Below are 288,358 nucleotides of genomic sequence, written 5' to 3'. Positions count from 1 at the left end.
CAATAGGTACAGAACCCACCATGAGCTAAATCTTATCTGGAGCTCTGCAGTATTTATTAAATGATAACTGTTAAAAGTATATTCCAAGTTGTAAGTCATACAAGTACCTTTCAACTACAATCACAGTGATGGTAGTGAGACATCAATTGTAGTGTTGTTACACAAATACATCACTTCAATGTTTTGTATGCAAATAATGCAAGATATCTCCATTATTACTGTATTAATACATGGAGGAAAGATTTAGAGGCCAGTTTGTGAACAAAGAATTTGAGGCTGTTTATGTCTAATCTTGTACATTTGTTTGGGTGTTACTTGAAGAAAGGTTACAAGAAATATTGTTAATGTCTTTTTGCCATGCTGTTGACTGAGTGCCAACTTCATGCACTTGTAACAAATCAGACTCATATAATGAAATGTTTAAAAATTAATACATGTGACCTTTTCATCTACAGTGTTGTTGCTGTTGTTGTTGTTGTTGTTGTGGTGGTGGTGGTACAGAGATACGTTTCAGTTAATGATGAAATTAATACACAACATTATTTGCTGTTGTTGGTACAGGAAGCTTCCTTACGGAAGTCCAGGTATAGTTTTTGGGGAATGCTGAAAACAACATACAATATGATTCTTACAAAAAGCTGAAGTACCAAGTACAAAGTACTATAACTTATAGACACCATCCTTATTTAACCAGAGTTTTATCAAGGTTACAAAGCTGTGCACACAGCTTGACACTTTGATTTATGAGCTTGATTGATTTCAAAGGTAGGACACCTTGTTGAAATTTAAAATTCTTCAGACGGCCAATAGTCCGTTCAAATTGAATTCGAGACTGGCAATACGCCTGGTCCTAGTAACAGCAAAGCTACGAAGTTGTCGGCCATGTGAAAATGATGGGATGTTGAGGGTCACATTTCTCAAAGCGAGCAGGTCCCTGATCAAAAACCACGGTCAGCCATTATATCATCCCCATACCTGGCTTGGTCAAGGAATCAATCCAGAATGCTGAACTAATCTGAGCTCAGATGCAGAACCTGACCATAAATCTGACACAAAGGTAAATGCTCCAGATGGGGATATAGCAACAAGTGCCTTGAATGTATTGAGACCATGTAATCCTTTGAGACGAAGGAAGAGATGGTCGTTGCACAAAAAACTCAGTGCAGTCTGTTATACCAACTGTCCTGTTGAAGTGTTTAAAAGCTTTAAGAAGACCATGTCTTACTTGATCCTGATTTGGCCATTTTATAAGGAAGGGAAGTTCTTTATACAAGAAATCTACCCATGTCTTGAAATAACGGCTGACTGTACCAGGAGCTACACAAAAAATATCACTCATGGGTTCTACATCAAGACCACGTCGGAGTCGTACAAGGACTAATAAGAAGGCTTCAAATGTTGTTACAGCTCGGCCACGTCCTTCATGCTGTGTTGTTGGTATTTCCTAAAGAAAGGAATATCTATATGTTAGTTTTGTAAGAATAACATATGACAAACATTCATGAAACACTGGGATAAGAAATTCGAGATTTCCATTAGTCTGTAAACTTAAATTGTTCACTTTATATTCAATGCATCTCACAAAAGGAATACTGACTTGATTACAATGGAGCTATAGCATCCATCATTATCTCAACATCTACCAGTTTTAATCATACCGAAGTGTCCTTTCTAAAGTGTCAATCTGTCAGCCTTCAGCTTTATCCAGTTGAACATAAAGAGCAGGAGTTGCAATGATCAGTTCCATTAGGCTACATCGCCGTTCCAAAACATGGGTATACAGAATGTCAAGTCACAAGAATAAAAATGCGAAATTTCTCAGTTCAATATCGTGTATGGCCGCCCCGCGCATTCACCACTGCCAAACACCGTCTCCTCATCGACTGCCTGATGCTTGTGAACACGTGGTTGGGGATTCTGCGCCATTGCTCTTGCAAGGCAGCGCCAAGTTCCTGCAAATTCTGAGGTTGGTTCCTAAGACCACGAAGCCTTCTCCCAAGTGCATCCCAAACGTGCTCTATTGGATTAAGGTCAGGGGACCTCGATGGCCAGTCCATGACGTTGATTCCAGCGTTTTGAAGGAAATTGCGTGTCAACATCGCGGTATGCGGCCGAGCATTATCATGCTGGAACTGTAGACCTGGGCCATGAGCCGCCATGAAAGGAACGAGTTCAGGGGTGAGCACCTGGTCGCGGTAAGCAGCAGCTGTGAGGTTTCCACGGATGACCAGAAGTCGGGAACGGTTGTTCCCACAGAAAGCACCCCACACCATGCATCTTCCGTCCCCGAATCTGTCGACTTCCTGTACACAACATTGGGCATACCGTTCACGACGTCGTCTCCAGACTCTATGCCTGCCGTCCGCGAATCTGAGGGTAAACCTGGATTCATCGCTAAAGACGACTCGATTCCAGTCTCTCTGGGTCCATCGGAGGTGACGTTGGGCCCACAGCAGACATTGACGTTGATGAAACGGCGTCAATATTGGCCCACGATATGGCCGTCGAGATAGAGATTGGCAGCCCGCAACCGATTTCGAATGGTCTGTGAGGACAGTCGACCTCTAAACATCTCAGCCCTGGTTCGTGTAGCCGGCAGAAGTCTGTCACGTAGGTGACGTAGGACGATTTGACGGTCTTCTGCTCGTGACGTCACACGTGGACGACCCGACCTTGGGCGATCAGAAATGGTGCCAGTTTGTTGTAGACGACCTCGCAAGTCATACACAGTACGACGGCTGCATCCCATTGCTCTTGCGACGTCAATAACTGATCTTCCCGCTTGCAACATGCCAACGGCACGTTCACGTTACACATCTGACAATCGTGGCATTTCAAGTACCGTTAGAACTGTTGTTTAAAAGTGTTTTTTCAATTCTTGAGGCCAATGCAAACACGTACATATGAAGAAAACTTCGATGCGAAGATCACGTGATCGACTGCACGTGCAAAACCTGATTTGGCAATAACATCATTTGCACGACGAATGGATGGGTTTGAGTGGGTTTTGCTCACGTTTTTCTAGAGTCGAAAGATAGGGATCCCATTTCGGATACATAGATGTATCATCAGAAAAGAATTATTCATTATTTTTCTAATTACATTTTGTGAAGTTTCTTTTTTGACTCAGTATATTTCAAACTACAGGAATTTGATGGAATAAGATCTTTCCAGCTGTAACAAGTCTCTGGGTCTAACAGAAAGTAATGACATGTACCGTTGCATATCAAGGCTTATGTAATAACGTGGACAGATGTATATCAATGCTTATGTCAGCAGAATGCATATTGCTGAGAATGTATATATATATTATAGAATTAGGGAGAAATCCACTGTACATGACTTATCCAGAACAATAATACTAATAGCTCTTACATACCAGTGTAGAACTTGCATGTTTTGTCACTCTTCATGACATCTTGAATGAAGAGTTTTCTCTTTAGAATCTGTGGATCTTGTATATGCTGGTTTGAATATTCAATGAGATCATCTAGAGTAATAGCTGTCTGTGTAGAAGCATCTCTGAATTCCTTATGATAGGAGAGTGGCTTGGGATGATCTTTATGTTAATAAAGTAGATTATTAATTGAAATCAACATGAACAAGGCTATCAGAGCTTAAGTAACGTTCAATGATCTTGCTATGGCCATGAAAATTAAGAAAATTAGCAATCAAAATAATTATGAATAACCAGGGAATGTAGTAAAAGAAACTTATTTGCCACCTGGTGCTTTGCTTTACAATGTAAATGATAATTTCACAAGCACATATTTTATCTTAAAGTAACAACATTATGTTCTAACTAAGTATGGAATAGGATAGTGAACAAATAATATGTTTTGTCATAAATTTTCATAATGAGCTATGATGTAAGGAAAAGGGGAGACAATCTGAAATTTAACTCTTTTAAACATGTTAATTTAGTAGACATGCAAAATATGAAAATGATAACACACCTTTATTGTTAATAATAACAATCAACAGTATAAAAATAGATTACATTAAACAGACAAATTTGATAGTCCTGACAAGGATGCAGATGCATTTTGTCTACTTTGCTATAGTGCACTCACAGATATTTAGGCATGTTCTTTGGAAAGAAAATATGTCATTAAACATTTTCATGAAACATACTGAATATAATTTCCTCAAGAGCTGCATAACAAACAGTGGTGATTTTAAAACATATCAACCCTTTCTTACATTCAAAGCATGCTTCATATTTTCTCAAAGTGTTCTTTCTGATTCATACTGTGCATTAACTGTGCTCATATAGACATTTATCACTGGTGCCATATAATAACCTTCATCAATTAGATTATTTATTGTGATCTTCAGCTTGTTCATGTACTGAACACTAAATAAACATTTGTGCATGTTTTCTTTTACTTCAATATCTTAAAGAGAATGTTAATGACACAGACAGAATCATATAACAGACTCTGCTTTGAACTGACCTGTGATGACTTTGGAAATGGTTTCTGTTGCTTATATTTCCGACATATTTCGTTTGTTAACACACTTACATTTCCATGGTCACACCCAAACATCTTCATTAAAACAGAAAATGCATCACTATCCCTGCATTCAGAAAAAAAGTATCTTTACTTGTATCAGGTGCTTCCACAGCATGTTCTGTTGTAGTAACACATGGTTGCTCTTTGCAGTGGTTGTGATCTTGAAATGGCTGCAGTTAACGTGATGAAATTGTAGACATATATCTAAGATTTATTATGTCATAGAAGTCGTGACAAAATCAGTACAAATAGATTACTGTGTTAAACTTGGGCAGTGTGAAATTTATGTATTACATTACACTGCACAGGTGTTTACTCTATAGACTCCAAGGTCAAAAATATGTCACTGCAAAAAAAATAAAATAATAATTGAGTGATTGTCCAGTGCATCTCTTAACTCTCTCTATTTATGCTCTAGAGATCACATAACTCATGATAACTTACAGTAGATTCCTAATATTATATTATTATTCCTAGATTTATAATGATAATATTAACACAAACAAAAACAAAACATTGAATATAAGACACTACAAAAAATACATGCAGTGAATAAGGACTTTCGATGTGTTTGCTTTCGACCGGAATCGATGTCAAAAGATTACTCTTAAGACTACCATTCAAAAGCTTCATTACATCTCATTTCAGTACCAACAATATACACTTTGTTATTATGCACACCACAGCATGAACCCATCATACTTGTGATGAAATAATACTTGTGTGAAACCATCACACTGGTAGAAATAATATTTGTGTGAACCCATCACACTGGTTGAAATAATAATTGTGTGAACCCATCACTAAAATAATAAATCTATGCAAATGTAAAAAGGGCACTTACAGTCAAGTGTCATGATTTCACTACCAAGCATCCTTGTTTCAGCTTCAGAATAGTTTCAGACATACTTACAGACCCTATATTGTTAAAGATTAACTACTCATTTCAATTGTTATTCACTGACCAATGAACCATGAGCATCATTAGTAATATCTAGAGTAATATTTAGAGTAATATCTAGAGTAATATCTAGAGTACTAGGGTATGATACACTAAGAAAGAAAATACGAAAACATAACATTACCATTAAACCTATGACGCCAGTTGACTTGTCTGCATCAGCCTCAAGGCTTGCAGGTCCGATTGGTAGGCTTGAGTGCAAAACATGATCCTTCACTTTTAAATAACGTATACAAATATAGACATCTGATTTGAAATGAGAAACATTGTTGGACTGTTGAAACATTTGTGTGGATAAAGCCTTATCACAGTGTCCTTAACAATATTATTATCATATTACAAAAATAATATGGTTGATATGATTCAATGACACAACTTGCACGTACTTCAGGCACAATTACTCTGGGAGTTGATCTGTCTTTTGGTGCTGGTCTCCGCATTTTGGTTTCCAAAATACGCTTTTCGACACCACGAGCTGTGGCAGGAATGGGATCCGGGTGCTTGGGGGTCGGTCCATAGCCACCAACGAAGTGGAGTGAGCAAACATATGTGTCCTGGGTGATCCTGTATCGACCAAAGTCATCGCCTCTACAACATGCCCGTAACCACCTGTCACATTTTTCTAAATTGGTTTTTGGTTTTGGAAACCGGTCAAAAAAATCTCCATTCATTGAGGGCTTGCGGTAGAGGCGAGAGTCGCTCTTGCAGACGCCCAAAGCACACCGCTTAACTCCCATTCTCCGTGAAGCTTTACAATTTTGGTCACGCTACGACAGGTTTGACAGTCGCCATTTTGTCCTCTAGCGTGTCCTTTGTCACGTGATCGCCACAAAGGAAGTACCTACTGCGCAACTGCAACAAATTAAGCGGAAAATCAAGTATTGTACAATCGACTCTGCTTTGAGCAGCGGTTGCTTATGGATGTGAAAAGGTTCTGTCGCGTCTATTCACAGTATAAATACTGCTGAGCTTTGCAATAAAACAAAACCAAATAAACAGAAAGAACTTAATTGCACAACAGGATGTGCCTACCTTTACCGTGAACACCTAGTGTCATAAGTGGTTTACAGTTCTCTACTCATTTAATTGAAACTGCTATGTTGTCTTTACGCTCAGTAGAATGTATTCTGGCTGATAATTGAGACGGGTTATTCAGTAGCAGTGAAGTTTCATATACTCTCTATCAACCAGTCACACACAATTAAATTTTAATTGTTACCTGTAGTCGTTTCCGGGTGGAATCGAGCGACAAAAACATGTTTAATAATAGTCAAGGAACATATTTCAAGCGCCTAAGCATGACAGAGAATTTGGTAGGCAGGGTTTCAAAGTCCTACATTAAATGTATATTACAAATGGATGGTTTCAGACCGTCGGTTTTCACAGAAACTGATATAGTCTCCGTATTAAGGACACTACTTGAAACCTTTGTGCTTTTCATTTTAGATCAATCGCAACAAGGCCCCTTTGAAGGTCTCGATTGTACACAGGCTGCCTTTGTATGGCAGGCGAACTGCTCTGTGGCCGCTGGCCGATCATGTTGCAAATACCTGATACTTTCAAGTTACTACTGGGTATATAGAGAATCTCACCCGAGTGTCTTTTGATATCAAATATATCACCACGAGTTGATAAAGTAACAAATATCTGAGGCTTGCCGAGGATATTTTTACTTTTATCAACGAAAAATTATCATCAAAAATCACTCTTCATTAGTTTTCAATGAAAAATGTACATCTCTGAACACAGTACTGCCATTAGATTTGCAGTGCAGCGATGTCATAACATTGTGACGTCAACAAGATCATGACGTCAAAGCATTGTCAGGGCATTGTACAAAATCTACTGTCAAAACGATATCTCCTAGGAGATATCGTCTGATCTCACACAAGCGATATCTACTGTGGAACACAGTTTTGGATGATAAATTGGAATATTTCAGACATCAAACATCGTATGTTAGCATTTATTTTCGAATTTGTGTAAATCTGCTTCACTTTCCCGGTACAGTGTACCTCCTACAAAACAAACATCCGGTCACTTTTACATGTATAAAGAGATGGACATTTGCTCTAGCTTCTTGTATGAGGAGATATTGACAATGGTCTATCTTCAACAGCCTTTCACCACCGTGCCGCGATAATGCCGGAATTTGGATTAAAAAATCAAGCTTCACTGAAAACTTCACGCTATGCAACCACAAATGTCAATAGCACCAAGTATCCCTGTGTCTTGCAGACCATCACGTTTCGGACGCGCTTAAATACAACATCCTCTAACACCTTACAAAAACACACAGTGCATTGAAAACCCCATCCTCAAAATCACTAAATCAATCACATTCGCCTTTTACACACAAGACACAGGAAACATCTAATGTCTTCACATTATGATGGATCGTCACACATAGTGTTGTCTGTGCTTTTTCTGGTATTTTTGAACAAGGCGCACTCCCACTTACATCATTAAGGAAGCTGATCTGGGTCTAGATCGTTATATATGTCAGCCGCAGTAGAATCGTGGTTAACAGGGAATGATTGATCTAGTTTCATGTTGGTTAACCTCGATTTCAAGAAAACATCTTTAGTATTTGAGATCCAAGCAAACATTAAAGTCTTCTTTAGTCACGCTCGAGACTTGTTTCTCAGTGATAAACGACGTTGTTGATAGAGCACCTCCACTTTGAAGAAAGACTTTTTAGTCAGAGCAGTTTTTCTTTGATGGAAGGTACTATAGGTAACGTAGTTCCTCTTTAACACGTCCCGAAACATTCAAAGGAAATTTAAATTTACCAGCTGTTTTAAATGTAGTATTCTTGTCATTTTAATTTGGGCTAAATTTGACTTCCATCGCCAGCGGCTGAAGGGATGATATAAATCCAACTAGGGTCCATGCAGGTAGCAAAAGTACTGTAAGTCCCCATGGTCCCTAGTTTGGTGATCTACCTTCAGTTGTTGGCGATCTATAGCCTGTTTTTATATTGTATTGTCCCCTATAGTTAGAATGTTTTAGACTTAATTACTAGTTTTACTTGTATATCTGTGTTAATCTAGTTGTTTTACTGTCCTTCGATGACAGATGGTTACGTTATACATTTATTGATTTGCCTATTGATATCAACTGTTCTCGTCACGATATGGCTGCAATATTGCCGATGTGACGTTAAACTTTAACTCACTCACTCACTCTTCTTTAACAATCAGACATTTAGAGTCCTTTCCAGAGAGCCTGTTCCGATGTTAAACAAGCAGTACTGATATGCTTGAAATAATGTTCAGTTTTCTTCCAAACTGTATGAAAGTGCTGATAATATCAGTGATAAATCATAACATTAAGCATTAATATTTGCTCACAACTCAAAACTTTCTACATTATCGTTCTAAATTTACGAGGTTTCTTTCCTTCACAAAACAATAAAAACATGACTCAATGCATTTATCTGTGAACTCAAAAGCTTTGCTCACAATCTACTAAACACAGTGCTTTAACACCTTGATGCAATAACCAGTCACCTCATGGTATTTTATGTCAAGATCATATGTCAGATGGCTTCAACGATTCCGATAACATTCCCCATGAGCATGGATACACATACACTGTGCCAGATATAATTCAACATCTATCGTTACAGTCTACACCCAAACAGGCAGACTAATGGAGCTAACACAGCAAAGCCTTTAATTTTACTTGGACTGAAGTCACAGGGCTTTGATGTTTCCATATAATGAATGGTACGTGGTTTTTCTGTTATCTATTTCAGCGTGGAATGGCTTCTGTTTATAATACGATAGTCTCTAGTGAGATCTTTATCGTTGAAGACGTTTATAGGTTACACAAAACCACATATTTTCCCATAGTAAGGTTGTGAGGTGAGGTGAGGTGAAATTGGGTTTAACGTCGTGCTTGAGAATATTTCGCTCATATGACGACGTGCATGCATGTGTATGTGTATGTGCGGATGCTTGTACTAGCCCAGACTGAAGCTGATTTTATAATGCTAGCCCACTGAAATACCATGCCGCAGTGAAGCATGAATACCCCACTCAGACACATTATACTGACTCCGAGCCGACCAGTCCTTGTTGTACCCATTAATGCCGAGCGCCAGGCAGGGACCAACAAATACCATATTTTTACGTCTTTTGGTATGACGCGGTCGGGGATCGAACCCGCGACCTTCCGCTCTCCGGGCGGACGCTCTAACCACTCCACCACGGAGGCGGTCGTATATATGTATAGTATCATTATTGTTATGAATGATGAATTTCCTCATACGTATGTTCTTCTAATCTATCAGTATATATGCACTAAACATTTACACTGCAGCTTTATTATTAGGAAGATTATATTTCTTCTGGTCAGAACCTTCTTAAAATCCTACATGAAATCACCAATACACGTTTTAAATAAAAGCCCTTTTTTCCCACAAATTAAAACAGTCCTCCAATTTCTTCATATTCATGCTCATATACCCTATCATTATACAAAACATAGTCATTGTTGAATGATTAATATCATGTCTAATCTCTTCCAGTAAGAAACCGCCTCCGTGGTGTAGTGGTTAGAGCGTCCGCCCGGAGAGCGGAAGGTCGCGGGTTCGATCCCCGACCGCGTCACACCAAAAGACGTTAAAATATGGTACTTGTTGGTCCCTTTTTGGTACGACGTTAAACCCAATTTCACCTCACCTCACCTCTTCCGGTAAGACCATCAGAAAAATGGTATCCGATGACATCATTAATACACACATATTAGATACTTCACAAATATACCTGAAAGAATATCCGAGGTATACCATTTGATAATGGGGTATAACGGAATGCATTGAACTGAAACGATGTAAAAGCACTGATAATATTCACACTGGCAAGTGTTCCTTATTGGTGCCTGGCTGACGAGAATATGCTAGAATGCATGCTGATGTTTTAGTTCCCAAAGGCAATGTTAAAAGCACTACCAGACAAATAGACAAAACACTGACTGATTGAAACGTCTTGTCAGAACTTTCATCAAACTACATATGTAAGTTATGCTCAGTAGATATGGTACTGTAAGTCCCCATGGTCCCTAGTATGGTGTTCTACTTTCAGTTGTTGGCGATCTGTAGCCTATTTTATATTGTGTTGTCCCCTATAGTTAAATGTTTTAGATTTAATTACTAGTTTTACATGTATATCTGTGATATTCTAGTTGTTTTACTGTCCTTCGTCGGCAGGTTTTTATAATCTATATATTTTATTTCAATGTCAGATGTTCTCGTCACGATATAGCTGAAATATTGCCGATGTGACGAAAATATTAACTCACTCACTCACTCACTCACTCAGTAGATATGCATGGACACAACTGTTAGCACGCACCTGATATACTGGCCTTGTTTGGGCGAGCTTTTCAAGACAGCACAACTGTATCAGACGATCATTCTGCAAACGTACAGTTTTAATTCTGCAAATGTGCAGTGGTAATTACTCAAACTTAACGCACTTTCTCGTAAATGTATCTCTTCAACTTCTCAACATAACACTTCCTCAATTCCTCAAAGGTTAAATGTTTCCGCAATAATTCTGTAGACTCATAACGTTTTGAGTGCACTGCGACAAGGAGGTAACTAATTGTGACCGGTACGGTAGGAACCATTTTAAATGAACATCACAGTGTGAGAATAACTAATATAAAAATTGCAGAAAGACACTACCTATGTCGACTTATCTACTGGAATGAAAAGCCACATTAGAAAGGCATTACTCTCGTGATTCAGAGTGGTTTGGTTTTCACTTGTTTTGTTCCATAACCTTTGGAGCGTGATGATTATCACCAAAGGGCAAGCCCGCCTTATAACTGGAAGTCGGAGCTTCAATGCTATATTTCCCCACAAGTTGTAAATGAACAGTTCAATCTTGTAGGTCCGAAAAACCCAACCTTCAAAGCGATTAATGAAGAGAATATAAACATACAGCAAAGATGACATTATAACTCACCATCGATTCCATAATTCCGAATTGTTGATTCAGACTCGGTGATGTACGGACAAAGTGAGCTCTCACATTTCACAAATGGCTGTCGTTCAGTTTCATTGTCAATGTAGGAACTGTTTATTCATTGTATGGATAGTAATGATATTGTTGGCTCTTTTCGATCATCAGATTGTTGAAATCTTTCGTCTATAGTGAGTGAGTGAGATTGGTTTTACGTCACTTTTAGCAATATTCCAGCAATATCACGGCGGTTGACACCAGAAGTGGACTTCACACATTGTACCCATGTGGGGTATAGAACGCAGATCGTCGGCGTGACGAGCAAACGTTTTCACCACTAGGCTACACCACCGCCCCTTATCGTCTATAAATAGAGAGTATGCGTTATGGTTATGCGATTATGCGAAAGGGACACTTGTGCCGATAGGGTCTGGTTTCATCGCTCATATTAAAGTCTACAAGTAAAAGAGATAAGATGTTAGAAATAAATAATGAAGCATTTGTTTATTCACAGTTAATATCCTTGCAATCGCATGTCAACAATAAGGTAACATAAAGTCGATAATATTCAACTAGATCGTTTTTTTCTAACTACAATCAAGTTATCTTCTTCTTAATAACCTTGGTAGAAGGGGAAAAAGCCATATATCACAATAACCTGGCAGCAGACACGCAATTAACTCAAGAAAATGGCAATATTTCAGGTTTCGGTAATATCTGCACATCAGAGAGGAGTGCGACAATTTACAAAGTCAACATATTAACGCTAAACGATGCAAGGCGCTGTTAAAGGAATTAACTGGAACGCACTCGACAAAAAGGATATCTCCTTATCAGAGGTAACTTGCTTGGTACAGATAAGCCTTTCGATTGCTGCAATTGCTTTTCTGGTGGTTATGGAACCCGGCGTTACGGCTGGGTCTATTTGGGTTATATGTACACGTGATTCCAATCACAAATCACAGTGCGTTGGAACATATGGAAATTACTTCCTCCCTTTCACAATATTGTCGGAGTCAGTAACACATTATGGTTCCTTTCCATGTAAACCCATGAAGATCTTGGTTACAACTAACCTTCACCAACTGTGGCTTGTGGTTAGGCTCGCTGACTTGGTTGACACATGTCATCGTATCCTAATTGCGTAGATCAATACTCACAATGTCAGTCACTGCATTTGTTGGTCCAGACTCGTTTTTCCTTTTACATATAGCTGGAATATTACTGAGAACTGCGTTAAAAATTAAACGTACGAACAAACAAATCCTTGCATATGTCAAGCATACTTTGAAGACTTATAAACTAATCTTGCTAAAAATAGTTTTGGCCTTTTTGCATTACCTCTATCTATTGTCATGACCTCTTTGAGAAAATGTTCCCCAGTTCCATGCCTTTGTGTTGTTTAACTGTCGGGAAAAACCCTTGAGAACGTACACCAAATCGGTGGGACCCATTGTCACTGGTTATGCTCATTCTGAGGATGTTTACCAGATTTGTGGAACCAGTTAGCACTGGTTATGCTCATTCTGAGGATGTTTACCAGATTTGTGGAACCAGTTAGCACTGGTTATGCTCATTCTGAGGATGTATACTACATTTGTGGAACCAGTTAGCACTGGTTATGCTCATTCTGAGGATGTATACCAGATTTGTGGAACCAGTTAGCACTGGTTATGCTCATTCTGAGGTTGTTTACCACATTTGTGGAACCAGTTAGCACTGGTTATGCTCATTCTGAGGATGTATACCAGATTTGTGGAACCAGTTAGCACTGGTTATGCTCATTCTGAGGATGTATACCACATTTGTGAAACCAGTTAGCACTGGTTATGCTCATTCTGAGGATGTATACCACATTTGTGGAACCAGTTAGCACTGGTTATGCTCATTCTGAGGATGTTTACCACATTTGTGGAACCAGTTACCACTGGTTATGCTCATTCTGAGGATGTTTACCTCATTTGTGGAACAACTGGGTATATTGGAATATTTCAGACATCAAACATTGTATGTTAGCATTTCTTTTCGAATTTGTGTAAATCTGCTTCAGTTTCCCGGTACAGTGTACCTCCTACAAAACAAACATCCGGTCACTTTTACATGTATAAAGAGATGGACATTTGCTCTAGCTTCTTGTAGAAGGAGATATTGACAATGGTCTGTCTTCAACAGCCTCTCACCACCGTGCTGCGATAATGCCGGAATTTGGATAAAAACATCAAGCTTCACTGAAAACTTCACGCTATGCAACCACAAATGTCAATAGCACCAAGTATGCCTGTGTATTGCAGACCATCAAGTTTCGGACGCGCTAAAATGCGACATCCTCTAACACCTTACAAAAACACACAGTGCATTGAAAACCCCATCCTCAAAATCACTAAATCAATCACATTCGCCTTTTACACACAAGACACAGGAAACATCTAATGTCTTCACATTATGATGGATCGTCACACATAGTGTTGTCTGTGCTTTTTCTGGTATTTTTGAACAAGGCGCACTCCCACTTACATCATTAAGGAAGCTGATCTGGGTCTAGATCGTTATATATGTCAGCCGCAGTAGAATCGTGGTTAACAGGGAATGATTGATCTAGTGTCATGTTGGTTAACCTCGATTTCAAGAAAAACATCTTTAGTATTTGAGATCCAAGCAAACATTAAAGTCTTCTTTAGTCACGCTCGAGACTTGTTTCTCAGTGATACACGACGTTGTTGATAGAGCACCTCCACATTGAAGAAAGACTTTTTAGTCAGAGCAGTTTTTCTTTGATGGAAGGTATTATAGGTAACCTAGTGCCTCTTTAACAATCAGACATTTAGAGTCCTTTCCAGAGAGCCTGTTCCGATGTTAAACAAGCAGTACTGATATGCTTGAAATAATGTTCAGTTTTCTTCCAAAGTGTATGAAAGTTCTGATAATATCAGTGATAAAATCATAACATTAAGCATTAACATTTGCTTACAACTTAAACCTTTCTACATTATCGTTCTAAATTTTCGAGGTTTCTTTCCTTCACAAAACAATAAAAACATGACTCAATGCATTTATCTGTGAACTCAAAAGCTTTGCTCACAATCTACTAAACACAGTGCTTTAACACCTTGATGCAATAACCAGTCACCTCATGGTATTTTATGTCAAGATCATATGGCAGATGGCTTCAACGATTCCGATAACATTCCCCATGAGATATAATTCAACATCTATCGTTACAGTCTACACGCAAACAGCCAGACAAATGGAGCTTACACAGCAAAGCCTTTAATTTTTACTTGGACTGAAGTCACAGGGCTTTGATGTTTCCATATAATGAATGGTACGTGGTTTCTCTGTTATCTATTTCAGCGTGGAATGGCTTCTGTTTATAATACGATAGTCTCTAGTGAGATCTTTATCGTTGACGATGTTTATAGGTTACACAAAACCACATATTTTCCCATAGTAACGCATTCTCTTCCCACAGAGGTTACTTATCATATCTTCCTACGAACCTCTGTTCTAATACGGCCATATTTCCCGGTTCTCGTAAAATCTCCTAGCGGCAAAAAATCCCAACACGAATTACCTCCCTTCTTTCTATCCAATCAGAACACGTGTTACATCGATGCAAGTAAAATGGGGCCCCAAATATCCCACTTCTCTGCCGGGGACGTGTGTTGATGTTACACACAAGACCTTTAATGGCAAGCTTGTCCGTTGTCAACGGGGGCGATGGTGACGCCATTGATCCGCCATTACATGACTGAGTTCTGTCTAGAAGAAACGTTTGCGTATCGCGCAGGGGAAGAGGTTCCAGTTTTCCCGAAGCATACGGAAATTACCGAGGTCTTGCGAATGATCACTTTTGAAACAACGTCGCTGATTGCACAACTAAATCTAATTGCAACCAATCACGAATCCTGAACACTCGCACCATGAAAGGACCGTATTAAAACAGAGGTTCGTAAGAAGATATGACAAGTAACTTCTGTGGGAAGAGAATGATAGTAACGTTCTAATTTGTTTTACGTCAACTAAGCTATCCCAGCTATTACATGTATATGTTATGCCAGTCTGTTATCATGTATATGTATAGTATCATTATTGTTATGAATGATGAATTTCCTCATACGTATGTTCTTCTAATCTATCAGTAAATGTGCACTAAACATTTACACTGCAGCTTTATTAATAGGAAGATTATATTTCTTCTGGTCAGAACCTTCTTAAAATCCTACATGAAATCACCAATAAACGTATTAGAAAAAAGCCTTTTTTCCCAAAACTGAAAACAGTCATTACCCAATCATTATACAAAACATAGTCATTGTTGAATGATTAATATGATGCCTAATCTCTTCCGGTAAGAAACCGCCTCCTTGGTGTAGTGGTTAGAACGTCCGCCCAGAGAGCGGAAGGTCGCGGGTTCGATCCCCGACCGCGTCACGCCACAAGACGTAAAAATATGGTACTTGTTGGTCCCTGTCTGGCGATCGGCATTAATTGGTACAACAAGGACTGGTCGTCTCGGAGTCAGTATAATGTGTCTGAGTGGGGTATTCATGCTTCACTGCGGCATGGTATCTCAGTGGGCTAGCACTATAAAACCAGCTTAAGTCTGGGCTAGTACAAGCAGCCGCACATACACATACACACGCATGCACGTCGTCATATGAGCGAAATATTCTCAAGTACGAGGTTAAACCAAATTTCACCTCACCTCACCTCTTCCGGTAAGACCATCAGAAAAATGGTATCCGATGACATCACTAATACACATATATTAGATACATCACAAATATACCTGAAAGAATATCTGAGGTATACCATTTGATAATGGGGTATAACGGAATGCATTGAACTAAAACGATGTAAAAGCACTGATAATATTCACACTGGCAAGTTTTCCTCATTGGTGCCTGGCTGACGAGAATATGCTAGAATGCATGCTGATGTTTTAGCTTCCAAAAGCAATGTTAATGGCACTACCAGACGAATAGACAAAACACTGACTGATTGAAACGTGTTGTCAGAACTTTCATCAACCTACATATGTCAGTTATGCTCAGTACATATGCATGGACACAACTGTTAACACGCACATGATATACTGGCCTTGTTTGGGCGAGCTTTTCAAGACAGCACAACGGTATCAGACGATCATTCTGCAAACGTACAGTTTTAATTCTGCAAATGTGCAGTGGTAATTACTCAAACTTAACGCACTTTCTCGTAAATATATCTCTTCAACTTCTCAACATAACACATTGTTTTTTTCAGACTTAATGTCTTACTTCCTCAATTTCTCAAAGGTTAAATGTCCCGAATATTTCCGCAATAATTCGGTAGACTCATAACGTTTTAACTGACTGACCGACTGAGTTTGGTTTTACGCCGCTTTTAGCGATATTCAAGCAACATCACGGCGGGGGACACCAGAATTGGGCTTCACACATTGTACCCATGTGGGGATTCGAACCCGGGTCTTCGGCGTGACGAGCCAACGCTTTAACCACTAGGCTACCCCACCGCCCCCATAACGTTTTGAGTGTACTGCGACAAGGAGGTAACTAATTGTGACCGGTACGGTAGGAACCATTTTAAATGAACATAACAGTGTGAGAAAAACTAATATAAAAATTGCAGAAAGACACTACCTATGTCGACTTATTTACTGTAATGAAAAGCAACATTAGAAAGGCCTTACTCTCTTGATTCAGAGTGGTTTGGTTTTCACTTGCTTTGTTCCATAGTCATTAGAGCGTGATGATTATCATCAAAGGGCAAGCCCGCCTTATAACTGGAAGCCAGAGCTTCAATGCTATATTTCCCCACAAGTTGTAAATGAACAGTTCAATCTTGTAGGTCCGAAAAACCCAACCTTCAAAGCGATTAATGAAGAGAATATGAACATACAGCAAAGATGACATTATAACTCACCATCGATTCCATAATTCCGAATTGTTGATTCAGACTCGGTGATGTACGGACAATGTGAGCTCTCACATTTCACAAATGGCTGTCGTTCAGTTTCATTGTCAATGTAGGAACTGTTTATTCATTGTATGGATAGTAATGATATTGTTGGCTCTTTTCGATCATCAGATTGTTGAAATCTTTCGTCTATAGTGAGTGAGTGAGATTGGTTTTACGTCACTTTTAGCAATATTCCAGCAATATCACGGCGGTTGACACCAGAAGTGGACTTCACGCATTGTACCCATGTGGGGTATAGAACGCAGATCGTCGGCGTGACGAGCAAACATTTTTACCACTAGGCTACACCACCGCCCCGTATCGCCTATAAATAGAGAGTATGCGTTATGGTTATGCGAGTATGCGAAAGGGACACTTGTGCCGATAGGGTCTGGTTTCATCGCTCATATTAAAGTCTACAAGTAAAAGAGATAAGATGTTAGAAATAAATAATGAAGCATTTGTTTATTCACAGTTAATATCCTTGCAATCGCATGTCAACAATAAGGTAACATAAAGATAATATTCAACTAGATCGTTTTTTTCTAACTACAATCAAGTTATCTTCTTCTTAATGACCTTGGTAGAAGGGGAAAAAGCCATATATCACAATAACCTGGCAGCAGACACGCAATTAACTCAAGAAAATGGCAATATTTCAGGTTTCTGTAATATCTGCACATCAGAGAGGAGTGCGACAATTTACAAAGTCAACATATTAACGCTAAACGATGCCAGGCGCTGTTAAAGGAATTAACTGGAAGGCACTCGACAAAAACGATATCTCCTTATCAGAGGTAACTTGCTTGGTACAGATAAGCCTTTCGATTGCTGCAATTGCTTTTCTGGTGGTTATGGAACCCGGCGTTACGGCTGGTTCAATTTGGGTTATATGTACACGTGATTCCAATCACAAATCACAGTGCGTAGAAACATATGGAAATTACTTCCTCCCTTTCACAAGGGCGACTTACGGGATCGGGTGGTTAGGCTCGCTGACTTGGTTGACACATGTCATCGTATCCCAATTGCGTAGATCAATGCTCACAATGTCAGTCACTGCATTTTTTGGTCCAGACTGGTTTTTCCTTTTACATATAGCTGGAATATTACTGAGAACTGCGTTAAAAATTAAACGTACGAACAAACAAATCCTTGCATATGTCAAGCATACTTTGAAGACTTATAAACTAATCTTGCTAAAAATAGTTTTGGCCTTTTTGCATTACCTCTATCTATTGTCATGACTGCTTTGAGAAAATGTTCCCCAGTTACATACCTTTGTGTTGTTTAACTGTCGGGGAAAACCCTTGAGAACGTACACCACATCGGTGGGATCCATTGCCACTGGTTATGCTCATTCTGAGGATGTATACCACATTTGTGGAACCAGTTAGCACTGGGTAACTTGAATGACTGCAGGTCGCAGAACCCGGACTTCGTGGATCGTTGCTCACAATAGCAATCCTTACAACAGGAATATAACTTGAAATTTCATGTTCACCCTGTCTGCCATTCACATATGCTTTAAAAAACAATTGCTACCTGTGTATATTATTATTGCTTGAATTATAAGTAGTCAATTCGTCGTAACACAACAGGATAATCCGGGCTGTTTAATGAATCCAAGCATTTCAAAATTGTATTTGAACGTTTTTTATTTTTTATTTTACAGCACAACTATATACTGATTCAAAGGGGTCTGTGCGCATTCTGCCTTGCTGGAAACATCCGCCTAGTCGTGGTTATGCATATTTATTTTTTTTCATCCGTCAAGACGTTCCAAATCAGCGGAACTGTGAGTATGAGCATGACTGGAAACTTAGGGCTAGGAAGTATGTTTCTTGACTATAAAAATACTCATCCCAAAGTTACACATACAAACAAGAAATATTCAACTACCTATTTCCATACTAAAAAAATACTCCACCCAATGAAAGATGAAAAACAGGACCTCTTACTGAAGGTAAACAAAAGCTTGTTGATAATAAATACAAACATGTTCATAATGTTTTCATGAAAGAAGGATCATGTTACGTTGCTATATTATCTTAATAAGATTCTGTTTTGTCGACTAATAGATAAAGGAATACTAGAGTAGACGAAAGTGGGTGTATGGCTATTAAGGAAAATGTTTCGAAACGCTTAAGATGTTTGTGGCTATGCACATTCCAATATAGTGTGGAACACTGGCGAGGCTTATAAACTGCTTGGCAAAGATATGGATACACACATATTTCTTGATGACTCATTTTGTAAGGAGATGTTTTCTATACGGGTATCGTAGATGTGAACCTTTGCCGTATGTATCAGGCCATTAACGTTTTTTGCAGCATTTAATATTTCAAAGTTACATCCAATTGTCAAGTGTACATATATTTGCCCGAAAGTACTTGGTGGAAAACGACTTTACACAATCGTGTTCATAATACACATATGATTTAGTTTAGTTTTACGCCGCACTCAGCAATATTACAGCGATATGGCGGCGGTCTGTAATTAATCGAGTCTTCACCAGACGATCCAGTGATCAACAGCATGATCATCGATCTACGCATTTGGGATACGGTGACGTGTCGATCAAGTCAGCGAATCTGACCACCCAATCCCGTTAGTCGCCTTTTGCGACAAGAAAGGGTTACTGAACATCAATTCAAAGATACATTAACCCTATACAATAATGTTCTGAAATATGTTTTTAATAAATCGTATCCTGTTATGGTATTTTATGACGAAATACGTTGTTTGTTACTATTTTAAAAATAAACAAAGTTAAAATATCAATGAATACTGATTGTGATCTGTTTTGAAAATGTGACATGTAAAATATGTGTTGACTTACACAGTGTGTACTATTTTGCTTCTTCGGTTTCTTTACATCAATTAGAAGAAACACTCTTTTGAAAATCACTTCCAACAGGTTTGGGTTCTGTATCATTTCAGCTATTTACAGAAACAGGAAAAATTACATACATACCCATACAAAGTGAGTGAGTGAGTGAGTGAGTGAGTGAGTGAGTGAGTGAGTGAGTGAGTGAGTGAGTGAGTGAGTGAGTGAGTGAGTGAATTTAAAGTCACTTTGGCAATATTTCAGCCATATCGTGATTTAAAAAACCCATATATATTAACAATAATTAAAGAGAGAGTATAAAATCCTGTCAACGAAGGACAGTAAAACAACTAGAATATCACAGATATAAATGTAAAACTAGTAATTAAATCTAAAACATGTTAACTATAGAGGACAACACAATATAAAAATAGGCTATAGATCACCAGCAACTGAAGGTAGTTCACCATACTAGGGACCCCATACAAAAGATTAATGGAACATCTGTGGATATAAACTGCAAAACAGAGTATGCGCATGTGACTAGGCTTTTAACAGTCTCTGAAACAGTCGAGGTCCAAAACACATGTATTATACTCGTATAAAATATATTACCATAGAATACCCATATTTCTCAGCTAACATCATACAATGGGAATGACAAGTGTTTATGGATAATGAACTTTTTTATTGTACAATGGCGACGTTTCGATATACATACTTAAACCGTTGTCAAGCATCTTTTTTCACTTGTCATTCCTATTGCTTACAACATCTAGAATGCCTCTCAAACAGATCATACAATGGGCGAATACTTTTCTTTGCCAGGCAGTTGTAAAGAACCATTTCACACATTAACTCATCAGATCGGTTTCTTCATAAGCGATCTATTTCTTAACTCTACATCTAAATCCTGGTATGTATCATCTTTCAGAAAAGCAGGTAATGCGCGTGGATATTGAAGCTGGTCTTATATTAAGGAAACGACAGAGGCTGTCTAATTATCATGCTTACACCGGCGAAGAGCTCAATCTTAATAAACAGTCATGTCCTCATCAATCAATCAATGCCAGACAACCTCCAGCTTGTTTTACTCTCGATATATACACTCCCCACATGGGTAAAATGTGTGAAGCCCATTTGTGGTGTCCCCGTCGTGATATTGCTGGAATATTGCTAAAAGCGGCGTAAAATCAAACTCACACACTCACTCACTCGATATATACACATGTATTTATAACGATAGATAAAACGCAGATTTTATGAAACGCTGAATTCAGCTAAATTATTAACGTTTCGTGGTGAACCATTACAGAGGCCATCTCATACTCAGAACACTAGCACTGGGAAATAGATATTTTCTATATAATCCATATTGTCGTCTGTAATGATTTATTCTGTTCGATTTGGATAAAATATTTAGACAAATACAACATGAAAGCGCTTTGATCGGTAGCAATGAAAGTAATAATTAGGAACGTATTGGCGCTGGACAAAATCCGATTCCGGACACTCACCAGACAATCAAGAACAACTTGAAAACATTCCACCATATATACACTTGGTGATTTAAATTCATTCAGAACAGGATTTGTACTCAACGAGCACAGTCAGAGATTATTTAAATCACTGAGTTATTTGAAGGTAAACCCATGGGCAAACATATTGTCCTCATTTCCGGCAATCGGTGTAGGAATATGCTTTAGCAAATGCTGATGGGTGGCGTAATGTATAGCTTCCATCTGTTGAGGGAAATGTTGTTCGTATTTGCGTAAATGGGCACTTGAAGTCGCAAAAGGATTTGGACCTTTTATGCTCAATATAAATAAAAACATTAGAGAAATATTGGTCGAATTGGAGAACACGTCAGCCAACAAATCACCCTTGTTACAAATCTCAATGCTAACCATCCCATGTAGCAAACTCTGACTTTAGAACTGGGGTGGTGATCACAAAAGACCGAAAACATAATTCACTATTCTTCCGGAATTTACTGAAATATACTCTTTAAAAAAGGAGGAGAACTTCATTTTGAATTAACAATTGAAAAAATTGGGAGATATATCGGAGGCAGTCAGTGTTGATATGATAATAATGAATGTTTTGAGAGTGCACTTGCACTTCCTTATGACCATACATAATTGTTTTGTTCAGTAATCGCTCTTGCAAGATGATTGGTGTAGGACGTGAAATTTGCATGTGTACGATTTTCATTTGCATACAAAACAAAACGACTAGAAACAAACACTAACAACTGTGTTATGCAGGATACTTGTCAAAATTAATGGTCTTCTATAATTGTAGACCTTCTTGAAAACCGTCAAAATCAAGAATGACACCCCATGCACGTGTATGGGGGCTACTGCGTTGTGCATCCGTGCGTTGTGTTTAAGGGTGGAGAAAAAGAGAAATGGTGGTGCGTTCAAAAGACGTCTGTCTTTGAAAAGTTATTTTTTATATATGTTTCCCCTATTTTTTTTAAGAGTATATGACCTATAAGACAACACTTTCACTTCTTCGCTATCTATCTACAAGCACGACCATTATGCATCGCATAGCGATCGGCGTTTCATGTAGATCACCGTAGTGAAACGTAGTGGTCAAAGCATTCACTCTCCACGTCGAAGACCCAGGTTCGATTCCTACGGGAATGAAGCTGCCCTGGTGTTGGTGGATTATGCTTAAGGCGGAAAGATTACGGCCTCACTGGCATATGTCTATTGTAGATTGTAGTTTGTGAGATACAACTAATATATTGTCATGTTTGTTTGAAACAGACACATGTTTACGATCTTAGCATTAGGGTTATCTAAACTTATGAAGCTAACTAGTTAAGATAAGATCGTTGAGCGCAGCTCTAACTAGACTCTGTAAAGGTGTGTGTCTTGTGGGACGTTTTGTGTGAAAGTATAAGCAATCCTACAGAAGAAGCATCGATATCACTTTCTAGACACTCAAATTTGTAGTCTTTGACAGCAGTGAGTAAGATATGGTTCAGTCGGTTTCTTCACGACGTACCATCATGGAAGAAAACCTGTGCTTACCAATGGTGGAACAACGAGTACTGATACTGACAGACCAAGAATATCTTTGAGTGAATATAGAATTCCAATCCTTGATTGCCAGGTTCCAGCACGTGAAAGGGTAACACATCTCGTTTAGCTAAGATAAGACTAATGGTAGGACTTAATTTCCAAGTGTACAGTTAGTGAGTGAATTCCGCTGTTGGAGTTGTGAGAGACAAAACATTCCCATCTAACATGCCCCATGCACATCGATCACATTAGGTTGAAAATCAGTTAAAGTTAAGTTGCTTCCAGAGACAAGTTGGATGTTTGACAAACAGTTTGACTTTAATCGTTTCTTAGTCTTTGGTCCTGTACCTTAATTAAGCACATGGATCATTCGTGGTATCTTCTCTGGTAAGAACATAAATTCAAAACATGAATCTATTCACTGCAATGAGCATTCAACCCCGAAGAATGTGACTGTTTAGTGTGATTGTGGTTACATCCGGTTAATAAGATCTACGAAATATAAACTCGGGAATATCTCTGGTTTTCTGTTTGTTTACAAAACCATTCAGCTCTTAGAATGTATAACTTTTTTTAGCGTTTCTTTGAATTCCCATTCCCAAAATTCAGTAGCAGGCGAGTTATGAAATACAGAAACGTAGAAAATGAAAACCGTTTGTAATCAAACATGGCCTTCAAAATGGAGGGAAATATCCCGACCCAACGGATTTACTGAACCTTCCACAGGGAGAGGTTTCATTAATGTCGCACTGAGTCATGTAGGGGTAAGTGGCACATAGAAAGTGAAATTAGCACAAATAATGAACCAGTCGACACAATTCCGACAAGCCTAATAAGCAATGACATTTCGTCAAGACCTGGTCACACACCAAGAGTGAGATTTCACGTCATTACCTTCATTGTAAATCCTTCCATGTAAATCCTTTTGTTCCCAAATTGATTTCTTGCATATCGAATATTGATCTCTAAAGAGCCCCTGCTGTTCTGAGTGTCACATGCTCGATATTGATATAACAGTCAGTTTCCTGAGGCTGTAACACAAGCTGCTCTGGCTTGCATGATTGGATCTTCCACCAAAGATGTTGTCTCATCACCGATGGAAAATCGCCTGTGCCCTCACAAGGCAGCTCAAAATATTATTTTTCCGTTCCATGTGTTTTAGTGAACCTTTTTACCATTGAAGCGGGGAAGGAAACTTTGTCATAAACATTCCCATTATCACAATGACAATCCCTTCACTATTCCTTCTTGTAATTCTACCATCATCTTAAACAACAACAAAACAATTGTAGATGACTATTTATTTACCACACTACATTCATATGACAGCTTCACGAATGTAAATGATGGTTGACCCTGAACTCAACAATAACACTTCTGTCACATTGCCCTTCATACAATCTCGAATCTGGGCTAGACAAGCCTGTGATTGATGTTATGATTCACTGGGGTACGTAAGTCTCAAAACATTCAAAGTTAAATTTTTGCTTACCCGATTTTTAAACGTAGTATATTTGTTCTTTTAAATTTCGGCTAAACTTGTCCTACAATCGCCAGCGGCTGAAGGGATGGTGTAAATCCAACTAGGGTCCATGCAGGTAGCAAAGGCACTGTAAGTCCCCATGGTCCCTAGTATAGTGATCTACATTCAGTTGTTGGCGATCTATAGCCCAATTTTACATTGTATTGTCCGGAAATATTTTTCTACTTTTAAAGATATATGCTAGCTAGTTTTAACTCAATCTGTGATTAGCTAGTGGTTTTACTGTCCTTCGTTGACAGGGTTTTGTATATTATATGTATGTATTATAAATTTTGAACTAGTTTTAGTCACGATATGGCTGAAATATTGCCGATGTGACTTTAAATTTCAACTCACTCACTCACTATGATTCACTGGCTTTCCGGACAAGACGGTTACGACACATAATCAACCACGTGACACTCGTTATCCACCAAGTCCATTATTAAAACAATACTCAAGCTAAGATATGATCAGTTCGAATTTAACATAGGGGCTCCCTGTAAACATACAATTGGACTCGCTCTTAACGTCTGAAGTATGAACCAGCAATTTTTAATGTACATAATTAATTCTACCGCACATTCAATTCAATACCCGGTTTCTCAGCATATTCCCAATCAATTATGTCTGTTGATGCTTGACCATGAACCGACTGTGCCAAAACTAGTTCAATTAATGCAGTTTTGCAACACTCGTTACTACATATACATTATCAATACAAGTGTCCACTGCACTGAATGTACATGAGATGAACACTGTTTCGTCAGTAATTTACAAATAGTCCAATGCTTTAAAGTCAACTCTGTTTTTTAGAATGAAAAAGTTAATTAAGGCGTCCTCAGCGCCATTTGGAATAAGAGAGCTTTGATTGTTACTTGCTTCGCTCGATAATCTTTGGGGTTTCATCTAATACGATAAGGGCGGAATCACAGTTGTTGGCAAGCCGACCTTATCACAAAGTCCCAGCTTTAATGTACTCCCTTATGTCATCATATGACCATAAGTTTCCAATGCAAGGTGTACGATCTCTAGTACAATCTGGAAGTCCGGTGTCAATGGCATTGTAGGAACTGTACATTCATTATATAGATAGTGATGACACTGTTGGAACTTGTCAATCACATTGTTGGAACCTGTCATCTGTAAGAAAAGGGGTAACGCCATTCCAAAAATATGACACTGGCACAAATACAGCCTGATTTCATCTCTCGAATTATTTTGAGTCTACAATTTAAGAGGTTACGAGAGTTGCAAGTTTACTTTCATTTCATGAAACAGTCCTTTGTCCATGTTAAAATAATTTTAACTCATCATTTAGAATAAAAGAAATGAAAATAAATCATTTTGAAATAATAATGTAACATCTGGCGAGCACAGTTTATTGGCATGCAATCACATGTCAATAGTATCAGAAAGTTAATATTCAACTAAACCCAGATGTGCTTTTTCTAAATACTTAGAAATTTTCTAAATTTTCTAAATAACTTGGCATCTGTCATGCAATTAACTCAATAAAATGGCAATATTTCAGGTTTCAATCATATCTACACGGTGTGAAGGGATGGCGTGTATGCTTGAAGATACTTCACTAAGTCAACACATTAGCGCCATACGATGTTGGGCGCTGCCAAAGGAAATAATTAGAACGCTCTCGACAAAAAGTATATCTCTTTATCACTGGTAATTTCTTTGGTACAGAGAAGCCTTCCTCTTGTGAGATGTACAGTTGTTGGGGGACGCGGTGTTACGGCGGGGTCTAAAGTTGTCTTATGTACATACTTGCTTTCTCGCAAACAGGTGAGTAGAAATACCTGGAGATTGTGTCCTCACTTTCACAATACTATCGGATGAAGTTCCTTTCCATATGAGCCCATGCAGATCCAGGTGATGACTGGTCTTCAGTAACCCATGCTTGTCGTAAGAGACGACTAACGGGATCGGGTTGTCAGCCTCGCTGACTTGGTTGACACATGTCATCGTATCCCAGTTGCTCATTATGAGAGTCACTGCACTGCCTGGTCAAGACTCGTTATTTACACATAACTGTAATATTGCTGAGTACGGCATAAAACAACAAATAAACCAACAAACAAATTCTTCCAGTTTCTCAGACACCGTTCTGAGTGAGTGAGTGAGTTAATATTTAACGTCACATCGGCAATATCGGCCATATCGTGACGAGAACATATTTGACATTGAAATAGAATAGATGTTTATGATAAAAACCTGTCTACGAAGGACAGTAAAAGAACTAGAATATCACAATTACAACTAAAACTAGTGTGGAAAGTTAAAACTAATAGCACTATTTGGGCAATACAATATAAAAACTGGCTATAGATCGCCAACAACTGAAGGTAGATCACCAAATTATGGACCATGGGGACTTACATTACTTTTGCTACCTGCATGGACCCCAGCTGGATTTATATCATCCCTTCAGCCGCTGGCGATTGAAGTCAAATTTAGCCAAAATTAAAATGACAAGAATACTACCTTTAAAACAACTGGTAAATTTAAATTTCCTTTGAATGTTTCGGGACGTACGTACGTATGTATCATCGCTCCAAATAGCAATCCTTTACAACAGAATACTGAATACTTGAATGCTGCTGAGTGTGGCATTAATAAACAGATAAACAGAAAGAGATTAATTGGACAGCAGAACACGCATACTCTTATCGCGTCAGTGGTTTTAGCTATTCATTTAAATAACACCGCTATGGTTCCATTTACGCTCAGTAACATATACTGAACAGCTAAAGAAACGCAAGATTCGAAAAAAATGAAATCTCATGAAGGTAAGCGTTCATATTTATGGAACGTTCATGGTAAAGTGACGTAATGATCACAGATGAGATGATGTCATGCAATTTGACGTCCATACGAACCATTCGCACAAACACACCAACAGTGCAGCAAAACCATAATTTTAGCACATGCATCGACGATTCTGGATGAAAAGCATGCATTTCACTCTGAGGTATCCTTTATAAAGGTTTGTGTCAAAAAACAGTTCAGTATTGACACTAGGAGATGTACACGCCACACAAACGATGCCTAGACTAACGACTGAGCAGAGAGGAATGGCCATTGGAAAGCTGCACGGAGGTAGCTCTGCAACCGCTGTAGCTAGACAATTGGGCTGTCATCTTACCACCATTACACGACTTGCTCAACGTCATCAGCCAACCGGGGTTGCTGTTGATCGTCCCCGTACCGGACGGCAACGAGTGACATCACTTGCGCAAGATCGGTTCATCCGGGTCACTCATCTAAGGAACCGAACTCAAGCACCAACAGTAACAACCGCCTTAGTTCATGGGTCAAGGGGAGCAGGGTCCCGCGATACGATTAGGCGTCGTCTTCTGGCTGCTGGAATCCACTGCCGAAAGCCATATGTGGGGCCAATTTTGACACGCCAGCAACGCCAGCGACGTTTGCAGCCCTCCCACAGCAGGGGTGTTGATGGATTATCTGGCTCAAAACAACATTAACGTTTTTCCATGGCCGTCTCTTTCCCCGTGTATGGCTCCCATTGAACATTCTGGGACGAAATTGGACGGAGGATTGGTGCAGGTAGACAGCCACTCACACTTGCACTTGGAATAGAGATTGGTGTTTAAGCGGAACCAATTGCCTCGGGCATTCTTTCAGACTCTAATGAACTCAATGAGGCCACGTTGCACGGCCTGTGTTCAAGCTCAAGGTGGACATACACGCGACTAAAGAGACTGTCACTTTTCACGTTCAGGGGTATCTCCATTTGACGGACTGTGATCAATTTGAACTTATTGTATTTCAATGTCAACAGCAACTTTCAGCTGTTAAATTGGCAGTGTTGTCTATAGAATAAATGATGGGACATGATTTTGGTTGTCTTCTATTCACAAACTTGACAAAAAGCCAGACTTGCGTTTCTTTTGCTGTTCAGTATATGTTTTAGCTGATGATCGAAAGGGTTATTATGTGGCAATGACGTTTCTGTTCTCTCTATCACGTATCAATTACAATTTAATTGCTGACTGTGTATATTATTTTTGCTTGCATAATAAATAAGCAATTCGTCGCAGCATAACACTAACACAACGATCCTTGTTGTTTAATGAATCCGTGTAAATACATATTTTGTTGGGGAAAGATCTTTTTAACATTTTGTTTCACAATACAACTATGTTCTTAAACATATGCAGATTATCTGTGTTGGCCTCCATGCCTTCACTGACACCACGCAGTGTTCATACACCCCTTTGTCCATTACTTATCAGTGCTTGTTTACCTAACAGCACTACTCACAAAAGGATTAACCTCCTTCTATTTGTTCATTACCCTTCAGACCGCCTCCGTGGTGTAGTGGTTAGAGCGTCCGACCGGAGAGCGGAAGGTCGCGGGTTCGATCCCCGACCGCGTCATTCCAAAATACGTTAAAATATGGTACTTGTTGGTCCCTGTCTGGCGCTGGGCATTAATGGGTACAACAAGGACTGGTCGGCTCGGAGTCAGTATAATGTGTCTGAGTGGGGTATTCTTGCTTCACTGCGGCATGGTATCTCATTGGGTTAGCACTATAAAACCAGCTTAAGTCTGGGCTAGTACAAGCAGCCGCACTTACACATACACACGCATGCACGTCGTCATATGAGCGAAATATTCTCCAGCGCGACGTTAAACCCAATTTCACCTCACCTCATTACCATTCAGCACCTATTAACCACTGGTTTCCCTGTGCCCACCATTGCCATGTTATCACTGCTGTTGTTTCACATTTGGAATACAGCTATCTCCTTTCTTCCTGTAGCTTTCAGAACCTGGAACGTAATATACATTGAATATTACACAAGTTGCCATTCATAAATTTTCATCATTTCTAAATGTCATTCAAGGACTAAAAATATATAATGTTTCAAAGACGTCTGTGGAAATTCCGTTTCTCATCAAAACTTCGTCCGAGACGTAGTAATGTATTTACGAGTGATTTCATCCGTCATCACGTCCCACATAACCTGAACTGCAAGGGCGAGGATGTATAGTTTCTCTGGGGCTTGATGGTATGTTTCCACACTCTGAAAATACTCATCCAAACGTTGTATATACACACACAAAATATTCATGCTTTATACCTCTGAAAATACCCAACTAAATTAACGTTAAAAACCGGAACTCTTTAGGTAAGTAAAGACATATTTGTTGAAAATAAGATTGTTGGGAAAAAGAATCAGGAAAAAAAGAAACGGAAAAAAAGAATCAGCTTATAAAAAAGCTTACAGTCAGTATATTGTTAAGGGATTAATTTATAACTGGCTTCCAATCAAGTATAATTGGTATAAAGAATCAGCTTATAAAAAAGCTTACAGTCAGTATATTGTTAAGGGATTAACTGGCTTCCAATCATGTATAATTGGTATATGGTTACATTAGTTTTGATAGTGTATGTGTATCATCCCCTGACAAAACACAACAGCAGAGTGGAAGAGATATTGTTAAGAGATTAACTGGCTTCCAATGTATAATTGGTATATGGTTACATTAGTTTTGATAGTGGTACCAACAGATCTATATAAGAGTAAAGCATGTCAGTTTGAGGTAAGACATTATGGAGGTGACAGGAAGCAACAAGGGTGGCAAGAAGCTTTGCTGGAATGGGTACATGTACACCAGAAACTGTACAAGAAAGAACAAGGTCTGGTGGAAGTGCTCAAAGAAGTCTAGTCTTAACTGCTGGGAACTGATTCTTTTTTTCCTGTTTCTTGTTTTCCTAGCAAAATTTGATTCTTTTTTTCCCATTCCTTTTTCCTGATGCTTTTTTCCGATTACCGAAAATATAAATACACTTTTTCAGAAAGAATGTTGATATTGCGTTTGTTTCATTATCTTAATAAGATGCTGCTTTGTCGGTTAATGTATGGCGATAGCTAAAGAGCAGACATAAGTAGCCTATAAATATAAGGAAGAACTACAAAATGTTTCGAAACGCTTAAGATGTTTGTGGCTTGTGTGTTATTGCCGATGCACATTTTCATATGGTGTAGGACACTATCGAGGCTTCTAAACTGCCTAGCAAAGGAATGAACGCTGCCCATATTCGTTGAAGGCTCAATTAGTTATTGGACGGGGATGTATGCAATATGGGTATCATAGCTGTGGACATTTGTAGTTCTCTGTGACTGATTTCAGCCCATTAACGTTGTGACAACTTTTGAAAGCATAAGTGACATCCAGATTTCAAGTCTCCAGCTCAGAGTTTATTTGTGTACAGTATTCATATACATGAAAGTTACAGGAACGGGATCTACAACACCAGTTCCGTATTATATTTTTTTTGTTAAATCATATCCTGCTATATGACGTTTCATAACGAATTATGTTGTTTCTGGGGCGGTGGGGTAGCCAAATGGTTAAAGCGTTGGCTCGTCACGCCGAAGACCCAGGTTCGAATCCCCACATGGGCACAATGTGTTATGCCCATTTCTGGTGTCCCCCCACCGTGATGTTGCTGGAATATTGCTAAAAGCGGCGTAAAACCAAACTCACTGAGTCAGTCAGTTAAGTTGTTTCTATTTTCAAAAATAGAAAAATATTTTCATAGATCCAACTAAAGATAAATATTGATAAGTGATACGTTTGATAAATGTGCCACGGTAATACTCGTACATAATACATTGCCATTTCATAAATTACATTTTATATAACATTATTGTGTTTTCTCGGTTTCTTCACATCAGCTGGAAGATACTTTATTCTGGTACCAGAAGGGTTTGATGGTATCTTAGACATTTACAGAAGCTGGATTAATGGATAAAGATTCATTGAAGTTCGGTGGATATAAACTGCACAAGACATTATGCACGTGTCAAAAACTACGTGTATAATATAAACAATTTGTCATAGAATACACACATATTTATTTCATATTCAAACAAAGTCATACACAGGGTGTGTGCTTTCTTTTGCCAGGCGTCCCCATGGTTCCTAGTATGGTGATCTACCTTCAGTTGTTGGCGATCTATAGCCCGTGTTTTATACTGTATTGTCCTCTTTAATTGAAATGTTTTAGCTTTGCTTGCTAGTTTTATTCATATCCGTGATTCTCTAGTATTTTTACTGTCCATCGTCGACAGGTTTTAATCTTCAAAACGTTTTCTCTTTATATTGTATAAATTGTTTTCGTCACGATATGGCTGAGATATTGCCGATGTGACGTTAAATATTAACTCACTCACTCACTTACTCTTTTGCCAGGCAGTTTGTAAAGAACCATTTTCACATATTAACTCATTAGATCAGTTTTGCTATAAGAGGTCTATTTCTTAACTCTACACCTCGGTCCTATTTTACACCATACTCTCATCTTTCATAAAAGCAGGCAATGCGCATCAATATTTGAACCGGTCTAATGTTAAGAATAAGACAGAAGCTCTCTACTTGGCATGCCTGCACCGATGAACTGCTCCATCTTAATAAACAGCAATGTCGCAAATGCATTTCTTCATCCTAATCCCAGCTAAGTTGTCTACAAACTGATTGCCATCAATCAATGCCAGTCGGTCTCATTCTTTTCTTCCACTCCATAAATATTTATAACAAAAGCGTAAAAAGAGTTTTTAATACGTTGAATTAAGCTACATTATTAACGTTTCGTAGTGAACCACTGGAGACGCTACCAACATTTTAAGAACACAAACCGTTGGGCAAATAGTGATTTTCAATTTAATCAATATTGTCGTCTAAGTCATGATTTATCCTGTTCGATTTGGATAAAACATTTAGTCAAACACAACATGAAAGTGCTTTTGATCAGTACCCACTGAAAGTAATAATTAGGAACGTAATGGCGCTTGGACAAAATCCGACTCGACGGACGAGGACGCTCGACAGACAATAAAAAATCAGATAAAGTCAACTTGAAAAAAGACCACTATAAATAAACTAGCCGAATTAAATTCATTCAGGACAGGATTTGTACTCAAAGAGCACAGTCAAAGATTATTTCAATCACTGGTTATATGATGGTAAACCAATGCGTAAACATACTGCCCTCATTTCGGGCAAGTCACACAATAATCAATTTTGGAATATGCCTTAGTAAATGCTGATAGATGGGTTGGTGTATATTGTCGAAATCTGTTGAGGATAATGGTCTTTCATTTGGGTAAATGAGCACTGATGTGAAGTCGCACAAGACTCCATGCTCAATATTGATGAAACATTAGAGAAATATTGATCGAATTGGAGAATTCGTTTGAGCAAGTCTGGAGAGATGAGGTCATTGAAGCCAACAAACCCTCATTCCAATATCAGTGTTAACCATCTGTGGCATTTGAATATTGAGTCTGGTATTCGATATGATTGGTTCCATCCGGACATCAGTACTCTCACTTTGAAACTGTCGTGGTGATCACATACAGCTGAATTCATCTTGAATTATTCTTTCACAATCCACAGAAATCTGGTTGGCAAGACAACACCTTCATGTGTTCGGTCATTGAGTATCGGCTAGCATTTCTTGTAAATATCCGAGGAGGAAGGGTAACCCAGTGGTTAAAGCATTCACTAATAACCACGCCCTAAAGCCCAAGTTCGATTTCCATCGGGAGTAAAGCTGAGTTCTTGTGGGATATAACAGATACATTGTCATCAAAGTTTGAAACGGGCACATGTTCAACAAAACGATCTAAGCATTAGTGCTATCTTAATTTGTGAGACTCATTTGTTGGGATAAGATAGTTGTGAATAACACAAGATTAAGTCTGAACTAGTGTGTGTCTAGCAGGAAGATGTGTGTGGAGGTATATTAGATTCAACGGCAAAAGCACTGAGATCACTTTCGGGCTTCTCGGGTTTTTAAACTTTGATATAATAAAACGATAACCAACTAAATTAGTGACGAGTATCATATAAAAATGAATTTAGCATAAACAAATCAACCCATGACAAAATCCGGACTAGCCTAATAACCAATGACATCTAACCCAGCCCTGGTCACACACCAAGACTGAGGCTTCATGTCATTGTCGCTCCATGTAAATCCTTCTGTTCCCAAATTGATTTCTTGCATATCGAATATTGATCTTCTAAAGACTCCCTGCTGTTCTGAATGTCACATGCTCGATATTGATATAACAGTCAGTTTCTTTAGGCTCCAACGCAAGCTGCTCTAGCCATCATGATTGGATCTTCCAGCACCGATGTCGTCTCATCGCCGATGGGAAATCTCCTGTGTCCTCAACGCTCTGCTGAAACTAATTACTTTTCATTTGATATGTTTTATGTTCCTCTTCGTATCATTGTCAAGGGAGAAAGGAAACTTTGCCCAAAACATTATCATTTTCATAATCACACTCGCTTCACTTCATTCTTCTAAACCTACCATTATCACAATCATCACCATCATCATTATCATCATCGTCGTCGTCATCATCATCATCAATCATCATCATCGTCATCAACAACAACAACAACAAATACACAATTATGAGGTCGCTATTCACTCTGGTTTTTCTTTTTATTATTATATCCAGATCAGAATAAATGAATACAGCAAAGAGGATTCAGATGATACAAAAAGTCAGACGAAATAGGTTCACCAACACTCTAAGACAGTGAATTCTCCCAGGAAGCGTTGCCTAGTCGAACCCACCAGAAACTCTCCTGAGAATGTGAAGACCCCCCAACACTGTGGCTTTCTGCATTACCCAGAGTGTGAGAAGGGCTTCGGTCCTCACAGCAAGCTGCCATACTTCCTGTCATACTTATTTTCCAAGACGCCTTCAACATATCTGGTACGTAACATGGACGAATTTCGGAGGCAAAACCGCAAGCATGGTGAAGATGGTAATGCATTGATGGAGCTAAGCCACCATTCTGTTCAGACACTGTGTCTATGCCAACGCCGGACATCCAAACAATTAAATTCAGTACAAAATCTACATTCCATATTCACAATTTCAAGCAAAAGCAAAATTTAACTGTATCGAGTGTGCGGTGACTGGTCCTTACAGCAAAGCGAAAGCCCTCTGTTTTACTTTTCAGGTCAGACGAAGGGCACACTGCACATAGACCCGATGCAGTTGTTATCTAGAGAACTTACCTTTGAAAATTTGAGCCAGTGCCGATAATTTATGTTCCCCTTTGAATGTTGCCACACCGTTCTGTTCCGACCAGCAGTAGAGAGAACCATCCACAAAAACTGACACTGAGATTGTGTCCAACATCATACAATGAAGCTATGGTAGGCCGTGTTGTCATCACTTGAAGAACATCAGAAAGATACATGTCTCCAAAAGTGCACTATATAATTCTGTTAGAAAGACCCTGCACACTCTCGTTATTATTTATACCTCACTCTCTCGTTATAACTGGTAAATATAAGCGATTGGGGAAAGAGAGAGGGTGATACGATCTATTATTTTACAATATTCTTCATGTGAGGATGTCACTGACCCAATTTCTTGCTTCTTCCAGCCAACAGCACCAAAGATTTATGCCAAAAGGACGGACACACTAGTACTTGTGACGTTAACGTTATTGCAAGCGTTCCGTATCATCGTTAGTCCGCATTTGTATTCTTGGGATTATCTCTAACCTGTATCCCTAAGTCCAAATAGGCCTGACCTTCCACGACATGGCAAATAGCTCCTCCCCAAAGTATATCATCCCTTTCGCCAAGTTACAGATAAATAATGTATCATTTGTCGAGACCACACGACATGCTGTCAACTTTGAAACAGGACTCTGCAGAAAGCTTTTCAGTTTGGATTGCCCTTGGCCAAAACTCAAGATCACCCATGTAAAGTTTATTACTCGCCAATGGATGATACTGCAGTGTGATAATTTTACGGTGTAATACCGCTAGATGTATGACGTCATAATGGTTTACAGTTATAACGTCACAATGCTAATACCTCTGTCACAGTGGTATTAGACCTTGCTTGGCTCACGGAAAACTGAGAGTGATCACACTTGTAGGCAGCTTCTATCAATTAATGTTGGAGAGTCATAACAGAATACTAAACTCGCTTCCAAGAAATACCATTTTTATTTAACTAACGAAAGATTTAGTATAGAAGTATTAACTCGTTTAATAAAAATTGTATTACATGGAAGGTCGTTTAGTATCCTCTGAAAAATCAAACACATTCAGATGGGTGTTTTCATCTTTAAGGATGTGAATTAACAAGCAATGAATCCGGGAAAAGTAGTACTAGTTGTAGTAGTTGAAGTAGTAGTAGGAGGAGGAGGAGGTAGTAGTGAGGAGGAGGGGGATGTTCATTTGCTGTTCAATTGGGATTAGTTGTGTGTTTATCATCGTAATTGTCAATTTTAATAATATGACAGAAATGATTAAGGTTCAGTTTTTTTAACATGCTACAGTTGAAATTCTGATGTGTTGTATCAGACATTCGAAACACACGAAAGCTTCCCCAGGGCTCCATGCTAACCTGTTCAATCAATAATAATTTCCAAGTGCTTTGAATTTATAAAGCTATATTATTATAGCGTAATCTCTGGAAAGCCTTCTGGCATCACATCCATTACGCGCTGCTCAACGGTAAGCTGAACTAGATCTAAGCGTTACACATACACAAGAATCACTGGTTGTCATTTTCACTGTGTATCGACTGCTAATAATGCATTGGCTTCCTGTTCATCATGCATGTATGTATGCATGGTTTATGGTAATATTATATTTTTCTGCTTCAAAATTACCCCGCCTGAGGTATCAATATCAATCAGATTAGAGCTCAGCGCTGCTGTTGGTTTCCTTTTAAGTCCTGTGTCCGTTGAGTGGGTGCGTTTGGATTAATGCCGCTTTGAGCCGTATTTACCTACATCATGGTGTGTTGGCTTCGTGCTGGAAGCCTAATCTTATGATTATCCATAATGGCAGCTGTTGTACAGTCACCACCACATAACGCGTTTTACAGGAATCAGTTATGTATGGCTTTTTAAGGGTATTGAAAATGTGGGTGACGCATTCGATTGTTCAGAATAGAGGGAATTTTAAGGTATCCATCATAGATTGTGCTTTCACGGGTATTTATCATGTTGGTGATTTACGGATATCGTAATGGGCGTTTCATGGGTATCCATCGTGATGATGTTTTATGGGTATCCATCGTGATGATGTTTTACGGGTATCCATCGTGATGATGTTTTACGGGTATCCATCGTGATGATGTTTCATGGGTATCCATCGTGATGATGTTTTACGGCTATCCATCGTGATGATGTTTTACGGGTATCCATCGTGATGATGTTTTACGGGTATCCATCGTGATGATGTTTCATGGGTATCCATCGTGATGATGGCTATCCATCGTGATGATGTTTACGGCTATCCATCGTGATGATGTTTTACGGGTATCCATCGTGATGATGTTTTACGGGTATCCATCGTGATGATGTTTTACGGGTATCCATCGTGATGATGTTTTACGGGTATCCATCGTGATGATGTTTTACGGGTATCCATCGTGATGATGTTTTACAGGTATCCATCGTGATGATGTTTTACAGACATCCATCATGATGTTTTACGGGTATCCATCGTGATGATGTTTTACGGGTATCCATCGTGATGATGTTTTACAGATCCATCATGATGTTTTACAGACATCCATCATGATGTTTTACAGACATCCATCATGATGTTTTACAGACATCCATCATGATGTTTTACAGACATACGTCACGATGTTTTACAGACATCCATCATGATGTTTTACAGACATCCATCATGATGTTTTACAGACATCCATCATGATGTTTTACAGACATGATGTTTTACAGACATCCATCATGATGTTTTACAGACATCCGTCATGATGTTTTACAGACATCCATCATGATGTTTTACAGACATCCATCATCATGATGTTTTACAGACAGACATACATCCATCATGATGTTTTACAGACATACGTCACGATGTTTTACAGACGATGTTTTACAGACATACGTCACGATGTTTTACAGACATCCATCATGATGTTTTACAGACATCCATCATGATGTTTTACAGACATCCATCACGTCACGATGTTTTACAGACATCTATCATGATGTTTTACAGACATCCATCATGATGTTTTATGTTTACAGACATCTATCATGCCCGACGTCACATGATTTTTACAGACATCCATCATGATGTTTTTTTTACAGACATCATCATGATGTTTTACGGGACATCATCATGATGTTTTACAGACACAGACATCACGATGTTTTACAGACATCCATCATGATGTTTTACAGACATCCATCATGATGTTTTACAGACATGATGATGTTTTACAGACATTTTTTACAGACATACATGTTTTACAGACATCATGATTTTACAGACATCATCATGATCACAGACATGATGTTTTACAGACATCCATCATGATGTTTTACAGACATCCATCATGATGTTTTACAGACATCCATCATGATGTTTTACAGATGTTTTATCATTTTATCACAGACATCCATCACGATGTTTTACAGACATCTATCATGATGTTTTACAGACATCTATCATGATGTTTTATCAGATGTTTTACAGACATCTGTTTTACGGACATCATGATGTTTTACAGACATCCATCATGATGTTTTACAGACATCCATCATGATGTTTGCAGACATCCATCATGATGTTTTATCATCATGTTTTTACAGACATCCATCATGATGTTTTACAGACATCCATCATGATGTTTTACAGACATCCATCATGATGTTTTACAGACATCCATCATGATGTTTTTTACAGACATACGTCACGATGTTTTACAGACATCCATCCAGACATATGTTCTATGACATACGTCACGATGTTTTACGAACTCCATGATGTTTTACATGCTTTTGCAGACACGATGTTTTACTTACAGACATCCATCACATCCATCATGTTTTTTACAGATGATGTTTACAGACATCCATCATGATGTTTTTACAGACATCCATCATGATGTTTTACAGACATCATCATGATGTTTTACAGACATCCATCATGATGTTTTACATGTTTTACGACATCCATCATGAAGTTTTACAGACATCTATCATGATGTTTTACAGACATACGTCATGATGTTTTACAGACATGTTTTACAGACATCCATCATGATGTTTTACAGACATCCATCATGATGTTTTACAGACATCCATCATGATGTTTACAGACATCTATCATGACAGACATCCATCATGATGTTTTACAGACATCCATCATGATGTTTTACAGACATCCATCATGATGTTTTACAGACATCCATCATGATGTTTTACAGACATACGTCATGATGTTTTACAGACATCCATCACGATGTTTTACAGACATCTATCATGATGTTTTACAGACATCCATCATGATGTTTTACAGACATACGTCACGATGTTTTACAGACATCCATCATGATGTTTTACAGACATCACGATCAGACATCTATCATGATGTTTTTACAGACATGATGTTTTACAGACATCCATCATGATGTTTTACAGACATCCATCATGATGTTTTACAGACATCCATCCTGATGTTTTACAGACATACGTCATGATGTTTTACAGACATCTATCATGATGTTTTACAGACATCCATCGTGATGTTTTACAGACATACGTCACGATGTTTTACAGACATGTTTACAGATTCATCATCACATACGTCACGATGATGTTTTACAGACATCATCATCTGATGTTTTACAGACATCCATCATGATGTTTTACAGACATCCATCATGATGTTTTACATGTCATGATGTTTTACAGACATCCATCATGATGTTTTACAGACATCCATCATGATGTTTTACAGACATCTATCATGATGTTTTACAGACATACGTCATGATGTTTTACAGACATCCATCATGATGTTTTACAGACATACGTCACGATGTTTTACAGACATCCATCATGATGTTTTACAGACATACGTCACGATGTTTTACAGACATACGTCACGATGTTTTACAGACATCCATCATGATGTTTTACAGACATCCATCTGATGTTTTACAAGTATCCATAATGGATGGGGCCTTAAGGAACTATGATTCCATATCTGGTGTTCCGCGCTTGATTCCAGCCTGGATCATCACAGGATGTTACGACATTCATTCAACTTAGTTCAACTCGCGTTTGATAAATTCCTCGAGCACCACCAAGAGCCACTCATGCATTATAGACATAGACAACAATGTATTCTGATATCTTTTTCAAATATTTTCAACAAAGGAATAATTTATCAATGTTTAAACAAGTGATTATGTTAAGAAGACAACATTCGTGCAACTTCTGTAATAAGTTACAATGTCACCAAGGCCGAGCAGATCGTTTATCTTTTAAATAACACATTGGTCCGTAGGTTGAGTAGATATAATTCATTTTTGCAGCTGTTCCAACTGAACCTACTAATTGCCATCGTGTATCTTTCCAGAACTTCTGTTCATTTAGAAAACATATATCTACAAAGCCACATTTCTTTAAAAGCGACATGGGCTGTAAAATATACATTATGCTCATCTTGATGGGGACAGAATGCTAATGACACCATGACTTGTGAGATACAGCTATAAAATATGCAACATCAAAGCCAGAAACATGCAGTCAAGATTATCTGCCACAACAGTTTCTATGATAATACAGCTGTGAGAAGTATATAACTGGATTACTTAAAGGTAGATTCAGCTTCACTTTCATTCAGTATTTCGGGCCTAAATGCCTATGGTACAAATACTCTTGCTACAGTTAAATGCACGTGGTGGTGGTGGTGACATTTCTTACATTGAAAGAATGTTTTAAATAAATTGCAATAGATTTGATAACATCAATGCTCTTACCATTTAACAGACTGGACAATATTTGTTTATCAATTACAGGTGCTGATATAAATGAATACTTACTTCGTAAACCTGAATACTTGGTACACACAAATAATACATGAAATTCACTTTCAGTATTACCTGTACTACAATTTTTACGGATGGATACATTATCATCACTGAAAGCTCTATTGGATTTGCGTAAATATTGAAATCTAAAATCATGCAAACCAATTGTAAATTTACACAACGGTCGTATTAACGATTTATCTTGTAGATTCATAATATAAAACTCTGGTCCTAACAAAGATTTATGAGAAGAATAGTGTTCTAAAAAACTTGAATTATTTATAGACATAGACCATTCTTGGGAGAAAATGTCAAGAAGACGTTGCATAAAAACATATTAATAAATACATTCATTTCCAACCTCTTGTAAAATCCACACATGAGAACATCCAGTCGAAAAAAGTAACTGTAACCTCTGATTCCCAATTAAGTTTACCATTATTATCTTCTAACTTTAGGAAAATATAACTTTGCCTAGGGTACCTATAAGAATCCATTTTTAATAATTTCAGCCAAAATGTTATTACTCTTAATCTAATGAGTTCAAATATATTGCAACGACCAGTTTCCCCTAATACAGTCTTATTTGAAGCATACTTTCCCAAATGTAGTAAGCTTTTGAACCTTTTCTATACAGTGAAAATATTTAGTTCCCCAAATGTCGGACCCATATAAAGAATCGGTAAAATCTTACAGTCAAAGATGGTACAAGCAGTTTTGAAAGTTATAGAATAACTGGTATACAGATGTCATAGCCTTGGATGCTTTAGCAGAAAACCTTTTACAGGCTGTTGAACAATTTATTCTGGATGAGAATATTAAACCCAAATATTTATAATACGAAACACATTTCAGCCTTCTATTACCATAATACCATATCTCATCCTTTTTTAACACACCTCCATTTCTGAACACAATAATATTAGTTTCCTCAATATTAACACTCAAACCCGGTTTTCGAGAAAGGGGTAAGTTTATTCTGCTCTCCTGGTAGTCACAAATTTGGATACAAATTTTAAACGTTTGTTTGGGTGTTTTTGTTCACATACCGGAATATTTTGAACCGTGTAACGGTCCGGTAATCTTATCATGTAAACAAATCAGACAAGTGATGTACAAAAAAATCAACTTACAGAATTGGTTGAAACTAGAAAAAGATTTTGTCTGTTGAGCACTTGTGAAAAGATAGTACTCCAGATATTCGGAAGCGTGTCAACTTAATATGGAAGGAACTCCGAAGTGTTGGGAGTCTGACACCTTCATGGCGAAACCCTCGGTTATGGTGCTGACGAACCAAGAAACCGGCCGAACCGGGATGTAAATGCAGGATAATGTATAAATTCCTAGCGTGCAGAGAGTTGCGGCTCCTTCACGAAGAGAATGCCATGAGATGATTACACCAACTACAACTACACCATCGAAAGTCTGTCTGCCCTTTACGACAGTATGTAGATGTTCCAAAGACAAAGACTAAAATAACATAACTAAAATATGTGAACATCGCTTCATTAATTGGTCACTGAAATAACTTGTGACATCAAATAACACTACTGATCACTCAACATGTTACCTGAGGACCAAATCTGCTAAAGTCATACTTAAGTACTATCAACTTATGACTTCACTCTAAAATCTGTATCCTTTGGTACTTGATTCCAAAGCTTAGTACAAAGAGAAACATATGACTGGATCCAGCAAATGTATCACCAAATCTCGGTCTCAGAAATTAAACATTATTCCCAATACAATGATGAAAGGATTTTCCTCGTGTTCACAAATATTTAGACGAGACGAGTTTATTGATTCTTGCGGTATTTTAAAAGAACAAACTTCAAGTCTGCCATAACATCTGATTTTTCAGTTCTGCACACCAATATCCCACACGACAAACTTTAGGAAAGACGTCATCACAGTCCATAGAAATTCAGGACAAAGGATATGTAAGTAACCAAAATGATGTTTCATGCGATTGGCGCTTTGAGTTGTACAATGCGTTACCATCTTGTTGTTGTTGTTGTTTTTGTTTGTTTTGTTTTTTGGGGGGTGTTTTTATTGTTGTTGTTTTGGGGTTTGGGGAGGTATTTTTGTTTTGTTTTATTTGTGTGGTTTCTTTTTGGGGGTTTTTGGGGGTGTATGTTGGGGCGGACGTTGTTGGTTGCGTTTTTGTGGGGTTTTTGGGGGGTCTTTTTCTTTTATGTTTTATTTGTTTATTTGTTTGTATATTTTTGGTTAAGGAAGGAATACATGACTATCATTTGATGTTTGAAGAGTACAGGGGCACTGGCATTAGAAAATATACGTATTTCTACGATACAGATGGACATATCAAGCATTATTGTCAGAAGTTGTTTGATCAAGGTTACAACATTAAACGGTAAATTTTGCAAAACGTACATACAAATCCTTATTTACAGATGGGTCCAAGGATGGTGGCGCGGTGGCATGTGCCACTGTCATTGGATCCCGAACGATATCCCGAAAAATATCTTAAGCAGAAGCTTACGCCATATTAACAAACATTAATAAACACCGTAAATATAAACAATACATAATCTTTTCCGATTCTCTTTCGTGCCTTCAAGCTATTAAAATCTTTCTTGCAAACATTCACTTTTAATTGAAATTATTGAATTATATAATGATCTTGCTACTGGCCAATGCGACATCGTCCTCTGTTGGTTTCCCAGCCATGTTGGCATTTCTCGGAACACGATGGCTGATCTTGCTGCCAAGGCAGCACTCAACAAATCTGTGACACCACTTCTTATTCCATACTCTGATTACAAAGCTAGCATTAGAACCTACATCCGTGATCTGATGCAAAAGAAGTGGGACACCCAAGTAGGTATTAACAAATTACATGAAATATAACCCAAATATCGGTCACACTTACTTGGGTTGTCAGTCCAGATTTGAAGAGGCCATCATACTACGATGTCGTATTGGCCACACAAGATATACTCATGCATACCTATTGAAAGGTGAGGATCCTCCGTTTTGTATCCCTTGTGATGAAAGAACCACGATCAAGCCTGCCCTGCTTGACTGTGTTGAATTCTCCATCATAAGGGATAAATATTTCAATATCAAAACAGTAAAGGACCTTTTTAATAAAGTTAATTATCATTTAATCATTGATTTTTTAAAAGAGATAGATTTGTTAAATGAATTTTGATATATGTTTTGTAAATAGAGAAAGTTTTATAATTGGTAGTTCAGATTATCAACTTAGATTGTTTGTGGCTGTATCCTGAAAGGGGTTGAAGTAGCGTAAAATTATTGTCCTCCTGAGAGGGTACGTAAGTCCCGAAAACTTTCAAAGTCAAATTTGCTCAAACATACTTTTTAATCGTAGTATGTTTGTTATTTTAATTATCGGCTAAATCTTCCTGCAATCGCCAGCGGCTGAAGGGATGGTGTAAATCCAACTAATTATAAGGTCCATGCAGGTAGCAAAGGCACTGTAAGTCCCCATGGACCCTAGTATGGTGATCCACCTTCAGTTGTTGGCGATCTATAGCCCGTGTTTTATATTGTACTGTCTTCTTAAAGTAAAATGTTTTAGATTTACATGCTAGTTTTATATTCATATCTGTGATACTCTAGGATTTTTACTGTCCATCGTCGACAGGTTTAACTCTTCACATTGTTTTCATTTTTGTATTGTATAAATTGTTTTCGTCACGATATGGCTGAAATATTGCCGATGTGACGTTAAATATGAGCTCACTCACTCACTCTTGCAAAACGTTTTGGTTTATTTTTCGCGAACATCTGTTATCATCAGAATTGTAACATAGAGATTTCGCATGATTACGGATAAGTGTTTTGTCGCTTCTATTTGCAGCAGCTCGAGCGCTATAAATATAGACAAGAGTGTCTGTCAGATACCATATATCTTACGACAAGCTGTTTCAAAACGTATCTAAGGAGCAAAACTTTGTTATATTCGTCTTGAAACCACAAGGTGTGAGATACGACATACACGAGTGGGGTAATCCGTTTCCTGCACACCCTCAGCGTTGTAGCATTGAGTCGACGTATTGTTCCAATGATTTCAGTGGTGCATTAATACGGTGTTAAAAAAAACAGAAACGCGTAGGAGATAATGGGAATATTGATTTTGTTTATTCATGAAACATTCAACACAAATGCAATATTTTGATTAAAAGATGTCAGGAACATGTTCGTTAACTGGTGTGGTGCACCTTTTTAAAAATTTGAACCTTTTTTACAGCAATATCTTACCTCTGTCCGAAACTATCATGGAAAGAAAATTAAAGGCATTGTGCGATTGCAAGTAGTGAAAATCATCTCAAATGACCATGACTATAAAAGGTCAAAGGCCAGTCAACATTTTGTCACACATTTGTCGACTTATTGGACGTGGGAAAATTAAGTATCCCGTTTTTCAGCGAACTGCTATCGACCAGTCCACAAATTCGGTGGCGAAAGTGTGTAGGTACGGGAAGCCATGTTCAACACACGGAGATCTGACTTGCTGTTGATTCAAGTGAATCTGACACGGACCAATTTCTCTAACGTTACCTTCTTCATATTAACAGACCCAGGCAGTTAGTTCAGCATGACAACACTCAGCAATTAAGACGTCAGTGTTTTGCCATTGCTATCGAGATACCCGTATCTGAACCCTTTGAGCATCTATGGGATGAACTCCATAGGCGTCAACATACGCCATCGACATTTGCACAGCTGGCCATGGCGTTACGAGACGAATGGTGGTGAATTCCACGAGACAGAATCCGTTATGTCGATAGAAGTATTCGGAATGTGGTGAGGAGGTGTTGAGCAGTGATAACAGCACATTTTGGTCATATCAGGTACTGATAAGAACGCCTCCTCGTGGACGTAGGTGTCTTGTCACAGGACAATGAGTTTTGTCTACAATACGTGTCACTGTAGATTATATAAGCGGCAATGATACTGCAAACTAGATAAGATACAAAACATATACTAATGAGACCAAAACAATAAATTCGTGCAATGGATTATTACAGGAATGTAGTCCGTCATACTCTGACTTCAGATCATCACCTAGGGTGGCTTGTCAACGACCTCGAATTTGATCTCAATTCGATGTCTCATCATTGTTTGATACCGGTCATCTTAAATGAGTTTTCATCCACTTGTGTGAAAGAAATATTTATTTAAAAAAGGATCTAGCATAAAAGAAGAAAATGCATTCCTGCATTCATAAAATAAACTGCTGGTTAAAAACAATGTGAACTAGCTCTTGAAAGATTGTTTCTTATAGCAAAAGGCTACATAATTGGCTTTAAAATGCATACTCAAAGACCAGATTAAATAGGATACCCGTAAAAATACATCATCATCGATCAAAAACATGTTGTTGTTTCATGTTAAGCCACCATCAAACACAGGACTATAAATTCTTGCCCCGGATGTACACATCCATTACCGCTATCCATTAAACAGGTTGGACATTTGACAAATCTTGATACTGACCCACAAAGCGATCTCATGCTATGATAGCCATTAATCCCATACCTGTGCAGAATACCGACAGGGCGAGATCGCGTTGTTGAAGATGTCAGTTGTAATGAAGTAACAACGTTGAGCTTCGTGTTAGAAGGCTTTATTTGGAACTGTGAAGCTTACAGTGGCTGGCGCTACGAGCACATGTCCTTGAACAGGAAATCAGATGAGAGTCATCCCCCTTAGAATATACTGTTAGCCTACAACTAATAATATTAATAATGCTACGTTTAGTGAGCCTTTGTGGGCAAGACATACATCAGTAAATATGACAGAAACGATTTGTTGGAAGAATACAATTTTGCATATATCTACTTACTCTCAGTACCTACTAATCTACCCGACCAATACTTGAACATGAACATGTGCACATATTCGTATATCTGCAGGTATGAACTACATCGATGTATATCAATCTTTGCAAATACAGTTACGGGTGCTTCATATTCCTTCTCGCCAAACTAATTATGCAGCTATGTATAAACATGTGGCATGTGTATACAAATGATTCTAATCCAAATTAGTATGTAACACGAGTTCTGATTGGTCAATGCCATAAATTTCCGACCGTATAATCAGCATATACTTTCGCAATTTGAAAACCGATTCACCAAAACCTTTGAATGGATCCCTACACTATTGGAGTAAAGCTGCTTTGCTGGACATTGTTATTTGCAGAAGCCATAGGTCAATTAAATCCCCTATCCAGCTAAATTGGGTGGAATTTGTGTTAAAAAGACAAAACAGTATCATAAATTTAATTTTAAGTTCAAACAACTTACTCGCAACGGGCTGTTGACCCAACACTGTTAGATCATTTAAAAAGATTTTTGACGTCATTAGAGCGTGACGTCACCTGCTGTGACGTCATTTGACAACAGAACTGATAATGGCCCGTAGGAATCAGCGGGCCGTTCATTTCTGTAACTAGAGGGCAGTTTCATCATAATTCCGTCCATCTTATCTATAATACTATGATCTTTTCATTATTGTCAGATTAGTCTGTGTGCACATAATAAACGTTTGTAGTTTGAAAAGGGAACTACATTTTCTGGCGTTGGTGTAAGTTCAAGGAGTGATATGCTTAACCTTTGACCTAGAGGAACTTTGACCTGGTTTAAATAATGAATTTCTTTCACGAAAAAACAGCGTAAAACGAGTTGAATTAGAATGGGGATTCCAAATAAGCGTAAGCGGAGCCGATATAACGTTACATTTGCGGCAATATAACCACCGGTATACGTCCCCAATTCGTCAAACACAGTACAGTTATCCCCTAAGTGTATGTGTGTGCCTGTAGAAGTGGGTGGGTACTACGTGCGCATTGTGCCTGTAGAAGTGGGTGGGTACTACGTGCGTATGTGTTTGCATGTGTATGCGTGAGTACGAGCTGTGTATGCGAGCGTGTGCGTTAGAGTGTGCGCGCGTGTGTGTGGTGTGCGTCCGAGCGTGCGTGCGTATTTGTGTGATATATGTGAGCGTGAGCAAGTGTGCGTGCAAGCGGGTGCATTTACATGAGTGTGTGCCTGTCAACGGTTCATAAAACACTACTTTCAATGGTCCAGTTACCGTCGAACGTTCCTCAACGTCATGATAATCTGAGGGCTTTATTAGCGAAACTGTTTTCCAGAACATCTTAATCGAATGCGTTCTCCAGTTTTTCATTCATAAAGCAGCCATACATAACATTGCAATTGGTAATCATGAAATAATCAGGATATAAATACATCAATTTAGTACACAAACATAGATATTGAATAGAATTTTGACAATTAAAGGACAAGTCATTCACAGTATTTGTTGTTAATGCATCTAATACTAGCTGGAACAAATGAATGGCGAACCCTGTTTCTTCTAAAAGTCGGCATACGCAGCCTGCGTCCAGAAGGTAATGATGAATATTCAGAAAAGAGTATGTAAGTAGGATCACTTAAAATTTTGTTTGCCTTTTTTGAAATTTGCTACTCATAACAACTGCCGATACTTTCGATAGGAAGCCCAATAATTTTAGACGCAGTGTTTACTATTTTTGAAAGTTTGTTTTTATTCTGAACAGACAGGTTCCCGAACCTGTAAAATAACATCTTGATAGTTTGGTCGATTTTAAAATGTTTCAACTTCCACAAAAAAATGCAAGCGTTGCTGTCCTTTTTTATATATTTTCTCAGTGTTTTCGTTCCATGAGAGTTTCGAATCTAAGACAGTACCCAAATATTTGTATTCAGTTACCCTTTCGATTTCATTATCTTCAATAGTTACAGCATTTATTGTTGACTTAGCTTTCCTAAAATCTGATCATTTCTTTGTTTTTTGCACATTCAAAATTAAAAATTTGATTTACACCATTCTACAAATTTAGAAAGGGTATTTAGAAAGCTTATTGGTTAATAGAAGATATTTTAATGACTTTTCTCACGCTTGGGTGCCATATTTTACCACTTTATTTATAGTAATCCGCGGGTAACCACTTTTGCCGGAAATGCCTTTAACAAGTTTATGTCAAGTTACTCTTCAGACCAAGTACCCGTATGTTCTGAGTATCTATAATTTCCGCTGATTGTTTTGATTGGCTGGTTTGTTATTTAACGCCGTACTCAGCAATATTCCAGCAATATGGCGGTCATAAATAATCGAGTCTGCGGCTTCCACTTGCGGGCTTGAACGGCTGACTTTGTGTGCTGGCGATTAAGTGCCTGACACTGAGGATGTAGGTTCGAATCCCGGATGGGACTCAACCCAACAAAAGTACTAGAATCTGTACTTTACTCAGAAAGTGTAATCCCAAATATAACATGTGTTCGAATTTCCTTGTTCAGTCCAAGCGCCCTTTTTCTACAAGACTTCGTCACGATATGGCTGAAATATTGCCGATGTGACGTTAACTATTAGCTATTAACTCACTCACTCTGTAAGACTTGTTGTTTTTTCATGTATGAGTGTTCGCCTAGCCTTTTTGTCCAATATTTTTGTTGTAGGCCCTCAGTGCTCATTTATCCCTAACTAATCAACCAAGGTTATTTGCTTCCCAGAGCGTTGAGTTAATTAACTCCAAGGCGATAATTGGTCAGAACCGACTTAATTGTCTGCATATACATCGTGTCAATTGTCTTGTCAGACGGTTATACCGTTGATTAGCTGATCAACTTATATATTTGATCATGGATTGTTAATTAGCGATCCTTGTGTAGATTGTTTCTCTTTAGTTATTGATAGCTGCTAAAATGAAAACTGTGAACCTATTACCACGTTTTCTAATATTATTCATCTCTATTTAATGACCTGATCTCAGGAGCACAGCTCCTTGACTTTTCCATTAGCAACACGTGGCTAAACACTACATAGATTTTATGTCTATAGGAATTTCACACAAATAATTATCAGAATAACAAACCACTATAAAGCTTATATAAAACCAAAGGTCGATCAATCTTCATTTCTTGTAGTGGAGGCCACAGGCTCATTCTACATGTACCATTGACTATGAGAGAGTATATGCAATATACAATATAAACAATAACATACGGTTCGGTTATGTTACAATATATACAGATGACTGTCCAAGTCGCATAGTACTGCTACATGTTTTTAAGTTTCTGGATTTACATCTGACATTAACATATTAGTAAATTTATGTACAGTAGGATTCAAAGGTATTTCTTTGACAAAATAGAGACCTTAGATGTAGGTATTAACATATTGTTGCATCCCCAATATATATAACGTAAAAATACTTTGTAACGGATATTATGTGTAAGCTTAAAATAATGTTACGATGGAAAAGATAAGCGACAGTGATGGAAATATAGATAACGGAATTGGTCGTTCGATCTAGTAGAGTTTGTGGTAAATCTATTAAAGGGAAAACGACTAACCCATATATACTCTATAAAAACCATTCCATCAAGTAAAGATTGTGGTAAATCTATAAGAAAGCGGAGGTCAATAACTCTGCTAATTACAGAACCCTGCCCCTCAGACAATACATCAACTCTGTGTGGACATGTCTAGGTAGGCGTGATGGATTGTCTCCCTTCATCTTGGACACGAATCTTCCGGCACTTGCCGCGCTGATGCATAGCTCTCAAAGCGGAGTATGCCCCAAAGTTTACAGTTTGTGGAGAATAATATTTAGATTACATTTCAGGTTATTCCTGAGATGAATTGGAATTTATTTTTTCCATGAGTTATTCATCGTGATGAAGAAACCCTCGAAAATCGATATTCCATATGATTGAAAAATGGCGAAAATATTTAACACGTTTAATGGAAATGAAATAAATATTCATAGGCTCTAATGAATACTTAACTCCACTATAGCGTTGTTGTTGTCGAATTTGTTTTGATAAACGTCGAGTTTCGGCCTCACGTGAACAACATTATCTCATGATCAAAACTCATCATTCTCTATAGTGACGTATATGCCACTTGTATTTTATCAGAAGCATTATTTGTTTCTTTAGAATGTGCAATGGCATCGAAAGCGAGCTCCAAATTCACCCCTTGTGTATCAGCCATAGGATATGGTTTATATCTCATCGAAAATAGGATCCGTGAAGATCCGGGTTAGAATTGATCTTCAGTAATCCATGCCTGTCGTACGAGGCGACGAACGGGATCGGATGGTCAGACTCGCTGACTAGGTTGACACATGTCAATTCGTAGATCGATACTTATAATGTTGATCACTGGATTGTATGGTCTAGACTCGACTATTTACAGATTGCCTCTATATAACTGGAATATTGCTGAGTGCGGCGTAAAACTAAACTGACTCGCTCACACTCATTCAAAACAGAAGGTTATGTAAACACACCGACCAATCAATTCTCTTTTCATTAACTGAAAGGGTACGTAAGTCCCAAAACTTTCAAAGTAAAATGTAAATTTACCATATTTTAACCGTAGTTTCTTTGTTCTTTTAACTGACGGCTACATTTTCCTACAATCGCCAGCGGCTGAAGGGATGGTGTAAATCTAGCTAGGGTCCATGCAGGTAGCAAAAGTACTGTAAGTCCCCATGGTTCCTAGTGTGGTGATCTACCTTCAGTTGTTGGCGATCTATAACCCGTGTTTTATATTGTATTGTCTTCTTTACTTGGAATGTTTTAACTTTGTTCGCTAGTTTTATTTATATCTGTGATTCTCTAGTATTTTTACTGTCCATCGTCGACAGGTTTTAATCTTCAAAACGTTTTCTCTTTATATTGTATAAATTGTTTTCGTCACGATATGGCTGAAATATTGCCGATGTGACGATAAATATTAACTCACTCACTCACGTCACGATATGGCTGAGATATTGCCGATGTGTCGTTAAATATTAACTCACTCACTCTTTTCTTTAAAAAAAACCTAAAATACACTCGGTGGTAGTTTGAGTGTACTGTACAGATGTCGTTTGTGGTCCGCTGTTGATTATTGTGTGTCTTTCAGGTAGTATTATAGCAGTATATTCTTTCGAGAGGAAAATAGAATATTATTTGTTACAGGCGACACTTTTGATGGGTGAGTTAGTATGGCTTTGAGCCGCATTTTGCAATATTCTAGCAACATGTCACTTTGTTTCACCAGTGAGTTACAAACATATTACCCGTATCGTGATTCGAACCCGATCCTTCGGCCTCGCAAACGGACGCTTCAACCACTGGGCGTCACGTCAATCTGTATGAAAGGTTAATACAGTGTCCATGTTTTAGGTCATATATCATCCTACATGCGGAAAATAGAACAGTCCTTTTGATTTATCAAGCGTGCCAGTATCTTTGCATATTTATCTAATTAAATATACTTACACAATTAGGGGGATGTATGGGGTATATAGGGGGCAATTTCGGTGTTTGGTGGTGGGAATGTGGGGATGTCAGGGTTTAAATGCCCTCTCTCTACTGAATATATTTGCTGAATGTTGGGTGTTGGGTTGAGGTAGTTGGGGTGTGGGGATGGAGTCCGGGATGGGTGGTGGTATATTAATTTGTGGTGCGGATGTTGGGGTTTAAATGCCCACTCTCATGATGCACTAGAAAACATTTGCCAAATGTTAACCCAACTTCCCCCATACGTATGCTCATCTTCTACCTTGTGTAGAAAGACAACGCAATGACTCAATTCACTCATACATGTTTATAGTACTGAAGATCAATTGCAAGCTCACCTGTGGGCGTCTGTTCGTCGTCGATCTCACAACGTAGCTACTTACAAACAGGCTCCGTGTGTTTGGTAGATGCGTTACCTTTACCGTTCTAACTTATATCTTATATTATTTGTATGTAAACGCAAACTAGCTCAAACAAATTTGGTCCAACCTGACATAGTCCGATGAATGTATACGTGTACAAGATTGAGTGAATGAGTTTAGTTTTACACCACTTTTATCAATATTCCTGCAATATCAAGGCAGGGGACACCAGAAATGGTTTCACATAGTGTACCCATGTGGGGAATCGAACCCGTGTCTTTGGCGTAACGAGCGAACGATTTAACCATTAGCCTACCCCACCGCCCCTACATATCCTTGGAATTTGACAAATACTTTAATTAACATAATTTTCTGAATAATTGAAGCTTTGATTACTGTAACAACACAGCTCCGGCGAAAAAAGTCCCACTTCCTGTTACTTAATTTGCATAATCATATCAATGACATACATATACTCGTCTTAGATATCATACATGTTTGTATGTTATAAACTTATGTCACGGATACATGTTTCAATTAAATGATGAATTATACCAAGTATTTGAACCAAGATATGTGTTGACACATTGTGGGAATAACATCAGAATGACCGACCCTCAAGTGATTGTTGGATATCTATACGCAGTTTGCCTCGACGAGTGAGAAAATTAATTACAAACCAGGGCCCCGTTCCTCAAAGCGATCGTAGCGCTAAGATGATCGTAACTCCCATACTTTAACATAGACTTACGACAGTCGTAGCACTACGATCGCTTTTAAGGAACAGGGCCCTGGGTCCTGTTTCAGAAAGCTATCGTAGCGCTACGACTGTCGTAAGTCTACGCTACAGTATTGGAGGTACGACAGTCGTAGCGCTACCAAAGCTTTGTGAAACGGGGCACGGGGAGGTATTACACACTGCTATGATGTATAAACAATGATAAATGTTCCTTCTTACTCCTGTCATCCTACAAGATCATTGGGTGCGGTGGGGTAGCCTAGTTTCGGTTTCGATTCCCCGCAAGGGTACAATATTAATGTGTGAATCCCATTTCTGGTGTCCCTCGCCGTGATATTGCTGGAATATTGCTAAAAGCGGCGTAAAACCCAACCCACTCAATAAAGATCATTGGTGGCCATAATACCTACTTCAGTCATAATTCCTACTTCAATACCGGGAGTAATGGTTTCCGACTTGGTCCATTATTAACATGCAGTTATTACTGGAAACTTATATATCTGATGTAATTTAAACCGAGTGCTACCATCTGCTTTTAAGCTTAAGTTATACTACACACATTTATAAGGACTGGGCGCCTCTACCATCATCGATCCCGGTGCCATCCGATTGCTGCACCAGAAGAGGTCCACTCTGACAGTTAGCCAGCATAACCTCATTGATTTGGGCTATCCACAATGCAGGGCTCTTGCATGTAAACTCAATTACCCAAAATCTAAACCAATAATCCTTACCCTCAATTATAGAAGATGGCTTCGAAATGGACTAACTCGACGCTACTCAGAAAACTAACTGGTACTACTAGTATGAAGTATCTAGTCTCGCCAACTCTGTATCTAGTCCAGCCAAGTCTGGGGCGATGGGGTAGCCTAGTGGTTAAAGCGTTCGCTCGTCACGCCGAAGACCCGGGTTCGATTCCCCACTTGAGTACAATGTGTGAAGCCCATTCCTGGTGTGTCCCGACGTGATATTGCTGGAATATTGCTAAATGCGGCGTAAAACTAAACTCGCTCACCCACTCCAGCCAAGTCTGTATTTAATCCAGCCTGGTCAGTACCTAGCTGGACCAACCTGGTCCCAACATAGTCTGTATCTTCTCCCAGCTTTATCTGTATCAAGACATATGGCTGAAATATTGCCGAGGTGACGTTAAATTCTAACTCACTCACTCACTCACTCACTGTATCAAGACTTATCAATGTTAATTTCAGATCAAACCAGTATGACCCGTATCTAGTCCAAACACAGTCTTCATCAAGTCCAAAACCAGTCCCCACTTGAAGAATACAGTCTATGTCTAGTCTAACCAACTCTGTATTCAGTCTCAAATTGACAACATAGGCTATGTCTAGTTCAACCTTCACTGTATCTAGTCCCAAGTTGAACATCATAGACTATGTCTAGTTCAACCTTGTATGTATCTAGTCCCAAGTTGAACATCATAAACTATGTCTAGTTCAACCTTGTCTGTATCTAGTCCCAAGTTGAATATTATAGACTATGTCTAGTTCAACCTTGTCTGTATCTAGTCCCAAGTTGAACAACATAGGCTATGTCTAGTTCAACCATGTCTTTATCTAGTCCCAAGTTGAACATCATAGGCTATGTCTAGTTCAACCTTGTCTGTATCTAGTCCCAAGTTGAACAACATAGGCTATATCTAGTTCAACCATGTCTTTATCTAGTCCCAAGTTGAACAACATAGGTTATGTCTAGTCCAACCAACTCTGTATCTAGTCCCCAAATAGCCTGTATCTCGTCCCAATATAGTCTGTATCTGGTCCCAGCCTTCCCCTTATCTCGACCAACCTTCACTGTACCAAGTCCCAACCTGCTTTGTATATAATCCAACTCAGTCTGAATCTAGACCATCCTATGCCATATCTCGGCCAACCTAACCGGTATCTAGTCCCTACTTAATATAAATCTAGACCAACTTAGCCTTTATCTAGTCCCAGCCTGAAAAAACTTGTCTATATATTGACCAAACCTAGTCCGCATGTAGACCAGTCCGTACCTACACCCACTTAGTAAGTATCTAGTCCAACCTACTCTACATCTAGTCTCAACCTAGCCTGTATGTAGACCTACCTAGTCTATATCTAGTCCCAGTCTGCATCCAGGGGAACCCAGTCTGTAGCTAGGCAGGACCTAGTCTGTATATAGATCAACCTAATCTCTAGCTATAGAAATGCCATGACCAGGCATTGGACAAAATGTTAACCTGGTATTTCCACACAGGTTTATGAAAATTCTACCTTAAAGCAATGATTGCCTGATTAATATAAGCCTTTCTGCCATGCTTACTAAATTATATTTAATTAGCCAGTGACACCTCGGGGTGTTAGAAGACTGTCCAACTGAAGCACCTGTGGTCACCTGTAGTTACCTGTATTGAACTGAGTCACCTGCACCTATCCGTAGTAATCTATAAGCTGCCCAAGACACCTGTACACACATGTAGTCACATGTAAGCTCCTCATGCAACCTATACACACCTGTAGTTACCTATTGTCACCTGTACACATATGTAATCTGCTGTAGCTACCTGTAGTCACCTTAAGCTCCTCGTGCTACCTGTATACAGCTGTTGTCACCTGTAGACATATGTAGTCACCTATACACATCTGTAGTTCGCTGCAGCTACCAGTAGTCACTTGTAAACACCTTTGTTACCTGTAGCCATCTGTATACACGTGTAGTCATGTGTAGGCTCCTGGTGCTACCAGTATACACCTGTAGTCAACTGTACCCATATGTAGTCAACTGTACCCATATGTAGTCACCCGAACCCATCTGTAGTCCGCTGTAGCTACCTGTAGTCACCTGTAAGCATATTGTGTTACCTGTATACACCTGTAGTTACCTGTTGTCACCTCTAAACCATATGTAGTCACTTGCACACAACTGTAATCCTCTGTAGCTGCCTGTAGTCACCTTAAGCTCCTCGTGCTACCTGTATACACCTGTAGTTACCTGTTGTCACCTGTAGACATATGTAGTCACCTGTACACATCTGTAGTTCGCTGTAGCTACCTGCAGTCACCTGTAAGCACCCTGTGTTACCTGTAGCCATCTGCATACACCTGTAGCTACCTGTTGTCACCTGTACACATCTTTAGTCACCTGTACACATCTGTAGTCCGCTGTAGCTACCTGTAGTCACATGTAGGCTCCTCGTGCTACCTGTATACACCTGTAGTTACCATGTTGTCACCTGTACCCATCTGTAGTCACCCGTACACCCGTACACATCTGTAGTCCGCTGTAGCTACCTGTAGTCACCTGTAAGCACATTGTGTTACCTGTATACATCTGTAGTTACCTGTTGTCACCTGTACCCATCTGTAGTCACCCGTACACCCGTACACATCTGTAGTTCGCTGAACAACCTATAGTCACCTGTAAGCACGTTGTGTTACCTGTAGTCATCTCTATACACGTGTAGTCACTTGTAGGCTCCTCATATCACCTGTATACACCTACAGACACCATTACACACCTGTAGTCACCTGCAAAGCGCCTCATGTTACCTGTAATATCCTGTATACACCTACAGACAAACCCGACTCATACTTGTCATAATACGCGACAAACGTGAATCAGTTCTACCTTGGAACTTTTTCTTGTTCGTTCGTTCGTTCGTTCGTTCGTTCGTTCGTTCGTTCGTTCGTTCTTCGTTCGTTCGTTCGTTCGTTCGTTCGTTTGTTTGTTTTATGACATGCATCAACCACGTCACCAAGTCTGACCACGCTATCCTTTTGGTCGCCTCTTAAGACAAGCAATGGTATCTGAAGACCGATTGTAACCAGAATTTTCTCAGATGTATTTCTAATTGCACATGTACATAAATGAAATTCAGTTTTGCTGTAACATCAAGGATAAGACACGGAAAGCAGAAAGGGCTTCAAATATATATCTACAGATGCATAGTTTTATATATTGTCTAGTAAATCCAACAAAACTTCATTTATCCTATCCTTTGCGCTACAATGAGGGCGCTATAACGAAGTAGAACTGAACATAAACTTCAACCCCCAACACACAGAAGAAAAACCAAAATTATATGTAAACAATCCTGCTTGTTAACAGGCACACCAATCAGATTGATCAACACTGACCTTTGACCTTGGTCCTTTGTCGCCGGTGGGAACGGCAGCTCCTCACCACGGTGATCTCAACCGTAATATCCCGATCCTTTGAAAAGCCGTCGTAAAAAATTAATGCCAGCAATCAAATCATTCCCCTTGAGAGAAATTTGAAATCAATAGGGATGTTCCCTGTGCTTCTCGCCGGAGCATCAACAACTCCGACAAATACATTCTTGAAGCGGGATTTCATATTGACGTTTTATGGCAACGTTGACTGATAGGGTTGTCCGTAACTCACCGTCAATGCGACCAACGTTCCATAAAACACATGGGCTGTGAGCTCTTTTCCAGACTGTATTGTTTTATCCGCCTTCTGTGCTATAAATTGTCCGATAGTATTTTTTATTCTTTTATTATCTGTTTCTATTGTGATGAGGAAAGTTTGTGAATGGCTTTAGTCCGACGGAATTCAAGATGATATTTAAAACATTGAATTAAATCGGAAGTGAAACACCTGTGCGTGTATTTCCATAGTGTGAATATTGTTTCAAGCCGCATTTAACCAGAAATAATAAAAGTATCTGTTTCAAAAGCGGAGCAGTGTGTGTGTATATCTGTCTGTCTGTCTGACTGACTGACTAGATACAGTGTGGTTGTACCATCGAAGGGCAAATATTCTAACCCGGATCTTCACAGGTCCTGATGTTATAAACGGAAGACTACAATCAATAGAGCTAAATCCGTCACTATTCAAAAGGATATTCACTCATTGCGACAGACAAGTCTCCAAACATCGCCTTCACACTCAGATGACTGCACTCTGGGATTCCAGAAATATACATGTGACTGATCACGGGCCGAGGAAAGCTTGCTGGTAATATTCACCTAATTAGCTGCCCCCCGCACATGACAGAATGACCCTGATTGGTCCTCTCTTCCGACGTCATAGGTATAGCTGTGCTCCATTGGCCAACGAATACCCGGATGACAAGCTGCGCACATCCAACGACAGAGAAATTAGCTTTATAACTGTTACTTCTATTGTGTTAAGCTTGTAATGGATGGGAAGTTAGAGATGTTGAAGCTGGGCAAACACAAGACGATGTGAATGAAAATAGCCTTGCAGTGATGCGCTCTCTGCAAATTTATTAAGGGAAGAATATACATGGGAATGCAAATGTCAAAATGTCGAACTAATATACGAATGTTAAGCAAATATTGTGTAAACAGTTTCATAAGGGAATGAACTTGAGTGAAAAAATCTTACTATTCATGATGTACTTGTGGGTGGACATTCTACGCAAATAGAGACGTCCCGTTTATCACATTGAAAGTGATCCTGTTGGATTAACATATTTCCGGATCGTTGAAGTTGTCAGTGGATAGAAGATCCCAAGTGTAAATGCCGGAGGGTCGGAGTAGATTAAGGAACTACTAAAAACGTCTTGTCGGCGTATAGTCGTATAGTCGTATCTCATTGGGCTACATTTTTTCTAAATGGCTTTAGTCGGGATTAGTACAAGCAGTCCACACATGTGATGTTTAAACGCAACCTTATGGTCATATTCAGTACCTCTCCTGACCTCTCTACTCGTTACCTGACCTGACCTCTCGTCACCTGATCTCATCACTTGTCACCTGACCTTACCATTTGTCACCACTTGTCACCTAACCTCACCACTCGTCATCTGCCTCGCCACTCATCACCTAACTCACTACTAGTAACCTGACCTCATCACTTGTCACCTAACCTCGACCACTCGTCACCTGACCTCGCCAATCGCCATCTGCCTCACCACTCGTCATCTGCCTTACCACTCACCAGTTGACCTCACCACTCATCACCTAACCTCACATGACCTAAACTCAATTCGACACGCTAAATCTGGAAGTTGGACGCGAAGGTCAGATGTTCGAATCTCATCTGATGTACTAGCTTGACTCAACCCTAGACGACATCAGTAGTGGGTGAGCATGTGTAGTGCTGTTCTAGACTGTCCATTCTTTCCACGGCGTGCTCAAGCAACGCAACAGTCTACCAAAAAGTAACTTCCATCGGAATTAATTTATCTGACCGTAGTATCAACATTAGACATTAGTTCTCTGGTTCCTCCACCTATCCCAGACCTTCCTCCTTCTCAGTAGACTGATGGATTTCAATCTTATTCATAAACGTCACCCCTCAATGCACATGGACTGATTCAGGCAAGACTACAAAACGAGACATGTCATACAACCACAAGTTGCAGTCTTCTAGTTTAACAAGATTTGACTGTTAACAAATAAGCGCAGGAAATACCAAAATGCATATACTCGATATCTGCTGCTTTAACGTTTCATGTTAATGAGGTTCCTCCGTTCTCCCTGGAGAAGCCGACCAAACATTCAAATAGAGCGTAATAAACACGGATTCCGAAACACTGAAGCAGGTCATCGGTAAAGGAAGGATTGCTACGTAGGCAATCCTCTGAATCTGGTTTCTCATTAATGGAATGTCAAACTCCGGCTTATCTTATAGAGAAATATCCATGTTATTTGAACTGTAGACCATTCGAAACGTAAAGCTGCATCAAGATGCTGAGAAGATGTGTTTCAGCAATACTTCACTCCTTCATCACGTCAGTTGTTACACACTGGTGCCCTTCCGCAATAGGCCACATGCTTACTGCAGTGTAAATATAACTAAAGACCAGATTAGTGAAGTAATAATTCAATGCATTCGGTTAAGATCGTTGCTTTCCGTCAGCAATAAAAAATACTCCACAAGGAGTGCAACACGAAAACGGACCAGACCCTGCTGCATTTATGGTAACATCAGATAAGAATAATGGCTTTTGGTTTTAAGCAGAAACACATCCATCAGGTCCTAGTCTATGTTGAAAGTTGAAGTCAGCCATCACTGTTGTACTTACTTTTCATCTGTATGTTATGTCTTTCACTGTGACGTGTTTTACAAGATGTCTGACGAGGCATGAAACAACAGTTCAACAGAGATTAAGTCAATCAAAGTTACTATAACAACTGATGCTACATGTAGGAACAAGACAGTTCACTGACAGCCTTCTGTCAGGACATCTTAATACAGTGAGTGAGTGAGTTAAGTTTTACGCCGCTTTTAGCAACATCAGAGTGGGGAACACCAGAAATGGGCTTCACACATTGTACCCACGTGAGGAATCGGACCAGGGTCTTCAGCGTGTCGAGCGAGCGCTTTAACCACTAGGCTACCCCACCGCCCCTCTTCATACAGAGAAACTTTCACTGCGATTCATAATGATTTTATTAGCATCCAAACGAATACATCTACATACGACACTTGTCTATGAGAAATGTTTCACGAAACCGCCTTGAGTAACATCGGAATGTCGAATTGAAATTGCGTCTGTTACCGTATTTATTTTTAAAAAATTAAAAGATTGAAATGCTTCAATTTTAATGTTTTGGTTTATTATTATTCGCCCATCCTATTTGTAATTTGAATGTATGACAGCCTACTGTATTTCCACATGTATTTCCAAGACATATTGCTTTCGGGGTCATTGAATCGGTTTTGCAAATTGATAAGATGGTCAGTGCTTTTGCTGATCCATTTGTTTTCACATGGACTTCAGTTTCAGTGAAAGGAGATGGAAACCCTTAGCTCAACCTCTATATCCATGTCCGTCAGAGGAATTGACAACAGCGCCCTCTGGAGGTCAAACAATCGTCAAGAGTGTAATCGGCCTGATCCTTCTGTTGACCAAGCAATGATTAGTGCCACATTAATCGGAATGTCCGGGTTCGCATGTGTGCATTTCCAATCACAGCCGGAAACTGATTATTACTCTCAATTCAAAGGTAGCAGGCATTCAACCAAAGTTTGACTTTGTTGACCAAACTACCTTCATTTCGGGGCTGATAAATAACCTAACTTGATTATAAGAAGTCTGCATGAATTTGTCGTCAATGTAACTCTCTGAAGAAGCACTGGAGTGTACCTACTTGGGTCATGTACATCAGACTGAAGTGCACAAAGGTTTTGGGTCAGAACATGTGACCTTGAATTCGATAGGTTATAAGGTGACACTTAATTTCTAAGATAAGACGGTCAGTTGATTCTGATTAACTTCTTTCCTAATGCTGATGATGTATACAGCATCTGTACCACCTTCTTGTGTCAATTTGTCATACTTCAAATCAACAAATATATTGTTTGAATGTTTGTTCTTCAGCTTAATATATTCCCTTAAAAATCCGGGTTAGACTTGATCTTCAGTAACCCATGCTTGTCGTAAGAGGCGACTAACGGGATTGGGTGGTCAGGCTCGCTGACTTGGTTGACGCATGTCATCGTATCCCCCTTCCTATGTCGATGCTCATGAATCACTGGATTGTCTGGTCCTGATCCAATAAATTTGTGCTGCGTTAGAAAACAAATCCAGAAAACTAAATTTAAAAGAAAATAGTTATCTGAAATAACATTTAACAAAGTTATCTTTCCAGGGTGGCATTGGCTTCCATTTGCCAAAGCATTAAATGGTGTCATTCTCAACAATTAATTTCTTTAATTAGACTAGCTCTTTCATTAATTTGAATTTGAAAATCAAATGGAGTATTGAGCGCATATCTGTCATTTTCGACTTATTGTATACGTATGTACTTATGTTTCAGATGATTGACCTTGATTAACTATACGTGCACGTGCTGTTGACGGATACACGACATGCATGACACGCCTTCCAACTCCCCACAGATTGATTTAATGAAGTGATTTTGAGAAAATAATCTGGCCCTAATACGTTCCATACTTCGGATCTTCAGCTGGATGTTATACGCATCAGTTGCTGTGCAAAATTACCGGACAGCAAGCGATGTCGTCAAGCCGGTAAAGTCAACCATAATGAGTCAGAATCTTAAGTCCCTCAATAAAACATATATGAGTATATATGTGCATACCAGCAGTGTTAAGTGACGTAAACCACAAAAAAATAAGCGTTAGTTGCCGTCTTGCGATCGATATCTGCTTAGGTGCGCGGAATTATCGGACGACATTGTATGTTTCAGATGATTGACTTTGATAGACTATACGTGCTGCTTGACGGATACACACATGCATGGCACGCCTTCCAACTCCCCACAGATGTTTCGTGATCCCTGTGAGCTGAAGAGTGAGCGTAAGAGTTAGTTTTACGTCGCTTTTAACAATATTCCAGCAAGATCAAGTGCGGGGAACACTAGAAATGGGCTTCACACATTGTACCCATATGGGGAATCGAACCCGGGTCTTCAGCGTGAACAGTGAATGCTTTAACCACAAGGCTACCCCAAAGCCTCTGTGTGAGCAGAAGAAAATGGAAATGGAAACGTTCTCTTTTTGCTTGCCAGATCTATTCAGTCATGGGTTTACGCGTGTTGTTATCGCAGTAAGCGACGTCACTGGACGCCAATCGGATGCCATTGTTTCTGGAGAGAAAGGATAAACGTCTCTCAGGTGAGGTAGTTGATAGGGATTCAATACCCAGTCACATGTAGCTCTATCACCACCATCCCACTACCCACAACCCACTACCCCTACTAAAACAATATTAATCAAGTGACCAATTCTAGAGAAAGCATTGGTTGTTTGTTTAGTTTGTTGTTTAACGCCGCACTCAGCAATATTCCAGCTATATGGCGGCGGTCTGTAAATAATCGAGTCTGGACCAGCCAATCCAGTCATCAATAGTATGAGCATCGTTCTACGCAATTGGGATACGATGACACGTGTGAACCAAGTCAGCGAGCCTGACCACCCAATCCCGTTAGTCACCCGGAACTTCACGGGAAGTGAGAAAGACATCAATGCAGACAATATGATTACACCATGGTTCGTAGGTGGAAAATCAAATAGGATTACACGTTGTCCTTCTTTATTCCGCTCCTCTCTCAAGGTGTATTAGTCTCTATTACAAATCTCTGAGGAGATTGGTGGGATTCATATAGACCGACACCCCTCGAAACACGTTGGATGATTATGGGAGATATGTGAACTTTTGGTGGGTTTCATATAAACCGTCACCCTCGACAATTTTACAAGGGATGTCATGGAACCACTATCCCCAGTTGTAGTCTTTGAGTATAACAAGATGTGACCGACAGTAAAAACGGTTGGTGCTATACACGCCCAACGCAGTAAATATCAGAACGAATATGGCATAAATTCGATAGATAGAATTCCCTGGCATAAATAATGACCTAAGTGCTGTGGGCGATCTCCGACACCATAGGATTTGGTCATTACCGAGATAGTTTGAAAGGCCCGTTAAATCACACTGGCCACTATCGAGGGCCTGGTTTAACTGTTATTTGATCGCCGAGTTATATTGTGTCTAGGTCTTACTTTAATGTTAATTGTTAATGGTGTTTCTCAATTCTCGGTAGCGATCACACCAAAACATTAAAAAAGAACGTCATAGACACGGATATTGAACCACTGAAAGCGATCATCGGTCACGGAATCACCGTGATTTCTCACAGTTGTATGTGTAAAACACTGTTTCCTCCTACGCAGAATCAAGTGCGTTATTTGAACTGTAATCCATTCGAAATATGAAGACCTGAGATGGATTTCTGCAATGATTTACTACCTCATCACGCCAGTTGCAACACGCAGAATCCTTTTCGACCCGTGAAGATCCGGGTTAAAATTGATCTTCAGTAACCCATGCTCGTTGTAAGAGGTGACTAACGGGATCCGGTGGTCAGGCTCGCAGTCTTAGTTGGCACATGCCATTGCATCCCATTTGTGTAGGTCGATGCTCATAATGTTGATCACTGGATTGTCCTAACCAGACTTGATTATTTACAGACTACCGTCATATAGCTAAAATATTGCTGAGTGCGCCGTTAAACAGCAAACCACCTAATCCACCGAATCCTGTTCACAATAGCCCACATGCTCAGTGTGGTGTTAAACTAATCAAGGGTCAGATTAGTAAAGGATTAGTTATCACTGTATTCATCCAGCTCCTTTTCCGACAGGCCGATTTTCTTATGCCTTGAATGTTAAATGAGATTTCTTTTTGAACAGAATCACTCTCATCACGTTCCCTCGGGGTGTTGACAGTTTCAAGTCAGCCATCGCGCTTGTACTTACTTCATCATCTGTATGGTACATCTTTCACGGGGGCGGAGGGGTAGCCTCGTGGTTAAGGCGTTCGCTCGTCAAGGAAAGACTCGGGTTCGATTCCCCACGTGGGTACACTGTGTGAAGCCCATTTCTGGTGTCCCCCGCTGTGATATTGCTGGAATATTGCTAGAAACGGCGTAAAAGCATACTCACTCACTACATCTTTCACAGTTATGCATTTCAATAAAGTGTTGGAGGAGGCAGTTAAATCAGTTAAAACGGAGACTACATCACAATACGAACTTAACCAAACTGAAAAAGAAAGGAAAACCTGAAAGCCTATCGTCCGGACATGTCCATTTTGTGTTTCCATTTGAGTGCTGATGGTGGGGTAGCCTAATTTGTAAAGCGTTCGCTCGTCACGCCGAAGCCCCGAGTTCGATTCCCCACATTAATATAATGTGTGAAGTCCATTTCTTGTGTCTCCCGCCGTGATATTGCTGGAATATTGCTAAAAGTGGCGTAAAATCACACTCACTCACTCTATGTGTGTGATCCTCAGTGTATTTCCCTATTCTAAAATAATTTGCGATTAAATTGAATCTGAGAAAATCGTATAATGGGATGTTGAAAATATTACAGAATCCTATAAATGAGGCAATATTTCACATCCTCAAAACAATAAATACCACGTCAATTGCCAGTTTTCTTCAGCATCAGAAATATTGTTTCTTGGTTCATTGAAGCGGTAACACAAATTTCAACACAGTCAATGCTTCGCGCGTTTGACATATTGGATTTGGGCAAAGTGGAAGGAGGTTAAATTCATTAGCTCACGCTTTTATATCAATGGCTGTCATCGGAAGTGGCAGCAGCGCCCTCTAGAGTTGCAACAATTGTCAAGGGGGCTAATCTGCCTGATCCCTCTGTTGACCAAGCACTGATTAGTACAGCATCAATCGACTGAGAGAGTGTATACATTTCCAATAACAAGAAGACACTCTCTACTCAACGATGGGAGGTTTCAACCACAGCTTGACGTTGTTGACCAAACCATCTTCAGTTGGTGTTTGATTAAAAGCTTACTTGATTATATGAAGTCTTCATGAATTTGTCATTAATTTAACATGCAAAAGAAGAGGTGACCTCAAAAGAAGAGGTGACCTCAAAAGAAGAGGTGACCTACAAAAGAAGAGGTGACCTCAAAAGAAGAGTGACACTCAAACGAGGTTGGGATTATGTACCTGCATTAGATTTTTAATGCTGAAACGAAATAGTGAGTGAGTGAGTGAGAGTGACCTCAAATATTCCAAGAGGTGACGGCGGTCAAAATAAAGAGTTTGGTCCAGACCTGTCACACAGAACATCGATGCTAAACACTTGAGGCTACAATCAAACACCCGGTTAGGCCTCTTACGATTATGTACATGTGCATTCTACCCCGGATTTTCACGTGTCTGAAACGAAATAGGTGAGATAGGTTAGGTTATCATAGTGCCTTGCATTACATCGATTTTAACCCATTGTATTACATCGATTTTAGACCAACGACAGTGGAGTATGATGTACCTTTATCCTGACGTTTTGGGAGGGTACAACGTCTTATAATGTCTACTTCTCATGTTACAAAACCTGTAAGTGCTATATGTATATTTTTGCTCATTTTAGTAGGATGAGAAGAGTAGTTCTCTTAGTCTCGGTTGATATCGATATAATCACTTGTAGATAAACCAGACGCGTCCGTGGTGTAGTGGTTAGAGCGTCCGCCCGAAGAGCGGAAGGTCGCGGGTTCAAACCAAAAGACGTTAAAATATGGTACTTGTTGGTCCTTGCCTGGTGTTCGGCATTAATGGGTACATCAAGGACTGATCGGCTCAGAGTCACTACAATGTGTCTGAGTGGGGTATTCATGCTCAACTGCGGCATGGTATCTCAATGAGCTAGCACTATGAAACCAGCTTAAGTCTGGGCTAGTACAAGCAGCCACACATACACACATGCTGTTGATCACTGGATTGTCTGGTCCAGACTCGATTATTTACAGACCGCCGCCATAGCTGGAATATTGCTGAGTGCGGCGTAAAACTAAACTCACTCACTCTGCTGCATAACGACCCAAAATGTATAGTTTTGGCACTATAACCATTATGGTAGATTTTGTCAAAGTGTTTACTATAACCTGCTAATACATTCTTCTGCGACCCATTGCACTTTTAACTCGGCCCTGACACAAGTATACATTTGATTGTGGCTAAAACGTGGTTTCGTTTGTACATATTCTATCATTTAATTCATACTAAATGGCCTCATTCTGATTGATACACAGTACACAACCAATGGGCATGATGTGTGAAACCGTTTTCAGGGCCGTATTTCATTTAGAATAAACACACACACACACACACACACACACACGCTCCTCTTTATCCCTCCACCATTCCTCCCTCCAAGTAGACTGGTGGATTCCGTTCGTCTTCATAACCGTCACTCCCCAAAGCGCATGGAATTATTAGGGCGAAGTGCGATTTTTGTGACATGTTCAAATATACTAAAACTAACTTCCATCAAAAATAGATTTGGTATAATTATGGGATGGATTCTTTTCGTATCCCCACCTAACGTTCCTCCCTCCCAGTAGATTATTTATTCCGCTTTTAGCAATATTCCAGAAATATCACGGCGGAGGACGCCAGAAATGGGCTTCACACATTGTACCCATGTGGGGAATCGAACCCGGGTCATCGGCGTGACGAGCCAACGCTTTAACCACCAGGCCACTCCCCCGACCCTAGATGTTTGAGAACTAACATGGCATGTGTAGAATTTCGTCTTAGATATAAATGACCTAGGTGCTGGGGGCGATCTCAGATGCGCAAGGACTGGTTTAACTGTTGCGCTTCTCCGGGTTATATTGAAGAGGGTCTTGACCTGCTTTATTGTACCTTGTTAGAGGCGTGTTCCTGTTCTCCCCAGCAATCTTTATTTTATTACTCTACGTTATTTACACATTGAATCAGACCCAACCTACTATATTGGATAATTGCAGCATTACATAATCCTGTAAATGAGGCAATATTTCACACCCTGATGAAAATACATACTATGTTCATTGCCAATTCTCTTACTCATCACAAATATTGCTCTTAGGTTTACTGAGGCGGTTTAACAAATGAATAACATGGTATGTGCTTTTGCTGGTGGATTATTTTTCATGGATTTCAGTTAAAGTGCAACATAAGTACTTCGTGTGTTAGCTATTTCACAGATGGATTGTAGTTCTAGTGTAAGTAGGTTAAAATCACCTCAGCCTTTACATCCATGTTCCTTATCGAAAGTGGCAGCAGCGCTCTCTGGAGGTCAAACAATTCTCAATGGGGATAATCTGCCTGATCCTTCTGTTGACCAAGCAATGATTAGTACAACATCAATCGGAATGACATAGATCGAATGTATACTTTTCCAATCAGTGCCGGACACTGATTGTTACTGACTGGTTTAACTGTTGCGCTTCTACGGGTTATATTCAAGAGGGTGTTGACCTGCTTTAATGTCCCATGTTAGTGGCGTTATCCTGTTCTCCCAAGCAATCAAAACCACACAGACCAGGATAAAAAGAACATAATAAACACATATTTTGGAACAGTGAAACGGGCCATCGGTAATGGATGGAAAGGCAAGGTATGCAATCCTCCTCTTGGGTTTCATTAATTGATGTGTGAAACTTTGTCTTCTCTTATAGAGAAATGTCTTACTTTACGACGTTGAGAAGATATGTTTCAGCAATAATTCACTACCTCATCACATGAGTTGTCACATGCTGAACTCTTTTTGCTATAGTCCACATGCTGACTGCGGTGTAAATAAAACAAGGAACAGATTAGTGAAGCATTAGTTGATAGCATTCGGTTAAGATCGTGGCTTTCCGTCAGCGACAAAAATACTCCACAACAAGCGCTACAATGAATAGGAATTTTCCGACAGGTCGAGATTGCCCTGCTTTGAATGGTAACATCTGATAAAAATAACGCACTTTCGTTTTAAGCAGGAATGCATTCATCACCTTCCCAGGGAGTGTTAAAACCTTTCATGTCGGCCTCCACGGTAGCACGTACTTTTTTATCTGTTTGTTATGTCTTTCACAGTAACGTACTTCACCAATGTGTCTGTCGAGGCCCTAAACAACAGTTTAACAGAGATTAAGTCAATCAAAGAAAGTGTAACAACTTGTGCTGCATCTAGGAAAAGAATGAAGTTCACTAGAAGCCTACCGTCTGGATATCTTTACACAGAAAAATCTCCACTTTCCTTACAAATTCATAACAAGACCGAGACAATGGTGTAACCTAGTGGCTAATGCGTTCGCTGGTCACTCTGAAGACCGGGCTCGATTCCCAACATGGGTACAATCTGTGAAGCCTTATTCTGGTGTCCCCCGCCGTGATATTACTGAAATATTGATAAAGCAGCGTAAAATTAAACTCACTCGCTCACATTACAAGACCATGTTTCACGAAGCCGTCTATGATTGAAATACTTCAACATTTTGTTTCCATTTCTGTCTATGTTAGCTCATCTCGTCCGTTTGTTTGTTTGTTTGTTTGTTTGTTTGTTGGTTGGTTGGTTGGTTGGTTGGTTGGTTGGTTAACGCCGCACTCCATATTCCAGCAATATGGCCGTAGTCCCTAAATAATCGAGTCTGGACCAGACAATCCAGTGATCAACATCGATCTAAGCAGTTGGGATACGATGATATGTGTCAACCAAGTCAGTTATCTTGACCATGGGTTGATGAAGAACTATTCTAACCCGTATCTTCACGGGTTCATCTCATCTGTTTCAACATTACAGAATCCTATTCAAATTTCATATCATCAAGAATTCAAATACTATTTTCATTGCCAGTTCTTTTTCTCAGTCAGAAATATTATTTATGTGTTTTTCGAAACTATAGAACAAATTCATTACATGGTCAATGGTCTTGCTGGTAGATTATCTTTTTTACACATTGACTTCAGTTACCGTGTAAGGAGAATTATTAGTTTAAACTATACATCGATGTCCGCCATTGGAAGAGGAAGCAGCGCCCTCTGGAGGTCAAACAATTGCAATCTAGAGGTCAGCTGCCTGACCCTGCTGTTGACCAACATTACTACTTCAACAATGTCCGTGATCACATGTGTGCATTTCCAATCACAGCCGGACACTGATTATCTCCCTCTATTCAATGGTGGCAGGTTTTCCAACAAAGTTTGACTTTGTTGACCAGACCACTTTCAGTTTGGGGCTGACAAATAGCCTTACATGATTACAAGACCTTTACGTGAATTTGTCATCAATTTAACACACAGACGAACTGCACTGCGCTGTAAAAACGAATTTGGGTCAGAACCTGTGACCTAGAATTCTTTACGGTATAGTGTTGGTTACATTTAACGGCAATTGATTGTGAGTAACTTATTTCCTATTCCCCATATGGGTACAATGCGTGATGCCCATTTCTGGTGACCCCGCCGGGATATTGCTGGAATATTGCTAAAAGCGGAATAAAACTGAACTCATTCACTCAATCATTTGAACATCCGCGCTGGGCGTGTATGGCACCAGCCTTATTTGCATATTCGTTAACATTGCTGGATTGTTGCTAAAGGTGGAATAAAATCATGCTCGCTCACTCACTCACTCTCTCACACCCCTCCATATAGATGGGATATTGCTGAGTGCGGCATTAAGCAAGAACAAAAATCAAACAAAAACCCACATACTCATCACTTATAGTTCGTATGTGACTGTATGTATTGGTTCTAATTCTTGGTATTAAATTCTTTGGTCAAAAGGTAAATATGACTTCGAAACTCACGAACCAGTGCAACACCTGATTTTTAAAGCAGACTATATCATTACCCTAACAATTCTGCGATGCTTCTTTTGCAAGGAGTTCAATCTCTAAGCTAAATATAACTTCCATCAAAATTGGGTCCACCTGTATCTGAATGTAGTACTGTTGCAAGACGGGTTCCTTTAAAAATACATCCCCCACCTTTCCCTACTCAAGCCAACCCATCAGCCATCACTCCCAGGAGATTGATGCGTTTCGGTCGATCTTAATAACCGTCACCCCTCAAAGCACACGGACTGATTAAGGCAGGCCTGATATTCCAGCGATGTCATAGGGCAACTATCCCCAACTAGAATGAACATGGCATGTACTCGATATGTAGAATTCCGTGACATATACAAATGACCTAGGTGCTGTGGGCGATCTCAAGACTCTCAGTTCTCACTCATGGATATGCAAAAGTTTTTTTCGTTCACAGAAATAACTAAGTTATTTTACCGTAGACCTTTCTAAATGTAAAGCAAAATCACGATTTTGTGGGTATGTGTTTCAGCAATAACCTCATCACATTAGTTAGTACATACTGAAGCCCTATCGCAATAGTCCAGATGCTCACTACAGTGTAAAAATAACCGAGAGCCAGATTACAGAAGAAATCATTCAGTGCATTCGGTTAAGATCGTGGATTTCCGCCGACGACTAAAATACTTCATAACGAGCGCAACCATGAATAGGAATTAGCCGACAGGTCGACATATTTATGCTTTGAAAGTTAACATCAGATAAAACTAATGACTTTTGGTTTTAAGCAGAAACACATTCATCACGTTCCCAGGATGTGTTGAAACCTTTCAAGTCAGCCATCGCTGTTGTACTTGCGTCTTCCTCTGTTATTATGTGTTTCACGGTAACGTATTTGAACAAGGTGTCTGATGGGGCACTAAATAACTGTTTAACAGAAACTAAGTCAATCGAATATACTTTAACAATTGTAAAAGGCTGGGGGAAAGAAAGGCCTACATTGAAAACCTACCATCCAGACATACAGAGAAACACCAATGCCCGGAGATGTTCCAGGCCACATGATCTTGAATTAACTTTGGTTTCCGTATCACATAAAGATATGTTAATCTGAAATTTCACCGGTTTTAATGAATTATCTTTTCAAAAATGTATCCATAGATTGCATTCTTCCCTAAGACTGTATGTTGATGTAAAGTGAGTCACTGTGATTTAAAATACAGAACTGAAAATTATCATGTTTAAACTGCAAGTCTTTGAACCAGTTACCAAATATGCTTTCTTGATACAAGATCTATAATCTGCTTTCCAAACAACCAATTAAACTCCTTTAAGGTTTATTTTTGTGTTTTCATCTGTTTGTTTATCTGTTTATTTTATTTCTCCGCGTTATTTACATATTGAATCAGACCCAACCTACTATATTGGATAATTGCAGCATTACATAATCCTGTAAATGAGGCAACATTTCACACCCTGATGAAAATACATACTATGTTCATTGCCAATTCTCTTACTCATCAAACATATTGCTCTTACGTTCACTGAGTCGGTGTAACAAATTAATAACATGGTCTGGCTTTTTCTGGTTGATTATTTTTACATGGATTTCAGTTACAGCGCAAACGTAAGTACTTGGTGTGTTAGCTATTTCACAGATGGATTGTAGTTATAGTGTAAGTAGGTTAAAATCAGCTCAGCCTTTACATCCATGTTCCTTATGGAAAGTGGCAGCAGCGCCCACCGGAGGTCAAACAATTCTCAAGGGGGGTAATCTGCCTGATCCTTCTGTTGACCAAGCAAGGATTAGTACAACATCAATCGGAATGACATAGATCGAATGTATACTTTTCCAATCAGAGCCGGACACTGATTGTTACTCTCTATTCACTGGTGGCAGGTTTTCAACTAAAAGCTTGACTTTGTTGACCAAACCATCTTCACTTCGCGGCTGATAAAAAAACTTATTTGATTGGAGGAAGTCAACATGAATTTGTCACCAATTTACCACACTGAAGAAGTGGTGGATCTTATTTTATGCAGTAAGTGTCAAACGCTCACTCCAAAATCATACTTAGTGGGGATATGTGTATTAGAGTTTAGGCAAAAATGAATGTAGGTCTGAACATATGATCTAGAATTCCTTATAGTATCTAGTTTCAGTTCAGTTTAAATAATTTTCAAAATTACCTAAACGTTGTTTTATTTGATATGTTTAAGACAGTCATGAATAGCGGTAAAAGCGTCCGATTGTCACGCTGAAGACCTGGGTTCGATTCCCCACATGGGCACATTGTCTGGTGTTCCCTGTCGTGATATTGCTGGAATATTGTTAAAAGCGGCGTAAAAACTAAACTCACTTATTCACTGTTATGACCCCCTACCTTTTAAAGAGTTAATAACGTTATCAATGAAAAAAGACTGGGAAACACAGCATTCAATGCAACACCTGATTTTAAAGCAGACCTTGACGTTGGCAGTAGGAACGATTCAGTGATGCTTCCTTTCCAGGGGGTCAATACAATCTCTAAGCTAACGTCCATCAAAATTGGGACCACCTGTATCTGAACGTAGTACTGTTGCAAGACGGGTTCCTTTAAAAATACGTCCCTCACTTTTCCCTCCTCAAACCTACCCCTCCTCCATCACTACCAGGAGATTGATGCGTTTCGGTCGATCATAATAACCGTCACCCCTCAAAGCACACGGACTGATTAAGGCAGGCCTGATATTCCAGCGATGTCATAGGACCACTATCCCCAGTTGGAGGCTTTGACTGAAACAAGATCTGACTGTTAGTAAATAACGCTGGTGCCATGGACGCCCAGCTCGGCAAATACTAGAATGAACATATACTCGATATGTAGAATTCCGTGACATATATAAATGACCTAGGTGCTGTGGGAGATCTCAGATGCCCGAGGATTTGGTCATAATTGAGATGGTTTGGAAGGGACGTCAGTTATCAACCTAGATCACACTAGCAATTATTGGGGGCCTGGTTTTACCGCTGTTTGATTACCGGGATGTTTTGTATCAGGGTGCTGACCTGCCTTAACGTTGCATGTTAATGACGTTCCTCAGCTCTTCCTAGCGAACCCACTCTTCCATTCAAACAGAACGTACTAAACATGGATTTAAAAAACTACCGGGTCATCGCGATGCGAAGAATCGTTAGATAAGTGATCCCAAGACTCTCAGTTCTCACTCATGTATATGCAAAAGTCTTTTTTCGTTCACAGAAATAACTAAGTTATTTTACCGTAGGCCTTTCTAAATGTAAAGCAAAATCACGATGTTGTGCTTATGTGTTTCAGCAATAACCTCATCACATTAGTTAGTACATACTGAAGCCCTATCACAATAGTCCAGATGCTCACTACAGTGTAAAAATAACCGAGAGCCAGATTACAGAAGAAATCATTCAGTGCATTCGGTTAAGATCGTGGATTTCCGCCGACGACTAAAATACTTCATAACGAGCGCATCCATGAATAGGAATTAGCCGACAGGTCGACATATTTATGCTTTGAAAGTTAACATCAGATAAAACTAATGACTTTTGATTTTAAGCCAAAAACACATTCATCGCGTTCCCAGGATGTGTTGAAACCTTTCAAGTCAGCCATCACTGTTGTACTTACGTCTTCCTCTGTTATTTTGTGTTTCACGGTAACGTATTTGAACAAGGTGTCTGATGGGGCACTAAATAACTGTTTAACAGAAACTAAGTTAATCGAATATACTTTAACAATTGTAAAAAGTTGGGGGAAAGAAGGCCTACATTGAAAACCTACCATCCAGACATACAGAGAAACACCAATGCCCGGAGATGTTCCCGGCCACATGTTCTTGAATTAACTTTGATTTCCGTATCACATAAAGATATGTTGATCTGAAATTACACCGGTTTTAATGAATTATCTTTTCAAAAATGTACGTACAGAATGCATTCTTCCCTACAACTGTATGTTGATGTAAAGTTATACAATGTGATTCAAAATACAGAACTGAAAATTATCATGTTTAAACTCCAAGTGTTTTAACCAGTTACCAAATGTGCTTTCTTGATACAAGAGCTATAATCTGCTTTCCAAACAACCAATTAAACTCCTTTAAGGTTTATTTTTGTGTTTTCATCTGTTTGTTTATCTGTTTATTTTATTACTCTACGTAACTTACACATTGAATCAGACACAACCTACTATATTGGATAATTGCAGCATTACATAATCCTGTAAATGAGGCAACATTTCACACCCTGATGAAAATACATACTATGTTCATTGCCAATTCTCTTACTCATCACAAATATAGCGCTTGGGTTCACCGAGGCGTGTAACAAATTAATAACAGGGTCTGGCTTTTTCTGGTTGATTATTTTTACATGGATTTCAGTTACAGCGCAAACGTAAGTATTTCGTGTGTTAGCTATTTCACAGATGGATTGTAGTTATAGTGTAAGTAGGTTAAAATCAGCTCAGCCTTTACATCCATGTTCCTTATGGAAAGTGGCAGCAGCGCCCACCGGAGGTCAAACAATTCTCAAGGGGGGTAATCTGCCTGATCCTTCTGTTGACCAAGCAATGATTAGTACAGCATCAATCGGAATGACATAGATCGAATGTATACTTTTCCAATCAGAGCCGGACACTGATTGTTACTCTCTATTCACTGGTGGCAGGTTTTCAACTAAAACCTTGACTTTGTTGACCAAACCATCTTCACTTCGCGGCTGATAAATAACCTTATTTGATTGGAGGACGTCAACATGAATTTATCACCAATTTACCACACTGAAGAAGTGGTGGATCTTATTTGCTGTAAGTGTCAAACGCTCAGTCCAAAATCATAATAAGTGTTGATATGTGTATTACATTTTAGGCAAAAATGAATGTAGGTCGGAACATATGATCTAGAATTCCTTATAGTATCTAGTTTCAGTTCAGTTTAAATAATTTTCAAAATTACCTAAACGTTGTTTTATTTGATATATTTAAGACAGTCATGAATAGCGGTAAAAGCGTCCGATTGTTACGCTGAAGACCTGGGTTCGATTCCCCACATGGGCAAAGTGTCTGGTGTTCCCTGCCGTGATATTGCTGGAATATTGTTAAAAGCGGCGTAAAAACTAAACTCACTTATTCACTGTTATGACCCCCTACCTTTTAAAGAGTTAATAACGTTACAAGTGAAAAAAAGACTGGGAAACACAGCATTCAATGCAACACCTGATTTTAAAGCAGACCTTGAGGTTGGCAGTAGGAACGATTCAGTGATGCTTCTTTTCCAAGGAGTTCAATACAATCTCTAAGCTATCTTCCATCAAAATTGGGACCACCTGTATCTGAACGTAGTACTGTTGCAAGACGGGTTCCTTTAAAAAGTACGTCCCCCACTTTTCCCTCCTCAAACCAACCCATCCTCCATCACTCCCAGGAGATTGATGCGTTTCGGTCGATCTTAATAACCGTCACCCCTCAAAGCACACGGACTGATTAAGGCAGGCCTGATATTCCAGCGATGTCATAGGACCACTATCCCCAGTTGGAGGCTTTGATTGAAACAAGATCTGATTGTTAGTAAATAACGCTGGTGCCATGCATGCCCAGTGCGGCAAATACTAGAATGAACATGGCATATACTCGATATGTAGAATTCCGTGACATATATAAATGACCTAGGTACTGTAGGCGATCTCCGATGCCCGAGGATTTGGTCATAATTGTGATGGTGAGGAAGGAGCGTCATTATCAACCTAGATCACATTAGTCATTATTGGGGGCCTGGTTTTACCGCTGTTTGATTACCGGGTTGTTTTGTATGAGGGTGTTGACCTGCCTTAACGTTGCATGTTAATGACGTTCCTCAGCTCTTCCTAGCGAACCCACACTTCCATTCAAACAGAACGTACTAAACATGGATTTAAAAAACTACCGGGTCATCGCGATGCGAAGAATCGTTAGATAAGTGATCCCAAGACTCTCCGTTCCCACTCATGGATATGCAAAAGTCTTTTTTCGTTCACAGAAATAACTAAATTATTTTACCGTAGCCCTTTCTAAATGTAAAGCAGCATCACGATGTTGTGCTTATGTGTTTCAGCCATCACCTCATCACATTAGTTATTACATACTGAAGCCCTATCGCAATAGACCAGATGCTCACTGCGGTGTAAAAATAACCGAGAGCCAGATTAGTGAAGAAATCATTCAGTGCATTCGGTTAAGATCGTGGATTTCCGCCGACGACTAAAATACTTCATAACGAGGGCATCCATGAATAGGAATTAGCCGACAGGTCGACATATTTATGCTTTGAAAGTTAACATCAGATAAAACTAATGGCTTTTGGTTTTAAGCAGAAACACATTCATCACGTTCCCAGGATGTGTTGAAACCTTTCAAGTCAGCCATCACTGTTGTACTTACCTCTTCCTCTGTTATTATGTGTTTCACGGTAACGTATTTGAACAAGGTGTCTGATGGGGCACTAAATAACCGTTTAACAGAAACTAAGTCAATCGAATATACTTTAACAATTGTAAAAGGCTGGGGGAAAGAAAGGCCTACATTGAAAACCTACCATCCAGACGTTCAGAGAAACACCAATGCCCGGAGATGTTCCCGGCCACATGTTCTTGAATTAACTTTGGTTTCCGTATCACATAAAGATATGTTAATCTGAAATTTCACCGGTTTTAATGAATTATCTTTTCAAAAATGTATGCACAGATTCCATTCTTCCCTAAGACTGTATGTTCATGTAAAGTGAGTCACTGTGATTTAAAATACAGAACCGAAAATTATCATGCTTAAACTGCAAGTCTTCGAACAACCAGTTACCAAATATGCTTTCTTGATACAAGAGCTATATTCTGCTTTCCAAACAACCAATTAAACTACTTCAAGGTTTAATTTTGTGTTTTCATCTGTTTGTTTATCTGTTTATTTTATTACTCTACGTTATTTACACATTGAATCAGACCCAACCTACTATATTGGATAATTGCAGCATTACATAATCCTGTAAATGAGGCAACATTTCACACCCTGATGAAAATACATACTATGTTCATTGCCAATTCTCTTACTCATCACAAATATTGCGCTTGGGTTCACTGAGGCGTGTAACAAATTAATAACATGGTCTGGCTTTTTCTGGTTGATTATTTTTACATGGATTTCAGTTACAGTGCAAACGCAAGTACTTCGTGTGTTAGCCATTTCACAGATGGATTGTAGTTATAGTGTAACTAGGTTAAAATCAGCTCAGCCTTTACATCCATGTTCCTTATATAAAGTGGCAGCAGCGCCATCTGGAGGTCAAACAATTCTCAAGGGGGGTAATCTGCCTGATCCTTCTGTTGACCAAGCAATGATTAGTACAACATCAATCGGAATGACATAGATCGAATTTATACTTTTCCAATTAGTGCCGGAACTGATTGTTACTCTCTATTCAATGGTGGCAGGTTTTCAACTAAAAGCTTGACTTTGTTGACCAAACCATCTTCACTTCGCGGCTGATAAATAACCTTATTTGATTGGAGGAAGTCAACATGAATTTGTCACCAATTTACCACACTAAAGAAGTGGTGGATCTTATTTGCTGTAAGTTTCAACGCTCAGTCCAAAATCATACTGACTGAGTTTAGTTTTACGCCGCTTTTAGCAATATTCCAGCAATATCACGGCGGGGGACACCAGAAATGGGCTTAACACATTGTGCCCATGTGGGGAATCGAACCCGGGTCTTCGGCGTGACGAGCCAACGCTTTAACCACTAGGCTACCCCACAGCCCCCCCAAAATCATAATTAGTGGGGATATGTGTATTAGATTTTAGGCAAAAATGATTGTAGGTCGGAACATATGATCTAGAATTCCTTATAGTATCTAGTTTCAGTTCAGTTTAAATAATTTTCAAAATTACCTAAACGTTGTTTTATTTGATATATTTAAGACAGTCATGAATAGCGGTAAAAGCGTCCGATTGTCACGCTGAAGACCTGGGTTCGATTCCCCACATGGGCAAAGTGTCTGGTGTTCCCTGCCGTGATATTGCTGGAATAAACTAAAAACTAAACTCACTTATTCACTGTTATGACCCCCTACCTTTTAAAGAGTTAATAACGTTACAAGTGAAAAAAAAGACTGGGAAACCTAGCATTCAATGCAACACCTGATTTTAAAGCAGACCTTGAGGTTGGCAGTAGGAACGATTCAGTGATGCTTCTTTTCCAAGGAGTTCAATACAATCTCTAAGCTAACTTCCATCAAAATTGGGACCACCTGTATCTGAACGTAGTACTGTTGCAAGACGGGTTCCTTTAAAAATACGTCCCTCACTTTTCCCTCCTCAAACCTACCCCTCCTCCATCACTACCAGGAGATTGATGCGTTTCGGTCGATCTAAATAACCGTCACCCCTCAAAGCACACGGACTGATTAAGGCAGGCCTGATATTCCAGCGATGTCATAGGACCACTATCCCCAGTTGGAGGCTTTGATTGAAACAAGATCTGACTGTTAGTAAATAACGCTGGTGCCATGGACGCCCAGCGCGGCAAATACTAGAATGAACATGGCATATACTCGATATGTAGAATTCCGTGACATATATAAATGACCTAGGTACTGTAGGCGATCTCCGATGCCCGAGGATTTGGTCATAATTGTGATGGTGAGGAAGGAGCGTCATTATCAACCTAGATCACATTAGCCATTATTGGGGGCCTGGATTTACCGCTGTTTGATTACCGGGTTGTTTTGTATCAGGACGTTGACCTGCCTTAACGTTGCATGTTAATGACGTTCCACAGCCCTTCCTAGCGAACCCACACTTCCATTCAAACAGAACGTACTAAACATGGATTTAAAAAACTACCGGGTCATCGCGATGCGAAGAATCGTTAGATAAGTGACCCCAAGACTCTCAGTTCTCACTCATGGATATGCAAAAGTCTTTTACCGTTCACAGAAATAACTAAGTTATTACACTGCGGTGTAAAAATAACCAAGAGCCAGATTAGAGAAGAAATCATTCAGTGCATTCGGAATGAATGTCAGACCATGTTATTAGACCATGTTATTAATTTGTTACACGCCTCAGTGAACCCAAGCGCAATATTTGTGATGAGTAAGAGAATTGGCAATGAACATAGTATGTATTTTCATCAGGGTGTGAAATGTTGCCTCATTTACAGGATTATGTAATGCTGCAATTATCCAATATAGTAGGTTGGGTCTGATTCAATGTGTAAATAACGTAGAGTAATAAAATAAACAGATAAACAAACAGATGAAAACACAAAATTAAACCTTGAAGTAGTTTAATTGGTTGTTTGGAAAGCAGAATATAGCTCTTGTATCAAGAAAGCATATTTGGTAACTGGTTGTTCGAAGACTTGCAGTTTAAACATGATAATTTTCGGTTCTGTATTTTAAATCACAGTGACTCACTTTACATGAACATACAGTCTTAGGGAAGAATGGAATCTGTGCATACATTTTTGAAAAGATAATTCATTAAAACCGGTGAAATTTCAGATTAACATATCTTTATGTGATACGGAAACCAAAGTTAATTCAAGAACATGTGGCCTGGAACATCTCCGGGCATTGGTGTTTCTCTGAACGTCTGGATGGTAGGTTTTCAATGTAGGCCTTTCTTTCCCCCAGCCTTTTACAATTGTTAAAGTATATTCGATTGACTTAGTTTCTGTTAAACGGTTATTTAGTGCCCCATCAAAAATACTAAAATACTTCATAACGAGCGCAATCATGAATAGGAATTAGCCGACGGGTCGACATATTTATGCTTTGAAAGTTAACATCAGATAAAACTAATGACTTTTGGTTTTAAGCAGAAACACATTCATCACGTTTCCAGGATGTGTTGAAACCTTTCAAGTCAGCCATCACTGTTGTACTTACGTCTTCCTCTGTTATTTTGTGTTTCACGGTAACTTATTTGAACAAGGTGTCTGATGGGGCACTAAATAACTGTTGAACAGAAATTAAGTCAATCGAATATACTTTAACAATTGTAAAAGGCTGGGGGAAAGAAAGGCCTACATTGAAAACCTACCATCCAGACATACAGAGAAACACCAATGCCCGGAGATGTTCCAGGCCACATGTTTTTGAATTATCTTTGGTTTCCGTATCACATAAAGATATGTTACTCTGAGTTACACCGGTTTTTATTGAATTATCTTTTCAAAAATGTATGCACAGATTCCATTCTTCCCTAAGACTGTATGTTCATGTAAAGTGAGTCACTGTGATTTAAAATACAGAACCGAAAATTATCATGTTTAAACTGCAAGTCTTCGAACAACCAGTAACCAAATATGCTTTCTTGATACAAGAGCTATATTCTGCTTTCAAACAACCAATTAAACTACTTCAAGGTTTATTTTTGTGTTTTCATCTGTTTGTTTATCTGTTTATTTTATTTCTCAGCGTTATTTACACATTGAATCAGACCCAACCTACTATATTGGATAATTGCAGCATTACATAATCCTGTAAATGAGGCAACATTTCACACCCTGATGAAAATACATACTATGTTCATTGCCAATTCTCTTACCCATCACAAATATAGCGCTTGGGTTCACTGAGGCGTGTAACAAGTTAATAACATGGTCTGGCTTTTTCTGGTTGATTATTTTTACATGGATTTCAGTTACAGCGCAAACGCAAGTACTTCGTGTGTTAGCCATTTCACAGATGGATTGTAGTTATAGTGTAAGTAGGTTAAAATCAGCTCAGCCTTTACATCCATGTTCCTTATCGAAAGTGGCAGCAGCGCCATCTGGAGGTCAAACAATTCTCAAGGGGTAATCTGCCTGATCCTTCTGTTGACCAAGCAATGATTAGTACAACATCAATCGGAATGACATAGATCGAATGTATACTTTTCCAATCAGTGCCGGACACTGATTGTTACTCTGTATTCAATGGTGGCAGGTTTTCAACTAAAACCTTGACTTTGTTGACCAAACCATCTTCACTTCGCGGCTGATAAATAACCTTATTTGATTGGAGGAAGTCAACATGAATTTGTCACCAATTTACCACACTAAAGAAGTGGTGGATCTTATTTGCTGTAAGTGTCAACGCTCAGTCCAAAATCATAATTAGTGTTGATATGTGTATTAGATTTTAGGCAAAAATGAATGTAGGTCGGAACATATGATCTAGAATTCCTTATAGTATCTAGTTTCAGTTCAGTTTAAATAACTTTCAAAATTACCTAAACGTTGTTTTATTTGATATGTTTAAGACAGTCATGAATAGCGGTAAAAGCGTCGGATTGTCACGCTGAAGACCTGGGTTCGATTCCCCACATGGGCACAATGTCTGGTGTTCCCTGTCGTAATATTGCTGGAATATTGTTAAAAGCGGCGTAAAAACTAAACTCACTTATTCACTGTTATGACCACCTACATTTTTAAGAGTTAATAACGTTACAAGTGAAAAAAAAGACTGGGAAACACAGCATTCAATGCAACATCTGATTTTAAAGCAGACCTTGAGGTTGGCAGTAGGAACGATTCAGTGATGCTTCTTTTCCAAGGAGTTCAATACAATCTCTAAGCTAACTTCCATCAAAATTGGGACCACCTGTATCTGAACGTAGTACTGTTGCAAGACGGGTTCCTTTAAAAATACGTCCCTCACTTTTCCCTCCTCAAACCTACCCCTCCTCCATCACTACAAGGAGATTGATGCGTTTCGGTCGATCTTAATAACCGTCACCCCTCAAAGCACACGGACTGATTAAGGCAGGCCTGATATTCCAGCGATGTCATAGGACCACTATCCCCAGTTGGAGGCTTTGATTGAAACAAGATCTGACTGTTAGTAAATAACGCTGGTGCCATGGACGCCCAGCGCGGCAAATACTAGAATGAACATGGCATATACTCGATATGTAGAATTCCGTGACATATATAAATGACCTAGGTACTGTAGGCGATCTCCGATGCCCGAGGATTTGGTCATAATTGTGATGGTGAGGAAGGAGCGTCATTATCAACCTAGATCACATTAGCCATTATTGGGGGCCTGGATTTACCACTGTTTGATTACCGGGTTGTTTTGTATCAGGACGTTGACCTGCCTTAACGTTGCATGTTAGTGACGTTCCACAGCCCTTCCTAGCGAACCCACACTTCCATTCAAACAGAACGTACTAAACATGGATTTAAAAAACTACCGGGTCATCTCGATGCGAAGAATCGTTATCTAAGTGACCCCAAGACTCTCAGTTCTCACTCATGGATATGCAAAATTCTTTTCCGTTCACAGAAATAACTAAGTTATTACACTGCGGTGTAAAAATAACCAAGAGCCAGATTAGACAAGAAATCATTCAGTGCATTCGGTTAAGATCGTGGATTTCCGCCGACGACTAAAATACTTCATAACGAGCGCAACCATGAATAGGAATTAGCCGACAGGTCGACATATTTATGCTTTGAAAGTTAACATCAGATAAAACTAATGACTTTTGGTTTTAAGCAGAAACACATTCATCACGTTTCCAGGATGTGTTGAAACCTTTTAAGTCAGCCATCACTGTTGTACTTACGTCTTCCTCTGTTATTTTGTGTTTCACGGTAACTTATTTGAACAAGGTGTCTGATGGGGCACTAAATAACTGTTGAACAGAAATTAAGTCAATCGAATATACTTTAACAATTGTAAAAGGCTGGGGGAAAGAAAGGCCTACATTGAAAACCTACCATCCAGACATACAGAGAAACACCAATGCCCGGAGATGTTCCAGGCCACATGTTCTTGAATTAACTTTGGTTTCCGTATCACATAAAGATATGTTACTCTGAGTTACACCGGTTTTTATTGAATTATCTTTTCAAAAATGTATGCACAGATTCCATTCTTCCCTAAGACTGTATGTTCATGTAAAGTGAGTCACTGTGATTTAAAATACAGAACCGAAAATTATCATGTTTAAACTGCAAGTCTTCGAACAACCAGTAACCAAATATGCTTTCTTGATACAAGAGCTATATTCTGCTTTCCAAACAACCAATTAAACTACTTCAAGGTTTATTTTTGTGTTTTCATCTGTTTGTTTATCTGTTTATTTTATTTCTCAGCGTTATTTACACATTGAATCAGACCCAACCTACTATATTGGATAATTGCAGCATTACATAATCCTGTAAATGAGGCAACATTTCACACCCTGATGAAAATACATACTATGTTCATTGCCAATTCTCTTACTCATCACAAATATAGCGCTTGGGTTCACTGAGGCGTGTAACAAGTTAATAACATGGTCTGGCTTTTTCTGGTTGATTATTTTTACATGGATTTCAGTTACAGCGCAAACGCAAGTACTTCGTGTGTTAGCCATTTCACAGATGGATTGTAGTTATAGTGTAAGTAGGTTAAAATCAGCTCAGCCTTTACATCCATGTTCCTTATCGAAAGTGGCAGCAGCGCCATCTGGAGGTCAAACAATTCTCAAGGGGGGTAATCTGCCTGATCCTTCTGTTGACCAAGCAATGATTAGTACAACATCAATCGGAATGACATAGATCGAATGTATACTTTTCCAATCAGTGCCGGACACTGATTGTTACTCTGTATTCAATGGTGGCAGGTTTTCAACTAAAACCTTGACTTTGTTGACCAAACCATCTTCACTTCGCGGCTGATAAATAACCTTATTTGATTGGAGGAAGTCAACATGAATTTGTCACCAATTTACCACACTAAAGAAGTGGTGGATCTTATTTGCTGTAAGTGTCAACGCTCAGTCCAAAATCATAATTAGTGTTGATATGTGTATTAGATTTTAGGCAAAAATGAATGTAGGTCGGAACATATGATCTAGAATTCCTTATAGTATCTAGTTTCAGTTCAGTTTAAATAACTTTCAAAATTACCTAAACGTTGTTTTATTTGATATGTTTAAGACAGTCATGAATAGCGGTAAAAGCGTCGGATTGTCACGCTGAAGACCTGGGTTCGATTCCCCACATGGGCACAATGTCTGGTGTTCCCTGTCGTAATATTGCTGGAATATTGTTAAAAGCGGCGTAAAAGCTAAACTCACTTATTCACTGTTATGACCACCTACATTTTTAAGAGTTAATAACGTTACAAGTGAAAAAAAAGACTGGGAAACAGAGCTTTCAATGCAACATCTGATTTTAAAGCAGACCTTGAGGTTGGCAGTAGGAACGATTCTGTGATGCTTCTTTTCCAAGGAGTTCAATACAATCTCTAAGCTAACTTCCATCAAAATTGGGACCACCTGTATCTGAACGTAGTACTGTTGCAAGACGGGTTCCTTTAAAAATACGTCCCTCACTTTTCCCTCCTCAAACCTACCCTCCTCCATCACTACAAAGGAGATTGATGCGTTTCGGTCGATCTTAATAACCGTCACCCCTCAAAGCACACGGACTGATTAAGGCAGGCCTGATATTCCAGCGATGTCATAGGACCACTATCCCCAGTTGGAGGCTTTGATTGAAACAAGATCTGACTGTTAGTAAATAACGCTGGTGCTATGGACGCCCAGCGCGGCAAATACTAGAATGAACATGGCATATACTCGATATGTAGAATTCCGTGACATATATAAATGACCTAGGTACTGTAGGCGATCTCCGATGCCCGAGGATTTGGTCATAATTGTGATGGTGAGGAAGGAGCGTCATTATCAACCTAGATCACATTAGCCATTATTGGGGGCCTGGATTTACCACTGTTTGATTACCGGGTTGTTTTGTATCAGGACGTTGACCTGCCTTAACGTTGCATGTTAGTGACGTTCCACAGCTCTTCCTAGCGAACCCACACTTCCATTCAAACAGAACGTACTAAACATGGATTTAAAAACTACCGGGTCATCTCGATGCGAAGAATCGTTAGATAGGTGATCCCAAGACTCTCAGTTCTCACTCATGGATATGCAAAAGTCTTTTTCCGTTCACAGAAATAACTAAGTTATTTTACCGTAGGCCTTTCTAAATGTAAAGCAGCATCACGATTTTGTGGGTATGTATTTCAGCAATAACCTCATCACATCAGTTATTACCTACTGAAGCCCTATCGCAATAGTCCAGATGCTCACTGCGGTGTAAAAATAACCGAGAGCCAGATTAGACAAGAAATCATTCAGTGCATTCGGTTAAGATCGTGGATTTCCGCCGACGACTAAAATACTTCATAACGAGTGCAACCATGAATAGGAATTAGCCGACAGGTCGACATATTTATGCTTTGAAAGTTAACATCAAATAAAACTAATGACTTTTGGTTTTAAGCAGAAACACATTCATCACGTTCCCAGGATGTGTTGAAACCTTTTAAGTCAGCCATCACTGTTGTACTTACGTCTTCCTCTGTTATTTTGTGTTTCACGGTAACGTATTTGAACAAGGTGTCTGATGGGACACTAAATAACTGTTGAACAGAAATTAAGTCGATCGAATATATTTTAAACAATTGTAAAATGATGGGGGAAAGAACGCCTACATTGAAAACCTACCATCCAGACATACAGAGAAACACCAATGCCCGGAGATGTTCCAGGCCACATGTTCTTGAATTAACTTTGGTTTCCGTATCACATATAGATATGTTAATCTGAAATTACACCGGTTTTTAATGAATTATCTTTTCAAAAGTGTATGCACAGAATGCATTCTTCCCTAAGACTGTATGTTGATGTAAAGTGATCACTGTGATTCAAAATACAGAACCGAAAATTATCATGTTTAAACTGCAAGTCTTCGAACAACCAGTAACCAAATATGCTTTCTTGATACAAGAGCTATATTCTGCTTTCCAAACAACCAATTAAACTACTTCAAGGTTTATTTTTGTGTTTTCATCTGTTTGTTTATCTGTTTATTTTATCACTCCACGTTATTTACACATTGAATCAGACCCAACCTACTATATTGGATAATTGCAGCATTACATAATCCTGTAAATGAGGCAACATTTCACACCCTGATGAAAATACATACTATGTTCCTTGCAAATTCTCTTACTCATCACAAATATTTCTCGGAGGTTCACTGAGGCGGTGTAACAAATTAATAACATGGTCTGGCTTTTTCTGGTTGATTATAAACTCTGTCAAAAAAGAAACGCAACCCCTGTCCTCAGATATGAAAAATTCGTTTGAATGAAGTTATTGCTTCCAAACTAAATTTTATTCTAATGTATTGAAATGATACACGTAATTAATGAAGATTACCATCCAAACAACTGCATTTGTACGCATAAGTGTATTTTATTGCTGATTCCGTCACAACGCATGAAATGACCCTCATGGTGACTTCGCACAAAAACACACATGGAAATCATGAAAATGGCAGTTAATGTAGGGGTGTATAAAAGCCCATGTGCTTCCGTATTATATTCATTCATTTGTCGCCGAAAAGCTGTGTTAAAATGCCACGATTGAGTGCTGCCGACCGAAATATCGCCATTGGTCGTGTTCAAGCCGGAGAAAGTTTTGGAACTGTTGCACGGCACCTAAATGTTCACAAAACAACGATATCCCGACTTTGGAGCCGCTACAACAACTTCAATTTGACCAACGATCGCCCGAGAAGTGGAAGGCCAAGAATCACGACCCCTTCAAGATCGGTACATCCGGGTCCATCACCTGCGTAATCGGCATGCCCTACCAACCGTGACTGCCACACAAATACCAGGTTTGAGGAGAGTGTCAGCTCAAACGATTAGGAACCGTCTGAAAGAAGCGGGTTTACGTGCCTGTAGACCAGTTGTTGGACCTGTACTACGCCCCCTACATCGACGCCGACGACTCAGGTGGTGCAACAACGTAAGGATACGGACTTTACAAAACTGGAGGCGAATCTGGTTTTCTGATGAATCACGTTTTCTTTTGCAACGTCACGACGGAAGACAGCGTCTGTATAGGAGACGTCATAAACGTTTTGCGCCCATCTGCGTCCGACAGGTGGACAGATTTGGCGGAGAAAGCGTCATGGTTTGGGAACCATCTCATACAACCAGAAATCAGACTTGGTGATCGTTCCAGGAACCTGACAGCCCAACGTTACATCAACCACGTGTTAGAGCTTCACCTTCTCCCGATTATTGACCAACAGACACAGATTTTTCAACGGGACAACGCCCGGCCTCATACTGCACGTGCAACAATGAACTTTCTGCAGAATTCCAACGTCAATGTCTTGCCATGACCCTCTAAATCACCAGACCTCAACCCTATTGAACACCTGTGGGATACTCTGGATCGACGCGTACGTCAACGTCAGCCGCCGCCACAGACGCTGCAACAGCTCGCCGTTGCACTGCAGGAGGAGTGGAGAGCCATTCCCCAGGAAAGAATCCGGCGTCTTATCCGTTCTTGTCCAAGGAGATGCCGTGCAGTGATTGCAGCGCGTGGTGCTCATACGAGATACTGAGAAAGACGCCCCTGGTGACAAACTGGTGTCTGTGAGATGACTTTTGAAACAACAATTTTAAACATGCCCATCTGGGTTATTATTCTGCCAAATTTCAGACTTCTGTCTTAAATAATAAAAATGCCGTGTCGTCCTAAAACTTCAGATCAAAATCTCTAAAATACAGGGGTTGCGTTTCTTTTTTGACAGAGTTTATTTACATGGATTTCAGTTACAGCGTAAACGCAAATATTCACAGATGGATTGTAGTTATAGTGTAAGTAGGTTAAAATCAGCTCAGCCTTTACATCCATGTTCCTTATCGAAAGTGGCAGCAGCGCACTCTGGAGGTCAAACAATTCTCAAGGGGGGTAATCTGCCTGATCCTTCTGTTGACCAAGCAATGATTAGTACAACATCAATCGGAATGACATTATTAGATCGAATGTATACTTTTCCAATCAGTGCCGGACACTGATTGTTACTCTGTATTCAATGGTGGCAGTTTTCAACTAAAACCTTGACTTTGTTGACCAAACCATCTTCACTTCGCGGCTGATAAATAACCTTATTTGATTGGAGGAAGTCAACATGAATTTATCACCAATTTACCACACTGAAGAAGTGGTGGATCTTATTTTATGCAGTAAGTGTCAAACGCTCACTCCAAAATCATAATTAGTGTTGATATGTGTATTAGATTTTAGGCAAAAATGAATGTAGGTGGGAACATATGATCTAGAATTCCTTATAGTACGCTAAACGCCAAAAAAACCGTTACCCTCCTTCCTTAATGACGGAGGTACCTATCTTCAGCTGGCGTCGTGATGCGTGGACGTCTATTTCTTGGTCTGTTTACTTTGACCCCAGTCTGTTTGAAGCCCTAAACAAGTCTTATAACCGTGATACGGTGGCATCCGAGGGCGTTGGCAACAGCATTGTATGTCGAACCCATCTGCACCATCCCAATGGTTCTTTCTCTCCCTTCAGCTGTTAATCGTGGCATATTTCTCGTACTTGTGTATCAGATCATGTATTCTAGGCTCACTTTATACCCTATAGAATCATTCCACATGTGAAATGGATGTAAATACTGCTTTAATATTGCTGCGTTTTGGCGACTGATACTGCTATGTGTAAACCGAAAATTTAAAAGTGTTACTTTGCAAGCAAAAATGTTAACAAAGATAATTAAAATTGTTGTTACATTTTTTGACAATATCAAAGACACGTTTTACTTGTTTTCGCTAATGCAAATCAGCAGAACATGTTTTAAAAGACTGAAATCATAGGAATGATTATTTTACAATTTTACAAACTTTACAAGAGTTGTATCATCTTATAGTAGTTGCAAAATGGTGACTTTAAATGGTTTACCATTGTCCCAAAGCTGAAATTTATTTCAACCTTTCTGTTGGACATCAAAATCACTATTATTGGTTTATTTCGGCATGGACGAAAATAGGACAATTTAACTCTTCTGAAAAAGATTCATTTCACCTAAATATGAATGCATTTGAGAATTTTTTTCGTGATTTACGTAAAGCTGTGTTGTTAAGCTTTCTTGTAAACTAAAACCTTCTAACATATCTTTGATAGTTTTTCAGTAATTTATAAAGGTAGAAGGGTATCGTTTCTTTTGGTGTGTAGTGTATCTACTTTCAGTTGAGTTTAAATATTTTTCAAAATTACCTAAACGTTGTTTTCTTTGATATGTTTAGTTAGTAAGTCCTAAATCATAATTGGTGGGGGATATGTGTATTAGATTTCAGGCAAAAATGAATGTCGGTCGGAAAATGTGACCTAGAATTTTCCATAGTATCTGGTTTCAGTTAAGTTTAAAAAAAATAAAATTACATCATCGTTGTTTTGTTTGATATGTTTAAGACAGTCGTGAATAGATTTTCAGCATTTCCTTTTAAATTAACGAAATAGACCAGATAGGTACCAGGACGTTGTTAGATATTATCGATTATATTCATATCGTTAATCAGGTTACACTGTGAAAGAGCATGCGACTTGGATTTTGTCGGAAAACATACATTGTCCCAGGAAATATTTGAAATGATAATTATGCTTCAGACGATGGGTAAAATAAAATATTGTCTTCTATGTTATTTTAATTTACTGCTGATATCTGGTTATCTTGTAGCACCATTTTACGCGGCTGGCAATCGAAATTCTGGTGTCCGGGCAATAGACACATTCACAAGGCGTCAATGTAGATGCTGCATCCACTACACGTCACAGCAGATGCATCACCCACTAGACGTCATAGCAGATGCTGCATCCACTAGACGTCATGGCAGATGCTGCATCCACTAGACGTCACGGCTGATGCTGCATCCACTAGACGTCATGGCAGATGCTGCATCCACTAGACGTCATGGCAAATGCTGCATCCACTAGACGTCACTGCAGATGCTGCATTCACTAGACGTCACTGCAGATGCTGCATCCGCTAGACGTCATGGCAGATGCTGCATCCACTAGACGTCACGGCAAATGCTGCATCCACTAGACGTCACGGCAGATGCTGCATCCACTAGACGTCACGGCAGATGCTGCATCCACTAGACGTCACTGCAGATGCTGCATCCGCTAGACGTCATGGCAGATGCTGCATCCACGAGACGTCACGGCAAATGCTGCATCCACGACATAAATGCAGAAGACGAACCTTGAGACGTGTTACTTTGAACACTTAACGCTGACACGCCACGTTCAAGATCAATGGCCACATTGGCCACAAATAATAAAATACATGTAATATTATTTTAATCAATTTATTCATTGATGTGTATCATTCAAACCATTTAATATTACCTCTTATCATCATCATTTTGAAAAGGCATGTGAAAGATGCAATGTAATATCAGCTTATGTTTTTCTGTTGTTGTTTTTATTTTCCAGGTTCCATTTAACCTTCCGGGAAGGAATTCATCGCATCTACGGAAACCCCATCTTAAGAAATGCCATTCCTAGTTTTATCTCGATGCAAATAGCATCATCAGCATTATCAAGCACTCCAGTTTTACGACATCAATATCTTTGCTGTGAAACGTCAAAAGGATACATACTTGATATACATCTGAGTCAATGATTACATTATTAATTGCTCGGAGTAATGGTAAATGCATACTAGGGGGATAGGTGCAGTCAATCAAATGCAAAAGATAACATTCTCAGAACAGAAGGGCGAAATGAGCTGTGAAATATGTATATAATTCAATATCTTTTTCTCCGAGGGTATTGACAAAGAGTTCCAGGCTAAGGGGAGATAACTCTGACATAAACTGAACAACAGCTAAGGCATGAACAATGTCATGCTTTCGTTTCGCATCAAAAAATGGCTTGTAATTTCATTAATAGAAAAATACGTGTGTGTGTGCGTGCGTGCGCGCTGGCGGGTCCGTGCTTGTGTCTGGTTTTGTTTTCTTTTGTTTTTTTGGGGGGAGGGGTTATTGTTCTTTTTTGTTCTTTTCTTTTTCTTGGGGGTTGTGTGTGTGTATGTTGTTATATTTTGTGTTTATTGTTGCTATTTTATGCAATACCTGATAGACATAATATTTCAAAATTCAGTACATAAGGCAGTATAAACATGAAGCCTCGTTGCAGACAGTCAATATCAAATAAGCTTAAACTCTACCGTTACCATCTCCAGGTGACTCCAAACTCATCTCAAAGCTATAATTTGACACCTATAATCTGGTTAACGATCCGCGATATAATTGCAAGCCACAATGCGACTCAACCTCTGGTGTTTAATTTGCCTAGCGCTAGTAGGTTCGGCTAATAATTGTATTTACACTTCATTGCAGAACACATGGTCTACAACAGCGGAAGGAGGATACAAATAACTCCATTGAAGTGCACTCGACATCAGAGGCTGACATCGCAAAACTATTGCATCCTTAAAGGCACATTGTCGAATTGTCGCGTTGTCGCATTGGCGCTGTGTCATCGGTAGCTGAAGCAGCAATTGTAGTAGTATTACTACTAATGGTGGTGGTGGTGGTGGTGGTAGTAGTAGTAGTAGTAGTAGTAGTAGTAGTAGTAGTAGTAGTAGAAGTGCATTGTAGTGAATAAACTCAGCAATACGTCCGAGAGCAGTATATTTTAGTTTACCGCTTGGATGAAACCTAAATAGAAACGGATAGGATGTAGATTAAATTTGCATGATACGCATACGTTGTCATAGCTTTGGTGAACATTGTTGCAATGATATATTTTGTGTCTCGTTTTGTTAAGGTACAGCTATAAAACAAAGCAATACATACTTATGTGCTTTGAAAATTTCTATATATTCACGACACTAAAAGCACATATGAAAAACTGTTTATCACTCAGATGTTTCCTTTATTTTGGGTTTTTTGACGTACGCACAAAACGTGACTGTTCATTTTAAAACTGAAGAAAGTTTACGCTTCACCATGGATAGATTTAATACCTGTCTGAGCCACTTTAAGATGTTCACAAGCATCCGTTTGTTTGACTAACTTCAACATGGATTTGATATCACCTCCAAATGTACCTTGTGTAATCAATGTTCACACGTTATGTAAACACGTGTGTCAATTACGAGAACTTGCTATTTAGGTGATAAAGCTTTAGGCGGAGAACAGACCTCTGATTATAAGGGATGAAGTCAACGCTGTGTGGTAAATGTATTTGACCAGGAGACAGAGTTCGATCTAAAAATGGTTTAATGTGTGAAATTTTCATGTGCTCCCTTTGACGATATTGTTGGAGCATTACTGAGAGAGGCGTTTAACCCGTATCCCTCGCTCGCTTACTCTCTTCAGACCATTCTTCTTGAAACAGGAAAGCACCATGTGTGTGTCACTTGCAACTAATCGCTTTCATTTATCGCAAAATGTAACACATTGTCTAAGTCGACATTGGCTGTGGTGCGCTTTAAAGGATCGTTATATCAGACTATGTTCTTGCATTTTACGAGTGCATGAATTGGTTTGCCCTTGCGTGTGTTTGTGACTTGTTCTGCCGGTGCTTCAAGGTACATCCGTCTCTTTGCGAACACCTGCTAGCATCACTTTTACATTGTGAGTCATGGAAACAAGCTAATGATATAGTCGGAACCCTTTAACTCCGCCTGTGCAAACCGAAACACGAGTCTCATTAACCTTTTCAGACAATAACCTACTTTTCAGCCGATCCGAATTTCTCGTGTGAAAGTGAAAATAGACATCACAAACAACTATGGTTACACTGAATTCCTATTTCTTGTTTCATAAGAAACTGGTGTTTACAAATGAATTTAATTTTAAACTTTAATGACATCGTATTTCTATATTTTATGGCGAGGTGTAGGCAGCATGACCTTAACTAAGACGTCACAGACTGCCCCTGTTTGATGAGGTCGTAAAATGATTCACAATGCATCTGGCTTACTGGTTACACCTGCTATGTGTTTTTTGCACTTATTCGGTGTAGTTCTGTAAAGCACAATGTGATTGATTATAATATCAGTTCCGTACCAGACCGCCAAACTTTTCTAGCGGCAGAGCCTCGTTTTGAGATTTCCATGATTTCCAGGTTTCCGTTTGTCAGAGCTCGCTGTACGACAGAGCACGCTGCACGACGTGTTTGCAAGGATTAGAAGGAGCGTAGTGTTGCAATATACAAGTGCTTAGATGTATCAAATAATACTGACTAATATTTATGTATCCAGTTGAATGAATTGGTCTCATAATTCTGGATTGGTTATTGTACTAAGTTGCGCAATAGGACGGAACCGAGTCAACAGGAAACGAGACTCTTGTGTAATCAATGTTTTGACTTGCAGAGATGCTTATGATTGATATCGCTCTATGGCTCAGTTTTTACTCCGATCAGATTAAGTCGAGACTCCACAATAATGTGGAAATGGCCTAACCTCAGAACTGATCTTCAGCAACCCATGCTTGTCATAAGAGGTGGTGAGACACATGTCATCATGCCAATTGCGCAGATCGATGCCGATGCTGTTGATCATTGGATTGTCTGGTCCAGATCCGATTATTTATAGACCGACGCCATAAAGCTGGAATATTGCTGAGTGCGGCGTAAAACTAAACTCACTCACTTTTGTCTGTATATTGTTTAACGCAGCTCTTGCAATATTAGTTTTTCTTGGAAGTTTTATAAATGGCAACATAAAGTGATATCAAACCAGTGGTTAATACTGTGAGCAGTGCACCATGACAACGAGCAACGATGACATGAAATCGGTCATCTGTGTAGGTTAGAATGAACTTATTCATCCCGGAATCCCAAACAGCCTCGATGCTGATGGTGACGGACATCTCCCATCATCTATATTGATGCTTCATCACAAACATACAGTATAATGATCACGTCAGAACAAAAGAAACTCAATTTATAACGCTCACATACATAGTCCATCTCTTCCTAATATCAAGTCAATAAAACATGAATAAATAATACCCCGGACTAAACCAAGCATCAAGAGTTCCAACAACCGTAATAATGACTGTCTGGAAATGAGTACATCCCGTTTCAAGAAGATTGGTCTGAAACAGCAAAGAGACGTCAACATGTTTTACAGAGCAACCTGGCAGTTTGCGCAAGTCCTGAGTGGGCACATTCTGCTGTGAAAATCAGGGCCTGAAACTGACCCCTTTGTCAAGACGGTGGTCAGAATCAATTGGTAAAATCATCAACATGATAAGCTCTTTGTTAGCACAGGCAAATGGCGGTAGTCGCCGGAAATGAGCATACTTCCGGTTAATTTGGCGGGTCACCCTACAGTGCTAAAGTGCGTGTTCCATGATTGGCGTGCTGCACGACATTGAACTCTGACGAACGACTTGGCACTGGAATGGTGGGAAGGCAATATACAACAGAGGCCTTGTGAATAAGTAAAGAGCTTCACTTTTAATGAGACAACTGTTAGAGGTCATGAGCAAGTCTTTGTTTAATGTTTTATACTAAATTAGGCAGATGCAGACAATTTGATTATTGTGAAACATAGTTTGTGAACGGCGTGTGTGAAACGTTAAACAATAATGACTTTTGATTACTTTCTTTGAGAGAAACAAAATGAAAGTAAGTGAATAGTTTGTATTTGTCCAGGCATGTGTTAGGTGAAAGAAGAATAAACGTGTGAGCGCGCTCACGTTTATGTGCCTGCATCTGTTTGTGCCTCTGTGTGTGTGTGTGTGTGTGTATGTGTTATTTATCTTGTTTTAGTTTTGTTTAGTATTGTTTCTATTTTTACGATAGCTGATTCAGTATTTAGCAGGCTGTGGGTCTGTGTGTAAATGCGTATGAGTCGGGGTTTAAGAATGACAAAATGAATGCGTGAGCGGGTAATTCTGTGTGAGGGAATTTGTTATGTGTGTATACGCGTTTGTGTGCGTGCGTGCGTATGTGTGTGCGTATATATGTGTACATAAGTACTTGTGTACGAGTATGTGGCATTTAGTCCTTATGTTTGGTATTTATTACACCAACTGGTAATTAGTCGGGAGAGGGTACGACCATGCACTACAATGTTGTTATGAGTGATTTGTCAAGCTTGAGCACGGGATTTCGTCTTACTGAAATTACCATACAATCCGGCTCATTTTCTATACTTATACTGAAAAGCTTTTGCCTCAGGAATATATGAAATACTTGTCATGTTCAAATCCAGATATCGGATGACACGTGTACAGATGGATTAAACACACGTGGGCTAATTGATAAGTTCTCACAAACACTAGAATCTATTAGTGAACATTGGATGATGGTATAGAGGTATGTCCACAAACAAATGAATTCATCTGAAGACATTCCATTAATATTGTTGCAAGTCAGGAGGGACATGTAACCTTTGGGAAATGGGCATATTTATGGGACTTTCAGTACCCTTAATGGTTTCTATGTGAGGATTCGAACTCAAAAACCTCGTAAATTCTAATACTACATTTTGCGTGTAATGGTTCCCTGTAATAACATTTCTGCACATCATAAGCCCGGTGGTTTGTATCTAATAAATACGTTTTCTGACCCACGATTGAAACCCGCATTTCAGCGTCATAATTATAATGAGATCAACATAGGCGACATATTATTTTATTATCCCGGCCTGTAGGGAACCACTGCAATTGTCCGTATGTGCATATGTAGGTGTTCACGAGTCAGTGCTCTGTACTCAATTAAATGAAGACGTTCAAGACAATGGTGTTCTTGATATTGGAGTTTTCGGCTTATAAGGGGTTCTACTGAATGATATATTTGCTTCATGTTTGGTTCCATATCACATAGATCATTCCCTTTCATGTTATTCTCTGAGGTGAGGTGAGGTGAAATTGGGTTTAACGTCGTGCTTGAGAATATTTCGCTCATATGACGACGTGCATGCGTGTGTATGTGTATGTGCGGCTGTTTGTACTAGCCCAGACTTAAGCTGGTTTTATAGTGCTAGCCCACTGAGATACCATGCCGCAGTGAAGCATGAATACCCCACTCAGACACATTATACTGACTCCGAGCCGACCAGTCCTTGTTATACCCATTAATGCCGAGCGCCAGACAGGGACCAACAAGTACCATATTTTAACGTCTTTTGGTATGACGCGGTCGGGGATCGAACCCGCGACCTTCCGCTCTCCGGGCGGAATCTCTAACCACTACACCACGGAGGCGGTGTACAATAGGATTGGAACGTGTAAGTGAATGTGTGAGTGTGTAATGTTTTAGCAATATTACAGCAATATCAGGGCGGTGTCACCAGAAATGGGCTTCACACATTGTGCCCATGTTGAGAATCGAACCCGGATCTTCGGCGTGACGAGCGAAAGCCTTAACCACTAGGCTACCTCACCGCTCCCTGAACGTATAAGAAATATGTAATTAGCTGAATGTATTTCAGTGCTACTGGTGTTCACTGACACCACTGATTGTACTATCCTGTAGAATGAGCGTTTTAGGCTTTGCCAATAAGATGAATAATGCCAAAAAAATTGCAGCTAGGTATTGATAATTATCAAATTATATCATTATCATCACAATACTTTTACCTGTAATTTAAATATATCACCAACGTGTTTTTACTTTGCATTTACAATGAAAGTAAGACGACCATCGATAGTCACCCTTTATATAGCATTGACGTTGAAATCTATCTCCCCAAACATTCTGTGGTAATTTTGGCACACTTCCTTGAATTCTTTATCTATCACAGACAACCTTGGCAATACATCATCGTTATTCCAGCAGGGGTAGAAAGTGCGTTATACAATGTCTACAAAATCAATATTTGTCGATCAAAACTTGATTCATCATGTGTTAATTGTACTGTCACTGATCTGGACTGTACACAAAAAGCCAAACGCCATTGGAGATATTAAGTATGCATTCTTCATTCCTACACTTAACTTCGCGGTATACGTAATGAAGATTTAAACGCGAACTGATTCGAAAGTCCATACCATACTCAATAAAGAACAATGAATAAGCTGCTTTTATGTTAATATACCAGTCCTCGGAACGAAAAGGGTGGCGCGTGGTATTATACCGTTCAATTTCCAATTTATCTTTAATTTCCCGAATATGATACAGTGATTCAGAATATTAATTGCGGTGCTGTGTTTTTCAACCACTTGCACGATAGATCACTTCTCATGTACTGATGAGGGCTATTTCGAGATTGGTGAAGTAAATCCTTGAGTATGAAACCAGTGGCCCAATCCAATAGAGTGATTTCCCAAATACTTAAGAGGTACTTTGGTAACAACTGTACACGTCCTCACCGTCCCCGATGGCGCACTGATGGCAAACAGTGACGAGTGTTTGGCCTGAAAATCTCCTGATACTTAAACGGGGTTACGATTAAGATTGGACTTCGGTTTTTGCACCTTTGATCATAAATGCGACACCATTCCAAGGTTTTTCAGCAGCGGTCGCCTTGAGCTCGCTCATACAACAGGTTAAACTTGGAGATCAATAGAAAAGCTTGAGGAAACGACACCGAGAGCTTATTAATGATAGAATGACTAGTTCTTCAGCGCCCAGGGCTACATTGGAAGGCAGCAAAACCTTCCAAGCCTCGAGGGATTTCGAAAAGACTCGTTATTCAAATTGGGTGATACACAACCATTGAACGGCCTATCAACTGGACTGTTTCATTTGCTTGCAGCCGTCGAGACCACTAAAGAAGATTGAAATCTGGTCACGCAATTCTGGGTATCTACGGGTTATTTTATAGTCATCTTTCATTAAATTCACTCCATTAAAGAAGCCTCAGACCTTTATCAATGCTCAGTTTTAAAAATTCTCATTTAAAATAAAATACGGAGTCTTAAGTTTATTTGTATTTAAAGAGATACAAGTCTGTTTAAATGTCTTTTGAAGAGATCGTTGTGATTGACGTATTTCTACTTCACCTGCGATCAATCCTGGAAGGTTTGAAGTATTTTCCTCATCAGCGTCTCATCTGACACATCTCCAAATATCAGAAATGACAAAAATAGGAATATATGACTGACTTGACCTTACGTACGCTTGATAAAAAACAAGGTATCTGACATAGCAATACATTCCATTCCATGCTGTTTAAAAATAGCTTTTATTTTCTTTGGGAAACGCGGAAAGGAACCGAAGCACACCTTTAGGTTCTTTCTTGGTAATGTTAGAGAGACTGTTTTTGTATTTTCTCTTCTTTTAACGATTATTGGGGTGCTTCAGAGATTGATGACGCCACAAATGTTCTTTTTTATCTTCAGTATTATCTTAGCTTGGTTTATCTGAAGATAATTTGTCAATATTTTACAATGTACTGGTGGCACCTGTGTCATGCAAGTGTTTGTGATTCTGATTGTACGACTAATGTCCATGTTAAATCTACCACCTTTACCTGCAATTATCCATTTTAGTATCTTCACCTGGCTTTCCATCTTCCATCTTCACCTATCTGTACCATCTTTACCTCGTTACCAATTTATTCACCATATTCACTCTTTACAATGTTCTTCACCTGGCTCGTTTTTTACCATATTCACCTGATATCTGTACGAATGTTCACCTTTCTGTACCATCTTTACCATCTTCAACTGATTTGACCATCGTTACCAATTTTACCATATTCACCTGATATTTACCTGCAATTACCATCTTTATCCATTTTAGTATCTTCACCTGGCTCTTTCCATCTTCACCTAACTCTTCAATGTTCACCTATCTGTACCATCTTTACCATCTTCAACTGATTTGACCATCGTTACCAATTTTACCATATTCACCTGATATTTACCTGCAATTACCATCTTTATCCATTTTAGTATCTTCACCTGGCTCTTTCCATCTTCATCTAACTCTTCAATGTTCACCTATCTGTACCATCTTTACCATCATCAACTGACTTGACCATCGTTACCAATTTTACCATATTCACCTGACTTTACCGTCTTCACTTAACTTTAACAGCTTCACCTGACTTTCCTATCTCCACATGACCTTTCCATCTTCGCCAGCCACTTTCTATCTTCACCTAACCCAACCATCTTCACCTAGTGTTATGAGAGTGTGTATTTGTTTTGTTTTGTTTTGTAATTTGTAACTTGTAACATCACATTGATTAGGTGATAGTTATGGATCACAATGTTTAAAGTTTTGAGTGTTGGTTTTGACTCACATTATATATGTTCAATAGCAATAGTATTTGTAGCGACACGCCTTTTTGATAGTGCCTCCCTTGGCTGGCTTTATTTTGTTTTGACTTCCGGGTCTTGTCACGTCGTGTATTCTCCACATGGTTCCATGGTGTTCTGAGAGAATAATGATGGAGCCTAGCTTTGCTGGAATGCTCGAGAACTGTGTAAGAGCTATATAAAGGCTGGTTGATGAGTTGTGCGACACCGGGACTTTTCACATGACTGGATTTATACACATCTGTCTGCTATCGTCAAGTTGTTCAACATTTCAAGACCGACCGTGCTTGTCTATTCAACTGCTGTCATTGTAAACAAACTTCAATCAGTATATCTGTTCTCACTGTAAATGTCAAGACACTGGTGAGTTAATATTTTATATTTGTGACCAAATATTTTGCATTAGTGACTCAATTGCATTGTACTAGAAATCTGTGTTGTCATTCATTGTAGTTTGCTCATTGTTTGCTCAATATGTTATTGCATATTTTAGACATGCCTGTGTTCTATTTTGCTGCTTCATAGGGGACTTTTAAACCTTTTGTCACGGCAAATTAGTAACCGTACCACTACTATATCATATTCACCTGACTTTACCGTCTTCATCTAACACTAGCATCTTCATCTGACCATTTTACCATCTTGACACATTTTACCATCTCTACCTGATATTTACCATCTGCACCTTCTTTTACCACCTGGGAGGCAGGTTTAAAATGTAAACATAACTACATAATGGGGGAAAGTAGGTAGATAGTGTTTAGATTGTGTGACGTTAGCTCATCGGATGTGTTTAACTGAAACTCGTTTTGATAGAACACACGAAACGTCCACTCCGTTTGGGATCTCAACATGTCCTTAAACACGTCCTATACGTCTATACACATTTCTTTCAGTAAAGAGAAGGTAAAGAGTATATCCTGAATTCTCGAGAATGAGCATGCGAAAAAAGGACAATGTGGAACTAATGCATGGCTCAGCACTAAGTCAGCGCATATGTCACATATCGTCGGCTTCAGCTGCATGAGTGAGTGAGTAAGTTTAGCTTTACGCCTCACTCAGCAATATTCCAGCTTTATGGCGGCGGTCTGTAAATAATCCAGTCTGGACCAGAAAATCCAGTGATCAACAGCATGAGCATCGATCTGCGCAATTGGGAACCGATGACATGTGTCAACCAAGTCAGCGAGCCTGACCACCCGATCCCGTTAGTCGCCTCTTGCGACAAGCATGGGTTACTGAAGGTTCATTTTAACCCTGACCTTCACGGGTCTTCAGCTGCAAGAAACCTGAAAAGGGCGTTAGTTCATTTCGTAACGTGTAGAACACTGACCTTGACCTTCAGACATCACACTCTTCAGTGACATGATTAACATTATGTATTTATAAAATCAATAAGAGTTGTTTTTAATCATTCTTTTTGTTGAAACATTATATATGTGTGTGTCATAAGGATTATATTTTATGGTTTTGACATTTATATATCCAGTGTTGTATAAGGACAAAGGCAATATGGTATCTCAGTGATAATATATGTCTAGTATTGCGTGAGTTAAGGGCACCATGCAGAACGTTCAAAATGTAAATTTCCACCAGGTGTATTTGTTTGTTGTTTCACGCAACACTCAGCGATATCCCAGTAATATGACCGCGGTCTGTTTATAATAAAACCTCGATCGGTCAGTCCAGTGACTGACATCATGAGCATCAATCCATCTAGACAACTGAGACATGGTGACAAGCATCGAGACTGACCACTGATCCCTTTAGTCGTCTCTTACGACAAGGATGGATTGCTGGGCCTAGATTTTCGAAGCGCTCTTAGCGCTAAGATAATCGAAAGTGCCATAAATTAACATTAACTTATGACTATCTTAGCGCTAAGAGAGCTTCCAAAATCTAGGCCCTGAAGACCAATTATAATCTGAATGATGCGGGTGTATCTACATGTCAATAACTCATGAGGAAAAGGAGCATTTGGTAGATATATCCTTAGAACCTGTATCCATAGAAACGAGAAACCTGATCGGGTTAAGATGTTTATAGGTACGCTGAATACTTACAGAAACGCATGCATAATACACGTGTGTTGCTTCATTACCTAACAAAAGGTAATCAGATTTGTTTTATGTATTTGGTTTGATTACGACTGTTAAACATTGTATTTCGTGTTTCTAAATACATCTTCCTTGACACCATGTGTTGTTGACTGTCTTTGTCGATTGCCCGGTTTATAGTCTTCACTTTTTAGGTTGTGGTTTTGATCATCGGGTTTCATATTGGATGTGAGGGCATTTATAGTTTAAATATACCAGGGCAGTGGGTAACCTGGTGGTTAGAGTGTTAGCTCGTCACGCCGAAGACCCGGGTTCGATTCTCCACATGGGCATAATGTCTGAAGCCCATTTCTGGTGTCCCCCGCCGTGATATTGCTGGAATATTGCTTAAATTCAGTCACTCACTCACTCACTGCTTATATCAATATTTTCGCAATATTAGTCAGGGGAAACGTGAATGAGTGAGTATGGGGTTACGCCTCTTTCAGCAATACAACAGCAATATCACGCTGTGAGAAACCAGAAATGAGTTCACATAATGTCCCAACATGGGACTCGAACCCGTGACTTCAGCTCGGGCCAAAACCTACCAATGCCAATAGAAACTAATAATGTGCTTCATTCATTACACTCACACGTGAATCGAACCCGGACCTTCAACATGATATAGGAAAACCTTTAACCATTAACCGCCCGCGTTACGTCACACAGGTACATACACATGGGACATGCCACAGTGATCAATCGAGAGTTGCGTCCCTTGGCCAATAGCTAGGATCCGAATGTCCGAGTTAGAATCAAAACTTCAACCCTGTTATTTCATACTTGGCTTACAGAACCATACCCTTGAATGCCTTCCTCCCTTATTGACTGACTGACTGAGTTTGGTTTTACGCCGCTTTTAGCAATATTCCAGCAATATCACGGCGGGGAACACCAGAAATGGGCTTCACACATTGTACCCATGTGGGGATTCGAACCCGGGTCTTCGGCGTGACGAGCCAACGCTTTAACCACTAGACTACCCCACCGCCCTCCTTCCTTATTGAGCCTCCCTTATTGTGTGAACACGTAGTCAGCAACGTATATGGTTCAAGGTCGTATATGGTAGTGTGATTAAACCTACTAGCTTCGTGATACAGATAAGGCTCCGTACATTCATTCCAATAAGCTGCCGAATCATCAGAATTCGCCCCTGACTAAATATAGTGTCTGTTTATTCAAAGGCTATGAATACCCACTGAGGTCATTGACTGGCAGTGAGCCGTTCGTGATTCTCAGATTCAGAAAGTATGGGTTTAGCTTCTGTGATCCTTATAAATTCTCAAATTAACCTGCTGGCTTGTTTTAAATGGAATAATTCATATATCCCCCTAATGCATGGAATCCATCGAAAATTGTGTTACGCATTTTACTCGATCGCTTTAAAAAAAAACTCAGTGCGCAACTGACCGAAATCTCGTAAACTCTCACGCAGTACGAGACTTCAGATTGACAATGATTGCAGACGTGTTTACAACTAAATTGCCCCTACAATATTTCAACTAAATTATTTTTGGAACATTTTAAGGAGCTTTCCGTTAATCATCAACCACAGACATTGCCTCGACCCCACGTTTATTCTACTTTTAATCTTCGTCTAAAGTAGCGTGATTGACATTTTCGTAGTTTATGGCCAGAATTTAGAGTGCAGTATTCGTGTTTGTATGTTTTTTACGTAATTATAGTGTGCATCTGAGTCAATGCCAAGCAATGTTTATAGAATTATGTCCTTCCTAACATGTTTTTCTCAAGTTTAAACACGATGTATGTTCCGAATGATTTTGAATGATTAAACAAAGAGGGGTTTACACGTCCTGTGAATGTGAGTAATTTAAACAGACAAAGCCTTATATTTATTTATTATATATTTGAGCTAACCATTTCATTTCGAAGAGTCACGCATCTATACTTAACAAGAAAAGAAAATGCACACTTGGTGAAATTAATTATATTATGTCCATCAACCAGATTTATCCATTAGCAACATTCTGTTCTGTGTGGTTGTGTTTGGAACATAAAGCGACACATGTGAAGTTTCTTTTGTTGTTCAGTATAATTGGTGACTAAACCTGCTACATCACTTCAGTATGTCTCTCGCATAAGTTGACACGCCGCTATATAACTGAACCATTGCTTAAATCAGCGTTAAACCCAACTCACTCACTCACCTACTCACTCTATCACTCACAATCACGCATGCAGGTTGCCCCACAACATACTGCAGGGACGGGGCGGTTTCCTAGTGGGTAAAGTGCTTGCTCGTTTCGCCGAAAGCACTGGTTCGAATCCAAAAACGTAGACAAAGGCGGTGCCATCCATTTGATTCCCCATTGGTACATATTCTGGAATAAGGCGGAAAGAAACTCGATCAACATATGTATCAAACCTGTACAAAATCTCTGAAAAAGGTAACAATGCGATTCTGTAAAGGTTTGTTTGTTTGTTTGTTTGTTTGTTTGTTTGTTTGTTTGTTTCAGCGAGTTTGACCACACGATCCTGTTCGTCCGCCTCTTACAAGCTTGGGTTGCTGTAAAGCTCTTGCCATAATTCACTCTGGAGGTATATAAGCATATCCTGTTGCCCAAGTATTAGTTTATCCCGGCCTGGATGTATTCGCGTACGTGCAGGAGCCAATGCAGGCTACGCGTAAATGTACACACGTCAATATGACACTCCCACGCTTTTGCTGATGTTTGTGTGTCAGTCTACATGATACCATTAGTACATCCGCTTCATCAACCACGTTCCAGATATCATCCGATAAATGGGTTTACTTGTGCATTCGTCAGGCTATTAAAAATATCACCAAATTTAGAAGCAGGTGTTGTTATTATATCAAGGCCTATATCATTTGCGTTGCATAGTCTGTGACTATAAAAACCGATTTGATTTCCATGGTAGGAGTTTTACAGAGAGCGCCTATCATTGCCATTTAGCTTTCGTTGTGTCGGATCGGCTGTGTCGAAACACTAATTTAATTGACAGTCCGTGCATGCAGTGCAGCTTTATAAAATGTTATAATCAGTGGGTCGGCTTGGTGTGTCAATGAGTGTGTCTGAGTTTTACGCCGCTTTTAGCAATATTCCAGCAATATCACGGCGGGGGACACCAGAAATGGGCTTCACGCATTGTACCCATGTGGGGAATCGAACCCGGGTCTTCGGTGTGACGAGCGGACGCTTTAACCACTAGGCTACCCCACCGACCCTAAAGACAGTTGGATGTGCAAGTGAGGGAGCATGGTTTTGAGCCACCTTCAGCAAAATGCAACTATCTCTTCGATGTACCCCAGAATCGGGGTGATGCATGGTACCCAAAGTGGGAATCGATTCCAGATCTTTATCGTGGTACCCTCCTAAATGCCCTAATATGTACATGATTAGGTTCGTTGAATATGTGCTTAGGTTGGATTTGGACAAGATGTAGGTAAAAGAGTGAGTGACTGAATACGTCAGTGAGTGTAAGGGTTATGTGGGAGGAAAACCCGGAGTAAGGCAGATCTTAACGTTTTGGTGAATCAACGTGCACGGGTCTGATCAAATCTCTCTGTCGACTCTAAGTTGGAGGTATATTGTCTGCTGATTAGGCGTCAATCGGTAACCAATTCCTGTTTGTTGACCCTAATTAGGCACCAGTCGCCAATCAACTCCTGTCTGCTGAGTCTAATTAGGCACTATTCGGTAACAAACTTCTGTCTGCTGACTCTACTTAGGCGCTATTTGGTAACCAACTCCTGTTTGTTGACTTTAATTAGGCACCAGTCGCCTGTTTGTTGACTCTAATTAGGCGCTATTCGGTAACAAACTTCTGCCTGCTGACTCTAATTAGGCGCTATTCGGTAACCAACTCCTGTTTGTTGACCCTAATTAGGCACCAGTCGCCAATCAACTACTATTTGCTGACTCTAATTAGACACTATTCGGTAACAATGTTCTGTCTGCTGACTCTAATTAGGCACTATTTGGTAACCAACTCCTGTTTGTTGACCCTAATTAGGCACCAGTCGCCAATCAACTCCTGTCTGCTGAGTCTAATTAGGCACTATTCGGTAACAATGTTCTGTCCGCTTACTCTAATTAGGCACTATTTGGTAACCAACTCCTGTTTGTTGACCCTAATTAGGCACCAGTCGCCAATCAACTCCTGTCTGCTGAGTCTAATTAGGCACTATTCGGTAACAATGTTCTGTCCGCTTACTCTAATTAGGCACTATTCGGTAACCAACTCCTGTTTGTTGACCCTAATTAGGCACTATTCGGTAACCAACACCTGTTTGTTGACCCTAATTAGGCACTATTCGATAACCAACACCTGTTTGTTGACCCTAATTAGGCACTATTCGATAACCAACACCTGTTTGTTGACCCTAATTAGGCACTATTCGATAACCAACTACTGTCTTCTGACTCTAATTAGGAGTTAACCAGAAATTAACTACAGTCTGCTGACAGTAATTAAGATATAGCCCATGACAGCTACCGTCTGTTGAACTATTCGGTAGCAGCTACGTCTCTCGAATAAAGAGCTTCAGAGCAACAGTAAATGTCGTTTACTCTCAACAGGAACTATCAAGTAGCGAATACAGAATGTTGATTCTAATTAGGAGCTATCCACTCTCTTTTGACTCTAATTTGCAGTTATTCGGTAACCAGCCACTGTCTGCTGACTCTGATTTGGATCAATTAGGTAGTACCTTGAGACTGCTCCCCAGGATCAGCTGCTCCACCGTTTGTCTTGATTAATGAAGGTGAGGCGAGGCTAACTTTAGGAACTGTCGGGATCAGTTGGGTTAAGGGTAGGTAAGGAAGCGACAGTGTGTACAGCTGTATCCTCTGATCTGTACATCTGTCTGTACCTTGTGCAATCGTACTCGCATTATTTGTACAGTATCCCCTTATCTGTACAGCTATCTCTACCTTGTAAAATTGTCCTCCATATCTATAGCTGTCTATGTACTTTACAGTATCCTTCACATGTAAATGTGTCTGTATCTTGTACAGCTGTACTCGCATATGTACAGCTGTCTATATATTGTACAGTATCCACTCACGTGTAGTGTGTCTGTATCTTGTACAGCTGTACTCGTATATGTACAGCTGTCTATATATTGTACAGTATCCTCTCACGTGTAGTGTGTCTGTATCTTGTACAGTTGTACTCGCATATGTCCGGCTGAATATATTGTATGGTACCCTTCATATGTACATTGTACTCACATATGTCAGGTATCTATATACTGTACAGTTCTCTGTATATTGTACCTAGTATCTACAGCTGTCATATTGTACAGTTTCCTTCATCTGTACAGCAAGCTGTACCTAGTTGTCCTCCCATATCTACAGCTGTCTATATACTGTACAGTTTCCTTCATCTGTACAGCAAGCTGTACCTAGTTGTCCTCCCATATCTACAGCTGTCTATATACTGTACAGTTTCCTTCATCTGTACAGCAAGCTGTACCTAGTTGTCCTCCCATATCTACAGCTGTCTACATACTGTACAGTTTCCATATCTGTACAGTGTCTATTGTCCTCCATATTGTCTAGTACTGTACAGTTTCATCTGTACAGCAAGCTGTACCTAGTTGTCCTCCCATATCTACAGCTGTCTATATACTGTACAGTTTCCTTCATCTGTACAGCTGTCTCCCATATATTGTACAGTTTCCTCATCTTCATCTGTACAGCATATCTACAGCTGTACAGTTTCCTCTGTACAGTTGTCCTCCCATATCTACAGCTGTCTATATACTGTACAGTTTCCTTCATCTACAGCAAGCTGTAACAGCTGTCTATATACTGTACAGTTTCCTTCATCTGTACAGCAAGCTGTACCTAGTTGTCCTCCCATATCTACAGCTGTCTCATATTGTACAGTTCCTAGTTGTCCTCCCATATCTACAGCTGTCTATATACTGTACAGTTTCAATCTGTACAGCAAGCTGTACCTAGTTGTCCTCCCATATCTACAGCTATATATTGTACATCTGTCTATATATTGTACAGTATCCTTCTTATATACATTTATATGTTCTTTCTACAGTTGTCCTCCCAGTTGTACAGTTGAACATATGTTGAACAGGTGATCCAATATGTGTACCGTTATATGCACCACTTGCTTTGCAATCAATTCATTAGGTAGCGGCTTCTACTTCAGCGATGTGCAATCTCCCGTCCGGTTTTCAGTACAGTCGGTTAGACACGACCACAGCAATAATATCTGCAGGCACCTGCTCCGCCACTTTCACTAGACCACCATGGAACGTCAGCTTCTGAACACATGAGAACTGCACAGCCACATATTCGCCTAGTAATTATAACAAGGGCTGTTTCGATTCACACGTTCCTATTCGCGAACACCTGGTATCATCCCAATATGATAGTAATGCATAAACACATGACATAATCATATAATGGATTCGTTTTAGCAGACATATTTCATGAGTTTGGAAATTGTTTTTGCTGCTATTATTTACCTCATACTTACCTTATCACCTGTTTCACATAAGTATCTTAACGGAAGACGGAAGTGTTCGTTATTGAATCTCTTAAACATTACTCAACCCAAATTGCAAAACCTAAAATCAGACGTAAACGAAACCGGATCCCAGAAAAATTACAGTTACGTGGACTGTTTCAGAATCTACTTCCTCAATCTCCAGCTGTTCGTCATATTTACAAGTAACCGCAAAAAAATCGAAAACAGGAAGGAAGAGTCGTTCTATTTCATAACGAATATTTCTGACATGATGCATACGTTCTATATCATAATTTGTCGGTTATCTTGTCATCAAAACAATTCTGTGGCCTCTGAACAGAGCTACAGTTTCTGGCATAACACCATATATCAGAAATATTACATTGACCACTCGGAGTAACGCCCCACGGTTCAAATGTCAGTCCAATACTAATATTTGTCAAATATTTCAACAGTTACTTTTAAAATAACATCTGAATTAATTTATCAAATTCAAATAAAAATTGTTTATTTAAAAGGAGGAGGCGTTTTGTAAACAAGTTTCTTGGATAGTTTTGGTTGGTATTCATAGATGGCAAATAGCGCGTATATCGATGGCTCGTGGCGGGATAGACCACTGTCTGACGTAGAAAATCTTGAAAAGCCGTAGCAGTTAGTGCGTCTGAGACCCTTAGTAGTTGGTGAGCGAAATAGGAATCACCGGGAGATCATTAAAGGTACGATGGACAAAGCAATAGCACTACTTTACCAGTCATAAATAACTCCCCCATGCCGTCCACCACCTGTACGTACCCTTGAAGTTTTAACAGAGGATGGGGACCCGGGGAAACATGCATTATTTCGTGATTAAATCACTGATGTAAATAGGCAGAGATTTATTTTAGTGAACGTAATTTGCAGTCGCAGAAAGTGGACAATTATCGGAACAACTGGAAAATATACGGTGTGGTGATAGCCATTGTTCCTGTCTTCACAACATCACAGCGGTTTAAATACGGAATTAGAAATCAGCATGTTAATATATTTAGTATGTAATAAACACTATGAAAGTCAAGCGTGTATTTCAAACATGCCTGTTCTGTAGCTTCAAACACATGTAATTAGATCTATATTTTACCTGCTTGCGTAACAGTAAATTATGGTATTTATAATTATGGTTCGTTGGTGATATACTCTTAAAGAGAAATAACGGAACATAGAGGTGGTAGGTTTAGCACGGGTTTACTGGTGATCAGTGTTTGCCACTGGATATAGACATTGATGTATCGCGATGAGAATTTTCAAAAATCTGATTTTTTAATTTAAAGTTGCTAATTGTTGGTACCTGTGTTATACATGCGTGCCTTTTCCAGCATACGAATGTAAACTAATATAGCATAATCTCAAAAGGATCAGACTAATTGGCATTTCCTAATGCCGGTAGGTCGAAGCAAATCGCTTTTAACAAGGTTTAAACGGATTGTTCCCCCTAATACCCACGTACTATGTTTATGACGTCACTGCATTGCTCACTTACGATCGGAGGATTATCCTCTTGGCGGCCACGGTTTTCAACGTACCACCCACGCAGTATTTATTCACTTGCTACCGTCGACTTGCCGTTGTAGGTACAAACACATATTATTCCATGCTAACTACACGGAGTGGCTTTGAACTATCTATGATGTCTACGCTCACTACACACTGTCTACGATGTCTTCATGCATTATACCCTCTCTTCTACGATGTCTACGCTCATTACACACTTTTTACATATCATGTACACAATACCATACGCTCTCTATCTACGATATCACACTCTCTAACTTAGAAGCCTACGCGAAATTCACGCTCTATCTACGATGTATACACGTCCTTCATGCTCTACGATGTCTAGACTAACTTCACACTCTCTGTGTACGATGTCTACACATCCTTCACACTCTACGATGTACACATGTACTGTATACTATCTACGATGTACAAACGTACTTCACGCTCTCTACGATGTACACACGTACTATACATGCTCTTTCTACGATGTCGACCCGTATTTTACGCTCTCTATCTACGCTGTATACACGTACGAAACACTTCCTATCTACGATGTCTCCACATACAGCTTTATCTACGCGCGGTGGGTAGTGTGGTTATACAAGTATTCCCCACCCATCTTTTGGTCTACGATATTGCTGGAATATTGCTAAAAGCGGCGTAAAACTAAACTACATACAGTCTAAATTCTACACCATGGACTGCAGACTAACACGTACTCTACGTCATGATCACGTTCTGTTCGTGTACTATTCCCAGACGTACTTTGTTCTACTATCCACGTAAAGTCCTCGCTCAGTCCTCGAACTGAAATCTTTTTGTCCTCTTTCTGTCCCCGATCTGTTCCTTGACTGGACATATGACGTTGATGCTCCGTGCATGTGATGTTCGCGTTCTGTTAACATGCTGTTCGCGTTCTGTTAACATGCTGTTCACATATTGTCCATGTTTTACTTAGACTGTCCACATACTGCTCAACATCTGTTCACGAACCCTTCTGGTTCTGTTAATGTTAAGCTCGCGTTCTGTTCACTTACTGTTCACGTTTTGTTTATGCTTTGTCCACATACAGTCCACGTTCGTCCTCCCATTGTCCATACGAAAAAGCCATGCTGCCCGCGTTGTATACTACCTACGTACTACCCCCGTCTTATCCAAACACTATCATCCACATATCGTTCACGTACGCCCAATTGCTTCTTCGCACGAACTAACCGAGTTGAAATATTCTCCTCTTCTTATAAAGTAACACCACTTATGCCAACTGACGCTCCAGGATGATCGGATGGATAGCACAGAGAACAACGTTCACTTTCCAGAGAGAAAATGCGTTTTCTTAAGACTAATGTGTTATTCCACGGAAGTCATTCCGTATAATGGCTTATCCATCTCGAGGATGAAGATGTACCACCAAGGTGAGATTCAAGTATATTCGTGGGTTACTCCACTTTGTTGTGTGGGTGGAGGATGAAGAGGACGTGTGATGGAGGCAAGTAGAGTTGGCACTGATTGAGTACAGGTGTTTGGAAATCGAGATAACAACTGGAGAATTTGTGTGAGCTTCCATGTGTTGTCACTATTACTTCATGAAAACCGCGTTGATTTCTGACATATGTTATGTGAAACGTTCAAGTGACAGGGACTGAATGATATAACACGACCCTATGTCATCAGCTTCATTTCATTCTTCTTATTCCTTAACACTGTTAGCATTCTTTAATATTGTTAGCATTCCTTAACATTGTCAGCATTCTTTAATATTGTTAGCATTCCTTAATGTTGTCAGCATTCCTTAACATTGTCAGCATTCCTTAACATTGTTAGCATTCCTTCATAGGGCTAGCATTCTTTAACATTGTCAGCATTCCTTAACATTGTTAGCATTCCTCCATAGGGCTAGCATTCCTTAACATTGTCAGCATTCCTTAACATTGTTAGCATTCTTTAATATTGTCAGCATTCCTTAACATTGTTAGCATTCCTTCATAGGGCTAGCATTCCTTAACATTATTAGGATTCCATCATATGGTAAGCATTCTTTGGCCATGTTAGCATTCTTTGTCCATGTTAGCATCCCTTCATATGGTTTGCATTCCTTATCATTGTTAACATAATTTCTTGACGTTGTTAACATTCTTTAACGTGGTTATCATTCTTCAACATTGCTAGCTTTCATAAATATGGTTAGCACCCCTTGATATTGTTAGCATTCCTTCATACGGCTAACATTCCTTAACATTGTTGGCATTCCTTTGTATGGTTACCATTCCTTGACATTGTTAACGTGCTTTGTGTTACGTTATAAAGTGCTTGATGTTGTTAGCAATTGGTGCGACAGCATTCTTTGATATTGTTAGCAATCGGTGCGACAACATTCTTTGATAATGTTAGCAATCAGTGATAGTGTTATTATTGTGTTAACATTCCATAGTAAAGTTTATAACCCGTAATACATTTAATGGCCTTCTTAGCATTCCATAATTGTTTCATCCTGTTGGCTAACTGAAGTATTGTATCAACTATACTATCAGCATCCCGTGATTTTGTTAGCCTCCTATCATAGGATAACTGCTATCTTGTTTGCTATCTTTCCCCGCCTTATCTGCTTACTCCGCCTTTGATTAGCAACTTGATTTCGCTCCAAACAGGACATGTTCTCCAACATCACGGGGGAAATTGTGATACTGTCTCCGATTGAGAGCACAGACCCGACTTAACCACAGCAATTTACTGTACATAGTTGCGTTCCGTAGGGGGTTCGAGTATTGGGTTCAAATCCCGGATTCGCCCTTTCAATGCTCCATGTACAACGCCTAAATGAGAAAACAACGCCGCACGCATGGCTAAAATGACAAAACACAAGGGCAAAAATTGTGAATGTCCGAAGAAGCGGAAAACCAACGAATACATATATTGTCAACACATGATGGTAAAACACCAACAAATGTGTATATTATAAATGCCCGGATCCAGATATTGCTCATGCAAAACTGGAAAACATCAACGGATGTCGTAAGTGTTAATGTCCCAATGAAAAAAGCCCGAATCGGTATATTCTTAATGTCCCAAACGGTTCCAGATATTGTTTATGAAAAACGGAAAACCATCAACGGATGTCGTAAGTGTTAATGTCCCAATTAAAAAAAGCCCGAATGGGTATATAATCAATGTCCCAAACAACAACAATATAGTGTAAATATTCTAGTGATAAGAAACAAATGCATATAGTATTATGATATCCCACTAAGAAAACACCAACGAATGCATATAGAATTAACATCCCAGTGGGAAACACCAACGAATGCATGTAGTCCTAACGCCCTACTAAGAATACATCAACGAATGCATATAATCTTTACGTCCCAATAAGAAACACCACCGAATGCATATAGTATTGATGTCCCGCTAAGAAAATACCAACGAATTCATGTAAAATCAATTATAAAGTCCAAATGAGAAACACCAACGAATGCATATAGTCCTAACGCCCCTATAAGAAACACCAACGAATGCATATAGTCCCAACGCCCCTATAAGAAACATCAAGGAATGCATATAGTCCTAACGCCTCTATAAGAAACATCAAGGAATGCATATAGTCCCAACGCCTCTATAAGAAACATCAAGGAATGCATATAGTCCTAACGCCCCTATAAGAAACACCAAGGAATGCATATCGTCCTAACGCCCCTATAAGAAACATCAAGGAATGCATATAGTCCTAACGCCCCTATGAGAAACACCAAAGATTGCATATAATCTTTACGTCCCAATAAGAAACACCACCGAATGCATATAGTACTGATGTCCCACTAAGAAAACACCAACGAATGCATGTAAAAACAATAATAACGTCTCAATGAGAAACACCAAAGAATGCATATAGCCCTAACGCCCCTATAAGAAACACCAAGGAATGCATATAGTCCCAACGCCCCTATAAGAAACACCAAGGAATGCATATAGTCCTAACGCCCCTATAAGAAACATCCAAATGCATATAGTCCTAATGCATATAGAAAACCCTATAAGAAACATCAAAGAATGCATATAGTCCTAACGCCCTATAAATGCATATAGTCATTCCAAGATCAACGAATGCATATAATCTTCTACGTCCCAAGAAGAAACACCACCGAATGCATATAATATTGATGTCCCACTAAGAAAACACCAACGAATGCATGTAAAATCAATAATAACGTCCCAATGAGAAACGCCAACGAATGCATATAGTCCTAACGCCCCTATAAGAAACACAAACAAATGCATATAGTCCTAACGCCCGTATAAGAAACACCAACGAATGCATATAGTCCTAACGCCCCTATAAGAAACATCAAGGAATGCATATAGTCCCAACGCCCCTATAAGAAACATCAAGGAATGCATATAGTCCCAACGCCCCTATAAGAAACATCAAGGAATGCATATAGTCCCAACACCCCTATAAGAAACATCAAGGAATGCATATAGTCCCTAACGCCCCACTATAAGAATACATCAAGGAATGCATATAGTCCCAACGCCCCTATAAGAAACATCAAGGAATGCATATAGTCCTAACGTCCCACTTATAAGAAACATCAAACGAATGCATATCGTCCTAACGCCCCTATAAGAAACATCAAGGAATGCATATAGTCCTAACGCCCATATAAGAAACACCAAAGAATGCATATAGTCCCAACGCCCCTATAAGAAACATCAAGGAATGCATATAGTCCTAACGCCCCTATAAGAAACATCAAGGAATGCATATAGTCCTAACGCCCCTATGAGAAACACCAAAGAATGCATATAGTGCTATACGAATACAGAAAGCTTATTAACCGTATCATATTTACTGACAGGATGCTCTTTTATACACCCCTGCATATCTGTTCATGTTTACCTGAGTACCGAGGGCCACGTGTTTCTTCGGAAATCAGAAACACGCAGATCGAATTCAACATCAAAATGTGTAAATGATGTAAATTCTCATTATTGTTTCCCCTAACCAATCCACACAAGTGAATACCCCATCCCATCCCTTCGCAAGTTTACTTACCATGATTGGTTCCTTAAGGAAATGGAACCGTTAGCCGGACCCAGACTTTCGCAATCATATCCCAGCTGTAAATGACCGTTATGATACTGAAGGAAAGAGTATATTTACAGTCTTAACCGCTAAGTACCTTTCTTAGACAAAACAACACTAAAAAGCCGCACCAATGCTCGTTTCACCTTTGCTATGGAGTGAGATAAGCCGGTGCTACACTACACCTAAAGACATCTGTGTTAGCCTGCTCGGTATGTCCCATGTTGAAGGATCAATAACCAGTTGCAACACGGTCCTCTCTCTAGTAGTACAGCTAGTCGCTCCGGTCCAGCCTCCCTTGATCACACAAGCCCAACGTTGCCGCCGAAGAAACGCGAGGGTTCCTGGAATCGTGTATAATCTCTGTTGTTGAGGAGAGAACACTGTCTGGAAGTTAGGCTTATGAACTATGTTCCTTCTTGATGGAGGATATTACGTTACACTTCACCCTTCGACGGAAAGTAGGAATTACCTTGAAGTTCTCCAAGGTGTTTCCGTAGATGTTCGATTTGATGGTTTCAGGAAGCAGAAAAAGCGCCAAGCCTTATCAAATTTTATAACAGATTGTAAAAACACCGACCAACGTTAGATCCAGAATCTAAGGATTTAGTCACCAGGAACTAATGTGAGAATTCCCTGCTGATTTTCCCTTCAGGAATTGGAGAATTGAAGCGAGCGTAAAGGTGCAGACGCTTTAAACCTGCAGAGCAGCGAAACAAAATGTTTTGTTTTGGGATTAGGTGGTCAAATTATTCTCTTGGGCATACCAACTGAGAGGAATTCTGTAGCGTCTATATATTTGTGAAATGTATTGCTGTTGTAAGTGTGGATGACACGTGGAGGCTTCTAATGCTCCACCCACCCGAGTATGTAACAACCCACGGTCACGATAAGAGTATATGTTTGCTGATCATTCCGTCACGTCTGTCGCTTATTTTCAGATCGATTTTGAAGTCTGAGGTCTCCTCTTTGGATGAAGCAATTTCAGGGATATCGTTCATGCACAACTGTCTGATTAAGCGGCTGTAGTTGCAAGGATTAGTGCTTCTGTGCCCCGTGGATTAGTGCTGGATTAGTACTATGCTCGACTACTGAGCTATCGTGGGAATGATCCACTGGAATCGGTCTTTATCGTGTGTTTGTGTGACAATACGAAGCGATAATGCCGCGATATGGAAAGAGGAAGGACAGTGCTATAAGGGTAGGTACCACTCTGATATTAATGATTATGATCATAATAATATTCATCATTTTGTTCTGATGCTCATGTCAGTATATCTGAAGAAGATAACCGAGTAATCCAGGTCTGATAGACATTCAATCCGGTACAAAATATATGTTTGAATACATCAATGCCAACACAAAAGAATGGTGCTGCATCTCTCGCTATAAGACAGAACTGGAAGTCCTTCATAAAGAACCTTCACTTATCATTCCTGAATGTATGGGAGTTTTTCTAGTTTAATCAAATACTATATTTTTACACATGCGGGGACTTGGGGCAGCCTTCCAAGGCCAGTGGATGAGTATTGATCCACATTTCTTCTACAGTGCCGTGGAAATTCAAAATGAATGACTCTATTTGTTCCCGGTCCTTTGGTATTTACAAGCAATTGTTCGGCATTAACAAGTGTTACAGGTGATTAGGAACACCGGACTGTATTTGCATGCGCTTGTTTATACAAACATATATGGTCTTCTTGGATCAGAAGACAAACCTGAGATATCCGACTAGTTGTGTACTTTTAAGAACGGCATGATAATGTTGATATTCAACACAAGTGAACACGAAGGTTATTGTTCTAAGTGGGCGGTGGGGTAGCCTAATGGTTAAAGCGTTGGCTCGTCACGCCGAAGACCCGGGTTCGAATCCCCACATGGGCACAATGTGTGAAGCCCATTTCTGGTGTCCCCCGCCGTGATGTTGCTGGAATATTGCTAAAAGCGGCGTAAAAACAAACTCAGTCAGTCAGTATTGTTATTAGTTGCGAGGTGTTATAATCAAAATAATTCTATTTTCGTACATGATTGTTCCATACGAATGGTCAATACAGTGCAGAATCAGCATTTATCCCAATGCTTTGCATTATCTAAAAGAAATACGAACAATGAAACCAGGTTTGATCAAATGCAACTGGAAATCAATCGCCTGATTCCACATAGCTTGTCTTAGTGAGCAAGCTCTATATTGATAATAAATCAATACCGATGTTTTTCTCTCTGAAATGATGAACTCAGTGCACAAGCACCATTTCAGACGTGGATGGTGTTACGAAGTCTCAAACTCTGTTCTTGAAATATTAATACACAAATAATGTCACAGAAGCTTTATTCCTTGTCTAGTAAGCTGAGATCCACCATTAAAATTTCACAACCCCTTACCATCCATGCTGCCTCCATTACCATCCGCTGGATATTGATACTGAGTGGTGATACAAAAGACGGATTATCAAGTCTGTATCAATATTACATATTTTACGGGACGAAACCATTCCTAATTCCCTTGAAGTTGAATTATTTGTATACCATACACATATATTATCAATATGCCATGTATTTTGCATGTACGTCTACTTAGCATACATTCGTTTTTAATTCATTCAGATGCACCCTGACTATTCGGGTTAGAAATGGTCTTCAGCAATCTATCCTTGTTAGTAAAAGGTGACTAACGAGATCGGGCTTACTGACTTAATTAGGAAAGGTCATCCTATTCAAATTGCCTACTATCGATGCTCTTGATGTCAATCACTTGATTGTCAAGTTTAAACTAGGTAGTGTACAAGCTACCGCCATATAGCTGTTATATTCGCGTTGTTAACAACAGACAAACACTAAGATATGTGATTGCACATAAGTACAGCAGATGGTAACATATTTACTTTATGTTCCAATCCGTTTCTGAAAATGGTTCCTCTAATCGTAATTCAATAGATATAATAAGTATGATATGTATCTTAAAATTCCTGAAAATCCCGACAAAGCAATTATGAACGGTAATCGAAAATATGTATCAAATTCTTTAAGTCAGTGAACAGGATAATTAGATGTATCTGCTTTCGATAAAATGGGTTAATGCCTACTCAAGCAATATGATCACAGGCGGGAAAATTATTAAGAAATTCATATTTGCCCGGCGTTGGATCCTATACCAGTGCCATGTCTCAGTGTACGTGGGTTGAGAGGTGTCGGCGAGTCGGCAGTGAAGCGGTTCTCTGTATGGTAGCAATTTTTATTACAGACATATTGACATGATGAATGTGGTGATGGCGATTGAGCGAGCTGGTTCTATGTGATTACTAACTATCACGTTCCTATAGGCAAATAACCCTGTTTTGTAATGATTGATCTGTCGAGAGCTATATCACAGAACAGCGTCTTCATAATCAGCTGAGAGGACTTACCAGCTTGTATAAGGCATTCATCAGAGAGACTCTTGTGATGTGTGTGACGCATGTATTACTGAATTTGCGAATCTTGCGTAATATTATTTAGATTGTCAGAAGAGAATGTGTAACTTGGGTCAGGCTGACCCAAGACGATGACGTAGAAAGCCGTCGCTGCTGTCTCATCTAACGCTTTGCTTGAGTTGTCGCTCTCACTAGAGAAGAAAATGAGTCGTCTAGATCTGGAAGGCCATTGCGTCCGTGATGGCCAAATCACGTCAGAAGCCAGCGATTGTCAATGCGTCGTTGTGGGTCTGTGATGATGGTGTTCTTGATGTTGTTGTCTGAGTTAGGAACCGATTTAGAGAGCGAACAATCCAAGACATCTATGTAGATCTATTTATCCCGAATAGTATAAGCAATAGTTCTACACTGTAGAACAGGTAATCTCTAAAAGCGGTTAAGAAGGAGGGTTGTATTTCGAAAAATACTGTCAACAGCCCAACATTGCAATTTAGAAATAGACGCTAAATAATCTACCATTACCCCAATACTTTTGTCGACGGTCCATCATTCCAATGTTACAATAGACGCTAGATAATCTACCGTTGCCCCAATACTTTTGTCAACACTCCACCATTGCAATATTGAAATAAAGGCTAGATAACCTACTATTGCCTCCAATACTTTTGTCAACAATCCATCATTCCAATGTTACAATAGACGCTAGATAATCTACTGTTCTCCCCAATACTTTTGTCAACAGTCAAACATTGCAATGTTGAAATAGACGCTAGACAATCTACTGTTGCCTCCAACACTTTTGTCAACAGTCCATCATTCCAACATTGAAATAGACGTTACATAATCTACTGTTGCCTCCAATACTTTAGTCAACAGTCCATCATTCCAACATTGAAAAAGACGTTACATAATCTACTGTTGCCTCCAATTCTTTAGTCAACAGTCCATCATTCCAACATTGAAATAGACGCTAGATAACCTACTGTTGCCTCCAATACTTTTGTCAACAGTCAAACATTGCAATGTTGAAATAGACGCTAGACAATCTACTGTTGCCTCCAACACTTTTGTCAACAGTCCATCATTCCAACATTGAAATAGACGCTAGATAACCTACTGTTGCCTCCAATACTTTTGTCAACAGTCCAACATTGCAATGTTGAAATAGACGCTAGACAATCTACTGTTGCCTCCAACACTTTTGTCAACAGTCCATCATTCCAACACTGAAATAGACGCTAGATAACCTACTGTTGCCTCCAATACTTTTGTCAACAGTCCATCATTCCAATGTTTCAATAGACGCTAGATAATCTACTGTTCTCCCCAATAATTTTGTTAACAGTCCAACCTTCCAATGCTGAAAAAGACACAAATACCTTTGTCAACAGTCAAACATTCCAATGTAGAAATAGACGCTAGATAATCAACAATTGCACCTCAACCCCTGCCCCAATACTTTTGTCATCTGTCAAACATTGCAATGTTGAAATAGCCGCTACATAATCTACTGTTGCCCCCAATACTTTTGTCAACAGTCAAACATTACAACGTAGAAATAGACACAAGACAACCTATTGTTAGCACTAATACTTTTGTCAAAAGTCAAACATTGCAACGTAGAAATCAACAAAATAATCTATGGTTGCCCCAGCTTTCAAGCTTCATGTTCTTGACCTTCTATTATTTTTCAAAATAAAGAAAATCTAGGAACACGTTCATTAAGTTTAGCACCTGAACATGAACATGCCAGTCTTAGGGATAAAATATTTACGTAGGAAAATGTGTATGCCACTTTACTGGTACTATATTCCGGTGTTATAATGAAGAGTTTCATTCTTTCTTCTCACCTTTATGCTGGCAGTTTTCTTAATCCATGACAAACGTATGAATTATTCAAGAAATCAATGCTTCATACCCGATCAACACAACTTCGGATCCCTTATTACACATCGTGGTGTTATTACAAAAATCACAGTGCAGAATACAAAAAGCTTGAATAGAACTTGAATAAAGAAAACATAACCCACCTCGGGCTGACTACCTCTTGACAAGACAGGATATGAAAAAGTGCATTTTGGATAAAAACAAGACTATAAATAGATCGGCGTGACGTTAGGTGGCTATTCCTGTCCCCCGTGCGTCACTGACATCTCCAGGACACTATCAAAGAGATGCTCGGATCATTTAGATATGTCATATATAGCACACTGAACCTATGTCCGTTGTTTTAAAGCAAAAGGTCTTTTCGTGTCAAATCATTTATATCAGATAGATACAGTAATGGTACAATTAGTGTCTTTCTGTGGTGTGGACTGAAGATTGATGTGTTTAAGTGAACTTACTGTGACTCCTGTCTGACGATCTTCTGAAGCATTTGTCTAGCATACGATGATGTCCATGTGGTTAATTACTCTGGTTCTCAATAACATGAGTCCATGCACATGCGAGCCTTTCTGTGGGGTTAAGGAGGCAGACTTCTGGTCTCATCTATCATAGCATGGATTTGTCTGGTCGAATGTGGCCCAGCTGAAACAACTTTGCTGCAGTGCCATGCTCGTAGTAATTATAGCATAGGGAAACACATTACTCACAGGACATTGCAGTTCTTACTTTCAGAACAGCTAAACGCCATTTATTTTTATGACAGATAACATTACTCGTGATGATCCTGCATGGAACTGATCTTCAGCAACCCATGCTTGTCGACTAATGGGGTTGGGTGGTCAGACTCGCTGATTTAGTTGATGCATGCCATCGTATCCCATTTCCATTGATCGATGACCATGTTGCCAATCACTGGATTGTTTGGTCCAGATTCAGTTATTTACAAACCGTTGTCATGTAGGCGGAATATTGCTGAGTGCGGCGTGATGCAACAAACAAACAATCACATGACATAAGTCTTTTTTCACTGTATGTCTAAAGTACCACCGATATCTCATATAGGACCCCTACCTATTCTTCTATATGAGTATTAAGAAATGGCTCACGCCATATGGTGCAAAGAAAAAGCAGCAATTAAAATGGTATTCACTAACTCTTGTTAGAAAACACATCAAGGTTTTATGTCTCATTATGAGTATATCAGGAGCAAAAACATGTATGCAGTCGAGAAATTAATGGCTGAATACATAGTTAATCATAAATGCAACATGAGAAGTGTTTAGGTATACATGTAAACGTATATGCGACTTTGTTAACGTTTTGCTATTTGATTCGTTATGGTCCAGAGCTGACAAGCTCCTAATTTAACAATGACATATTTTACAACAATGACATATTTTACAACAATGACATATTTTACAACAATGACATATTTTACAACAATGACATATTTTACAACAATTACATATTTTACAACAATGACTTATTTTACAACAATGACATATTTTTACAACAATGACTTATTTTACAACAATGACATATTTTTCAACTATAACTTATTTTACAACAATAACAATGACTTATTTTACAACAATGACATATTTTACAACAATGACTTATTTTACAACAATGACATATTTTACAACAATGACTTATTTTACAACAATGACTTATTTTACAACAATTTATTTTACAACAATGACTTATTTTACAATTATGAGTTATTTAACAATAATGACTTATTTTACAAATAGGCTGTTTATGTAGTTGGAAGGAAGATGGTGTTTTAAGATGGAGACATTATATGATCATAAGAATATTGACATCGTGACGGGGCACCTAATGACTGATAGAGTGAGCATCGATCAATAATATTGAAACCCATAACAGACGGGTAACAGTAGTCGAAGCAAAATCCACAATCCTATTTCCACATCGATATGGTTGAAGTTGGACAAACTTTAAAAACAAGGGAGGTAACTTACGAATTCAAATTTTCAAATGTGCAATCTGAATCGTATTTATGGACTTTGAAACATGTTAAAGACCACCGAGTGACTAGTATATCACCAAACATAGACAATAAATTAACAAATATAAAATGGCCTTGTTCGAATCCTTTTTTCATTAACACCAATACGTTGAATATGTCCAAAGGAACATCAATGTCGACATGATGATTCAGCAGTCAACAAACTTCTGCCTATAAAACCCAATCATAACTGAAACTCTGTTTATGACATACAGGGAATTTCTATTCATATCTTTCAGAATTAATGCTGCAATTTTACACCACTGGCCCACGGAACCTGCATATTATAGATATTATAGAAGGCACTTGTACATGTTCCATTGCAATTTTGCTATATTTTCACCGTAACACAATCTCCCTCTGTTGTGTTTATTACCATGTAATCTTCTGTTCCCTCTTCACCGTTTGCCTGCTCCCATTATGTTAGGCAGATCATTAAGATGGGGGATGACAAGCAGTTATCAGCACCATAGCGCTATAATAACCTACACAGACCAGCCGGGAAGCATCTTGGTGAGAAACATCGAGATATCTAACATCACGATCTGTACAGTTGATAACTATCCTGGAGTCAGAACCATTAATTTACTCATTAGATGATTGTGGTCTGTTCTGTCTTGTTTTGGTGAGGTATATTATTGGTTAAGGAAGTTTACTTCATTGAAGACTTGGTTTGACTCCCAAATGAGAACATTGAATTTTGACCTTTTTCTGTGTATGTTGACGTGGGCGGTGGAGTAACCTGGTGGTTAAAGCGTTCGCTCGTCACGCCCACATGGGTACAATTTGTGAAGCCCATTTCTGGTGTCCCCCGCCGTGATATTGCTGGAATATTGCTAAAAACGGCGTAAAACCATACTCAGTCAGTCAGTCAGTCAGTCAGTATGTTGACGTAATATTTCTAGAGTTATTCTCATACATCTTCATCAGTTTAAGATGTGGGGTCATATTGGATGTGCAGAGTTGCGTTGACTGGGCATGTCAGAAACCTACGATTGTGGGTTGGAATCCTGATCCGCATAAATTACATTTTTAGATTTGATAGCGCCATACTCGTGCTCGAAGTTTTAACAAATGTGGTAAATGCCTACGGCCTTCTTTTCTTCGGGCTTTCGTCCAAAAGAACAGTATAAACAACCCCATTTCACTCACTTTACTTAATGGCATACGTAATACCAACGGGGAATTAAGGAAGATCATGTATGATCCTATATTAATAAATCACTTTGTATTCGATGCATCTCGAGACCTTTATATCATGATCGTCATTTAAAGGATAATTCGAAAATGTATTTTTAATTCTTGTCATTTATTTCACATTTCATTTCTCTGGCGTTTCATTTCATTTCCCGCAGAGCTTTAGGGATGAGGGCTTTGAGCATACCTTGGCAAACATTGGCTAGCTGTTAATATAACTGCTGAAGAGCACCCAAATGTGATGACTATCGGCATTTCCAGTCTCTCAAGTTGCCATAGAGACGCTAAAAGGAACTTAATCTATTAGTAATAAGAGAAATTCAGGAGCCTACTAATATATAAACTATATTATCCATTTCACTTCCATCAGCCTTCCTCTGAGAAATATGCTGTTACCAATTTAATTATCTGGGTGTCGGGATATTTACATAAATGAGCAAACGAAGTCATGGTTTGAATGAATAAATTCCTCGACCTGGTCTGAAGAATGTACACACTCTGTATTCGCAGTGGGATGATGTAGAATATAATACAGTGCCATAGAATGGCAGCAGATTACATCAATTTGGTAATGATGGAGTTGTTTAATGTGCTTTTTCTGTTTTCTGTTTTCATTTGATTTGATTTTAGCAGCATCATGACTGATGAGTGATGAACACATGGGAAAACAACATCATATGAGTTCCGCCAAACAAAACATAACCCTTTATACACTCGTTTGCATTGTTTTCATTATATGACTTCTTTTAATTTCTACAAGCAAATCAAACTGTTAATTTTCTAAGTGGTTGGGAAATATTCCTTGGTTTTCAGACAACCATAAGTGTACAGGCGCCTCGCGTTGTTGATTGTAATACCAATGACTGTAATGTGTGACTGTTGGGTCCGGCTGTAGTGTGAGTGAGTGAGTTTAGTTTAACGCACCCGTGAAGATCCGGGTTAGAATGTTGATCTTCAGTAGCCCATGCTTGTCGTAAGAGGCGACAAAGGGGATTGGTTGACACATGTCATCGGTTTTCAATTGCGCAGATTGATGCTCATGCTGTTGATCACTGGAAAGTCCAGACTCGATTATTTAAAGACCGCCGCCATATAGCTGGAATATTGCTGAGTGCGGTGTAAAACTAAACTCACTGACTCACTACTTTTACGCCGGTTTTAGCAATATTCCAGCACCAGAAATGGGCTTCACACATTATACCCATGTGGGGAATCGATCCCAGGCCTTTGCGTGACGAGCGAACGCTTTAACCACAAGGCTACTACCACCGCCCCGGGCTGTAGTGTGTGATTGCAGTGTCTTATGATCGCTATTTGTTAGCGTGCGTGTGCGTGCTTGTATGTGCGTGTGCATGTGTATGTGTGCGTGCGCGCGCGCGCGCGTTTGTGTGTGTGTTATTCAGCTATTTTCATTATTGTAAATTCACCTCTTTTTCTGTCACAATTGGGCAAATATTAAATTGTACTCCTGTAAAATGAAAGATCTATATATACAACTAACTCCAACAAAACCCAGAATGGAAAATCTCCGCTACACAACAAACAATGAAAAACCGTCATCCACGGTTTTTCTCAATCTGACAACCACTGAAAATATGACGCAATATCTCAGGAGATAGTGATGCTCCCCACCACTGTCTAGTGACCTTGATGGCCCAGCAACACCACATGTTTCCACAAAATACAGAGCACTTTTGTAAAACCAAGCTGCCTTTTGTTACGGGCACATTCCGAAATGACAACAGACTCGAACGGTTAAATCAGAATAAAGTAAACGTGAGTGTTCCATTATCACGCTAATGTCATGATCAATCTCGGAACCCCTCTGGGCAATAAACAGTCGCCATTTATCACCCGCCATGCTGCACTCTCTGAGATCACGCTAAACACGACGGACCATATACACGAGCTCCTGGGTCTATCTTGACATCTCATCACCCTCTGCAGTAACACCCTGCTTCCATTACGGCAGACAGTATTCAAACCACAATAAAATAAATGCTTGTGTCAAAGTCAATGGTCTCTTCCCATTGTTCTCCTACACAAGTACTAAAGTACAAGACCGTTGATCGCAAGATGTTTATAAGTCTATTGTTGTCCAGCGCGTCTCGTAAGGCGAGCTCCTGCTCGGGTGTCTTCGATGCGGCTTTAACGACGATTGGCTATTCGTCCGTCGCTGCTGCTGACCCGTTGTAGAAGTCGCTCCAGACCATGTTGTCAAGGATGCCGTTCCTATCTGAAGGAATGAGTTGTCTAGACGAGATGCTCCAATTTCTCTACTGCTTTTATACACAGGAGAAGTGGATTTCATTCTAGCCTTACTGCTGATGATATTATATGGTCTCTGGTTTCACCGTCGAGTGCATTTTCAATCATAATAGAAGCGTATTGGGTCGTTTTCTTGCCGATGTATCGATTTCAGATTTACTATATATCTTCAATACTGCGCTGTGTGTAAAATGTAGTCAACGTTAGTTGGTTCTGTCGGTTTTTGTGAGTTAGCAATATTCCAGCAATATCACGGCGAGGGACACAATAAATGGGCTTCACACATTGTGCCCATGTGGGGATTCGAACCCGGCTCGTCACGCTGACGCGCCGACATTTTAACCATTAGGCAACCCCACCGCCCCGTTTGTGGGTTATAAACCTCACACAATGGTGGAGAAGTGAAAGAACGTTGAGATTGCCTTTGTATTCTTAAACCTGTAATAATTTGCAGGTATTCATATAAGAGTGTTGTTCGACTGTCCCCAAAATAGACAAGTAGAGAAGGTGTTTGTGCAGATTAGTTTTTTAAATGATCACGCAGACGACCGAGTTTGATTCTTCAGGAGGGCAATGTCAGAAGGTCGGGTTTTTTTAATTCACCATGTTTGTTTTGAGTGAGTGAGTTTAGTTTTACGCCGCTTTTTAGCAATATCTCAGCAATATCACGGAGGGGGACACCAGAAATGGGCTTCACACATTGTACCCATGGGGGAAATCGAACGCGGATCTTCGTCGTGACGAGCGAATACTGTAACCACTAAGCTACCCCAGGTCTAAGTCCGTCCCAAAATGATAACGCATAAAAACTGTAGAATATTATGCTACGTTGTATATATGATTATTATCATCAACGACTTGTAATAATTCAATTATTAATTTTATTCACCATCATATTTAATAATTTCCACATAAACTACTCAAGTGCAAGCGCGAAATGAAGACATTTGCATGGAAACAGAGGGGCAGGGAAGTGTCTCATAATGAGACGTCATTTAAGGCTACCCTACAGCCCCTGCTGTTGGTGAAAGTTGGATCAGGGACAGGTATCTCCGTGTTTCTTAAATACATTAGTTTGGCCCATTCATTTTCTTAATGAGGATCCTATTCTCGTGTCAGAAGATTGGGGTTCGGGAAAAGGGTATATGGTAACGGTAATAATTACAACGGTAAATGAGGCTATAGAGATCCGTGACAGCAGTTTCTAAGGCATGTCTGACAATTATTTACAGAGGTACACGATTCCATACCAACTGCCATTAATGAGAGTGATGAGACATTAGCGGCACATAAGTCATTATATGACAAGCTTCATGAATCCAGCTGGGGTTCTTGTTTTCCAGGCGTTTTACGGTTTGACAAAAGAAGTGAGCGAGTAAGTTGGGTTTTACGCCGCTGTTAGCAATATGCCAGCAATATCATGGCGACGGACACCACAAATGGGCTTCACTCATTGTACCCATGTGGGGAATCGAACCCGGGCCTTCGGCGTGACGAGCGAACGGTTTTACCTCAAGGCTACCCCACCGCCCTGTTTGTTTTGATGTAAGAATTGATAGTTCCACGTAAAGACTCTCGAACTTTTACTATAAGTAATCGTCTACATGAAATCATTACTAGGTTAGGCAATCCGGAAGTTGACGTCATCAACAACAAACTACAATGTGTACCGGGATAACACTGAGACTGCCATCCGATCCACTTTCAGTCAGTCATCTTTTAGCCACTGGCCTACCCCACCGCCCCGTTCGGAATCGATCCCGTGTCATACGGGTAACAGAAATTCAAACAAGTACATATCTTCTTCAGTGAAATTTAGTAAAACCGTCAGGTATTTAGAAATAAGAACTTACCAACAAGAGTAATCAGTACAGTTTGTTTAATTACATTCCCCAGCTAACTCATAACGTTTTTGCAACGTTGTGCGAAGGTTGTAGATTGGTAACGTTATGAGAATTAGTCATTATATAACGTTACGTCACAACGTAATATTTAACAACGTTGCAAGTTTACCCTGAGGAAACGTTATGCTTTGGGCTCCTCACAACGTTATGACAACGTTTCTTATAGCTTGGTGTCATAGAGTTTAGTCTATTAGGCTTTGTGCTCCTCACAACGTTATAAACAACGTTTCTTATAGCTTGATGTCATAGACTTTAGTCTATTAGGCTTTGGGCTCCTCACAACGTTATAACGTTTCTTATAACTTGTCTTGATAGACTTTGGTCTATTAGGCTTTGTGCTCCTCACAACGTTATAAACAACGTTTCTTATAGCTTGGTGTCATAGAGTTTAGTCTATTAGGCTTTGGGCTCCTCACAACGTTATAACGTTTCTTATAACTTGTCTCGATAGAGTTTTCTGTAAAACCTTTCCCTTTGAGATTCTTTCTTCACTATTCAGCTACAGCTTCAGAAACCACACGACCAAAACAACAAGCAAATAAACATTACAGTGAGTTATCTGCTTTGTTTCTTATGTACTGTTCAGTACTGGGAAAACTATTCAACTATTAACGTTAAATGGAACGTTAATAGGACAACGTAAAATACGTTCGCATCAAATAACTTTAACGTGTGGCGACGTGAAAATGACGTATCACAACGTCTGGCTATAGCGTTGTGACAACGTAAATGGGTGTCCACAGAATAACGTTGTAACAACGAAAGCATAACGTTGTGACAACGTTGTGACAACGTGAAATTGTTAGCGGGGCCTCAAGGTCATCGCTCGGAAGGTAAAGTTTAACGATTTACGAGGTCCGAACAAACGACGATTCACTTAGAAGATAAAGCTACTCTGTTTTCAATTTTGTGGTCCTTTATCGTTGATTTAAGACCGCTAAATGTAATTTAAAAACCGAACGCGTTAGTTTCTTCACTGGGATTAGGGTTAAGAAATTCTTCTTCAAACCATTCGCTTTTTACTTAAAAAAACCCAAAGATGCTGCCGAGATAGAAATTGCCGATGTCCGACATGTCGGTTGTATTCATACGCGGTGAATCGGTCACTTTAATTAGCGGTCTTAAACTGCCATTTAAGTACGGTTTTGATGAGCTCTCAGCCAATCAGAATCGAGTATCACACAATGTCGTGCTAGAATGTATATTTGCTGCACACTTTATAAAGCAGCATCTTGAAATTGTCTGGGCCTGTCTAAAGAAACGTGATGTGATGCAGTAGTTATTATTCTTCTAATTCACTGCCGCGGATCACGCTCATATCTACTAATGAAATGTAACAATACCAAAGTTCAAAAGACTTTCGTACATTATCCTTTTATCAGAATGTTTCTAAGACATGTTTTGGCGTGTTGCAGGACATTTTTCCAGTCAACATTTAAAACTAATTACTCGTCAAAAAATGTTTCCTTAAATGAGAATCCGGCATTGCAGATGTCTCTAATGCATTTCGCAGAAGCACACAATATTTCGCTGTATAGTTTTGGAATTGTATTGATTAATGTATCTCATTTAATATCATGATTACCAGAAAGATGTAAATTTAGAAATAAATCCCTAATCATTAGAACTGTTCTTTACTTGAAATGCCATTGATTTGGACAAAATCTTCTGGAGTTGCATGCTAACATCCCTACGTTTAGATGGCCTTGTTAAAAGCATATGCTCGTCGTTCTGGTTTGATTTCCCGTAAGAGTTTAATGCATGAAACCGAATTTTTCGATCCTCGGAGGTAGAATACGTCTGAAAACACCCTTAAACCCTACTCGTTCAATCATATTCAAGGGCGGTGAGGTAGCCTAGTGGCTGAAGCGTTCGCTCGTCACACCGATGACCCGGGTTCGTTTCCCCAAATGGGTACAATGTGTGAAGGCCATTTCTGGTGTCCCCCGCAGTGATATTGCTGGAATATTGCTAAAAGATGACTGACTGAAAGTGGATCGGATGGCAGTCTCAGTGTTATCCCGGTACACATTGTAGTTTGTTGTTGATGACGTCAACTTCCGGATTGGCTAACCTAGTAATGATTTCTTGTAGACGATTACTTATAGTAAAAGTTCGAGAGTCTTTACGTGGAACTATCAATTATTACATCAAAACAAACAGGGCGGTGGGGTAGCCTTGAGGTAAAACCGTTCGCTCGTCACGCCGAAGACCCAGGTTCGATTCCCCACATGGGTACAATGTGTGAAGCCCATTTTTGGTGTCCCCCGCCGTGATATTGCTGGAACATTGCTAAAAGCGACACAAAACTAAACTCACTCACTCACCCATTCACAGTCACAAGCATTTACGTTACATTCGGGACATATCTAGCTATTTATGTTCAGAATTCATGTTGAGTATCCGACTTGTTGATGCATGTTCTCGGCTCAAAGAATACCGTTTCGCGTTCCTATGGTAAAACGTTGGCTTCAAAACATCCTTCTGCTGAAACAGAGTTCAAACGACGTAGCTGCAAAATCGTCATGCGAAATAGTGAGTGACTTTACACATTGTACCCATGTGTGGATTCGAACCCGGCTCTTCAGCCTGACGAGCGAACGCATTAACCACAAGGCTACCCCACCGCCCCTCGCCTGAAATATATGAATTGAAGACACCGGGTGTTTGCGAATACGATAAACACATCCTGCTCTACACTTAACACCATCTCGCACATAACTGTCGTCAACAGAAAGTTTGTTGAGGAGATAGAGAAATTCTATGTGGATGTTATCGTAGTCGGTTTCATCGAGCGTCAGAGAGATAGCGGACGCGTAATAGTGATTTCCTCTCACATTTCTAGACTGACTTGACGTAGCTGAAAAATGCGAGGTACCTGTCATAAAACCTCCTCAACACACTCAACCCACACATATTCATTATGTTGATGTGTATACGTATTATACCTAGTGTACGTATACCAGGAGAGGATAAATAGATAAATATACTTGCGTGTACATCGTCACAACGATCAGCATCTAGATCGCATAATTTATCTCAGTTAAGCAATCAAGTAAGCCCGTCAATCACGTCTTTCATTACAACGCACCATAATTTAAGTCACCATGGTATTTACTCTGCCTTTGTGGTATCTAGAATTCCATATTTGGAAGAGCCGAAAACTCTTTGCGGCACTTGTGTCATCATATGATGACATCCTCGATCACTGCTCTCGAGACAGTGAGGGTGATTTCATGCCACGTTTAGTAATATTCCAGCAATATCACCGGGGACACCAGAATGAGTTTCACTCATCGTACCGGAATCGAAAACTGATCTTCGTATTGACCAGCTACCCTGCCCTACTGCCCCTCGTTGCTCTTGTAATGATCATGAAGGTTCAGAATATATTAGTAACAAGCCATCATGATCAGCACCGCGCTAGATGTCTTGCTCCGAGATTACAAACGGCAATCATCCTCTGCGAGAGCAGGCTGAAAGCTTCTGAGCATAGTTACGACGGACCACGTTGATGGAGGTGGTTGCTAATTAATTTTTAACTTAATCTTCTCCGCGGTTCACACACATCTGTCAAGGACGGTGAAGTGCCTGGAGTACACTTGTGTACAATGTTTTCGCTTGTTGGTTTAAAAAGTCCTCCTCTGAAGAAAGGACGTCGTCATAATGTGTGTAAAGCTTGCCTGGCAGTTCTTTCTTCAATATTTGGAGACCTGAAAAGCAGCCATGGCGACCATAGACTTCTTCTGAGGTATATTTTCCTGGTTTGAAACATATCTATGCATCTTGACATTCTCACGCAAGCGACAAGGCAGATCATTTGTCATTAATATTCTGACCTTTTGAAAGATAGTCAGCCAGAAGGATACCTTTGAAACCACAGAAGACCACAGCAATCACCTCTCCTGCAGATGGAACAGGCTTTCCCTTTCTTGGAATAGGACAGGTTTGCTCTTTCTGCTGTTTTGACAGTTGTTTAGTCCCGGTGATCATGTTGAGCCCAAGACTCATCCATGATCTCAAATCATATAAGATCAGTTGACCTCATCAATACGGGTAAATTTTCAAGGGTGATTATGAACTTTGAGCGTTTCCGATCAGGAGTCTGGAATCTTGCACTCGCTGAAAACTTCGTCATGCCTATCCTCACTGGAATCTCCTCATCTCTATATTGAGTTATCGATCAACCATAATCATATCACGTATTTTATCAACATTTTCCTTAGTGGAGGCAGCTGAAGGTCTTCTTGATCTTGGATCATCTCCAAGACTCACTTCTCTTCCTCACTTGAACTCAACTGCCCAGAAGAAGCATCATCCCCCGAAGTTGGAACCATGCCCGCATAGATGAATGTAGGAGTTAGTCCTTTCGATCAGTCTGAGATTTGAGTGCAGTAGCCCATTTTCGTTCATATTCATCAACAGAGAATACCCAGTAACTTTGATGCCTACAGAAATATGTTCCTGTGTGTACATGGTTCACATTCAGCCTCTAAGCATGGAACGTGTTGTACTTAATTCAACCAAACTGTTAAGGGCTTACTCGCACTTTTCCCAGCTGACACAGAACATTTCAGCCACCCCAAGTACATATTTACAAAATGTTAGACAAGTGCAGTATAGAAATGTCACGTTTGTTTATGTTCACTCCTATAAAGGAGGATTTCAACACAGTCAGACACATATGCGTGCAAGAATACTGAATATATATTGCCACAAGTTAAGTATGCACTTTTCATTTAATCACATTTTCTATCAGTATCCAGTTTAGTGGCACATCTGAGTCAGACCTCGGATCACCCTATTTCAATGGTGACTACCGAAATCCCTGGAGTCTGGGGCACAAACAATTAGGTTGGCTCTGCTCTATTCTTCCAATGGGGTAGTAACACGCTAGGTAAAGCTGCATCACTGAGATCAGCCTTGTGGTAGAGACTGTTAGATTGCCCATATAATGCAACAGTCGTTTCATCTCTAAATGAATAAATGCATTATCTATTATATACAATGGTTGTTCTTCCGAACATGCTGATATCATTAATGACCCAGGGGAAGTGGCCTTTGGCTGGTCTAAAAAGAAAGTTGGTCAGACGGATCCAGACGAGGTCGCTGCGTCCATCGCAAGAAGTCTGTCTCCAGTTCCCTTAACCTCATCCAGATGCTGCTCTTTGTAAGAAGTGAGTGAGTGAGTTTAGTTTCACGCCTCGTTTAGCAACATTCCAGCAATATCCCGGCGGGGCACACCAGAAATGGGTTTCACACATTGTACCCATGTTGGGAATCGAACCCGGTTCTTCGGCGCGACGAGAGACCGCTTTAACCACCCTACGCCTCGTTGTAAGAAAGTAACAATACATTAGAAGTCAGTGGTCAGTAACTTGCCAAAAGAATGAGCAGTCTTTTTCAAAATTGATTTCCCTATAAATATTCACTCCGGTCCAATCGGCGTATGGACCAGGGAAAATATAACATTAACGTTGAAATCTGGCAGGTTTTGATACGAAAATTATTCAACTAGATTTTAAGAGGTCACAACATTGCTCTTTACAAAACCGAAAGGAGGACGGCTGGGAGATGCATGTGTGCGGTAGAGGGTAGGGTAGGTGACAGAGGTGATGTCGTTCACTGTTTACTGTCAGACGAAGTGATGCTCAATTTTTTTTTTTAAACAAAACAAATAACTGTTTTCGGGATATCCACCCCTTTTCACAGGTTTCAGCAAAGTGGTAAACGTTCCTGGATCATTTTGGATGTTCCTTCCAAATCAAGCTGACACACCTCGACATAAATGGGAAATAGTTCAAAGTGGTGTTAAAGCCAACTCACTCATTCAGAAAACTCATCATGCCCAGTGAACATTATATTTTGGGGATAAACCCTATCAAGGACACATCGGTTTCTTCTGGAATACCACATGATCTGTTTCTCTGCTTGCCTAGATACCTCGTTTCATCTCTAACTGAATAAATTCATTATCTACACAATCTGAAGGGTTGTTCATGACTCCGGGGACACGACCTGTATCCAGTCACAAAAGAAACGGTTATCAGACAGCTCCAGACGAAGCCTCTGCACCCAACACAAGAGGTCCAGTTCCTCCATCGATTGTTAGAGCCCAATTCAGCTCCGGCGCCTTGTTCAACAGAAACTGTTTGTATATTGCAAGCTTTGGTTCTGCCCTGTAGGTCAGACCTCTGTCTGTAATATTCTTTAAGAACACGCCCGTGGTGTCGCTGAACTGTCAGTTCCTGTATAGATGATCTCTTTTCCCTTGCTCATGACTAGCCTGCAATGGTATATAATACCACACCGCCATGTTGTTTCACAACAGATAATGTGTATCGGAAATATGACAACAGTAGAACCTAAACTGGCAAACCGACTCCCGATGTGACATCGGATTTGCAAATAAACACGCCATCTCTTCGACACGTAAGGCAAACAAATCGAATACCATTATCAGTTACGTTATACAGGAATAAATGTCAGTAACAAGTATGGTGCCACATACCGTTCGACCTCTTTAACGCAAATCCATTGGGAATCACTAAACATCGAGTTACTGTGTCAAGACAAGAGTCTCAGAGACAGAGTGTCACCAGAACACGTAGGGTCATAAGAGCAGTGTGTCTGAAAAATGAAAATTTGAAAGAAATACAATTGAATATGAGATGGGAGAGTCAGGACGAATGGAAAATAGGATGGTTCAGGAACTGTAAGACAGTGCAGCCATTATGAGGCAATTTGATCAGGATATATCGATTTAATCAAGTTCGTTTTAATGTACTTATTCAAGGGTTTGTTAAATATTTTGGGCCAAAATTGATGAATTTGTTGACGGGAGGGGACAACAATAATGGGCTTCATACATTGTACCCAAATGGGGAATTGAACGCGGGTCTTCGTCGTGACGAGCGATCACACAATGTGCCCAAATGGGGAATCGAACGCGGGTGTTCGTCGTGACGAGCGATCACACATTGTGTCCAAATGGGGAATCGAACGCGGGTCTTCGTCGTAACGAGCGATCACACACTGTACTCAAATGGGGAATCGAACGCGGGTCTTCGTAGTGACGAGCGAACGTTTGAACCACTAGACTACCCCGCCACCCTGCAAATATTAGGGATAATGTTCGCGACTAGTAATGCAGCTTGCGATCGTGGGTTTCCTTCCAGTACAAAAAGAGCACCGAAGGAAATTACAAGTACACATCACCACATCATTATTGTCTGTCATGTGGTTATTGAGATAAGATTAGATTTTTGGCATTTATACATGGTATTTATCAGGTAATTTTTATATCTCCAAGATAGTTACCTGATGAGAAATGTTAAGTTATCTATCGCTGTAGAATGTTCATAAGGTTCAAGGCCGAGTTCCAAGGCGGGATCTTGTCAGGATTGTTCCACGTGTATGCAGTGGCGGTGGGGTAGCTTAGTGGGTACAATGTGTGAAGCCAATTTCTGTTGTCCCCTGCCATGAGATTGCTGGAATATTGCTAAAAGTGGCGTAAAAATAAACTCACTCACTCACATGTATGCATAATATTGTTTCATGTTTCAGATATTCCTGGAATGGGGGCTCATAGGTTGTTTGCTCATAACGCATAAGTTCCCTTGGCCAAATCTTTACCATTAATTTCCCACTCCGGTAGCAGCCGTCACAAATACATGGACAGGCAAGTCAAATACTTACCTGTATAAACACGGCAACATGATGGTACAAAATAGGGCAACTGATGTCACAATCGGAAATGTCATCCACATGACCATATGTTTTCGAAGGGCGTCAATGTTGTAATTCTGATCAAGCAACGTTTGAGCAAGCGTTGTATGACGTTCCTTGAAATCTTCGTAGAAAAAGTATTCTCTATTGTTCATTAAAAAATAGACATCGAATGAACAGTGTTCAACAGTATGGGAAATTTGACGGTTGGACGTTGTCTTGGGAAACAGTGCAGCTGATATTTCTTCTTCATCCTTAATCGTCATGAGGAGATTTAAATCTAAAAGAGATTAAACGGTTTCGGAGGTCTCTTGTATGTTTGGTTCAGGTGGGTAGACCATGGGGCTGGAAGCGGGGGTGAGGAGGGTATTTCACCATTATTGAACGATATCAGATGAGATAAGCCATACACAACGATGCCTCATCGTTGTCAAATAACCGCATCAGTAACATGTCCCATCCCATAACAAGATGGTCTTCAAATATTACGCAGGTTCAAGACTATCCTTCTTTTCAAAGGCAACAAAAGAGAAATTGTAGGTAATGACACGTTGCGAGGAATAATTGTACTTATAAACCAGCCCACTGCGGTGAATTAAACACGCCGAACAAATTACCGATTTGATTTGACCTTTTGAAAGACGAGTGAAAATGTAGTGTTTGTGCATGCTTTAATCATGTTTGAGTCCTGTCGTAGTCTATCAGGGACATGGAGTGAGTGAGTAAGTGGGTGAGTTTAGTTTTGCGCCGCACTCAGCAATATTACAACTAGGTGGAGGCGGCCTGTAAATAATCGTCTCTAGACCAGACAATCCAGTGATCAACAGCATGAGCATCGATCTACGCAAGTGGGATACGATGACATGTGTCAACCAAGTCAAGGCAGCGAACCTGACCACCCGATCCCTTTAGTCGCCTTTTACGACAAGCATGGGTTACTGAAGACCAATTCTAACCCGGATCTTCACGGGTCCAGGGACAAGGGAAAATACCGCTTATAACCATATATGAGCAGTTATAGTCACACAGGGGGCGGTGAGGTAGCCTAATGGTTAAAGCGTTGGCTCGTAACGCCGAAGATCCGAGTTCGAATCCCCACATGGGTACAATGTGTGAAGCCCATTTCTGGTTTCCCCCGCCGTGATGTTGCTGGAATATTGCTAAAAGCGTCGTAAAACCAAACTCAGTCAGTCAGTATAGTCACACATTAGAACACCCCATCAAACCGTAATGTTGCAACATGAACAATGTACACAAATCCGAAACCTCCATTTCGGTAATTATCCTCACAAAATCCCCTTTTGTTTTGAAACATAACATTACTTAGCTTTTCCACGTAACATGGAGAATAATTAATACCCCTGATTCCATGAAAACGACTTACTTCCAGTAATGGTGCTTCATCCACATGGTATCATTTGCCTTTGCTGCCTCTTCCAAGAGCCTGTGTTTATTCTAGACTAGAAAATAATATCTTAGTAAGACAAAACTCCAAATCAATCAATATTTCAACATTTGGATGGTCTCGGAGGCCACAGCTCTTCCAGCGGAACATGAATTCAGCCGAATTAAGACAATTTGTAGGAAATCAATGAAGACGGCCCATCTCCAAAACTCTTCATATACTGTTACGGTTTCGGATCTTTCATGCCCTTGCAGGCATCTCTCTGTTATGGTAAGGTAATTTGTGTTGGTTCACTAAGGGGGTTTCACTTGCCCTAGTTATTGCTGACAAATGTTGTTAGTAATTGCAATTGCGCCCTGTAGCCAAACATTATTACTGTGTTGCCATGATTGACGTGCACATGCCAATAGAATGTAGGATTTGGTTGTGTTTGGTGATTTTTCTATGCAAATGGTCTACGTTTAGATAAGGTATCCGTTTACATTGTGAGTACAGATACATGTACAACTGTATGTTCATTCGGATGAGGGCGGTGGGGTAGCCTAGTGGTTAAAGCGTTGGCTCGTCACGCCGAAGACCCGGGTTCGAATCCCCACATGGGTAAAATGTGTGAAGCCCATTTCTGGTGTCCCCCGCCGTGATGTTGCTGGAATATTGCTAAAAGCGGCGTAAAACCAAACTCAGTCAGTCAGTCAGTCAGTCAGTCATTCGGATGAACTGTAGAGGGCGTCACTTGTTTCTTCAAGTAACTCCCAGATGTCAGTACGCTAGTGATTCCTCTGCCCCAGTCATAGTTTCCTCTGCCTCTTGTTATGGGTTCGAATCCAGCATTCTACCGGACTTTTTGTAATTTATATTTTAATTAACCTGACTTGATCCATATCTAGTCAACACCCCACCCCCTCTTCTCTGCCTCGCACACCTATTTTGTAGCATCATCTCCATCCATCCCAACCTCTTTGATTCTCCCAACCCATCACGAACCATACCCGCACCCGCACCCGCACCCGCACCCGCACCCACACCCACACCCACACCCACACCCACACCCACACCCACACCCACACCCACACCCACACCCACACCCACACCCACAACTTCTCCATCTCTCCCACACCCTCTCCCCATCTCACTCCGGCTCTGAAGTCATGTCCGTTTATTTCTCTCCATGATATATACTGAGATGCAAAAGAAAGTATATCGATTACGTTTTTCGTGCAATTAAAAAGGGTTTTTATTAAACATTTGATATCGTGCATGTCTAGTAACATCACCCGTTCTAGCCACAGTCAACTAAAAGCAAACTGTGGATGTACATTTCGCTGTAAACATATCTCTGTAAAATGAATCTGAAACCACATGACCCCCTAACATTTTGGAAAGCTGTTAAATATGCTACAGAAACCCAACTTACTTATTTTAAGAAATAAGATGTCTACGATATATATTATCATATGTAAATTGTTTTCTATAGTTTAAAAACTATTGAATAAAAATAATTTAAAATATAACCATGGGGGATTATAATTCTCTGATAGGTGAGTAAACGCAATTGCAGTTCATGTTTTGGATATAGAACCGCTAACTTCAGATATACTCAACTGAATATGAAACATATCATAAATCAGTTGAGGGGAATAGTTTTGCGGTTCTTTTGCCCCATCAGTTTATGGAAGTATGAGAAGTGCAGAAAACAAAGAATCCCAGTTTCAGGATAGATTCAACTTTTTCCCAGTTCTATTTTCACAGGCGCTGAATGAATGGCCTTTACTTCATTTCTGTTCTCTATTTCTCTTATCGTAAATCGAAGATGTGGAAAAGCAACGTTCTTTATGGCAAGCATGACTTTCATGACATGAGTTTGATGTGTCCATTATCTGATGCCAGTTTCCCACGAGTCTTTTGCGAAGTCATGCTATAAACGGTCCATACATCCACACACCTGAAGCCATTACGAACTAAAACCAAACAACAAAAATCCATTAGCATGATCCACGCTTTACCCCTGTAGTTATACCGATAGTTCATTACACGTTGGAGCATTTGGTGGAAAGTACGGTATTCCGGAAGCGGAAGTGAAGCTGGATTCTAGTCCGCAGCAAATGTTACCTTAATTCTTAAGATCAGAGATGTTGATTAACATATTTATGATATTTAAAAAATCACTGATTGAAAAGATTTTGTTCATCATTTTTGTGGTTATTCCAGTGGTTCAATTTACAATGTCTTCATGGGTCAGAAAGCGGTGATTACGTCTCAGGGTTTCAGTTATTCGATCTCGCACGGGACGAATAGTGACAGCCTAGCGCTGGTGTGCCCGTCGTGATATGGCACGAATAGTGTTGGCAGCAATGTTCTACACATCACTGAAACACCATCTATGTGATTTGAATCCTCAAGAGGGTTTAATGTGACTTTTATGGAATCACCGCTGTGGATTTTGCTGTGGTATTGGTGAACAAACATTGGCGTGATATATGAGAGTCAATGTTGATAGAGCACGGTGTGAGGGTTGGTCGGTCATACAGTTTGAACACCATATATTATGTATTTCAAGCAAAGGGTACTGGACGAAGCCTCTGTCGCCGAATTCAGAAATGCTGCTTCAAAACTCCCCTTAGACCATCTCCAACTTACCCCAATATCACCTTCACGTAAACGCAGCCTTATCTGAATTTCATCTCAACCTGACCTCAGTATAAATTCAACGTGACCTCGATATCAATTCAACGTGACTTCAATATCGATTCAATTCAATGTGACCTCAATATCAATTCAACGTGACTTCAATATCAATTCAATTCAACGTGACCTCAATATCAATTCAACGTGACCTCAATATCAATTCAACGTGACCTCAATATCAATTCAATTCAACGTGACCTCAATATCAATTCAACGTGACCCCAATATCAATTCAACGTGACCTCAATATCAATTCAACGTGACCTCAATATCAATTCAATTCAACGTGACCTCAATATCAATTCAACGTGACCCCAATATCAATTCAACGTGACCTCAATATCAATTCAACGTAACCGCAACCTCACCTAAATCCCATCTCAACCTCACCTCAACCTCACGTCTGCCTCACCCTCTCATCATCTAAATATAACCGCAACTTCACCTCAATCTCATCTCAATCTCACCTCAATCTTCCTGCCTTCAACGTAACCGCAACCTTTCCGCAACCTAATTTCAACCTCGAATCAGCCTGATCTCCGCCTACCTCAACCGCAGTGTCATTGTAACCTCTCCCCAATCCAACAAACAATCTACTCTCATCCTCCTCTAGCACCTTACTCCAACACCCCTCATCCACATCTCAACCTCACCCCCAACCTCATCTGCATATGCAACCCCTGTACATGTATATGAGACAAATTGAACTGTACAACACTTCACAACGATCAGTGTAAATGAATGGAGCTGAGAATTACCTTGATTCCTCCGTCATTCAGGCCATGAGTGCACAGTCACGTTTCATAATAAAAGGTTTAAACAAAGATTGGGAACATTAAGAGTTGTTGCATGAACATGAGGTGAGACGATTAGTGATATCTTGCCATCCTCGTGTTATCCTCGTGTTATCCAAAACATCAGCGCCTTTACAGGATGTCGTATCCTTAGCATTATCGCTCCAGCAGAATTTTCTTGAAGATTTCTTCCATACAATATTAGTCTTCTGATATTTTCACATCTCTCCCTAACGACCTTATGCTACCATTGAAACTAAGGCATTATACTGACTTTCAGTATTATCTTAAACTTAATCATTACAGTCTCACCCTCTATGTCGAAGACAAAATCAGTCTTAGCTCACAAGTTTCATTTACCGAACTTTATCATAACTACCTCACCTCTCTTAGTATTTTGAAAACAAACCCGGTCATAGCTCACATGCAGCATTATTGTGAACTTCACCATAACAATCTCACCCTCTTAGTATTATAAAGACGAAATCAAACAAAGCGTGCAGGCAGCATTATCCTGAATCTCATCATAACAATCTCACTTCTCTTAGTAGTTTGAAAACAAAATCAGTCATAGCTCACATGCAGCATTATTGTGAACTTCACCATAACAATCTCACCCTCTTAGTATTATATAGACGAAATCAAACAAGGCGTACAGACAGCATTATCCCGAATCTCATCATAACAATCTCACTTCTCTTAGTAGTTTGAAAACAAAATCAGTCATAGCTCACATGCAGCATTATTGTGAACTTCACCATAACAATCTCACCCTCTTAGTATTATATAGACGAAATCAAACAAGGCGTACAGACAGCATTATCCCGAATCTCATCATAACAATCTCACTTCTCTTAGTAGTTTGAAAACAAAATCAGTCATAGCTCACATGCAGCATTATTGTGAACTTCACCATAACAATCTCACCCTCTTAGTATTATATAGACGAAATCAAACAAGGCGTACAGAGAGCATTATCCCGAATCTCATCATAACAATCTCACTTCTCTTAGTAGTTTGAAAACAAAATCAGTCATAGCTCACATGCAGCATTATTGTGAACTTCACCATAACAATCTCACCCTCTTAGTATTATATAGACGAAATCAAACAAGGCGTACAGACAGCATTATCCCGAATCTCATCATAACAATCTCACTTCTCTTAGTAGTTTGAAAACAAAATCAGTCATAGCTCACATGCAGCATTATTGTGAACTTCACCATAACAATCTCACCCTCTTAGTATTATATAGACGAAATCAAACAAGGCGTACAGACAGCATTATCCCGAATCTCATCATAACAATCTCACTTCTCTTAGTAGTTTGAAAACAAAATCAGTCATAGCTCACATGCAGCATTATTGTGAACTTCATCATAACAATTCTGTCTTTCAGAATTTTGAAGACAAGCAGTTTATATATTCACATGGCATTATTATTCTAAACATCACCGCGTCCGCCCGGAGAGCCGTCATACCAAAAGACGTTAAAATATGGTACTTGTTGGTCCCTGCCTGGCGCTCGGCATTAATGGGTACAACAAGGACTGGTCGGCTCGGAGTCAGTATAATGTGTCTGAGTGGGGTATTCATGCTTCACTGCAGCATGGTATCTCAATGGGCTAGCACTATAAAACCAGCTTCAGTCTGGGCTAGTACAAGCAGCCGCACATTCACATACACACGCATGCACGTCGTCATATGAGCGAAATATTCTCAAGCACGACGTTAAACCCAATTTCACCTCACCTCACCTCTAAACATCACCATGGCAATCCCCAGCCCTCCGATAACGTTATCTTGAAGACCAACGAACAATCATAATTCCCAGTCGCTATCATCCTGGACATCATCCAACAATATCTGCCCTCGGATTATCCTGAAGAAAAACAAACAGTCATTGGTAGTATTATCTTAAACCCGTATGATAATAATCTTATCTCTCCAACATTATCATGAACACAAGCAAGACGCTATTGCTGTACTGGAGCACTGTCATCAACTGCACCATCATAATCCCAGCCTCTGAGATCATAAACAATTAACTCAGTTACACCCTCTATGATACTTTTATTCAAGTTTCAACATAACAAGCCTAAGCTGATACATTTCGTGAAAGTCCATCCATACCCATCTCAAAACATTGTTTCGGGGCACAATTGTCATGCAATCTGGGGATCTACTCATCTCAAGGATTGGGTTCGATCACCTTCATTGTTACATACTGCGGTAGCCGATGGTGCATTCCATGAGTGAATTCACCCAATATTTCCTTCTCCCGCATCATTGCTGTTCAAATATATTGTTCCAATAGAAAACACATTGTTGGGAAAAATGCCCTTTACATTTGCTGTGGTTATGTCTTCTGATCACCCGTCAAGATCCGAGTTATCATTGGTCTTCGGAAACCATGCTTGTCGTAAGACCCAACCAACGGGATCGGGTGGTCAGGCTCGCTGACTCCCATGCGTAGATCGATGCTCATGCTGTTGATCACCGGATTGTCTGGCCCAGACTAAATTCTTTACAGACCATGGCTGGGATATTGCTGAGTGCAGCATCGAACAACAAACACACAAAAATTACAAATTATTGTTATTTTGTCACAGCAAGACACCGATGTCAAACGAGCAAAAGAACGTATGTATTATGCAGCAAAGGAAAACCTTGATAATGCGAAAACCTCGACTTGTGAACGTCTAACTTGTTTATTCGATTTTTAGTCAGAGAGAATGCTGTTGCAGTGATTAAGAGGGTTTTACAGTCTGTATGCCACTGATCAACAAATGCACATTTGAGATAACCACCCCCGACCTTAAATCTACTGTAATCATCATATACAGCCGTGGGTTTCATATACAGCCGATCGTTTCGAAAGCAAGGGAGAAGTTGATGCCCACTCGCCCTGAAGTTTCAGTAGACGATTACTCATCCAGACACCTCTCAAATGACGGTCTCCAAGGTAGCCTTGATTTAAACCAGATCACGATATTTTTGCATGCATCTTATTGAAGCATTAAGCAAGTATAGAATCGAGGGTCGTCGACGTAGGCGTTTGGGAAGGTCGTTGCTGATGCACCGAATTCAGACCTAGTTCGCTAACTGGCGCCGTGGGGTTAAATTGCGTCACCTGGCTGGTTATTAAAGGGACAGCTAATTGCGGCGCCTTAGACGACTGGCGCTTTCAATCGTTAGATAATGATATTGCTAGGCGACCTATATCCTCTCGTATGTATTGTTAATTAAATCAGAGCTCGTAGACGCATGGAGTTGTACGATATAATGTTACGTAGTATATATACTCGTCAAATAAAGTAGGGGATCCCGAAATGAAACCGGGAATACCAAGTACTAAATCAAAGTGTTGACAACAAACGTCATATGCACCAACACCAAAATACAGCCGCAAGCTGTAGCTTAACACGCATGAGTGAGGTGTCATTCCTGATTTCAACACTTTCAAAGAACGCTTTCAAAATTCTGTGGACTGTTATTTCTTTCAATAATATTGGTTCTGTTTGTTCATCATGCAGTTGTTATTTGCTTGATTCCATTCATTGTGATTGAACTTGTGATGCTGCATCTGCACCGTGTGGATCACCCCGGTGAATGAGTGAGTGAGTTTAGTTTTAGGCAATGTCATTTTCATTGAATAACGTCATTTATGTGATAGATATGTACAAAGTCTAAATATAATATTGCACTGTTGTTCTGATTGAATGCCTTTCCGCTAGTAACTTGCGAGTAAGTGAGTTTTGTTTTAGGCCACGTTTAGCAATATTCCAGCAATATCACGGCGGGGGACACCATAAATGGGCTTCACACATTGTACCCATGTGGGGAATCGAACCCGGGTCTTCGGTGTGATGAGCGAACGCTTTAACCACTAGGCTAGCCCGCCGCCCTACTAACGAGCGAGTATACCGTCTCTTGCAGCAACATCACAGTGGTATCGAGAGAATCGTTTCAAATTGTCAATGCACTGAAACAAATCAGCTTGACCTAAAAAGATAGCTCATGATTAAAAACACATGGAAGAATCCCCAGAAATTAATGTTGACATCAGGAGTTCGCAAAAAATATTACTATGACATGCTCTACAGCTATTTGCACAATTGTTGTCAAAAAGGTAAGTGCCACTAAACAAGGTGCCAGTATCCAAATGTAGATCACGTCTCAGGGGAGTTTTGACGACCTGTTCTATTTAGTTTACTCCTAGACTTGCACAAATAGGTAATAATGATATAACAAATGCTATATTTGGGATTACACTTTCTTGAACCACACCCTCAGAGTCAGGCACCTAATCGCCAGGCACCTAATCACCAGGCACCCTAATCACCAGGCACCTAATCGCCAGCACACAAAGTCAGACGCCTAACCCGCTCAGCCACCGCAAAGTCGGTGCCTGACTCTGAGGGTGTGGGTTCGAATCCCGGATGGGACTCAACCAAACAAAAAACTACGAGAACTCTGTACTTTACTAAGAAAGTGTAATCCCAAATATATCATTTGTTACATTTGACCACTTTCTAAAATGGCATTGTGTGATAATAATTAATAGTTTAAATGATAATTTCTTGAAAAGATATAAATAACAGACTGGGGTCCTTAGATGTACTGTCCGCTCATCTACTCTTGCCTCTTTAAAGGAGAGAATGAATAACTGTACATCCATGGGCTTAGCACTCAGTACAGCCTTGGAGCAAGGCTAGTTTATTCCCTAAGTGTCTATATTACATAAACGTGACTTAAACGCGCTTTGAGATGAAACGTTGAATTTTAGCTGTTAGCATGGAGTGTCTCTCTAATACACCTGGAATATATGTACATGATCCAAAGTACCTGAGTAATTAAGAAATGTAGAATCAATAAGTTTGATATGACACGTTCGATATGATATGTTCGAGAACGGATGGAGACGGCACAGCACAGGTTAATGAATAAATAACTTTGTCTGTGAACGTGCTTCTCGAACACCTGGCTGTCCCTTTATCTGCAGTCCTCCCTCGTAACAAACAGTGAAGTGTGTCAATATTTTAATGATAGTTTGTTAAAGAACTATTTTATTTTTAGGACAAAAATTCTGCAAAAACCTCACAGAGTGGGTATGATGTTTTGATTATGATCAGCGTTTCATTGAGTATGTTATGTTTATTAGTTTTGAGTTAGATTGCAATTCATCGGTCCGCTTTTGAGCCAAACGGACTGTAAACGCAGCTGGGATACTATGAGCAGGCCTGGCTACGGCATGGATTGCTGAAGACTAATTTATAGTAGTAGCAGCAGCAGACGTAGTAGCATTAATATTGGTAGTAGTTTGTGGTTGTAGAAACACAAGGGTTAGTGGTAACAGTAGTAGTAGTAGTGAGTGAGTTAGGTTTTACGCCGCACCCAGCAATATTCCAGCTATATGGTGTCGGTCTGTAAATAATCGAGTCTGGACCAGACAATCCATTGATCAACAGCATCAGCATCGATATGCGCAATTGGGAACCGATGACATGTGTCAACCAAGCTAGCGAGCCTGACCACCCGATCCCGTTAGTCGCCTCTTACGACAAGCATGGGTTACTGAAGGTTCATTCTAACCCGGACCTTCACGGGTAGTAGTAGTAGTAGTAGTAGTAGTAGTAGTGGTGATGGTGGTGGTGGTGGTGGTAGTGGTACAATGTAGTAGTGTGGTTGTAGTAGTAGTTTGTATTAACTGTCGTAGTGGTACTAAGTGGTAGTGTGGTAGTAGAAGGAATAAAAGTAGTAGTAGTAGTAGTAGTAGTAGTAGCAGTAACCAGTAGACTAGTAGCAGTAGTAGTAGTAGTAGTAGTAGCAGTAAAGTAGTAGCTAGCTAGTTGTAGCAGTAGTAGCAGCAGTAGTAGTAGTAGTAGCAGTAGCAGTAGTAGTAGTAGTAGAAGTAGCAGTAGTAGTAGTAGTAGCAGCAGCAGTAACAGTAACAGCAGTAGCTGTAGTTGTTCCTCATTATTATTGCTATTGTTAATATCAGCAGGTTTGTCATCATGATAATCATTGTTGTTTTCAACATTCCTCTATTGGTACTAGAACAGTTTCAAGTGGGTGTTTTGACTTGAACCATCTCCCATAACCTCCGCCAGATCGTGTCTGTCACAATTAGTGTGTAGGTGTGATCTAGACATCAAGACGAAAGCAATCAGGTTTCACCTCCTAAACGCGTTGCATCATATTCCGATATCCCACGCTAAACATGAAGCAACATTGGTTTCTTGAAATGAAGAAATGGTCTTGTTGCCATGGTTACTACGAGACCGTGTAGGTGCATCCACCCACCCCCAAGACCGTTAGAAACATAAACATCCGTGCCCAGATATATCACATCACTCATGTTGTCACGATAGCTGAAATCAAAGATGGCGTCAAGGTTTAGTCAGATAAGCAATTTAAATGGACACAGCTATGTTCAACCCACGCCTCATCAATTAGTCAAGAATGCAGTATTTTTTCAGACTGGAAACTTTCACATGAAAGGTGTCGCGGGGAAAGATGTTGTTCCCCGCAAGGTAAATTGATCACCTGTTTGTTATTGAGGATCTGTTTACATTGAATGAAATAACAAAATATTGCTGTTCGTGCTTAAATGTTTGCGAACGTGCCCAAAGGGGATATTCATCTTGAGAGCAATTCTGATATATTTCTTAGAGACAGGATAACATGTTTTCTGAGACATGTTATTGGAAGCTTCATCTCTCAACCCCGACCCTCACCCCATCCCCAGCGCTCCCCCTCCCCAGCACTCAGCCCTCCCCCACCACGCCCACCCTTTCCCGGGCAGATCCATTGATACCTGCAGTTTCTGAATAAGCACAACCTTCGTGACATGGGAATATTGCGCAATAGAGAGTGGGAGAAATCCTGCGGCAACAAGTTCCTGCTGCGCAACCATTGCACCGTTTGCACTTACAAATGTACCTTTGCTGTATTTTTCAAATAATCAAAATGTCTGTTTGTTTAGTTGCATTCTATACTGATTCGTCTTCCACAGAGAAAAATATGGTCGATTTTGATTCCACTGAATGTATCATGCATTCTGATAATAATGATAACAACAAATAACAAAAGTCATGATAATAATAAAAAGAAAAGCAACAATAATAATGCTAAGACATTCATTATTGCACAGGACAACCGATAAACGCATCAGTGCGGTTGGGTAGCCTGGTGGTTAAAGTGTTCGCTCGTCACGTCAAAGGCCAGGGTTTGATTCCTAGCATGGGTACAATGTGAAGCACATTTCTGGCGTCCCCCGCTGTGATGTTGCTGGACTATTGCTAAGAACGGTGTCAACCTATGTTCACTGACTCACTAACTCACTTCATAAACAGATCTATTACGGAAAGTTTGCATTCTTATGACCAACACATTCTACCGGGTACCCACACGAGACTCGGTGAATGCCGAATAGAGGCAAATCTCAAATGTACTTAATAAGATATAACATGGAACATGAACAAAATACACCCAATTTTGCCAGCCGCCTCCGTGGTGTAGTGGTTTGAGCGTCCGTCCGGAGAGCGGAAGGTCCCGGTTCGATCCCCGGCCGCGTCATACCAAATGACGTTAAATATAGTATTTGTTGGTCCCTGCCTAGCTTTAATGGGCATAACAAGCACTGGTCGGCTCTGAGTCAGTATAATGTGTCTGAGTGGGACATTCATGTTTAACTGTGGCATCGTATCTCAGTGATCTAGCACTATAAAACCAGCTTAAGTCTGGCCTAGTACAAGCAACCACACATACACACGCATGCACGTCGTCATATGAGCGAAATATTCTTAAGTACGACGTTAAACCCCATTTCACCTCACCTCACCTCAATCTTGCCCATCCCACTCAGTCTTCAGCTTAGTCCAGCTTACCTTCTGTGGGTACTGAGGAGTGCCACGTGTCATCACCATCTGCATCCTCTATGAAACTCATTAAACCTACCTATCTATGTTCTTCCCCAATGCAAAATGATTTTTGTCTCTTTTAATTCAGAATTCGTTCTCAACGTGATACACCGCCGACACAGACATATCCGATATCTTTCTCGAGTTGACAGTTATAATATAAATATTGAAATTACTCGCTTGCACCTGTTAATTTTAAGATAATGAAATGAAAGAAGATAAGATTTATGGTAAATATAACGGTTTAGAGGACCTTGAATTCAACGCTCTACGATACTCCATGGCTGGTCTGTGTAGGTTATTATAGCGCTATGGTGCTGATAACTGCTTGTCATCCCGCATCTTAATCATCTGCCTAACATAATGGGAGCAGGCAAACGGTGAAGAGGGAACAGAAGATTACATGGTAATAAACACAACAGAGGGGAGATTGTGTTACGGTGAAAATATAGCAAAATTGCAATGGAACATGTACAACTGCCTTCCCCGTACTCCAAGAATATCTATAATATGCAGGTTCCGTGGGCCAGTGGTGTAAAATTGCAGCATTAATTCTGAAAGATATGAATAGAAATTCCCTGTATGTCATAAACAGAGCTTCGGGTAAGATTAGGTTTGGTGATAGCTACATCATCCTGTCGACATTGATGTTCCTTTTGACAAATTCAGCGTATTGGTGTTACTAAATAAAATGGATTCGAACAAGGACCAAGCCGCCATTTTTAATCTGTAAACCTTTTGTCTGTTTGGTGATATACTATCCAATTTGACACATACGCATGGAGGTCTTCGTACATTTGTTTGACAAGTTTCTTCAAAGAATGATGGTAATTTTATGGATATACAACTTCTTTATTCTCTGAAAGGCGACGTTACGCAATAGATTCATCACTTCCTTGACAATGACATTAGCATCTATGTCGAAACGTCACCTTTCACAGAATAAAGAAGTTGTAAATCTATAAAATTATCATAATTCTTCATCACCTCAAGTTCCAAAATGCCCATCAAAGAAGTCATGCTTCTTCAAAGTCCATAAATACGATTCAGATGCACATTTGAAAATTTGGATTTGTCATTTTAATAATATATACCTCAAAATAAGACAGAACTGACAAAAATCATCTAATGAGAAAATTAATGGTTCTGACTCCAGGATAGTTATCAACTGTACAGATCGTGATGTTAGATATCTCGATGTTTCTCACCAAGATGCTTCCCGGCTGGCCTGTGTATGTTATTATAGCGCTATAGCGCTGATAACTGCTTGTCATCCCCCATCTTAATGATCTGCCTAACATAATGGGAGCAGGCAAACGGTGAAGAAGGAACAGAAGATTACAATTTTTGGTAATAAACACACCAGAGGGGAGATTGTGTTACGGACGAATGCGACAAAAATACAGCAAGATTGCTGTAGAACATGCACAGCAGCCTCCACGAATCTCTATAATAAGCAGGTTTCTTTGGCCAGTGGGGTAAAATTGCAACATAAATGCTAAAAGATATGAATACTAATATTCTGTATGTCATGAAGAGGCGTCTGTTATAATGAAGAGTTTTAGACTTGTTGATTGCTGCATCATAGTGTTGTCAAGATCAATATAATGATGACTAGTATCTCGTAACACTGATCTGTACAAAAATACCATCTTCCATTTCCTGTTTAATTGCAACGATTTCACTACGTAAAGGCCCCTATTCAAAGTATTATCGTTTTTGCTCACGTGGAGTCAATTAATGATTAACAACTGCCTTCAATATTCTGCCTATTATATAGTATCACTTGTTTGTAAAAGTAATTTCTTACAGAGATTTATACGGGTTCGATTCCCCATATGGGTACAATATGTGAAGCCCATTTTGTGTCCCCTATGGTAATATTGCTTGAATATTGCTAAAGCGGCTTAAAACCCAACTCAATCTCTCACTGTTACGAGTTTTTAACTCGATAGATATGGTGGGTAGGCGAGTGGTTAAAGCTTGTCATTCCAAAGTCCCAGGTTCGATTCCTCACTCTCGTACAATGAGTGAGGCGCATTTCCTGTATACTCCAGAATATTGTTGGTATGGTGTTAATAGCAGCTTTACGCTCACTCTCTTATATCCACTCCCTAATACTTCATAAAATAGTATCCAAGACAATCTTTAAAAATGGAAAATATGTGAATTTCATAAAATGCTGATTAAATTTCAATCCATTTAAACTGAAGACATCACTGGCATCTCAGGAGAGAACAAAACCCCACTCAACGTGATGGATTTTCTTTTGAGATCACAGAAACCTTTACGCAAAATACATACGTTGCCAAATGCCAAGGAATCAGTTGCAGTCTATTCATTGGTACAAGGGGGCGGAGGGGTAGCCTAGTGGTTAAAGCGTTCGCTCGTCACGCCGAAGACCAGGGTTCGATTCCCCACATGGGTACAATGTGTGAAGCCCATTTCTGGTGTCCCCCCCCGCCCCTTAATATTGCTGGAATATTGCTAGAAGCGGCGTAAATCCATACTTACTCACTCACTCACTGGTACATGAACTGCTGTTAGAAGCGACGTTAAAGAAAACAACCAACCTTGCCATCATCACTCACTCACTTTCATCCGCAACCATCCCTGCCTATGCCCGGCACCAATCCACTCATTCCCATCCACAACCATCTAAGACCATGCCGGTGATCAATCTAGTCGCTTCCAGTCGATCCCCATCTCTCAAACTCCATCCGTCCACTCAATTTCATCCACAATCATCCTCACCGATGCCCGTTACGCGTCCATCCACTCAATCCCATCCACAATCATTCCCATCCATGCCCGTTACGCGTCCATCCACTCAATCACATCCACAATCATCCCCATCCATGCCCGTTATGCGTCCATCCACTCAATCCCATCCACAATCATTCCCATCCATGCCCGTTATGCATCCATCCACTCAATCACATCCACAATCATTCCCATCCATGCCCGTTACCCGGTCCATCCACTCAATCACATCAACAATCATTCCCATCCATGCCCGTTACGCGTCCATCCACTCAATCCCATCCACAATCATCCCCACCCATGCCCGTTATGCATCCATCCACTCAATTTCATCCACAATCATCCCCACCCATGTCCGTTATGCATCCATCCACTCAATCCCATCCACAATCATCCCCACCCATGTCCGTTATGCATCCATCCACTCAATCCCATCCACAATCATCCCCACCCATGTCCGTTATGCATCCATCCACTCAATCTCATCCACAATCATCCCCACCAATGCCGTTATGTTATGCATCCATCCACTCAATCCATCCACAATCATCCCCACCCAATGCCCGTTATGCATCCATCCACTCAATCCCATCCACAAACATCCCCACCCATGTCCGTTATGCATCCATCCACTCAATCCCATCCACAATCATCCCCACCCATGTCCGTTATGCATCCATCCACTCAATCCCATCCACAATCATCCCCACCCATGCCCGTTATGCATCCATCCACTCAATCCATCCACAATCCATCACTCATCCCCACCACTAATCCATGTCCGTTATGCATCCATCCACTCAATCCCATCCACAAACATCCCCACCCATGCCCGTTATGCATCCATCCACTCAATCCATCCACAATCATCCCCACCCATGCCCGTTATGCATCCATCCACTCAATCCATCCACAATCATCCCCACCCATGCCCGTTATGCATCCATCCACTCAATTTCATCCACAATCATCCTCACCCCTGCCCGTTATGCATCCATCCACTCAATTTCATCCACAATCATCCACACCAATGCCCATTATGCATCCATCCACTCAATTTCATCCACAATCAACCCCACCCATGCCCGTCACGCTTGCTCTAAAACACATCGAATCCACAATCATCCCCAACACTCCAGCCCCACCCATACCCATACCTATACCCATGACCCACTCACTCTCATCCACAACCACACCCACCCCTGCCCGTCCAGTCGATCCCCACCAGTCCAACCCCAATCCACCACTCACTCGACCCTCAACAATTGTAGTCCAGTCTCGTACAAAGTGAAAGGTAAATCTTGGAATTAGCCGTAGACGCTGTAATCGCCTTAGCCAAATACAACATCGGAGACGTCTCCTGCGTCGTCGTCGACGTGCTGTCAGCATCACCTGCTACAGACAGCAGTAACTGACATTTCTCTGGCTCCCAAATGACTCTATGTAGGCCAGTGATGAAAGTCGTCATTTCGGAGAGGATTTACAAGCACTATGATCGAAAATGTCATCGACGGTTGGCACTTCGGCGGTACTTGGACGCCACAACCACAGGCTGGTGGGAGGGTCAATGGCCTGAGGGGAGGGGGGGAGAAGGGGGGAGAATCGAGGAAGGGTGTTGCGTGTTGTATGGGTGAAGAGGGGTTAGGGATTTGTGACGAAATTCCACTCCAAGCAGAATGGTCAGGAACATTCACTGCTTCACTTTCAGGAATAAAGCGAACTATAAATGGGTTCAGATGTGAGCTGTTATCTCTGTCTGTTATTACAGGAACGTTTCACTGATTGCATTCCGTATCTACGATGTTATTGATTGCGATGTTAGGAGACAGCAATGTCTGCAATTTTGTAGGGTTGAAAGTTCTCTTATATCAGAGGAATTAATAGAACGAACTACCAACTGTATTAAAAAACATACGGTGCTGTAAGGTAGCCACGTAGTTAATGTGTTCGCTTGTCTCACCTTAGGCACGGTTTGATTCAATACTAGAATAAAAGTGTGAGGTACTGTATTAATGATTAAACAATCATAGACTTGAACAAAGCCAAAAGTGTCTTCAAACATACTCACTCACTGAACCACTCACAACCACTCAACGAACAGCCCCAATCATTCCACAACCACCTACACAATCATGACCACTCCCTCAACCGCTCCGTCCTGCAACCACGAATACGTTGAGGATAGCAAGTGGCACTGTCACACTGGAATAGTGAGTGAGTATGGTTTTACGAGTATGGTTTTTTTTGGCAATGCCCCAGCAAAATCACGGCAGGGGACACCAGAAATGGGCTTCACACATTGTAACCTTGTGGGGAATCGAACCAGGGCCCTCGGCGTGACGAGCGATCGCTTGAACCTCTAGGCTACCCCCGTCTTCCGGCATTGCACATGTTTGTCTTGAGCTATGTAAAGCACGATGGAGTCATCGTTAAAGGAAACGTTTGTCATGTAAGAGTGTCGAGTTTGATTACAACCTGACCCACGCTCTGTTGGAAGCTCTCCGATTGCCATTGCTTACACCAAGCACTGGGGACGGTGGGGTAGCCTAGTGGTTAAAGCGTTCGCTCGTCACGCCGAAGACCCGGGTTCGATTCCCCATGGGTACAGTCACCCACACCGCCCTGTATATTCCTTTGCTTCTGATGGAAGAGGGGTGATAGGTTAGCCTTGTGGTTAAAGCGTTCGCTCGTCACGCCGAAGGCCCGGGTTCGATTCCCCACATGGGTAAAATGTGTGAAACCCATTCCTGATGTCCCCCACCGTGATTTTGCTAGAATATTGCTAAAAGCGGCGTAAAACCATACTCACTCACTGAAATGGAAGACTGTACTACGCTGTGGAGACTGTACACTGTTCTCTTTGAAGACAAACCATTTTCTAAGCTCGTATCCTTATACGGGGCAAACAGACGACTTATACAGAGAATCACAGTCAGGGGCGAATCCAGCCCGGATTCGAACCCAGCGAACCTGACTATGGAACACATCTTAGACCATTAGACCACCCTGTACTATGTTCCGAGACACCAACCCAACGACGTGCTACACTTCAAGTTTTCCCAACCAAACAGTGCGGCAATTGATCATCAAGAATGTATTATCAAATTCCAGCATCGACAAAAATCAATTTTGTATGAATAAAATATGATTGTTACAAACATCACTGATACGGACATAACAGAATGACTCGAAATGAGGCCTAACTAGACGCTACACATATATGTGGCCAAAATATACTCGTCTCAAAATATCAAGGGAGATTCACACAAGTGTGTCTGATATGTGAAGAGGCAATAGAGTTCAGATAATTACTTGTCCTTGATCGCCAGTGGCCCGACTGCCAGACCAGATCATCGAAATAAGCCTTAATTGCAAGGCACACCAAAGAACGGTGGTAAATATAATTATATATCACCATTACGCTACGTTCTGGCAAGGACGGACACTTCTAGAGCCCTCCCTTCACAATTATCGTTCAACGAGAACCTAACCGATGTGTAATATGAGACATCTGGATGATAAATATAATCAAGGTAAACACAGGGTTTTATCGTGTCAGAAACAGTGTATGTCTTGTATCGGCGCTGTACATTTCAACTGCTCAGTTTCGTATTCCAAATAATGGCGATTAACCCTATACACGAGTTTTCAACATTTTTAGCTTTCTTTATATGAACACAAAGTCACTTTATTCGGCTGTATCACTGGCCTAAATACACTTTCTGGAAGTTCCAGACATCGAATTATTTTTTAAACGATTTTCGTCATTCAAATCAGTAGCATTAAACTTGTGCATTCTACTTCTTTGAGTGACATTTTAGAAGTTGGGAACTACGATGATGACAAATTAAGTTCGTTAGTGCGACTTTTCGATACCTATTCTCGTACTCGTATCATTATTCTGATACATTCTTTGTCAAAAGTGTTTCAGTCTACTAGCCCGAATTTGGCTGTGTACTGCTATGGACGTTGTAATTGTGTTGTAAGGATATATTTCTGAGCTTACTGGACCGGTGAGAATTTTACTAGGCTCGGGTTTCGGACAAGTGGCTTAGGCTGCAGCCTACTGACATGGAAATTATACAGACGTCTTGTGATTCGTACGTCAAATAAATTCACAAGCTGTCCATATTTAGATAAATGGTTTGTTAAAGATTCGATTTGGGTAAATTTCAGTCAAACCTAAAGCATTTCATTTCTATAAATAACATCTACAGGGGTTGCCTGATTTTTCTCATTCTGCCTACACGTTTATTATGCCTGTAGGCAGAATGAGAAACATCAGGCCACCCCTAATCGCTTTCTCGCTCTATCGCTTTCTCACCTTGGTAAATTGCTTTCTCACTCTATCGCTTTCTCGCTTTCTCGCTTTCTCGCGTGATGGTATCGCTTTCTCGTCTCGTGTTATCGCTTTCTCGTCTCGCGTTATCGCTTTCTCGTCTCGTGCTATCGCTTTCTCGCTTTCTCGCCTCCGAATTTTAAGGCGAGAAAGAGATGGCCCTAATCAGCCACCATACCCAGGTATTCGCGACGTAGTCGCAGATGTCGTGTACGAGGGGGATGTCGGGTGTCTCGTCAAGGGTTTCAATCCAGGCATCCCGAACCTGATCTAGAGGGAGCAGTGGCAAACAGGCAGCTCTTCAGACTACAGTTTGGACAGCAGGATCCTCTCTGTACTGTCGAACCAAACCTATGATTTGGATCTTGCGCAGGATACACTGACTGTTGTGAAAGAGACATTCTCGTAGATGAGAGTTGGGGAAGACAGTCTCGAGTGCTTGAATGGCAGGAAGCTCAAAGTTGGTCTGGATGGTAGATGGATCTAGATCGGCACCTGTTGCAGTATGGACAACATTCTTCAGTTGCTGGTACTGCCTGATTTAGGTCAATCATGTGTAAGCCCGAGCTTTCTTTTTCACAATGGTAGCTACGCCCCTGACCTAAAGTGTGTCGTGAATGGATGGACACCTTTGCAAATCAAGTTATCCCTTCTTCGAGATAAGCAAATGTTGATAACACCTCACGGAAACCGAAATGTCGTTTAAACGCGATCTCGCGCTAAAGCAGTTCGAGTTGAGAGGTTTCATTTTTTCATTACAATTCCTTTTCACCAAATAAGCGTTTCATCTTCCTCCTTCTAATTATGTAAGTACCCCTCATGTGCAGCATCTTGCGATTCCTTAGCTTAATGTCCAGTTGAAGGCAATCATCGATATAGGGTGCGTGGCTGTGTTCAATTACCGTCACTGGTCTCAGAGAAAAATCCGTAAAGTGAGCTACATATTGACTGTAACTGGGTGATTCACCTCGGGCGTCAGCCAGGTCAGACAGAGAGGGCAGGGGTCAGAGGGGAGGGGTCAATGGACCGAATTAATAGTCCACTGGACACGTGTTTGGAAACATCCCAATACAACCGGAGTCTGTTTTTAAAGGGTTGTATGGAATCAATATGAAGTCTTGGAAACTACTGAACAGAGTGAACTTGTTCTAATTTCGAAGACCGAGATGCTTTGCAACGTTCAACGTTTATTTTTCTCATGGTTTTATTTGTTTCTTGATAACGCCACAGCAATGTTCCAGCTATACGCAGCAGGCTGTGGATAATTAAATTTCAACCAGACAATCCTGTGATATATGTCATGAGGATCTGTCTGCGCAATTGGGGTACGATGATATGTATCGACCAAATTGGCGAGCTTTGCACCAGATCCCGTTAGTCTCTTACGACAGTCATTGGTTGCTTAAGATCAATTCTAACCCGGATCTTCGCTGTACAAAGATGGTGTTATGTCAAACAAACGTCAATGCATTATTACAAGTTTTTGAATTGCATGCTGGAAAAATCCATCATTTGTGAAGGGATAACGAAATGGCCTATCTGCTCAAAGATATCTAAATGATGACTTCGGGCCTATATTAAAGCATGCAGGTTAGATCACCTTAACGTAAAGTCGCTTTAGTCGCTAATAATAATAAATGTGAATTTATAATGCGCCTTTTCAATGCACACGGCCCATGCTCAAAGCGCTAACAAAGTGGGTGGATAATATACATATATACAATGAGGGACTAGTAGCTAGTCATAATGCAGTGAAAACAGATGAGTCCTTGAGCAGTCGTTTGAAGGAATTAAAGTCAACTGCTGATTTAATGGTGATAGGGAGAGAGTTCCAGAGTAGAGGGGCAGAGCAGGCAAATGATTTCCTTCCAAAGTTGCAGTTTGAACCGAGGCACAGAGAGTAGGTTCAAATTCTGAGAACGGAGCTGTCTTTCTGGAGTGTATGGAGTAGTAGTAAACATATGATAATGAGTGAGCGAGTGAGTTCAGATTTACGCCGATTTTGGCAATATTCCAGCAATATCACGACAGGGGTCGTCAGAAGTGGGCTTTACACATTGTACCCATGTGGGGAATCAAATCCGGGTCTTCGGCGTGACGAGCGGACACTTTAACCACTTTGAAAAATTGTATTGTATGCGTGCACTTAGGGCACTATGCCTGGCATTCTATTTCGGGTTATGGATTGTATTACCGCAATATGTGCTCGGCAAGTCAGAAAAAAATATATTAACTTTCGGCAAGGTGATATAATTGGATGGCAAGATGGAAACTACAAAATATTAGGTCTAACTGGGTCTGTTTTTTGTGCTTGGAAAAAATGTAATAATGGTTTTGTTTCCCAAATTTTATATGTTTAAGAATGGCGGATGTTCCCATGTCTGATCCAAACCCGTTTTTGTTTTGGTGAAAGGCGAACGCATTAACCGTTCAGCGTCATTTACTGCTGTTTTGATGAGCGAAGACAGCAGCTTATCAGCTGTTCCGACACAACCACTTCATCTCTGGAATGCAAACTCACATTTTCTTATTCTTTGGTTCTTTACTATGTACAAGATATTCATAACCCGGTTAACGGATCTGTGGGAATGTCTACTCCGTTCTCAACTCCTGGGAAGTATACAACCCATTGAAACACAAACCCACAGCATCACATACGGCTGATCCAAAATACTCTGGGAAACACAGAGACAAGGAACCGTAATTTGGAGTAATATCTGTCTTACACTACCATACCCTCACTAATAGTCTGAGAATCCTCAGATCCCAATGTGTAGACATAATGCAGGAGTATTACTGGCATTTTTTTCCAAATGGCCCAGGGCACTTTGGAACCAGAGAGGGATTTGCCCTAAAGACTACACAAGCAAGAAAACCAGACCGTGATAGAAGCTTCCTAACCCTGGGTCTGGACCGTCAGGTTGGGCTTGTCCCTTCCAGTTCAGAACTGCTCTGCAACCTTCTGGTAATCAATACCTGGATGAAGAAGACTAAGCCTGAGAATGTATTACGACACTTGAGGTGATATGCTCTGTTCGTACCTAATGGCCTTCCAACACTTCAGTGGGTCCCATTTCAGCTTCTCATCGCGGCTCAGAGCTAGTCAATATGGCATCTAAACTAGTAATTTGGCTTCGCCATCTAGCCATACACCTTCTACCGGCTTAGGGGAATATCCCCATTTAACCCTTAGGTCAGGTATGGAGTCTTGCGTCAATGAAGAGGCTCTCTTCAGCTTAGGGCATCTTAATGTCTTGACTTTTCGTGTCACCTTGCTGCTGGTCGTGTGTTGGTGCGAGCCAGACTAGAAATCAATGATGTGGTGTTGGAGGTATTGACACGGGGATGTACGACTCTCATTGGTTGGGTCAGTTTCAGCAACAGCATCACGGCTTCGGGAGTCGCCTTCAGTCAGGACAAGGTTGACACGGGAAGAAATAGCCTTAAGTTAATTAAGTGTAGTACGACCCCCGTGTCACGACCATCTTGTGTTTACAGAGAGAAAACCATCAGTGATATAGAGTACTTAGCGTTGATTGACATCTACCCTACGGGCTAAAGACCAAGGAAGATGCATTTATTGCAATCTACCCTATTGGAGGAATATTGACCGAGGACTTAGGGTAATGATTGATGAGATGGCAAACAATGTAACTTATGATGGATTCTTCGGATCTGAAACCAGAAAAAAATATTTAATAGACAACTTTTTGCCTAACGATCAGGTGCTGTAACAACGCAATGGACGATCAATTATACATGAAAAAGTTAACTTTGGTTGAAGACACGCTGGATGATTGCATACCAGGCGGGACGCAAAAACCTGGCTTTGTTCATACGGTCCGTGAACACCTGGTGTTGTCCTTCCCGACTACCGCTTTGAACTTATTGATTAGACAGCCAAGTGGTTAAAACGTTTGCTCGTCACGCCGTGACTTGGTTCGATCCCACACCCTGGTTTCAAAATGTGAAGCTGCTTTCTGGTGTCTCTGATATTGCTGGAATATTGCTAAGGGTGGCGTGAAACCATAACCGCTCACCCATTTGGTTTTCCTCTGTTATTTTGCTTTCATGTGACAGGGGGCGTGACGACATTCATGGTAACAGTTCTGATGCAGTCCGTTGACGTTCTTACGAAATGTCACGTTCGCATCCTGGTACCCTAGGCTTCCTACCTTCCAATCTATTGACCGACATTAAGAGAGTATTTGGGTACCGTAGAAAACTGCAGCGTTGGGTAGCCTTCACATTCTATGAAATATTCTTGGTAGTTTCGACTTGGCAGCACTTCCTGGGAGTCCCATTCGCTGTCTAGATCTGACCTGCGTGTAAAGTGGGTGCCTGAGATGACGATGAGTCCAAACAGCTTGACTGTCCAAGGATCACTTTGTGCATGTGTATAGATAATAATCTTTCTAATTTTCTGTCCCTTTTGACAGCAATTGGACTGACAAGATTCAGGGAAAGCACGATAAATATGCGGACCTCGCCTTTTAAATGTCTCGCTTGCATCTCAAGTACATTGTCGTCAGACGTCCAATTGTTCTCGGTGCCCTATATTTGGTACCTCCTGATCTCTTGGCACAGATCAGGAGCGTGCCCAGGTTCTCCACCGGGAGCAAAGGCCTTCTGACACTCTGGGTAATGCAGAAGGCTGCAGTATTGGGGAGCCTTCATATTCTACGGAAAGTTTTTGGTGGGCTCGACTTGGAAGCGCTTCCTATTAGAAGTCCCATTCGGTGTATGGACTGCGTGAAGAAGGGGCATGGGTACCTGAGCTGATGGCCTTACCCGCCAAGCTGTAAGCCATAACAACAATATATAATGCCTTCAGGACTTTTCGATACAATTAGTGTGCGTTCCAATGGTGATGACGAGTTTTAAGCCTCTGTGCAGAGTTAATCAATCGAACATTTGACACCCTTCGAAACCAATGATATATTTCATCTCCTACACTTCTTAATTGAGGATGACAGATTGTAAAGATTGACGCAATTTCTCGCAAGACTGCTTTCATGTTTCAAGGTGTGTTCCAGCAAATTGCCAAGCAGAAGCCCTCTATAGTAATTACGATAGTAATCTTAACCCTTGTAAGACTTAAGTTATCACTCATGTGTCCGATATCTAAGCAGGTAGTGATTAGAAAAAAGATCACATTCACAAAACATGTTTAGTTCTTAGCAAATTGGCTTCATATACTGGCTACAACATTCTATTTCACAACTTTTTTTTCAGAAATGACATTTTCCATTAGTGAGCAATATGTCTGCATTTTCCTTTGCCTGTTTTAGAAAATTACACGCTTGTGAAGTCCCGTGGCTGTAAAACATATTTCCAGAGTCATTGACATTGCTTTGTGGATGTCAGTGAAGTGATGGTTTTTCTCAAATCTGACTTGAAGTGAAGACTTGATTATTTACAGGCTCTTGTGACATAAAGTTGGTAGTTGCTGTTGACGTAAAACAACAGTAACTCACTTTTATCAGAACTGACTGACTGAGTATGGTTTTACGCCGCTTTTAGCAATATTCCAGCAATGTCACGGCGGGGGACACCAGAAATGGGCTTCACACATTGTACCCATGTGGGGAATCGAACCCGGGTCTTCGGCGTGACGAGCGAACGCTTTAACCACTAGACTACCCCACCGCCCCACTTTTATCAGAAGATTGTAGCAGTTACTGCAACCTAAACCTTATCAACTTATTCACCTATTAAGGCAAGATTAAGATTTGTCGTCAACTTAGATAACAAAGACAACAATAAAGCTTATATTAACTATCCTATGGAGAAAAACTAGAGCCCCTATCTGGATGAGTGAGTGAGGATGGTTGTACGCCACGGTTGGCACTATTCCAGCAATATTCCTGCATGGGACAAAAGAAATGGTCTTCACACATTGTGTGCATGTTTGGAATTGCAGCCGGGTCTTCGAGGTGACGGGGAAACGAACTGACCACAAGGCTACCCGAGCGCGCCTGACCATATTTCGAGAAAGGGAATCAGAACAGTAAAAACGCACCCACAACGACGATGCATTATCGCATATACCCGTGAAGATCCGGGTTAGAATTGATCATCAACACCCCATGCTTGTCGTAAGAGGCGATCGAGTGGTCAGGCTCGCTGACTTAGTTGACACATGTCACTGGATCCCAATTACGTAGATCGATGCTCATGATGCAAATCACTGGATTGTCTGTCCAGAATCGATTTTTACAGACCGCCCATGTGGTAGAATATTCTTGAGTTCGGTGTTAAACAACAAACTAACAAGCACGCAAACAGGCAATCTATCCAGCCCGTTGGTGTACCTTAACACACTAATCAGCAAGGACACAATTTGGAGCCACCAAATTCTAATTATAGTTGTCTCTCTCGAGTATGGGAAGCTGGAGGCATTCTGCGACACATCACAACAGGAATCATAAATAAGTCTATACTATCTCGGAAAATCATGCATGCATATGAATGATGTCATAAATATGTTTTTGGTATTCCGTTGTTGTGAGCAGGTACCCGTCGTGAAGCTGTGATTGGTCCATTACAGCAACACATTTTCTCTTGATACTTGTACCTTTTAAATTCGAATGGTATTATGTTCATGTACTTGTATGATGTTACTGAAGGCTTTTGGTCCCCTGTACAACTGACGGGTCACAACCAATTAGCCAAAGTCAGCAACGTTGGTCCCGTAGTGTCTTTGACTGTATGGCCGTGTTTGGCAGCTTGGCTCCAGAGAGTAGCAGCTTAGCTCCAGAGAATGGCAGCTTGGCTCCAGAGAGTTTCTAGGTGTATCGAGGCAAGGGCAAATGACCCATGAGCTTTGAAGATGAAACATTGCCTGGAATTTAATAATCTAAACAATTGTGTGCAGTATTCTGAAACCCATTTAACATTATATTCATGCATAGCTGTGTTAATAATAGGTCTAATAGCATTTTCTATTTGGTGCGCATTTTAACGATAATATACTGAGAGAAACAAATGAAGGAACACATAAAAATAAAGTATACAGGTGCATGCCCTATACTATAGCAATTGTCCGCTGCGGGTGAAACAGCGTTGTACTCTTACCATGATCTTAAATCATTTCCCCAATGATAGTGCTCGGATGAAGCTGGAATTTGGTGTACATTGTAATAATGTGTCCATTTATATAGCGCCAAACTTCATACTATTGTAATAATGTGTCCATTTATATAGCGCCAATGTGTCCATTTATATAGCGCCAAACTCCATACTATTGTAATAATGTGTCCATTTATATAGCGCCAAACTCTATACTAGGTATGATGATAGCGCTAACAATCAATAGCACAGCACACTATTACCCCGGATAACCCAAGCTGCCTGTTACGCGTTAGAAGGTTATAGTGACATGATCTTATCCCACCGTGTACCCATTTTCGGCTGGGTGAACAGTGGTAATTTTGAACAAACTCACTTGTCTAAGGTGAGATCACATGTATCACATTTGCTTCATTGTGGGGCAGGACTGAAGTAATAGAAACTCTCAGGAGTCAAGCTGCCAAACACGGTCACCCATCCAAGGACTCTCCGCGCTCGGCAATGCTTAAACTTCAACTCATTTGTGACCTGAGCTCTGTGAACAGGACCTAACGCCACCATAAACAAGGTGTGAAGGTCTTTCATATATTCAGCTGAACCTTTCGCGCAGGAAACGCTTGCAGTCTAACTCAGGTGAGATTCACGAGACGCCAGAGTCTTTCCTCCTCGAGTGTGGGCGGCTCCTGAAAATCAGCTAGCTTGTCCTGTCAAGATAGTAAAGAACAAAAAAACTAGGCGTGCTGATTGCAACCATTCAGATATTTGTTTTATCGTGCCACGTCTTGTAAGACGCAGCCGAATCTAGATCAGCGACGGGATGAGGCGCGTGGCAGCTGCTAAAACTACTCGTGGTTCACAAACGTAGCGTATGCCCATACATTTCCAGTGTCAAACGTCTCACACACCTATTTTGTTCTACCAAATTCGGTAAATTTAGATTTTTCCCACATAGATTGCACACATAGTTCAGCGTTTTGTTCAAAGTATTAGCTATGTCTGAATGTCTGGTGAAGGACATTTTGAATGACCGTATTTTGAATAACCTCAGCTCAAGGGCGATTACTTGAGCCCTTACTTCAATTACACCGTCAGCTTCACACCTTCTTGTTATAGCACACGATCACTTACTACAGTAAGCGCGCCATCCAGGTCATGAGTGGGTCCACTCTATCTTCTCTGGATCAATACACGAGTCTCCAACGTTACTCTCAGGTTCAGCAATGCCACTGCCACCCAGAGATGTGTAAAGGTGTCCTCCTTCAAAACACACAAGTAAAAAAAGATTGACGATATATATGCATGTATGCACGCACGCGCACACACACACACACACACACACACAGACACACACACACACACACACACACACACACACACACACACACGTGAGTGCCCTCTAAGGTTTACCAAACAATGTGCACCGTCTGTATTTTTACATGAGACAACCAAATGTTATTTATCAGAACAGTGTACATTGTATGTGAGCAAACCTTTAGTTCATTTTAAATTAGCTAATTATTATAGTTAATGCTTGAATTTCAGTCGTGAATGTCAGACATAATATTTCTTTAGTTAGGTGAGCTATAAAGCTTTCTGGCGCCATCTTTTGTTACGAGAACATAAAGCTATTGATTTAGACTTTGTGTTCGGAATTTTGTCCATTCACGAGGAAGCATTTGACCAGGACTGACTCATTTAATGATTTTATGCGCTTCAGTCAGTTATTATTTCTGCTGACTCAGCAATGTCGTCTTGCAAAAGCCATATTTATCACAAACAAATGTGGTATTTGCGGAACAATTTTTTCCTATTTATAGACGTAATAGCCTGAATTAATCCAAATACCAGTGCTTACTCCAGAACGAATTGGCAGTTTCTGACATTGAGCAATTATTTATAACTAGACCCATTATTTCAGGAAACATATTTTTGAAAAGTTTATTGTTTCTGTTCACACGATGGGCGCAGCATTGCCTCAACTGATTGTCACCACCTTAACAACAGTCTGATAACATACTCCAGACACTGCGTTTTGGTCCATGGAACGTATTTGCAATGGTCGATATTCGATGACGTAAAACATTGATTATTACGGGATGAACTTACTTCAGACAACCGCGTCAATCATTTGTCAAGCTTGCGTTCCAGTAACTCTTTGTTGAGGGTACACTATACTGTCTCAGCCTATGTGGTTTACATTCTCATGAAAAGAAGTACAACAAGCAATGAAGTCTCTTTAGTTTTAATGACCATGCAAAGCATGATATTGATCGTAGGATTCTTTCACACCAAAGGGAGGTAACTGACGGTAATATTGACCAACAAGTGGGTAATAAAACTAAGTTAGTTTAAAGCCTCTTCGAACCGCACTCACATGAAATGTTATTTTGGCATCAAGGATAAATATCCAGAGTGGTATTTGCCTAGGTAGGACGTATACAATGTATCAAACATCGGTCCGAATCTGTTATCTGAACAAACGACCAGTGCAAAGATAAATAACCATTTGTAAAAGAGCAATTCAAACCAAAAGCACCGCTATAGATGTGTAGATAAAGTAACCACTGCTGTCAGTGTAGGTTTATGTCTGGTGTGAGAAGAATACTACAGAGCATTATTCAATAAGGACAGACCACTTAACATAGCGCTGCAGGCCGAACATGCCGCCCTGCATGATTGGACATTTTAACAAACAGGACGCATGAGACGACGTATCTACCACCTCAGTTGGACTGTCTGGGTTTCAGTGTTTGGATAAATCTGATCAGATGTGTTTTGCCCTGACTCTCTTGCGATCTCCAACTAAGCTGGAACACTGCCCCATACAATCAATACATTTGGTCACTTTGATAGACATCGGTTCAACTGAGAATCTCCTGATTATGTAGAGTACTTATCGGTGGCGTCAGGGAATGTTATTAAAGGCAGTGTCTAGCGTGCATGGTGCATATATTTACGTGTGAATCAAGGCTTGGAACTACCGCTTGCATTGTGACCTATCCGTGTTGTTACATCATGAATGCAGTATCGATAATTTGCTTCAGTTCCCGGCAGACATTACCCAGTCATGCAGGTTGATCCAGACAAGAAATGCCTATATTCAATTTGATGATCACTGGTGATCATCAGGGCTCGATGGCAACTACAGTCTAACAATTGTACCCATAGGGGAAATGTGGCAACAATTGGTCATCAATGGCATCAGCTAGGGTCAGATTCCAACAATGGTCTACAACTGGTTACCGAAGGAGCAACATGGTAACAAATATGCTATCAAAGATACCTACTGCAGCTGGATGACATCAATGGTTTCTTTTGCAGAAAGATGACAACGATGATTCATCAGTTATACCTACTGCAGAAAGATGACAACGATGATTCATCAATTATACCTACTGCAGAAAGATGACAACAATGATTCATCAATTATACCTAGTGCAGAAAGATGACAGCAGTGGTTTCTCAAAGATACCTGTTGCAGCAAGATGACAACCATGGTGCATCAATTGTACCTTTTACAGCAAGATGCCAATGATTCATCAATGATACCTTTTGCAGCAAGATGACAACGATTGTTCATCAATGATACCCATTGCAGCAAGATGACAACGATTGTTCAAGCAAGATGACAATGATACCTATTGCAGCAAGATGACAACGATTGTTCAACAATGATACCTATTGCAGCAAGATGACAACGATTGTTCAACAATGATACCTATTGCATCAAGATGACAACGACTGTTCATCAATGATACCCATTGCAGCAAGAGGACAACGATTGTTCAACAATGATACCTATTGCAGCAAGATGACAACGAGTCATCAATGATACCTACTGCAGCAAGAGGACAACGATTGTTCAACAATGATACCCATTGCAACAAGAGGACAACGATTGTTCAACAATGATACCCATTGCAGCAAGATGACCACTATTGCTCATCGATGATACCTATTGCAGAAAGAAATATGACAAAGTGGTTCATAAATAATACCCATAGCAGAGAAATCACAACAGTGGTTCATCCATAATGCCTATTACAGCAAGGTGACAGCCATTGTTCATCGGTGATTCCTATAGCACCACGAAAGGTTCATGAATGGTACCCACAGGGACAAGACGGTAAGAACGAATCACTAGAAATAATAAGGGTACGAAGACCACAACTGATCATCACTAGAATCTACAGGAGCGCGTTAGCAGCAACGGGACATCTCTGGCTACTATAAGGGTACAATGGCAACACCGGTTCATCAATAGTACCCATAGGGACAAGAGGGCAAGAATATGTCATCACTGGTACCAACATCAGTACGAAGGCTACAATTACCCATCAACGGTATCAACAGCAGCAAGATGGTAACAATATGTTATCACTGCTCCAAACAGGGACAAAATTGCTAAAATAGAGCATCACATTTTCCAAACAGATGGCTTAACTACCAGATGGTGGTGTTTGAAATAAATGGCCTGTCAAAGAGGAGAGAGTTGACCAAATTGATTCCAGAACTATTTGCTGGTGGCTGAGGCATGAAAAGGCACCGTTGCCTTTGGAAACTGAGCTTGTTCTGTTTGGTAAACACAGCATAGAATGGTAACTAATCACAGGATGAAGGAATTAAACATCTTGAGGTATTAACAAACTAATTTCATGTGAGATACAATTAACTGTTAGAATCGGACGATTGCCTGTCAGGCTTGTTTCTGGTCTTAGACCTTCAAAGGAATCAAACTCCACAGAGGTCAGAACATAGAATCTTGATCGTTTGAATTTCGTATTGGCAAATCGGAGGCAAACAAGTCCCATAATTGACCAAATATGTTTTGGCCAAACATGTCTATCCAGCATTTGGCTGCTTGTTTGGTTAACGTTGGCAGCTTGGTTACTTGGTTCGTTGGCTGGTTGGTTCGTTGAGTGGTTCGTAAGTTGGTTTGTTGTTTGGTTCCTTATCTAAGACCCCTCAGAAAAATATCAGCTGTATAACAGCGGTCTGTATTTTATCGAGACTAGACCATACATCCCAGTGATTGACATCAAGAGCATCTAGATAATCGGGATGCGATGACATGCACAACCATGTCAGGGGAAATGATCATGCGTCACCGACTCTCACGACAAGCAGCACGGCGTCTTACCCCTTCTTCAAAGGGCAGTACCAAGTGAATTTGTTTCTGTAGGGTCGCTAATGATAGCTGACGGGGTGTTGATATACTACTGGGGGAAAGTAAATGTGCTCTTGTAAGTGAAATAAATGAAAATTAATAGTAAGTTTGACGATATGGACTATACGGCTGGAAGGATTAATCAATACTCTGTGTACACATCAAACCATTTGTCAAGAGGTTTTGGTCCTATTGGCAATTTCCACGCGTACTAGAGATGCATCGATTTTCACACTTCAGACTTTTCTTTCCCACTTACGCCTCTGTCTATCGGCAATGGAAATAACGGGAAATGCCAAAAAGCATGCTATTGAAACTTGTCTATAGTTTACAGTTTTTTGCTAATATCTAAAAAGCTAATAACACGCTTCTTCAGCCCAGTTGAAATTACAAATGATGTGTTATGATGCATTTAATCAAATGAATAAATGAAATATAGCATTAAGCTTTTCAAGTCGGAAAACAGTTCAAGTCTGTTACACAGAGATTATTTGCCATGTGTGTTTCGTATCGTAACATGTCTTATGATCATGAATAGTCTTATTCGAGGCTTTTTGAGCATGATATATATTACTTATTCCATACATATGACATTTACGATATTTGACCACACTGGGTAATAATTCTTTAATATTGTGATGCCTTTCGCTAAAGGTGAGGTGAGGTGAAATGGGGCTTAACGTCGTACTTGAGAATATTTCGCTCATATGACGACGTGCCTGCGTGTGTATGTATGTATGTATGTATGTATGTATGTATGTATGTATGTATGTATGTATGTATGTATGTATGTATGTATGTATGTATGTATGTATGTATGTATGTATGTATGTATGTATGTATGTATGTATGTATGCATGTATGTGTGGCTGCTTGTACTAGCCAAGACTTAAGCTGGTTTAATAGTGCTAGCTCACTGAGATACCATGCCGCAGTTAAGCATGAATACTCCACTCAGAAACATTATACTGACCCCAGCCGACCAGTCCTTGTTGTACTCAAGAACCATACTTTAACGTATTTTGGTACGACGCGGCCGGGGATCGAAACCGCGACTTTCCGTACTCCGGGCGGACACTCTAACCACTACGCCACGAAGGCGGTCCGTTCGCTAAAGACATACTGCATTTCACTGTAGTAAAATTAGACACTGCGCAGGGATACACAAAACCTGATTGAACCACCCAATTTATGACATGGCGCCAAATGATTTACAGCTCCGTTTTTTCACATACGCACTCACATACCGACAAGCAACTGTCTAATCATTTAGAGCACGCTTTGCAATAGTTTTTAGCTAAAAATACCACACCCATGTACAGAGCTTACTAAACGTAAGTCCTGATAGGTGGTTTAGGACCCGTTGCACAAAGGATTGTAGCGCTATGACTGACGATAGCCCGTATCGCGGGTTTTACTACACAGATTCAGAATCAGTTGTCTTACAAGCAGTTTTCGTGGGGAGCCTTCAATGCAGATGGTATCATCTGACAACTGTGACTGGATGGTTGGTGCACGATATTTGTGGGGGGTGGGGGGGTCAGTGTTCCTACTGTAATTAAAATTCATCATGCTTTGTGATATTTGGTGGTAGTTTTTAACACGCTGAATGTGACAAAAACTATTTTCAAGCGGTGACATTTTGTGCGGAACTGTGAGTGGTCCGTTTAGCTTCCCTTACACTCGGAAAAGGAAAAAGACCAGATTGTGTACACATGTACGTGTAATAGCTGTTGAGGGCTCAGCATTAAAATAGAACGTCATTATTGCTTGAACTCAGCAATATTCCATCTACATGGCGGCGGTCTGTAAATATTCGAGTCTGGATCAGATAATCCAGTGATCAACATCATGAGCTACACAATTGGGATACGTCAACCAAGTCAGCAAGCCTAACCAACCGATCCCGTTAGTCGCCTCGACAAGCATGGGTTGCTGAAGACCAATTCGGACCCCGATCTTCACGGGTCGTTCTTATAGAAGTCAAGTCCTCCCATTTGTGAGAACTCCCAGTTGTGAGACACATTAATTAATGGTTCAGTGCACATAGGTGGTGTTTCCACATCCCTACAATGAAAGTGGGATCAGCCCAGTTGTTGAAAAGTACCCACAGGAGCCATAGTTCGTTGATGAGTTGATTAACAAAATAGATTATCAAAGATTTTATTTACACAGAAGAAATAGTTCATTAAATATGACATTTATTCAGAAGAATATGTAATTATGATAACACATTTTTATTGACTATTTCTGAAGTTTGAAAGTCATTTTGGTTTAAACATATTTTATTATTATTTATGAAAATTAATTGGGATTGGTGAACAAGCATTACTGCTTATGTTAACACCGCTCCCATGCAACATAATTTACAAAATGAAATGGAGGATGTGACGTCATCGATATTGACTATTGCATAAATATGTTTTTAAGTACATATAAATATATACAGATTACACAAATACAACTATTCTCTAAGTAGTCATAATTAGAGAGTTACAGTTGTGTGTGTCTAACAAGCTATTGTAAGAATATAAATCAATCATGAGAAGGTTGTTGAGTTAATTTAAGTATTTTCCTGAGAAAATTTGAAGCGTTGTGTCTTGATGATATAATCGTGGACGGATTCAACTATTTTCACTCTGATATCCACAAGAACAACATGCACTGTCTATTAAATGTCTGTTATACCTATCGGCGTTTAGGTCGCTACATCCGAGCCTGAGGCGGCAGTGAACGATTTGACAAAAACAAGAGCAATAATTAAGGTCAATATAAATCTTGTTTTCGGTTTTTGTAATTAGGTTTTTAAATTCTGTGAGACTACATGACTCTTTGGAATTTGGTAGGGCATTCCATAAATTTATTGTGTCGGGTAAAAAGGATGTGGCATAAGTGGCAGTTCGACTGTAAATTACTTGTATTTCAGAGTTATTTCTTAAACTATAGCTTGTAGTTTCGGAGACGGAGTAAATTTGAGTAGGTAAATTAATTTCTCTTTCAAATGATCACGAAGTTACCTACACAAAATGTTTAATTTTTAAAGACATTTACCTGAGTATGCTAGTCAATTTATCTTATAAAGTTTCATTAAGTTACCTCCACAAGATTCAGTTACAGTAATCAGTAATTAGCTAGGGTGAATCCATTCTCTCAGGCAGGGGAGTATGGTGTGTTTTCTACTCCACTGTCTCATAACTGGGAGTCTCACAACTGGGAGTTCTCACAAATGGGAGTAGACCAAAGCATGGTAGTTACGATGAACTTAGTGCTACGATAGTTTTGTGCAACCGGACCCAAATTCCGAAAGTTGTGGGTCGTTCTATACCAGATTTATTGGATTTGTCTTTTGCATCGATGGCATTATCCATTATATGATAAAGTGAGATATCAATATGCTAAATGTTCATGGAAAACAAATAATTTTACATCTGGCGGACCAATCCGATTTCAAATTACCTGCTGGTGAAAAGCTATAAAATAAATCACGCGCCCAAAAAGTTTTTTAATTTAGATTTAACTTATTAATTTCAATAATCTTGCTATTTTATGTCACGAAATGGTGTTTTTTATTTTTTCGTCCACTTGATTGCCATGGCAATATGTATGGCTGTGTCGTACTGACACAAGGTCACGGAACCTTCGAGATTAGACGAGACTTTATGATAGAATACGATATTGATGAATATTTGCTACTTTAACAGCCTACTTACACATTCAACTGAAACACGATAAGGTTTTATTGTAGCATTGCATAGTGGGCGCGAAGAGTGGCTCAATAAATTATTAATTGATCAGTAAGGTTCTTTAAATTGAAGTGACGGTGGTCATGACAGCCGACTGACCTATATATCAACATGGGGCTTCTGCTTCAAATCTGCAGTAGCGTTGGATGGACCGCATCTTCATCAATTTCACTGCCTCGGATATTAAAGTTTTGATAGTGTGGGAGATAGGAAGACAAGGTGGCTGATGGTGGACTTTGCTGTTTCCCCGTTTTATGACTGTGAGTGAGTGAGTGAGTATGCTTTTATGCCGCATTTAGCAATATTCCAGCAATATCAGGACGGGGACACCAGAAATGGGCTTCACACTTTGTACCCATGTGGGGAATCAAACCCGGGCCTTCGGCGTGACGAGAGAACACTTTAACCACTAGACTGCCCCTTTATTACTCCGAGACCAGCTGCATGAACTATACTGCTCGTAATCGATGCCAGTTTTCTTACCAAGTTTCAGGAAATGAACTTAATGGAAGCTGAGCGTGGAAAAGAATTCTTCTTGAGACCACCAGTTGGGCAGGATATGACTGAAGGGACGGCCAGCACCTAACATCATCACGTTGTTGATTGTGTTTTGTTTTTACCGCCCTGTAGATAATTTAGCTGACCCGATGAAATATTGCACTATCGATCGACAGCATCAACACCCAACACCTGGGTCTTATTTCCGGAAAGAAATTGTGTTGTTATGATTTTCGTGAACGTATATTTATATATGGGAGGTACGCAAGTCACACAAAGTGTACTTAGTACGGCAGTCATAGCGCTGACTTTGCATTTTGCAAAGGAGATTGATCTCAACGCTGATAATGCAGTTCCTGTATACCATAAATGAGTGAGTGAGTGAGGAGCAATAGAGTGAGTGAGCAGAGGGATAGAGTGAGTGAGTGAGTTGAGTTTTACGCCGCACTCAGCAATATCCCAGTAATATGACGGCGGTCTGTAAATAATCGAGTCTGGACTTGACAATCCAGTGATCAACAGCATGAGCATCGATCTGCGCAATTTGGAACCGATGACATGTGTCAACCATGCCAGCGAGCCTGACCACCCGATCCCGTTTGTCGCCTCTTACGACAAGCATGGGTTACTGAAGATCAATATTCTAACCCGGATCTTCACGGGTCATACAGAGTGAGTGAGTGAGAGTGATGGATTAAGGGAGTGGGTGATAAAATTGGTGATTGAATGAGTGAAAGAGTGGATATGTGTGAAAGAGTGAGAGAATGCGACCGTGAGTGATAGAGTGAGTGAGTGACTGAATATATGAAAGGAAGGAAGGACGAGTGAGTGAGCGAGTGAGGAGGAGGAGGAGGAATAGAGTGATTGAGTGAAAGGGTAAGTGGATGGGTGAGAGAGTGAGTGAAAAGATGGGACGATGTATGAGATGAGATATGGGATTAAAGGAGTGGGTGATAGAGTGCGTGAGTGAAAATGTGGGTGCATGAGTGATAGAGAGAGTGACAGCACACGCAGGTTGCATTCTGGGAATTGACTCGGCGAACAGAGCAATTAGTTCACCCCATCCTCGGGAATCATTGGAAGAGTCGAAACGGGACACTTTAGTTTCACTAGTTCACGTGCCACTAGACTATCGTAGTGCACGATATATATTATATAGGCCTACATATAAATGATTTTGCTATCATATTCTACACCCAACTATCTGTGGCGCCGCAGTTCGTTGAGAGGAGTTGTGCCCTTGGGCACATCAGACACCTATGATTGTAGGTTCGAATCCAGGTTCAGCCCGATAATGTGTCTTTGTCGTTCAGCACCATACCATCGTAGATTTCGAAGTGGTAAACCGGGTTCGATTCCCAACATGGGTACAAAGTGTGAAGCCCATTTTTGGTGTCCTCCGCCGTGATATTGCTTGAATGTTGCTAAAAGCGCCGTAAAACTATACTCATTCATTCACTCACATGCCGTTATACAACCGGAAATTGTCTATAACTGAAGGAACCCGTAGACACATTACCGCAATACTGTCGACCTTGTGGCTCTAGAGATATGTCCATTTGGGCGATATTTTTTCTCGTTGGCTGCATTTGTTGGTTAGATGCAGTGACTGCACCACATACTGGTCAGATGTATTCATAAGTCATAAAAACTGCACTGACGTTTCAGCGATGATTAATCATAAAATAAAATTTCATTAAATATTCACCGACATCTTGTTCGAGCTTTGACTGTTGCGTGGCGTCATGGAACAAGCACATTTTTATCAAATTGTGTTTTGTCGAGGCTGGGGGTCGGCAAAACGTACTTACCCTTTTTGCAAATGTCTGGTGCCATCATTGATTTTCAGCGATTCATTCAAATACTGTTAACCGGAAATATTCTGCGTCAGTTTATATTTTGCGAATTTTGCGTTTCTCTTCCCCACGCAAAAACATTCTCGGCGTAGTAATATTAAGAATGTAAATTTACATCAAGAATATCTTAGACATCTTATTCATGAAAAGACACAGACAAATTCTACACACAATAATAACAAAATAGATGTATATTACTGTAAAACATTACTGCAGTCCCCTTTCCGCATAGTGGAATCTGTTTCAAAGACTAATCACTGAGACTGGTTATCTGCTGGCGTTGACTTTTAATATTTTTAGCGATCTGGCTTACGAACCATTGTGACACCGCTCACTGTCGGAACGCAAGTGAGTCCGAGGTGTTTAGTAGCGAAGGTAACGAAAACGTCGAGTGAATCTGAATGATCAGCGGTCATATTGAATCGGCGATTATATTCTCCTTGATACTATTTAAGATAAACTAAGAACACATGTAATTTAAATATTTGTGTCTATATGTAAATACTCACATGTACATCTACACTGTCAGATATTGACTACCAAAGAGATCAAACGAGTTTAAAAGTAAATGATTAATAGATTGCCAATGAACCGTGTCTATGGTCAACATTGCATTTTTTTTCAACGATCGTTAAAAATGCAGATAGATTATGTTGCTTCAGGAAGATACTTTCTCATTGATGCTCGAGATGATTCGTTATCGAGTAAATATCTATGGCGTTTCTTGACCACGGACGGGATTAGTGGAATTCACTTGTAAATCATGCTCGCAAACATGCATTATCCTTGAAAATGAGTCCAAACAGAAAGGGGGTGGAATGTGGGAGTGAGAGGTGGGTCTTATGTGTGAATACTATTCTCTCAGATCTCCTCTGATGTCTGGACAAGTGTTTACTTGACGAGATCCTGGGGTATTAACAACCTGGCAATTGACGGTGCCAATACTTCGGTGGGTGTACGTTAAGTTGTTGGTTAAGGTCATCCTGAGGAAATCGAAAACGCCAACGTCGAAGAATAATCAGTCTCTAATAAACAGATAAACAGATAAACAGATACCACAGGGCTTATAGAATAAGATTGTCAGACAACTGCGACTAAAACCAATTTTCATTAAATAACGGTGCCGTTGAGTATTGTGAGTGAGTGAGTTTATGTTTACGCCGCCCTCAGCAATATTCCAGCTATATGGCGACTGTCTGTGAATAATCGAGTCTGGACCAGACAATCCAGCGATCAACAGCATGAGCATCGATCTACACAAATGGGATATGATGACATGTGTCCATCAAGTTGGCGAACCTGACCACCCGATCCCGTTAGTTGCCTCTTACGACAAGCATGGGTTACTGAAGATCAATTCTAACCCGGATCTTCACGGGTCCGTTGAAAATTTCTCTGAATGTCTCCCACAAAAAGTCTGGAATTACTTAGCCCGGACACTGAAGGTGGAACCTTGATTGGAAAGCTTCGATGTGAGAGGTCCAATAGAAAATGAACTTGGATTACGCTCACGTTTAAAGTAGGAGTGCTTATAGCAATGATCAAGCCATGTAGGGACACCAGAAATGGGATTCACACATTGTGTCCATTTGAAGAATGGCATCAGGAGTGAACGCTTTAACCACTAGCCTACCCCACCACCTTTAAACAGGAGGCGGTGGGGTAGCCTAGTGGTTAAAGCATTCGCCGTTCACGCCGAATACCGAACGAACGATTCCTCACATGGGTGCAATGTGTGAAGCCTATTCGGGTGTCCCCCGCCGTTATATTAATGGAATAATGCTAAAAGCGGTGTAAAGCCATACTCACTAACTCGCTAACACACTCACTCACTCACTCACTAAAAGGACCGCATCCGTGGTGTAGTGGTTAGAGCGTCCGCCCGGAGAGCGGAAGGTCGCGGGTTCGATCCTCGGCCGCGTCATACCAAAAGACGATAAAATACTTTTTGGTCCCTGCCTGGCGCTCGGCATTAATGGGTACAACAAGGACTAGTCGGCTCGGAGTCTGTATACTGTGTCTGAGTGGGGTATTCATGCTTAACTGCGGCATGGTATCTCAGTGAGCTGGCACTATAAAACCAGCTTAAGTCTGGGCTAGTACAAGCAGCGACACATACACACGTATGCACGTCGTCATATGAGCGAAATATTCTTAAGTACAACGTTAAACCCTATTTCACCTCACCTCACTCACTAAAACAGGAGTGACAGTGACAGTGGTTTGCTCGCCACGACGGTTTTGATTTCCATCTCCGTCTCAGGGCATCCCACTTTCAATGGTTTCCTCATCTTTGGTGCTGCTGAAGCAGCCCTGCCAGCGTTACACCATACTCACTGACTCGAAATATTCACCTTCTCTAATACCGACATGTTCAAGTGGCACTACTTAGTGTTAAAGAGTCTTTAGATTAGCATCAGCGTAAGAGCCTTACATAAAACCTTCCTCAAGGCAGTACAGGTCACTTCCTAATACCTAGACCACTAGAATTAAGGTAAAAGCCATAATTACTCATTACTGGCACAAACAACCCCAGGAAGACGACCCAGAACTGTGATATATGCATTACGGCTTTAATGCTGATTTATTTTATATCATTAAGCAAAATAAAAAAGGGGTTCACAGACTGAGAATTTCAAAAGACGTTGTAAAAGCCTCTTCACTTAATTTCAGACCATGTTTGAACGAGTACAATGGGACTTCCGGGTTTCAATGAATCTGCAGAATGATAAAACGCATCATCAAGTTTGAGTAAAAATTCATCTTCATTACCATTCTCCGAGTAAGCCCTTTCGATTGATGATACAGGAGACCACCATTTGCATCCCAAATGCACTATGTGCTGTTTTTAGACATGAGGCACTTACGTACCTGCCTGGAATTCTCCAAGTGGATTCATTGGAACTGGCTTGTAGTGAATTCTCCTTGTGTGGGGGTCGGACGAGTGTAAACTCGTTGAGCCTGTGGCGCAGGAACCATTGGATAAAGAGCTGTGGCAACTTCCAGAGTCGAAGGTTTCCGCGTTCCTGGCCAGGTCTTTGTGGTTGAGGGACGATAATGAGGTGTTGACAAGAGTTTCATTTGCAGTATATTTTCCCTTAAAGGATATTCCGGCAGGCAGTTCGAGTATGACGGAATTGACAATCATTTCTTCATCGACGTCCCTTTTAGTAGCAGCCCCTTTTATTCATCCCTTTGGTAGCAACCTCCTTGTAGCATCCCTTTGGTAGCAACCCCCTTGTAGCATCCCTTTGGTAGCAACCTTCTTGTAGCATCCCTTTGGTAGCAATTCTTTGACTGCGTCCCTTTGGTAGCAACCCCCTTGTAGCATCCCTTAGGTAGCAACCTTCTTGTAACATCCCTTTGGTAGCAATCCTTTGACTGCATCCCTTTGGTAGCAACCCCCTTGTAGCATCCCTTTGGTAGCAACCCCCTTGTAACATCCCTTTGGTAGCAATCCTTTGACTGCACCCCTTTGGTAGCAACCCTCTTGTAGCATCCCTTTGGTAGCAACCTTCTTGTATCATCCCTTTGGTAGCAATCCTTTTGCTGCATCCCTTTGGTAGCGATTTGTCAAACGTACGATATATGTCAAGGGTGTATGGCAATAAAGCACGAAAAATAGATTTGACTGAGTCACATGACGGTGATCACGGTGAACTACTGTTATAAGTAACACGTTTATAACGAAACGATGGATACACCAAACTGTATAATTCGCCCAGGTCACTTGCTGTATATTTTATATATAAAACGAACTGCGGCTATAACGAACTAAAATTAGTAATCCTTTGGAGTTCGCCATAACCGTGTGGGAATCCACCTGGGGTCTTCCGGGTGACTCATTAACCGTTAGGGTACCACACCGTCCCTATTTTCGGATTAGGTAAACCGACTTGTTGAACTACCTTAGGCTTACCTTTATAACGGTAAAATTATATCATGCCAAAGATTGAAATATATTGTATATTTTAGATTGTACTGCCCTATACATGTTTCGGACATTTTAAGCCCTTCATCGAATGAAGGAGTAAATCCAAACCAATAAGCATGCTACAATTTGTCGGAACAAAATAGTTCTAAACATCCGTTCGTCACGATTGAAAGAGACCAAAGTGGCTACTGGTACCTACATGAAAATCTGTCGTTGTAAATACTTCATAAGCCCATCTTACATAATGTATAATTTAACGGTAAAATGCTTCCAAGATAAACAAGCACTTTTTATCCCCCTCACTTGAAGACCAGTATCAATGCTAACAGTGAAGTCTTCACGAGAATGAACGATTGAATCTAAGATGGCATGCGGGTTCAATTCCCGCGAAACAAATGAGTTCTTAATTATAGGCTTCTAGAACAAGGAAGCATTAACGGTCTACATGTAGCTACAACTGCGTTGCGAAATTCCAAAACCGTTGATGTTATCTTCAGAGCTAATAACATACATTAGATGAAAGATATTTTTTCTCAAAAAATCTTGTTTGCGCAGGTGCGGTTTAATGGATAGAGTTACCCTACTTTCACCGGCATCAGTTCCAACTTGAAACAGATCGGTTCCATTTATTGATAAAAACAAATTCCAGTTAGTCGAAAATGGAAAAATTCATTATTTTAACAATCTTTAAATATAAAAAGGTTTGCCATTACAAGTAAAATATGCTTAAAATATCCATATATAAGGTTCTCATATTAATGCGTAAAACACAGAAACTGGGGTTTTTATGCCCCAACCACATATTTTACATTGGAACTAATGTACTATGAATGTTAATGCGCAAATTGTACATAAACTTGTGCTTGTTGATGTGCACGTGCTTATGCGTGTCTACATCTGTTAGTTGTATATCTTTGCACGTGTCAACCATTGTTTTCTATGAACGTAGCAAAAACATCTAAGAATCTGATGTAAACTTTCCACCTGTTGAACAAACAATGAATGTTTGTTAACAACTATAAACCGGCTTCTTATGTAGGTGCCACACAGGTTTCAGGGTAATCGACACGCATGGCAGGGTGTAAAATTCCAACAGCAGTGGCTATTTAAAAATAACCATCTTGTCTGATATAGCTGTGATATAGCGATATATCTGCAAAAACGTTTTGCAATAGAAATATTCTTGTACTTCCACACGACCGCATTATACGGCGTCAAAAGCGAGCACACGTTACTCGTCTCCATGTCTTCGGAATGAACATCTAGGAATGGTTCCAGTCATCGACATCTGATTGGCTGAAATGCTCCGTGTATCGCGTCTATCTTTGGTCATGTTTCTTTGAAATCATCGGAGGTAGCGTTACGGAAACGTACGACGTCGAGGACGGCGTGGGACTTTGGGGTTTTTAAATTCCCTATCGATTTGTGTTTTAAAACAAGTCTGACCAGAATCTTTGAGCGAAGAGCATGCTTCAAGTTTGGTCTGTAATTAAAGAAAAACACAACTCATCTGCCTTGGTAGCATTACACTGGCGACGGTGAAGTTTTTCTTCAAGAACCCAGTTCACAATGAACTGGGAACTGTTCTGCAAACATTACCCGGACGCGTAGCATCACAGATAACTGGGCGGTGAATCAATGTTGCTTTAGCTTCAATTGCTTTTTTCACACGATCTTTTTAAACAGTTAGCGGTGCTGATAATTACTTGTTAACGCCAATTACATGTGTTTTTATGTTGTTTTTTAATCCCGCACAAAAACAAGACGCCGCGCAGCTGTTCAACCAACTGACGTTAACAAGTGATGATATGGCACACCCGATTACCGAGATTCGTTTTGATCAAATCGTAGATTATTCACACTTCATCGGCATCTTTAAGCTCTTATGCCAGTCGAAAGAGTTAGTTTAGATTTACGCGCCTTTTAGCAAAATTATAGCAATATCACGGCGGGGGACACCACAAATAGGCATCACTCATTTTACCCATGTGGGGAATCGAACCCGGACCTTCGGAGTGACGAGCGAACGCTTTAACCACAAGGCTACCCCAACCCCATCCGGTCGTAAGAGGCTACTTAGTTGATTGAGTGGTCAGTATCGATGACTTGCAGTTGATTGATGACGAGTCAGCGGATCCTGATGGCGTAGATGGTTGTTCATAACATCAACCACGTCGATTATTGAAGTCGTCGTCGTCGTCGTCCTGTAACTGGAATATTGCTGATGGTGTCGCTACAAAAACATCCACATCGGTATCTTTAATACCCGTCATTCCAGACAGCAAAGGACGGCGTTTAAACATGGAAAATGAAGATGTATTCGCGAAGAAAAACCTTTGTGCTTAATCAATGTTCGTTGTGAACTTCTTTACCCACCTGTCGACAAGAGATAGACCACGGACCGTTAAACTGTCTCCATCTTGCCTTCTGAGAGAGTTCCAGCACTCAGCCCGCCATTCAGGTTTTCTTTATACAGTGTCTCCATCTCCTGTTGTGTCAGATGAGGTGTATGTGGGCCCCGATGCGGGATAATCATTCACAATTAAGTCTAGATTCAACCGGGTCTGCATAAATGCCTGCTGTACACTCACTAATTTCTTTACTTCTCAATAAGCTGTTAAAGCTATCAGACATGTACCTTTTTTACGAAACCCCAAATGGCCTGTTCTTGTCGGTTTGTAATGCTTCTAGAACACGCGACTATCGGTCGTTATGCTAGCGTATTTTAACCCTTATTGTCGCTATTATTATGAACTGTGATGCTTATGTAGACAGCCGTTGGTTCCAGCTTCAGTCACCATCGAGAGCTGTGATGCTAGCGTAGATGGTCGTGCGTTAATGACTATCAATATGAGCTGTGGTGCTAACGTAGATGACTGTTCGTTAATGACTAGCAATATGAGGTGTGGAGGTCAAAATCATCTTCAGATATAATGCTAGTGTAGATGACCGTTCGTAACCACTATCAATATGAACTGAGATACCAACGTAGATGGCCGTTCGCTAATCACTATCAATATGAGCTGTGATGTTAGCATAGATGGCCTTTCGTTCACCACAATTGGTATGAGCTGACATGCTAGCGTAGATGGCCGTTCGTTATTCACTAGCACTATAAGTTGTGATGGTTACTTTCATTAAGACATCTTATATTCATTCATTCATTCATTCATTCATTCATTCATTCATTCATTCATTCATTCATTCATTCATTCATTTCATTCATTCATTCATTCATTCATTCATTCATTCATTCATTCATTCATTCATTCATTAGCTGTGCGGCAAACGAAAGTAGCCGTATATTACTTCCAAGAATACTATCATCATCAGCTGTGATGCCAACGATGATGGCGCCTCCTCACTGCCCGTAATCGCCACTATCATTCCAGTTTGTTTGGGTTCAAATGAGAATGAATGATTAAATAACTCGAAATAGGGATAAGTGCACAAAACATAAATAAAACACATGGTCCTGAAACCTCTGTACCCTCTGATGCGATACCACCAGTGCCCAATAGGCATACTAGTATCTTAATATTTGGTCTAGGTACTTCCCAGCATCAAACTGTTCACCAAAGGTTTAGGTAACTTAGGCATCATAGTATTATGTGTTGTAAACTAACCCACCGTGTCCAATGGATTCGGGAGATATTAGATCTTATCATCTTCCTCATCATAATAACGAGTGTTAATGTTGCAGACCCTCGTAGCAGAGACGCTGGTTCTGGCCAAGACGCATGGCTATGTGGAGAAGATCGAAAACGAGCTCGAGGAAGAGCTCAGACGAGATCAAAAGGAGCCACCGAAACAAATAGTAGCCAGGTGAGCTGAATTATTTCATTCGAGTTATGGTCAATATTGGTATTAACCTGTATTTAAATTAGAATACAGCAAATGATTCATTTTATCATAGCTAGGCTAAAGACGTACTACCTTGAGAAAAATATGTAAAAATGGACCACCTACATTGAACACACCTGAACAGGTGACCATCCACATTGAAAATACTTGTAAATACCTGAACAGGTGACCATCTACATTGAAAATACCTGTACAAGTGACAATCCGCAATGAAAATGCCTGAACAGGTGACCATCCACATTGAAAATACCTGAACAGGTGACCATCCACATTGAAAATACCTGAACAGGTGACCATCCACATTGAAAATACCTGAACAGGTGACCATCCACATTGAAAATACCTGAACAGGTGACCATCCACATTGAAAATACCTGTACAGGTGACTATTCACATTGAAAATACCTTTACAAGTGACCATTCACATTGAAAATACCTGAGCAGGTGACCATCCTTATTAAAAATACCTGGACCGGTGACAATCCTCACTGAAAATGCCTGAAAGGGTGACCATCCACATTGAAAATACCTGAACAGGTGACCATCTACATTGAAAATACCTGAACAGGTGACCATCCACATTGAAAATACCTGAACAGGTGACCATCCACATTGAAAATACATGAACAGGTGACCATTGACATTGAAAATACCTTTACAAGTGACCATTCACATTGAAAATACCTGAACAGGTGACCATCCACATTAAAAATACCTGAACAGGTGACCATCCAGATAGAAAACACCGGTACAGGTGACCATCCACATTGAAAATACCTTCACAAGTGACAATCCGCAATGAAAATACCTGAACAGGTTACAATCCGCAATGGAAATACCTGAACAGGTGACCATCCACATTGAAAATACCTGAACAGGTGACCATCCACGTTAAAAATACCTGAACAGGTGACCATCTACATTGAAAATACGTCAACAAGTCACCATCCACATTGAAAATACCCAAACACGTGACCTACAATACTGAAAATATTGACTTCTATATGGACTTATAGGTAAAACGAACACCTCCCACATTTGAAAATAGCTTGAAAATCGACCATCCACAATTACAAAAGGTAAGAAAATCAATCCTCCGTATCGGAAAATTCCGAAACGAGCCTCAACGTTTGAAACGGAACCTTAAGTTCGCATTTGATAAGCTAAAACAGCGCTAGCCACACCTCACGCTTGAAATATCTTGAAAAGCACTCTTCCATGTTTCACATAGCCATTGATCCTGCACAAGGAAGTCATGATAGCTAATATATATCGTCAGTGCAAAAGAATATCCAGTTTTGGCTATCCAGAGAAACAAATTTCATTGGTGTAAAGTTAAAACTGCTGTGAAAATTGTAGTGGAAAATCTGAAAATCAGTAATGACACCTAGTGTTTGAGAAAGAGGTAAGCAAGCCCTGCACTGCCCTGCACTGCCCTGCTCTGCCCTGCTCTGCCCTGCTCTGCCCTGCACTGCCCTGCACTGCCCCTGCTCTGTTGGTAGCAACCGACATACATACGATTTGCCGAGAAATATCTTCACAGCCGATGGCGCACATATGTACGCCTGCAACAAAGTACCAGACCAGATAATCAAATGATGGATGCACCAAAAAATCCAATTGTTAATTTGGACAACCTTACGTGTACATATTATGCAATTTGATACATGATGCAGTTAATACAATGGCACGATGCAATTAAAATATAAAAGGGAACCGTTGTCATATTTACAAATACTCCAACGTGCAACGACATGTATCTACTTTTCAAGGGAACTATGGACGATTACAGACTGACTGGCGGTAGTGTTTTAGACAAGTATTGTCGCAATACTTTCACAGATTCCTACCAATTTAAATCATGTACCAGGGTAAGGCCACTGGACGGACGAGTCTGAGGCGGCTAAAGAAGCACATTAACTTGTTTTATGTAATTGAAAGAATTGTTTTCAAATTTGAGTATTTCTGTTTAAGTGTATTTCTGTTCTGTAATACGTAAACTGTGACTGGAAATTCTGTCTGAAAATATATTAGTTCAAGTCAGTGAGTGAATGAGTATGGTTTTACGCCGCCTTTAGCAATTTTCCAGCAATATCACGGCGGGGGACACCAGAAATGGTCCTAAAACATTGTGGTTCAATTAAAGAGTGCTGTAAGAAATTAATGACAAGCACATGACCCCTGCAATGTTTTAAATTTAAATGTTATGCCGACAAAATTGGCTCTATTGTCTTTTACAGAGTTACTCCTCCACGATACACGCCAGCTGTTGCGTACTAATATCAAACATACGTTTTTAAAATGATAAATCAAAATATGAAACATAAGCCCAAGTACAAGGATTATAGTGCTTTTTGTACAATTTGTTAACAGTTCCAACTTCAATTGAAAATTAAATCTAAGATAAAATCAAATCAGAGGCATAGTAGGTCTCTACAATGTATTCCTCAACATCATTTTACTCAACTGGAAACCCGGCGTCTAGACTCATGGGCTTTTTGTCGCATTATCCGTTAACCGATATTTATTTCTGTGCGATGTTGTTTTCACCAAAATGTCAAGATAATGGAATTACTTAATAGATACATAAATAGATACATCACTTTATAGATCCTCTCAGAATTGGTCTGGATCAAAGTTTATGGTGGCAGTCACTGTCTGATCCAACCCCGATTGCTGATTGCTGTCATACACCTGGCATATTGCTGACTGCAAAGAAACGAAATATTTAATTTCTACAATTAAATAACGGCGAAAAACCTCTTTCCATATTAATCCAGGTCACAAATCAGTTGAAGTTAGCAGCATTGGGCCCGTAGAGTCCTAGGATGGGTGACTGTGTTTGGCAGCTTGACTCCTGAGAGTTTGTAGGAATTCTGTTCAGTCCCACAACGAACACATGTGATACATTTGGTCTCACCTTAGGCAGCTGAGTATGTTCAAAAATTGCCTCTGTTCACCCAGCCGAAAATGGGTACCCGGTGGGATAATCCATGTGACTATAACCTTCCAGCGTCTAACAGGCAGCGTGGGTTATCTGGGGTAATAATGTGTTAGCGTCAAGAGCATGCTTACGAGCGAGGATATGTGCGTCTTATGAATATGCACTATTATTCATTACTATTCATCAGTGATTATATCAGATGTCCGCGTTAACATGATCCACCGTCACAAACACACGCGCGGGCACGTCAAGCATTCACTTGAGGTGAGGTGAAGTTGGGATTTACGTCGTGCTTGAGAATATTTCGCTCATATGACGACGTGCATGCGTGTGTATGTGTATGTGCGGCTGCTTGTACTAGCCCAGACTTAAGCTGGTTTTATAGTGCTAGCCCACTGAGATACCATGCCGCAGTGAAGCATGAATACCCCACTCAGACACATTTTACTGACTCCGAGCCGACCAGTCCTTGTTGTACCCATTAATGCCGAGCGCCAGGCAGGGACCAACATGTACCATATTTTAACGTCTTTTGGTATGACGCGGTCGGGGATCGAACCCGCGACCTCCCGCTCTTCGGGCGGACGCTCTAACCACAACACCACGGAGGCGGTCGTTCACTTGAACAAACATAGAAACATATTAAGAAACAAGTTCATCGGACTTCATTTTGGTCACTGATACGTCAAATTTGGAACGTTGAAACGTAACCTACATCAAAAACCTCTGCGTGGCATCTTTAAATCTAAAAAAAATTGTATTAATGGCGTGCTTCAGAAGCAGATTAATGGAGTGCAGCTTGAAATATCGGATGATGAAGCATAAACCTTGCCGCTCACACCCCATAACAGAGCAGGACTCAGTGACCTCGTTGCAGCGGCAATGTTAACTTATGTACAATACAAATCAATGAATCCTTAATTTGGATGATGTGCAGACTGTTAAAAGAGCTCACCGCCTTCACCTATGTTGCGCTGTCGTTCGCTTTACACGTTGAGAATGGAGAGGTATTACAGCGATACATGGCATGGGTCGAGAAAGTACTTTCCCCGGGTCCTCCATCGAACGTGTTGGCCTTTGGAACCGCAGTAGCAGTTAATATTGATCAGACAGCTAATGCTTCTCCGCCATCCCGAGACTACTAATTTTTTGTCCACAAAGTCTTTTCATCTCGGAGTCGTATTACGTCATTTCTAACCTCGGTGAAACAGCGACAGGGTTTAAATCAAAAAGAAATCCCAATTCCTTGTACAACTTTATTCAAATGCATCAATATCGTCCATATTTTTGTATGAATATTGAAATAGAGTTTTACTTGATCTCATGAAGCCATATTGATGTATTTCTACGCCAAGACAGGGTGATGTTTTTGCAGCCATGTTTTGACGTGGGACTTGGGGCCATGTATGAAACTTTGCCAAAGCCAGGTTTAAGCCTGTTTGTTCAGCGAAGTTAAGCATTTCATTGCGTCAAGGTGATTATTTGTTATTTGGGTTGAATGTTGACTATTGGTGTTATACTGGCTTCAACATGTTCAGTGTTGACAAATGCGTTTCTAAATGGCCAAGCTGGACAGATGAGGAGACGTGTTGTTTTCAAAGGAAGCTGAATTCAGCTTCATTTGTGGATGACATGAATCCAGATTGCCACTCATTAAGTCTTCATTAAGTACGCTGAAATATGTAATAACGTAAAGCCAAGTGGTTCTAAAGGCTGCATTATGTTTGGTAGATTTGTCTCCCTTGCGTGTGTTGGGATCCTTGGATTACTTGTTCAAAATTTCGTAGACTTTCCGATAATAATGGTGTTCACACACTGTCTTGAAAAGATTTATCTTATTAAAAATTAGCATTGGGTAGCATAATGGTTTAAGTATTTCCTCGTCACGTCGAAGACCCGGGTTCGATTCCCCACATGGGTACAATGTGTGAAGCCCATTTCTGGGGTTCCCCACCGAGATATTGCTGGAGTACTGCTAAAATTCCCCACCGTGATGTTGCTTGAAAACTGTCAAGAGTGGCGTAAAACTAAACTCACTCACTCACCCATTTTACAAAATACCAAACATGGATTTTGCTGAAGTAAAATGACTTTTTAAGACCTTTTCATTCTAACACATATAAATGGAACCCTGGGAGGAACATTGTCAGGATTCCATATATAGGATAGTTGAAAGTACACAGCATGTTGTTATGATCAAACGCAGGAGAGTTGGCACAAAATGTTTTGTCCAAACATAATGAACTGTTTTGATGGTATGTGTTGCTGAGGATAGTTGCATATAATCCCTGATGTCTTCACACTTGTGCCAACGATGCTGGAGTGCCTCGATCACACTTGTGTAGAAGACTTCATCCTGACGGCTCAAAACGTCCTCCACAGCAGAAATGATGTCATCATAATTTTCCATGTTGGCCATACGGGTTTCTCTTTACGTTTGGAAGAGTTTGGCAGTGTCAGATGCATAGGGATGATGTTCAATGGGTTAAAAATGTAGTCAAGGTGCCTTGTCGTGGGGCAACAATACACTTCAGATGGTATTATTGCAACGTTATTCCTTAATATTCTCAAGCAGTATCGGAGCAGATAAGAATAACATTGGGCCATTATTGGTTTGGCCTTTAGCTATTTATACAAAGGAACGATGTTGAATGAGTTAAAACAGTATTCAAATGACTTGTGCACAGGTGCCTTGCCGTAGGGGAACAATACACTTCAGATAGTATTATTACAATGTTATGCCTTAATTATCTCAAGCAGGTACCGAAACAGAAAAGAATAACATTGGACTCCTGGACCATTGGACCATTGGGCCATTGGGCCATTGGGCTATTATAGGTCTGACCTTTATCAAATCCACAGCAAGCATGAGTTGCTAACGATCAATTCCAACCCGGACTGTTCAATATTACCCATTTAACTCTCAATACACGAACACATCCAGCGTATATACACCACTTAGAATCCTTGTAACAACGTTATTCCCTTAATCAATATGCACATTGTATACAAAATATCGTGAACTTTACCGTATATATTAATCCACCCATTATCTACACAGTTTCGGAACTACCCTGGTCATCTTAGGGTAAAGGTAAACACGATGTTCGATTTAAGGTGATGGGGAGAATACAGGGAAGATGCTGAATAGTTACATGATCAATATTTTTTTTACATCATCCATTATCGCCGCTATTCATGTGTGATGTTGTTTTGTAAGGTAAATAGTATATTCGAATGGAAATGGTATCTATACGGCAAAGTTTACATCTTCATCCAGGAAGGATTGTTTCAATTCTTAAGGCGGTATTGAACATATTTATTCGACTGTGTGCATCACAGCAAACTTATTTGTCCTGATGTACTCTGGGGCGGTGGGGTAGCCCAGTGGTTTAAGCGTTCGCTTGTCACGTTTAAGACCCGGGTTCGATTTCCGACATGGGTACATTGTGTGAAGCCCATTTCTGATGTCCCCCACAACTGGGATATTGCTAAAAGCGGTTTAAAACCATACTCACTCGCTCATTCACTGATGTATTCTCTCAACAAAATACATTATCAGACAAGGTTATGTTCTATATAAAGCGTAACAAAGTTGTATTCGATCTTGCTGATTGCCATGAATCAAGTATTTCAACGGTAAAATGAAAAGATTGTGGCCGAACAGATATTGTTTTGCGCAATGTCAGTTTTTATCATATGTATAAGGAATGTTGGTTTGTTTTTTAACGCCACACTCAGCAATATTCCAGCTTTATGGAGTCAATCTGTAAATAATCCCAGTCTGGACCAGACAATCCAGTGACCAATATCATGAACATCGATCTACGCAATTGGGAACCGATGACATGTGTCAACCAAGTCAGCGAGCCTGACCACCCGATCCCGTTAGTCACACCTTACGACAAGCATGGGTTACTGAAGATCAATTCTAATCCGGATCTTCACGAGTTATATAAGAAAAGTAATTATTTGGGCGACATAACATTGAATCTGATGTCAACGATATATATAACTTGACAGGAGCGAGAGGAAGGGAATAAACTGGGATTAATAGCAAACCGGAAATCAGACAACCGGAAATAATGCATGAAGATATGATAACCATGCTGGACAGGCCTTGTAGTCAACTGTTGTCCCAAACGTCGTCCTCAAAACATTTCGATAGTTTTTCTTAGGCCTAGAAAAAGTATTTTGACCAATATGAAGCGCTTCAGAATCTACGTAGAAAGAGCATTTGAACTTCTGATTTTAAGTGTTGCAAAGGTGGCACTGACTCTCCGTCAGTGTTCTTCCTCCCTTCTTCCTCTACGTTCTTCCTCCTCGCTCCTCTTCCCCTAATCCAATCCCTCTGTCCAGCTGCCTTCTCCTTCTCTTTCTCTATCTGTCTTCCCCTCCTCTTTCTCTCCCCTTTTTCTCCCATCCTTCTCTCCCATCCTTCTCTCTCTCTCAGACTCTCTCTCTCTCTCTGACTCCCTCTCTCTCTCTCTTTGACTCTGTTTCTCTCTGAGTCTCTCCGTCTCTCTTATCTCTGTCTCTCTCTCACTCCCACTGTCTCTCTTTGACTGTCTCTCTCTCTCTCTCTCTCTCTCTCTCTCTCTCTGTCTGTCTGTCTCTCTCTCTCTCTCTCTCTCTCTCTCTCTCTCTCTCTCTCTCTCTCTCTCTCTCTCTCTCTCTCTCTCTCTCTCTCTCTCTCTCTCTCTCTCTCTCTCTCTCTCTCTCTCTCTCTCTCTCTCTCTCTCTCTCTCTCCAATAACTCTAAATGAACGTAACACCCTCAGAGAAGCAGTAACTGTTTGTCTTGTAGACTGAAGGTGATGTATTACAGCGTGGCTTACCCAGGGGTCAGTCGTAATCAATAGTAGGTGACTAACCTAAGTCCAGTCCAAGAGATAAGGAGACTTCATTGTAATGATTACCGAAAGAAAACCTACTCTAGACAATAGATTCATATCATATTATCCAATTATAGCTTTAACGCCGATGTGTCTCTAACTTCATGTAGATGTATGTTTGTCTGATGGGAAGTTTGTACAACACAGACTTCTCGATTTGAATCAGTGATTCCACAATAGTCCATACAGAGCTCTGCCAGAGCTTAACAGACAGACAGACAGACAGTTTGATTCAACCACTGGCTCATACCAGTCAAATACATTATCACACATCACATGCATGGTACACATGAATTTATAAAAATGTTCTGCTCTTAATCCTAATACATAATATAAACATAAACTAACATTCATAATCACATCAACATTGGCAGATTGCATAATATTTATAAAGTTGTTTATCGTCGGAGGCTGACTAAAATATTTCACAATATGTTTATACCGAACATCAGAAAAGCATTCATAGACATACAAAATATGCCACTCATCTTCAACAACATTAATACCTTTTGATTTACAAAATAATATTAAGATCTTTCATAAGAAGCAATATTTTTCATATGTCCCAATATCAATTGCTAAGTTAACATTTCCACTTTCGAAAGGGCTGATCTCAAATTTATAAAATATTACAATTTAAGTATTTTTCTACATCTAAAAGAGTTTTATGCTTACAATAATAGTTTTATGCGAATTTTTATTGGAAGTATACCAGGATTGCTTTAAATTAGCAAGTCACATGTTTCTAAAACAAGTGTCCGAAATGTTTTAACGACAGAAAATTGTTTTGATTTTGTGTAGTATTTAATCAAAGAATACGAATACGGTATACACTGAATATACACTCATATACACTGAATATGAATACGCTGTCACCTAGTTCAGAGACTTTGGGTTAATTTGTCAGATAATGGACTGACTGACTCATTTTGGCTTTACGCCACTTTTAGCAATATTCCAGCAACATCACGACGGGAGACACCAGAAATGGGCTTCACACGTTGTACCCATGTGGGCATTCGAACCCGGGTCTTCGGCGTGACGAGCCAACGCTTTAACCATTAGGCTACCACACCGCCCCCAGATAATGGAAAGTTAAACATATAGATGTGTTCCAGACACGATAGCGAGGATCAGTATGAGTGTGTCGTATAACGAGGAACCTGAATAATCGAACTGCGTTAGACAAATTAGGTGACAGCATGAACAGCTATTGCAGTAGATCACTTGATACATGCTTTAGTCCCAACCCACGACCATCATGGAATGATGAAGTACTACATATGGCATTGGGCATGAAACTGCGTACTGGGTTTATCTACGGTGAGGTGAGGTGAAATTGGGTTTAACGTCGTGCTTGAGAATATTTCGCTCATATGACGACGTGCATGCGTGTGTATGTGTATGTGCGGCTGCTTGTACTAGCCCAGACTTAAGCTGGTTTTATAGTGCTAGCCCACTGAGATACCATGCCGCAGTGAAGCATGAATACCCCACTCAGACACATTATACTGACTCCGAGTCGACCAGTCCTTGTTGTACCCATTAATGCCGAGCGCCAGGCAGGGACCAACAAGTACCATATTTTAACGTCTTTTGGTATGACGCGGTCGGGGATCGAACCCGCGACCTTCCGCTCTCCGGGCGGAGGCTCTAACCACTACACCACGGAGGCGGTCTGTTTATCTACACATGAGAACATTGTATTCTAACTTCTAACATCATTTACATGCGGTCGTGACCAGCGTTTGTTTCAAACTGTGAACAGTATTTGTCTACATATGAGAACATTGTATATTTCTAACTGCAAACATAATTTAAATGCAGTTGTGATCCGTATTTATTTTAAACTGTGAACATCTGTCTACATATGAGAACACTGTACATGTCTAACTGTGATCATAATTTAAATGCGGTGGTGAACAGTGTATATTTCAAACTGTGAACAGCATTTGTCTACATATGAGAACACTGTACATGTATAACGGTGATCATAATTTAAATGCGGTGGTGAACCGTGTATATTTCAAACTGTGAACAGCATTTGTCTACATATGAGAACACTGTACATGTCTAACTGTGATCATAATTTAAATGCGGTGGTGAACAGTGTATATTTCAAACTGTGAACAGCATTTGTCTACATATGAGAACACTGTACATGTATAACGGTGAACATCATTTAATTGCGGCCGTGAACAGTGTTTATTTTAAACTGTGAACATCATTTGTCTGCATATGGGAAAAGGCTTTAGCTCAAAATGTGAACAGCGTTTGAATACATATGGGAACGATGTTGATCTCAAGCTCTGAACAGCATTTGACTGCTGAGTTATCACCTCTATCTGTGAACAACATTTGCCTCTGAGTACACATGTGAACATTGTGTATTTCATATAATGATTTGTTTAACAGATAGTTGTGAACAGATACACCTGTAAACGCTGAACAATGTGTATCTCAAACAATGAATGGTTTCTTTCACATGCTGTGAAGATAGTTCGAGAAGACAGCAAGAAAGGACATTTAGAGAAGCAGTGATTACTCCAAGTTGTAAACAGTGTTTGTCTTCAAGTGCTGTTACTGCGAGCAGTGATTTACTTCCTCTTACACTGTCGAAGGATTTTCATAAATATTTACAAACTGCGCACTGTGTTTACCGTCAGCTGTGAAAATCGTTAATTTGAAATTTTGAAAATAAATATCTTTAACTGTAAAATTCTGTGAACGTGTACCAGTGCTCATCTCCATTTGGGAAATTGTAAATAGTTTCTATCTGTAACTATGAGTAGCGTCTTTGTCCAAGAATTAAACAGGTGAAGTGAATTAACATGGAACTACATCCTTCACAAACATCCAGTGTGAAACAGTGTGTCCCGCATCACTGAAAGGAACACCTTGTGTCAACACTGATTTTTTAGTGATCAATTCATATAATTTTCACAGCCATTAATCTCTTTTTCTGCAAAATATATTTCAAATTTTCTCAATAACATGAAAAATTTACAGCGTGTCATGGGAGCTTCAAATGCGTATAACACGATATTGGTTGAAGGTATATTTTTGATGACGCATTCAGTCATTTGTACTTTTTCACAAAGCAAACTCCTTCACGGTATTGATCTCTGCTTCTTGCTGACAGCGATAATACTTTCCCCCACAAGACTGAAAGCGAGAGATGCAAGGTTGCACCATCAACCATGGACGTACATCCACATCTGGTTTGACAACTTCCAGTCAGCGAAACCAACACAATTCCACTTCCTCCCCTTTCATAGCTTGGCCATTTTAAGAAACGATTCTGCTTTGAAAAAATAAGTCAAAAATACATCCTGTCCTTGGAGAGCAGTGTTTTTCAGATTGTTCCTCTGCCATTACGATTATGGTTTATGAGAAGATCTAGCGTTAGATTGCCAAAGGATTTCCCCATGTTTGGCAAAGGTTCAGAGGATGTGTTTCTCCTTTGTTCAAGTCCGTCTTGTACCGATGGGGCTGTCATCAGAAGAAAGAACTGCCATTGAGGATTAGCTAGGCCTCGTTTACTGTCTAACTGCAAGGAGTTTCATCCTTTGTGAATGTATTGAATAAAAAAACACCTCCCATAGGGCGGCGGATAAAATCAAAAGGAAATATGTGATGATTGTGTTCCACGGGACTCGGTGGCGTTCATGTCGATAATCTAAAACTTAAAAAGGAATTATAGATCTGGGATAAGAAGAACGATCGAAGCACCTTGGTCGTATTTAACTGAAAATGGAACATTAAGGCTCCTTCAACATATGAGAGTTTAAATGGAACTTGAAGAAGACATGGTTATTTTGGGAGGTATGAATATATATATACATGCAATATTTAACGAATGGTCAAAGAGGGATATTCGGAAACTAAGAAAGTTAATTACGGTCAAACGATGACTGATTGGAATTGGTTGAATTCATAAGTTAACAAGCTGAAAATATGTACACGGCTTGATGCTTTTCATATATACACGAAACTTGGTGCAATACACCACAACATGGCAGGGTTTCAGGGATGCCATTACTTCCGAATGAGCTGTTTATGGCTAGTGGTAAATCAATCTTGAATGCACAGTCTTGCAGCCATTTCTAAGTTACGAAATCTAATTTCCGGTGGTCTTGTATGAAAGCGTAGATTTGTTTCTCTATTGAACGAGCAACAGTGTGAAAAGCAGCACTTCTCCGTTGGTTGCTTACACACCCATCTCACCCCACATCGGAGGGAACCGACACTAGATTTAAATCCTGATTGCTTTAAGTCATACATCGTAAATTACAGCAGTTGTTACTTTCGTGATTTTCCACTGACAAAACTCATGAATATTGTACCTAAACGATTAAAGCGTCCGGCGTCTTAACACAGTATCCAGTCAGGAACTTCATCAGCGGTTCAGGACTGAAGCAGGGGATCAATACTCGACCACCCGCCGACATCACCCGACCAGAAAAACAGATCAAGGCAGCTCTTAGCTCAGTGTGAGTTATTTATAAAGAAGCATGAGTCTGAATGACGGCTTGTAGATGTGTGATGCAGGGGACCAAGCCGAAAGGTGCTGGATGTTAAAACGCGGTGTTCGGAGCCTCCTCAAGTCGTCCTATCGATCTTCGTTGAGGCTTTGGACTATCTATGACGATCGCCAGTACTCGCCACTTCAGGATTGCAACCATCATTGGCCCTAAAGGGGGTTTAATGGCAGTCGGTGTTCCAGACACGTGAAAAGGAGTGGGTAACTTGGTGAATATTCCTCAGTGATTCCTGGAGTTCCGTCCCGTAGTGTCACCAAGCACCGCCGACATGAAAGACTGGGATACGATCAGCGTGGAGATTGAAGCCTCGGACGAAGTGTACGTTCAGCATGTGATATTTTATGTAGTTTTACAAAAATCGTTATCTGTATCAGTAATTGTTTTCAGCACCGACATCCCGGCTGCTTCTGGATCAGTTTTTAGTATTTTGAGGAACGAGATTATAGATATTTAGCTTGGCTTCTGTGGTTAACATGGGATTTCGTTCCACCTCGGGACAAGCCCCTAGGTCAGATGCTTCTGTAGTCAATGCTCATTGTCAGTCTTGCTTGAGATACATTAGGACTCCTAATAACACATGTGTCTCACTTGCACACCACTATGCCCCGTAATAACACTTTTTGTGTTATCATGTATATGTTTTTATGTTACTTATATGTTCAGACGTATTTTTCAGTGTTAGATTTACTATAGGTGAGGTGAGGTGAAATTGGGTTTAACGTCGTGCTTGAGAATATTTCGCTCATATGACGACGTGCATGCGTGTGTATGTGTATGTGCGGCTGCTTGTACTAGCCCAGACTTAAGCTGGCTTTATAGGGCTAGCCCACTCTGATACCATGCCGCAGTGAAGCATGAATACCCCACTCAGACACATTATACTGACTCCGAGCCGACCAGTCCTTGTTGTACCCATTAATGTCGAACGCAAGGCAGGGACCAACAAGTACCATATGTTAACGTATTTTGGTATGACGCGGTTGGGGATCGAACCCGCGACCTTCCGCTTTCCGGGCGGAGGCTCTAACCACTACACCACGGAGGCGGTCTGATTTACTATAGAACAATTACGTATGACAAGGTTTCTTGACTGTGAAATAATTCTTGCCTAGCATACAACATGGCAGCAAATTACAACTGTTTGAGACCGAGTCCTTATGGTGTGCATGAACTCATGTGGGTTTTTTGCAATTGTAACACTGACTTAACACGCTAAGGAAAAGTGCCTCTGTGGTGTTCTTGTGACACAAGAGAGGCACCATTGTCCTGATCGTCTAAAGCTCTGCGATTCTTTATGCAGAGTTATTTCCCATGGGCACGACAATCACCCATGGGTTCGAATCCCGAATTACCCCGATCATGTTGCTAGGTTTGTCAGCACCCTATCCATTACCGAGAGGTGAACCAAAGCATTACTTCGGGTGTCCCTCCCACATTTTTCTGATATGCTGTGATATAAATGGAATATGAATAAATAAGAGTAATGGCCAAAATCGATGAAGTCATTTTCACTGATGTATATATTCACGAAGCCACACTGTTCATATCTAAGAGGGTAAATACAACGTGGGCTGCATCAGCCCACGCCAACAGCGACAAGCAGTGCACTGCTCTACCTAATGCATATCAGTAATTGCATAAAAACATGTTTTTCATTTTTTGTATTGTTATGGTCGTGGACCTTTACGCGTTACCTGACATCTGATAAACACAGAGCACGTACCGGAGTAGTTACTGTCACTGTGTTGCCTTCGCAATCAGTTGATGGAGTTATTTATCTGTGTCCCGGAGCAATCAAATGAGTCATAACATTTATAGACGGTGCCCAGTCATCCAAGGTGGCGCAATGCGCTGCGCAGCCCTTGGTAACCCAGAATCATATGACCGTGGGTTCGAATCCTTGTTTTTCTCGATTATGTATCCAGGTCGGTCAACATCTAGCCAATGCTTGGGGGTTTCACCATGGTTATAAACGCCTGAGATCTGCTTTACTCCGGGGTTTTCTCCCCCTTTTAGCTGACCGTGATATTTAGGACGGCTCAACAACTACATGTTTCTATGAACTCTGTCCACTGATGTCTCTTAACTTGTTCCTTGACCCAGGGCGGTGCGGTAGCTTAGTGGTTAAGGCGTTCGCTCGTGACGCCGAAGACCCGGGTTCGATTCCCAACATGGGTTAAATGAGTGAAGCCCATTTCTGGTGTCCCCCGCGTGAGACTGCTGGAATATTGCTAAAAACGGCATAAAGCTAAACTCACTCCTTGACCCAACCCACAAGAACAGGAGATCAAAGTTTGCGAACACCCGGTGTCTTTGTTTACAGTGGTCATGCATTTACATGTAACTTCCGTTTTGTTTCTACTCTTCCTTTTGTATCCCGGCGGCGGGGTAGCCCGGTGGTTAAAGCGTTCGCTCGTCACACAGAAGACCCGGGTTCGATTCCCCACATGGGTATAATGTGTAAAGCCCATTTCTGGTGTCCCCCCGCCGTGATATTGCCTGAATATTGCTTAAAGCGGCGTTAAACCATACTCACTCACTCACTTCTTTTGTATTATTGCCACAGATAATGGAAAATGTATAACCAATAGCAGCAGTAACGTTTCTTTAAATCAAATACGATTATGAAAGGAACTTAGAACAGTGCACCAATATGTGTCAGTATTGGTATTTGCCTAGTTTGGTAGTTTGGTATAATCTCGCTAATTGATATTTTCCCATTTAGTCTTAACTCGAATGATCAATGTTTCTTCATTAGCCAATCCTACAAGAAAGAAGTAGGTGTGGTGGGTTTTTAATCAATAACATACTTCAATGTATGTGCTGCGTGCTTTGGTACGGACGTGACTTGGCATAATTGATAATAATTGAAACCATCTGCTAATTGGTTATATTCAATAATGAATTATGCACAGAATAGAAATGTTTGTGTCTATGGCCGACATTAGTGGCAAGGAAACCGCTGATGTTATTCAGATTCTTTCTTGTATACTTAAAAAACATATGCAAGATGAAAGGACAGTTGTCGCAATACAACCACACAAAAATGTTTATACTTTTATGGTTTTGTTTAAGCCAACAACTCAGCTGAAATGCTTCAAAAAATCAATAATTATTTCTTTAATATCGTTGTTTTTTTTATTTGGTTCATCGATCACATGATTGTCTGGTTTGTTTACATGCTACCGTTGCATGGCAGGAGTGTGTGAGTTTAGTTTTACGCCGCTTTTAGCAATATTCCAGCAATACCACGGCAGAGGACCCAGATCGTCGGCGTGACGAGCGAACGTTTTGACGTGCTACTATTCGTCGTCAGGATATGAATGCTACGTTTATGGCGAATGGTTTGAACGACGTGTGGTTGTGGTAGAGCAGGACATGCTCACCCTTTTCGAAAACACCCGGTGTCATCACTGATATCCAATGGTCCATATCATTTTCACAGGGAGTGAGTGAGTGAGTGTATTGGTCTTCAGCTGCCTGTGCTTAAAGACTAAAGGGATCGGGTGGTGTGGCTCTTGGAATTGGTTGATGTCTATCATGTAAATCGATGCCCCTTTTTGTGAGTTTACTCCAATAGGATACTTCTTACTCCTGGGGCGTTGGAGTAGCCGTGTGGTTAAAGCGTTCGCTCGGCAAGCCGAAGACATGGGTTCGATTCCCCACATGGGTACAATGACATCATTTCTGGTGTCCCCCGGAGCGCTATTGCTGGAATATTGCTACAAGCGCCCTTATACTAAATTCATAGTGTGTCACTAAAACACAGTGGCGTAACTGAAAAACCGGAACTGAAACAAAAATCCCACGTACTCATCCACGACACCTCTGGGGCGGTGGGGTAGCCTAGAAGTTAAAGCGTTCGCTCGTCACGCCGAAGATCCGGGTTCGATTCCCCACATATGTGTGAAGCCCATTTCTGGTGTCCCCCGCCGTGATTTGTTGGGGCATTGCCAAAATCGGCGTAAAAACATACTCACTCACTCCCGCACTCACCCCACGACACCTCTGAAACAATACAGAGCTGCAGTTGTCTAAAATTGATCAATGTTTCATTTTCCCTTACCTATCCTTTATCCAACCAATACAAATACGGCTCATTAAAGCAGGTTTGTAAGATCGGTCGGATAATTGATTTTAGAACAACGTTATGCAAACAGATCAAATAGCACAGGTTTCAAATAGGTCAAAGCTCTGAGAAAGGCTTGAGAGAACATATAGAACTAATGATATAAAATTCTATATATTGCATCATTCCATCATCCGTTTCTTTTACGCAACGCTATTGATATCTGCATTTGATATTAGATTTCAGAGAGGTCACTGCTTCCTTTCAGCTGTCATTGGTAATCTGTGCGCATATTCATTGGAGAAAAACGTCATCGGTCAAACTCCGCGTCTCTCGTAGACGCAGCTTGCGAGCGTACATATTTGTAGTTAGTAAAGGTCAGCCTGATCGAAGCTTATTCCTGTTGAGATCATGTTTTGAGAATCTTCCAAATTACGGGACTTCATGGGATATATTTATCTATCAGACCCGTCCAGACAGTATTTATACTACTCAAATTTATATTTTGATAATCAATAAAATATCCTATCAAGAAACGGCGTGGTTGGGTGTCCGGGTGTCCCTTGCAAAAATGAGTGATATCATGTGTTTCTTTCTGTGATTCGTGTTATTATGGCCAATATGCGGAAGTGTGTCTGTGTCTGTGTCTGTGTCTGTGTCTGTGTCTGTGTCTGTGTCTGTGTGTCTGTCTGTCTGTCTGTCTGTCTGTCTGTCTGTGTCTGTGTCTGTGTGGCATGTCTTCAGCCAACCATATCGATCACTAAACATTGTAAGGTTTTATCATCGTATTTTTCATCTGAACAATTGACCTGCCTCTGCATGCGTTTATGACGTGTATTACCAATGGGACAGGACACGTTTACCTGTTGCGCGAGCACTTTGTATCATTACTATTTGACAATGATTCAGAAACACATGTTCCCAACATAGACGGAACCGAACAGTTTACTGTGAGCAGATATTTTTTTTTTAAATTGTGGAAAGCCATCGCTGGTATTTGAGTGATTCTACTACAAGAAAACTATGTTGAAACACTGAACAAGGTACCTGGTGTCAACATCATGAGACGCGTTGCAATATTAAATGGAGAATAAACCGCTCTGTCCAATCCACACACGTTATGCACTGTTTCACTTCTAAAAACATTGAGTAAGTTCCGTGTCTAATGTGAATTTGGACCGTCTCATTATTTCTGATTGTACCTGATGTACAACCCTGCGATGGCATGTCATCTTACACCGACCAGACTAGCCATTGTCCATCCCATTCACCACAACTTGGACTGGTTCAGAGACAGCTTCGTACAAGCTAGGGACCGTTCAAAATTTAAGGAGTTATTTATGTACAAAGTAAGTGATCCCCCTGCATGTCATGTACAAAATCAATGACCCCCCTCCACCCCTTCTCATATTTTTAAGCATTTTTTTTATATTTGTGTGCACATAATTGCTTACCCCCTCCTCCAGTACTTGTGTACAAATTTGATGACCCCGGATCTCCCCAGAACAAAATGGGTGACGCCCCCACCCCCGCTTAAAATCATCATCACCCCTAGCCATCAATTATGAACGGTCCCCTACCATGATATAAATAGAATGTGACCTTCTTCCATTGTCAGGTACATGGTCACATGATCAGCTTCATGACCTAGATTGTCTGTTACAGTGGCATATGGCTTCATGCATGCATGCATTGTCACTTGACCTCATTTATGCCAGTGGCATATATTGTCTGTTGAAGTAACATTTGACCTACTGCAAACATGCATTGTCTGTTACATTCTCACGTGACCTCCTTTATGCTCTGCATTGCCTTATAAGTGACATTTGACCTACTGTATACATACACGGTGACATACACTGTCACGTGACAATTTTAGTGTTACAAGACCTATTTCACATCATACATTGTTTAATATATAAATCAGTTGCAAATGACCTATTCCATGCCCTACGTTGCCTTCCACACTGCCACATGCCTTCTCTGGTGGTAAGTATTGACTGCAACAGCGCCATTTGACCTGTTTTATGCCTATTCGCGAACACCTTGTACCGTCAGTGATTTTCAGTGGTCCATTAATGAAATTTCACATAATTTTCACAATCTGTTTCAGAGGATAGTCAAAACGTGTTACTCTTTTGCAGTGTTGATTTAAATTACATTTTTGACTACAACAGTGTTCACCTTGACCTCTGACCTCTGACCTGACCTGATCTGACCTGCCACATAAGCAACATTCCCGGTCACAATGCGTCTTCGATGCCTTTCACTGACTGCAATGTCCCGTTATATATGTATTGGCCTACAGTGCCTACTCGCTGCCTCCATTGCCTACTACAGTATATAAATACCCTATGTATTCTGTTGCAGATGGCGAAGAGACGGAGAAAGAATCCTCAAGAGCAAGTACATGCTTCTCACCGTTGTGCTATTCTGTGTCACTGACTGTGCCCTTGTTCTCGGAGAGCTCATCCTTGACCTTCATAAGGTCAAAGGTAAAGGCCATCCATCTTTCATCAATATGTTTCTTAATAACTCTTATTAATAATAATAATAATAATGTCCATTTGTATGGCGCCGTTTCCACACACTAGTGTATGCTCAAGGCGCCCCGTGTGTACAGCTAAAAAACAACTGCAGGAATTGTGCAAGTCATTCGTAATATTTCCGGAAAAGATGGGTCTTCAATGAAGATTTGAATAAGTCAAGAGATTTTGCTGTTTTGATGGTTATGGGAAGACTGTTCCACAGTGAAGGAGCAGCATAGCTGAATGATCTGTGACCATAGTTCCAGCAAATGTTTTATCCCAGCAAGTACATCAATATTTAATACCCATATTTAATACACATGGGAAAACAAAAATGTTACTAAGAAGAGGTGTATTAGTGCAGAGCCATATTCTGAGAAAAGATATTCATGTTGTTTAATGAACCTGCTGATGTACTGCAATGTTCTACGGTAAACATCTCCAATTACGTTATTAAAAAGCAGTTTTTCACAGATATCAGTCAAAGATTGAAGAACTGTTTGAACAGGTTTTTATGCCCGAGCAGCAGTTACGTTAACTTAAGGGCTTGATGGTAGGTGGGTTTTGTCATAAATATTTCAACCAGCCTCAATAACGTAATAGTATTGTATTGATTTCTCTATAATGTGTAATATTTTATATGATTTTGTTTGAGTCACGCAACTGTGTTCATCAAATCATGTCTGAGAAAGAGCAAAAACATGAATCTGGAAATTGAACACAGCCTTCTTATTCTCATTGAAGAAAGATGTTCCTTCGTTCGTGCTAAAGTTGGATTGACGTTCGGCTGGTATTGTGGTTTATCAGACACGAGTATCGCCGATCAGTGGGGGCAGTGATCTCAGAAAAGAATGTATTACCTATTTTTAATCTAAGTTACAAGGGTGAGCCAAAGCTGTAGACGCTAAAACCTTTAACCCTTAATCCGATGAGAACGGATTCAACTCCAGTATTCTCCTAATTATGTCCATTGGCCTGTCTGTGCCCAGCCAAGTTCCCGAGGTCTGCTGCGCTAACGCCTCGACACTGATTAAGCGTCAGCGCAGCAGACCCCGGAAACCAGACTGGTCTGTGCCTTACTTGTTCGCTTCACCGCCGTGTGCATTACTTACGTGCATGATTCTGATTGGTCACATTAGAGGTTTCAAATTAAAATCACAAGTTCGTGCTCTGTTTCACGCTAAAGGCCATCCACCTTTCATCAATATGTTTCCTAATAACTCTTATCCCAGCAACTGTTTCATAAGGATCATCTACAAGTAACCTAGTTCTAGAACAAATCGAGTGTGCATATTTGGTAAATAATAACAAATGAATTATATGGTTATTATCATTCATAAACATACTTTATTTATGAGATTGACGTCACGGACGAAGACCAAACACTGGCTTGTCTCCGGGATAATTATAAACTCCTGAATTGGCCATTGAAATTCAGAGGCTGCAGATTTTGAACACAAAGCAATGTTGTTTGTATGGTTTTTGATGGAAGTCACATTTGGAACACCAGGCTTCATTTCCACAAACCAATAAATCATTTTAAATTGACTTAAATGTATATAATCGCCCATGCACCGATTCTGTCTTCCCGACCCGACCCCATTAAGAACATGGATCATATTGTTCATATTTAGAAATCGGAAATTAAGTAATCAGGTGTATTTATATGAATCGATCACTAACATATTTCAACATCAGCATATTTTGGCTTATTTCAACATCAAATATAGAACATTCCTTTAATTCTGATAATACTTCGTTCTGAAAGTTTTGATGTCGTAAAGGTGAGATCGGAATATAGCAAGACGTCTTCACCAGTTGCCATAATAGTTGCGGAGAGAAACACAGTAAAATGCAGAAAAAATCTTTCTCTTTCTTATTCCTTGCGCAGAAAATATACTTGTTCACTGAGGGCGTGCCCTACAGTTATCGACAACCATAATTTAGCTAAATTGCATTCCGATAAACACCGAGTCACCATCGATTTTAAACTAAAATTATAATGTTTTCACTTCTGCTAGTTAAACCTTAATGCATGTATTGATGTTTTAATGTATGTATTGATCCACGTAGGACAATCATACTGCATATTCCTCGACAAGCTGAAAGCGAAAATGATGAAGGAGTCTTTTTGCACAGGCTATTCTTTGTTATGTCTTCCTCTATGCTTTCTGTGGAGTTCTATGTTTTCCATTATACAATTGATTCATCCATTTGACGCTAGTGATGTAGTGTCAACTATGGCACTCAAGTTTGAAAATCTATACTCTGTTCAATCAGAACTCATTGTTTGGACGCCTGTATTACAACACCAGCTTGTTAACTGCTTCTGGAATGTTTTACAATGTCTTGTATCTGATTCAAGTGTTTATTGGTCTGCATTAAGCGCTGGAAATAAGGAATTACAGGGTAAAATAAATCACCTTGAAACAATGGGCACCGCTTAAACGACAGTGTCCGATCGATGTTTCTTTTCATCAGAAATATCATTGCTTGTCTGTGAGAATGAGAACAGTGAGTGAGTGCGTTTAGTCTTAGCAATATTTCAGCTATATGGCGGTGGTCTGTAAATAATCGAGTCTGGACCAGACAATCCAGTGATCAACAGCATGAGCATCGATCTGCGAATGAGAACAGATTCCTCAGATGTTCGAATTTACTTGTTCGTATATGAAAGTATGCCCAATGTATTCATTCCTTCAGAACTTCGTTGAATTCTTGTACCTTTCACATTAATATATCAGAGATGTTATTGTATGCTACCAGTGGCGAATGACGTCTTTTTGTGAGGAAAGTGATGTTTTATTGTAACGTGTTTTGTGTTGGTGCCTAGTTTGTCAATAAATTTCTTGTGATTTTCTCTGAGGCTGGGAACAAGGGACCTTTTAGATTTGCCTTGGACTGTTTGTTGTCGAAATATGTTTCACTATTTGGCATCAACAGAAACACTCAGGGTAGCCAATGATCCAAATCACCTTCATCTTAATCATCTTCATCAGCATATGTATGGATATACAATTCGTATGACACACAATGAATAATGAAATGCGGAATAGATAGAGTTAACAGGGATTCGATTCAAACGTTTCAATAATTAACACGTATATCACAAGTGAATAATATTTTATTGACCATCGTCCTTCAGAATAAACAATTAATCTGATAATTAACAATTAACCACGAAACCAAGAAGCATGCAAAACCAATGGAAACATTACGATAATATGAAGTCTTTGATCTATTTTAGTGAATACGTGCATCAGTGTTTTCTCATCTCACAAATCCCTTCCTCTTAATCGGTATGTGTTGCTGATCGACTCAAAAGCAAGAAGCCGCCATTGCATCTGGATAATGTCGTAATATACGATATATCGAGACAGTAATGTTCGAGTAAATGAGATGTTACTTCAAAACAATGACGAGGCAGTGGGGTATCCTAGTGGTTAAAGTGTCCTCTCGTCACGCCGAAGACCCGGGTTTGATTCCCACATGGGTACAATGTGTGACTTCAATTTAAATTATTTCTGATGTTGCCCACCGTGATATTACAATAATATTACTAAAAGCGGCGTAAAACTAAACTCACTCACTCACTCCTTAAGATTAACTTAAATTATTTTGTCAAATATTTCGGATTTCTAAGAATGTTAATGGAGTATGATATGAGAGTACGTCAAGCAACTTTAATCTGAACCGTAACTTTCGCAATTCAACAAATGGCTAACAGCACATCCGAACAAAGCAACGTCCTTGTACATATAGGTCAACGTTTCATGAACACGTCATTAGATTTTATGTCCAGCCAGACAGGTTTTGGATTAACGAGGTTCCATTATATTCCGTGATTATATCATGTTATCACTTTATACAAGTTATTTTAGTCAGTTTGATTGGTCGGTAATTGTCATATATCCATCCTCACTACTGAATTAGTGATAAGAACTAGATTACGGTATTATATTGTTATTAAGGTACACAAATAACTCAAGTGCAAACCCGTGAAGATCAGGATTAGAATTGATCTTCAGTAACCCATGCTTGTCGTAAGAGCAGACTAACGGGATCGGGTGGTCAGGCTCGCTGACTTGGTTGACACATGTCATCGGTTCCCAATTGCGTCGATCGATGCTCATGCTGTTGATCACTGGATTGTCTGGTCCAGACTTGATTATTTACAGACCGCCGCCATACAGCTGGAATATTGCTGAGTACGGCGTAAAACTCAACTCACTCACTCATAAGTGTAATCTGATGCCTTATGTAATTGTCAGCAAGCTCATTACTACTGACGGAACACGTGATAGAAACAACAAGCATAAAACTACAGGTGTTCTGTATTAAAATGAAGACGATAATATATTACTATGTCACGAAGCCAATCCAAAACACAAATGCATGTAGCGTACTTTTATCCCGAATCTGGGTACGTCAGACATCAAACCCTCCCTCAAACACCAAACTGTACAACGGTGCTCCTGCCGACGTTGACGTCAACGGTTGATGCGATTACGTCAGCAACTGACACCTCCCCATCTTGTATGGCATGGCGTGAAGCAAGACCATTATTAACGCTCTGACGTCGGACTAAATTCTTCTCAGAATTAGCCGAAGAAAAATCGTTTTGTGGCGTCACGATAAAATACATGTTACTAACGAATCGGACCTGAAAATATGAATTATTTATCAAGAGAGTGTAGTTAAATACAGAAGCGATTAGTTTTCAAATTAATATTTCGTTTCGTCCTATTTCCAAAGCTGCCTCACAATCCACTGGTAAAACATCGACGCATGCGTTGGGACTACAAATTATAAAAGCTAGTGAAAGTACCGTTCCATTTTAATTACTGTCAATTTAGAATCACGTGATGGTTATACATCTATCCGTGGAAACTTTTCTGCGAATTTTGGCAAAACTTTTCATCAAATCGATATCCTCTTGCATTTTGGAACTAGTTTGCAGATCTGACAGTTTCAATCCAGATTGCAATTTCTCCAAGAGTATAGAAGTATTCTATTTCTGAATGAAAACTTTTATCCTCCTTGAAGTCCTGCGCAATCGTCTTGAGATTGTAATTCGTATAGGGCCATGTTAAGAAACTCTGATTTATTTATCGATTAGTTTTGTGTTGTTATCGATTACTGTCACATCGTGCCCAAACGGATATTGCCACGATGGTAGTGTTCCATCGTCCTGTAACAACGAACGCCCCGCACAAACTAGGAAACATGGCAATAAGCGTGAATCGTCATATACTTCTACTGTAAACGGACAATTCTCGTAATTCCTGTTTGGTTTGATTGGAGAATCGATCTTCACGACTGGTGACCTGTGGATTATGACTATAGCTGAACGATAAATTATTGAAACCCCATACCGAGAATGCTTCTGAGTTCACACGCAACAGCAGCATTCATTCTTGCAAAAACATTCATCGTTTTGATCAGAGCTTTCTTATTACATCGAAAGAAATATCATCCGCTCGAACCGAGAAGAATGCTATCTTCAGATCTCGGATTTGTTCACAATATATTCCCGTGGAGGTTCTGGCAGAGAATAGGATCTTTTGTGTTATGTTATTCATATTGTGGTGGTCCGGGTCAACACGACACCGAATCTCTTGTAGTTAGATCAAATGAAGACATCAGGGGACACAGTGACTCCTGGGTATGTTATCGAAGTCACCCCGATAAAGTGGGGACATGTGACTCCATGTGACTCCATGTGACTCTGTGATGCTATGTGACACCGTGTGAATCTATGTGACTTCATGTTACCTCATGTGAATATGTCTCTGACTGCTTGTCACTACATGTGACTATTACCACGAATACATGTGATTACGTCACTCTATGACTACATGTGACTCCATGTTACTTCATATGACTATATGTGATTCCATTTGACTTGATATTACTTCGAAGATCCATGTGACTGCAAGTGACTTCATATTACTTCGAAGATCCATGTGACTGCATGTGACTTCATATTACTTCGAAGATCCATGTGACTGCATGTGACTTCATATTACTTCGTAGATCCATGTGACTTCATATTACTTCGAAGATCCATGTGACTGCATGTGACTTCATATTACTTCGTAGATCCACGTGACTTCATATTACTTCGCAGATCCATGTGACTGCATGTGATTTCATATTACTTCGTAGATCCATGTGACTGCACGTGACTTCATATTACTTCGAAGATCCATGTGACTCCATGTGACTTCATATTACTTCATGGATCCCTCTGACACCATGTGACTCTATGCCAATACTTTATGTGACTCTTATACTCATTGTGACGCCATGTGTAACTGCATAGTGCTGAGGTCATGTCTCAAGTTGCACAGTTTGGAGCAGAAAGCCACCCATAGCAGTATTTGACTGTATGTGACTCTATAACTCCAGGTGACCTCTTTGATCCCGATGATCAACATATTGGACATTACATTCACAACACACTGGAGTGGTATGCCCGTATGGTCTTTTTCTCACAAATCACATCGCATTATTCGATATCTGTTGCAGATCGACATATCCGACATGAAGCGAATAGAAAAGACGTCAGAGATGAAATCGTAATAAACACTATATCAAGATACTGAAGTTGGAACGACTTAAATGTCACTTCAAAATGAAAGGGTTTGTAGCCCTGCGTTGAATCGATAGGTCTTCAGCGTAACAAATTTAACTACTTGGCCATACAAACTATGCACATGTAGACAGAATATTGTTTCATTCCCAACATTGTGCGAAATAGTTTCCAACTTTTGCTAGCCAGTCTTGCTAGCTATGCCTGAAGGTTATTTGCCCACACAATAATTCACTAGCCCGGAATTTGAATGTAGAAACTACGCTAAAGAGTACAAAAATAGATAATAGATGAGAACAAGATATTACCGGCACGACACGAGTTTCATCATTAAGCTGCTAATATGATGAGCATTTTTATCAGGCCATGATCTTGCGTGATTTAAAAGTGTATAATAACTGAAGAAGTCGGAGAGAGTGATATTTTATATTTACACTGACCCCAAGCCAGTCGGGCCAGTGACTGTGGAGATTTACTGGCCCGACTGGATTTTTACTAGCCACGGGCTAGCGGGCCAGTACCTGTTTCGCATACTGCCGTCAAAGACATGCATAACTTCAGGTTTCCCTCGCACGTCAAGTTGACTCGAACTGAAACCAACTCACTCACTCACAAGAGTGACCAGGATGCGCTGATTCGGGATGGACCTTCAAGTATCTTCCCTGACCTGGGTAGCCTATAGCTAGTGGTTAAAGCGATCGCTCGTCACGCCGAGGACCCGGATTCGAAACCCCACATGGGCACAATGTGTGAAGCCCATTTCTGGTGTCCCCCGCCTGATATTACTGGAATATTGCTAAAAACGGCGTAAAACTAAACTCACTCACTCACCTGACCTATCAGTTCTAACTGTGGTCTACATCCAAGATCCGCACAGCTTCGGGTTTTCACGTCATCATACCGTGATATACCAAAATAATGTCCAAAGCGATGTTAAATCGGCTATAAATATTTACATATAAACACACACCGAGAACTCTAACACAAAAGCATTTTGTTCCACATGATGAATCACTTGCGTGGGGGCTGACAAGCAGAATACAACTGCACCTCGTTCTACAACAGACAATAACAACAGCAGGTCTGTACCAAACAAAGCCCACACCTTCATTATCAACATTTCGGACTTCACAAGGGAGGAAAAAGAATGATTTATTTCAACGAGCTAAAAATACTGTTGGACAGGTTTTCACGACAAAAACCTATAATTATGTCCGATGGTACCGCGGCCATCGTGTTCCGCCCTCTGTTATTTCCGTGCACAGTGCCTGTAATAAATATGGGAACGGATGGTAGTGTAAACTGTTCCCACTAATCAACTTATTACCTTCCGATGAGTCAGTCAAGGCGATAATTTCATTTAGAAATGTGATAAATTTTTCGTATTGTTTAAACCTAGACTCGATGTCTCCCCAGATGTAGCGTGCTATTGTCCCGTCAATTGGATTATGCTGTGTGAATATTTCATGGTCCAAATGTCACCTGCAGAACAAAAGCAGACGACAAGAAGTTGCCCTCTATATCTCACTCATTTTCCAGTCTCACACCAAACGCATCAAAGAAACGGGTGTGTGGTTTGCATTACTTATTAACATTCCATCGCCTCCAGTGGTCATTGCGTTGGTCAGTAATTACTGTCAGGTGTCCTGGTGTGAATGGTCAACTATTGACGGCTCATCATGCACGCGTTCACCACACACGTCCAGGTACACATGCACCAAAACTACTGTCATGTGTGAAGGTTACAGTTTCAGATTATTAGTTCTAGTTTGGGGGCATCTTAATGAGAGTAGGGCCCAGGTACCCCAGACTTTTCCAAAGTAGTGTTGATCGGAGTAAGTTCCAGGAACCCTATATTTGTCCCAATTTTGATGGTAGTATGAAATGAGTACCCCATGTTTGGCCCAATCAATGTGAGTAAGATGAAGTCCCATGTACCCCATACTTGACCTAAGCAATACTGATTGAAGTAAACTTCATGTATCCCATACTTGACCTGAGCAATGTTGATTGAAGTAAACTTCATGTATCCCATACTTGACCTGAGCAATACTGATTGAAGTCAACTTCATGTACCCCATACTTGACCTGAGCAATACTGATTGAAGTCAACTTCATGTACCCCATACTTGACCTGAGCAATACTGATTGAAGTAAACTTCATGTACCCTATACTTGACCTGAGCAATACTGATTGAAGTAAACTTCATGTAACCCATACTTGACCTGTGCAATGTTGATTGAAGTAAACTTCATGTACCCTATACTTGACCTAAGCAATGTTGATTGAAGTAAACTTCATGTACCCCTGAGCAATACTGATTGAAGTAAACTTCTGTAGCAATGTTGATTGAAGTAAACTTCATGTACCCTATACTTGACCTGAGCAATGTTGATTGAAGTAAACTTCATGTACCCCATACTTGACCTGAGCAATGTTGATTGAAGTAAACTTTATGTACCCTATACTTGACCTGAGCAATGTTGATTGAAGTAAACTTTATGTACCCTATACTTGACCTGAGCAATGTTGATTGAAGTAAACTTTATGTACCCTATACTTGACCTGAAGCAATGTTGATTGAAGTAAACTTTATGTACCCTATACTTGACCTAAGCAATGTTGATTGAAGTAAAATTCATGTACCCCATACTTGACTTAAGCAATGTTGATTGAAGTAAACTTCATGTACCCTATACTTGACCTAAGCAATACTGATTGAAGTAAACTTCATGTACCCCATACTTGACTTAAGCAATGTTGATTGAACTAAACTTCATGTACCCTATACCTAAGCAAGCGCAAATTGATGATCAGACGAACAAAGTGAGTTACCTGACTCTTAATGTATCATCGTACCCTAACGCTACCAACAAGTTCGCCTTGGCCAGGCGTATTCATTGAATCGGTGCTCTCCTGCACAATTATAGTCCGTTTGACTCAAAATCGGACCGATGAATTGCAATCTAACTCGAAAACTACTTAACATATAATGTTCAATAAAACACTGATCATAATCAAAACATCAGACCAACTCTGTGATTTTTTTCAGAATTCATGTCCTGAAAATTAAAAAAGTTGTTAAACAAACTATCATTAAAAGATTGACAAAGTTCACTATTTATTACGAGGGAGGGCTGCCAGTTGTACGCGGAACACGTGCCGACAAGGTTATTGAATTATTTACCTGTGCTGCGCTGTCTCCATCCTTTCTCGCGCACCTGGCTGTTCCTCACTTTGCACCCCTCCCTCGTAACAAATAGTGACCTGTGTCAAAATTTTAATGATAGTTTGTTAAACAACTTTTTTTGTTAGGGCATACATTCTGCAAATATATCACAGAGTTGGTCTGATGTTTTGATTATGATCAGTGTTTGATCTAGTGTTATATGTTTAGTAGTTTTCGAGTTAGATTGCAATTCATCGGTCCGATTTTGAGCCAAATGGACTATAATGAATGTGACGCTCAACAACATTCATTTGTCATTTGTGATCAGAAAACAGATTATAGCTGACTGATCAGCATTGTCATCCCCTGAGAACTGCTGAGAGGAGCCAACATTCTCTCACCTACACAGATGCAAGCCAACATTCTCTCACCTACACAGATGCAAGCCAACATTCTCTCACCTACACAGATGCAAGCCAACATTCTCTCACCTACACAGATGCAAGCCAACATTCTCTCACCTACACAGATGCAAGCCAACATTCTCTCACCTACACAGATGCAAGCCAACATTCTCTCACCTACACAGATGCAATGGTTAAGAACAGAATACACCAGATGCCCAAAATCACACTCACTGTCTTCTTTTTAATGGGAGTAACTGTGTTGTTTTTGGGGGGGCTTCTTTCTGGAAGTAAGTGTGTATTTTTGTTGGGCATTTATTTTACTGTTTTGTTGGGGTTTATTTGTGGTTAATTTTGTTTATTTTTGTTATATATTTATTTATTTTATTTTATTTATTTTTGTTTTCGGGGTTGTTGTTGTTGTTTTGTTTGTGGGTTTTCTCCGGGGTGTTTTGTTTGTTGTTGTTGTTGTTGTTGTTGTTGTTGTTGTTGTTTTTGTTTTGTTTTGGGTATTTTGGGTGTGTGGGGGGGTTGTATATTATGTTTTGGAGTGTAGCTTTTTACTGTGTGGGTTGTTGGTTTTTGCTTTAGAAATAATATCGTTTACGTTACACCAATATTACCTCAAAAGATATTTTAGCAAAAGGACAACCATGCTGCAGCTGTACCAAGTGTTCAGGATTGCTCCAGGGACATTAGACACCGTCAGCATCACCTCGCAAGAACAATACTCCTTCCCAAAAAAACATTTTAGTCTACAAAATTAAGTAGCACCAGTTAATATCTTAAACTCAGGAGATCGAACAGATAGAATGTTTGTTTTTTTTTAACAACCCCGCATTCATTTCGTTGGCATAAGAAACTGAAGTAATAAGCACCTACCTACACAGTAATGTGGATGTGGTCAACATGTGTGCACTCGGGGGAAGATGTGTCGCAACGAGGAATTATGCTCTTTGGTTTGGTATCAGATTCCAGTCCATTTCTAGACGCACTAATTAGTACCTCCTGGCAATTTGATGCAATGTAACCAGTAACCATGGTAACCGGACAATCCGGTTTTCATTTTGTTCTTAAACGTTCATTTTCATTTCTAATGGCGTACCAAATGACAACATCTAACTGGTGAAACGTGTAATGGTATTGCACGTATTTGTAATTCATGTCCTGAAAATAAAAACGTTGTTTAACAAACTATCATTAAAAAGATTGACAAAGTTCACTATTTATTACGAGGGAGGGCTGCCAGTTGTACGCGGAACACGTGCCGACAAAGTTATTGAATCATTTACCTGTGCTGTGCTGTCTCCATCCTTTCTCGCGCACCTGGCTGTTCCTCTCTTTGCACCCCTCCCTCGTAACAAATAGTGACCTGTGTCAAAATTTTAATGATAGTTTGTTCAACAACATTTTTATTTTTAGGGCATACATTCTGCAATAAAATCACAGAGTTTCTAATGGCGTACCAAATGACAACATCTAAATGGTGAAACGTGTAATGGTATTGAACGTATTTGCAATTAGATTAAAGACGAAATATAGAGATAGGGTGAGATTAAGCGAGAGATTGTAATACATCTGTAGAAATGAGGTGAACTGCCAATGACCAGTCACCTCACCACATGCATTACTTAATGATTAATGATCTAATATGATCGATAATACAGTATATCATAGCCATTTACAAGTTGGGATAACGTGAGGCCAAATAAAAAAAATGTGGTTCCGATTACACCTCTTAAAAAATTTAGGGTAGGTAGGTCGGAATTATTTTTTTTTTACATATTTTTTTTAAAGTAAAGTACAAACTAATAACACATTTGTCAAAGTGTAATTGTTAATTCAATCAAGCTTTCGGCCATCATATCGACTTTCTGTATCAGAATGAAAGATATCTGTTGGTGCCGGGAAAAAACAATGATATCCGAAAGCTTATTTTATTCATTCTGCTTACAAAAAATAGGGTCGGCACCAGAATTCAAGGGTCGGTCAGGTAATCGGAACCACAATATTTTCTTTTTAGGCCTGACGAAATGAAGCATACATTGCTGAACAACATCTTTGCTGAGTTAGCGTATTGAGGGTAGGCATTGATTGTAGTGTTTCTATATTGATACTTTAGTCAGCGGTACATTATCACCACAAGACTTATCACTACGTTTTGACTGTAATTGACTTTTTTCTAGTTGGTCACATTGGCTTGCACGGTCTGGTGCTGTTTTGTTTGCGTGCGTGCGTGCATGCGTGCGTGCGTGCATACATCCAATACGCTTGCTTGCTTGTTATCACAAGGGCCAGATTGTGACACACACTCGCTCGCACGTCCGCACGCACGTAAGCTGGCACGCACAACCTGTTAGCTGTCTTTATTACAGAGTATGCTATTTTAAGTGGATTTGTTTTCGGTTTTCCGAAAAGCGTTGTTAAAATTGGGGAAGCCCCTTTCCATATTCCATACGTGCATTGAAAGATGCCATGGATACCAAGCTGCCGCTATGCGTGAGGACGACAGCATGAACAATTTTAATATTGATAAAATGAGAAAGCACCAATATATGATATTCACTAAACTATGCATTAATATTTGATAAATATGTCATAAATCAATCCGAAATCGACGCTCCTTTAAATGAATAATAAATGACAAGTTCTTCACGTCAATATCATCTCCCCATTAGCTGCTGTGTTTTTCACCTGCTTGGATACGTTGCAACTTAACGCCATTCTTACCGCACTGTTACACTGAGGAAAACTTCCGGTTTAAAACAATTTAAATCGCAGTAACGTTCCCACAGAAGATTGAGTGCTTTCTATTCTTCCCACGATGTGCGCTCTTTCTTCCAATCAGCATAATTCCATTGATATATCTTACACCAATCATTGATTAGTTGGGAGTTTCAGAGGCTGGTGCCAGAGCACCGTCAGGAAATGGATGTATAATACAAGACTAGTCTAGGGAACTGACATGAGGAATATCGAATGTTGCCAGTTTTCGCTACTCCTCAAATTAGCTAATAATCGCCCCTGGCTTCCGTTAGCAGGAAGCGTTTTGGCAAATTCTTTGAGATTGGAAACTAGGCGATTCCCATTTCGTAAATTTGCTGATTATGCTTTTTGGCTTAGATTTACAGTTTCCGGGAGTGAGTACTTTTCCATTCAAAAACGATAACACGGATATGATTTCTTGACATGATAAAGTCAGCTGCCTCAAATCTTTGAATATCGTGAGTTGTAGTGTTAATAGATATGTGCTAATCACTTGATCAATGAAATCATTGCCATTCAAATAATGAATAATGTAACGAGATCCCAACGTCTGAAAAATCAATTGTTCATCATAGAGGTAAAGTATGGATGGGGATTAGTGACACATTCGGAAAAATGAAAGTCTCATGGTGATAGATATTCAGTTTCTTCTAAAAATAGAACACAATACAGCAACAATCTGCAACCTTAACGTGTTGCAACATGTCCTTGACCTTGTTGTGAGTGAGTGAGTTTAATTTTAGGCCGCACTCAGCAATATTCAGGCTATATGGCGGGGATCTGTAAATAATCGAGTCTGGACCAGACAATCCAGTGATCAACAGCATGAGCATCGATCTGCGCAATTGGGAACCGATGACATGTGTCAACCAAGCCAGCGAGCCTGACCACCCGATCCCGGAAGTCGCCTCTTACGATAAGCATGGGTAACTGAAGGTTCGCTCTAACCCGGACCTTCACGGGTTGCAAGTGTTGTAGCTTATTTGTTCCAGCGTTCGTCCGTCACAACGAGGACACGGGTTTGTATGCTAAAAGGTTGATCAAGTTTACACAGCGTTAAATGCTGGAATAGGTTTAGTGGGTAGATTCACGTGGAGTCTCTCGTTGTGTTTTTTGGTTAGAAAGTGTCTAAACAATGTCATTAACACCATATATGGCCCGTCACGGACTTGCTCCCCCCATATCTCTCTGACCTGCTTACTCCTTACTCAAACAAGCGCTGCCTTCGATCATCCAATCAGGAGTTTCTGTTCGTGCCAAACTTCAAGCTTAAAACTTTTGGAAACCGGACTTTTTCATATGCAGCCCCAACCTTGTGGAATTCACTCCCATACAATCTGAAAGTTTCTGATAGTATTGCCACATTCAAGTCAGGACTCAAAACATACCTGTTTTCAATGTATTATTAGGAACTCTATTTTGGACGTGTACATATTGCTGTATAAATGTGGGAGACTCTTTTAATCTGTCATTGTTGCGCCTTGAGCATATCTGCTGACGTGGAAAAGGCGCATGAAGAAATCTGCATTTTATTTATTTATTTATATTTTTACCATACCTTTGTTCAAAAAAGGCTACTTTAAATCATCAAGAGTTCATCTATAACCCCCATTATCCGTGTTATATTTGTTTAGATACTTACATATTTACATCGGGACATTAGTAAGCAACCAAATTTTAATGAACCTATATCATGGGGGTTTGGTTTCGTGCTATTTTCCTATCAGTAATAGACTCGCAAAGATCCGGGTTCGAATTGGCCATCACTGGATTGTCTGTACAAGACTCGATTACTAAAAGAATTCCGTGGGAATATGTGTGAGTACTGCGTTAAACAACAAACAAACAATATATATCACTCGGCCTAGCAATGGAATGTCTGGTTTGTATTGTCAGTTGGAATTGTCTGTTACAATACCTCTACCTTGATCTTCCAACTACTCTCCAAACACTTTAAATCATTACTGCATGTAGAAAGCTACCTATCATTATCTATATCTCCCTATCTAAAATCTCTCCTAGCAAAGTTCAGGTGTAGCAATTTTGGGTTAGGTATAGAGGTAGGAAGATATAATGACATACCAATGGCTGACAGAGTCTGTTTTTACTGTAAATTATATAATATGAACTGTATTGAAGATGAAACACATGTCCTTTTTATTGTCAATTATATAATGATGCTAGAAACAGGTTTACTACTCCAGTTTTGTATGATAATGTTAGCAAACAAAACTTAATACACATACTTAACAGTAAAGATAAAATATTATCATAAATGTTTGTAAATTTTTGAAATGTATACATAAAACTAGAGCTGCAAATGTGAAAACATAAACCTGTCACTTTTATGTGCGCTTATTTCAACCAATTTATTTTTTATTATTGGCCTTTGGCCTTTATAATGAATAAAATATCTGTCTGCCTGTCTGTCTGTCAAATGTCGTAGTAACGAAGGTACTCGTGTTCCATTACAATGGGCGTAAATTCAATTGATTTAGATATCGAGTCATGTTTGATCAGCAAAATGACTTTCGACGATGAAGGGAGACGCCCTAACGACATAGCCTGAGATACACTCTGGTACGGGTACAACGTGGTACAAGAATACCGTCGGTACACAAGTATCAGATTGTATTCCGCCCCATATTCTACAGAAAGAGTATGGTTCTGAGTATGTTTGGTTTTAAGCAGCTTTTAGCAATGTTTCAGCATTGTTTCAGCTTTGTTTCAGCCATTGTCCTCCCGGTTGATCCGGGTTAGAATTGGTCTTGAGCAACCCATGCTTGTCGTAAAGGCGTCTAACGGGATCTGGTGGTCAGGCTCGCTGACATGGTTGACGCATGTCATCGTATCCCATATGCGAGATCGATGCTCATGATGTTGTTCACTGGATGGTCTGGTCCAGACTCGATTATTTACAAACAGCCGCCAAATAGCTGGAATATTGCTGAATGTGGCGCTAAACAACAAACAAATAAACAAACAACAGCTTCAAATATAGTGCCGCTCGTTGTTGTCACGAACAATGGCTTAACAACTCGACCATCATTTCCATGCCAAGAAGAGTGGAAACCCACTTTCGACGAAACAACTTCTATTTCAGAACAAATGAGTTTCATAACAGCCGTTCGTATTGTGAAAGGAGTTTGGTATCAAGCAGGCGTTTAGGCGCCATGGAGCTTATTCGCGGTCCTATAGTTATGTCTGTGTGTCGTGGTTACATCCGAGGTGACCTTGACCTTTGCATAAAAACAAGTTATTCTTATTTTTATATTTCTGTCAGCACAACCGCCCCAAATTAAGTAATGCAATAACCTTTGGCAATCGATTGTGTATTATCAATTTATCCAAGCTCAAAGATAAAGCATTATCTTTCAGATGTGCTATTGTCGTGTCGCCTGGCCATTAAAACAATCTATTTTCTCATATCACATTCAGTCTGTGCTTCTGTAACAAGTTCTAGTTATTATTTCTCATAAATAAAACAACGTTACAATCACATCCCGTCGTTAAGCTGAGTTTCTGATCGCGATGAATAAATGTATTACACCCAGTTTGGTTTGATCAATAAGTGGACTGGTTTGACTCTGGGTTTGACACAGAGTACGGTTTTCAATTTGTATCGACCCGGCTTCGAGGAACTGGGCTGATGTCTTCACATTAGAAGTGGCATCGCTACTCGGAGAGCGAACAGTTTCCCTTCCGGGTCAAGCGGATGTCATCGGCGTGTCAATCACGTGACCTCATCATTTGCCAATCAGATGCTTCCCTATGACACAAATATGGCTGCTGCGGTGATGGGTTTGAAAAGTTGCCTGAATGAGGACAAATTGTTTTCAAAATTACAATGATATAAAAATACCGCACATCTTCACGAGCACTGGAGTTTAAAAACATACAAATTCACACCAGTAACTATCAGAGTATGAGAAACATAAAAAACGTGTTTCTATGATTTAAAGTTTCGGAAGGCACGCAAATGGGCCATTACGTCGTGGAATGTAATTTATCTGTCAATCATAAAATGAAAAGAAACAACTCTGTACAAGTGCAGATGATAGTCTGGTCAATCAAGCATGAGCGTGGGTGAAGAATTTAGTTACATCTTGCATAACCTCGGTAATGTTGCCAAAGTACATCAGGAGCCTACAATAGAGGAAAATATTTTGGATAAATGGTATTTTCAAATCTTGCCGTCAATTATATTCGTCTTTCTTACTACTGGACATATAATGCATTTTACTTTAATGTTTGATCCTTGAAGAAGGGTCTGATCCCGATAGTGGTTGAACAGTTTTTCAGTTGTATCTCAACGCGTTGGTCGTGGGAAGAAGGCGATGCACGTTTTAGGCGTTTGTGACGTTAATGAATGCTGCTTAAAAACCTAGAAACATAATTGGAACGAATCTGTCACAGACTGGACCTCTGGGTGCCAGTGCCACCTATAATGAACCTGATTCTATTTTGGTGTTCTTCACAAAGTCGAAACCGCTTGAGAGCTAGGTGCTCCTCATGAAGTTCACACCTTTTGAGACCCAGATAAACTGTGTATATTCTGACAACCATCGACAGGAGGCAACCACTGGCATCATGAGAGTTCATCTTAGTCCAGTCCTATCAAATGAGTGGGTTTGGCGTCACTGTTCATCACCGATCGCAATGAACTGAATCCTATGAAGATTCCTGGTTAGGAGTTCCGGTAGACTTATGTTTGTGGTTGTCCTAGGAGATCGGTAGGCCAAGATGATCAGTGGCCTAGTGTGTCATCGTGACTTGACCATCTAAATCGGTGCTCCTAATATCAATCACTGGACTGACCAGTCCAGATTCCACTATTTAGAGGCAGTCGTCGTACAGCTAGAAACATGCGTTTCGTTACGACGTTAATACTGCAGTGGTTTCAGCGTTGTGAAGGTACCTAGCCCGGGTCCCTCGTTGTATGGCATCTTGTCTGCTTGTCGGGGTTCTTGTTGTCTGAGTACCCCGTTGTTCGATAGCCTCGTTGTCAAGGGGCGGTGGGGTAATCCAGTGGTTAAAAGGTTCGCTCGTCACGCCGAAGACCCGTGTTCGATTCCCCACATGGGTACAATGTGTGAAGCCCATTTCTGGTGTCGCCCGCCGTGATATTGCTGGAATATTGCAAAAAGTAAATCACTCACTCACTCACTCACGCTTATGCTTATTCATCCGAATAGATATGTCAGCTACCGTGAACAGTGTGTGTAAGAATAGAACTCGAGGGGGAGGCTGGGGTGGTGCTTCGGTTTTCCTTCCATAAAAGAACCTACTTAATGCACGATACGTCAGAGAATGACTATTCTCGATAATCCAACCAAACAATTCGGCCATAGAGCAGTGCAAATCATAAGACTGGATCATTGAACATATTTACGACACTTGTGCGCGAAAGTAACCATATACTCACATCCAACGGCTTCCCTTGTCGTAATACTGATGGTGCAAAACCAGTCTCTGTCAACGAATTAATCATGACACGGTTTTAAGGGGTCACCCTAAAAGATTTTCAACTGTGATTCTTCTTCCGAGCAACATTCGGAAAACAATCCAACTCCAAGGCTTTGATCGTTGTTGATCCAACCGGATAGCAAAATGTTTAATTAGTGGAAAAACCAAGTCAGACAGTGCTTCAGGTCTGATTATAGCCCGCGCGATGACGTGCTTCTCTTGGGGAGTGGTACGGCCGCTTGCAACGCCGTCGTGTGCTGAAGCCATTCCTTCCGTCAGAAGCCACTTTGCAACTCCATATTGCAACGGAATTCTTTATGGATGATGTGATCAAGGTGCTTCCCACTGGACCCTGCATAAATGGTAGAAAACACCGCGTTGAATGGAGTTATCTGATAATTGGATTTTCAGCTTCCATCTATATGGAAAAATAACACCTCCACTGGATTCGCCCTGTCTGCTTAATAGTGTATTTGAAACAATATCAATTTTCTTGTGGGTAATTATCTTCTACAGCAGTACCTTCTGGTCATTTGACGGGTTTGGTGAATTTTGGGTCATTTGATCTCGTCATTTATCAGCAACAGTTATTGTCTTAATAGACTTTGTGTGCAATTATTCATCACGCATTGCTAAGCCCGTGGTGAACACCCCCACGATACGTTGTGTTTAGTAGCGTCCTTTGTCAGCATCCGCTGATTTGGGATTGAATCCTAACTTGGATAATGAAAGCCGTCCCGTGAAGATCAGGGTTAGAATTGGTCTTCAGTAACCCATGCTTGTCGTAAGAGGCGACTAACGGGGTCGGGTGGTCAGGCTCGCTGACTTGGTTGACACATGTCATCGTATCTCAATTGCGTAGATCGATGCTCATGATGTTGATCACTGGATTGTGTGGTTACAGACCGCCGCTATATGGCTGGAATATTGTTGAGTGCAGCGTTAAACACCAACCAGCTTGATATTGGAAGCCAGGTAAGTAAGTGAGTTTAGATTTACGCCGCCTTAAGCAATATTCCAGAAATATCACGGCATAGGACACTATAAATGGTCTTCACACACTGTACCCATGTGGGGAATCGAACCCGGGTCCTTGGCGTGAAGAGTGAACGCTTTAACCACTAGGCTACCCCACCGCCCTTCGCCGCAGAGAGAAACGTCTTCGACCAATGTTTTTTGTTTGTTTTGGGGGTTTTGTTTCAAAGAACACGCTTTGACATTACAGTTAAATTCATTTACTCATCTTTGTTTAGCTTGCTCCAACAAATTTGCTGCAACGTCATTTCATTTGCATCGTACCTCAAGGCCAAATTAGACAACACTCGCTTTTTGTGATTTTGGCTTCCCCGAAATTAAGAGCCATCTCTTTCCGGACTGATGGTCGAGAAAGAGATGCCATTTAAATATTGGGAAAGCAAAAAGCTACTCATGGCAGGTTTGTTTTAACTGAGTCTATCCCTTTATGAACCAAAGAAGAAGCTGTTTTTAATGATGCTGTCTGGCAATAATAGCCAGACTCATGCTCATCGCTCACGGCGATGTCGTTATGTGATCACGTTGGGTATATTTATAGAACATTAAGTGTACTGCAGACGGTTAATTGGATGCTGCATGTGAATTTCAAGCAAAATGTGACGTTTGACTGTGTTACAACTAAGCTAGATAATTGCTGACAATGCTTAATTGTACTACAGCCTTTTAGGGTTTACTAAGGGAAAGGTTTAAACAATTTTGTTCAGCTATGTCAATCTTGATGCTGCTTAATTCCTGATTTTTTTCACGTAATCTTAGATGTTGGAAAAAACGGATTTTCTGTCTGATCTATTTGCAACATAGTCTAAAAAATAGTATCTTGACATTTTCATCTCCAAGATTCAGCTAAATAAAGGTAGTAGATCTTGAAATGGAACGTCTTAAATGAAATTCAAAACCAAATCATGAGGTTCCCACTTTGTATGTTTATATTTTAAATGAGAAAATCTGTAAATACCTGAATGGTTCTGAAATGTCTGGGTATACCAAATATAGAGGCTACCTGCTTTCTACTCCCCCTTGAAACCCCCCGATCATGTATTTCAGGACTTTCAGCATGTCAAGCGAATAGTGTTTCTTTTAGAAAATCTTGAAGATCTTTTATTATGAAATCCCAGCTTTTAAGAATGTGAAATGGACGGCCCCTAATAAACCAATTGTCAGAGAAAAGCCCCTACTGGGAGAACTGGGTTAACAAAATTTCTATACTTTATTACGAGGTGATTTCTAATTCAACGCGAAATGGTTTACCACAATATCGCATTCCACAGAAGGTAATTGTGAATTCAGTAAAGGGCCACATAAGGCCAATGAGAAAGTGAGATTTATTCCGAAACACAGTGATAGGTTTACATTACAAAATGCTATACAATGGGTCAGCGACAACAGTAAATGGTAACAAGCCCAACACGCAGTGTATTTGTACATTCTCGAATGTCGAGAATTTTAGCAGCGGAACTACATGAAAAATGCCTTGTGTCTGTTCATGAATCTGGAAAAGGGTTGGAAGTTGGCAGGACTTCTGTGATTCTAGATAGTTCTCCCATCCACATTAATTAAATAGTCACATACGACGCATCGATTCGCCTTCTTGTCGTTCTGATAGGCGGTCAGTTCTCTAGTAGCTATCCCACCTCAAGACGTCTCAAGAACGCCATGTTGGAAAACAACGCCTAAGGGCGGTAACTCTAATCATGCTTCATGTTGAAATCCTGCTAGTAAAGCGCAGGCGGTAGGGTAGCCTAGTGGTTTGCGTTCGCTCCTCAATCCGAAGACCAGGGTTCTATAACTATTCACCACATGGGAGCAATCTGTGACACCTATTCCTTGTGGCTTAATGCGGCGTAAAACCATTCTCACTTACTATATCTCTTCAATCTTTGGCTACCAACGACAATTACAAATATACCTATAACAGTCACTACTGCCAATTAGCAATATAAATGGAGTAAAGGGAGTATACATTCTTGACAAGGCCAGTACACAGATCGATAACGCCAATACGATACTAAATCGGTCACAGTAACAAGATGAAATAGGCGGATTATTAGATCTTATCAGCGGTAAAGATTTGACAATTAATAGTGATTTATTACCAGTTGGTACAGACAAATAGGGAGAGACTGTTCAGATTGGGACCGAACGCAGAGAACTGATTAAGTTAATCCATAGGTCATCGGGATGTTGTTTGGATAGCAAAGATATAGGTTCAAGGGCTACATGTGTGCAAAGCGACCTTAGCTCCAACCATCGTAACTGCCATACTTTAACACACTTACGGCGATCGCTGCGGTAAGATCGCTTTGTACAAACGGACCCGGAGTGTATACCCAAATTAGGTGAATGAACAGGCGATGGGTGCATGTGGTGGTCAACGTCTTGTCCGGTCATATCCAAAGCCCGGGTTCTTTCGTTACATTGATAAAATGTATGGAGTCCATCTTTGGAGTCCTAACCGTGAAGATCCAGGTTAGAATTGATCTTCAGTAACCCATGCTTGTCGTAAGAGGTCACTAACGTGATCGGGTGGTCGCTGACTTGGCTGACACATGTCATCGGTTCCCATCTGCGAAGATCGAGGCTGTTGCTGTTGATCACTGGATTGTCTGGTCCAGACTCGATATACCGCCGCCATATAGATGGAATATTGGAGTGCAGCGTAAAACTTAACTCACTCACTCACTCTTTGGAGTTCTCCTCCAAGGTATGACAGGAATATTTTTGTAGTGTAATCCCAGCACCCTCACTCATAGTAAACCCGCTGCAAAATATACCAAAATCCGGTCAAAGATAAACAGAGGTCAAAGTTAAGCTTCCGTCTAGTCTGTCTGGAAGATCGTTGATTCCAACCTGATTATGTTATATTTTTTGGCCTTACAGTGCCAAAGTATTCACCAGCACCAAGTGGGTTCTTCCATTCACAGTGAAGGCGGCATAAAATATCATGCACTAAACTGAAATACTGTTCAAGACGGCGTAAAATACCATCTCACTCACTCAAACAGTCCGCATTTCTTCATACCATTCTCGTAAACATTTTTCTTCAATCAGCATCCTGTTCCGTTAGTTCTGAACACTGTACATTCATCTCATATCCCACTCTGCACAATCCCTTAATTAATTACTCCTTACATGAATTTTACAACCATTATGTAAAATTCACCATACCCTTTTTGCAAATGGTAACCCTGTAACGAGTTGCTGGCTTGGACAAGAGATTTCGATTGATTTCAAAGAATAGTGAACGAGTGAGTTGAGTTTTACGCCGCACTCAGCAATATTCCAGCCATATGGAGACGGTCTGTAAACAATCGAGTCTGGACCAGACGATCCAGTGATCAACAGCATGAGCATCGATCTGCGCAACTGGGAAACGATGACATGTGTCAACCAAGCCAGCAAGCCTGACCACCCGATCCCGTTAGACGCCTCTTACGACAAGCATGGGTTACTGAAGGTCAATATTCTAACCCGGACCATCACGGGTCTTTCAAAGAATATATATTAAACCCAAATGTTCATTTACAAACAAAACACATCTTTGAGTTGAAGATCTTTACCAGGCTGCTTTCATAAATTCATTTTCAACTGTTTCAGATTCACTGGAAAGGTCGGAGGGAAAGATAAGTGAGTTTGTTCGAGAGTTGCAAAAACAATATCCGGATACCATTGCTGAAGAAGAGAACAATGACCATATTTTTGAAAAACTCCTTCAGTCGAATATTTATTGGAATGAAAGGATATTAAACATTAGCAGTTATTCTACGCCTGCATATGTCCCGAGAAATGTCACTCGTGTCAGGCGAGAAAGTGCACGTGGGAGCTATACAGTGCATACAAATTCGTCAGGGTGGCCACGCACCAAGAATAAGGAGCATTCTCCAAACTTATCGGAGCATCGCGTGGAGGACGATATCGCCCATGCATTCCACCTCGCCAGCATCACGATACTGGCGCTACTGGTCTTTGAGGTAAGTCTCTTAGTTTGGTGTTTCAGGGGTGGCCATGAGGGTGTGTGGGTATTTGGTAACGGGGTGGGGTCGGTTGGATTGGGGATGTGTTTGTGGATGTGTCTGATAAGGATATCGATGTGTTGGATAAGGAGGCGAGATTGTGGGTGTTTCTGATTATGGAATGAGATTGTGGGTGTGTCTGATGAGGATATGAAACTGTTGGATGAGGAGGTGAAATTGTGGGTGTGTCTGATAAGGGTATGAATGTGTTGGATGAGGAGGTGAGATTGTGGGTGTGTCTGATAAGGATATGAATGTGTTATGCAATGAGGTGAGATTGTGGGTGTGTCTGATGATGATATGAATGTGTTATGCAATGAGGTGAGATTGTGGGTGTGTCTGATAAGGATATGAATGTGTTGGATGAGGAGGTGAGATTGTGGATGTGTCTGATAAGGATATGAATGTGTTATGCAATGAGGTGAGATTGTGGGTGTGTCTGATGAGGATATGAATGTGTTATGTAATGAGGTGAGACTGTGGGTGTGTCTGATAAGGATATGAATGTGTTATGAATGTGTTATGCAATGGGGTGAGATTGTGGGTGTGTCTGATAAGGATATGAATGTGTTGGATGCAATGAGGTGAGATTGTGGGTGTGTCTGATGAGGATATGAATGTGTTGGATGAGGAGGTGAGATTGTGGGTGTGTGTCTAAGATAAATATGGATAAGGAGGTGAATGGGTGTTAATGTGTTAATGAGGAGGTGAGATTGTGGGTGTGTCTGATAAGGATATGAATGTGTTATGCAATGAGGTGAGATTGTGGGTGTGTCTGATAAGGATATGAATGTGTTGCAAAGGAGGTGAGATTGTGGGTGTGTCTGATGAGGATATGAATGTGTTGGATAAGGAGGTGAGATTGTGGGTGTGTCTGATGAGGATATGAATATGTTATGCAATGAGGTGAGATTGTGGGTGTGCCTGGTGAGGATATGAATATGTTGGATGAGGAGGTGAGATTGTGGGTGTCTGATAAGGATATAAATGTGTTATGCAATGAGGTGAGATTGTGGGTGTGTCTGATGAGGATATGAATGTGTTGGATAAGGAGGTGAGATTGTGGGTGTGTTTGATAAGGATATGAATGTGTTATGCAATGAGGTGAGGTTGTTGGTGTATCTGATAAGGATATGAATGTGTTGGATAAGGAGGTGAGATTGTGGGTGTGTCTGATAAGGATATGAATGTGTTGGATAAGGAGTCAAGATTGTGGGTGTGTCTGATAAGGATATGAATGTGTAGGATAAGGAGATGAGATTGTGGGTGTGTCTGATAAGGATATGAATGTGTTATGCAATGAGGTGAGATTGTGGGTGTATCTGATGAGGATATGAATGTGTTGGATAAGGAGGTGAGATTGTGGGTGTGTCTGATGAGGATATGAATGTGTTGGATAAGGAGGTTGTGGGTGTGTCTGAATTGTGTGTATGGAGGTGAGATTGTGGGTGTGTCTGGTTGATAAGGATATGAATGTGTTATGCAATGAGGTGAGATAAGGATATGTTGTTGGTGTGTATCTGATAAGGATATGAATGTGTTGGATAAGGAGGTGAGATTGTGGGTGTGTCTGATAAGGATATGAATGTGTTGGATAAGGAGTCAAGATTGTGGGTGTGTCTGATAAGGATATGAATGTGTAGGATAAGGAGATGAGATTGTGGGTGTGTCTGATAAGGATATGAATGTGTTATGCAATGAGGTGAGATTGTGGGTGTATCTGATGAGGATATGAATGTGTTGGATAAGGAGGTGAGATTGTGGGTGTGTCTGATAAGGATATGAATGTGTTATGCAATGAGGTGAGGTTGTTGGTGTATCTGATGAGGCTGTGTATCTGTTGGATAAGGAGGTGAGATTATGGACCTGTCTGATGAGGAGATGAAATTGCGGGTGCATCTGATGAGGGGATGTCGGTGTGAATCTGTTGGATGCGGAGATGGGACTTGAGTGTACCAGATGACGGATGACAGTCATTATTCCACTAAATGATCGTATGGGATGGGGGTATGGGATGGATTAGGGGTTGGTTGATACAAGAAATGGGGTCTAAAAGATGAGGGAATATGGGTTGTATTAGGTTAAAAAGGGCTGTTTCCTCTAGAGGAAGATATCAGTACACTGATCGGTGAGTTGATGAAGGGATGCATGATTACTTCCTTGTTTGTTTCCATGAAGTTGAGGGTGATGATGCTACCCGCAGAAGAAAAGCCAACCAGATAAGGGAGGGGGATTTTTACGTGTGGATGAGGGTTCATCTGATGATACGGTCAAAGCTGTTATCTGGCACAGGTTTTCAAACTTAACTTTAAAGCACGTACCTACTTGCATGCACATAACCCATGCATTCTTTACCTTGAATTTACACACAAATTCACAAATAAAACAGGATGGCCTAGAATACATTAAAGTGATGAAATAAAGGATGCTATAAAAATGATAAATATAGAGAATATTTTTAAACATAACACTCGTCTACTCCATACCTGCTTTAAAGCCATGAAATTGCCGTTATGACAACATTTATGGCGCCAATAAACATATGCCATTTTTTAAACCCGCGCAGCCAGCAAAACCTGCCGTTCCGTGTTAGATAGCCCTTCATGTCTTGCCTATCGTCAGCAATTGTGATTAAAACCTTAGGACCTGTGGTTATAAAAGAGCCTACAGTGAATGATGTCAGGATATCCCGCGAGTACAGTCTGGCGCCATCGAGAAGACCTCAGACATTGCTGGGAAGAAGTCCATCTCAAGGCGGTTGCTTAGCTTTAGCTTGAGAGGTCTAATCCTTTGGAGGATCACCTGCCGCCTCTGTGTCTACTATGGATGAAACACACCAGGATCAATATTTAGCCATTTACAAATTTACACATGATTTTTCAATCAAACATAGCTTAGCATCCAAGTGCGAAGACCTAATGACATATTTATTGCATTGTGTAGTTGCGTTGTACTGTTCCCCTTATGTTCAACCGTACGGGAAATAAGGCTGTGTTGAGAGGAGTGCAACTAAAATAGTCATAGGAATATTGACTGATAGCGACCCGCACAGAACACCACGGCACTTTAGATTTGATGCCGATGGCATTGTAATCAATGAAAGTAAATCTGAAGTTGCAAACTTTATGGAATGTTTTAGCTAGCGTGAAAACCTCTCACATCGCCTCTTTGGTGTCTGTCAATCCTTGACAATATCATTAAGAAACTTTCGAGAAATGTCGATTTGGGTTTCTTGATTTGGGAGACCTTTTTAGCCTGTAGGGACATTTTGGACCTGTACATTCCAACTTTGTAAACAGTAGAGACATATGTGTCAACAAGTAAATGAGTCGTTAGGTCTAAGGCTATTTCATAATGTAATCCCGATGTGATGTGACAAAAGTGCTGATTTAATATATTCATAATCGGATGACCTGGTGAAATTGTTTTAAAAGAGAGAACCAAGGTTTTCTATCCCTTCATCATAAAAACGTTATTAAAGAAGTGATATCTCACTTTACTTCGCATCAGCAATATTCGGCAAAACAAGCATGAGGAATTTATCTTTATACACAAAGTAATGACTGGGTACCCGGTAGATTGGGAAGGTTGCAGTTAAGTTTGTTAATAATATAATTTGACAGCAGTGTTACAGGTCGGAATAATATGAGATATCATATCATATTGATCGGGATAATATGACATGTCGCGTCTGAGTAACACGCACGAACGCACGAACAGGCATCTTCAATTTTAAGAATCCTAGAATCCTGCAGTTTTACAGGCTATTGGCTTGGCTTGTAGCCTATCATAGTGCCCTAGTGGCGTGTCATCGTGACCTGCGTGGATCCTTGTTAATGTGTCACACGTTTGCCTCTGGCTATGACGTGTTGGACTGCATAAGTGAAGCTTTCAGCGTCAGACAAACTATTTTACAATGGAAACCCTTTCAGTAGACGTTGTCTCATATTTACTGGAATTGTCTCGATGTTTATATCCAAGGATTCGGTTCCCGGGTTTCATCATAAGCTGGGGCGGTGGGGTAGCCTAGTTGTTAAAGCGTCCGCTCGCAACGCCGAAGACCCGGGTTCGAGTCCCCACATGGGTACAATGTGAGAAGCCCATGTCTGGTATCCCCCGCTGTGATGTTGCTGGAATATTGCTAAAAGCGGCGTAAAACCAAACTCAGTCAGTCAGTCAGTCATAAGCTAAATACGAATCACCTGCAATAGAAAAGTTTAAGCTGGTACATTAAAACTAACCCTACTGTGTTGCCAAAAAATGAACATGTTTTTTAGAAGTTTTCTTCACTTGCTGCTCTTCTACACAATGCAGAATCAACATATCGTAATTGGGTTCAACATTAGTAAATGCGCTATGGTTTCATATGATTTTCGGGGCGGTGGGGTAGCCTAGTTGTTAAAGCGTTTGCTCGTCACGGGTTCGATTCCTCACATGGGTACAATGTGTGAAGGCCATTCATGGTGTCCTACGCCGTGATATTGCTGGAATATTGCCAAAAGTGGCGTAAAACCATAATCACTCACTCACTTTCCGGACCATCACTATCTTGTCTGGTTTCATTCTAGACCTGCGTAGTTTGGCAGGAGTACACCTGTGTGGCGTTAGGCAACAAACTCTTGAAACTTGAGTAAGTTGTGAGTGCTACCGACAGGGCAAGACGTGATTGCCCTTTTCGCAAACACCCGGTGTTATTGCTTACTTCAGTAATTCGTTCATGCAATTTTCACCCCCATTTTGTCCTCTACGCCCGACGGAAGTTGTTTCCGCGGATAGTTGAGATTGGTGCAGTAAACTACGATTGTAACGAACCCAAAGGAACGCCTAATTTTAGTTCGTTATACGTAGTTCGTTATAATCGTAGTTCGTTATAATCGTAGTTCGTTATAACCGTGGTTCGTTATAGTCGTTATAATCGTAGTTCGTTATAACCGTAGTTTGTTATAATCGTAGTTCGTTATAACCGTAGTTCGTTATAATCGTAGTTCGTTATAACCGTAGTTCGTTATAATCGTAGTTCGTTATAACCGTAGTTCGTTATAATCGTAGTTCGTTATAACCGTAGTTCGTTATACGCATCTTGACATCAATACACAGCAGGTGGCGTAGTCCAAAACAAGGAGTTCGTGAAATGTGTCAGTTCGTTACAAGCATGTTTGTTATAAACGTATCTCACTGTATTTATCTGGCAATGACGTTCACAATGCATCGTCTTAAAATCAGCATCTGCATGCACAGCATCCAGCTGCCACATCGATCCAACAACATCGTCCTACTGCCCAACATCCTCTGGTTATATTCATCATCCATCTTGTTCAATACTCCAGGACAAGGCCCAATAAACACGCTATTAATCATGGTTCCAAAGACACACATGATAACTTAACCAATAGCAGACTTACGTCAGAACACACAACCAAAGTTGCTATCGAATCAATGAACAGAACTCTCCAACCTTAACCAAGACTCGTGGTTAGACGTGGTCGGTAACCAGGCACACACGCACTGAGATAGGTTATAGGTTGTCGTTAATACGCGATGACCTAACCAGATTTAGACTAATGGTTGACACGCCGAACTGTATGTGACCTTTCTGGTGGTCATTATTTGGCCATTAAGAACGCGGTGTGAGATGTCAATTCCAACCAGTAGAACGACCATGAGAACAACCCAGTGGATATTAGAGGGAATGGAATCTTTGAAGGTTACCTACTTTTAGGTTCAGTGGATTGCAGGTCTGACAAGACTGATTACCAACCCCTCACCCCTGAGCCCTTAAACCAGCAACACCAACCCCTCACCCCACAGCCCTTAAACCAGCAACACACGCGCGCACACAGCGGTGTTGAATACATCAAAATCTCTTTATGTTCTTATGTTGCACCTTTGTGGCTTGTAGTGTCAACAACATTGTTTTGACAATGTCCATCCCTACATACATACATATATACATACAAACATACATACATACATACATACATACATACATACATACATACATACATACATACATACATACATACATACATACATACATACATACATACATACATACATACATACATACATACATACATACATACATACATACTAACATTTCTCTAGCGCCGATATCCAGCTCAGCTGCTCAAAGGCGGTTTGTTTTTCCCTCGATCACTGGATGTCAATCTCAACGGCACGTCGTATTATCAATCTCAACTCCCTGGGGACCATACAACTCTTGCACTAGGCGCACCGAGTTAGTGTGGCTTACCCATCCTTACGAGGTACCCGTTCACAGCTGGGTGGACTGGGACACATAGTCACAGTACTTTGTCCAAGTTTACTGCACGTTGCTGTACCCGCAACTAGGTGTTTGTACGTATTCATGTGGCAACCATCTGGTCATATACCAACGGATTCGTGGGTTCTTTTAAGTGACCCATATAAGCTAGAAGCATTGAAGACCCGTGAAACGCCTCATCTGTTTCATATAGGATATTTGCATAAAGAGTGACAAAAACCTCTCCTCAAGACAATCAACTTTCTCTATATGTCGAGCAGTATTCCAGGAACAATAGTCTTTAGTGGCCACATTTCGCAACTTTTGTGGTGCAATCGAGCATTTGCTTTCTGCGAGGAATTCAAGGAACGCCATAAGGCGTGTTGAAAGATACGCTCCTCTTCTCAAACACTTTGTATCATAACTATTGCGGTTTCTAAACATTTGTTAATGACGGAATCGTACAATGGATTCAATCACTCAATCGGGAAACTCACACACTCACATTGGTGCTTTACTATTACTTGGGGCGATACCCGTGAAGATCCGGGTTAGAATATTCATCTTCAGTAACCTATGCCAGGCGACTAACGGGACCGGGTGGTCAGGCCAGCTGACTTGGTTGACATATGTGATCGGTTCCCAATTGCGTAGATCGATGCTCATGCTGTTGATCACTGGATTGTCTGGTCCAGACTCGATTATTTACAGACCGCCGCCATATAACTGGAATATTGCTGAGAGCGGCGTAAAACTAAACTCAAACCAAACTCCGGGTTTGATTCCCCACATGGGTACAATGTGTGAAGCCCATTTCTGGTGTCCCCCGCCGTGATATTGCAGGTATATTGCTTAAAGCGGAGTAAAACCATACTCACTCACTCATACAATTACGGCCGTTTCATCAGGTAGCACGTGACCTAATTAGTAACCATGGTGAAAGTGTGAAGCTGTTAATATAAATTTATTTTATAGTTTGCTACACTAACTCACTCACTTACTCACTCACTCACACAAAGCATGTATATGGTTATTATCCATATTTGTTCTCGTGGAGTGTTTTGATATCCTGCTAAATGTACTCATTCTTTGACTCACTCACTCAGGGGCGGTTGGGTACCCTAATGGTCAAAGCGTTCGCTCGTCACGCTGAAGACCCGGGTTCGCTTCCCCACATAGGTACAATGTGTGAAGCACGTTTCTGGTGTCCCCCGCCGTGATATTACTGGAATATTGCTAAAAGCGGCGTAAAGCTATACACACTCACTCACTCACTCACTCACTCGTTCTCTCAATGTGGCGCTGTTATCAGAGGCTCATATATATATATGCACCTAAAAATCATAATGCGCACGCACCGTGCACTTCCTGGAACAACTGAGACATGTGGAAAGTAACAGAGAATGCCAATGTGCCAGACCACGACAAGAAGGGTTGACTTTTTACAGAGTTGTTGCCCCAATCAATCCCTACCACCCAGACGCCCGTCATACTAAAAAAACAAATCTTGTGGAGGCACTACAGTAACTACACATTAGTGCAGAAATCGTTAGAGGGAGCGCAACATCAAAAGACACCGCACAAAAAGCCGTTACTACACTGCCAGCGCCGTGTTTTGGACACCTTAGCGACGGCGGATCTTAACGCCTACAGCGTAGATCACTCCCCTTGTTATCAGCGGAACAAGATACAAAGCCAAACAAGTTGCGCAAGAATCGATGAATTCGCCAAGTCAAAAGATGCTTCAAGATTCTTCACGCAACTGTCGGCACGACTTCAGAACGACGACTGCACAGCGACACAACGCCCTAACTTTCCCTCATCAACAAAGGGCAATTCCTTCAAATCGAAATCTCTGTATCAATCGATAAACCGAAATAATTAGTATTTACATTAATCCCGCAAATCTAATTTTTTTACAAGATGTGCTTAAATCGTGCGTGTATCCTTGTATTCGTATACGTGCTTGTCTCTGAGTGTGCTTAATGTAGACTTTAGCGGTATTCCGATATAAACGTGTCGGCTTACTGTGAGAGAGTGTTGACGTGTGAACGAGTGCGTAGATGAAGCCATAAAACTTGGCTTCGAAACCATGGGTATAGCCAAGAAGAAAATCAATGCCATTTGTTCAGGAGTTAATTTATCCTATAAATAAAATATAACTATCTAATATTAATCCTGGAATTCATTTTCATTAATATTCACTTTTTGATTTATGGGTCGGCATCGTACTTGCATGTTGTATTTGAATGAGTATATGAATATGTTTAACGTCTCTTTTAACAGTATTTAAGTTATATGCATAAAATGCATATGTTGCTGGAAGTGTGACTGACGGGGATTATCCATTTAAAACAGTATTTCAGTTACATATTGGTGTGTAAGATGCATATGTTGTTGGAAGAATGGCTGAAGTGGAATATCCACTTTAAACAGTATTTCAGTTATATCATGGTGTGTAAGATGCATAAGTTGTTGGAAGAATGGCTGAAGTGGAATATCCACTTTAAACAGTATTTCAGTTATATCATGGTGTGTAAGATGCATAAGTTGTTGGAAGAATGGCTGAAGTGGAATATCCACTTTAAACAGTATTTCAGTTATATCATGGTGTGTTAGATGCATAAGTTGATGGAAGAATGGCTGAAGTGGAATATCCACATTAAACAGTATTTCAGTTATATCATGGTGTGTAAGATGCATATGGTGTTGGAATAATGGCTGAAGTGGAATATCCACATTAAACAGTATTTCATTTATATCATGGTGTGTAAGATGCATACGTTGTTGGAAGAATGGCTGAAGTGGAATATCCACATTAAACAGTATTTCAGTTATATCATGGTGTGTAAGATGCATATGTTGTTGGAAGAATGGCTGAAGTGGAATATCCACTTTAAACAGTATTTCAGTTATATATTGGTGTGTAAGATGCATAAGTTGTTGGAAGAATGGCTGAAGTGGAATATCCACATTAAACAGTATTTCAGTTACATATTGGTATGCATAAGTTGTTGGAAGAATGGCTGAATCAGTGGTGTGTAAGATGCATAAGTTGTTGGAAGAATGGCTGAAGTGGAATATCCACATTAAACAGTATTTCAGTTCCATCATGGTGTGTAAGATGCATACGTTGTTGGAAGAATGGCTGAAGTGGAATATCCACATTAAACAGTATTTCAGTAACATATTGGTGTGTAAGATGCATATGTTGTTGGAATAATGGCTGAAGTGGAATATCCACTTTAAATAGTATTTCATTTATATCATGGTGTGTAAGATGCATACGTTGTTGGAAGAATGGCTGAAGTGAAATATCCACTTTAAACAGTATTTCAGCAATATAAAGTCTTAACTGGGCTTATAATCTGCGTTGGATGCAATGCTTGTATTGATCATGACGCGGCATTTTAGCCAAGATGTCTACAGTTAAAGGAGAAATCAATTAAATGTTGTATATGTATCTTGCAGTAGCATGAACAACGTCAGTGTCACGTCGCTCAGCAACATTTGAAGCAGCTCCCGATCATTTTACACAAATAATAACACATAGTTATTTCACCTCTACATATTCCTAAAATATGCCATTGGGATTTAAATTATCTATAGGCCCATGTGCAAGTTGAGGCTTCAGCCAATATGGAAATCCCCGCAGGGTTTTCGGATAAAAATAAATTCATCACAAAATCTTGCCACCATAATTTAACACTATGCGTCATAAAGATTACGCAGCGCGTGTTCAGTTGAAACCAGACTACAGAATCTAAGAAATTGCGAGGAATATGGGAACCCACAAAACACGAGGATGTGAGTTTTAAGGGTAAAATTATGACTCATACTACGACGAAGCTCAAAATGTTTTCTTCGAATTAACATACAAACAATCGTGAAGACGTTGGTTACTTTTAACCTATGCTGAAGTTTTTTGTGTTTTCTTAAATTCACAGATACACATATCAAACAGTTTGACTAATAAAACGATTAAAGAGCCGTGGTTACTTTTAATCTAAACTCAAGTTATGTGTGTTCCTAACTTCACAGATAAACAAATTAAATAGTTTTACTAATAATGCGATTAAAGAGACAGCGAGTATGGTGCTTAAACACCAAAAATGAACACCTGAGAAAAATGGGATTCAAACCTCGACCAGCAGGTTCTTACATATGTAAGAGAAGCATCTCTAAACTGTCACCTTTTAAATTAGGTCTCAGAACGAGTCGCCACTCGTGTAATAAAAAACCGGAAAAATACACTCTCGGGAGTTCTTGTCACTTTCGATTTCTCTACAATGAGATTGTCTATTGATCATTTGTTAACAAATCACGCTTGATATTTGTATCGCTTGATCATGTTTTCTGTACAAATCGTGCTATTTATTTTTTCACATCAGCAATCAATTCTGTATCCTATTACAAATTGCATGTTTGACCATCAAACAAAGACAACCTCATGGGCTGTTGAATGTTGAATGTAAGGCAATAAAACGCAAGATTAAAAAACGAAACATTGTGCCTTTGATACAGTAGACTGTTAATTGAATAAAAATGTTCCTCGACCTCTGTGAATGACTTTGCATTAACCACAAACAGTGATGAGAAAGTGTGTTTATTGTCGTATTAATAGAATTGAGTTTTGGAGGACATATCACAACCGATCTATTGTGTTGACTTTGCAGTCGCTGTGAAACTACATTGTTGAAGTCGAACTCAAGGGGAGGAATTAATTTCACTTCAAATCGGAATAAATCTTACTAGAAAAAAACGTTTAATTTTCTGAAATTTCACATCATAGTTTATTTTCATTTAGTCGTAGTGAAAATTGACATTTTCTGAAGAATAATGTGTTTTTGGTCCCCAAAGGACTAAAACCTGTTTGTTATGTTCATCATTTCAGAGAACAATTGTTTGACTGAAGGGCTCACTGAAACAAATATAACAAACAAACATTGAGTGTGTGTATTTTGGACCAGTGAGAAACGTGTGCCGTGGATGACAGGTCCTGTTGTCCCTTTGTCCAAAGAGTTTTGAAAATGTCATCGACCCTTAATATACATGATGTGTAGTTATTACCTAATATATGCACTTATATACCCGTGAAGATCAGGACCTGAGTTGGTCTTCAGCAACCTATGCTTGTCGTAAGAGGCGACTAACGGGATCTGATTGTCAGGCTCGCTGACTTGGTTGACACATGTCATCGTATCCCAATTGCATGGATGGATGCTTATGATCTTAATCACTGGACTGTCAGGTCCAGCTTCGATCATTTACAGACCGCGGCCATATAGCTGAAAAATTGCTGGGTTACATGTATTGTATCTTTTGCCCGTCGGTTTAATTTCTGACACAGTAAATTGCTATGGTTTGTTCTCGTGGCCATTATGTAACGTCAAACTAGCAAAGTAACAAAAACAAATGAATACTAGTATATTAAAAATACACGTTGCACATAAGAAGCGTTCATCTTTCAATGCAAATATAGCAATAGAAAAAATATATAAATTTGAAAATAGTGTTGGAAATGCAAACATATTTGCACAAGTATTCATTTGTACAGTGAGTGAGTGAGTGAATCGGGTTTAACGCCATTTTGAACAGTCTTCTACTTCTATCACGTCACGTCAACTTAAAGGCACTATTTCACACCACACTTCTCTAAAAATAAATAATGCATTTCTCTATCAGCCCTCAAGGATGCTACCATATAGTTTATTCCCAAAACAAATTACGCATTTAGATTACAATATTAAATTAAAAGGTTGAATTAATACAACGTTGCATTAAATCGACTATCGCGCCCTCTACCGGCCGAACATTATTTCAGGTGAACCCCATAGAGTTATGTCCCTAGGAGCGCTCTTTACGAATACACTATGCACAACATGTGACTGAAACCAGTTCGGCAAACACCGACAACACTGCGTGCGACAGTTTTCGATGAACGGAACAATTGTTTACACTCCATATGGCAAGTGTTCTCTGTTTGGAAGCTGTTCGCCTCGAAGTTTCAATTATCGATTTCAAGCAAGTCGTAAGGGATAAAACGTCTTTTATTGCATCAATAGGAAGCTAAAGTGAGTGCATATGTCCCAATATATCTAATATAGGCAAACATTTTGTCGAAAATGTGTAAAATAGTGCCTTAAAGCGGGATGAAAGCCCGAAGTGATAAAGCCCTCAGACGTGGTCCACCTTAGCAAAACCAACGAGCATAGAAATGGATTTACAATCGAGGCGAACCGAGACTCGAAACCACGATCACTGGTTTCTGGCGTGTCTAAGGTAGGCAACTCTACATGCGCAACTGTGGCGCATCATACGACGAGGTCACATGTGCGCCAGAGCTGTATATCTTTCAAGGAGTTAATGATTACCCTTATAATACAGAGACCGCCTCCGTGATGTATACGTGGTTAGAGCGTCCGCCCGGAGAGCGGAAGGTCGCGGGTTCGATCCCCGACCGCGTCATACCAAAATACGTTAAAATATGGTACTTGTTGGTCCCTGCCTGGCGCTCGGTATTAATGGGTACAAGGACTGGTCGGCTCGGAGTCAGTATAATGTGTCTGAGTGGGGTATTCATGCTTCACTGCGGCATGGTATCTCAGTGGGCTAGCACTATAAAACCAGCTTAAGTCTGGGCTAGTACAAGCAGCCGCACATACACATACACATACACTTCGTCGCATGCACGAAATCTCAAGCACACGTATGGAGCGAAATATTTTGCCGGGTGAAGATAAAGTCATCAGAAACATATTCCAAAATTTTGAATTAAAAATATGTATAATTAGTTTTAATCGCGAAAACAGTTCGTTCTGTAAATCTCAGTTTCGGCCATTATGCATATTAAGCTGGAACCCACGTGACCTTTCACCTCACTATAATGTGGGTTAAAAAATATCAAACATAATTAAGTTCCTCTCTAAAAGTCGAATTATTCTACATGTACGTGGTTACCAAAAGAAAATTACGAAGTCTTAGTTTTATCAAACACACTCAGTTAACCTGTGATTATTTTTGTCAGTGTCCAAATGTATGCTAACATCATTGCACCGTAGCAACGATTAGTTATACTGGAGATTTGTTCGTGCGACGATTCCATTGGGAACGGTTACGTCCCAATTCACGTGGTTTAATTGTTTTCCTTGAATCCACTTGCGTATTCATTGATTGAATTCCTACTCAAAGTGTTTCATTACAGCAGACTAATTAGAGCTGTGTTTACATGGTGTGAAAATGGAATTCTCACATGCGTTAAGAGCACTACCTTATCGGGACACTGTCCGTCGTATTGACAAGCCTGTTGTACGAGGACTTTGAGTGGCCCAGTGCATTGTCTGGCTGTTTGTCGTGTGGATGGACTTCTGTTGATCCCACTGGGGTGAAATGTAGAAACCCCAATATTTAGGGTCATTCTTTGAGATATTTGGCGGAAGCTGTGCCATCACCTTCCCACTTAACTTTAAACAGTATCACACATGATGACTATGGTAATGAAAACGATGATGATGATGATGATGGTGGTGGTGGTGATGATGATGATGATGATGATGATGATGGTGATAGTGATGATGATGATGATGATGATGATGATGATGGCGACGACGACGATGACCATAAAAGTGGATGACTATAGGAGTGAGTGGGTTTAGTTTTACGCCGCTTTTGGCAATATTCCAGCAATATCACGGTGGGGGACACCAGAAGATGACTATAGGGAAAGGATAATAGGGCTGATATATATTTGATGATGTGATGAGGATGATGACGACGACGATGACCATTATTATCATAAACGAGGATGACTATAGGGAAAGGATAATAGGGCTGATATATATACTTGATGATGTGATGAGCATGACGACGACGATGACCATTAATATCATAAAGGGGGATGAGTATAGGGAAAGGAAAATAGGGCTGGTATATATTTGATGATGTGATGAGGATGATGACGACGACGATGACCATTATTATCATAAACGAGGATGACTATAGGGAAAGCATAATGGGGCTGGTATATATTTGATGATGTGATGAGGATGACGACGACGATGACCATTATTATCATAAACAATGATGACTATAGGGAAAGGATAATATGGCTGATATATATTTGATGATGTGATAAGGATGATGACGACGACGATGACCATTATTATCATATACGAGGATGACTATAGGGAAAGGATAACGTGGTAAATATATTTAGGATGGTGTGATGAGGATGATGTTGATGACGGTCTTGATTTTTATAATGTTCTCTGTGTTGTTTAACGTTGCATTCAGCAGTATTCCTGCTATGTGATCAACAATCGAGTCTGAATCAGACACTCCAGTTATTGATATCTCAGCATCGATCTATGCAATTGGGATGCGATGACATGCATCAGCCAAGTCAGCGAGTCTGACCACCCAATCCCCTTACCAATTATTTTACATTGATTTTTCACGTACCTATTTAATGAATGTCTTGTTTATTTTCAGACTTTCTTAAAGGCAATATGTGTCGGCACGCCGTTCTGCCATCGCAAACTAGAAGTAAGTACATATCAGCGTTATATCTGCAGAGTGAGTGAGTTTAGTTTTACGCTGCAAGTTTTAAAGCTATATGGCGGCGGTCTGTAAATAATCGTGTCTGGACCAGACAATCCAGTGATCAACAGCATGAGCATCGATCATCGAAACTGGGAACCGATGACATGTGTCAACCAAGTCAGCGAGCCTGACCACCCGCTGCTTAGTCGCCGCTTACGACAAGCATGGTTGCTGAAGATCAATTCTAACCCGGATCTTCACGGGTATAGCGAGACAGAAGGTCGTTTAACGAACACACTGGCGCATGCATCCATCAACACAAGTCAACCGCTGAAACATGCAGGTAAACTAGCACATGCATGATCCTACACGACCAGAAAGAGAGACAAGAGGCAGGCCAAATTCCAGCCCAAGCAAGTTTGGTTAAAGTCAAACCAACGTGTGCTAAATCAAACGCCATAATGTAGACATCCTGCTAAAGGTAATCATCAAGCGTATATACAAAGCATGGCTTTTTTCCTTCAGCGAAGCTTTTATTTATATTATGTCCATTTTCGGCAAATGTAACTAAATAAGGGAAAAGGGCTTTCCTTGTGTCCTATTTTGGTGACGTCTTACTTAAGGGGTCAACGGGGGATCGCTCGTTTAATTCAGTGTCTAAAGTTATGACACGCCAAAGACTATGATTATGGGTTCGGGCAAGTTTGTCTGCACCATACCCGGAAGTGTCGGAAACCTACATCAGTTCGGGGTTTTCTCCAAACCTTTAGCTGACACAACCTGAATGCGTGACTGAGTAAGTTTATAGTTTTACGCCGCACTTAGCAATATTCCAGCTATATGGCGGCGGTCTGTAAATAATCGAGTCTGGACCAGACAATCCAGTGATCAACAGCATGAACATGGATCTACCAACTTGAATGGTGTTAAACACGGCGTAAAACAATGCTCAGCCCCAGCTTACCATACTCTGATATCAATTTCTAATGCTTAATCGTCCATCTGTTATTTTCTTCCTACTTTTTCATCTTATTCTGTTTCATTTTGTCAAGTGTTTGTTATTATAACAAGGGGCGGTGGGGTAGCCTAGTGGTTAAAGCGTTGGCTCGCCATGCCGAAGACCCGGGTTCGAATCCCCACATGGGCACAATGTGTGAAGCCCATTTCTGGTGTCCCCCGCCGTGATGTTGCTGGAATATTGCCAAAGGCGTCGTAAAACTAAACTCAGTGAGTCAGTCAGTGTTATTATAACAAAGAGATATGTGTGTTTATTTCATAAGGGGGCCACAGGCCCATGATACAGATATTGTGGAACAGATATTTGTTGTATACAAAGAGCTTGAACTGATGACTAACAATTATAAACATGTATTTATACATGAATAAGAAATCAATCTTCTATTATAACAAAGATAACAAAAACATCCTTGTATTACGATTACCTGTATTACGACTCTCTCCGTAAAACGGGCAACCAAATGAACTGATAACAAGCTTCGTTTCGTAGTATGGATAATATAGAAAAGAATAGAACAAAATAAAAGATTTATATGACCAAATCATCGTGATATTTGAAATACACAAGTCTGATAAATCGTGTCCGTAGTGCGAGTCCGATTCATTCATGAGTAATTCAGAATACTTTTCAAGTAGTGAGTGATTGAAGTAATTGAAACGATGATGATGATGATGGTGATGATGATGGTGATAGTGATGATGATGATGGTGATGATGGTGATGGTGATGGTGATGGTGATAGTGATGATGATGATGATGATGATGATGATGATGATGATGATGATGGCGACGACGACGATGACAATAAAAGGGGATGACTATAGGAGTGAGTGGGTTTAGTTTTACGCCGCTTTTAGCAATAGTCCTGTAAAATCAAGACAGGGGACACCAGAAATGGGCTTGACACATTGTACCCATACGGGGAATCGAACCCGGGTCTTCAACGTGACGAGCGAACACATTAACCACGAGGCTACCCCACCGCCCCTTCAAGTAGCGAAGGGCAGTGGGGTGGCCTACAGGTTACAGCAATCTCTCGTCACACTGAAGACCCGGGTTCGATTCCCAACATGGGTACATGGCCCATGGTATTTCTGGAATATTGCAATCATGGAAAAACGGTGTAAAACCATCTACCCACTCACTCACTCACTCAAATAGTGATGCTACCAGGCTTTCGCGAAAGGTTAAGCGGATACATCGTCGAAAACAAACGTTTCTGTATAACGAGAATCCAGTACAGAGTGTCTCTGTATCAAGAACATCTCGGCAAAACGAACTTCTCAGCATACCGAACGTCCTCAAGGATGTTGTCATATCCAATATACGCCAGTCACATGATCAGCAAATATAATTGCAACATATTTACGGGATAATTGAATTCTCTGCACCTCGTTCCGTCCAAAGTCGACAGCAACTGGTTATCTCGGTGTCTCGGTTTACGAATTTGCGAAGTTTGGCAGAATTTATGTGCCATACAGTAATAAGTCTACCAATCCTGGCATTATATCTTATTAATTCCTGCTACTGTCCAGTCTAACGGCTGGAATCCTGGTGGCGAAGCTGCCCATGATTAACGCCTTGACTGACGGCGTCCATGAAGACCTCTCCCCCAACAACGGCGTCATGATCGACCTCCTCCCAGGTCTTCAAATCATCGAAAATTCAGTCATCAATAACAAAAAGCACAGCTTCCGCAAATAAAACCTGACTTTCGTTATCAAATACTGGCCAATCAATCACAAAGCTGGAGAAAATGTTCATTTCGTTCCGCCTGACCATACACAGTCCGGCAATCCAAGCCGGGAGCTTGTGTGGTGTGCGGGGGTGGAACCTGGGACAGCCGGGTTAATGGCCACTCTGATAATTGCGTAGTCGAAGCAATGGGCGTGTAAGAAATGCTCTTTTGGGCGCTTTGGTGATAATTTATTCACAGGTTAATAAATATATAAGAAACCTTGAACTGTTTCTGCAGGGATGTTAACATCAATCTACTCTGTAATTAAATAGCATGGATACTTACTGTTGATCATTTTGCACAGGTACGTGTGAGACGGTCTGGAATAGGTGTTTTGAATGAGTTGGGTGTTTTCACATATTTTCCGGTTACATAATTAAATATCAGCTTAATGTTAGCGGGAGAGCCCCAAGTGATGTTGATCTCAGACGTTTATCAACAAACCAAGAACCAAAACTGAAACGAACCGGGACTCGAACCCATAATCAGAGGTTCATGGCGTGCCCAAGGGAGGACACTCTGACAACTGGGAAATAGAGGATCTCATCCGAGTGTCTTTTGATATCAAATGTATCACCACGAGTTGATAAAAGTGAGAAAGTGTTTGGGGTTGGTTTTTTCTTTTTTCATTTTTATCAACGAGTGGTGATATATACTACTCACACTTTGCTAAGGATCACAAAAATTCACAACTTTACTTAAACGTAGATTTATAACATGAAATTGTATCCATTTAAAACTGGATAAATAATAATATTGTAACCCCTCTTTAGGCAGACAACCACTTTATTCGAACCTTATGCACTTGATACATGAGTAACCATAAAAATGATTTTCCTGGCACCAATTAACCATTCTGCAAATCATATAACGAGTCACTGACAAATAAACAACACCTGTCAATAGCAGGTATGGTATCCACAAGATGCAGTGACATACTGAAAGCTAGGAACCATGCTTACAATAAGCTTAGATATTTAAACCAAATCTGACCCCACATCATAGTTTTCTGTTGAATCCATGATTTGATCCTCAGCAAAGTGTGAATAGTATATTTCATATCAAAAGACACGAGGGTGGGATTGTATTTATCATCCAATATCATGCTTAATTTGTCGTTCAAGAGACGTCACCTATAACAAGTTCATTTGAAGACATGCGTATGAATACATCCAAGTGAACAAGAGTGTGGAAGAGGGAACGATGGACACCATCACGTCACAAAAAAACACAAGCGCATATAAAAGTAGTGCTGACGTTTATTGCGTTAAATTCTGCAAAACATACGTTTCTCCATTTCTTCTTCAAGTAAACTGGCTGGGCGGGATCCAGCAGTTGAATCTTTGTCACCACTCAAAAATGACTTAATTGGGATGGCCATCTTTGTGTACACCATAGGGAGATGAAAGTAGTCCGAATATCAACCAATCAGAAATAAGCTCAAAACTTACCACAACGATACATCCTCTGGAAACCTGGGTGATAAATGTGTATTTATTAGCGGAATAAAGAGGGTAAAAAGCAGATTCATAAAACCAAATTCACTCACTTGAGCTCGAAATTGGGTGACGCGTTTTGGATTACGGTTTCGAATTCGCAGTACAATCACAATTTATTTCTTTAGTTATAATTATGGTTATTTCAAACATATATTCTATTTCTGGTGTCCCCCGCTGTGGTATTGCTAGAATATCGCTAAAAGCGGCTTAAAACTAAACTCATTCACTCGAATATGTTCCTTTCCCAAAGTACAAGCATATCTCACAAATGAATCCTTGTATCATTCAGAGGCAAGTAGAAGCATCTTCGTTACTTTGAGTGTACACTGGATACGGGATCTTGTCTTAAGTGACCACTTTGGAATGAAATACCAAAACTCACTTAAACCGATGAGATGTTGCAGCCAGAGTTCTCCAAGTGCAACAAAATAAACAATGTCTATATCAGATAACTGACAGGTCCCTGACAGGTCAACGTGACCTTGGAAATAACACGCATCGCCTTACTGACAAAGTGAAGAATCCAAACGTTTCGAAAATCTATAAAATAAATGACGCCTTTCCAAAACGACTTTAATTAATCTTTAAGTGTTCTTTAAAGATGGAAGATGCATTTAAGAAGAGCCGGGTTGTTGATGTGATGTAAGTAAGTACACACGTGCCATCATCCACTGCATCCTTGTCTGGTGGGATGCTGAGATGAGCCGATGGGAACACTGTGATAATATCGGGAATACGTTTTAACCGCGCAGTTAAACTGATTGCACTGATTTCGATGGTGTCAGTTGAATCGTTATTCCATCTTCCATATTTCCCAGTTGTATAGTTGTACACAAAGAACTGTTAAAAAAATGTTGTATTAACAAAAACGTTGTATTCAGAGAACTACAAAAGTCGAATAAAACTGTGTTGCAAATTAAAGCAGCTATAAAACCTTTTCTGTCGGGAGATTGTATGGAAACACTCCACTATCAAGCATCTAATGGACCATTGTAAAGCACCTTCTGACACGAGAAACACTATTTATTTCACTGTATTGTAATTCCGTTTAAGCACTGTGCTTTTTACATCTAGATCAAGGCCACGCTCTAACTGTGGAGAACACTCCATACATGATTCATAGCCCTTAATTACGATTACATTTTCTGTGGACAGAATGAAAGGACAGTGTTAACAGGCTACAGTTAACATCAAAGGAAAACGTGATGAACTTTGACAGCCCATAGAAGGCCTCGGCTAAATTAAAGTGATTTGAAATGTCCTGTTTTATTTGTAACACAAAAGACAGATGGAAGCGAGGAAGGTATACCCTCTGATCTGAGGGTTATATGGCGATAACATTTGTATAATCGTGTGGAAGCTACTGTTTAAGTAATGAATTTGCAGTCGTATAACACATGGGACCAAGTGGTCTGCGTTGCAATGCAATGTGAAATTCTAGTCTTGCCCGCTATCCCGTGGCTAGTAAAAATCCAGTCGGGCCAGTAAATCTCCGCGGTCACTGGCCCGACTGGCTATCACTCTCTCAGACGTCTTAACTTATAATACACTTTTAAATCATGGAAGATTATGCCCTGATAAAAATGTTCATCATATACTCATTCCAATAATGGTTGTCACCCCCTTCAATTTTTATAATTGGAGAGGGGGGGTGGGGGGGGTGTGTGGGGGTTGGGGTGGCGAGGGGACACAATCATTATAGGCATGAGTATATTAGCAGCGTAATGATGAAACCCGTGTCATGCCTACAATATCTTTTTCCCATCTGTTTTTGAAATTCTTTGCTTAGTTTCTACATTCAAATTTCGGGCTAGTGAATTATTTTGTGGGCTAGTAACTTTCAGGCATAGCTAGCAAAATTTGGAAACTATTTAGCACACCGTTCGCGTCACTGATCTGCTAAGGCATCTAGGTTTCACAACAATAAATCTCTCCCAGAACAAGCAAAAACTAAACAGCAAAAAGAGCAAACAAAAAAGTTCGAAATAACCGGGGAAATTAATTGTGATTGCAATGCGAATTCGAAACCATAATCCAAAACGCGTCACACGGTTTCGAGCTCAAGTGAATGAGTTAAATTTGATTTAAGAATTTGCATTTTACCATGCATCCCGCGAATAAATGGCCAGAAAAATTTATGTTCAATTACATAAAATAGCATCCTTAGGACAAATATTGTATTTCTAGCGGATTCTGTTGTAACGTTCAAAGACATACGTTCAGATCAACAGTGATCAACAATGACGTTACCATGGTTACCCCTCACCACGCCTAAGGACCACAGAATGCATTATATACGCAGTATATCCACTGTTGAATACCATGACTTCAAACAGCTGCTGTATAAACAGACGGAAACTCGCGCTCATTAAACCCATTAAAACCATCTTGATAGTTCGCAATCATCCATTAGCTCCAGAAAGAATTCCGGTATTGTCACTATATTTTTTAAACAATTATCACTTCAACAATATACTTTCCAAGCTTGTTTTTCCAGCTTTCGCCAATAGCCCGCTGTTTACGAGTGTTATGTGGTTTTGTATATGACAATGTGTTATCGCGACGTTGTTAAGGCATTAACCGTGCAAGATCGTAGCTAAGGGCTGTATTAGATTGCCTCTTTGCTCGGTGAACACGGAATCAAATCGAGCAGAATCCGACCCAGCTCATATTGACCTAAACTGAGGAAAGTAGATATTCTCAATCCTTCTTACTTCTGTCTTTCAGAAGGTGAATAAAGTGTTTCTCGAGACAGTTTTCATCTCAATAATCATTTCGCATTCTCCTCTGAAAGATTTTCAATACAAATTGAGTTCCACAAACCGATATTCTGGGAATATATTACCATAAGAAAGGCTTGTTCCCCGAGAAGACCCTGCTAATTTTGTTTTGAGTATACTAGACACCCTGAGTTTGGCTCGGAGATACTGTGAAAATATGTCGTGGAGAAAATAGTTTATTAGCCATCGGCATCTTGAATCTTGCGTCTGGTATCTTGGTTAGCCTAGTTGGTCACGGGATAACGTAGGAGGTAGTCACGTGGTAGGGGGTAGCTGTTTCCAGAATGAAGCTAATTTTATGATTCAAGGCGATCAACCAAATGGCTGACACATTCTCACCTTGTGCAAAGTCGGCGTAGAATTAATTAAGTATACAGCTTTTTTTTTAATTTGGGATGCAAAGAATTTTGTAAAAGGTAGTATTTTCTAAAATATTAAAATTAATCATACAAAAATATTGGTGGTGGTGTTGGGGTTGGGGGGTGTATGGGGAGTTATTAAACAAAAGTTGATAAAAGAATTGTTGTCTTAATGACAAATGTGTAACTTTGTCGTTTTCGTGCACGCAAATATAAAAATGTTAAAAAGAAAAGTCTTTTCTGTTATGAATTCGGGGCGGTTAGGAAACCTAGTGATTAATTTGAATTGTTCATTGGTTTGATTCCCACACTGGTACAACGTATGAAGGCCAGTTCTAGTGTATCCTTCAGTGAGTGAGGAAGTATTAAATTACACCGCTTTATGCAATATTCCAGCAATATCACGACAGGGACACTAGAAATGGGCTTCACACATTCTACCCATGTGGGGAATCGAACTCGGTTTTCAGCGTCCCACCCACCGTCCCTCAACAGTGCAAGGATCCGCTGATTGGTGGTTCGAATTCGACATCCGTTGCACTTCATATCCATTTGGGGGGCTTTGGGGTAGCCTAGAGGATAAAGCATTTGTTCGTCATGCCGAAGACTCGGGGTCGATTCCCCACATGGGTACAATGTGTGAGGCACATTTCTGGTGTCCTCCGCCGTGGTATTGCTGGAATATTGTAAAACTAAACTCACTCACTCACTCTTATCCATTTGTATCACCGGTGCCGCGTTCATGGGTTTGACCAAAGTGGCAACGACCTTCACCGCTCTGTACTTCATCATTATGTATAGATGGCATGGTGACGCTACTGAAATATTGTTCAAAGCTGTGTTAACTAAACTCACTGAAGGAAATATTTTCCGGTTCGGAGTCTTGGTGAGAGAGCTACAGAGGGACCAGAGGATGAACGCAATGCATGATTACAGCAGTGTGTCTCCGACTGCAATAACACAAGCCAGAATTCCTGGCAGTGTGACGTCATCAGATAAGACCAACGATTCCATCAATATTTTGGCAATTCCTCACAAGTGCTAAATCAGGCTTGCAAAGCGAAATCATTTCATCTGATGTTTTTGTTTTCAACAAAAATCATAGCTCTTTGATGTTTAATTGGTAAAATATCTTGTAGCGTCTCGATTGGCACTGGGTGGTTTCCAAACACCTGGGATCATTTGCGTTGGGTGCACATTCGGTTGCCAGAGAAAGAGAAAGACACACACAGGTGACACAGGTGAAGAAAGAGAGAGAGGGAGAAGCAAGAATGAGCTGAGGTGGAAGGAGAGAGGTGTGAGAGGAGACAAAGCTGGAAACGACAGTTAGAGTGAGAGCCAGGGAGAGAGAGAGAGAGAAATAAAGAGAGAGACTGAGAGAGACAGAGAGAGAGAGGGTGGGGGAGAGAGAGAGAGAGGGGAGAGAGAGAGGGAGAGGCGGGGAGAGAGACTGTGAAAGGCGTAGGCTAGTGATCCAGCGAGCCTGAGGTGCCGTGATCGAGCCCACCTGTGACAGGGTGTAAAAACCTTGGAGTCAACTTTTGTGCAGACGTTTTCAGTTTTGTCACAACCCCTAGTGTACAGTACACAACCCTGTGCACTTAAAAGAACCCACGAATCCGTTGGTATATCACCAGATGGTGGTCACATGAATACGTGCAAACACCTAGTTGTGGGTACAGCAACGTGCAGTTAACTTGGACACTGTGACTAAGTGTCCCAGTCCACCCAGCTGTGAATGGGTACCTCGTAAGGATGGGAAAGCCGCAACAACTCGGTGTGCCTTGTGGCTGCAAGAGTTGTATGATCCCCAGGGAGTTGAGATTGATAATACGATGTGCCGTTGAGATTGACATCCAATGATCGAGGGAGGACAACACATCGCCTTGAGCATGCACTAGTTGCGTGGATATCCTATCCTATCCTATCCTATCCTATCCTATCCTATCCTATCCTATATCCTATCCTATCCTATCCTATCCTATCCTATCCTATCCTATCCTATCCTATCCTATCCTACCCTATCCTATCCCTATCCTATCCTATCCTATCCTATCCTATCCTATCCTATCCTATCCTATCCTATCCTATCCTATCCTATCCTATCCTATCCTATCTTAAAAATATACATGAGGCAACGTCAGTCAAATCGACTTATAGAACAATTGTGAATAGTGAAATCATATTAAAGAGCCGTAACATGTCAATCAGGGTGGATTGCAACACCATGCATTGTCACATACAGCGTACAAAATACATGTTCAACATGATGTCATAAACGTATTCTTATCTACAGCTTTTCCTGCTAAAGTTACGGTTTTAACGTTTTCACTCCACAGTTAAGGACAACCAGTTGCATGAATTATTCGAACTATCCACTGGTCATATGGACAATATTAATTATGGTACCTGCAGCTCTGTCTGGTGCTTGGTATTGATAGAATAAAACAAAACATGGTCAGCTAGAAGTCTACTGTGTATATATTATTTGTCTGAGAAGGACAATCATGTGAAATGCGGTATGGTATCTCGTAGGACTAGCACCATAGAACTGCCATTAGTCTGGACAAGTAAAGGAAGAGACGTCGCCCTGTTAGCGAAATAATCTTGAATGTCGTTAAACCTCATTTCACCTCTCCTAACCTCAAATTGTAAACCTTATTCATTGAACAATACCCTTATCGTTTGTACAATACAATTCATTGTTCAATATCCTTATCCTTTGTCCAATATCCGTCTTTATTGTAAAATATCCTTATCCTTTGTCCAATGTCCGTCTTTATTGGACAATATCCTTATCCTTTGTCCAATATCCGTCTTTATTGTACAATATCCTTATCCTTTGTCCAATATCCGTCTTTATTGTTCAATATCCTTATCCTTTGTCCAATATCCGTCTTTATTGTTCAATATCCTTATCCTTTGTCCAATATCCGTCGTTATTGTACAATATCCTTATCCTTTGTCCAATATCCGTCTTTATTGTACATATCCTTATTCATTGTACAATATCCGTCTTTATTGTACAATATCCTTATCCTTTGTCCAATATCCGTCTTTATTGTACAATATCCTTATCCTTTGTCCAATATCCGTCTTTATTGTACAATATCCTTATCCTTTGTCCAATATCCGTCGTTATTGTACAATATCCTTATCCTTTGTCCAATATCCGTCTTTATTGTACATATCCTTATTCATTGTCCAATATCCGTCTTTATTGTACAATATCCTTATCCATTGTCCAATATCCGTCTTTATTGTACAATATCCTTATCCATTGTACAATATCCGTCTACAATATTTATCCATTGTCAATATCCGTCTTTACAATATCCTCAATATCCGTTTGTCCAATAACCGTCTTTATTGAACAATAGCCTTATCCATTGTCCAATATCCGTCTTTATTGTTCAATATCCTTATCCTTTGTCCAATATCCGTCTTTATTGTACAATAGCCTTATCCTTTGTCCAATATCCGTCTTTATTGTTTTAATATCCTTATCCATTGTCCAATATCCGTCTTTATTGTACAATAGCTTTATCCATTGTCCAATATCCGTCTTTATTGTACAATATCCTTATCCTTTGTCCAATATCCGTCTTTATTGTACAATATCCGTATGCATTTAATGTACATTATCATTATTCATTGCACAATTATGTATTATGCAATATCCTTATTTATTGTGCAATAGCCTTATTCACTGAACAATATGTTTATTCATTGTACAATATATTTATTCATTGTACAACATCCTTACCTTTTGCCAAATATGTTTGTTCATTGTACAACATCCTTACCTTTTGCCAAATATGTTTGTTCATTGTACAACATCCTTACCTTTTGCCAAATATGTTTGTTCATTGTACAACATCCTTACCTTTTGCACAATTTGGTTATTCATTGTACAATATGTATATTCATTGTACGATATGCTAATTTATTGTACACTGTACAAAGTTTACAACACCGCCTTACATTCGCCGAAACAGGGGCACTTTGAAAGTAAATTATTAATATTTTTCTGTTCTAATATAACCTGCTTTACATGTAATTCATAAATAATACGGGCCAGAAAAAAAGAGAAGGTTTTTTCCAACCTGGCAAAATTCGTGAAGCTTTGACAAGGCTCATTTGGTATCGACACCCCAAGACGCATTTAAATTTCAAAATCTCGTTAAATCCAAAGCACTTTGATTAATCGAGCCATCAATATGGTTATTCATATCATGTATTTTTTGCTGTGAAAAATGTTAGTGTTTGAATATCGGTGAATACTTGGTAGCTAGCCTTCTACAATGATGAACATGGGACGTTTCACTGAAGTAGGCCGTGTTTCGCGCAGACCCATCTCAACACATGTAGCCGTCATTAGATTAAGTGCATTTCAGGAAATGGACGTGCACACTCTTTTACCACGTGTATATTGGCACGAAAAGTAATCGTAGTTTTAGCGCTCATGGTTAGAAATAACCCCTCATTTTAGATCGGAAAAATTAGTTCAAACTTCATTGGAATTCCAACTCTGTTGAAAGAACTCGCCAAACCGATGAAAACATCACTGGATACCATTTCTGAATAATTACATTTGCACTTTTTACAGCAACTTGTATGGCAGACCAGCTGGGCCACTGAACATCCCGTTGTTCCGAGAATGAAATTTGGTTGATAAAGTCCTTACTTTTTCAAGGCTGCTTTCGTTACAAGAAGTCTGGCTTATACGTAACGATAGCGTGTAATCATGTGAACCTTAAATTTGGCAATCCTTTGTCATTCTTGTTCGAATAAGTTATTTATTGTCTAACATGTCAAAACGGACCTGTATACAAAATTAAGACTTGTTCACAAATTAAAACTACAGAAACACGGATATAGGGACATATGGATCATTTAAGGTCCATGGTTCCATACTGTGTTCAGCTTTATGTTAACAAATGTAGCACCGTGTGTTTTCAAATGTCCATACAATAGTAATTCTGCAGAACATATATTTGGAGATATTACCTGTTAGCACTGTCCTTATCACATACATGTATACCTGTACATACAGCTGTGTCGAACTAGAATGTGTCACATTCCCGGATGTCTCGAACTCCTATCAAGCATAATATTAACCTGTTCTCGGTTTTCGGATAGTCACTTTGTTGGATATCTCGAACCCCGGATAACTCGAAGTTTTGATTTCAAGCTCCCACAAGTTAAATACAACATTGATTAACTCTGTGTGTGTGTGTGTGTGTGTGTGTGTTATTGTGTAGTGTGCGTGTGTTTATATCAGGGGTTACACACATACACACGCAGAGAGAGAGGAGGCAAATGGATAGAGGGAGGAGAGTAGAGGAAGAGGGGAGGAAGAACATGATGGAGAATCTGTGTCACCTTTGCAAAACTTCAAGTCAAACCTTGCCTAGAACCTTTGGGGTCCCGAATGTCTCAAACTACGAAGGGTGCATTTTTTCTAATTCATTTTCATGAATAAAGGCTAAGCCGGCATAGTGGCCGAAGTTTGTGCAGAGTAATGTCCCTTGGGCACGCCAGAAACCTGTAATCATGGGTTATAATCCCAGTTCGCCCAAATAAAGGTCCTAGGTTTGTCAGGACCAGGTGTTTGCTCGTGGGTTCCACCAAAATGGTAAAACATCTAAGACCCAGATTATTGTCTCCAACATCAGACTGACTTGTCAAAATAAAAATATTGGTCAAAGTATCAAACCCAACTCACTCACTCACTCACTCACTCACTCACTCACTAACTCACTCACTCACTCACTCACTCACTCACTCACTCACTCACTCACTCACTCACTCACTCACTCACTCACTCACTCACTCACTCATTCACTCACTCACTCAGGCATAAAATCGGTATCACGCTAGTGAGTAAGTGAGTTTAGTTTCACTCCGCTTTTAGCAATATTCAAGCAACACCATGGCGGGTGACACCAGAAATGGGCTTCACACATTGTACCCATGTGGGGAATCGAACCCGGGCCTTCGGCGAGACCAGCGAACGCTTTAACCACTAGGCTACCCCACCGCCCGTTATCACGTATGTGGTTGGTAGCCGTGGTTCTTGTACTCGTTCGCACTCAATTATAGTGGTTGTTCACTGAGGTACCACGCTGCCATTTACGGATGGTCCAACTCTATAATTACTCCGAGCCGTCCTTTTTCTGTCCCTTTTATGACGAGCGCCAACCACGGTAACAACAAGTACCATCTTTAAGACCTTTCGGAATCCAACCATCGTCTTTCCCTCTCCGGGCAGAAGTTGTAGGCACTAGACCACGGAGCAGGTCATACATGTACCTCTCGAAGCTCGGATAAGTCGATTATTATGTTAACTGCTTCTAATAGATCCCACAGTGATCAATAAGAATGAGGATATATTTGCCAAAGTCATAAGAAATAACAGCAAAAACCATCAATTGAAGGACCAGGAACCGAAAAGACACGATTTTAATCCATTTAATTCCAGTGACAGATATGTATTGATTGAAGGATGTTTGTTAGGGGTAAAATATCCATTTTATCATCATGTTTGGAAGCGACATAGCCGTTCGATAACTACGCTACGTGACTTCAGAGATTATTTTCTTCATTTCGCTTTCATTTTTTTTAAGAGCTTTATGTGAATCTTAGAATATATGAGTAAATCTCCAATTCCTGACTTCTGCAACTGCAGGAAGATTCTTGAAAATGGTGTGAAGCACCATTGGTTAAGTCATGAAGCTTTGTAAATATGTTTTATGGACAGGATATTTTATTCAAGACCTTTCACTCAAATATAGGTGTGGCGTGAAGACTGCTGAACACATCAATAATATCAATAACATTATTGATGAAAACAGGTTGTTATTTTTCATTTCAAATATTGGACGCACGCTCCGAGGAAACTGTCGCTCTGTTTTTAATGCCGTTTTTGTGGATATAAATCGTGTTACAGAACATAGCTGTGTTTGAAGTCAGTTGTTTTTGTGTTTTATCTAAATTTATTGTTCGATTCAATGTTATATGTGACAGTATCGTCATCCAATGACGTATGCTTACTCTGTTTGTTACTTACGTAGGGGTGGGGAGTTAGTCAGTCTTATTTATCTAATCAAACAGTAGATACCGAAAAACATGGTTGTGTCGAATTTGATACTTCGAGTTATCCGATGTTCGACACAACAGATGACTAAATACGGAATACGCAGGGATCAAGCTTTTAGTTCGAGAAAGGTAGATTCGACACATCAAAATTCGACAGAACGAGGTTTGACTGCACGAATGAACTGTTTATTCCAGTCAGTTTCAAAACTATGGAATTCGAGAAGGGACATTGTCGCGTGTCGCGTTTTGGTTAATTTTGCCTCATTTTGCTTGTATTTGAGAGGGCGACAACGCGACAATATCCCTTCCAGGATTCCATACAAAACAAACATTTTCCTTAAACACTGTCCTTTAACGATCCCAACGGAAAATCACAACATTAAAACGCCGAATCAAGGTCGTGTTTTTTCAGGTGAACAATTGACCTGCCTTTGCGTGTGTTTGTGACGGGTAGGACGGCGAGGCTGGAGAGGTTCACGTTTTCGAGAACACCTGAAATTAATGCTATTTGCTAGTGAACTATAACAACGGGCTTTTGAAATAATCGGACTTGGACATGGACAATGGACTCTGCTTTCAGTAGAAATTTCGTATAATTATAGAAAATGTTTTGTTGGTAAAAATTGGTGAAGGATATTGATTATCGTGTTGAGACGCCTGCGGTCAAACAGTGAAATATGATTATCTTGAGTTTAAGGAATGTCGTGACTGTACAACATAAGTTTTACAATGTTACATTTGAAGTTATAGCTGAAAACGGTTTTGGAATGTAACACTTATTCATTTTTCATCATTACGTAACATATCTTAAGAAATGTGCTTACAACATCGTATGTTAACTTAAGAATAGTTAGACTTGTCTATTACGAATCGTTTTGCTTATAAATCAACCCTACTGACGTTACACGTGTGCTTGTGAAATACTGGATGTGCTTTGAATAGCCCTATTCACTTTATACGCGTGCTTATGAAATACTATATGTGCTATGATTTACCCTACTGACGTTAAACGTGTGCTTATGATATACTGGATGTGCTATGAATAACCCTATTGATTTACACATGTGCTTATGATATACTGGATGTGCTATGATTAACCCTACTGACGTTAAACGTGTGCTTATGATATACTGGATGTGCTATGAATAACCCTATTGATTTACACATGTGCTTATGATATACTGGATGTGCTATGATTTACCCTACTGACGTTACACGTGTGCTTATGAAATACTATATGCGCTATGAATAACCCTATTGACTTTACACATGTGCTTATGATATACTGCATGTGCTATGAATAACCCTATTGACTTTACACGTGTGCTTATGATATAATGGATGTGCTATGAATAACCCTATTGACTTTACACATGTGCTTATGATATACTGGATGTGCTATGAATAACCCTATTGACTTTACACGTGTGCTTATGATATACTGGATGTGCTATGAATAACCCTATTGACTTTACACGTGTGCTTATGAAAATACAGGATGTGTCATAATGAACCTATTGGCCATGCCCTGAGACGTGTACACCTACTAGATGTGCCGTGATTAAGCATCTGAAGATTTAGGGTTGTATGTTTCAGGTGTTTGATGCCTTCATCGTCATCGTGTCTTTTGTCGTGGATCTGGTGTTCCTCAATCGCCTCCCCAACTACAAGATCCAGGACTTCGTCTTCATCCTGGCCTTCCTCCTGCCTTGGAGGGTTATACGAGTTGTCAACAGTAAGTAGACATTACGAGTTGTCAACTGTATGTAGACATTACGAGTTGTCAACAGTATGTAGACATTACGAGTTGTCAACTGTATGTAGACATTACGAGTTGTCAACAGTAAGTGGACATTACGAGTTGTCACCAGTAAGTAAGCATTATGAGTTCTCAACTGTATGTAGACATTACGAGTTGTCAACAGTAAGTGGACATTACGAGTTGTCACCAGTAAGTAAGCATTATGAGTTGTGAACAGTATGTAGACATTACGAGTTGTCAACAATAAGTGGACATTACGAGTTGTCAACTGTATGTAGACATTACGAGTTGTCACCAGTAAGTAGACATTACGAGTTGTCAACAGTAAGTAGACATTACGAGTTGTCAACAGTAAGTGGACATTACGAGTTGTCACCAGTAAGTAAGCATTATGAGTTCTCAACTGTATGTAGACATTACGAGTTGTCAACAGTAAGTAGACATTACGAGTTCTCAACTGTATGTAGACATTACGAGTTGTCAACAGTAAGTGGACATTACGAGTTCTCAACTGTATGTAGACATTACGAGTTGTCAACAGTAAGTGGACATTACGAGTTGTCTCCAGTAAGTAAGCATTATGAGTTCTCAACTGTATGTAGACATTACGAGTTGTCAACAGTAAGTGGACATTACGAGTTGTCACCAGTAAGTAAACATTATGAGTTCTCAACTGTATGTAGACATTACGAGTTGTCAACAGTAAGTAGGCATTATGAGTTCTCAACTGTATGTAGACATTACGAGTTGTCACCAGTAAGTAGACATTACGAGTTGTCAACAGTAAGTAGACATTACGAGTTGTCAACAGTAAGTGGACATTACGAGTTGTCACCAGTAAGTAAGCATTATGAGTTCTCAACTGTATGTAGACATTGCGAGTTGTCAACAGTAAGTAGACATTACGAGTTCTCAACTGTATGTAGACATTACGAGTTGTCAACAGTAAGTGGACATTACGAGTTGTCTCCAGTAAGTAAGCATTATGAGATCTCAACTGTATGTAGACATTACGAGTTGTCAACAGTAAGTGGACATTACGAGTTGTCACCAGTAAGTAAACATTATGAGTTCTCAACTGTATGTAGACATTACGAGTTGTCAACAGTAAGTAGGCATTATGAGTTCTCAACTGTATGTAGACATTACGAGTTGTCAACAGTAAGTAGACATTACGAGTTCTCAACTGTATGTAGACATTACCAGTTGTCAACAGTAAGTGGACATTACGAGTTGTCACCAGTAAGTAAACATTATGAGTTGTCAACTGTATGTAGACATTACGAGTTGTCAACAGTAAGTAGGCATTATGAGTTGTCAACAGTAAGTAGACATTACGAGTTGTCAACAGTAAGTAGACATTACGAGTTGTCAACTGTATGTAGACATTACGAGTTGTCAACAGTTAGTAGACATTACGAGTTGTCAGCTGTATGTAGACAATACGAGTTGTCAACAGTATGGGGGCGGTGGGGTAGCCTAGTGGTTAAAGCGTTGGCTCGTCACACCGAAGACCCGGGTTCGATTCCCCACATGGGCACAATGTGTTAAGCCCATTTCCGGTGTCCCCCGCCGTGATATTGCTGGAATATTGCTAAAAGCGGCGTAAAACTAAACTCAGTCAGTCAGTCAGTCAGTCAGTCAACAGTATGTAGACATTACGAGTTGCCAACAGTATGTTGACATTATGAGTTGTCAACAGTATGTAGACATTATGAGTTGTCAACAGTAAGTGGACATTACGAGTTGTCAACAGTATGTTGACATTATGAGTTGTCAACAGTAAGTGGACATTACGAGTTGCCAACAGTATGTTGACATTATGAGTTGTCAACAGTATGTAGACATTACGAGTTGTCAACAGTAAGTAGACATTACGAGTTGTCAACAGTAAGTAGACATTATGAGTTGTCAACAGTAAGTGGACATTACGAGTTGTCAACAGTAAGTAGGCATTTTGAGTTGTCATCTGTAAGTAGACATTACCAGTTGTCAACTGTATGTAGACATTATGAGTTGTGAACAGTATGTACACATTACGAGTTGTAAACAGTAAGTAGACATTACCAGTTGTCAACAGTAAGTAGACATTACGAGTTGTCAACAGTAAGTGGACATTACGAGTTGTCAACAGTATGTTGACATTATGAGTTGTCAACAGTAAGTGGACATTACGAGTTGCCAACAGTATGTTGACATTATGAGTTGTAAACAGTATGTAGACATTAGGAGTTGTCAACAGTAAGTAGACATTATGAATTGTCAACAGTAAGTGGACATTACGAGTTGGCAACAGTATGTTGACATTATGAGTTGTCAACAGTAAGTAGACATTACGAGTTGTCAACAGTAAGTAGACATTATGAGTTGTCAACAGTAAGTGGACATTACGAGTTGTCACCAGTAAGTAAGCATTATGAGTTCTCAACTGTATGTAGACATTACGAGTTGTCAACAGTAAGTAGGCATTTTGAGTTGTCATCTGTATGTAGACATTACCAGTTGTCAACAGTATGTAGACATTACGAGTTGTCAACAGTAAGTAGACATTACGAGTTGTCAACAGTAAGTAGACATTACGAGTTGTCAACAGTAAGTAGACATTATGAGTTGTCAACAGTAAGTGGACATTACGAGTTGTCACCAGTAAGTAGACATTACGAGTTGTCAACAGTAAGTGGACATTACGAGTTGTCACCAGTAAGTAGGCATTTTGAGTTGTCATCTGTATGTAGACATTACCAGTTGTCAACAGTATGTAGACATTACGAGTTGTCAACAGTAAGTAGACATTACCAGTTGTCAACAGTAAGTAGACATTACGAGTTGTCAACAGTAAGTAGACATTATGAGTTGTCAACAGTAAGTGGACATTACCAGTTGTCAACAGTATGTAGACATTACCAGTTGTCAACAGTATGTAGACATTACGAGTTGTCAACTGTAAGCAGACATTACGAGTTGAAAACACAAAACGCAACCAGTACTATAACGTATGCTCGTGCAACAAATAGCAAGTAAGATTAAATGAAGGTATATATAATTCCAGTTACACATTTGGGAGTCGAAATGTTTTATTCTACCATGAATCAAGAAAATACTAGATTCTGATTGGTTGTTCAGAAAAATCAGACGGCATCAATTGTGGATTGACGCTCATCTGATTGTAAGGCCGCTTTACCGCGCATTAACAAATCGTATTGTGAGAACTACTTCCGTTTGACCATAATGATGGCGGATCATAACAACAACTCCATGGATTTTGACGCTGACTTTCGAATTTTCCACATAGGCAATTGGAAATTTTTGGATTAAAAATGCGTTTGATTTCATTGCGCTTCACTGCGCACGTATAGAACACTGCCGCACTACTTCAGCTTGACCACCAACATGACTAATATCAACACAACAGACGTGATGGAAATGCTGATAAAACATTTATTTAAACTCGAAAAATACAATTATATGATTTCCCCCACACAATTATGAGGGAACCTCACTATCATATTACCTTCTATTATAAAAATATTCAAACTCAATTACAATACACAGCCCCAAACATAAACAAAACAATATCTAACATATAAATCAGAAAGCCTTGTAAAAATACATCCCTATCTATGCAAAATATGCAGCAAAACATTAGTAAACATTTACCTACCTGGTAAATGGTATATTTAATTCCGTTTAGAATGGGAAATTTCAAGATAGATTTAACGGTCTGGCGAAACACCACATTTATGCCACTCATAGTCATACTCCATCATATCCGTTGGCGTTGTATCGTTCACAAAATAATTCTGCTCTCTGCCAGCTTCCTGCAAGGTTGTCACTGTAATGTTCATCTACTTTGGAAAACGCTTGGACACAGCCCAGTCCCAAACGACGAAAACAAAGTTCCAAGGAATCACAAGTTAGTCGCATGTACACTAAGCAGCAGCACTGTCACTCTGTTGTCCCATGCCGGGGTGGAGGCAGTACGTGAAATCATGTTCGGCTGGTCATAAAAATCAACAGTCTTTGATGAGTTACAGGTAGTAGGTTGATCAGGAAAGGATCTATTCTTCGATTCTGCAGGGTTCAGATTCGACAGTCAGTCAAGTATTATCCACTGTCACTTCAAATTTCAACCTTTCGCAAAATGTAAACACTGGCTCGTCCGCCATTTCAAACTGTTGCGTAACTGTCTACTTCGAAGAAAATATGGTAGGTCAGACGATTCCATTATAGTGTGGCCAGGGGGCTACAGTTTCACGGCACACAAAACAATAGGCTGATTTTAGTCGTGTGGAGATGGGATGAAAAAAACACAAGATCTTGGGTATTACATAATTGCATTGAATAAACAGTAGTTTGATTTCTTTGGACAGAATATTGTTATGTTGTAATGTTAAAAATACGAACGGCACCTACCGCTCCCTTCACAGACGAGTTCAATTCACCTCTCGTCCCATGCCGGATTACGCAGTGTCTTCCGCAGAGCGAGGAAGTTCGATTTTAAATGGGTCATGGTAGAATGGAGATAACCCTAGTGTGTTTGAAAATCAGAGACATGTTTTACTGAATTGATGGCGACTAAATATTTCAATTGAAACCTCACGCTACGCGTTCGGTTCCAATTGAAATTTAGTCGCCATCAATTCAGTAAAACATGTCTCTGATTTTCAAACACACTAGGGTTATCTCCTAAATACTTTCGATCAGATCGCCCCCTCAACACTGAGTATACAAACCAGACCTAAATCCAACGTGCTACCTCACGTTTTATCAACACAGGTACCTTGCAATAGCATCTAAAATTACATTTCTAAAACTCACGTTTTCATTAGATATAAAGAACCGGAAGTGCCTAAGCGTACATCTTGTCCCGCGGAGTAACTGACATACCGCCATATCATTAGTTGTAATTACATAGCGAAAAGATACTATCCTGTCGACAAAGATGTACGTACAATAAACATTCTAAGCTAATGTTGTTCGTCTTATGTAATGACTACAATACGCCGCCGTTTGGGTAAACCGACTCTGAATTCTGGAATCAAAATAATGGAAACCTGTAAATTTCTCCCGAACGGATTTCTCTCTCCTCACAAAAGCACTACTTCAGATGGATGGGCTAAATTCCGCTTTTAATTACACACGAAACTTGAAGCAAGCTCGTATCTAGGCACATGGACACAAATCAATAGGAAGGTTTTGAAAAAAAAACATCTTCAAGACTTCATTAGTTTGCTTAGCAAACTTTAACGACTTCCCAGAAACGGATCTAGGTTTGATCATAATGCGCGCGCATATTTCAACCAATCATTGACAGCCCACTGCGGCCAAATTTCCTTTTTGGAGGTAGAGGTTTGTGTCGTTTCCCTCTTCGGCCGGTGCAGTGGGATTGTAAAATCAATAACTGAACCAAATAGGTCAGTGATATTGCTTGCCTAAATATTGAAATGCCGCTAAGAAAAGGTTCGGCTTCTACATACCATTCCGAGAACCACGTATAATCGATGAATTCCAGTGTACCACGGCTAAGAAGAGCTTGGAAAGAAGAATTTGTCCGACAAAGTTGAACACGATATTAGACGTCGGCTCATTTGCATACGGCGCCACTCCTAGTCACTGCTCTGATCCCAGTTGCTCATGATGTCAATCACTGGTTTGTGTTGTCCAGACATTATTTACAGGCTGCGGTCATATAGCTGGAATGTTGTTGGGATAGCTTTAAACAATAATACACAAACACACACTTTAGTTCAGGCAATCGGATCTCTCGTCACGCCGAAGACCCGGGTTCGATTTGCACATGGGTACAATGTGTGGAGCTCATTTCTGGTGTCCCGTCGGGATATTGCTGGAATATTGCAAAAAGCGGAGTAAAACTAAACTCAGGTTATAGGCCTCTAAAAGTCTTGTCGTTGCCTGCATAGTTCTTACTTTCGAGGTCGTCATACACGGCTTCACTGAAAAGACCACACCCATGCAATCTTCCTTCCTAGTAGTCATGCAGTAGCATAGTAGTTCAAGAGTTCCCTCGTCATGCCGAAATATAGGGTTCGATTAACCACATGGGTACAATTAGTCTGTCTCACAGTCCCTGAACCACATTATTTTCCCTACTGCCAAGGCCTATCTGCAGTGCTGAAGCCCTAAATAAAGCAAGTCTAGATTTCCTCAGGTTGAGGATCTGTGATCTCCCTGGGGCTCCTTTTCAATTTAAATAGGCTTGTTTGTTACTATCAAAATCATATATATTCAGAGACAAGCCTTAGTCTAGGGTACAATATGTAAGAACCATTTCTGGCGTCCCCCGCCTTGGTATTACACGAATACCGCAAAAAAAACGCCGTAAAACAATACTGATTCATTCACTCACAGGTGCAAAAAGTGTGTCAGTGCGTATGAGGATGATTATGTGGTTAAATTCCATGAACGGCGTTTATACGTGATACACATTAAAAGTGAAAATATATGGATGCTGACCAGGTCATTCACCTAATAGAGGAGTAAGAATATACCTCGAAACGTCGTGTTACTCATAATAAAGAGTGAGTGAGTGAGTATGGTTTGACGCCGCTTTTAGCAATATTTCAGCAATATCAGGGCGGGGGACACCAGAAATGGGCTTCACACATTGCACCCATGTGGGGAATCGAATCCGGGTCTTCAGCATGTCGACGGACGCTTTAACCATTAGGCTACCCCACCGCCCCTCATAATAAAGAAGTTGACATCCAAATATTTTCGCCTTTTAATTTGATTAACTGTTGATTACGCCTATGTCACTATGATTAGACTTGGAACAACGACAGCCCATTGTGTAAAGCCCATTTCTGATGTCCCCTTCTTTTTTATGGGTGGAATATTGCTTAAAATCGGCGTAAAACTAAACTCACTCACTCACTCACACCCCTAGTCACGGTGTGTCTTCGAAATAAGCAGGACCATCTGGTCAGTGTTATCGCTCGTTATGCCGCGAAAATGTTCCATTGTGTTAAAGGGTGGTTGGGTAGCCTAGTGGTTATAGCGTTCGCTCCTCACGCGAAGACCCGAGTTCAATTCCCCACATGGGTACAATGTGTGAAGCCCATTTCTGGTGTCCCTCGCCGTGGTATTGCAGGAATATTGCTAAAAGCTGCGTAAAACTCACCTCACTCACTCACTCACTGCGTGAAAAGATACAGGTATTGAGTGAAGATAAGCCTTGGTGTCCGCTCTCCGATGGCAATGAAACGTCACGCCATGTCAATGTATCATAGTAAATTCAGGTTTTATTATATTTAACTGTCGTTGTTAATTAACGTAACAAGGATGTCATGTTCAGCACATAAACTTCCTTCACTTATGGATTAAAAGATATGTTACCTCTGTGGCCTTCTGAAAAACCGTGGTATGTGTTCATACACCACGTCATTGACGCTACACTGAAAATATCGGTGATTACAAACGGCATTGCTACGTCTTCGTGTGAGAAAACCATTACGTTTGTCATTTTATAAAAAGCAGTATCTGTCAGGTAAAGCTCTTCATGCTGAACTAACGAGGTAATAAACAAAATAATTTAAGACTATCTAATTTGCGAAAGTCGATAGAAAAATCCCTTATGTTAATAAATATTGCAATGACAATTGATTTCTCAGCTAGATATTAAGGTCTTTGATATTTGGTTCGCAAATTATTTTTTCCGAAACAATGCATTCGAAATAAAAACAATAAATGTGATTTTAAAAAATAATCTTTAAAAGTCATTGTCTATGATGAAAAAAACGAAAAGGTGAAGAGGGATTCATTTATGACGAGTGAAAGGATATTTACGTTTTATCTATTTTAATTAGAAGAAGTCGACGAAAAACAAGAGACGTCTTTTAGGAATTTTTGGTTGAAGATCTGTACACAATAAAACACTAAACATGGGATTAAAATACTTCGACAAACATGACATTAAATAAAGATACAACAAAATAAACAAAGACGAATGTAAAACAGATTAAAAAGTACCAAACAAATCCGGATAATAACGATGTATTGGACGCTGTTATAGGTAACCGAGATAGTGTGCAGATTACTCAGCAGAATGGACTTATGTCGAATATATGTCACGTGACAATCACATTAATTAATGATGCGTAAATAAACTAGGGGGCAAAACATATAGTAAAGAAAGAGTATATCAAGTTTGTTTTATGTTATTGAAAATTGGAAATCAAATGGTCTTAAAACATGATTATGTCCATTTAACCATGGCCCATTCCTGTGTTTAAGTAGATCACTGTTTCTGGGTATAGTTTAGTGTAAACGTAAACTGGTTCAATGATTACTGAAGTAAGAAATGAATTTTCAACCACATGACCTATACCATGTTTAAAATGTAAATATAATTATTTTGAAAGAATTTTATTTTTAAATTTTGAAATCAAATTCAGGTTTTTTTTAACATAAATCCAAGAAAAAGTATTCTTTAAGATGCTGACAAAGCTTCATTACTGTTCTTGTTTTATGTAAGAAATCTTTAACTTGGAATCAAACATTTAAAAAAATCCGTGATATTGGTATCCGTGATATTGCTGGAATGTTGCTAAAAGCGGTTAAATAGTGTATAATACCAACACCAACACGAGTACCTGAACACAAAAATGACAGGGAATTGAAACCTCATAACGGGTAGAAGCCTGATCGGACTTGCCGCTTCAAAATTAGAGCCTAAAGGAGCTAGCAAGTCATTCGGATCCACTCGGCTTATTCCGTCACCTGTGGGATCGGGGTATGCTGAATGAGCAGGTCATGTGACTTTTAGGCGTATATGATCTGGTCATTGTGTTTTTTCTTAAAGCGATCATACCGTAGATGATCTAGTGTTGTGGTTTGTGTAAACGTTATCGACTGATGTTGTCTTGTGCTGTTTACGTTTTGTTTACAACTTTTCCTGTTTCGTTTCAGGTTTGGTGGTTGCTGTGAAAGATCACGAGCACTTCCGGTTGAAGCTTGTATATAGCCGGAAGAAGAAAATACAGAATAGTCTGAGGGACACAGAAATAAAACTGCAAATATTTAGGGTGAGGTTTATATAAATATCTGGGGGCGGTGGGGTAGCCTAGTGGTGAAAGCGTTCGCTCGTCAAGCGGACGACCCGGGTTCGATTCCCCACATGGATACAATGTGTGAAGCCCGTTTCTGGTATCCGTGATATTGCTGGATTATTGCTAAAAGCGGAAAACCGTACTAAATCCTAACTTATATGTCTTATTGTCATGGATGGCCGGATTGCAAACTGCCACAAATAGCCGCCACCTCTTGCCATCAAAGATCATAGATGTATACGTCTTTGCAAAGGTTAATATTTAGTCCACAGTATAGATACATAAAAGTAATCGGAACCAATTTCTTGTCAATACTTCTGATGCCCTCCCATATAGACAATTGTCCATGATGTTATTCCATTTGTCCATAGTGTTATTATTCCTTTAAATATTGCACATTAAATCCCATAACCCATGCATCCCTCCTCTCCCGCGAAAAATACCAAATGGTTTATCCTGGGATCGCTCTGTTTATTGCATTTCCAATCTGCGCATTCTTGACCAACTTGTGTCATTCCGGGAGATGCCGAATGCCTTCTTGATACATACGGAAAGATGCGAGTGTCCACGAATACCAGTCGGCGGTTTGTGTAGTAAGGGAGGTAATTCTTTTTTTTCTTTCTGTGGACTGTGCGCTGCATCACAATTTTGACATAGTCGATAATTACATTTTTTTCTTTTGCATAAAACTTGGAAGAATGTTAGTTTTAATAACGCTTCCCTATTAAAGATACATTGTAAACAGCCATAAGCCTCAAAACACCGCAAAAGTTCTGAATGATTGGTATTTCGAAGACATAATGGTTTAATAATAATTTAGTAATATTGGATCAGCATAAAGGGTAAAATCACGCAAGTAACCTTGTTACAGGAACTGAAACGACTGCGAATAGTCCACAGCAGAATACACTTGAATACGCATCATGGAAATCGTTAAAAATACTTCTAATACGGTTGTTTTATTTCTGTCAGTTTCATTACAATAGTTATGTCTCGCAGTTTCTATATCGACAATGTCCTTCGTCCCAATGCTACTAGGCACAATGATGATATATATTTGTGCTATGTCTTTCGTTTCAAATGCAACGTGGCAAAATGATTCTTTATTTATGATATTTCGTGCATTTTCTTTGCAACCGTGTACGACGATGAACTATTTCTTTTGTCTTTCACCCGTGAAGGTCCGGGTTAGAATGAACCTTCAGTAACCCATGCTTGTCGTAAGAGGCGACTAACGGGATCGGGTGGTCAGGCTTGCTGGCTTGGTTGACACATGCCATCGATGCTCATGCTGTTGATGGTCCAGACTCGATTATTTACAGACCGCCGCCATATAGCTGGAATATTGCTGAGTGCGGCGTAAAACTAAACTCACTCACTCTTTTGTCTTTTGTCGATGCAACGTGACGCAAAGATGTGTTATTGCTACCCGTCACATTGCAACGTAACAGTAGGTATTTTGTGCAGTTCATATCTAACCTGGCACAAGTATGATATATTTGTGGTATGTCTTTCGTCAAGATGCAACGTTTCACAACGATGATACAGTTGTGCTGCATCTTTTTAAAAGTCTCAATGCAACGTGGCACATCAATGATAAAGTTGTGCTGCATCTTTCAATCGCAATGCAACTATGCACATCAATGATATATTTGTTCTGCATCTTTCACTCTCAATGCAACTCTGCACATCAATGATATATTTGTTCTGCATCTTTCAATCGCAATGCAACTATGCACATCAATGATATATTTGTTCTGCATCTTTCACTCTCAATGCAACGTGGCACAAGATGATATATTTGTTCTGCATCTTTCACTCTCAATGCAACTCTGCACATCAATGATATATTTGTTCTGCATCTTTCAGTCTAAATGCAACTCTGCACATCAATGATACGTGGCATAATGATGCTATATTTGTTCTGTATCTTTCAGTCTCAATGCAACGTGGCACAGCTATCATATATTTGTTCTGTATCTTTCAGTCTCAATGCAACATATATTTGTTCTGTATCTTTCACTCTCAATGCAACGTGGCACAACGATCATATATTTGTTCTGTATCTTTCAGTCTCAATGCAACGTGGCATAATGATGCTATATTTGTTCTGTATCTTTCAGTCTCAATGCAACGTGGCACAGCTATCATATATTTGTTCTGTATCTTTCAGTCTCAATGCAACGTGGCACAGCGATCATATATTTGTTCTGTATCTTTCAGTCTAAATGCAACGTGACACAGCGATCATATATTTGTTCTGTATCTTTCAGTCTAAATGGAACGTATCACAACGATCATATATTTGTCCTGTATCTTTCAGTCTAAATGCAACGTGGCATAATGATGCTCTATTTGTTCTGTATCTTTCACTCTCAATGCAACGTGACACAACGATCATATATTTGTTCTGTATCTTTCAGTCTCAATGCAACGTGGCACAGCGATCATATATTTGTTCTGCATCTTTCACTCTCAATGCAACGTGGCACAACGATCATATATTTGTTCTGTATCTTTCACTCTCAATGCAACGTGGCACAAGGTTATATATTTGTTCTGTATCTTTCACTCTCAATGCAACGTGGCACAACGATCATATATTTGTTCTGTATCTTTCAGTCTCAATGCAAGTGGCATAATGATGCTATATTTGTTCTGCATCTTTCACTCTTAATGCAACGTGGCACAACGATCATATATTTGTTCTGTATCTTTCAGTCTCAATGCAACGTGGCATAATGATGCTATATTTGTTCTGTATCTTTCAGTCTCAATGCAAGTGGCATAATGATGCTCTATTTGTAATGTATCTTTCAGTCTCAATGCAAGTGGCATAATGATGCTATATTTGTTCTGCATCTTTCACTCTCAATGCAACGTGGCACAACGATCATATATTTGTTCTGTATCTTTCAGTCTCAATGCAACGTGGCATAATGATGCTATATTTGTTCTGTATCTTTCAGTCTCAATGCAAGTGGCATAATGATGCTCTATTTGTTCTGTATCTTTCAGTCTCAATGCAAGTGGCATAATGATGCTATATTTGTTCTGCATCTTTCACTCTCAATGCAACGTGGCACAACGATCATATATTTGTTCTGTATCTTTCAGTCTCAATGCAACGTGGCATAATGATGCTATATTTGTTCTGTATCTTTCAGTCTCAATGCAAGTGGCATAATGATGCTCTATTTGTTCTGTATCTTTCAGTCTCAATGCAAGTGGCATAATGATGCTATATTTGTTCTGTATCTTTCAGTCTCAATGCAACGCTTTACGTAAACTATGCATCACCGAGGGGGTGGATGAGTGGAGGGTGGAACAGCTTCTTCGTATTGACGAATACGTCGTTAGTAAGTACCACTTTATATTCCTTACACCTTATGTCTTAATGTCCTTACTCCTTTTAACTCCTTACTCCGCCTTATGTCGTATGTTCTAACTCCTTATGGTCTTACTCCATGTGTCCTAACTCCTTACGCCCTTGCTCCCTATGTCCTTACTCCTTACGTCCTAAATCCTTATCTTTTACGTCCGTCCTCCTTACGTCCCTATTCCTTTTGTTCTTACTCCTTACGTCCTAACTGCTTATGTCCTAACTCCTTACGTCTTTACGTCCTTACTCTTTACTCATTGACTCCTTAACGGGATGTTAATGTGAAGAATTGTTTCAAAGTTGTCTTTATCAGTTGTACTTTGAGACACGTCATCAGTTCAAAACTTTCGTAACGTATGGAAAATGGTGTAAACACGGCGTAAATGGCTGTTCCGGACACAGAGTGTTTTCTGTTTAAACTAATCCCGAGGAAACGTGTTTTATCTGAGCAATAAGCCGAAAGGAAAATCTGAAACAATATTTATCAACAATATGATGTTCCCAACACTCTTCTCATACATCTTACGAAGCTATCGTAAAATATATCCTGCGGGCGCACTTGTAGTTGAAACAAGGTTCTTCAAAGCATTGTTATTTATCAACACTGTGAAGCCTTGCGGCTTATGCACTTGGTTTCAAGTGCGAGTGAGTGAGTGAGTGAGTGAGTATGGTTTTACGCCGCTTTTAGCAATATTGCAGCAACATCACACCACTTCAAGTAAGAACGTTCTCGATTCAATCCCACAAAAATACAAGTACTATTTGCCTTTTGACACAAAATCAAACGCAATAAATGACTTTGTATTCTAACGTTTATTACGAGGACATATCTCATGAATAGAGGGACATGACCTTGCAGAGAATATGCCCAGGTAACGGGACTTGCTGTAGATTATATATCGAAAAACATGAAAACCTTAAATGAAAATGGAATGACAGTTTTTGAGGTGTATACTACTACTACTACTACTACTACTACTACTACTACTACTACTACTACTACTACTACTACTGCTGCTGCTGCTGCTGCTGCTGCTGCTGCTGTTGATGCTACTACTACTTAACAATATTTCTGCTACTACAACTACCACTTCTAACACAACTACTGTAAAATAATAACACTGCTAATACCAATACTAATACTACTTCCACATCTACTACGTCTAGTACTAAAAATACTGCTACTACTACCACCACCACTACGATTAGTACTAGGGCCGTGAAGGTCCGGGTTAGAATTGATCTTCAGTAACCCATGCTTGTCGTAAGAGGCGAGTGGTGAGGCTCGCTGACTTGGTTGACACATGTCATCTTTTCCCAACTGCGTAGATCGATGCTCATGCTGTTGATCACTGGATTGTCTGGTCCAGATTATCTACAGACCGCCGACATATAGCTGGAATATTGCTGAGCACGGCGTAAAACTCAACTCACTCACTCACTATTAGTACTAACAATTTCCAATAGTATATTGGGTATGCCAGGACTGGACAAGCCCTCTATGCCAAGGATAAACCTGGCTTTACGCTGCAAGGGGCTTTCCACCCTCATGCTTTAGACACACGCTGCTATAAATAATCTTCAGAGTTAAACCCACCTCATACCCGTTAAAACCCGGATTAGAATTGGCCTTCAGCAACCCACGCTTGTCGTAGGAGACGAATAACGGGATGCGGTGGTCAGGCTCGCTGACTTGGTTGACACATGTCTTCTGTTCCAAAATGCGTAGATCGATGCTCTTGCTGTTGATCACTAGATCGTCTAGACTCGATTATTTACAGACCGGCGCCATATAGCTGGAATATTGCTGAGTGCAGCGTTAAATAACAAAAACCAAAGAAACCCTTCTTGCTCAAAATCCTGACAATATATTCTCTTTTTCAGACAAGGCAGGGAAGAGCAAGTGCAAGATTAAGATAGACAATGCCTCTGTGATACTCTTGGATGACCGACGGGACTTTCCGCGGTTATCTCCCCGCCCGTCACTCTCCAATCTCTCGGAGGCGCGCCTGCGCGGTAGCCTCGTTCCCACCATCGAAGAAGAGGATTCCCTCAGCCCAGATAAGTCGGAGATCGAAGAGATAAAGGAATGCAAGGAGAAGAAGGAAAAACCGGGAAAAGAGATGAACGGAATAGGGACAAGTGATGGCAAGTCCAGTGTATAATAAATGCGAAACTCTAGCTACTGCGTGATATAACTGTGAAGGTTGAATCTGCGTCCCTTGATTATCCGGGGGAGTTATTCACACAATGCAATAGATGTGACTCGCCATATTTCAAGACTTCTTTGTGTGTGGACAATCACTCTGGGATCTTTGGGTGCTCAAGTGGATAGACTTTGTCTGGAGCCTTCAGTGAGTGAGAATGGTTTTACGCCGCTTTTCGCAATAGTTTGCAATATCACGGCAGGGGACACCAGAAATGGGCTTCACATATTGTTCCATGTGGGGAATCGAACCCGGGTCGAGCGAACGCTTTAACCACTGCGCTACCCGACTGTCCTGGAGCCTTCAGAAACCGGCTGGAAGATTCACGCGTTGATGGGGATTTGAGGATTATCTTCGTGGTGGCGATAGCGAAGAATGTGCGTGGACAACTGCTTATGTTCAAAGTCGCAGTTCTTGGAGTGAATGGAATCGAATTGCTGCACTTTGGATTCAACCTTCCTGAGCTATGGTGTTGTGTTGGAGAAGGCCAGTATGGACAAGACGGATACCGGATGTTATTGTGTAAAACACGAGATCAACACCACTGGATAAAGTACATTTCATCTCGACATGTCTATGTGACGTCATAGGTGACGTCATAGTGACATCATGACTCGACGATATCATCCTTTGCTATTCTCACTGTGTGTTTTTCATACATTAGCACCTTGGATCGTACCTTCAACTGAAATACGACATCCACACATTTATATCAATTGAATATCGCAATTTGTTAGATACGTTATTTATTCATAGTCTATTATCACACCGGTGCACCGCACCTAATGCAGAAATGTGTCTTTCAGCAGTTGTACATATTCATATCAGTCCACTGAACAGTTGAGAGGCTTGGCAGCACGGACTAGTAGTGTGATACAGACGGCTTTTTGCGTTACTTATGTGGTGTCAAAAGTGTAGATATTGCCCGAATGTTCAGGTCTCTCAACGCCATGGAGACTAGGTACCTGAGCTTGGTATATTGCAGTGCATGAGGACACCCCACCGTCTGTATTCCTCCACCCTGTGTGGTTATTGTTATGTTGACACGGCACCCTCGTTGTGCACGACGATCCCATGCAAGGGAGGTAATCCACTTCATCCAAGGGAGACAACCTGTATCGATTTAGTTTGTGTCGGAAATTTCATTGACGTAAATGCCTTTAATGAAGTATGCTATCCTACGAAAGGCTGTGCAAACATTATATTCACGATATTTACGTGTACAGTCTTATTATTCCCCGAGGAATCCCATACAATGTACATTATCTTTAGTCGAGGTTATTGTTAGAGTCCATCTTGTTTGTTAAAACAAATCTGTTTTATTTCCACGTAGTTATATTTTGTACAAGGATCCATAGGAGTAGCAATCTGGATATTCATTGAATACTTGAGGAGTAGGATCGTCTCAAGGGTCTACTGCCTGTGTACAGTCTATGCCGAGACTGTTTTCACGGTCAGCGCTTGTGTCCAGTCTAGGCCTAGATTGTCACAAAGGTCTGGGACCTGTGTAAAGTCTCTGAACGGGTTGTCGTCACGGTCTAGTGCCTGTATTCAGTCTATGCCCGGATTGTCGTCACGGTCTAGTGCCTGTGTTCAGTCTATGCCCAGACTGTCTTCACGGTCTAGTGCCTGTGTTCAGTCTATGCCCAGACTGTCTTCACGGTCTAGTGCCTGTGTTCAGTCTATGCCCAGACTGTCTTCACGGTCTAGTGCCTGTGTTCAGTCTATGCCCAGACTGTCTTCACGGTCTAGTGCCGGTCTAGTGCCTTCAGTCTATGCCCAGACTGTCTTCACGGTCTAGTGCCTGTGTTCAGTCTATGCCCAGACTGTCTTCACGGTCTAGTGTTCAGTCTATGCCAGACTGTCTCACGGTCTAGTGCCTGTGTTCAGTCTATGCCCAGACTGTCTTCAGTGCCTGGTTCAGTCTATGCCCAGACTGTCTTCACGGTCTAGTGCCTGTGTTCAGTCTATGCCCAGACTGTCTTCACGGTCTAGTGCCTGTGTTCAGTCTATGCCCAGACTGTCTTCACGGTCTAGTGCCTGTGTTCAGTCTATGCCCAGACTGTCTTCACGGTCTAGTGCCTGTGTTCAGTCTATGCCCAGACTGTCTTCACGGTCTAGTGCCTGTGTTCAGTCTATGCCCAGACTGTCTTCACGGTCAAGCGCCTGCGTCAAGAGTACGCCGTCTTCTTGGTCTAGTGACTGTGTCCAGTCTATGCCCGGTTGTCGTCACGGTCTACTGCCTAATTCAAGTATATGCTCGGGTTGTCACCACTATCTGGTGCCTCTTTCAGACCTATGCCTTCGTTGTCTCAACAGTCGAGCCTGTCTCAATGTAAATACATTATTTCATTGTCCAGTCAATGCCTATTTTGTTCAGAAGGTAGGAAATACTGTTATCTTTCCAGGTTTACGATAATCAATTTTTAATGACAAATTAACACAGTGTGTAACCATTTTCTGTTTGAAACGAGATTTCTGGCGACTCACGACGACAGCAGCCATTGTGGCACCTAAATATCTGGCGAAACGTTTACCCATAACGAGAGACAATACAGTCCAGAAACACACATGTTCTTGACAAATTGTGTAAAATAAACCTTCTCTTATTATTTAGATTAATCATAAACTATCCGTTTCATACAGACAGAAATGCTTGCGATGATGGAAAGACATCGGTTAAACTTGCTTGCCTGCCAGTTTTCAATAGCCAAGCACCCCTTTAACGACATGATAGCATAATTCGGTATCTGGTTGAGAGACAAGTGCCTTGTAGCCAAACAACGAATGAAAATACATCTGTATCTATTTCGACAAAGAGCGCAGACGGGTCATTCTTGTACAGTGTCCAAATTTACATGTTAGTAGTTCAGCCCTTCTTTCTAGTATTTAGGTTGTCTCATATCGCAGTTAGTTGGCGTAAAATGTTCAGTGAAAATTTTGAGTCTCAGCCGGGAAAATGTGTACTGTGAATGCAGTTTAGATGGGTTTTGTAAAACGGATGTTTTGTGATTCAGTTACCTCATTGTAATGTCAATGGCCTATCGCTCTTCATCTTTCATTAGATATACTTTGCACAACGAGGTTGTCGTGTTGTACACAGCTTAGAATGTTTGTGTCACGTGACTGCATGTGGGTCACTGACAAGCGGAAGTGACATGACGTCACTTCCTGAGACAAAGCCATGCCGCTGATTTGAACATATTGATGGTTTTATATTTTACGAAATCTCGTTTATGTGTGTTATGATTTTCATTATGTAAATCTATGGCAATAATTGGAATTTTTTAACAGTGCAACAATATAGGATGGTGAAACTCAGAGCGAATGTACATTCCTAGTCTGTTGTGTGTGACCTCTTTGAAGACTTTGTTTCAGCAATCGGTTAGCGATCACGTAAGTAACCTCAACAGTACATGACTCGGGTCTCGTTGTGTTGCACCTCAGCCCTGATCAAGATTACTGATTACCCAGTCATCTGAGACGCACCACAGTCAACAGTGTTATCTGCCAGAGGGTTCCACAATAGCTTTCCACTCAGTCGTTACCCAAGTTTGTTCCTGCAAAAATATCATGGCACTCGTTAAGATATGGACAATTCTTTTATAAAGACGTACTTTGTTTAGACATGACCATTCTTTTGAAGTATTTTTCAGGCCCGTGGAAGCATTGGGGGTTCCACGGAGTCCCCACAACTGCATTCAGCCTCGCCCTCATTTTTATCAACAAAGTTTGAAATTGAGAATTTTCCTCATCCTTCCATCTATTGGTATCCATCCACATACGCAAAGAGAGTAAGCTGCAAATTGAATTCCGAATTAATTTAATATATATGCGTAAGTTTAGATTTAAATATATGTTTCATAATTTGTTGAATTTCCATTGTTGAATCGGAATTGCGTGCCCCACCCCCTCCAACCCCCACACCACACACCACACACCACACACACCACATACCCTAGCCCTACAGCTACAAATGTATGTTCGTGGTTTCCCCGCTGTGAGAAATGCTCCCAAGGACCGATGTGCCATACCTGTATATTCTTTGAGTACCCGTTCAAACTGAAAGCCTTTGAATTATTTCAAGGGCGATCTGCAGATTTGGGTTATGTATATTTATAAATGCAAAGACTGTAATTATCTTTTCTATTTGACGGAACAAAAAGCTACCGTTGCTTCTGAGTTCGAATTGGTTTTCAGCCAACCGGATTTTTCAGTGTTTACAAATTGAGCTCAAATGAGAGGATAGGGGTGGGGCAACTATTTTCAGCCCCAAATATATGTTTCATCTGGACAAATCCTGTGCAGTTTTATTTTAGTTTTGTTTTAAATGTATCACATGAAATCCGTTTAGTACTAGTATGCATTAGAGATAGGAGAAAGCATTAATGTACACGGCACTGGTAAAATAATAAACTTTTAATAGACTGTAAAAAAGACGGCGAAAGAGGGTTCGCTAAAATTTACTACAGCCATTTGTGTAAGGATGTGCAAATGACAACATCCTACTTTTCAAACTTGGAACATTATTTTGTGGGATGGATCGAGAAAAAGTCTTATTTAATGAAAGGTGAGAAAATATTATGCAGACCAATCCAGCCCTTTCCCTCCTCCTCCAATCATCCCACGTCTCAAAATGAGTAGATAAACAAAATTAAAAATAAAATAATTGCCCAGCATCATGTTCAGGGTAAAATGTTTACGGTACAACAATCTGTCGTGTCCCTCTGCAAGCATCACCAGAGTCAAATATTTATTTCCATCGGAATATGCGTTTACATTTAGATACCTGTGATCATCATTGGACAATTGAAAAATAAATGTTCGATGGACAGTTTTGATGACTAACGCAATCATAATAAGGGTGACCATGGTGGGTGGAGTTTACTGGTGTGATACACTTGCAAGAGTTAAACCGCTATTGCAGTAGTGTTAAAACATTCACAGTATAGACATAAATGTTGCAAATTGTGTCAAAAGGTACCCATAATCATCTACAATGTAGGTTGTCTGGCATTATCTGCCATGGTAGCCACTATTGCCCATCAAGTCCTAAATTCACAGATCGTTGGGAAACCTGTCGGGATTCAAGGCAAGGGAGATAACTCTTAACCTTATCTGGTGAAGCTACACTAAAATACCAACAAGGTGCCTCTCTTCTAACGGTGGTATCTTTTATAACAACAAATTGGAAAGTTAACCACCATAATGGTACATGTTATTTCAGGGGTGGAAATACCTTTAAAATTGCTAGTGTACTCCGGTACAGTGGCACATGTAAAATCACTTGCCCTGATAATTTTTCCACTATACCGGCCGTTTTCTTGTTGATTTTTAAAAAAAAAACATAATTCATATTGGAAAGTCAACTGGACACCGGTACAGTGTGATATACAAATTTGCTTGCCCGAAAGAAAAAAACACTGGACTCGGGCGTCGGGCAATGGGTTATTTCCACCCCTGTTATTTGATGTTATTATGGGTCGGATGATGGGGTGGGGGTGTTCTGTTGTGAGACCTTCTTTATCTAACAAAATAGATTGTCTCAATTAAGGAAATTCATTATAGGAAGACAATCTATTAGTTCATTGTTTCATTTCGAAAAGGTTTGAGCTTGAAAAAATATCTATTCTGCATGAGAAGTTGCCCGGCCCCCAAATTGTTTGCCTCCTGCAGTTAATGTTAGGCGCCAGCTTGTCATTGGCCATCAGGACGTCGACGGTACAATTTGTACGACCCCAACCATGACTTTTCCAAAGGGTACAGTAGCTCAGTAGCTTCAATTTAGATTAAAAAGTGAGGGGGTCTGGTTTGGTCATTGTAATTTCAGAGGTGGTGGGTTGGTCGGTCAACAACAACCAAATCAGGGTTTTATAATTAGCAATGCTCGAACAGAATGTCATCAGATGTTAAAAAAAAATAGGGAGGAAGGCACCTTCGGAACAACCCCAGGTGGTTAGTCATCAGTGATCCTGGCAGTGTGTGTGGTTACCTGGAGTTGACGTTGACCTTGACCTTGACGTGGAACTTGCGTCGACGCAGTATGACACTTCCTACTGAGCAATACATGCTACTTTTTGCACGACTCTAAATATGTACACAATGTAAATAAACTTGGTTGCTGACGATACTTCTGTTGTTTTATATTTGAGATGGCGAAAGGAAAAACAGCGTTTGAAATCACAAAATGTGACCTTCGATTTCGCCAAAAATATTACCTTTGCCATCAATTCATTTGGAAATTAGACATTACCATACCATTGTTCCCCCACTTCACCTAATTCTTACACTTTTAATTTAACTAAACAATACCTGCGTGCACTCGTCTGTATGTATGTATGTATGTATGTATGTATGTATGTATGTATGTATGTATGTATGTATGTATGTATGTATGTATGTATGTATGTATGTATGTATGTATGTATGTATGTATGTATGTATGTATGTATGTATGTATGTATGTGTGTGTGTGTGTGTGTGTGTGTGTGTGTATGTATGTATGTATGTATGCATGCATGCATGTATGTATGTGTGTATGTGTGTGTACGTACCTTCGTATGTATGTATGTATGTATGTTTGTATGTGTGTATGTATGACATATTTTGTTAGATGCATATTACTTCAATGTACATAATTTACTAGAAGAAATACCTAAATTAATGACGTATACATACATATTCAGAAATTAGTCACATATCACACATGTTGAATCCTTGAACTGTCCAAACACAAATCAGATTCAGTCCATGTTACCAAAAATATGTGCTACACTGTCCACAATCTTCCAGATTACGAGATTGCCACTAAGCAGTATGCCTTCGCCTCCTTCGCCTGTTGTCGGCAACATATTTTTTCGTGGCTCACGTTTATGTCTACGTCTCTTCAATTCAGTGTGTGACTACTGCGATCATTTTTAAACATGACTTAAACGCCGCTTTGGGTGTCAAAACACGTTGGCATTTGACATCACTTTAAGTCACCTTGAATGTCACTACACGTTAACGTTTTATGTTACTTTGGCGTTGCTATGGATGACCGTACACGTTGACATTACGTTAACGTTGTTATGGATGACACTACGCTTTGACATTACGTTATCGTCGTTATGGATGACACTACACGTCGACATTACTGTAACGTTGTTATGGATGACACTACACGTTGACATTACTGTAACGTTGTTATGGATGACACTACACGTTGACATTACTGTAACGTTGTTATGGATGACACTACTCGTTGACATTACTGTAACGTTGTTATGGATGACACTACTCATTGACGTTACGTTGACGACACTTTGACATTACTGTAACGTTGTTATGGATGACACGCTACACGTTGATGGATGATTACTTACGTTAACGTTGTTATGGATGACACTACACGTTGACATTACTGTAACGTTGTTATGGATGACACTACACGTTGACATTACTGTAACGTTGTTATGGATGACACTACACGTTGACATTACTGTAACGTTGTTATGGATGACACTACTCATTGACGTTACTGTAACGTTGTTATGGATGACACTACACGTTGACATTACTGTAACGTTGTTATGGATGACACTACACGTTGACATTACTGTAACGTTGTTATGGATGACACTACACGTTGACGTTACTGTAACGTTGTTATGGATGACACGTTGACACGTTGACGTTACTGTAACGTTGTTATGGATGATGGATACTACGTTGACATTACTGTAACGTTGTTATGGATGACACTACGTTGACATTACTGTAACGTTGTTATGGATGACACTACACGTTGACATTACTGTAACGTTGTTATGGATGACACTACACGTTGACATTACTGTAACGTTGTTATGGATGACACTACTCGTTGACGTTACTGTAACGTTGTTATGGATGACACTACACGTTGACATTACTGTAACGTTGTTATGGATGACACTACACGTTGACATTACTGTAACGTTGTTATGGATGACACTACTCGTTGACATTATTGTAACGTTGTTATGGATGACACTACTCGTTGACATTACTGTAACGTTGTTATGGATGACACTACACGTTGACATTACTGTAACGTTGTTATGGATGACACTACACGTTGACATTACTGTAACGTTGTTATGGATGACACTACACGTTGACATTACTGCAACGTTGTTATGGATGACACTACACGTTGACATTACTGTAACGTTGTTATGGATGACACTACACGTTGACATTACTGTAACGTTGTTATGGATGACACTACGTTGACATTACTGTAACGTTGTTATGGATGACACTACTCGTTGACATTATTGTAACGTTGTTATGGATGACACTACACGTTGACATTACTGTAACGTTGTTATGGATGACACTACACGTTGACATTACTGTAACGTTGTTATGGATGACACTACACGTTGACATTACTGTAACGTTGTTATGGATGACACTACACGTTGACATTACTGCAACGTTGTTATGGATGACACTACACGTTGACATTACTGTAACGTTGTTATGGATGACACTACACGTTGACATTACTGTAACGTTGTTATGGATGACACTACTCGTTGACATTACTGTAACGTTGTTATGGATGACACTACTCATTGACGTTACTGTGAAGTTGTTATGGATGACACTACTCGTTGACATTACTGTAACGTTGCTATGGATGATACTACACGTTGACGTTACTGTAACGTTGTTTTGGATGACACTACTCATTGACGTTACTGTGAAGTTAAAATGGATGACACTACACGTTGACGTTACTGTAACGTTGTTATGGATGACACTACACGTTGACATTATTGTAACGTTGTTATGGATGACACTACACGACGTTACTGTAACGTTGTTATGGATGACACTACACGTTGACATTACTGTAACGTTGTTATGGATGACACTACACGTTGACATCACTGTTACGTTGCTATGGATGACACTACACGTTGACGTTACTATAACGTTGTTTTGGATGACACTACTCATTGACATTACTGTAACGTTGTTATGGATGACACTACTCATTGACGTTACTGTGAAGTTGTTATGGATGACACTTCTCGTTGACATTACTGTAACGTTGCTATGGATGACACTACACGTTGACGTTACTGTAACGTTGTTTTGGATGACACTACTCGTTGACATAACTGGAACGTTCCTTATGGATGACACTACTCGTTGACATTACTGTAACGTTGTTATGGATGACACTACACGCTGACGTTACTGTAACGTTGTTTTGGATGACACTACTCATTGACATTACTGTGAAGTTAAAATGGATGACACTACACGTTGACGTTACTGTAACGTTGTTATGGATGGCACTACACGTTGACATTACTGTAACGTTGTTATGGATGACACTACACGTTGACATTACTGTAACGTTGTTATGGATGACACTACACGACGTTACTGTGAAGTTAAAATGGATGACACTACACGTTGACGTTACTGTAACGTTGTTATGGATGACACTACACGTTGACATTATTGTAACGTTGTTATGGATGACACTACACGACGTTACTGTAACGTTGTTATGGATGACACTACACGTTGACATTACTGTAACGTTGTTATGGATGACACTACACGTTGACATTACTGTAACGTTGCTATGGATGACACTACACGTTGACGTTACTGTAACGTTGTTATGGACGACGCTACTCATTGACATTACGTTAACGTTGTTATGGATGACACTACACGACGTTACTGTGAAGTTAAAATGGATGAGACACTACACGCTGACATTACTGTAACGTTGTTATGGATGACACTACGCCGACATTACTGCAACGTTGTTATGGATGACACTACTCATTGACGTTACTGTAACGTTGTTATGGATGACACTACACGCTGACATTACTGTAACGTTGTTATGGATGACACTACGCTGACGTTATTGTAACGTTGTTATGGACGACACTACTCATCGACGTTACTGTAACGTTGTTATGGATGACCGTACACGTTGACATTACTGTAACGTTGTTATGGATGACACTACACGTTGACATTACTGTAACGTTGTTATGGATGACACTACACGTTGACATTATTGTAACGTTGTTATGGATGACACTACACGTTGACATTACTGTAACGTTGTTATGGATGACACTACACGTTGACATTACTGTAACGTTGTTATGGATGACACTACACGTTGACATTACTGTAACGTTGTTATGGATGACACTACGTTGACATTACTGCCGCAACGTTGTTATGGATGACACTACACGTTGACATTACTGTAACGTTGCTATGGATGACACTACACGTTGACGTTACTATAACGTTGTTTTGGATGACACTACTCATTGACATTACTGTAACGTTGTTATGGATGACACTACTCATTGACGTTACTGTGAAGTTGTTATGGATGACACTACTCGTTGACATTACTGTAACGTTGCTATGGATGACACTACACGTTGACGTTACTGTAACGTTGTTTTGGATGACACTACTCGTTGACATAACTGGAACGTTCCTATGGATGACACTACTCGTTGACATTACTGTAACGTTGTTATGGATGACACTACACATTGACGTTACTGTAACGTTGTTTTGGATGACACTACTCATTGACATTACTGTGAAGTTAAAATGGATGACACTACACGTTGACGTTACTGTAACGTTGTTATGGATGACACTACACGTTGACATTACTGTAACGTTGTTATGGATGACACTACACGTTGACATTACTGTAACGTTGTTATGGATGACACTACACGACGTTACTGTGAAGTTAAAATGGATGACACTACACGTTGACGTTACTGTAACGTTGTTATGGATGACACTACACGTTGACATTATTGTAACGTTGTTATGGATGACACTACACGACGTTACTGTAACGTTGTTATGGATGACACTACACGTTGACATTACTGTAACGTTGTTATGGATGACACTACACGTTTAAATTACTGTAACGTTGCTTTGGATGACACTACACGTTGACGTTACTGTAACGTTGTTATGGATGACACTACTCATTGACATTACGTTAACGTTGTTATGAATGACACTACACGACGTTACTGTGAAGTTAAAATGGATGACACTACACGTTGACATTACTGTAACGTTGTTATGGATGACACTACACGTTGACATTACTGTAACGTTGTTATGGATGACACTACACGTTGACGTTACTGTAACGTTGTTATGGATGACACAACTCATTGACATTACGTTAACGTTGTTATGGATGACACTACACGACGTTACTGTGAAGTTAAAATGGATGACACTACACGTTGACGTTACTGTAACGTTGTTATGGATGACACTACACGTTGACATTACTGTAACGTTGTTATGGATGACACTACTCATTGACGTTACTGTAACGTTGTTATGGATGACACTACACGTTGACATTACTGCAACGTTGTTATGGATGACACTACACGTTGACGTTACTGTAACGTTGTTATGGATGACACTACACGTTGACATTACTGTAACGTTGTTATGGATAACACTACACGTTGACATTACTGTAACGTTGTTATGGATGACACTACACGTTGACATTACGTTAACGCTGTTATGGATGACACTACACGTTGACATTACTGTAACGTTGTTATGGATGACACTACACGTTGACGTTACTGTAACGTTGTTATGGATGACACTACACGTTGACATTACTGTAACGTTGTTATGGATGACACTACACATTGACATTACTGTAACGTTGTTATGGATGACACTACTCGTTGACATCATTGTAACGTTGTTATGGACGACACTACTCATTGACGTTACTGTAACGTTGTTATGGATGACACTACACGTTGACATTACTGTAACGTTGTTATGGATGACACTACACGTTGACATTACTGTAACGTTGTTATGGATGACACTACTCATTGACATTACGTTAACGTTGTTATGGATGACACTACACGACGTTACTGTGAAGTTAAAATGGATGACACTACACGTTGACATTACCGTAACGTTGTTATGGATGACACTACACGCTGACATTACCGTAACGTTGTTATGGATGACACTTACACGTTGACGTTACTGTAACGTTGTTATGGATGACACCACGTACGTCATTGACATTACGTTAACGTTGTTATGGATGACACTACACGACGTTACTGTGAAGTTAAAATGGATGACACTACACGTTGACGTTACTGTAACGTTGTTATGGATGACACTACACGTTGACATTACTGTAACGTTGTTATGGATGACACTACTCATTGACGTTACTGTAACGTTGTTATGGATGACACTACACGTTGACGTTACTGCAACGTTGTTATGGATGACACTACACGTTGACGTTACTGTAACGTTGTTATGGATGACACTACACGTTGACGTTACTGTAACGTTGTTATGGATAACACTACACGTTGACATTACTGTAACGTTGTTATGGATGACACTACACGTTGACATTACGTTAACGTTGTTATGGATGACACTACACGTTGACATTACTGTAACGTTGTTATGGATGACACTACACGTTGACGTTACTGTAACGTTGTTATGGATGACACTACTCGTTGACATTATTGTAACGTTGTTATGGATGACACTACTCGTTGACATTACTGTAACGTTGTTATGGATGACACTACACGTTGACATTACTGTAACGTTGTTATGGATGACACTACACGTTGACATTACTGTAACGTTGTTATGGATGACACTACTCGTTGACATTACTGTAACGTTGTTATGGATGACACTACACGTTGACATTACTGTAACGTTGTTATGGATGACACTACACGTTGACATTACTGTAACGTTGTTATGGATGACACTACACGTTGACATTACTGTAACGTTGTTATGGATGACACTACACGTTGACATTACTGCAACGTTGTTATGGATGACACTACACGTTGACATTACTGTAACGTTGTTATGGATGACACTACACGCCGACGTTACTGTAACGTTGTTATGGATGACACTACTCGTTGACATTACTGTAACGTTGTTATGGACGACACTACTCGTTGACGACATTACTGTAACGTTGTTATGGATGACACTACCATTGACGTTACTGTGACGTTGTTATGGATGACACTACTCGTTGACATTACTGTAACGTTGTTATGGATGACACTACACGCTTGACGTTACTGTAACGTTGTTTTGGATGACACTACTCATTGACGTTACTGTGAAGTTAAAATGGATGACACTACACGTTGACGTTTTTGTAACGTTGTTATGGATGACACTACACGTTGACATTATTGTAACGTTGTTATGGATGACACTACACGACGTTACTGTAACGTTGTTATGGATGACACTACACGTTGACATTACTTTAACGTTGTTATGGATGACACTACACGTTGACATCACTGTAACGTTGCTATGGATGACACTACACGTTGACGTTACTGTAACGTTGTTTTGGATGACACTACTCATTGACATTACTGTAACGTTGTTATGGATGACACTACTCATTGACGTTACTGTGAAGTTGTTATGGATGACACTACTCGTTGACATTACTGTAACGTTGCTATGGATGACACTACACGTTGACGTTACTGTAACGTTGTTTTGGATGACACTACTCGTTGACATAACTGGAACGTTCCTATGGATGACACTACTCGTTGACATTACTGTAACGTTGTTATTGATGACACTACACATTGACGTTACTGTAACGTTGTTATGGATGACACTACACGTTGACGTTACTGTGACGTTGTTATGGATGACACTACACGTTGACGTTACTGTAACGTTGTTATGGATGACACTACACGTTGACATTACTGTAACGTTGTTATGGATGACACTACACGTTGACATTACTGTAACGTTGTTATGGATGACACTACGTTGACGTTACTGTGAAGTTAAACGGATGACACTACACGTTGACGTTACTGTAACGTTGTTATGGATGACACTACACGTTGACATTATTGTAACGTTGTTATGGATGACACTACACATTGACGTTACTGTAACGTTGTTATGGATGACACTACACGTTGACATTACTGTAACGTTGTTATGGATGACACTACGTTGAAATTACTGTAACGTTGTTATGGATGACACTACACGTTGACATTACTGTAACGTTGTTATGGATGACACTACGACGTTGACGCCGTTGTTATGGATGACACTACGTTGACGTTACTGTAACGTTGTTATGGATGACACTACACGTTGACATTACTGTAACGTTGTTATGGATGTTACTACACGCCGTTGACATTACTGTAACGTTGTTATGGATGACACAACTCATTGACATTACGTTAACGTTGTTATGGATGACACTACACGACGTTACTGTGAAGTTAAATGGATGACACTACGTTGACGTTACTGTAACGTTGTTATGGATGACACCACACGTTGACATTACTGTAACGTTGTTATGGATGACACTACTCATTGACGTTACTGTAACGTTGTTATGGATGACACTACGTTGACATTACCGCAACGTTGTTATGGATGACACTACACGTTGACGTTACTGTAACGTTGTTATGGATGACACTACGGATTGACGTTGACGTTACTGTAACGTTGTTATGGATAACACTACGTTGACGTTACTGTAACGTTGTTATGGATGACACTACATTGACGTTGACGATTACGTTGTTATGGATGAACCACTACGTTGACATTACGTTGTTATGGATGACACTACGTTGACGTTACTGTAACGTTGTTATGGATGACACTACACGTTGACATTACTGTAACGTTGTTATGGATGACACTACACGTTGACATTACTGTAACGTTGTTATGGATGACACTACTCGTTGACATTATTGTAACGTTGTTATGGACGACACTACTCATTGACGTTACTGTAACGTTGTTATGGATGACACTACACGTTGACATTACTGTAACGTTGTTATGGATGACACTACACGTTGACATTACTGTAACGTTGTTATGGATGACACTACACGTTGTTATGGATGACACCACACGCCATTGACATTGCTGTAACGTTGTTATGGATGACACTACATTGACATTACGTTAACGTTGTTATGGATGACACTACACGACGTTACTGTGAAGTTAAATGGATGACACTACACGTTGACATTACTGTAACGTTGTTATGGATGACACTACACGTTGACATTACTGTAACGTTGTTATGGATGACACTACACGTTGACGTTACTGTAACGTTGTTATGGATGACACTACTCATTGACATTACGTTAACGTTGTTATGGATGACACTACACGACGTTACTGTGAAGTTAAAATGGATGACACTACTACGTTGACGTTACTGTAACGTTGTTATGGATGACACTACACGTTGACATTACTGTAACGTTGTTATGGATGACACTACTCATTGACGTTACTGTAACGTTGTTATGGATGACACTACACGTTGACATTACTGTAAACGTTGTTATGGATGACACTACGTTGACGTTACTGTAACGTTGTTATGGATGACACTACACGTTGACGTTACTGTAACGTTGTTGGATGGATGACGTTGACACTGTAACGTTGTTATGGATGACACTACACGTTGACATGGATGACTATACGTTAACGTTGTTATGGATGACACTACACGTTGACATTACCGTAACGTTGTTATGGATGACACTACACGTTGACGTTACTGTAACGTTGTTATGGATGACACCACACGTTGACATTACTAACGTTGTTATGGATGACACGTTGACATTACTGTAACGTTGTTATGGATGACACTACGTTGACATTACTGTAACGTTGTTATGGATGACACTACACGTTGACATTATGTAACGTTGTTATGGATGACACCACACTACGTTGACATTACTGTAACGTTGTTATGGATGACACTACACGTTGACATTACTGTAACGTTGTTATGGATGACACTACTACGTTGACATTACTGTAACGTTGTTATGGATGACACTACACGTTGACATTACTGTAACGTTGTTATGGATGACACTACACGTTGACATTACTGTAACGTTGTTATGGATGACACTACGTTGACATTACTGTAACGTTGTTATGGATGACACGACATTGACGTTGACGTGTTGTTATGGATGACACTACGTTGACATTACTGTAACGTTGTTATGGATGACACTACACGTTGACATTACTGTAACGTTGTTATGGATGACACTACTACGTTGACATTACTGTAACGTTGTTATGGATGACACTACTCGTTGACATTACTGTGAACGTTGTTATGGATGACACTACGTTGACATTACTGTAACGATGGATTACACGTTGACATTACTGTAACGTTGTTATGGATGACACTACTCGTTGACATTACTGCAACGTTGTTATGGATGACACTACACGTTGACGTTACTGTAACGTTGTTATGGATGACACTACTCATTGACGTTACTGTAACGTTGTTATGGATGACACTACACGTTGACGTTACTGTAACGTTGTTATGGATGACACTACTCGTTGACATTACTGTAACGTTGTTATGGATGACACTACACGTTGACGTTACTGTAACGTTGTTATGGATGACACTACACGTTGACATTACTGTAACGTTGTTATGGATGACACTACACGTTGACATTACTGTAACGTTGCTATGGATGACACTACACGTTGACGTTACTGTAACGTTGTTATGGATGACACTACTCGTTGACATTACTGTAACGTTGTTATGGATGACACTACACATTGACGTTACTGTAACGTTGTTATGGATGACACTACTCGTTGACATTACTAACGTTGTTATGGATGACACTACGTTGACATTACTGTAACGTTGTTATGGATGACACTACGTTGACATTACTGTAACGTTGTTATGGATGACACTACACGTTGACATTACTGTAACGTTGTTATGGATGACACTACTCGTTGACATTACTGTAACGTTGTTATGGATGACACTACACACATTGACGTTACTGTAACGTTGTTTTGGATGACACTACACGTTGACGTTACTGTGAAGTTAAAATGGATGACACTACGTTGACGTTACTGACGTTGTTATGGATGACACTAACGTTGTTATGGATGACACTACACGTTGACATTACTGTAACGTTGTTATGGATGACACTACGTTGACATTACTGTAACGTTGTTATGGATGACACTACACGACGTTACTGTAACGTTGTTATGGATGACACTACACGTTGACGTTACTGTAACGTTGTTATGGATGACACTACACGTTGACATTACTGTAACGTTGTTATGGATGACACTACACGACATTACTGTAACGTTGTTATGGATGACACTACACGTTGACATTACTGCAACGTTGTTATGGATGACACTACACGTTGACGTTACTGTAACGTTGTTATGGATGACACTACGTTGACGCCGTAACGTTGTTATGGATGACACTACACGTTGACATTACTGTAACGTTGTTATGGATGACACTTGACATTGACGTGTAACGTTGTTATGGATGACACTACGTTGACATTTACCGTAACGTTGCTATGGATGACACTACACGTTGACGTTACTGTAACGTTGTTATGGATGACACTACACGTTGACATTACTGTAACGTTGTTATGGATGACACTACACGTTGACATTACTGTAACGTTGTTATGGATGACACTACACGTTGACATTACTGTAACGTTGTTATGGATGACACTACACGTTGACGTTACTGTAACGTTGTTATGGATGACACTACACGTTGACGTTACTGTAACGTTGTTATGGATGACACTACACGTTGACATTACTGAACGTTACACTACACGTTGACGTTACTGTAAAGTTGTTATGGATGACACTACACGTTGACATTACTGTAACGTTGTTATGGATGACACTACACGTTGACATTACTGTAACGTTGTTATGGATGACACTACACGTTGACATTACTGTAACGTTGTTATGGATGACACTACACGTTGACATTACTGTAACGTTGTTATGGATGACACTACACGTTGACATTACTGTAACGTTGTTATGGATGACACTACTCGTTGACATTACTGTAACGTTGTTATGGATGACACTACTCGTTGACATTACTGTAACGTTGTTATGGATGACACTACTCGTTGACATTACTGTAACGTTGTTATGGATGACACTACTCGTTGACATTACTGTAACGTTGTTATGGATGACACTACTCATTGACGTTACTGTGAAGTTGTTATGGATGACACTACTCGTTGACGTTACTGTAACGTTGTTATGGATGACACTACACGTTGGCATTACTAAAGCGTTGTTATGGATGACACTACACGTTGACGTTATAGCATAGTAGGTCAATAATTGCATTTGACGTCAGTCGTGGCCTATTATGCTATAATGGCATTAGACATCAGTCATGACCTACTATGCTTTATTTGCATTAGACATCAGTCGTGACCTACTTTGCTATAATGACATTAGACATCAGTCATGACCTATTATGCTATAATGACATTAGACATCAGTCGTGGCCTATTATGCTATAATGACATTAGACATCAGTCGTGACCTACTATGCTATACTGGCATTAGACATCTGTCGTGACCTACTATGATATAGTGACATTAGACATCAGTCATGACCTATTATATCATAATTGCATTTGACATCAGTCGTGGCCTATAATGATATAATGGCATTAGACATCAGTCATGACCTACTATGCTTTAATTGCATTAGACATCAGTCGTGACCTACTATGCTATACTGACATTAGACATCAGTCGTGACCTTCTATGCTATAATGACATTAGACATCAGTCGTGGCCTATTATGCTATAATCGCATTAGACATCAGTCGTGACCTACTATGCTATACTGACATTAGACATCAGTCGTGACCTACTATGCTATAATCGCATTAGACATCAGTCGTGGCCTATTATGCTATAATCGCATTAGACATCAGTCGTGACCTACTATGCTATACTGGCATTAGACATCTGTCGTGACCTACTATGCTATAATGACATTAGACATCAGTCGTGGCCTATTATGCTATAATGGCATTAGACATCAGTCATGACCTGTCATGCTGTAATTGCATTATACATCAGTCGTGGCCTATTATGCTTTAATGACATTAGACATCAGTCATGACCTGTCATGCTATATTTGCATTAGACATCAGTCATGACCTACTATGCTATAATTGCATTAGTCATCAGTCGTGACCTACTATGCTATAGTTGCATTAGACATCAGT

The 288,358-nt window shown here is 40.2% G+C and overlaps 1 protein-coding gene across 1 annotated transcript; it reads left to right on the top strand.

Annotated features, from left to right (window-relative positions):
- Nucleotides 1-114,508: 114,508 nt before the first annotated feature.
- On the top strand, nt 114,509-269,255 carry LOC124270375. The gene is made up of 9 exons (XM_046705414.1): nt 114,509-115,655; nt 180,764-180,885; nt 199,747-199,871; nt 222,935-223,308; nt 238,103-238,156; nt 254,244-254,382; nt 263,338-263,453; nt 266,743-266,836; nt 268,744-269,255. Exons 1-9 carry the CDS (start codon nt 115,617-115,619, stop codon nt 269,022-269,024), a joined length of 1,344 nt encoding a protein of 447 aa, XP_046561370.1. The 5' UTR covers nt 114,509-115,616; the 3' UTR covers nt 269,025-269,255.
- Nucleotides 269,256-288,358: the final 19,103 nt, after the last annotated feature.

The sequence above is a fragment of the Haliotis rubra genome, unplaced genomic scaffold (assembly GCF_003918875.1).
Source record: "Haliotis rubra isolate DU_JTF1 unplaced genomic scaffold, ASM391887v1 Scf151, whole genome shotgun sequence".
Lineage (NCBI taxonomy): Eukaryota > Metazoa > Mollusca > Gastropoda > Lepetellida > Haliotidae > Haliotis > Haliotis rubra.
The sequence above is the reverse complement of the archived record's forward strand: the minus strand, read 5'-3'. Positions and strand labels throughout refer to the sequence as shown.

Bases quoted from the DNA above. Each gene is read 5' to 3' on its own strand.
- LOC124270375 (XM_046705414.1), top strand. From the start codon at position 115,617: ATGCCGCGATATGGAAAGAGGAAGGACAGTGCTATAAGG. The intron at 199,872-222,934 runs GTAAAGGCCATC...CAACTGTTTCAG, and splicing joins TGACCTTCATAAGGTCAAAG to ATTCACTGGAAAGGTCGGAG. The intron at 223,309-238,102 runs GTAAGTCTCTTA...GTTTATTTTCAG, and splicing joins TGGCGCTACTGGTCTTTGAG to ACTTTCTTAAAGGCAATATG.